This window comes from Fusarium keratoplasticum, chromosome 13 (genome assembly GCF_025433545.1).
Source record: "Fusarium keratoplasticum isolate Fu6.1 chromosome 13, whole genome shotgun sequence".
Taxonomy (NCBI): Eukaryota; Fungi; Ascomycota; class Sordariomycetes; order Hypocreales; family Nectriaceae; genus Fusarium; species Fusarium keratoplasticum.
In genome coordinates, this window is record NC_070541.1 from 323,227 (window position 1) to 542,005 (window position 218,779).

The window sequence follows — 218,779 nt, forward strand, 5'->3', positions numbered from 1 at the left end:
ATGTACGTACTACAAGTGACGGCGAGGGAGCTTACATGCGCCCGAAGTGCCGCACCGACTTGGAGTCTGGAATGCCATCTAAAATATTGCACGACGGCGAGACACAAAGTTCCTTTTATCCTTGACACATGTTGGGGGAAATACACCTCCCTACATCTTATATGGCAACCTAATAGCCCGCCAGTCCAGATGCGTCCCGCTTCCCTATGCCAGCCAGGACCCCTTCTTTCCTCCCAATCTTTTCACCCCTCTTCGAAGGCCCGTCTGTTACCCAGACTTCTGAGTGTATCCTCAATGGGCCCAGAATGCAGTCAAAAACATCCACCCACTCTAAATGGTGTGGCATCGACGGGTTTCTGTTATTGCGCGCGACCACGAGATGCTCATAAATGCCGATATCACTTGAGTTTGTCAGCACGTCCTTTCGCTTTGCGCTTCTATTTTGGTCAAGCCGGAATGAGAGAACTATTTTCTAATATTATCATTCTGGTAAACATTGTCTTCCCGGGCTGATTTGTTGCGTTATTTAAATTGTCTGCATCGATGGAAATCAACGCGGCGAGTAAGTCTGAGAGACTACTGTGAGCCGGTATTGTCGCTCCCGACATATATCTAGTCGGAAATCAATCACTCCTGACAATTGCTTCTTACAAGTATCTACGAGTATACGTTTCTTTTGATCACGATCCTTCCTACCTAGATAAGTAACATGAGATGAATATCTTAAACTGATCTGATGATCGGGTCTGCTCCATCTGGTGGGCGATAACTCGCCTTCCAGTTCATGATTCGACATCGGGGCTCTCTTGAACGCTTGTTGTAAGGCTCAAACTAATCGGCAGTCAGCGATAATGAGCAACCTGATAAGAGACCGGTGGCGTAAGAAAAGCACGTACAGAACACTGGCTGACACACAACCTGACCTGATATACCACCTACGAAGTACCTATCAACCCAGTGGTCTACTGATCTCCCATATCCATGCCAGATATAGGAGCTAGTGAGAGATCCGTGCCGTTTTGCGTGCATCGTCTTTGATAATTATGCCATCGCCTCTGTATTCTCGATCATGCATTGTCGGGGCAAGATGTAAGGGCGTTCGCCCGAGACAGCCAAGGTGCCGTGGACATTGGGAGGAAAGAATCATGTGATGAAGTCGTATCTTCTCGTGCTCCTGGGAAAGGTTGAGTATCCCCCTTCCGGCCAGAACAGGTAGAACGGTGATATAGATCGACCTGAAGCTGTGGCTTGAGCCTTGCTTCTCTTATACAGTGCACAAGCGATCGAGGGGAGGTACGGACCAGAGCTAATAGACAAAGAACTTGGGAGATAGATACGTCTGATCAGGCTAAAACCGCACTCCCTGAGACAAGGGCGACTAACTGGTTTCACCTCCCTACCTCTTTTACAAACGTCTTGCTTGACCGCTGAAGTACGGGTACTCTACATCCCGGCAGCGCAGTTGCAATATTCGTCCGTTGTCTCCTCAAGTCGTCTTCTCTGTGTCGTGCACGGATCGCCCTGGATCTTACAGGGCATTTGGTCACTGACCAATGCTTGGGCCTCCTTCGAACGTACGAGAGTCGGCGCCAAGCCCCTACAACCTTACAGATAGCCACCTCGGCTCGATAGTGGCAATGTGTAATTCGGCTGGCAAAGTGCATGATTGCTTTAGTGTGGCTGTACTCTCGCACCACCAAGTGACTGGCCGAGCGCTTTTGAGTTGCTCGCCTGCACTTGTCAGCCTGCCACAAGTGCCACTGAACCTCTAATGGCCCTATGCTTCCACCGCGATGTGGTCAGCTGCCCGCCATCAAGTCCTGTGGAGTCGGTCTGTGCTGAGGGGCTTTTATGGCTACAGCTGGTCAAGCAAGCCGTTTTTGGGCTTTCGATAGGGTTTGCGTCAAACCGAAAACGGACATGGACCAAAGCTATTTCTCTTTCCTCGGAGAAGGAATAACCTCTATTATCCATCACTTCAGCGCCCCTAGCGCCCACTCCACGGCAGAGCCATGCCTTGAAAGCTTTGGGAACGGGCTAAACGGCACTGGAGCAATGCTACGAATGTGAGCGCGATGATGCAAACCAAGACCATTTTTAGCTTCTGTCTTTCCAGAAGAAGCAGCAGGCATCTGGGCCGGGTTGAATTTGATCAGCTCCTTGTAGGGTCATCATGCAGTATATCCTCTTCTATTTTAAACTCGAGCCGATCAAGCCGCTCCCTAGTTATTTGCGGCAACAGGGAATTAGCCAGAAAATGGTATCAGGACCCATTATCAGTGGTAATTGGTACAGTAGGTTAGCTATCCCTAACCTGAAATCCGCAGAAGGACCATAGAACACGTTGATCAGGCACCACGCTCCCCAGTATATAGTACGTACTCGTTGGCACTTTCCTATGTAGCAGCTACCTCATCTATCAATACAACTGAGTTACACTCAAAACCCTTGAGCACATTACTAGACATGACCAGCCCATTGTTCAACCCACGCGACAAATCTTCCTGCCAACATGAACCCAGCATGACCGGTTTATCCCTTGGGAAACAACACAATCGTCACAAATGGTGGTAACTTGCGGTTGCGGTGATTGAACGCAAACGCCTCATCGCCTGACCTTTCAATAGTTTGGGCCTGGAATCACCAACAGTGGAAAGCGGTTCCCACTATTTGTCAATAGTGCGCCACTAAACCCAAGATTGGTGGTAGCGGCGGAATTGCATGTTTAGCCTTGACTCTAACTTCGAACCCTACATTTCTATCTATCGAATACCCCAGTTCTAAGCTTCAGGATAAGTTTTTACAAGTAATGCTTTTCATATGTGGTGTCCTCCTGACAATGGTACGTGATACCGGTATCACAACAGCCTAGAGCCAAGCTGGTACTAAACGGTCTAGAACCCGCTTATTACTCAAGGCTACATTGGTGGACACAGCCATCAAGCCTCCGTCCTAGCGTCCGCCACACACAGATGGATACAAAGGAAAGACTTTAGTCCCCTTCGTCACTCTGTCGTTCGTACCCAGCCGTGTTTAAGATTGAGAAGACACACAACAACGGCAACCATGTCGTCGCATTATTTCAGGGGATGGCGGTCTGGTCTCGCTCGCTCCACGGCAGCGGCAGCTGTGGTTACCGTCATTAACATCGTATTCCTCGGCGTCGCTGTTCCAGTGTTGGACAGGCCCACAAGCGATGGCACAAGTGATGGCAGCGAAGGTACCCTCTTCGCCGGAGACTGCAAAACGGCAAAGCAACTCAGTATCTGGCTGCATCTTGCCATCAACATCTTGGCTACCGTGCTTCTGGCCGCTGGCAACTACACACAGCAAGTATTAACAGCACCAACCAGGCAGGAGATCGACTTGGCCCATAGTCAGAAGCAGTGGTTGGATATTGGCGTCTCGTCACTTCACAACTTAAGAAAGATATCCTGGAAGAGGGTTTTGGCATGGTCCATTTTAGCGCTTACCTCAGTTCCAATTCATCTGCTGTAAGACGAAAGCGCCTCAAACAGGAGTACGGGACCTGCTGACATCATAGGTACAACTCGGTCGTATCTTTCGAAACCAGTGTTAACCATTACTCAGTCTACCCGGCCAAGTGGAAAGACCTTGTTGATCCAAATTACAAGTTTGCTGATAAACGATACAAAGTCCTCAAGACATCTCTGGACGAGTTTGAGAGGATAGGAAATCGCGATTGTATTGTCATGTATGGTCGGGAGCTTATTTCAGACCGGTCGGATGTTATTCTCATTCTCGATCCCTCGACTCCGGATAGCGTCAGCCACTACACAGACTTGATAGGCGGGGACCCGATGGCATATGAGTCTACGCCTTATGATTGGATTTGCGCAAATGGCCGCTTCCGTTCAGCGACCTGCGACGTGTCTACTATTGCATCAGACCCAGATAACTGGAGGGTCCGGGCCTCGGATATTTCGAATGCAAACAACGAAACGCTTTTGAGAGTTGAATATTGCCTCAGCAAGCGAACACAGGAGCACTGTAGGCTAATTTTGAGCATTCCTATGTTAGCCGTTGTGGTTGGATGTAATGCTCTGAAGCTTGGGGGTATGATTATAGCGTGGTTATGCCTTGAGGAGCGGCCTCTTCTCACCCTTGGAGGTATAAAACCCAGTCAGAAAAGGACTAAACTACTGAAAACCTAGGCTTAGCTAAATATTCACCAGATGTCATTGCTTCCTTCCTCGAGAATCCTGACCCGGCAACCAAGGGACGATGTCTTTTATCAAAGGCCTCTAGACGGCCATTATCTTGGGAAACTGGGCCTAGGCCTTGGTCTCCAAAGAAGCACCACAGGGCGGCGTCTGTTTCACGAAGAAGATATGGAATCACTATAGGCCTGTATTGAACCATGATTGTATACGGCTATCACTGTTGAGCCGCGTTAACATGATCCTAGTTGCCTCGCCGCACTCGTAGTCGCGTCCATCTTTCTCGGGATGGGGATTCAGCACATATCCTACCTCAAGAGACCAAGTCTTGTTGATCTCTGGAACAGAGGTTTCGGAAAAGTGAGCGTCGATTCCCTGATCACCTTTACAGATGATGGCACATACAGTGTTCCAGCGATCAATATGATTCTCATTTCCAACTTACCGCAGCTGATTCTATCTCTCCTCTACACAGCAGTGAATGGCATGTGGACAGCCATGTTGGTTGGAGATGAGTGGAATAGCTATGGCATCAGACGCAAGGGGCTTCGTACGACATACCCAGTTGGTCATCAAAGAAAGACCTACTGGCTGTCACTTCCTCTGGTACGTGCAATTTCATCGACCAGCGGCCATGCTAACAACTATCCCCTCTTTGGGGCGTTAGGCATATGGAATTCCTCTTATAGTAGGGTCTACAGCACTCCATTGGCTGATCTCTCAGTCAATATTCTTCGTGAGGCTCGCTGTCTATAAGGATGATAAGCATGTCTTGGGTTACCAAGCCGTGGGAGAAGACGGCGATGTCAGCACGTGTGGCTACTCCCCCATCGCCATAGTCTTTTCTATTATCCTAGGGTCCTTGATAACGTTGATTACCATTGGCGGGAGCCTGAAGCGAATGGAACCGGCTACCCCTCTGGTTGGCACATGCTCCGCAGTGGTGAGTGCCGCCTGCCACGGACCAGCGGCGGATGAGTACGCGGCTTTAGGAAAATTGAAATGGGGGGTTCTCTCTGATAATAATGAATGGGGGTGGAATCATTGTTGCATCACGAGCTGGGGAGTGGAAAAACCGCAGCTTGGGAGATGGTACGAATGAAATCTCAAGCGGGAGGATATAAGGTACTTAGTAGGTAATCAGCAAGACCTGTAGTACTGACTGCCCAGGCTAGTCATCATGACGCCGAGGACGTGAAGCAGGCTACCGATGAAGAGCAGTCAGCGAGGGCCATATCTGTCGAACAAGGTACCAACGACAGGACCCTTTGAGCAAACCATTAGTGACGTTCCCTGAACCAGGAATTTGCACAATGGAGCCTGCCATACGTACCATGGTCATCATGAAAAAGATCTGCAGGGAAGGGATCCAAGCGATTTCACTTGAAGAGTAGGTGCTCAACAAGACGGTCTGATGATGTTCCTGGAAGACGCCAACACCTATATCGAGTAAAATTTTGTCAGACGAAACTCGACCTCAGATTAGCGCCGTAACTCACTGTTCAGCCATCCAAAACTACAGAACGAAGTGCACCAAGCACCCAGAACCACCAACCAAGCCGCAGTGCCACCGTCAGGAGCTTCAGCAGTGAGATATGGACTCGATTCTGCCTTGGTATTCTCCATTTAGGCTGCAGGTATCCCCGTCAAGTCAGAGGAGAGATGTGTCGGGTCTCTCCTCCCATATGGACCTTCCGGGAGTTCAGAAGTTGCGAGGGGCTCGTGCTGTGCTGGAGTGGACATGTTGACTTTTCTAGAATGGTAGCTTCGTAGTTGTTCAAATATTGAATGTTTTAGGGTGCAGCCATGAAGGGCGGCATGAGTTATAAGTAGCGGCTGGAGGTGTACGTAACTCGGTCCGGACAATCACGAGAGGACGGATTTTAGGTCATTTCATTCAATGCACAACCAGCACTTCGCAAGATCCACGGCTGGTTGTCTTCCTTCATTGGGCATCACGAATACCGAGTCCGTAGACGTGTAAGTCGGCCGAGCCCTCCAATCCAAACGAGTCAAGAAATCAACTCTCGGCCGAGAGCTCATGTGTCGACCGAGCCCGAGGGCTCCACCCCGACTCCGAAGTCTCCGTTGTGCTGCAAGAACAAGATTACGGCCCACTATTTGTCGGTGTATACATTGTCGTCTTTAGGTCCCGTGAGTGTTCTCGGTGATAGGCAAGCGTTCGGTGCACAGTTTTGATGTATATAAGAGGAACAGCGGGATAGTCTCATTTACCCTCATCATCACACAAACCCAAGACATTCACCAAACATCCAGCATCTCAACTCTGCATAGAAACGGCAGTACTGTCCCTACAATCTCCATCCATCATGTCCCTCAAGATCATCGTCGTTGGTGCAGGCATCGCTGGCCTGGCATCGGCAGCCATGCTCCGAGCAGGCGCCGACGTCACCATCTTTGAGCGCGGGGACGCGAGCCAAGTCGCCGGTGGGCAAGGTCTTGTTTTTGGGCCCAACGCTGTCAAGATTGTCGAGAAAATTGGCTATGACCGCCGGCGCGTGCGAGCCGTCGAGAGCAAGGGCATTAAAGCGTACGATGGCGCAACCGGAGCGCTGGTCAAGACCATTCCGCTGGACATGAAAGTGACCTGGGGTGCCGACTGGCTGATGCACCTGCGCGTGGATGCAAGGGATGAGTTGCATCGCCTTGCGGTCCAGGACGGCCCCGGGAAAACGCCAGTGCTTCGTTACAAGACTACAGTGACAGACATTGATCCCGACACTGGAGTTGTCACGCTCGAGAATGGAGAGACTCTCCAGGGGGATGTCATAATCGGTGAGTCGATTCTTGTTTTCTACCGTACAGCAGAGTTAACGCCTCGATAGTGGCAGCCGGCATCCACACAAAGATCAAGGAAAAGATTGTGGGCAGCAGTGAATACTCCACAACGCCCACCGACCAGAGCATTTTTCGGTTCCTGGTGTCTTCAGAGAATGCCCAAAAGGTCGCTGGCCATCTTCCTGACTGGTGGAATCCCGAAGTGGGCGCCTACCTTTCCGTTACGCGACTCGACGACGGCACCAACAGGGCTGTTATCACGTACCCGTGCCATGACTTTCAATACGTCAACTTTAGCTGTGCCTTCCCCAACGAGTACCTCAAGCAAGGGGCTACAGAGTCGTGGTTCACTGACGGCGACATCAACGAGGTTTTGGACATCTTTAAGGACTTTCCTCCGCTTTATCGAAAATTCATGCAGTAAGTTTTCCGAGTCTCCCTCCGTCACCCATCCAAATGTAAGATCTGAAACTGAAACGGATAGATACGCCGAGGAAGTCAAAGTGTGGGAGCTCCGGGACCATGACCCTCTCCCCACCTATGTCCGCGGCCGGGCCGTCTTGATAGGCGACGCGGCGCACGCCATGGCGCCCTTCCAAGGCCAAGGAGCCGGGCAGGCAATTGAGGACGCCGAGGGGCTAAGGTTGTTACTCGAGCCAGGTGTGACACCACTAGATGTCCCAAGTATCCTCCAGCAGTGGGAGGCGGTACGGAGGCCTAGGGCGTCGCAGGTGCAGTTCAACACCCGCGTGGCGAGCGAGAAGCTGGATGAGGTGAATTCTTTCCAGAACATGAACTACAACTGGACGTACAATGGCATCAACGAGGAGCTCAAGAGGACGTGAGAGGGGGTCCTTATTTCTCAGGCCGTGGTTAGTTGCTCTTTGTAGAATACAGATGTGCCTATAAACAGTTCTCCGCCCTCCATCGAGCCTTGTAGTTAAACATTGAAGACAGGCATTTAAAAATGACTTACACCCAAGGAAAAACGCGAGGTGGATGGGTTAACGTGCGTGAAACATCGAGAATAGCCTGTGGAAGGAAATTGTTGGTTGATTACCTCCCAGGCTGAAGTAGATTACCCCGTGCTAGCTGGGTCCCAAATCAAGGGTTGCTTTTACTGCACGGCAACTCCTTAATAATGGCCACGCACATATGGCAAGAGGTAGCAACAATAATGGCTCGTTCAGTATAGGGTGACTGGAAAGCCATGTTGGTATATGGTCTGGGAGCCTCGTGGTTAAGCTCTGCCCTGATTCGTCGCTCGGCGCTTGTTGTCATCCTCGGCCGCTTCCTCCAATCAGCTACCAGGATTTTCGGAGTTAAGGGCGGCAACCGCCGATGGCTCGACTGACATGGAATCGCCCACTTCCTCAAGCATACGCGTCTGGCATGGGCGACGTGTCGTTAGAAACTCTGTTGCAAAGTTCCTAGTGACATACATGCTCCTTAATACACAACGTCCTCAGTTCCTCATTCCGTGCCGATCAAAAACCATCCTGTCCTTCCCTCGCTCTCCCCTTCTCTCTCTTTCCAAGCTGATGAACGCGTCCAGATCATGTCAACTCAGAAACAGTCAAGCCTTTCATCAGCAGCCATGGGGAGGAAGCGGAGGCGACCTGCTCTGGCCTGCGACCAGTGCCGGGCGCGCAAGATCCGTTGCGACAAGACTCACCCCTGTGCGGCGTGCCAGCGATCTCGGAACCAACATTGCACCTATGCGCCCCATCCACAGCCCAGAACGAAACTGACCTTGTTGAGCCCCTCTATACCATCTCCAATTGTCCACCCTGTCCAGGCTGCAGGCTTAGGGCATGGTACTTATCCCACCTCAGCACCAAAGCTCTATGAATCGGACAACTCCAACAGCTTTACCGGATCCAGACCGTCACCAGCTCTGGCAGGCCCCTTGTCGCAATCTGACGCCGCTCCGAGTACCGTTCAGCAGACGAACACCTCCATCCCTGGGGTCATGGCGCTCACACCGGACACCCTCCCAGGCGGTTCGACATACGCCAACGTAGCCTCCCTTGAATATCGGGTCAGACAGCTGGAGCAGGAACTGGCAAGGTCCCGTGAGCGAAGTGCTCATAACCACGACCGCGGTCCTCAATGCGAGGATGAACTTTGCGATAGAGTCGATCGCCAGGACAAGGCCGTGATCAGCAAAATGCAATATCTGGGGCGAAGTCACTGGTTTAATGTTGCACACCTTGTAAGGACTGCCTCAGCTACCCAGCTTTTGACCAGAGCCTCTTGCTGACCATGGCCAGATGCCCGTTCTCATAGACTTTCTCAAAGAAGTAGAGACAGACAGGGGCGATGTCTTTCGCCAGCTTCATAAGTGCAAGTCTTTGGCAAGAAAAGTCAAGGCCTGCCGTGTCCCAGACTCTGCCACCACTGCCTCTATTGGGAAGCGGATGCCCATGAGACAACTAGCAGATCAGCTCATAGAGGCATACTTGAGGACCTTTGAGACTGTGTACCGCACCATCCACGTTCCTACGTTCCGCGCCGAGTACGAAAGGTACTGGGCAGACCCCAAGGCAGCTGACGACTCCTTCGTCATTCTTCTGCAGCTTTGTATGGCTATCGGCGCCGCCTTTCAAGACGATACTTTCTCGCTTCGCATGTCCGCCTGCCACTGGGTTTTTGAGGCAAATCTCTGGCTCATGTTGGCCTGTAAGAGACATAGGACTAGCATCACGGGCATGCAGATCCTCTGCCTGTTGCATCACGCGAAAAACATCACTAATATGAGCTCCGATCTGAGCTGGATCGGTGCTGGAACTCTCCTTCATACAGCAACATATATTGGGCTCCATAAGGACCTAAAGTCGTTCCCCGGGATGACGGTACGCGAGGTAGAGATACGTCGGCGGCTGTGGGCTACAGTCTTAGAGATCGTCCTTCAAACCAGCCTAGACTCGGGGGGAACTCCTCTCATATCCCCAGAAGACTACGACACCGACCCACCCGCTAATTTTAATGATGAGCAGCTCATTAACCATCCTGAGTCGGCATCCCCAGGTACGGACGACGCCAAAGAGTGCACTGAGATGGCGGCCCAACTCGCCTTACTGAAAACCTGGCCAGCCCGGCTGGCTGTCGCCAAGGCAGTCAATTGCGTCCGCTCCACGGCCTCTTTCAACAAAACTCTTGCTGTCAACTCGGAACTCAGCACTTCTCTACAAGAAATGATGCGACGGCTGTGCAAGTTCCACGAGACGGGCGGAATCACATCGTTTCAGCTGAGATACTCCGAGTTCACCATGTACCGCTTCTTCTTGACCCTCCACCAGCCCATCCTCCCCCAAGCACTGCAGAATCCCTTCTATCATTTTTCTCGCAAGATATCCACCGACATGAGCACGCGCCTCGCCGCAATAACATATCTAACCCCTGAATCTCGGGCGTTTCTCCCCACCCCTCAGGCCACCCCCTCGGACTGGGACTTTTCCCGCCTTTTCCTATGCGGAAGCGGCCCATACCGAGCCACCCAGGCACAGCTAATTCTGACCCTAGCCGTGGATCTCGCTCAGACCCTGGAGGAAGAGCCCCGATCGCACTACGGCACCCTTACATCAGGCATGACCGAGGTGCGCTCGATCATCCAGTCGTGGCACGAGCTGTGCCGGGAACGTATCAGAGCTGGCGACACAAATGTAAAGGCGTTAGTAAGCACCGCCTGCATGCTTGCTCACATTGATGGGGTCGAAGCTCGTTGGTCCAAGCCGGAGAGTGACAAGATGCTCCGCGAGGCCGCCAAAAAGGGGGCAGCAGAGTGCGTCGAGTTACTGCAGGATATGGTTGGAGAGAACAGCGACACGAGCGAGGCAGGCCCGTCGTTGGATAATACTTGGCAGAGTCTGGATCTTGACGATATTGGGGATTTTGATTTTCTAGGGGGCTGGGACTGGGATGATGCCGTAAGTACTGCCTTCTGCCACTGCCTGGCTCGGACAGCCCAACTGACATGTATTTTAGGCTGTTGCACCTGGTTTCTATTTGGATTTCAACTTTACTGCTACTGGCCTTGGTAATATTTCTGGCTAGGGCCATGAACAAGGCAGCAAGGAGCCAGTTCGATAACCCCCAGGAACGACCACGTTTTGGTCCAAAGAAGTCTAAAAGATACTGCCAAAGAGTGGGAGTGGACGCCTGCGCGAGGATGGGGTCATATCGATTATGACCTACGTGCACTGCTGAGAGCCTTGGGCTGCCGGCCGACCTTGGCGATGCTTTGCTGCAAAGACACTGCCTTGGATGGATGCCGATTCCTTCCTGTTGCATATCTATGCGAATGATAATAATGGAGGTTAGTAGCCTCTGGGATGACCTTCGGTATAAGACCTGTCTCACTAAGCGTGGGCTCAAGCATTAGCTGGTGGGAAAATTTTGATTAATATGGTCCAAAGTGGCCGCAACTTGAGGCGGATGCAAGACAGCAACATTGGCATATAAGGCTACCGGTCCAAGTGGGTTTGGAGGGGCTTGGGGGAGTTATTGCAAAGCCGGGCTATCCTTATGGATAGCTTTAATCTATTTGTATTGCTTATTGTTACTCCCGAGATAATTCCCTCCTTTCTTTTAAGGCCGCGACATAGCCTTCCTAATTAGGCCCTCCTGCTTTGTAAGCGTTCAAGGTGTTGGACTGGCCTTACACCCGCTTTAGGAAGCGGCCCGTGAGTCTGGCCCATTTGCTGGCTTAAAACTAGTCATATAAGCCGGGTCCCCGCACTCCATCACCGTATCTATACGGCGCATGAAACTACTACGCAGTAATCATATAACTGGACCCCCTGCACTCCATCATCGTATCTATACGGCGCCTCGAACCTGGATTCGACACCGGACAAATGCGGCCTCAGCGTCCATATTCTCTGTGACGCGACTACCCATGACAAATATGATCAGAAGGCGTAAAGCGCACAGAAAGTCTCGGGAAGGCTGTGTACAATGCAAGGAGCGACACGCTAAGGTACGGCAAGCCCCCTCCCTGTGACATCTACTCGTCATGTCGGAGCCCGCAGCTGAACCCTCTAGTGCAATGAGGTCCATCCGCAATGCCTTCATTGCGAGCGGGCCAACATCTCGTGCAGCTTCTCGTCCCCTACCCTAACCATGACGCCACTCAACGAGGACAGCCTAGCTGATCTCGAGCTGCTGGAGCACTGGCACCGGTATCCCGTCACAGGCGACATGTCGGAGACCACGAAACACCTGCAATACGACCTTGTCCGCTTGGGCTTCTCTCACCATTACTTGCTGAATAGCATCCTGGGGCTTACGGCCCTCCAGCTCTACAGTGAAGATCAGTCCCAGTCTAAGTGGTACGCTAGAGCCGTTGCACACCAGCAGGCCGCAATCACCCGAGCCAGGCCGCATTTCGAGTCCCTTGATCAGACGCAGCATCCAGCCCTACTGGGGTTATCTGCTTTCACCTCAATGTATGCGGTAGCGGAACCTGTCTTTCGCCCCCCTCGAGTCCGCTCTCTGGCACGCTTCGACCCTATCGAGGAGCTACTAAAGGCACTCCACTTTAGCAGGTCTACCTTGGTGTTTGTGCAGCAGAACTTCCCCCCTCTAGTCGTCTCAGAATCGTGGCTTCTGACTAAATTCGTCGCCAATCACCAAGACACTCGGCAGGATCTCGAGATAAGATATCCGCAGCTTGCGTCTCTTCGGGAATGCGTAGAGCATCGGTGTGCGGGACGACAGAAGGCAGCATGTCTCCATGCCGTCGAAGTACTGTTTGGCCGCATTGCAACGCTCTCAGATAACCTCGGAGACCCTGAACCGGGCAAGGTGATTTGGGCCTGGGGACTCGAGGTATACCAGACCTTTCTAGATTTGTGCTCGGCGCGACATCCTGTGGCGCTCGTCATTCTGGCTCACTTTACTGTCTTGATGAGCTTCTATAAGGAGCACTGGTGCCTGAGAGACTGGCCAGGTGGGTTGCTGGGACATATCATGGAGGTTCTCGGAGATGAGTGGGAGGATGCTCTGAAGTGGCCGAGTGATTTCGTTTTCGGGTTGGTAACGTTAGCACCTCAGGCGGTGACTCACAGAGGCTTAGCGTATCAGAGAGTCTAATTGAAAACGAATGCATGGGAATATGCCACAGCCGCGTTGTATTGGCGCCAATTCTCGTATGCGGTCAGTTCATTTCCAAGTACTGATTCTCCCGGGACTCATAGTAACCTTATCCATGAACGCCGGGGCCGAGGCCCCCGCAGAGAGCCCAAGCCATGGGCGCCGCCCTACGTGGCGTGGCTGGCCGTATCAATACGGTCAGTGATCCACAGGCTTTACATCACTTTCGGCTGGTTTCGAAGTCACGCTTCGTAAGCACCTGACTTGTTTGGCTCGCCTTGACTGTAAACGCCGAAGACCATGTTGCAGAGTGCACGACTCAAGTACACCGACCTATGAACCCGAGGGGCGACGAAAAGTGAAATGCCTGTATGAGGCAATTCTCTCAGCCCAAGTTCAGAGCTTTGTTTTACCGCCCCTTGCTCGTAGGGGTAATGTTGCAGCGAATTAATTGACTCCAGAATGAAGCCGGTGTGACAAATCCTCACTCCATGCCTCCAGCGTCTCTCTCCTTTCACCTATATCCCACAATTAAGGCCGATTGTATTATATAAAGACTCAAGTTGTCCCACCGAGTATCGACTGCCCCTTTGAGTACCAACTGACCCATTGAGCATTAACTGAGTCAAGCCTCTTTACTTTGTTTTTAGAAACGTTCCAAATTTATCACCAATTTGCGTTAACTATCATGTCTTCACCTAGAACCACGAAAGCCTGGACGGTTGATGGTAGCGGCAGCTTTGACTGTCTCAAGTTTCACAAGGAGCTCGTTCTTCCTGAGCTCTCCGACAACGAGGTACTGGTCAAATTCCATGCGGCATCTCTCAACTACCGCGACATCATCATTCCTCTGGTAACTATACCTTTCTGCACATCCTCCATTGTCATCTACTAAGCCTGGCAGGGCCAATATCCTTTCCCAGTGGCGCCGAATGTCGTCCCAGGCTCTGATGGAGCTGGAGAAGTTGTAGCAGTTGGCTCTAAGGTCACCCGCTTTGAGCAAGGCTCTAAGGTTCTGACACTGTTCAACCAGGCTCATTACGGTGGGCCATTGACCCCAAAAGTTTTGGGGACAGGGCTAGGTGGTGCCATTGATGGCACTCTACGACAGTACGGCATTTTCAACGAGAACGGGCTGGTCGATATGCCGAAGAACCTCAGCTATCTGGAGGCCGGAACACTCTCTTGCAGCGCCCTGACGGCGTGGAATGCTCTCTACGGGCTTAACCCAGTCCTCCCCGGCGACTGGGTCCTAACGCAGGGTACGGGCGGTGTGAGTATCTCTGGCCTGCAGTTTGCGAAGGCGGCAGGCGCTCGAGTCATCGCGACGACTTCCTCTGCAGCGAAGGCTGAGACGTTGAAGAAGCTCGGAGCAGACTATGTCATCAATTACAAGGAGAATCCGAATTGGGGTGACAAGGCGACGAACCTCACGGGAGGTGTCCAACATGTCATCGAGGTTGGAGGCGCGACAACTGTGACACAGAGTCTGAAAGCCGTCGCCATTGGTGGTGTTGTCACTATCATTGGTTGGATAGGCGGAGAGGAAGAGAAGGGACCGTATTTCCCCCAGATTTCATCCAGCATGGCTGTTGTGAGGGGAATCGTTGTTGGAAGCCGAGAACAATTTGAAGCAATGGTATGTACTTTGGAAAAGGATTGCCTGCCTTGGACCTCTTCTGCCAACATTATACTTTCAATTCATGGGCGGTTTATTAACATGAATAGATCCGGACGATTGAGGCCTGTGACATCAAGCCCATTCTTGATCAACAAGTATTCAAGCTCGAGGACCTCAAAGAGTAAGACCATTCCATTTCGAAATGATTCCTATTATAAGCTAATGCATTACAGGGCCTACAAATACCAATGGGATCAGAAGCATTTCAGCAAAGTTGCAATCAAAATTGAGTAGATGTAGCTTTCTATATTACTCTATAGCAGTGAAGTAAATAGAGGCGTTTGCCTCAAACAATCTCAAGTATGAAGAAACTCTGCCTCTTTAGTGCAAATTTATGTCCTATCCCATTCGTGACTATCAGCTATTTATGAATTTGGCCCATTTGGTAACAGTGATGATACTTATGAATAGAGTTCCCCTACCTATATGGAAATACCACGAGAATGTGGTAAAACTGATGGAAGTGAGTCGGCGTTGGTTACACCCATTTCGTGCGGCCCCACCGAAAAAGCGGTGAGGCCCTCCTATTACTTTGTGCCTCACTTTCACATGTTCATTAATCCAGACACACTTCGAAATATCGGACGAGCCAAATGGTTTACGAAGCTGGATATTATCGCTGCCTTTAACAAGATCAGGGTGGCAGAAGAGGACGCCCATAAGACGGCCTTCCGGGCGAGGTACGGGCTATTCGAGTACTTGGTCGTCCCATTTGGGTTGACAGGAGCCCCCGCAGCATTCCAGAGATACGTCAATAGTGCACTCCAGGACTATCTCGGCAGCCTCGTGTTCGCTTATGTGGACGACATCTTAATCTACTCCTCGGAATCGCTCAATGATCACCGCACGAAAGTTGGGACGGTCCTGCAACGACTGATAGATGCGGGATTGCAAATCGACATCGACAAGTGCGAGTTCGAGACCAAGGAAGTGAAGTACTTGCGATTCATCATCGAAGCCGAGGCCGGCATCAGTGTCGACATCGAGTAGGTGAAGGCCATTCACGACTGGGCCATTACTAAGAACGTGAAGGGTGTCAGGGCTTTCGTCGGCTTTGTTCCATTCCATTGGGGGGTCAACTGCTAAGACGCGTTTGAAAGAATCAAGGAGCTACTTATCTCGGCCCCCATCTTGGCGCACTTCGACCCGGAGAAGGAGACACTGGTAGAGGCGGACTCATCAGGGTACGCTACAAGAGTTCTGATGTTACAAAAAGAGACTGACGGCCCTTGGCAGCCTGTCACGTAATACTGGAAAAGGCACACCCGACAGAAGCAAACTACGACATCCACCATAAGGAGCTGCTAGCGATTGTGAGGTGCCTTGAAGTGTGGGAAACCTGAGCTTCCCGCATTGAAACATTTCATTGTGCTAACTGGCCACAAGAACCTCAGCTACTTTTAGAGAGAATAGGTTATCTGAACGACAGGTACGATGGTCCCAGTTCCTCGCAGGGTTTCACGTTATGGTGGAGTGGCGACCTGGAACCAGCGCAGGGCGCCCGGGTGCTTCACCCCGACGGGACCAGGACCGGCCTACCGACCAAGACGACGACAGACTTAAGGCAAGGTTTATGACCCTCTTCCAGAACAAACAGCTGCGAAGTGTGAAGATAGCTACAGCTAGTATCACCTTTAAGCCGGAGGATATCGACTTTGGGAGAGAAGTCCGCATCTTCGAGGACGAGGGATTACACCGCCTATGGGTTGAGGCCAGAACTGACCGACAGTACCAGGATCTGACGTTGACGGTAGTAGGGGGGAGCGCAACCTCCTTACCTTACTACAGATGGAGAAGATTATCAGTATGGTAGAGCTCTCTGTTGATGAACGGGGACAACTACGGTTTGGAGATAGGATCTGGATCCCACCCCTAGAGCCGCTACGCACCAAGATCATACAAGACATCCACGATTCACATATCACTGGACAACCGGGATGGGATCTCACCTACACCATCCTATCAAGACGATTCTTTTGGCCAGGAGCGGCAAGCTATTGGGAGCCGAACGTTGCCTTTCTACAGGGCACCATCCTCAAACATACGGGGCAACTGAACGCATGAATCAAGAGAAAGAGAAAATCATGATAATCTGGGCATGCTACACGCAGGACAACTGGTTGCTATTCCTCCCTACGGTAATGGCATCGATCAACGAGCGAGAAGCATCCTCAACGGGCATGAGCCTTTCTTGTACATGCACGGGCACAACAATGACCCATCCAGCTATGGGAAGGAGGCACCGCAGGCAGGCATAAGGAGGGCGAAGCCCTAGCCGAGGACTTCGCACGGCGTCTACAAGATGCCACCGAATTTGCACAAGCTGCTATCGCGACGGCGCAGGAAGAGCAAGAGAGATACGCCAACAGGTCTGGGACGGCAGCACTGCGGTACAAGGGCGGAGAGACTCACTTAGGCCGAGGTGATGCCCCTGTGAGATGTGTTGACGAGCTTGAAGTCGAAGGCGTGTGGGAAAACGGCGTTTGGGAGGCGAACTGTAGATACTGAATGAGATATTCCAAACCTGAGCTGGCTGGCAGTGTACCGACCTGCGTACCCACCATCTTGTCGGTTATCCGGTCTTGGTTTTCATGAGTACTAGCGATGTAAAAGCATAGGTCGATGAGATGCATCTTAGCGTTTTCTGCGGCTGTGCATACACGATAATTTTGTTCAGGTGGCATACAAGTATTAGTTTCACAGCAATTGAGGACCAAAGACGGCTCAGCAACGACGCAAAGAGCGTCACTTTGATTGAGCGTTGAACTTCATGATGGCGTTGCACTTGGTACCCAGATGGCTTTCCCAGTATTCTATAAGAGGGTAATATGGGTCCTTTGGTTAAGATTAGTAAGAGTATAGATTCTTAGGTTAAAAGGATCTAGGATAGTAGGCGGGTAAGAGGAGGGGGATATTATTGCCAATATACACCCAGCACGACTGGTTTATCCCTTGGGAAACACATCACAACTTGCACTAATAGTGCATGGGAAAACAGACACCTACACAGCAGAGAGGGCTAGACTGGTACACAGAGCGAAGAGGCAATTCAGCGGAGGCTATGACAGCTAGATTACTCGCGCGAATCCATCATCCGTATCGAACCTGCCTATCTTCCCCTCCGAACCAGTCCTCCAGCTCCCGTGCTTCCTCGGTGGATGCGTAGTTGATGATGGTACTCTTCATGGTAGTGTAGGCGTGGTATGAGCTTATCCCGTTCTCACTACCTACGCCGCTGGCGTTGGTGGCCCCTCCCCAAGGGCTGCTGGGATCATTGCGATGGTGCGTATTTACCCAAACAATGCCAGCCTGAATGCTCTGCGAAACCTCAAAGGCCTGGCTGATATCCCTGGTCCAAACTGCAGCGCCCAAGCCGAACTCGGTATCATTGGCCAGCTCAATGGCATCAGTCACTGTTTCGAACTCGGCAACCACTATCGCGGGCCCGAAAGCTTCTTCGCGCCAGATCCTGCTACGCGTGATATTGTTGTCAACAGTGGAAGATAAGATGGTTGGCGGGAAGAAGAATCCGTAACCAAAGTCGGCACCGTCGAGCTTGGACGAACCCCTCAATCGTGCTCCTCCGAAGAGGACTTTGGCATTACCATCAGCTACTGCATCGTCGACGAGGCTTTGCAGGTTGTCCAGTTGCCGTTCAGAAATGAGAGGACCCATGGACGAGGCTGGATTGGTGGGAAGTCCCATGTTGTCGCGGATCATTTTTGCTTTTTCGATCAGCTTGGATAGAAAGGCTAGGGAGATGCTCTTGTCGATGAGTATGCGCGTTGCTGCAACGCATGTCTGGCCACTTGCGATGAAGGCCCCAAAGGCGACACCGTTCACAGCAGCGTCGATATCGGCGTCCTTGAGGACCACGACTGGCGCCTTGCCACCGAGCTCGGCAGTCAGGTGAGCCAAGTTCTGCCCAGCCGCGGCCCCGATGAGGCGCCCTGCTGCGGTGCCGCCAGTCACATCAACCTTTCTGATCAGACGGTGGGTGGTGAGCGCTCTTCCAGTGACGGCCCCAAAGCCAGGGACGACATTGAACACACCGTCGGGCAAGCCTGCCGCTTTCAAGATTGGCCCCAGCCTCAGGCTTGTAAGCGGTGTCAGCTCGCTAGGCTTGAGGACAATGCTGTTTCCCGCTGCCAGCGCAGGGGCGAGCTTCTTGACCGCAATCAGAAGAGGGTGGTTGAAGGAAGTGATCTGCGCCACGACGCCGAGGGGCACGCGGTCAACCCAGTTGTGAAGTTTGCCAGAAGTGGGAAGCACAGCCCTTTCTTCGGTGCGGAGCAAGGCTGCGTAGTACCGAAACCAGCGGACGAGAGAGGGCACTTGAGCTCGCATCTCACGAATGGCTCGCCCGGTCTGCGCAACCTCGAGCAAGATGAGTTCCTCCAGGTTGTCGGTGAGCAAGGTGGCGGCCTTTTCTAGTACCTCTGCTCGCGTCTGGCGTGGGCATTTTGACCAGACTCCTGACTCAAACGTACTCTGCGCCGCCCGGACTGCGATATCGATGTCTTGCTCTGACGCTGTATGACATCTGAAGGATCAGCAAAAAGCCATGCCGCCGTGAAACGAGAGTCCAGACTCACTTCGCAACCAGCTCCCCGGTGGCTGGACTCTTGATAGTCAGTCTGTCCACGTATGTCAGAATAAGGCATGCGAAGGTAGGTATGGAAAGGGTGGTCTCGGTCACTCACTCTTGGCCATTTCCAGCCACCGTCTGGCCGCCGATCCAAAGATGGTATGCCTCCATGTTGATGTGGCACGTATATATATATATATTGACAATGGTTTAGCGCGAATGTTGGCAAGTAGGTGTTAAGATCTTAGTAAGATGTCAAGGCGAAACCAGATGGAGGAGCAGGCGGGGTTGCTTAGGTAGAAGACTTGAGCAAGGCTAACGCCGAGGTCATTGGAAGCTGATAGCGAGATAGCGAGATAGCGAATCTGGTGTATGAATAAAGCGGGGGTGAGGGGTCAGTCGTGATGCAAGGGGGGAACTTATCAGTGGACCAGTCTGAGCCCTGTCGCTTTGGATTGTGATAGCGGGTTGAAAATGGCTCTTGTTGATGGGAAATGCCCGCTTCTCTGCAGAAACTCCCCCCTTACCAAGCGACTATTAGGGAAGGTCCTTTGATCCAACTCCTTTCCTGTGCACCACGTGGCCTCACTTGGCCTCGAGGGCAGTCCCAGTTTTTCCATGGTAATCTTTCCAACTCTAGGCCACGTTTACTCTTGTATGATTGCACGCTTCGCTTGGCCCATAGGGAAATGCCGCTTTCTCCATAGAAATTCATCTTGTCATTGCCCCGTGCCCGGCTGTGGGGGCTAAAGACCTTGACTCCGGCTCTGGCTCTGAATCTTGTCCTGCTCCGGTCAAGCTCCGGCCAAGCTTTAACACGCCCATTCCAAGCCACACAATGGCTTCTGGGAGTATAAGTGAAGCCATATCCAGCGCCATGCCGGTTCCCAGCGCACAGCAACTATGTCGATCTCGTGGCTCAGTTAACCCATTATTCTGTATAATATTGATCTGCTTGAACTATTTGCCCTATTGGTCTCGGCGAAAGAGCCACCTTCTTACAAGACTGCGTCATGATAATTGCGTATGGCTTATATACCGTTCAATCCCTCCTGTTTAATTATCTTTGCCGAGTTCTTCATATCGGCGCAGCCTGGTGCGGATCCCGATTTCTCCATATGAATGTTTCCGACCCGACTCGACCTATACGATCCCCTAAGCATCTGTGGCAATAAATACAGTTATTTCATAGACATTTCCGGTTTCTCCTGAGAAAGACCTGTTGCTCCATCTCTGACCTTGAAGCCGTCTGCCTCTATAAGATGCCAATGCCGTTGTTTATATAGAAGATACTGGGCCGCACCACTACTTTCAGTCCCGTGTCGAGGGGACTTAAGATTTCTTCTACAGGATTTATGGCATTTATTTGCCAGCTCAAGAGAGAGCGAACATCCGCACCGATTCAAGTCCTCGCGGAAATGTGAACCAAAAAAACACTCACACCATTACTACAAGGTAGACACCGCAGGTGGTATTGGTGATGCCATGATATCTTAGTGCATTCTGATTTTTCAATGACGTATTCATCATACAAGAGATCAAAGAACACACGAATATTTTAGTGCATGGTGGAGTTATAATGTGGCCATGTGTTGAACTGCGTTCTTTGTGCAGCTGATACTCTCTTTCTCAGACACAGAAGTGTCATCGACATCAATAAGACAAAGATAAAAAAAGGATCAAGGCAATGCAGCAACTGGTTAACAAATCAGGGCAGCTCATATCGCACAAACACGGATGTCTGTTGCGCAAGGGACGTCCGAGCCGGCCATCATCACCACGTGCTCTAACCACAAGCGGGCAATATCATGATCGGGCTGATGCAATGACTTTGACGTACTTTTTTGTAGTCGGGACTGGACGAGAACTAAGGCTTGTCCCGAAACGGGCTGTCACGTCAAAACATCTCAAAGCACCACGCGACACAACCAACACCCCCACGTGGAAGCACCAGAACCGTTGGTGGGCCACGAAGCGAAAGTACCATGTGAATTAGAGCAGCCAATAGCGCTACAAGAGAAGGTTCCCCGCACTATCTCCCTGATACAACTGCCGATCTCAGCTGAGGTTTCCCCAGACTCAAAGCGGCCAAGGGCCAGAAGCCATTCAACGTCTTCAGCCAACCCGAGCGCGCATCTGTCTCTAGTCACGCCAAGCGAGATGAAATAGCGGGAGGGGTAATTCCTGTTGCCTCGGGTATTTCAAACCCCCCTGTTAGCTTCGGTCGCCGACTGAAAAGGTATAAATCGTATGCGACTCAGCTGCATGCTGGCTTGGCACTGACCTGTGATGACAGCAGATCAAGATAAACGCGAAAAAAAAAAAAAAAAAAAAAAAATGAACTCTGCTGACGACAAGCCCTCTGTCAACATCGACGAGGCACCACCCTCGCAGCCGCATCGAAAGGAACTCGACGTCACCCCGATTCAGGAGGCTGCCGTTGAGGATGCCTACCATATCAAGCTCGGCTGGAGATCATGGGTAAGCAACGATCCCAGCCACGCGTCGTCGTCGAATGGGTATTGACCTGACAATAAAAAAGGTTGTGGTCTTTTGTACTTGCTTTGCGTGAGTCTTTCTAACCCCCCTCCCTCTGATCCCTGGTTGGTTTTAACAACGAACTGCCCAGCATCATGGCCCAGGTGTTTGTTGTGGTTGCAGCTGGATCAGTCATCGCATTCATCGTCCGTGACCTGGGTGACGGGGCTGTCGCCGGATGGATTATCCAAGTACCACCTCCTCTGGTTCCCTTTGTGGTTGCCCTCTGACGGTTGATGCAGGGCCCTTTGTTGATGCAAAGCGTACTTTCGCCTATTGTCGGGCGCCTTTCCGATGTCCTTGACCGCAAGTATCTCGCCTCAGTTCCGCCACTCATCGCCTTTGCCGGAGCTGTCATGTCGGCCAAGGCAACTTCTATGAGCGTGCTCATCGGAGGCGGTATCCTGATTGGAACGACGCTATCCACGATTTCCATCGTCCAGGCCATCCCTTCGGAAATCCTCCCCCTCAAGTATCGGCCAATTGCAAATGGACTGGCTTTTATCGGCGGCGCTGTTGGTAGCATGTGAGCCTTTCTCTGCCGCAAGTCATGCTCTTTTCAATCCTACTGACATTATCTGTAGCATCGGCTCTTTGGGAGCCGGGGCTGTCACAAATGCCAACGCATCTGGATGGAGGTATATCTTCTGGATGCAGGCTGCATTCCACGGGGCTACCTCCGTGGCACTGTTCATCTTTTACTGGCCACCCAAGCGAGCTGAATATCCCCGGATGTCTATCAAAGAATGCCTGTGGGCCTGTGACCCTATTGGGTCCGTCCTCTACATCGCCAGTGTATCGCTCATGCTGCTAGCCCTGAACTGGGCAGGGGGGACCTATCCGTGGTCCGATGCCCACGTAATTGGCCCGCTCGTTGCTGGTCTAGCCTTGCTTGTCTTCTTTGGTTTATACGGTAAGTACCTACCTAAAGACACTACTACCTTGGGTTGATGTTGACGCTGCTGTCTGTCTCTTCAGAATGGAAGGGAAGATCAGACGGCCTAGTGGCCCATATCTTCTTCCGACAAAACGCAAACTTTGCCCTCTCTGTTTTCGCTTTTGGAGTAGAGGGCTGGGTCTTTTATTCGGCTGTCAACTCTATAGTGCCACAGATCATCCTTCACTTGGGCTTTGAGACAGACCCATGGCAAATTTCGGTCAGGATCCTCGGCTTCACGCTAGTGAATCTCGGTCTTTCGATTCCTATCATGCTCTATGCCACTAAGTTTAAAGATCTCAAGTCTCCTCTCATTATGTCCTTTACTTTCTTCATCGCTGTGTAAGTATCAGGTCCATATCCACACTCCCGCCTGACTGCTCTAACAAGACTCCAATAGATCAAGTTGCTACGCTGCCATCCGACCATCATGGAACACCGCCCAGCACGTTCTCAATGTTCTTACGGGCATCGGACAGTCAGGACCTTTGACGCTCCTGGTCGCTTGCGTTCAATTCACCGCTCCGCACGCATACTTGTCCACGGCTACCGGACTTGCTTTTTCCATTCGTGCAATTGGCGGAGCATTTGGATCTGCTGTTCTCGATGCAATAATCAACGGTCGGCTAACCTCACATTACGCTCCTGCGGTAGGCAAGGCGGCCGTGACTGCAGGGTTGCCGGAAAAGAGTGTGCCGGCCTTGCTGCAGGCCCTGGCCACAGGCGAAATCGGGTCCAGTGATGTCGAGGGCGCCACCAGTGCGGTATGGAATGCTGCCATATCGGAGAGCAGATGGCAATATGCGCATGCCTATCGTTTGGCCTGGTCAAGCGTTATCCCATTTGCTGTCTTGGCTCTTGTTGCTGTTGCTTGCCTTAAGGGTGTCAAAGAGCTGATGACTGAGAAGGTAGAGGCTACAGTAGAGCATATCGGGCAGCACGGCAAGGCGGATGTAGATGAGAAGGGGGGCAGTTAGTACCAAACCACAATAGCAACCCCACACGGCGTTGTGGATTCTACTCCTGACATCAGCTCTTGCGAGTGTGAGCCATTGTGTTGATTACTTCCATAAAGCCACATAAGCCTCTGATGCACTTCCTGCAGCCTCAACCCTGACCTAGCCACTAGTTACTTCGCTTACCGACGTACAGTATCACTACCGCAAACTCAAATCACGCATCACGACGTAACGGTGACGGAATTGCGTCTTGATACATTAGTACGTCATGGATCATCACCGGCATGATCCCCCGAAGTTTCCGAGCCCATATATATCATCAACTGCACGTCTTGACTAGCAACCACTCACTCTCCATACAGGCATCAGCGGCCGTCAACAATAAACATGTCTCATCTCTCCACTGTTCACTCCCACAAAACTCAGCCAGGCAAGGCGCCTCGTGTCGAGCTCTCCGCCGAGGAGGAGGATACCTTCAAGACAAGCGACTATGGCTCGCGGTTCGCGTGCATGGAGCTGCCGCGCCATCAGCTACCCAATAGTGAGATGCCACGCGACATTGCGTATCGCCTGATCAAGGATGAACTCAGCCTGGATAATAACCCGGCCCTCAAGTATGTAGTTATGTGCTTGGTACGCCTGTTGCGATTTCGCTGACTGGTTGAAAGCTTGGCGTCCTTTGTCACCACTTACATGGTAACTCAGTCTATCTCTATATCTGCCCATCCCATCAGACACATTAACCAGCATGGCATCTCACAGGAAGATGAAGTCGAGAAGCTAATGACGGAATCTTTTTCCAAAAACTTCATCGACTATGAAGAATATCCCCAATCCGCTGATATCCAGAACCGCTGCGTCAGCATCCTCGGAAACCTCTTCCATGCCCCGGCTGGCGTTTCCGTGGGCACTTCTACTGTCGGCTCGTCTGAAGCCATCATGCTCGCCGTGCTCGCTATGAAGAGGCGCTGGAAGACGCGTCGTCTCGCCGATGGAAAATCGGTCGACAAGCCCAACATGATCATGTCGTCGGCCGTGCAGGTCGTCTGGGAGAAGGCGATGCGTTATTTCGAGATCGAAGAAAGGTTCATCTATTGTGACCCTGATCGCTACGTCATTGATCCTGAACAAGCTGTTGACCTTTGCGACGAGAATACCATCGGGATTTGTGCCATCCTTGGAACGACTTACACCGGCCAGTACGAAGACGTCAAGGCGCTGAATGACCTTCTTATCGAACGCAAAGTCGACGTGCCTATTCACGTTGATGCCGCAAGTGGCGGCTTCGTTGCTCCGTTTGTTGTACCCGAGCTAGAATGGGATTTCCGATGTGAAAAGGTTGTGTCCATCAACGTGTCTGGCCATAAGGTACTATCATTCATTGCAACCATGACTGTTAGTCCTGCTAACCTGTTCAACAGTATGGCCTTGTTTACCCCGGCGTTGGCTGGGTTATCTGGCGGGCTCCCGAGTATCTTCCCCAAGAACTCGTGTTTAATATCAACTATCTTGGTGCCAATCAGTCGTCCTTCACCCTCAACTTCTCCAAAAGCGCATGCCAAGTCATCGGCCAGTATTACCAACTCATCCGCCTCGGTAGGCACGGCTACCATAGTATCATGAGTAATCTCACCCGTAATTCCGACTACCTCGCCGACGCCATCGAGAAGCAGGGCTTCATCATCATGTCAGAGCGCAACGGGGCAGGCCTGCCACTTGTTGCCTTCCGCTTCGGTACACCCGAGGACGACGGCAGTGACGAGCAGGGCAGGCATTACGATGAATTTGCGCTTGCCCATCATCTTCGATCTCGCGGATGGGTGGTTCCAGCATACACTATGGCTCCCAAGTCCGGAGTCAAGATGTTGAGGATTGTTGTGAGGGAGGGCTTTACACGGTCCCGGTGTGACTCGCTGATAAGTGACATTGCCCTTTGTTGTCGGCTTCTCAAAGACATGGACAAGGAAAGCTCCAAAAGGTTTGAAGAGTATATCAATAAGCACCTCACAGCTCTGGGTAAGAGTGATGGTGCTCATCCCGAATACAAGGTCAGTCTCCCTCCATGGACGCAACTATTGGATCTGTATCAAGTCAGGAACCACTAACACGGGACAGGACGAGACCCATTCTCTTCAGGGAAAGATGGGAAAGACACACGCAGTTTGTTAGAGGAATAAAAAATTCGGATTGAGTACTAGTTGTCAAGGTTAGGTGTTGTGTAATTCGATACGGTATGGTCGAAAGTTCGCGGGACTACCTTTGGAGAAACGACTATGGCTCTGGACGGAACAATTTGGAGGACTCCGTCAAGCTGCTTGATTATCCTGAATAGTAAACAAAGGCTTTACTTTGAATCTGTGATGAGCTGAGAGATTACGGACACGAATATCTGCTGCTGTTCACTCTATGTCGCCCTTGGAAGATTTCGAGCTCATAGTCGCTTGCTATTAGGCACGTCCAGCCCATTAAGCAGGTGACTCAATAGCATCAAGCTCAAGATACTAACAAGCGGGGGTATCCTAGGGTCGAGAATCATGTAGTCCAAAGGACTTCTATTACTCCTCAAAGCTGATTATATCCTATCAATAACGCTTTGCACATATTGCAAGCAGATGAAGCCGGCAGGTCAATTTATTTCTAAGAAAAAGTCTTTTATAACATATGGAAAAATTGCTGAGCAAGCACCATTTCACAAAGAGCCACGGCCATAAATAAAGGCAGGTCCTGAAGGGACCTTTGATAGTGGGAAATAGTCATAACAAGTACAATCCGGCAAGTTAGCCAGTTCCTCTGTCCATTATCTCCTCATCACCACCAACAAGTCAAACATCTCCTTTCTTCTTATCGTTCCCCTTCCCCTCCTGATACTCCGGACTAGGGTCCTCATACCCCAGACTTGGACTCCCCCTTACTGACTCCGCACTCGCCCTGAACTGCACCGCGTCGAACCCAACCTCGGCGCTGGTCGCCTCCTTGGTGTTCTGGCGGGGCCACAGCTCGAGCCTGGCCTGGTAGCTTCAGGCATTCCCCAGAATCAGCTGGCCGTCTTCGAACAGGTCCCACGGGTCGGTGAGGAACTGGATCTTTGGTTTCTTGCGGACGTCCGAGATGTGCACCAGGACTGAGACGTCTTTGGATGGGGCGGCTTCGTCGGGATGGGGTTCGCTGTGGACCGAATTCTTGCGAGCCTGTGAAATTGTTAGCTACGATGTTCGTCTTGCAGTGAAAGGAAGCTTCCTCTGTCAAGCTCGTCTTGGGTAATCTTGAAACCCCCCGAGTCCGTGGCCTTGATATCGAGATGGTATGTCATTCGCGTATACCCCTTCGCCTTCCTGGGCGTGCCATCGAGCCGCATGAGGAAAGCACTGAATCTGCCGGTCGAGTCCGTGAAGTTGAAAGCTGCGTGGTCGCTACCCCTCGAGCCCTTGGGCGTCCACATTTTGTCGCGATTATATTGCGAAGCTAGCACAATTGATAGGATATCGGATACCTGGGTTGCGGTCAGGAGCAGGAACAGAATGAGGGAATGGGTTACTTACAATAGCCTCTCCAACCTCAGAGTCACGCTTTGCGAGTCCAAATACACGATCCAGCATCTGAGTTGGCCCGGCGGGAGTGCCGATTACCGCACCGGTCTTCTGAGTAAATTCCAGATCTCTCAACGCCCCCTTCACCGAGGGCAAGGTCATGGCGCCAGCAAATGTTCGAAGCTCTACTGGTCGTCCAAGGGCGTTTTGTGCGGCACGATCAACAGCTACATCGTATGTTGGCAAAGAGTTACTTGCGTTGTCGGCCTGCTTGAAGAATGATGGGCTAAATCTGGCGTGGCTGAGCAGGCGGTTGAGCCTTGAGCCATCGGTGAGTCCAAGGCGACTCTTCTTGCTCAGTGCCGGATTCTTGACGGGCCTGTGCTCGCCTTCTTCGCCGTCAAGCTCGCCCGACTCAGTGGAGTCTTCCTGGAACGAAACAATGCCCCTTTCTTGGAATATGCGATCGAGCCTCTCCTCTCTGTCGCTGAGCACCATCTGACCAGATCTCTGTGTACTCGATCGATATGTTGAAGAAATTCCTCAGCTGCTCCGCCAGCTCACAAGGATGCGCCTCCTTCTCGTACCCCGAGCGCAGATATATGCGAAGATCCCCGGCATAGTCGCACTCCAGGAAGGCTGTGCCCTCGGAGAAGGAGCTGTCAACCTGTTGCATGTTGAGAGTTGCTCGCCAGCTCTGCACTACTCTATTGGAGATGAAGACCTGGACTTGGCTGAAACAGCAGCGTAACTCCTGCTTGTTATCTACACCTTCTCCCATGAGTCTAAAGAAATGACAGATTAGCATGATCATGGCAGTCATCTGGGGGCACTCAAGACATAAGAACATACCTGAACAAATACTTGCCGCGAGACCTGTAGCTATGGGAAAGATTCTCGTTAAGATGCGTGTTTCCGTGTGCCTCGGTGGTGCTCACAGCCAGATCGCTGAGAAACCTGTTCTTCAAGCCCAACTTGACCAGCAAATGCATGATCTTCAAAATGAACTCGGCTCCGAACGCAAGGACGGAAATGAGGGACTGAAACGGTTCCCTGAAATAGCTCCTGTCGGCAATCAACCAATGATCGTTGACTGTGGCAGAGCTCAAGTACTCGTAGGTCTCGTCCGTGGCAGTGCTAGTGGTGGGAAACATCTTGGTACTTAGAAGCGCCTTCTTCTGGTCTTCGCTCAGACCGTGGGCTTTGACGTGATATTCCAGAGCCAGAAACAGTCGTTGGATGCGAGGCAAAGCCGGCTGAGGCAGTGTAGGGACTGCGGCTGCTTCCATGATCAGATGATCAATGCCGGCGTTCCTCACATTGAGATGGTCGCGGAAGAAGGTCTCGAGATCTGGATAAAGCCTCTCGAGGCCCACGGACTGAGTCAGCCAGGACTCTCCTCGCCAAAAGCACTCGTCTTGGACACCCATCCTCGCTCGCCGCCCTCTGTCTTGGGTGGGACTAGGATCAGCTTGTCCTTCCGAAAGGGGTTACTAGAATCAATCAGTACGAGGCAAATCTTGACGACATTGATCAGGGTTGCGCGTACACCAGGCTAGATGAGTTGCCGTGTTCTTCAAGTTCGTGCATCAAACGTCGAATCAACTCCACGCCACCATTACCTGTGTTCTTTGCATGTCTCAAGGAGGCGAGGTACAAGTCAAAATCAGCCTCCACCTTCACCCCTAGAAGCTTCAGCAACGGCTTCCACCCGGGATCCTCCGGCTCTGGAATGTCGATAAACGGCGCCACGGGCCCGAAGTCGTTTGTGAGGTGGTCAAGGGGGGCATAGATATGCCGTATCTGTTCCCTTGTAATGCTCCTCGTGCACTGGACCCGGGCGAAACCGATAGCCTCAGCCAACTTCTCATTTCCGACACAATCCTCGTAGACTTGCAACCGATCTCTCAGCATATAAGCCATTTTTGACTCGGGTACTGCTGGATAACGAGCTTCAAGTCATCAATTCGAGGGATGACCCAGATACCGAGACTGCTGTAGAGGAAGTTGATCCAGGTGCTATTTTGTGAGCGTCCCGCCTCAAAATAAGCTGGGTGTAGAAACCCGTACGTCTGCTTGGGTTCCCTTGGTAGCATGCGACTGGCGGAATACGGGTCATCATCGTCAGGCCGATACGTGTTATTTCCTTTGCGGCAGTGGCCCAAGTATGTCGCCACCCACAGATGATCACCCAGACTCTCCTCCCATCCACCGTTGTTGTGTATAAATTCAGCGTGCAATACAAGCACCGTCGGGGTTAGGTTGTTGGGGTCGAAACCTCGGTCGCCGTGTGTGTTGACTATGGCCTCCTTGATGCAGTCCTTCGTGAGCACTGGGACACCAAGCAGTTGGTAAAGCTTCCGCCGGTCAGGATCAGCAGCGGCTTTGTCGTCCACCATCAATATCGTGATACCTTCAGGTATGGCCAATCCAGAGCTGCTTAGGAAGTAAGATTTTCGACCGCACCACTGCGGGGAAACCCATTCTCCTCCTCTCAGGGGGGAAATTGGTAGATCAGATATCGGCGAGTAGCGATAGTCTGTCGAGGATCGATACATCTCACATATGATACGTGCAAGACTGGCATGCCACGCGTTGGATTTCTTCTCCAGGAACGACCGTGGCCGGCTCTGGAGGAGGCTGATCAGCTGATTACGGAAGACTCCGTCACTCGTGACCCTGACACCCAACTTGAGTAGATATTCTTCATTTCTGGGGTCGTGGTACTTTGCGGCAAGAAATTCGTCTTCGTTGTTCGTGTCCATCATCAACGGGCGGCCATCGTCATCTCTCCAGTTCTCAGAGACCATGATGAGATCACGTGGCCTTCTCTTGTGACCAGCCACGGACTCTAACGTGAATGTGGTTGTCAAATCAACCCAAATATCCCTTCTCAATTTGTCAAAGAACTCGCTTTGCGACGGGGTGATGGGCGTGTAGCGAACCCAGCTGTGTCATAGAGAGTTGTTCAGACCATCCATGTGACGCACGGCTTCCATGAAGGCTTTGATAGCCTCGTTTCTTAAATGTACATTCCAGTTTGAATCGACGTGAACGTCCTCTCAATTTGCCGGGAGAAGGAAGTCGGCTTGCAGAAGAAACTAGAACAAAGTCAGCTACGGGCGAGTGAAAGTTTGGGGAAGGGGGGTCATACAGAGAACCCGTAGGTTCGGATAGGCAGAAAAGAATGTACATTCTAAGGCTCAATGACGAGGAGTACAGGTGCATCTCCATTGATGCCAGTGTTGGGAAACGCGAGAACAATCTCGGACGGGGTGGTCCCTTGACGACGAGTCTCAGAAGGGAGGTTTTTGGCTGTGTTGCCAAACAAAGTAGTGTTTCCCTACTCCATTGTTCATGAGCGACATCATGGGTGGGTTCTTAGCCGGCTGAGCGCCACGAGTGAAAGTTCTTTTGAAGAGTCTGTCCTTGGCCGAGGGAATTCTCGAGAGCTGTGAAGGAGCTCTTCTGGAATACGCCACCATGTACTGGTCTTGCACGCCGCTTCACTGGATGAAGTCAGCATAACAGGCAACCAGGTTTCAGATTGGGGAGAGGAACTCTTAAGCACCATCAGCTCAGAGTCAGTGATTGGACTCGAGGCCGCGGTGCTTAGGTATCATTGTACCATTCCGGGAAAAGGGTAGGATGCTTGAAGCCGCAAAACAAGCCATAACCGTCAGAAAGCCAGCTCTCGGTTCGTCACACACAGCAGTTCAGAATACTACATTAACGCTCGCATATCTTTGACGTACGACCAACCGGCTCGCCTGTGAAATTACGGTCTGACCCGGACGGAGGACTTTTGGACCCAACCGTCTGCCCGCGGCTCTTATGAACCAACCTCGCTCAACCTGGGCTTCGACACCTTACATCCCAAGGTTGCAGCGTGGGCGGAATCAGTGCTTGCGGTCACAAAAGCGTTGTCAATCCCGCAGACATGGCGGATTTGCCCCGTTCAGCACGGCCTTGCCAGATTCTACCTCCGGATGGAGGATTCAAACCAGCATGAAGCCTCACAAGGTAAGGGACTCGTGGCAAGGTGGTTTGGTGTGCCGGGCTTTGCCAAGCCACGCCTGTCAGGCGTCAAACTGCTCGAGAAGACCTTTGACAACTCACTTAAAGCTGGCCGTGGAACTCGCGGAATGCTACGAGACACACAAACAGACTGCCTCGACTATTGTTCGGCCACTCCAAAGTGCCCTTGAAGGTATTGTAGGTTCCTCATGGCAATTCAGTTACAGGGCTCACCGAGCCTCTAGAAGTTGGACAAATACCAGCTGCGGAGTCCCTATTCCGGACTCTGGATGATATCAAAAACCACACTCCACCCTTCCGGGACATATATGCGACACGGCACGGCACCTCTCGACACTGGTCGAGAACCACAAGGACGCGTTGGCTGTCATTGAGTCAGTTGTCAGGCCCGATAACAAAGATCAGAATTTGTTCCATGTCTTGTGCGCAAATAGCCTGACGACACTTCTTGACGTCAATGGTCGAATCAAGGAGGTAATCGAGCTCCAAGAGCGCCAAGTGCGAGATGTCAAAAGGCTTGTGCGCAAATCTGATGGCATTCAAGCCTTGCTCCAGCTGCAGATGTCTCCTCCCTTCTTCAGTTACATGGAAGGGTCAAGACATGTCGTAAATGCAAAAATAACGAGGAATGAAGAGTAGCCCGGAACTCGCCCTCCAACTTGGACGATACAGCTCATTATCCTCTGCCTACGAGAGCTCCATAGCTAGCACTGGGAGAACCAGAGTCTTGGAGGTTTACGTTATGGCCAAAGCTGTTGATCTTCTCCTCCGCTGATTATTGCCCGAGCAAGTAGCAAAAGGTATTCAGCAAGAAGCCGAGTAATGAGATCTGGCTTGAGTCATGGTACAGCCTTGCTCTGCAAGCGTTGCTAAGGTGGCGTGTTGATAGTCTACACCGTAGAATAGGCTCCCTGCACATCCCTACGCCGAACGGGCGTGGCCTCGCAATCGAAGTGCACCAAGACTCGCCCAGGTCCTCGCGACTTAGTTCGACTCAGACTTGTCTAGAAGTCCTCCCTAGCAGTCCCTCACTTCTTCGGCAACGGTGAATAAACCGAGAGCGCTGTGCTCTAGCCGGCGCCAATGTGGTGGAGTGAGATGGGCAATCGGTATACCAGGGACACTTCAACTTCAAGCCTAGCAGGGCCGGAAGCTAACGACAAGGGGGTTCTTGTTGGTGGGAGCGATGCGATTGACGGTGATTTGGTGGTATTTGGTGGTATTTACTTATCGGCCAAGGAAGGTGTCGAGACAACAAGACGCTTTCAAGTTGTCGGCCGATCAGCATAGGTGTTGGCTGGCCACATGGTTGAGATTTGGCCATCAGGCGAGGTGGATGAATCCGTCTGGGCAGGGCTGTGGAGCTGCTGCGGCCGTCAAGGTCGACTATTACGTCTCCTCGGCCTCGCCGAATAGATTGCTCTTTCTCGCCCCAATATTCGTTCGCCGTTCTGGTCGTGTCGAGCTCGTTTGCCAAGTGTCGGTGTTGCCGCCACGTCTCGCTCGCGCTGTCGCTTGGCAGTGCGTCTCAGGTCACCCATCCTATCAATCAGCCCTCCATCTTGGTCGTGTTTCCTCAAAGCCTCTCAAAGAGTCTGGTGGCATAGGCTTGTAGAGACCACGGCGCGGCATCCGGCTCGTCTGAATCGCTGGAGCCTTGCGACAGTTCAAGGTGGGTTGGATCCCGCAGGCGTTTCGGCGGGCATGAAGCTGCGATGCGCCCCATGCGCTCGTGAAGCTGACTGATGAATAGAGGATCGGGACCGGCGATACTAGACGAGAGGACGGGTGTTGGCGGTGCTGTCACCAGGGTCAGGAAGAGGCTAGATTACCGCGTCAGCCTCAATCATCCCAGCCCGAAATGGCCGGCAATATAGACTCACGTCGTACTCCTCCTCGAAATCATCGGCAAGGGACTGTCGCCAACTGCGTGATTTGCTCATCAAGCCATCACATACCAAGTCTCATGACGATGTGGAGAGTTGGTTGGGTCAGGTGGAGCAGTCAACAAATGGGTCATCGGAGACGCAGTGATATTATTCCGGTCAATCCTCAGCATGCCACCCTAGACCTGCATAATCACCTCGATCTTTGCCCAAATCACGAATTGATAGCAATCCACATCATTCATTGTAGCTTCAATCATGAATACAGAAGACCTCCCAAGTAGTCAAGCCACTAACGAAGATCCAACCTTGCCCGGCGCAGTAGCTGGAGAGGCAACAATCATCTTGACACCAAAAAACGCGGACGCAAGACTCGCTTTTTCCGAAGTTGCAGAATGGCTCAATGAGCAATCAAGCAATCCTGAATTGCTCCCTGCTCGAGAGCACGCCAGAAAGTACACGTGGATACCTTCAAGTCAGACTAGAGATGTTGAGGCTACGAGGCTCTTACGGCATATTGTGACTGGCGACCTCTCGTCTTCTCCAATGTCGTCGCCCGCACGCAAGTCATCATCTCGTCAAGACGACAACCTACCCCAGCCACAACTGAAATTCTGGAATGGTTGTTACTTTCTCACACTTTCTCAACCCCCTCGACAACCTTCTAGAGGTTGGACTCTCGGAAGTCTTCGGGAAGGTTACAGCTTCGATGACTTGGTTCTCTGTTTGCGCCCTGACAACGGTACCATTTATGGTGTTCGGCGTCATCAGGCGGTTCTTAATCCCATTGCTCAACATTCTTCTATGAGTAGGCCACCCAGAGAAGCCTGAAGATCGCTCCTTTGCCCACAAGCAACACCCACGAATGCGTCTGGGCTCCTTGGGACGTATTTCCTCTCGAGCTAGACAGCGTGGCTTCTTATCTGAAGTATGACGCGGAATCTGATATGATAGGAGGATCTGAAAGATCACAGGCAGTTTGGTTTAAAAGTATGTTAGTTGGACCCCCGGCTAGATTGTTTCTTTCCGCTCAGTCGATGCTTGTTGAAAGAGCGTCCAAGGAGTGCCAGATAACCCCAAAGGGTTCAGTCACGGGAGTTTGCCAGTCACGAGCATAGCGTCAACCCTCTTACACTCACTCCTCCGACTCCATAGCTATACAGCCCTGTCTATTTACCACTCGAGCGGACAAAGAGTGAGGGAGAAGTCAGGTATTATGTTCCTTGATAGCACTAAGGCCGGTGGACAGTGTGAAGATGAAGAAGTCCCTCGAAGTTGATGGAAGAGATGATGGTCGCCTGACGGTATGTACTGGTATCTCCTTGACTCGAAGGGTTAGGACAATGAAACTGCGAGCAATGAGAGAACCAATTCCAGGTCAACCACTGACACGTCTTACTCGATGATTGTTGGCTTGAATGACATTCGGCGGAACGCAGGCATTGAAATACCCAACCCCGCTGTATCATAAACCACATGCAGTCCGACGGGGTATCTTTATATCCTACAGAGGCACCTCGGTTACAAGGGTCGACAGTCTCTTGTCTGTCTACGTACCAGGGTTGAAACAACGCCACCGGCCTGAGAATAGCTAGCATACTTGCTCTACCAAGCTTAAGAATCATACCGGGTCACAGAAAAGACAAAAGAGGGGGGGTGGGGGGTTCTTGAGGCAGGAGGAGTTGTATACATGTTGATGTGTATTGCGTTCAACCCGTAGTGGTATTAGAAAGGGACCATGGGACTACTCGGACATTGGTGGTGTGGGCTTGGCCATGGGGCGAGACGGGGACAAGAGCCAACACCTGGGAAGATTATCGCCACTGTCATGCAGTAACTCAATACAATTAGACACACAAAGAGGCAAAAGGAGCGATCATACCAACTTGAGGGGGCTACAATTGTATGTCAACATTCTGTACTGAGTACACTTGGACAACAAGGTCCAATAAAGGTAACACTCTTGCCAGACTCGCTCAACAACGCTCCGAATACTCCGTGCATCTTGCAAATCTCGCTAGATTCATCACGTTGCTTCCACTCGATGGCACGGCCCCCCCGCTAATCCTTCGACCGCACTGACGAGCCCTCATGCACGTGTCGTATCGACGCAGCAAATTGGTAACCGGTGGATCTCCGTGCCCCTGAAAGCCTTCATCTTAGAGCTCTTGATTCGCTAACCCGTAGCAAGGACCCTGACTGGCAGCTTGCTGTGCGGGAGTGGCTGTGCCATGGCTGCCTTAGCTAACCAAGGGCCCAACCAATTATTCCAAGGGTGTAGGACCCCGCTGACTTGGAACAATTTGCTGTGTCGAGACGGTGTCCGTTCGCTTGCCCAGGACACGACAATTTTGTCAATGATGAGTCTCAAGCACTGCGACGGTTACACGAAGGAAAGATTTTCACCCAAGGTCTTTGGTCTCGCTCCCATTCTTCCCTACCACACACGCCCACAACGTCACACGTGATCACACACCACAAGGGGTTTTTGTCACACATACCTACCAGCCCTACGGATATGACGGCCCCGCCGATCCGGAGGCGTGTGACAGCCAAGTCCAAGGTCATTGGAGAGCGGTGGCTCTCCTGGTCGAGGCCCTTGCGCAGATCAAGCCAGACCTGGAGACAGTCATGGAAGAGCCTTCTGCATCGTAGGAGACAGCAGTAGAGATAATACTTGCCCGAGCTCATCGTACCGTGCATTGTTCATGTGCTTAACCGAGGCAGCTGAGCAGCTGCTGATTTGATCAAGAACGATGGGAAAAGGCAACAGGACACGTGGCGTGCGTACCGGATGAGAGCTGCCTGAAATTGGAACGTCTTTGCTAATTTGCCCGTATAATAACTCGTCTAGACGTAAAAAATACCAGGGGGCTCCTGGACTCAGCCTCTCACGCAGCCAATCATAACAATGTCCCCTTTTAGCACGCATCGAGAATCAGCAGACGGTGCCGAGGTCCGAAAAATACGAGATTACGCGCTAAGAAGGGGCCAGCTAATGGTGCAATAGGAAACAGCGCACGCGATCCTTTGCGAGTCGAGACTCTTTCAGCCTAAAACGTCTCATCTCAGAGTGTGGCAGAGGCCAGGTCTTTTTGACCGTTGCTCATCCTACTCGCGGCATCTCGGATGATCGCATGCTCCCGGATCTCGTATACTTAGGGGGGGAAGGGGGGAGAGAGAGAAAAAAAAAAAAAAAAAAAAAAAAAAAAACCAATTAATTACAACCAGGGGCCCAGCGACTCTCCACATTCCTTCTCCGCGTTTTTTTTTTCCTACCAAAGAGATCATGTTACATCAATCTTGGACCCTGAACTGAATCTTTCAAGTATCGTTTGTTTCACTCAGTGCAACGACGTCCGCTCTCTTTCATCTTTTTTCGCCTGGCCTTGACGGCCTCTTTTTCTTTTTTTCTTTCTTTTTTTTCCCCTACAGTCACCATGATCCAAACACCGGCATGGTTTTTGAGGCTTGGCTCTCGTCTCGCCAATCGCCAAGTTGTCTTTACCTTTGCTGCTTTGGCCATCCTTGAAGCAAAACTCGCACACATCCACAGCCATCGGTTTGCTGTCGCACCAAATCGATTACTGTCTTATCTCGGCTCATTCTTTCTTCAAGACATACTTCTCCTAATTCTCATCAGACTCCTCCTCGATCATTGGGTACCGAGGGCCTCGGTACCATACTTCCTCAGCACTGCCGTGACTGGCGTGTTGATCTTTTACAATGTCGCTCTTGCTACCGCATCCGTCTCCTTCTATCTCGTCTCTGGATCCGAAATTCACTGGCGAAATATCAACCTTGTCTCTGACCCCACATCCAGGGCCATCGTGCTCTCAGGCTTCGTCACCTTTACCCTCGTCGTGTCGGCCTCACTCTTCCTAAGCTGGCTGCTCCAGAACATTTGTTACAAAGTGTTTGGATGGGGTGCTGATATCTCCAACTTCCCCTTTACTTTGGCGGGAAAGAGTTTGAGTCGCTTTTTGAGGAACAGAATTAGCTACGGCCGGATCCCCGAGCCCGATGCCGTTGATAGCTCGGATAATCGATACTCTGACGGAGACGACGATTCGAGCCACGACTCTTTTTTCGACCTTGAGAAACCTCAGACGGCATATTCGCGACTCTCAGCAAGGATACACAATGCGTCCGGGATTTCTCTACCACCATCCACCGTCAAGCGCATCGTACACAGCATACCATATGTCGCCTGGTCTCTCTTTCTCCTTGCTTTGGCTGTCTTGTCGCTTCAAAGACCAAGCGATCGATCCCTTGTCTTCCTCTCGTGGACTGCCGGACTCTTGCCGTTCATCGATTTTTCTTCCACCTCGCCACTCCTAGACCAACTGCCTTCTCATTACGGGGTGGGCATTCAACGCCAATGGGATGGACGATCAGCCCTCAGTGAACCGCCAATGCTCAGCTGGCTACCCAAGGGCGAGCCCTTGGTTGGATTTGAGGATTGGTACGCACCCCAAGAGATGCACTACAACTCAGCCGCGGACCCCTTGAAGATATCCAACCTCAACCAACCCTTGATAGAGTCTCTGCGCGACAAGTTACAAGATGTCCCGGTCCGCCATGTGATTTTATTTCTCCTCGAAAGCACCAGAAACGACGTGTTCCCCATCAAGAAACATGGGCCCATCTGGAACCGATTTCAGGACTCGTACCCTGATCATAAGATCCCTCAGGAAGCCATTGAGAGGCTATCGACATTGATGCCTACCGCAAATTATATCACTGGCGACTATGATGATGGTTTCGAACACGGCGAGAGGCCTAAGCGTGGCGGTCCCCGGTTCACGAATGCTCACACAACTGGTACCTATACGCTGAAGAGCTTGGTCGGTACGATTTGCGGGTTAAACCCCCTCATCGCCGACTTCAATCTTGATTACAAGCGTCATATCTACCAGCCCTGTCTGCCACATATCTTCGAAGCTATGAACAAAGTCACGGACACAGCCGAGTCGGGTTCTAAGTGGAAGTCCTACTTCTACCAAGCGGCGACCATTCATTACGACAATCACGATAAGCTCATGGCTGCCATTGGCTTTCCTGAGCAAAACACCATTGATCGGGATTGGCTCCGGAGCGAGAATGCTTCACACGGTGCTGTTCACCTCGAAGACATCAACTACTTCGCCTTTCAAGAGGATCCCCTCGAGGATTATATCCGTGACATCTTTGTCAACGCTGAGGAGACAAACGATCGGGTGTTTCTCACACATATCACAAGTACAAGTCATCATGGCTATGGTCTACCTGTCAATGAAACATCTACCCCATTCGGCAAAAACGAGGCAGAGACACTATCTGATTATGTCAATGCTGAAGCCTATGATGATAGATGGATCCGCAAAGTTTTGGATCTACTGGATGAGCAAGGGGTGGCTAATGAGACGCTCGTAGTCTTCCTTGGAGATCATGGCGTCTCATTAGTCGAGAACGATAAAGCATCCCCTTATTATAACCCCAGCATAGGCGCCGATCATGTTCCTCTGGTGCTTTCACATCCTCGACTACCAGCGTTCGATGTCCACGATGCTGTTTCGTCCATCCAGGTGCTACCTACAATTCTTGATCTTCTTCTCGAGACTGGATCGCTCGACAACAGCAGTCGGCAAGTTGCAGAGGATATCGTTCACAATTATGAAGGACAATCCCTCCTGCGACCGCAACAGCTGAGCGATCAAGGACTGTGGCAATTCACTGTCGTCAATCCCGGGCGAGCTATGCTTGGCGTGCGTGACGCCCGACATCCCGAGCGCCATCTTGTTGTCCCTCTTATCGACAATGTAGAGTGGCGGTTAAGTAATATCACAGCCGATCCCTTGGAAAAGGATGGTGTACAAGCCTTTGACTTCATCTCATTTTTGCAAAGCGTGGAGGCGAAATTTGGCCCTGAGTGGGCTCAGTGGGCAGAAGAGGGTGCATTCACTACTCGTTGGCATGTTCAGGATAATAGTAAGCGTTGGCGTTATGAGCGCAATCCGAAAGTTCAGGAGAAAAAGGATCAATGAAGAGCTCTTTGTTTTCAATATCATGTACAATACGGACTCTGAAGGTTGCATTCAATGGCGTTATACAGCTGTACGGCATGGTTTACTTTCTTTCATTTGGAACATGACTTAGCAATGCCATTTGTTCATAATCAAGGATGATTTACTTCCCAGCTCTCGTGAGTCTGTATGAAATGATTTTTAGGCTCTAGCATCAATGACGTATGCTCTGTTATCACTAGATGCTGAATTACCATGAGATGCTGATTGAGAGAATGCCTGCACATTTATGGAAGCACAGGTTGAAATGTGGAAATGTGAAAACCTTGTGATCCTTGACAATGTGGCCATGATCTTGAACTATATTACGCCATCTGATCTTTCACCTGAAGGTCTCAGGCAGTTACGGCTTGTCGGGGAAGAAGATTGAGGGTCCGTCGGGCCATCTGTATCAAAACTTTGTCATGATAATTATGAGTTAATTACCTCGGATGCCTATGAACCATGTTTAATTAATAATCTCTGGTGTTCTCAAAGTTATAGAAGCAAATTCTAACAACACAATACCTCAACATGATCCTTGCTGCCTGCCGCTCTCGCTGTCCCTTTGGAGGAGAGCGCAAAACTTATCCCGGTCCCAGCCCCGCCCCTCGTCGTCACCAGACCACCCGCCCTGCCTCATAATGGCCACCAGCTCTAGAAACCGCTACTTACAGAGGGCGAAGAAGTCGGCGGGCCGGTACACGTTAATGCCAGAAAATCCGTCCCGCCACTTGTTAGCGGGATCGTGGTTGAACCGGTCTCGCGTGGCGTTGAGCTCCGGTTCAGGCTCGTCGTGCTCCCCGTTCGGATCACCCCACCCCAGTAAACGTAGCCGTCTTCAGTATCAACAACGACAAAGTATCCGTTCCGGCCGACGGTCGTGGCGTGAAGGCGACCTGCGACGCGTCAAAGTCGGGGTATGGAAGTTGACAGAACAGTGCCACGGCCTGGTCGTTCATCTGAAGATGGGCCAAGGTGCCGTGGTTGATGGACGGCCAGCCCCCTGCAGGTGCGCATTGCACAGTGACATCCCAGAACGTGCGAGAGCGGAACTCGTAGTAGTCAGTTAGTAGGCGGACGAATTCATTCTGATCAAACGCCATGGTGACATGGAACGGGTCAAGACGCTAAGTTGGGAGGATGGGAGTCCAGCTCAGGGAGAAATGGCGGTCCACTGCGACCCGTCTGCAATCCCACGCTTTGCTCCAGGGGTTTTTATTCCCTGTACCTACTGGTCAGGGGTAACTAACGCTGAACACCTTCCAACAGCGACTCCAGGGTGTTTGCAAGCAGGACATGATATCATGAGATATCCTTGCATTTTATGCAGCGACCAAATATATAGACCGTACTGTAGGGGTTAGAATTATTATTAAGTTCTTCAACGGGAAGAAAGCTACCTACATAATTAGGAGTACATCGCCACAAACCGTCAATTATTTCTCATCATTGTTGATGTTTGCGTATCAAGACCGCTTTCTAAGAGTTCCAATCCCCAAAGCCCACGTGTAACTCCTTTCGCCCTTCGCATAGTACGACTCTCAAGGCCCTGCAACACATACGTATGTCTCAGACTCAAGATTGCTGCAATCCTTCCCACTGGCGGGACTCCACTTCAAAAACTGTGCAAGAGTGATCTTATTGTAATTCGAGATGCCCTGGCAGATCGTTGTAGTTCGAACCTCGTGGAACTTGGCGCACCCGTTGACCATTCCGGCCTGGGTAGGTGTGGGCATGACAACACCGCCGACGGGCTTAGCTCTGGTAAGGGCTAATGACGATCCCCCAACGACTCCAACACAAGCGCAGCTTCCTAGACAAGGATTGGAGCAGGCCGAGTTGATGCCCTTGTTCCATTTTTCAACATTGGTCATTGTGATTTTGCTGTAATCTACGATGCCCTGGCACATAATGGTGCTCCTGATGATATGGAATTTGTTAAAGTTGTGCGCTATGCCGGGCCGAATAGACTTGGGTATTGAAACTCCGTTTCTAGGCTTTGTCGTCGTTGGCTGGACTGTGGTGGTCGGCCCAGGAGTCGATCCGATCACACTTGCGCGTAAGCATAGGCATCTAACCATAGGTTGACGCAGGCCTTGTCGACCTCAGGATTCCGCTTGAAGAAATCAGCTAGCGCGAACTTGTTGTAATCGGCAATACCCTGGCAGGTCGTCTTCTCCCCGATGATGTGGAACTTGTTGCAGTTATTGATTATGCCTGACTATGTGGTCTGCGGCGTCTGGATTCCGTTACCTGCCGGTGTCGTTGTGGCCGCCCTGGCTGTGATCGGGGCTTGAAGCCAATGGCGCTGATATAGGCGTACGTGCAGCCCTAAATGCTGGTGTATCCGGTGTTGAGATAGCTTGAGGAGACGATATCGACAGCACGGATGCCGTACTTGGCAATGGTGGCTCACGAGTCACGCCCCTCGACGAGATGGAACTTGTTGCAGTTGCTAGCGACATCCTTGTGGACCGGCGCCGGGGTTTTGATGCATTGACCATGGTAGTCATCTGTGTAAGTCCAATAATGGTTACGCAAGCGTACGTATCGTTCCACTAATTGGTACATCAGTGGTCAGGGACGTCCCCATCTGAAAGGTCGATAGCAGCATCAATGACACGACGCTGGCACATGGCAAGCTCGAGAACTACCTTGACACGGTCGACTACCACAAAACTAGTGTCATGTTTGCGAAGACCAGCGAGACCCTCGAGGGCCTCTTTATCTGCCAAACCCGTTGGTCTTTTGAACGGATCACGGCAGCTCATGGACGATCTCACGGGCACTACTGGCACCATGCATCCTAGTAGCTATGCTACGACTGAGCTTTGTATTGGATAGGATAGAGAAAGCCACGGAATATCGTCAAAGACAACCCAACGATCGCCAAGTCGTTGTTGTTTAATCCAGGAAACGTGTGAGGTAAGAGTTTACTGCCTAAATGAATACGAGCATAGGGTCGAGGTCTCGTGTACTTGATTGTGACTATATCTTTATCCGTTATTACCACTCTCATATAAGATTGGTTGAAATCCCATCGTCCATTCCAACCATGGCAGCTCTGAGTCCTATGAATGTGAGGATACCTGTTGTCTGCTCTCCGAGCTAGACAGGCTAGAGGTCTGTAACGCAAACTATTAATTTATGATTGATTAGATTTGATCTGATATCATCAGACTTGTTCTTTTGACAATGGAGCCATCCTTTGCCATCTTCGTTGGACGTAGATGTACAGAAGCAGTCGCCCTTGGAGAAGGAAGTCACGTGCCATTGCTGTGGCGCAGTGCGTCCCAGGCTTCACGTGATGAGCCGGCCTTGATTGGCGGCAAAAGGTTGTCATCGGCACGGCTCTGTAATTGGACAGAGCTAATTGCCAGAAGTCACTTTGTCTCAGGCGCTGAAACATCCCCTGAAGAGCGCTGTAATTATAGCACTACCTGTCCACGAAACAAAATCAAGTTGGCCACGGCGGGAATGAGAAATACTCTCCTATTTTTGAACATCGAGGCTCCCAAGTGAACTAGAAGAGTTGCTCATGCGTATGTATGCCAGTTAAAGGATCTCATTCCTGCATTCCATAGATGAGAGTAGGGTAAGGCAACGACGACTCTAGGCCTGCATGAAAATGTAGATTGTAGGATGCCGTTCATTGCGGATTGATTCAGGCGTTGAGTTTGTCGACGTAATATGGGGCACTTGGGAGAGACCATGAGACGGTGCTGGAAACAATCACGCCTGGTGTGGCAGCTATGTCAAGCACATGGAACCAAGGTATTCAATGAGATAATCTGATTGACGCCTACGAAGTTGTTTACAGCTATTCGTCTGAAGAATCCCCAAATAACCAAAGATACAATTAGTCGTTTTTACTTCATTCTTCGGAATTCTGTTCTTTCATTACTGATGTCCCCAATAGCCAAAACCACAGTTATCCGTACATGACGGACTTTAAACCTAATTGCTTCAAATGCCAGAGGTGGTGCGTGTCTTGTTTGGCATTGGAATTTTGGCGTCCAAGATGATTTCCGTACTCTATGGTGTGAGCTCATCCTACAGCTTCCCTAAAATGAGAAATTCCCCCCTAGCACGAGGAGGTCTATTCCCATCCGCGTGAGCTAAGTTGAGCTCGTCTCAGTCAGAAGCATCCGAAGGTTAATAAACATTTCTATCCACGTTCTCAAGGCAAAATAATACTATTATAGATCCTAGTCGAGCTGGGTATATAGGCACTTCGGGGGATGCTTAACATTAGGCCTTGGTTATTTGAAGAAATTTTATTACTACTTTAACTCACTGCCCCAGAATAACACCAGGAGCATCCAGGCCTGCTTATACTACTACCGGAAAAGTGTAACATAGATTGAATTTCAGGCTTCTGGTATCACAATGAGCTATGTACACGCGTTCAGGGAGCCAGGCCCGGTAATTAATACCATAGACTCGGGCATTGTCAAAATGTGGGAGCTTTGCAACGACGGAGTAAGTCTAAAGTAAAGTTTCAAGTCGAACAGTGTTTAGACCGCTTTTGTTTTCTGGGATGGGGTTTGCTGGCCGCATCTACATGCTCAACCTAGATATGACATACTCCCTCCAGCATGAGATGCCTGCCATCAAGGCACCAGGTCCAGCTAGGCTCAATGTAGCGAGTGAAGCCAACCCCCCAACAACAGCCTGCTTTGTTCCCACATATCCGAGTGATCGCAATTCCCATGCGGTATATAACGAGTATACAAGACCTGAAGCTGCGCTGATGAAACCAATGTTCACAGCAGGGGGCAATACTTGGGAGAGACCTGACTCGGTCCATCTTCCAAAGACATGCTCGGCGGCAGCGGATGCGAGTTTCGTGGCAACTGGAATAGCGACGCAGAGGGTGAGAGTAGTGCCGTAAGCCAGCTTGAGAGGAGGTATATCATCATTCTTGTAGAATTGAATCTCAGACTCAGTGGCAAAGTCAAGGGGCTTGTCGGTCTTGTCTTGAGCATCCTGATGTGCGGTCGTCTTGTTTTTCTTGGCACGGACTGTACTAAGTCCTTCGGTAAAGGCCACACAAAGTAGTGGGAATGCTCGCCAAACATTACCGATATGGCTCCTGATCTCCGTATCTGGAATGGGTAATAACGCTGCCACTGTTGGCGCGATGTAGCCGAGGGCGACAGTTGGAATGATGGACTGAGCAACGACGGGCTGAACTGGTCTGGCTGTGGTGGACTGGGTTGAAAAAAGGACAGATGATAGGCAGAAGAGAGGAAGCACTGAGGCTGGCCCAGCTATGGTGTATATGATCGAGTAGGCCCTTGTCCTTTTTCACGTCAGTTACTGGACCACGGTAATATGATCAGAGGGGTTCAAACCAAGATAGGGGGTTGAGGGAATTTCCATTGCGGGAACCCTCAATGAGCCACGTGGAGAGAGTCGGTATCAAGTTGGAAACAAGACTTGCCCTTGGGCTCTGTCCTGTCAACTTGGCCAACATGCCCCCAGCGCCCCATTGCTGAAGGGTGCTGAAGATGACTCCTGTCCCAGCACCAATGTTGCTCTCTCCAAGGGCGACGCATACCAACGCCCCAAGGCTGCTGGATGCGAGCACCCATGGCGCTCTGCTGAGGAGACCGCCCTTGATGGGCTTTGCTGGCAGTTCATCTTCAAACGGGACAAAGTGAGGTCGCTGTGGGACAGGAATACCTTCAATCCTAGGAGCGGCGGCGCAAATCGGGACCACGACGTCGGCAAAGGCGGTTGGGCCAAAAAGCGGAAGGATACGCTTCAGCAGCTGAGGGGCAAGTGGGAATCGCTGGCTAACCATCATTTGAAGCATGTGCGCTTGTTGAACCAGGCGTTTGGAACGCTCGTAACGGAGAGTATGAACTTCTGCGAGTGCGGTTTCGACTTGAGTACCAGAGAGACCTTGAGGAGTCGACCTCAGTTGCCGCAAAAGAGCATTCACCAGTAGAGCTGCGGACTCTATTGCCCCATTCCCTCCTTGACCAGAAGCTGGATCGATCTAGGATAACCCGTTATTAGCCAAAGTGTAATGTGGGACATGCGTGCCAATATTTACCTTGTGAGCCGAATCACCTATGGTAACGATACGCTTGTAGTGCCAGCGATCAAAGACATATTCCTCAAGTGGGACCAGCGTCGACATGATTTTCTTATCGTAGAGGTCGCCAAAAGTCAAGTCCTCAGTGACGGGGTCACCACGGCGCGCCCCTACCAGTACTTCTTCGTCGGCCTTTGAGTATTTCGGAATATCCCGGCCGTACTTTGTCTCAGGGAGACCGTCGAATAGGAACCAGTAGACGCGATCTTTTGGAGCCGCTATGACCAGATAGGCGTGATCTTGCCCCAACACCATCTGTTGACTTCGGCTGCCGTAGCAAGAGGGCCTGTTCGAGATTCCAAATATACACCTGGTCGAGACCGGAACCTCTTGATGATAACACGTCAGTAGTAAGCAAGGCAGCATGTGCAGTGATACGTACGTGAGTTTTCATCCTCGGAGAAGTACCCAGGGCTCTGTTCCTTTCCAAGACGCCACATTTCGTCCCTCACTGCGCTATGAATGCCGTCGGCACCCACAACAATGTCACCCTCGTACAGGGAGCCATCCTGGGTATAGGCCTGAGCCCCGTCCTCGGTCAGTTCAAGGCGAGAAACTCGTTTCTTGGTCAGGACTCGATCTTTGTGCTTGAGATTGTTGTACAAAATTTGAAGAAGCATCTGCCGGTCGATGAAGATTGAGGGATATCCGACTCTACTCTTGTGATTAGTCAAGCGGTCGGCAATAATTGCATTCAGAGATTGTTACTACCTCTTCTCAAAATGGACTGATAAGCTGGTCTCGGAGTTGGCAGTGAGCGGAACCCCGTCGGATCCTCGCATGCTGCCAAGGGTGTAGCGACACTCTCCAGCAATGTCAAGGATGGGCTCAAAGCACCCTAGTTGGTCGAGAATACGGAAGCCGTTGGGAAGGATGCCGATGCTGGCACCGACTTGGGGCGCTATATGTGGGTAGGCTTCAAGAAGGACGTAGTCTATATCGAATTGCTCGAGCATGTTGGCCACCGACAGGCCAGCAACACTGCCTCCCACGATGATGACTTTGAATCCCATGATTTAGAATGGGCCGAATGGTTGTTGTTTGGTAGTTTGATCAACATTCCCAATCGGCCTGCCAGAGGATGGTATTATAGCAAGTCGCAAATATTACAAAGCGGCACTTGGCGGCTTCTCAAAATACCGGGTTGTCTAAAGTGGGCATGCTCCAATTTAGTTACGACGTTGAAATGCAAGGGGTTTGCACTAACTACCCCTGGTCAACATTGAGTTTCCATGCTTCCACGTCGATACGGCATCGGAAGTTATTTTCATCACCGATTGATACCCACATCCTTGTGGAGATAAGCCAAGTCCTCCTTGAAGGTCAACCATCCTTGGTGTAGTTGCCGCAAATCGTAATGTGGATCATGGGTAAGAATGGTTAGCAACCCTCATCATAGCCGGTTGACCACTCGCTACGGGACTGGACGCATCCCGTGTCGCCGACGACAGAAATGTTATCCTGATGCGTATCAGAGTCTGAATGAGTAAGCTCGTGCTGCCAGGGGGTGGTCTCAGATGGACATGCGGTCATAAATTATGCCCTACAATGGTCTTCCCTGCCGGATAAAGGTTTATCATTAACTGATTCCCTTAAGGCCAGCGCCTATCAATAGCTCTACGGTTCATTATTACGGGCGGGGGTTTTATTTGCAGACGTCCTTAAACACAATACATTGCTCTTGCCATGGTTTGGAAGCACACACTGACTATCGCCTAACAGCCAGCAGTGGCCTCTATGATGGATTGCTAATTCCTATTCTCGAATGTTTCAGGTTAAAGGGAAGTTCAGGCACACGACACGTCGTCTGCACTATGAGAGCTTGCAGTGGCCCTCGGAAGATATTTTATCACTCACTTCTAGTTAACAGCACGAAGTCGGCTGCAGGTGTTGGCTCTTTCATGCTAGACTGGGTACTTCACGTTAGTTGTTGGTAGTCCGACATAATGTCTTCTTTATTATAGTTGAAGCCCGACCCTTGGTGGGATAACTGAGCCGGAAGACCGAGACGACTCGGGAGAGACGGTCTAAGCAGTGATGGTGTTCTACACCAGGAGGCCTACCAGAGTACAGAAACTAACGTTAGGGTCTAAGGCAGAGAATTCTATAGGGGCGCAAGGAATAGAATTATGGTTTCCAACACTTGACCTTTCTAGGTTCTACAGTGCTCATAGTGACGATTGTGGTGCATCGTGGGAATCCATTGTAACGGCAGCCAGCTAGACACTTCCGGACTTCGTGGCCTCATTTTGGGCAACAGGCACAAAGTCCCAGTGGTACGCTGGTAGGTGCAACTCAACAATGGTTCAACTCCTCAGCAGAGATGATAGATTCCCTGTGGAAGCCATCACAGGATTAGGCTGGCCCATCACTTATTAACGTGACTGTTTCATCGGCTTGTTATCCTGCCCGTGGTCACCTTATCAAGCCACAAAATCGTTGTTGCTCTCATCGATTGCGACGCCAAAGGAGGCAATCAGTCACAACAGTAAGGCCTCACAGGACAAAGAAGAGGATTGTGATTCGGGTAATTAGTTTAAAACTGTATATGTGTTAAATGTCTACACTCGGCCAGGTTAAAGGTACTCGGCACAAACGAGGTCGCCGCCCAGGTCCATGACCTCCCTAATCGTAGCGTTAGGTGCAATACCAGCCATCCAAAGATTGTGGTTGAGTGTGGTAACGTTTCCATCATCTCCATCGTAGAGAAGAAAGGCATCACTTGGGTATTCCATGCCGTTGGATTCGAGGAAGCTATCATAGGGGACGTTGCGTCCGCCCATGTCTCTGAGGCGGTTCTCCAAGTCGTCTTGCTGCCACTGCCACCAGAGACGGTCATGGTAACTATGGTGTAAGAAGAAGAGCGGGTCGCCGGGGCTCGCAATCTGATCGGCCATCTGTGTAAGGAATTGTCAGTTTCTCAACCATCTTCAAGAGTCCAGACCATGGCTATCGAACGTACTATGCCCCCCACAGCAGCGTGCCCGGCGATGTGGGGTCTGAAGATGTAGCATTCGAAAGCATCCACGTAGTTGGTCGTATTTAGACACTCGTCGATGTACACCTGCTGGCCATTCTGGAAACCATCCGGGCTGAATTCACGAGTCAGGCACTCGTTCACATTCTTCGAGGTCGCGTTGAGATGTAAGGTGAGGTTTGCGAAGGGCCCGTCGTTGACGCAATTGTCGCCTTGCCCTCCGAATCCAGTGTCGGGGTCAAAGACGACGGATTCGTTGAGAGCCTTAAGGTCACGAACCTCATCCCAGTATGGCTGGCCTCCTTTGTAGCCGCACTCGGATTGCAGAAGGTACTCATGGACTCGCATGTAATAGCGATGCCAAGGTAGGAAAGCACCCTGCGATTGCGTTCAGCACTGGCTCGTCATCTAGGAGGCCGACGTCATGGAATTCACATACCACGTTATGGATGACATTGGCCTGAGCAATGTGTGCCCAGTCAAGTTCATCCCATCGGTTTACCGCACCCTCAACTCCGAGTTTGGCAGGCTTGGACATGAGGCAAAGCTCAGCGTCGATGTAGGCAGTCTTTTCATTGTCGGTCAACGTGTGCCTGCCCGCTGTCAGCCGGCTCTAGATGAGGAGTCTCTGGCTTTGAACTCACCAAGCCTTTCGCTGCGTCTTAGTGGTGCATGTAGTATTCCATACCGCTGCCGCGCTTGCATTGCCAATAGCGAAAAGAGAAAGATAGGAGCTTAAAGAAGGCATTTCTATCAAGTCGATAAGCGAGTGGTGGGTGATGTTGTAACGAGTGACGTGAGAAAACGAGTGTAGAAAAAGCACAAAGAAGGAACTAGGAACTCGATCAGATGTATAGGGCTAATGGAAAATCTATCTTTGTTGTTCCTTGGGGTATTTATAATGTCTAGGCAAGAGGTCGCAGCAATCCATCCCAAGTCTCGCCAGCGTGGAAGTTTAAGAAATTGGTTCTAGGCGCGTCAGCAAGGCCTGTATTACGTAGACGTAGTCCGATCAAAGTACTGAACTCCATAAATACGAGGGCCAGGCGAGTGTCCACTAACGGCATATAGACCAACGACCTACTCTTGAGCATGTTTGACTTCCTTTTGCCATGCGAGGCTTGCTGGGATGTTACATTACACCTCCGGCTCTCGTTGACAGGCCAGCCGGCAGAAGCATTGAGGCTGAGAAAAGAGTTAGGAAGCGTAAAATTAAAGCATATGGTAATTTCCGTTCCACTTTCGAGGTATCATCCGAACAATGCGAGCTCACCTCAGCTTTTTTTTAGGTTTTATCAACCACACAGCCCCGTCCAAGAATATCAGCTCAGGGATGTATGTCCCTGACGAACCAAAACTCAATCCCACGAGCTTCCTATTACTAAGCGGACACTACCCATGCACTAGCCAGCTAGACAACTAACTTAGTGCTTGGCCGTGGAAGGCTCACGATGCATGCTGAGGATCTCTGAATCTGTAAACTTGATAATCTCCCAGTCTTCAGCAGAGGGAACCACCTGGCGGCGTTCGAGATTGACATAATGGCTGCTGTAACCCGCAGGCGTGTTATTGTAGAAGTTAGTATATTGGTTGTTTCCGTAGGTGACAATGGCATCTTCCTGGAAGCTGGCACCCTTGATGATGACATCCCCTTGCAGGTCCAAGGCAAGATCTGATTGAGAAGTCTCCGTGGTTGTCGGAGCAGAAACTGCAGCCCAAAGGCCTAGACAGGAAAAAGAGAAGAGGTTAAGGAGCATGGTGACCGTTGGATCTGACGAATCCTTGATGGCTGGCGAGTCTTTGGCATGAAATGGGTGGTTTTATATTTCAGTCTTCACTTCTGATATAATGCCCGAGGGCGAGAAGCAAGATACTGATAAGTTGCCTTGCGCCATCATTTCAAAATGATAAGTGCTCTCGGCCCATGTGTTCCCGAATCGCGCAAAGTGGTATTGATCTCCTCGCCCATCTTTCGGCTGGGCTACCCAACACTATAGGACTAGATCGCGTGTCAAACATGGGGAAGATCTCGGCGGTGATGTGGATTTACACGACTGCAGCAGTCGCTGGAAGCGTCGGGTATATTCTGGGGATATATATCTCGGTACTTAGAAACTTGAGCATTTTCACATGGAAGACAGCGATGCTCCCATGAACAATCAACCTCTCGCCATGGAAATCCACGGCAATATACCAAGCCTAGTTTCCCGGCGCCGGTTGGAGGGGTCACGGGCAGGCTTTCGTGGTGGGGCTATGGTGCCCTGGGGCGTGACAAACTGCGAGTCTTTTCATCCGAAAAAGATGGAAGTCATGAAATTTCCTCGCGGCAAGCCCTGGACCGCCCTGGTACGTCGTCATGGTGATGTCGTATGATGAGACATCACAAGACGCTGGCTCGGCATCTGGCTTCATAACAGACATATCTATGGGGATTTGTCAACACGTGACACAGGCTGCTGCTGAGTGCCTTGCGGAGGGTCGTCACTCGTCAGGGCACGTGCCGAGTCGATCCGGCTCCACGACGCTGAGGCATGGTACCCGGGCTTCCACCCCTCAGTCGCAACTTCATGACTGATTGCTGAGGACCATGATATAATATCATCATGTTTATCTCACAGGAAACGGTGGTCATATCTACCCTTTGTCTGTCGTGCAGTCACTGCTATTGATGAAGCTTCTTTCATTGCCAAGGGGAAATGCAATGACATTGACCCTTTCGTCCAGAGTCCCCCGTCAGCTGAACCTTACGGGCTCGGGCTTGAGATTCTCCATTGTGGGGACCAATGAGTCTTGGCATGCTTAAGTTCTAAGCCTCAATGACCCGACGGCTCATTAATTTAATCTCATGTAGCTTATATTGTACCGACGGGTGAGAATCGATCAACAGAAACCTTTCGCTAACTGCTGATCTTGCCACATGGATACCATAATGCAATTGCTACCAATCACTCTTTGATTCTATTAGGCTCAAGGCTACGGGTAATTTTAAGCCAATGTTCAGTCCCTTTGATCAAGTACGCCCACCCTTCTTCGGGACGCGACCTGAACAACGAGTAAAGAAGTCTTTTGATCATTCTCCCCCCAAAAGCCGACATCGATTTCCACATACATGGCACTATACTTCTCGGGTAGCACCATCGCACTGTCACATCTCGCTCTCACAGCCAGCAACAAATACCTCCCCATCTCGGTCGCTTCTCGCCGACTATACTCTCAGCGCCGCGCTACACCTCGTTGCTCTATCCATCAATCCCGTCATTCAAGTCATAAAATCAGTACGCCAAACATGGGGTCGATTCAAACATCATCACCAACACGCACCTGTCTCAATCCCCCTCCGCTGGTAATGGGAGGGGCAGGCTTTAGTTACCAGCTACACCCCGAACCACAGTCCCTCCCGATCACCAAGATTCTCCGGCGCGCATTTGAGCTTGGTGTCCGTACCATCGACACCTCGCCTTACTATGAGCCCTCCGAGCAGCTTATGGGTGCTGCCCTCTCACACGCAGACATCCAGTCCAAGTATAAGCGTGGCGACTATGAGCTCATGACGAAGGTCGGCCGGATCAAAGAGAATGAATTCAACTACTCGCCAGACTGGATCCGCAAATCAGTCGCTCGGTCTCTGGAGCGTTTCCAGACCACGTACTTGGATGTTGTATTCTGCCACGACGTCGAGTATGTATCCGTCGATGAGGCCGTCACCGCCGTGGGCGTCCTCCTGGAACTCCAGCGCGCTTGTGTGATCCTCCGCGTTGGGATATCAGGATACGACATTGATGTCCTGGCAGAGGTTGCTAACACGGTGCGACAACGTTATGGACACCCCGTCGATGTTGTGCAAACATGGGCACAGCTTACACTCCACAATACACAAGTCGAGACACGTGGCTTCGAGCTGTTCCGTGCTGCTGGTGTAGATTCTGTCTATTGCTCAAGTCCGTTGGCTGTTGGTCTGTTGAGAAGTGGCGGCATTCCCACGGGCTTGACGGGCGACTGGCATCCCGCGCCAGGAGGCTTGCGAGCGGCCGCGGCTGAAGCTGCCAAGTGGGTAGAAAGGCATGGAAACGGAGAGTCTCTCTCGTCTGTTGCGTTGCAATATGCAATCCTGAAAGCTAGACAAAACTGCACATCTTCTTTCACAGTATCCACAATTACAGGTATCAGCACGTTGTCGGATCTGGAGCAAAACGTCGCAGCCGCCAAGAGGATACTAGAAGCGGCTCCTTTCACTTGTGACGAAGCGTCCGAGAGCTTACAGAGCTACAGCCAGCTTGACCAGCAGACTCTGGAGCGCAACGGGCCCCTGTTTGAGCGAGTTCGCTCGATCCTTGGGGAATGGATAGATTACGACTTCTCAGGCGGCAAAACCAAGGCGAAGGAAGAGGTTAGTCCCCCGAATGACACCAACGGTGCCAACAAAGACGCTGTTCAAGTGAGTGCGATGGAGAAGGATAGCTTGACACAGCCCACAGCGATTCAGGCTGCAGGATAGAGTGATGTAAGGGGTTGCGTATTCAAGGACTAGCAATACACGCGTTAGAAATTGGTGAATTGATATGCGATACATCTATATAATTCTCCGTTGTATGCAACCCGGAACTCGACAAAGTAGGCTTATCTAACTTGTGCTGTGTTTTCAAGAATGCTTCAAGCTACAAGCAAGACTCGGTGAGCGGATAATGGCTTACTGACTCGTATTGTACTGGTTCTTTTGCATTCTTCTGGCCATTATTTAACATAATTGGGCTGGGAATACAACCCCAAAGTCAATCTCTTTATTTACAGCCTTTATGTGTATAGAAAATTCACCACTTCTGCCGAAATGGATGAATTTTGTAGATTAATCCTGAGCCTAAAGGCACTATATTTCTATTTACTCACACCTAACGCACGTGTAGGAGAAAAACGACACTTGGCACATCTATAGCGTCTTAACTCGAGGTTGCTTAATCACCGTCCTTGCTTCCTCCGTCCTCCACCAACTCTTCTTCCCGCCTGGGTATTTGTATCTTTCCATACTTTTTGGAAGCATTTCCACGCTATAGCCAGGCTCCAGCGGAGTTACATAATAACCATTTTCGATCCTCGAAGGATGATGAAAATGCTCATGTAGATGATCTACAAATTCGAGCACGCTCCTTTTACCGCTAATAGCGATATAATCAACTGTGCTCAAATGCTGGGTATACTCAGGCAGACCAACACCGCCTGAATGGGGCACGATAGGGACACCAAACTTGCACGCGAGCAGTAGGATGGCGAGGACCTCGTTGACACCCCCAACTCGGCATGCGTCAGGCTGGATCACATCCACAGCACCCGCCTGAAGCAGTTGCTTGAACATGATACGGTTCTGGCACATTTCACCCGTGGCCACAGAGATTGGGCCATAGGGTGTGTCGGATAATCCCTTGCGGATCGCGGCGTGGCCCAGGATGTCGTCGGGAGACGTTGGCTCCTCAATGAACCATGGTTTGAACTCGGCCAAAGCTTGCATGTGCGTGATAGCCTCAGGAACAGACCAGACCTAGGCAGTCTCAAATAAGTAAAACGTCTTCTCGGTGCCATGATAATGAGGTGAACATACCTGATTGGCATCCACCATGAGCACATTGCCCATGTCATACCCCAGAACTTCCCGCGCAATCTTCAACCTCCTATAATCCTCTTCGAGATCCGTTCCAACCTTGAGCTTGAAATACTTGAAGCCCTGTTGTACACTCTCTTGAAGTAATCTCTTCATCTTGTCCTCGCTATAGCCTAGCCATCCTGCACTAGTCGTATACGCTGGAACAGCTTGGTTCTTCAAAGCTTCCTGGATCCTCTGCTCCTTACCATGTTGCGCAGCTCTGAGAATCTCGAGCGCATCATCAGGGGTTAAAGCATCTGAAATATAGCGGAAATCGATACACCGCACGACTTCTTCCGGCGTCATATCCGCGATCACGCGCCAGACAGGCTTGCCTAGCTGCTTCGCCCACAAGTCCCAGATGGCATTAACCAAAGCGCCGAGGGCAAGGTGGATAACGCCCTTCTCTGGACCGACCCAGCGCAGCTGAGAGTCTGAGGTCAAGTACCGCCAGGTCTTGCCCCAGTCGGCTGTAAGCTCAGAGAGATCCTTGCCCTCGATCAAAGGTGCAAGAAGGTCTATCGCACCACAGACAAGCTCATTGCCACGGCCAATCGTGAACGTCTACAATTACCGTTAGACAGACGTTCAAAACCCCCAAGGATGAGATTACTCACCATGCCATGGCCGGTAAGCCTAGGGTCGTCTGTTTCAAGGACGCAAAAAGCGGCCGAGTAGTCTGGAGATAGATTCATGCCGTCTGAGCCAGCCTTGTCTAGGGAAGTCTGCATGTCTCCCGTTAGTCACTCTTCTCCGTATACCTTGTAGCCAATGGAGCAGTAATACTTACAGGAAATCGCACATCATGTGACTTGATACTCTTGATGACCACCATGCTGCTATTTTGGCTTGAAATCACTGAGACTTTAGTATGGAGATGTTGTATTGTAGTGTAGAGTGTTCGACGGGAGGGTAATGATGAAGGGTAAGGGATATGCTTCTTCGTTGATCAGCTCCCTATTATTGGCATTGTTTACCATTATATACATCAGCAATTCTTGAGCCCAACGTTGTAATGCTGCGCCCATGTCCATGATGGATCCCCTTCTGAGACAAAGTGGAACTGAGAGAATCACATCCTGTATCAAGAGTCACGGTCAAAGCCCGATTGACCCAAGTTCTCGGGATACCGCGGTACAAAAGGAATATTCCTTTTACCCGACGGTTTAATGTAAAGGTCCCAGCGATGCTTGTCCCAACCCTGTCTGACTGATCGTTTTGTTGCCGTCGGTTCATTAGGCAAGCCAATCACCATTCATTCTTGCTCTCCTCTTCCCCCGCCTTGAGTGATGCTAAGCCATTTGTAGAATGCCCCGACGGATAATAACCGACTCTCCCAAGACTAAAATGGACTAGTCAAGTTGTCACGGGAATGTTTGCTACGTAATAAATAACCGATATCCTGACCACAATTACCCCACGGTTATTTGGTACATGTTTAGCTCCGCTCATCCATCAGGAGCTTCCCTGATTGCATGAACACGAACCGACATCCGATATCGCGAGGACCCTAATCAAGATGGATAGAGGGTACAGTGATGGGCACTCTCAGGCCGGTGGGGACAATGGATTCTCAGAAACACAGGGCGTTCAATCTTTCGGTGGTCGCAGGAGAACAAGACGCGCTTGCGACAGATGTAACGCGCTGAGGGTACGTTGCGATGGGCAAAAGCCGTGGTAAGTATTCTGATACCTATTGAGATATGATGCCACAAAGCACCAATTGGGGGGAAATATGCTGACATGATGATGTTGTCCGTCGTGTAGTCATCGTTGTCAAGGTAAGCAACTCTTACCATGTCTAATGGCCCGATCTCGAATTATATGAGCCTTGTAGGGGTGGCCCTATCTTGTCCTGAAATATCACAACGTTGTCTCTTAGTATCATGATTAACAACTCCCTGTCTTAACAGAATATGATCAGAGCTGCCACTATGCCCGCAGCATTGGCCGGCGTGGTCGCAAGCCGAGCTCTAGGAAAGCTACGCGGCAACCATCAGGTTCAAGAACCATTCGGCAACGTCCAGATGACCATGATACTCGGGATGGCGATGGTGATTTATCTGAAGCCAACCATGAGCTGGAGCAAAACATACATCCGCAGCTTCGTCAACAACAACAACAGCAACAACAGGAGCAGCAGTTGCAAACACAACCAGACGAGAACTCGCAAGCGACATCACGCGGGATTGCAAATCATGACCCAATAGCTGCTGCTCAAAATATCTTGAACGCAGATGAGGACATCAGTCATATGTATGCTCCGCGCGTGTCACAGGACGATGCTAGTGGGGCTACGAACAACCACAACTCTTTCTCATCACACACTGATGCGGCACTACCTCATTCATTGGAAAGCACGACAACGACATTAGCATCCGGCCACGCATATCACGTGGATGGGAATCAGTCTTCTTTCCATGCTCTACCTGATCTCTGCCTTGAGACGGCACCCGTTCCCAATATCCTTGCACCGCCGCAGGGCCCACGTGTTTCCGTATCACCTGCACACGGGCAGAGCCGTTCAGGAGATCAAGGTGGCTGGTTTACAACTGCACCATCACAAACGACGGCGCAATGCCGAGATACCAATAGCACCCGGGGATGTCGATATAAATGTCTTGGGCCCATTGTCCCTATGCTAGAAGGCATTATTGACGCTGATCTTGCATGCGAGCTGTTGGAGCTTTACTTTGTCGAGCCTGGCGGATCCTTGTTTCGATGTTCCTCACCCTATGTCCTCGTTCACGTCCTGAGAAAAGAGTCTCTCCTCCGATCTACTAACCCTCGAAGATCTACACCAGCACTGTTGGTCACGATGCTCTGGGTCAGCGCGCAAACAGTTGAGAGCTCATTGTTTCTGCTGCCAGGTCAAAAGTCGCGCGTTTGTGAAGGGTTGAGAAAGTTGATGATGGGTTTGATCCAGGATAGAGATCGTGACCTCTGGAATAGGACTACTGGTGAGGCACCTGCCACTATTCTATGGGTGTTGCTAAATATTGCGTGACCAGACGGGCCTCTGGTTAAGGACTTCAAGTTTCCTGCCTCGGCTGATGCCACATTTGGCAGCTTGCATCAGACAAACCCACACGACTACGACTATCAGTTCTCATCCACTTCAGCATCTCCGCCTATGCCCCTGATAGATGATGTCCTCATGTTCGTCCTCCTTACCATCGTGGTTTCGGGCGGTGACTTCAAGACGGACTGCATCAGGTGGTGGAACAAGGCACTGCGTCTGTCCAACAACATGTGCCTGAACCGAGAAGACACTCCCGAAGACAAGCCGTCGGGAGCAGGGTCAACTATGTGTACAGGGGGCAAGACGAACACGCCATGTGTGTGTAGACCCTGTGAGGCGGCGCGTACGGGGCTGTCAATACCGGAAATACAAGAAGAGCGTCGACGGGTGTTTTGGCTGATCTTCTGTCTCGATCGGCACTTGGCTCTCGCCTTCAATGCGCCCTTACGCATTCTTGATGACGAGTGCCAATTATACGCACCTCTGTCAGACCAGGCTTGGGAGTCACTGTCGGTTTCAGGAAATTCTACAATTGCAAGCGATAACCCGATAGCTGTTGATGACTCGCAACAGCAGCAACAGCATCCAGGACGCGGTTTCGGGGCCCCAACACGAGTTTCAGGAATCAGTTTCTTCGAGTACTTTTTACCCCTCATGACAATTCTAGGCGATGTTATCCAGCTGCACCGTCAAAAATGCCATCCCAGATTTGGCAATATGCGGCAGTCAACGAACAACACGAACGGCGGTATCGGAGGAGAACAGCAACATGATAACGAAGATGAACATGGCACGGCCACGGCCATGATTGAGCAGATCATGGCTGATTGTGCGCAGAGCATTGCTGACTTGGCCGACTTGTACCAAGTTGATGCCCTCGACGGCGCGACGATCCCATCCAGTCAAGTCCGCACTCCAAGCACCGTGAATTCCTCCCAATACGACGAGACATTTCAACTTGCGCACAACGCCCGCCGTGATAACAACGACGCTCGCCACCACTCCAATACTACTGCATATCACAGTCGGCGAGCACCATCCCACCGCCAGCATGCACAGGCAGAGCTCGTCACTGCATATAGCACTTTCATCCTCCACGTCCTTCACGTTCTTCTGCACGGAAAATGGGATGCAGTCTCGATGTTGGATAACAAAGACGGATGGATCCCTTCTGTAGGATTTATGAAGTGTGCTTCACATGCTATAGCCGCGTCAGATGCCATGTCACGTATCTTGGCCTGCGACCCAGAGCTATCGTTCATGCCATATCTATTTGGCATCTACTTGCTACATGGAAGCTTTATTTTACTCTTATTTGCCGATCGTATGCCTCAACTTGGTCCCAATGAGGCTGTTGAGAAGGCGTGCGAGATTATTATACGGGCCCATGAGGTTTGTGTGGTCACGTTGAGCACCGAGTTTCAGGTAAGATAAAGTTTTGGCAGACACAGGTGAATGCTAATTTGGTCGTGACTCAAACAGAAACGCTTCCGCAAGGTTCTTCGTTCAACATTATACAGCGTACAGAGTCCCGGGACTTCCCATGTGGAGGAGAGCAAAGCACGCCGACGAGTTCTGTTGTTATATAGGTGGAATAATGGATCTACTGGTCTGGCATTATAGGTGCCATTTGCAGGATGTAACTCAGGTGTGACGAGGGTGTTCTAACAAGCGTTGCGTATCTTTTTGTGTGTTCTTGCATGAATAGAATGGGGCGGCCGGGAAAGTCGCCAAACTGGAGGAGGGCCTTTTCTGAGAGAACAGGCTCACGATGAGCGGCGTTGACCATCCTTTGTTGAATATTATGTTACGGAGCTCTAATGCCGTGTTTGAGGCCTCTCGTGAAGGCCAAGTTTCGCTCGTTGGCGGCGGCGCACAAAGAAGGCTGGAGAGGGTCAGCTATGGGACATGATCTCGATGCCTTAGAATATCTAGTTCAGAGTTCTTCCCCAGACATGAGGGTTCGGAGCTTGTTACTGATGGCCTCTCTAAAAGCATCCATCAGCCACACCAGCAAAGGCATAATGGCCAATACACAACAGCATTAAAGCCTAAGAGCGTACGAGCATGTGGACTTTTCGTTCAAGTGAGAACCCCATCGCCCAAGTCTCACAAGCCATTTTCAACCGAAGTCAGAGAAACTCGATAAAGTTGACTGAGCTCTTCAATCAAGTATCCCTTGATGCACAATGTATTGACGGTCTTCTGGCTCACATTATCCCATTAAAGGCCGGGCTTCAACTATAACAAAGAACACATTTTCCCATGACTCTACTTGCTCTTCATTGGAGAGGGACGTATTAATGGTGGGGAGAAAAAATAGAAACTTGAGGGGGCCTGCGTGGGCCGTCGAATTGATAGTACCCCATAAGGAGAACAGCTCCTAGGTTAAGGTGTTTTACGGTATTGGGTTCTGATGCTGTCTTGTATTAATAACTGTGTCTTTTGCTGCTGTGGCCGATGGCTTCTCGTCATCTTTGCAGATAATAATAACAATGGGTTGGACGTCTCACAATTCAACTCTATGTTGCTTCTATGAAAAGGGGGCAAAATATTGGCGACGAAACTTGCTATTCTGCGGCCGCCGGTGCTGCGAGGTCGTCGATTTCTCAATCCTGAGCCTCGGCCTGTGCTAGGTTTGGGTAGGAAGGCGGCCTTATGTCGGGAGCAATAATCAACCTTTAGTGACTTTATCCTCCTGCCGTGGTGGTTGCGGTGGCACCTGGGGAGCAGGTGGCAAAAGGCACGGGTGGCTGAAGCATCCCGGTAGTCGCTACTGGGCTTGCCTTTGCCCATGGACTTCTCCCCAAAACCTCGACTGTCTAGATATAGGGATAATTGATCACAGGAAAGGTTGACCGCGAGTTTTGACAAGATTTCTGTTCTTTCTATGCTACCAACTTGCATAGTTCTAGTAATAAGAGCACCACGTGTAGCCCCAAGTAATTGTGTCGTCCTGGTCCTCAGGTGTTCGCCAGATACTAGTAGATGAGCAAAACCGTACCAGTGCCCTCAACAACGTCGCATGCATTCTCAGGGTTAGATCAAAGGAAGATTATGCTGAGTCTACGTATCTTGTTTGATGACGTTGGCAGCTGTTTGGGGTAAATGTGGCTTGATAAACCGCAGCTGAAAGCGGACCATGGCGCCATGGTCTAAGGCGCTGCATTGTCACATACTATCCGCCTTTTACATATGTGATATTAGGGTGAGCGCCTCAATTTCCTGCTTTGCTTTCAGCTGATAGGCCCCGCGTTTAGCTCAGTGACCGAGACAGCGTTTCACATCAAGGCTAGGCTTCGTCCCGTCCCGTGCCTCGTGGCTGGGCCAGTCACATGCCAAAGTACTTGTTCTTGATTGAGATTTTTTGGCTAATTTGTGTAGCTACCAAGTCACACGGGCCTTCGCTATTGATACCTCCATGAGCCTTTAACCATAAAGATATTATAGCGACTGACTCTCTTACAGTAGCAGTGTTTGCTAACTCTTGCTGTGCCGCCAATGGCATGGTGTGATTGCTCAGCATCCACAAAGCATTGCTCCCTGTATTCAGTTGCTATGTGACAAGTGTGCTCACGAAGACTGGAATGGCTAATCGAAGGGGCCAGGAAAGCCGCCATACAGCTGGGAAAAGGCGTATCTGCGGCTGGCTGTAAAACCATTCAGCTACGGTCCAGACCACTCCCTACATTCCACCGGCTAAAACTCGTCTCTGGCAACTGTCATGGCATCATAATTTTGAGATATCAGGTCATCGGGCCGTCTTACTTCGTTAGCAGACACGTGCAATGACGATACGTCGTTGAATTCACTTCTACGTCCCACTGTATCTATATATACTCACAGTCCTTCCCTCCAACCGAGTGAGGTCAAACCAACCCATCACTCAATACATCCAAGTCCACCATCAATACAACACCACCACAAAACCTCTCACACAATGGCCTCCCTTGTTCCCATCGCACCCAAAGGCATCTCGGCCCGGTATCATGGCCTGGGCCGGTACCTCGAGCTCAAGGCTGTGGGCAAAATCCCCGGCTACTTCTTCACTCCATTCTTTGAGCGAGAGGTTTGGGCGGGTGGCCTGCGCTTTTCCATCAAGGCCTTCAGCGGTGGCGATGGCAAGACGCCCCCGAGCCAGGACGTGGACATCAGTTTCAAGCTGCCCATCCTTCTCCCCATCGACCACTTCAACAACAAATCGGTCCTAGTTGAGACGGCCTATGGTACTTCCGAGGTCAAAATCGAGTACATCGGGTGGCCCGAGCCTCCCCATGGTACCGAAGTCGCTGTCAACTCAAAGGCGTCCGATGGTGTCACCACGGCCAGCGACCAAGCCAAGAAGATCGAGACCATCACTACTGTGCTGCCCCCAATCAGCTCCCTCCTTTCCGATGAGGGCACGTTGTCCATCACTGCGGTGATCCCCAAGGAGGCAAAGCCGTTGCTGGATATCGAGTTTAACAGCGACTTCCTCAAGCTGGTTACTTCGAGCGTTGGCGAGGGTTTGATCAAATGGGAGCTCAAGTGGGTTAAGCCTCCCGTCGGCAAGGACAACCCCCAGCTGGTCAACGTCATCACTACTACCAAGTGGGACATTACTGTTCCCATCCTGCCTCCGGTCAATGAGATTACCAAGGTCATCCAGCCGTACATCGTTTACCGGGTTTGGCTTGTGACCGAGTAGAGGAAGACAGGCGCATGCCTGGCCTGTTCCCACACTCTTCCACGTCGGATGCTTGGAGAAGGGGGCCTACATCGTGCTCTAGTCGATCATTATCGTTCTCCCTACACTTATTCTGATAACTCTTGTCTTGAGAAATTTGCCTTGTGCAATCAATAAATGAGCATTCACTGCCATTTGCCGCTATTGTTCGGCGATGATCTTGCCCACATGTGACTACACACTGACACTCTTGTTGCGTGCTGATCTTGTTAGATCATTGCCAACTGGCGACGTGTTCTGGATGAAACAAGGTTCGCTGAGGCCGAGCGTTAAGCGCGGAAGCATTTGTAGAGCTGATTCGCTATTGACTCTTGTATCAAAAGGCATCTGTTGACGAAAATGTAAACTGAAGTGGGATTTTCGGGCCATCAAAGGCCACGTGATCAGAACGTTTGTCCCAGGAGCCTTAGGGAGTGGCAGGTACTGTACAAAAAGAGGACCAACCAGGGTATGCCCAACATGGCCAGTTGACAGTCACTTCGAGACCCGTCAGCCGTCATTCCATCCAAAGCAATCTACAGACTGGCCCTGATGAATCCACGATCCGCAGGTATCCAGGTCCACAGCACTGAAATAGCGGATCTCAACTACTGCTCAAACACGAGGTTGGAACTAGGGCTCAAGCGACACCAACTTGACCGGCTTGCCATCTTTTCGATTGACCCGTGTTGCCAATCCAAATAGTAGAATGTTAGGCGCATCACAGAGATACAGACGAAACAACTACGATCATGATATACAAGTGGCAGGCGACCTATGCATTAGGCTCCCAAGGTAAGGTTTGATCAGAATATCTACCCGCGGTTGCAAGAACAGATTTCTGTTGGCATTACATGAAGAGATTTCCGGAACTGACAAGTCGATGTGGCCGAGCCGTGTCTTGGCAAGCGACTATTGATCCCTCCATGCAGGAGGTTGAATAGGGTGGCTTTCGGTGAATAATGAGCCTGAGTACGCCAAGTTATTGACAGACGCCACCCACATTGACAGGGAGGCTGTGTATTGGGCTGACAACGGTCTTCGTCTCAGCTGATTTGATAAATCACTGAGTAGGATTACACGTAGGCGTGGCTTGCACATCATAATCAGTGCAGTCTCAAGGTCTGCTGGACACTTTACAGGGACCTGCGCAACAGTGATGATCGACGAGCATCTAGAATCAGGATATTTGCGGACCATTACCAGGCAGCTCACGGATTGAGATTCAAGGGGTCGGACTCCGACAGGGGCAGGGCAGGTGATGATACAGGCCAATCCTCCGTGGTAAGGCTGATCACGTTGCAACTCAGCGACCGTAACTTCAGGAGTTTGCCTAGTCTAGGCTGACGGCAGGGAATATCAGAGGCCGACAAGAATCATGTGTTTCTATTGCCCCTTTCCCCTCAACAGCGTGGTGGACAAAAGGTGATGTTGCGATGATAGCCCGGAGAGCCTGGTGAGCATGACCGTATGTGGATTGAGAGAGTTTTTTCTTGTTGAAAGTGTTGGTGATGATGAAAATGATGAAAATGATAGTTAATACTCTAAAGAGCCAGTGCAATGCAGGGTCATTAGTGCAAAAAGAAGGCCTAGGGTGAGAAGTGTTGTATTGTAGTCATCATGATGATGAAGCTGCTCGCAAGCTGCAGTCGTGATGCATCATGACAAGGTGGAGGTCACGTGGATGGAGTCACGTGCACCCCATCACGTACCAGCCGTGCTGCTTCTTTGTCTAGGGTAGTCAACCAGGAATGCGTTAAGCAAAACTCAAGCATCAGGCTGAGGATACCACCCCAAGTCAACCCAAGTCTAGTGTGTAGGAAATTGAAAGATGGCATCTCCCTGGATTGCCACCAGCATAGGTGCAGGATGAGGAATTTATTAGACAGGTTGGGCTTGTATTGAGCATCTGCAGCATGCTGGAGAATGGCTGTTCGGGGGCTCCTCTTTGGGAATCATGGTCGCTGTGAGCAAGACTGGTTCTCGAATGTCGGCTGTATCACTTATCTGACATGCCGTCAAATTATGCTTTTGACAAAGGTTCACAGTGGAGCATCATGGCGAAGTGGTAAGAAGGTGAAACGCTCGTTCTCTATGGCTGGTGAAAACAGTAACAACAATACCAGTAGAAGATAACGTGACTTACGCTAAGATACCGCCCCCCTTATAGTGCCTCCGTTCTGACAGGAAGCAGGCTAGAGACTTGCCGTTGAACCGTTGGTGCCGACATGAGTGCCGATTCCTGCTCTATTGAAGTAGCCACCAACAGACTGAATGTGATAGGAACTGGAGTTACGGAGGAGGAGAGAGATAGAAAAGAAGCATGATGCTGAAAGAGGTCCGTGAACTACAATCTTGTGTTGCTAGCGTGGCCCTACTGCCCAGAGACGGAACGGGGCCAAGATGTGGTGATTGGATGCCGCCATGGCGCTTCCAACTGAGGATCCATTGCTAACAGTTGCAAGGTGCAGCATTGCGACAATTGGCCTTTCCACTCTTGTTTGATATGCCGACACTCGTCGATCCGGCCGACGGTGATATGACTGACAGCTTTATCTCGTATAAAGTGGCATTGTTTATCATGGAGGCCCTCGTCGGAGGGTCCGACGCCAAACTTCCGCCACATCGCGGGGAAGCGGGATTGTGCCTGGGGCCGTCCTTTGAAGATAAGAAGCATATCTGTAACATAACTTGAACGCTAACTTGTTGCTTTGATCACCTATATTTATCGCTATCGACTGGTGCACGCATATGTTTATCGAGCAGTGATATCGCCAAGTTCCTAGCCCCTCATGGACGTCAAGTTTGACCTGCGCCCAGAGCTTCTGGGCTATCGATGGGCCCAGCTCAGGGACCATGAGTACGCCGGGCCATTGCTGACGGCGCTCACCGTGGTCTTGGTGACCTATGTGCTTTACAATGTACGTTTTCTCTGTCACTACCCCCATGGTTGGAGCCGGCCCTGATCTTTTGCAGTACTTGTACGCCACCGACATACCTCATATCAAGGGCCTACCGGAGATTCCTGGTGCTGTCCCGGTGCTGGGACACCTTCTCCAGCTTGGCGAAGATCATGCCAGTACATGCGAGAAGTGGTGGCGTCAGTACAACCACTCTGTTTTCCAGATCAAGCTTGGAAACACCAGGGCCGTGGTGGTCAACTCATTTGAGGACTGCAAGAAGATGCTTCTCGGCAACCAGAATGCCGTCATTGACCGTCCCAAGCTCTACACCTTCCATGGCGTCATCAGTAGCACTCAGGGCTTCACCATCGGGTCCTCTCCTTGGGACGACTCTTGCAGGAAGAAGCGCAAGGCAGCTGGCACCGCACTGGGAAGACCCGCCCTGAAGAACTACTATCCCATGTTTGACCTTGAGAGCTACTGCATCCTGAGGGATATGGAAAAAGACTCGAGAAATGGCGAGATTGAGATCGATGTCCGGCCTTATATTCAGCGGTACGCGCTCAACACCACCCTGACTCTCTGCTACGGCATCCGAATGGACGCTGTCTACGACGATTTGCTCCGCGAAATCTTGCACGTGGGATCCGCCATCTCACTGCTGCGAAGTGCGTCCGAGAACCTGCAAGACTACGTCCCCATTCTACGATACTTGCCCAACAACGAAAAGAATGCCCGGTCTAAGGACCTCCGAGAACGGCGTGACGCCTATTTGAACCTGCTTCTTGACAAGGTTCGTGACATGATCCAGAGAGGGACGGACAAGCCCTGCATCTCGGCCGCCATCCTGAAGGATCAGGAGACCAAGTTGACGGGCGTCGAGGTCTCATCCATCTGCCTCTCTCTGGTTTCTGGTGGATTCGAGACCATCCCAGGGACTCTAACCTCCTGCATCGGTTCTCTTTCGACAAAGGAGGGTCAGCTCTGGCAGGACCGGGCTTATGAGGACATCAAGCGCCACTACCCCGACGTACGGGATGCCTGGACGGGCTGCTACGTGGAGGAAAAGATCCCATACATCAATGCCATCATCAAGGAAGCTGGTAGATACTACACCGTCAGCTCCATGAGTCTCCCCCGCAAGATAGTCACCGAAGTCAACTGGAATGGTGCAATCATCCCTCCCAAGACCATGATTCTCATCAATGCGCAGGCCGGCAACCATGGTAAGTTTGCCTGGACAATTCACCGAGCAACAACGAGTGAAGCTGATGCAGTTCCTTAGACGTTGATCACTTCGGGCCCGACGGTGGCAAGTTCAACCCCGAGAGATGGCTGAAGAGCCTGGATCCGCCCACCGAGGTAGAGAGCGTCGGGCTTGCTCATCTGAGCTTCGGAACTGGCTCTCGTGCTTGCTCTGGCCAATACATTGCATCTCGCTTGCTGTATGCGGCTCTAGTCCGGCTGATGTCGTCATACAAGATTGTCGCCAGCGAGGAGATGCCACCCAACACCGATTACGTCGAGTATAATCAGTTCAAGACAGCATTGGTGGCGATTCCCCGGGAGTTTAAGGTGAAGCTCATTCCAAGGGACACAGTCATGACTGCCGAATGCCTAAGTGCGGCTGAAGAGAGGACAAAGGAGCACTACAAGGAATAAGGAGGATACAAGGAGTGAGAAAGAAGCACAGGGGGATCTCGGATGGCTGAATATGGGGCCAAGACGAGATAGGGCTTGACAACAGTGGGAAGAACCCTTGTGTTCGAGGTAGATCTGACTATCAGCTGGGATTAAAATAATTCGAAAATAAGGACCTTCCAACAGGAGATCTTTAGACTCTGTAGAACCGTGACAAATGCCTCAGTTGAATCATCGGCCTCCCCGACACACATAATCTCGGCAGCTCATACATAAACCCCAAGACCACCCACTCTCCGACTACGACTTCTCACCAACCAATTAATCTGCACCTTTGAGATAATTAAGCCGCCTGTCACAAAATAATGGCCTCACTCAACATTACACAACTCTTTGGCGTCAAAGGCCATGTCGCAATTGTGACAGGGGCCAGCAGTGGGCTGGGTTTTATGATCAGCAAGGTGCGCTCCGCAATACCCAGCACTTGTTTTGATTCTACAGTAGCTTACCGGTGATGGTAGGGCCTCGTGGTCAATGGGGCCAGAGTCTATGTGGTGGCTCTATCCTCGGAGCCTATCCAAGAAAAGGTGGCCGAGCTTAACGAACTTGGTCAATCCTCAGGAGGAGTTGCATTCGGGCAAGTTACTCCTTGGTATATAAACATCAACATGCGACTTATCCATCTCTAGCGTACCATGCGACGTGTCGTCCAAGCGGGATATCCAGGTGCTTGCGGATTACATTAGCCACCGGGAGAGCCACCTCGACATCCTCGTCTCAAATGCCGGTATCCGACGAGATCCCCCGGTCCAGTGTGACGTGCTGACGGCGCCTCTTCCGGAGCTACAGGGGTCAATGTGGTCGTCGGTAGACACGGACTGGGCCGACACGTTTTCTGTCAACACTACAGCGCACTACTTTCTCTCCGTTGCTCTACTGCCGTTGCTTTCTGCTGCATCGCAGCTTGACCTAGGCACCAACCAGCTCGGAAGAAGCCAGGGTCGCGGTGTCATTATCATGACGAGTTCCTGCGCCAGCATGCACAATGCTACAAATGTGGACCTCACGAGCTATGCCACGAGCAAAGCAGCCACTGACCATCTAGTCAGGCTGCTGGCAGCAAAGTTCAGCAGGTTCTATGTCCGAGTGACGGGCATCAATCCAGGATGTGCGTGCGTCCAACCAGCCCTTCGACGGATATCATGCCTGTAAGGCCGGCCCTTGCTAATCTGATCTAGTCGTTCCGAGCAGCATGAACCCGGTCGGACAAGAAGGAAACATGTTCAGTGCATTATTTGACCAGGTCCCTGCAAAACGGGCAGGGGACGAAGAGGACATTGCTGGCGCGGTGCTCTATCTCGCCAGCCGAGCTGGGGTAGGTTCTTACAACGCTCAGATGAAACATAGGGCGTGATGTTAACGGTTTACAGTCATACGTTGACGGAGTTTCGCTGTGCGTCGATGGGGGACGCATTCTGCTGGCTAATGGTCAAAAGTAGACCAAGCTCTGGTATCAGGTACTAGCACTATCATTGAGGCAGAGGTATCTACAATGCGAATCAACTAGCCTCCAATTGATTATAAGTGACATGTTCGTCTACCACGCGCATGCTTCCTACAACCTAGTGGAGAAAGGCTCCTGGTTATGGTTTAGCAGGTCGGGCCCTCCTTGCCTGGCGTATCGGCACTTCCGACGCCCTGCCAGTCTTATCAATGGCCCCCTGCAGGCTATGATTGGGAGACCATTGCTATTGTTAAGTTCAAAGCAACATTCTATTAGGACTACAGAGTACAGCCAGAGTATAGTTGGACCATTACTTTGCCATTATCTTTCAACCCGTTCAAGATGTCTATCGTTTCACTTGCAGACACATCCCTGTGAGTTGTTCCCCAGCCCAGCTTCAAGTACTGGCTAAATACCATTATCAATCCCTTATGTCTCGGCCCTTACACTGAGCTTTGGCTCTATTCCTTGTCCCTCACCCTCTCTCTCACGCAGCTAGGCTAACGATTGAAGCCAGTGACTCGGATATCACCCGAGACAAGATAGAAGAGCTTGCCGGTAGGCTTAGCATCCGACTCGGCCATGGCCAAGATGCCAAAGATTACTTGCTGCTTTTACAGTCCTTCGAAGAAGTCATGAAGCACGTTGACCAGATGTCGGATTACACTCACCCTGCTCTCCAGTCTCAGCCCGTCTTGGGGAGCCGTCAATTCCGGAAACCAACGGCCGAGGAGAACCCCTTTAACGCTTGGAGTCATCGATGCAACCTCGTCTCAGCACAGCCAGATAACCGACTTCTTGGCGGCCTGACTGTTGCTGTCAAGGACAACATTTCGGTCGGTGGGCTGGCAACGACGCTCGGGACCTTTTCCTCCCTATTTTCTGATGACGGGACGCATCCCGTCTCGGAAATAGATTCTACAGTGGTCTCTAGAATCCTCAGGGCCGGCGCTGAAATCAAAGGGACGTCTACTTGCGAGAGCTTCTGTGCATCTCCCTTGTCATTCACCTCAGCAACTGGCCCCATCCACAACCCCCTCCTCCATGGGTATACCGCTGGTGGCAGCAGCAGTGGGTCCAGCGCTCTTGTTGCTGCACACGCCTTGGCCCGTGGCCGAGATGGAAGTTGGGGCAGCACGGTACGGATAGCCATAGGAAGTGACCAGGCTGGATCAGTCCGTATACCTGCTTCCTTCAACGGCATCTACGGCCTGAAGCCTACGTTTGGCTTGGTGCCATACACTGGCGCGGCGTCCATGTCGCCAATGATAGATCATATAGGACCTCTCGCATCCAGTCTCGATGACATTGCCGCGTTGCTCGAGGTTATGGCCGGGTACGATGGTTTGGATCCTCGGATGACGCCTGAATCACCTCTGCGCCATCAGGTTAAGAGATACTCTCAGATCTTGACAGATTTCCGAGCGACGCTGGGTACAGCCCCTAGAGACTCTCCTCCGCTACGAGTCGGTCTGTTGAGCGAATCCTTTCTTATGCCTGGTGTCGCCCCCGCAGTCCGCGACACAGTCCTTGAAGCGGCCAGTCTCTACTTCCGAGCTGCGGGTGCAACTGTCGTGGACGTATCAGTACCCATGCACCTTGATGGCCCTGTGATCTGGACAGCATCGACAAGGCCATCCATGTCTGAATGGATGTGCAAGGGAAAGACGTCTGGCCACCTCACTCACCTGCCGCCCCATATCAAGCCTAGATGGCCTCCTACCCAGGATACATACCAGCTGCTGACCTCATCCAACCCAGCCGTTGTCAACATTATCCTCAGCGGGCAACTTGCAGAGACTGACCTTGAACCAGGGTTGGAGGCAAAGGCTCATCGAAAGGTCTTTGAGCTTCGAGCAGCTTACGATCGGGTGTTGGAAGATGTCGACGTCCTAGTAGCCCCGTGTGCATCAAGTGTCGCAATGCCCCATCCCGACCTGTCTACGGGTGGAGAAGAGGGATCACACATCCTGGAGAAGCTATCCATAGCCATCGGCTTGACGAGCAACACGTGTCCGTTCAACGTAACAGGGCATCCCTCGTTGAGCGTACCTTATGGGTTTTCCAGCCCTCAAGACCAGCCGGGGGCCCGCCTGCCCATCGGCATGCAAATCATTGGACGACGCTGGGATGATGAGCAGGTGATTAAGGCAGCGGCATTGTTTAAATGGGGCCGTGAATTGAAGTCGATGTAATTTATTTGTTGTTTCTTCTACTCTACACAGCATGGGTAGGAGGCGGAAGCTGGTATTGATCTGACTACTAGGTTGGTCATCAAGACAGTTTTAGTCCCATCCAGGTCTATTTTCAAGGTCAATAATAAGTCAGCCTTTCAAGAAATCATCTATCGTCTTATCCATCCATTCCATGTCAACTGGGTTGGTTCCGATTCCCGCCAGATGCCCCCAGATTGAAGGTATCACGTTCAGTGTCGCGTCCTGGATCCAGCTCGACTCTTTTTGACTGGCCTCCCAACGAAAATATTGGTCCGTTTGGCAAGGCATCAGCAGCACACGTGCCTTGATCTGAGCTAGAGTCGCTTGGAGTGAACTGGAGCCGCTCAGGACCGTAATATCGCCCCTCTGCCACATGCCCAACTGGGCGAGAAGGTCATCAGGCCCCCAGGAATAGTAGCTAGTGACAACCATACTCGAATCCCACGCCTTCTGTGTCTCGTAGCCCAGAGATTTGTATTCCTCCTGCTCGAACCACTCGGCGCTCGTCAGCCAGGCCGAGTAGGCCTTTCCAAAAGCGCCAAGTCCTCGAAGCGGTGGCGAGCTTGGTGAACGCGTCGTATCCATATAGTCAAGCGAGTTCACGAGAGCTGCTTTTGGACCCTCCAAGAACTGGTAATTGTGCCGGCTGGTTCTCGCAGAAGAACATATGACTATGGCGTTTGCAACAAACTCTGGCTGCATGACGGTCCAGTAGTACGTGCATTGCCCACCCATGGAGAATCCTAATACAACATCAAGAGACTGGATGCCGAGATGGTGCAGCAAATCTCGCTGGGCGCGCACGCAGTCACGATAGTCGACGGATCCTGGGAATCCCTCCGTGTTGGATGGGCTTGACGACTCTCCATTTCCAAAAAGGGCTACGACAATGATCCGATGGCTCTGTAAGGCACCGTTGGAGAAGTTGAGTGTTGACTGTAGCCGTCCACGAAAACAAGTGATGATTAGGGCCGTTTTGTGAGCCTCTGGATTCAGGTCAAGGTAGGCCAGCCGCGCTGAAGCCAGCTGAGTCCCGTCCTCAAAGACAATGTCTTTGATCTCAAAGTGTTTGACCTGAGGCTCTGATTGGGCGGACATGGTGTTTGGATACTTTACTGGCCTCGAATAACTTGACCTGCATCACCATTTATTGCACTGGGGTTTATCTCTGTCGGAACATCCGATCCCGGATTGGGGTTTATGCATGGCTATTTCCCGCTTAGTTGTAAGAAAGGCACGAAAAGACCACATTGGCCTAAATAGGCTCCGACCGATAGCATGGAAGTTTAGTAGGTGGTATAGAGTTCAAGTGGCAACAGCTAGAAAGTGATGCATCTTGGCAGCTCTCTAGCACCTTTTGGGGGATCGGCAACGGTTCGATCCAAGTTTACCATGCGCCTTGTGTAAATGAGTCGGAGAGTCCGATACACCCTCGGTTGCTGCTTGTTGCAGGCAATGGGCCCTGGGTTAGATATAATTACTGCATTCAAAGGTCAGAGCAAGTCGAATTCTAACCACCATCTTTCAGGAAGTCAAATCACCATACAAGCACCAGCTGCACTTCTTACTGCCCCCACGAGCACCTTGTATTTCCTTCAGCCCAACATGTCACCAAACGGACAAGCATTTCTTCTCGACCCAGACACCCCCGAGGGCCCTACACGATATCCCCACGCACGCATTGCACCAGCCTCAAACCACCGGACTCTTTACATCTCTGGCATGGCATGCCGCCGTCCGGATGGTACCTGGGAGGGAGTGGCGGAGAACGCCGACGGAACACGCACCCTAGACATTCGCAAGCAGACGGCTGCCGTCCTCAAGAACATCGACGACATCATCAAGGGAGCTACAGAAGGCAAGGGGGGCATCCACAATGTCATTGACGCTGTGGTCTATATCTTGGACATGGGGAATCACTACGCAGGTATGAATGAGGAATGGAACAAGGTGTTTGCTTCTCGGGCCAGCGCACCAGCCCGGGCGACCATCGGGGTGAAGGAGTTGCCGGATGCGCGGCTGATTGTGGAGGTCAAAGCTGTTGCTGTAGTTGAGGCTTAGAGTAGCCAAGGTCTACTTAATCGAGGCGAGGGTTTGGGCGTTGCTCGAGTACAGTGATGGCGATGGCTTAGTAGAGTCTTGACGCTTCCCGTGTTCTTTGTGATATTGCCTTGTCCGCTTTCTTCCGGGGCGGAAAAGCCGACCATCCATCAGTGGAGTCTTTGGGCTAGGGTATACAGTAGCAATCTTTTCCGCCTGCTGCTATATGATAGGTCTGATTTGTCTATCTCTGATCTCCGGCCCAGTCCTGAATCATGGCAGAAGCTGCCCCTGTTTATTAGCAGCACTGTGCCCCTAAAACCGCTTCGCCTGGGGAGTAGGCCCTTGAACCCCTTCACCAAAACGACGAATCGAAGAGTGACTGTCTAACCAGGTACCTATCTATATGTTGCCATCAATTCACCACACGGTTTTCCGCAGTAAGCTCAAGATTACCCCCAGTTCTGCCACCGGAGCAGAGCCCTGTCGATATTCCAGCCAAAGTTGCCCAAGGGGAGGGTGCGGAGTAGGAAAAGCAGCCTAGAGGGGCCTTGGTGCTTCGGATCTAAACAAGAAGCAAGCAGACCAAGCTTGAATGGGGTAATCTAGTTACAATAATACATCTAGGCAGTGAGGGTTGAGCAACAGGAGCTGATATCGAGATGTCGAGATCTGGGACTTGATCCGAGCTTAACCGGAAGGGGTGGTAATGCGGGGGAAAAGAAAAACCGCCCAGATAAGTTATCAGGGTTACCTCGACCCTGGCATCCAACATCTATCTACAGTCTTTATCCGGCTCGCTCACCTGGAACTCCCACAACCCCTCTTCTGGCTACCCCATCTCCCCTGCCACGGTGCCGTCGCAGCAAGATGCCGCCGCAAAGCGCCACGGGCCAGGCAAGAACTTCTTGCTCTCGATGCCATAAGCGGAAGAAGAGGTGCGATCGGGGCTTGCCACAATGCGAGAACTGTCGGCGAGCCTTTATCGCCTGCAGCTTCTTGAACGACGATCGAAATACTGCCTCGTATCCTATAGCGTAAGGAGTAACATGCAATCATATGCTGGTGTGCCGACTAACCCTGGATGTCTGCAGCTACGTGCGCGAACTTGAGAGTCGAGTCCAGGACCTGGAGAAGAAGCTCTCCTACCTTCGACGCACATCGCCTCAGACGGGACCAGGTGAAACCCCGTCGGCCAATGCCGTGACACAAGCAGCAACAGCCGTCCAAGTGACCCCAAGCGCAGTCCCGACCGGAAGTGATGCTGCAGCTGCTCCTGGGCAGGACGGCGGGCAGGATCTGCCTCTCCAGGCCCAAGACGAGGAGTGGAGTGGTCTGGCAATGCCATCGGAAGACGCCATACTCCCGGCCCTTCCCAGTCCTCCACAGACTTTGGACGGAGAACTAAAGCACCTTTCACTAGAAGCCACCGCCGAGCGACATCTCGGTTCTTCTTCTGGCCTCTCCTTCGCAAAGCTCACTCAGACAGTGCTCCGGAGGCTGACGCCGGACAGAGCCGACTTCGTCTTTGGAAACGATGGAGATCAAGACATGCTGGCACGCCTCAATATTGGCTCACCGTCGGATCTCTTGAACTCGCCCATGTTTGACAATCTGAGAGTGTCCATGCCGTGCGATCCAGCGTGGGTCAACGACTTTGTCTTCAACGACATTACAGAGCCAGATCATCACCTGGTCAACCTGAGCATTCCAACAGACCAGTCACACATCAACAGCCTTGTCGACTTTTACTTTTCTCACTCACACACTCTCTATCCTGTTGTTGATCGTGCCGAAGTCCTGTCGACTCTTCGCTGCGCCCGTGACGAGCCGCAATCGTCTTGGGCCCAGTCGCCGCTGTGCTTGTTCAGGATATGGATGGTACTAGCTATTGGGTCGACAGCATACTGCTCTATATCTCTGGCTGATGAGTCTGAGTCGATGCTGTACTACAACAAAGCCCTTACATATTTCGAGCCAGCTCTTGGACTCGGGGATATGGTAAGTTCTACTACACCTCCCAGGTCCACATCCGACTCACCCTTTGTCTAGGCTGCTTTAGAGGTCATTATCTTACAGGTGTCCTACTCTTTCTTCAACCAGCTGGGGCCGAGTAAGCTAGTACCCCTATACAGCATATCCGAGTGGCTGACAAGAAAGATACCTGGTTTCTCGTGGGAATGGCCGCCCGGATCGCTCTTGGCATGGGCCTCCAATCGTCATCATCTTGCGAGGGACTGCCTTTCGACGTGATTGAGAAGCGCAAGCGAGTGTTTTTCTCACTCTATATGATGGATCGGTGAGTCTGAGATTGTGAGTTTTTAGGTGAGAAGATTCTCAACTCTAGGGCACTACAGCGTGGTTTCAACCGCCCTCGGTCGACCGTTTGCAGTCCACGACGACGATATTGATATACTGGTATGTGACAGATCAGAGACGCATCTCCTTGGTATACTTTTTTGTGACCTTGCTCTGAGAAAACAATAGCCTTTCGCGCCAGTTGATGATGAAAATATAAAGCCCGATGGGATCCGGCCACAGACATCTCTCAACCCTTCAATCATGGCCATTCCTCTTCATATCCTGGCCCTGCGGAGGATCTCCAGCAAGATCAACAGACGAGTCTATTCCAACCCGGACACGCCTCGGCTGACACTTGCTGAACGAGAAGAGATCATCCGGTCTCTCCACAAGGAGCTGATCCAATGGCGTCGAGACATGCCGTTCCCTCTGCCCAAGGTCGACGCCCAGGTGCCACATCTGACGAGCACCTGGTACGATTTCAACTACTATACCCACCTTGCCATGCTCTATCGGCCAACACCACTGTTCCCTACTCTCGATCAGACCCGGATTAAAACACTCGCAGAGGCAGCATCTTTGTCGATCCGGCATGCCTCTAGTATGCACCAACAAGGCAGACTTGCATTCAACTGGCTGAACTTTCTCGCCTTGTATACTTCCACGATATCGCTGGTCTACTCCGTTACTGCACAGCCAGATGACCTCTGCAAGGTTCTGGAAGAGACAAGGGCAACCGACGACTTGCGCCTCTCGATCGAGTTGTTTGATACTCTGGGGATGAAGTTTGTAACGGCGAGGAAGATTAAGGCCATTTTCAGCAAGATCGTAGAGAAATACGAGGATTATCCGACTACATAGTAATATATTGCATATACTCTTGCTAAATTTTGCACCATATGGATCGGCCTGGTCAGAATTCAGCTCGTTTGACCAGGCGATAGATGTTGCCCTCCCGGGGATAACAAGCTAGTTACACGGGGAACTTGGGCAAGGGGGATGGGGGTGAAGGGGCTTTCCAGCAGATGGATCCATGATTGGAGGGTGTCTTGTAACTCGTCCAGGTCAGCCGTCTTTGATAACAGTATCATGACATCATCGTGTCCAGACTCTCTCAACAGCGGCGCTTCAAGAGAATGTTCGCTGGAGTCGCTCAAACCCCGCACTGGTGGAGTCTGACAACGCTGTTATCTGAGACCCCAGCCAAAGGCCCCTAGATCGTCGGAGCGTCCGACGTACCCTTATCGCGTGGGTCCGTGTCGTGAACCCCTGGCATGGTGTTCACTCACTGGTATCGGGTAGTCACCGCATCTTCTCCGCAAAGGCGAATCGGAGCTGCAATTGATGGTTGTCATGTTGTGTTGCCCGTTGTGTTATCAACTTAGCCCGCTGAGATGTTCCCCGGCACCACCAAATCCAGCCCCGAAAGTAGACCTAATTGACAAGCGTTGAACCTTGGGTGGTTCCAACTGTGCGGGTAAAGTCCAAGCCAAGCCTCTCATCTTCAGGGTTCTAGACGAGTAATGAATGATACGGTCTGGCACTGGCGAGACTGTAATGTCCAGGATTCAGAACAGCACTATGGGGAGATCCCTAGGACAACACTTTCACCTCGTAATGAAAGGCGCACATACTGTTGAATATCTAGGGCCTACCTCGACAAGTATGGGATACTTTCTGTTTCCAAATATAGTTAACCCCTTGAACCACTGGATATCCATAGCCAACCAACTGTTTCCGACTTTGATTCATAACCGCTTTCTTTGCCGTGATGTTGTCTTGTGCATGGCGCAGTTAGACAAGAGTTCGTTCTGCCGCGTTTTGTAATCTCAACAACGGCGACTATGAAAGAGACGGGTTGCACGTTAAATACATAGGGTATATCTTGAAGCTTCTAGTTAGGTAATACGAATGGCAAAATACAATATAGATGTCATGCAGCATGCCGCCCTCCTGAAGAGCTACATACCTCCGGCTACTTCGTAGGGCTCATCGTTAAGTTCTACTTTGCCTTATGCCATCTCTATTATCATTAGCTGCTAGCCCGGCACCAACTCAAAGGCAGATGAGTGCCATCTTTCTCGCTGAGAAGTAAAAGGCGCATGGCTGGATATGGAGAAAATAGAGAGCACATACGGTTATGGGAGCCCAAATGCAAAGTTTCTTTGTGGAAATCCACAGGTCAACGTCAGCAAGATAATGATATACGTTGCCACTGCTTCTAGCCAACATGGTAACATTATAAAGCTGGTCTCTGGGAAAAGGAAGCACCGGATTATCCATCCTTCAAATCAGCCCAAATCCCAGAACAGCTTTCCCTTCTTCAGACACTTGGGAAAAACCGGTATATCCCTTGAGCTTGGACTCGTCCGTCTCTACACCCGTACAGTCTGGGGGCGACCGGCCGGCGAGAGCAGCTTCGAGCTGTTCTTTGATATAGCGTTTGTTAATCGGAGTAGTCGGGCACGAGGCTATGTAGACCACGCTGGCATCTTGACAGCCCAGTTGGTCGGGATCCACGGCATGGCACATCTGGGCAGTATTAGCTTCTCTATTCCACAGTGGGCCGCAGATCAGCCTGGTAATTCCCTACATCAGTATGCCACCAGACAGTGTCACCTGGCTTCATGTCCGGGATGTACGAAAGACATTCCCTCAAGCGTAGGTGGGGATGTGAGCTTGGGCTTAACCGCTGGCTTTGCTCCTTGATGGTGCCTGGAAACCAGTTGGAATCCGGGTCAAAGGTCCATTTCTCGGCGTCCATCACGTCCTCTTGGTTGGGCGGGGGAGCGAAGAAAGGCCTCAGCATGAGATAGGCCACAGTTACCTTGACCTCTGGGTAGAGCAGCAGGGTGCCTTTTGTTGCGGATGTCTGCGTCAACGCCGTCCAGCCTTGGAACGAGCGGAAGACGACAGAGTGCGCCTGGGCCTTGAACAGGAACTGGTCAGCGTTCTTTCGGACGTCGAGATCATACGGATCATGCAGCTCCGGGTGGCCCGAGAAGATTTCGCCATAGACTTTGCGATACTGCGGATCCGCCCAGCGGCATAGACTGCCAGCGTCGATGTGCGGTCCCAGTCCAAGAAAGCTCTGCCCTGGAGGCCGGATACGGGCTGCATCGGTGTAGCTCAGGGGCTCGGGTGATGTCTCGCCCGACTTGTCGTGGTAGAGAGAGTTGAGGGCCCTCTGGACCAGGATGTGATTGGGATGGGTGCGGATTGCCACCTGGGTTGGGGAGTTGTAGACGTTGATTATGACACGAGACTCTGACGGCCAGCCCGGGATGGCGCCCTCGTTGTCTGTGAGAAAGGCCTTGAGGTCCTGGTACTGGTCAGTTGCCTCCTCCTCGCCGAGAACGCCCCGGATCACGCAGCAGCCGCTAGATTTCAAGATGGAACGCTGCTCATCCGACAGGCCATCGCGGGAGATATCCGCCAGCTCCAGGACAGGGATGGCATCACTGCCAAGCCTTGCCAGCCTCTCGGTGACGGCCTCGAGATCCTTGCATACCCTCAGCCAGCCCTGTCTCAGCGCATCTTGTCCATACTGCGCAATCACCTCGGCCTTGGCTGCGGTAGATAATGCGAATGTGTCCTCAGAGACGGTTTGGGGAGGTGTCAGGAATTCGCTCCAGGCTGGCCAGTTGCTAACTTTTCCAGACATTGATACTGGATTGTCACGTTGGGCTGCAAACGGATGATGGGCAGGATTAACCTGGTATAGGACTAGACAAGCCACGGGAAGATAGGGTGGTAGATGAGGCGTCGCTATTATCTTGTCTATATCAGGTTAATATACCAAGAGACAACGCCAAGCCTACTTCACAAAGAATCGGCAAGGGGCGGAGGTGCCGATGGAATAAGCCCAATTCAATTGGTGTGGCCTAAACCGCATCGGATTCACCGCCCCCGCCTTGTTGGATACTGGTTGCGGTTTGATAGGATAGATATCCGAACTCGAGTATCCCCAGAACAACCCTTACAATCCCTTTCTATGCTTTCTCAGAGTCGGATCGGTGGGAGAGGCGGGAGAGGGATCTAGGCGGACTCGCCGATCTCTCTTCGGATAACTTGGGGGACAGTCGATACACCAGGATAATCCATCGGCCCCATCGATATCTTCCCCGATATCTTAGCCGATAGGACCCTTAGCTCGCTAGCGAGGTCATGAAGCGCATCTTATAGCCTCGCAACGCGGGGATCGGGACTATAAGAAGCCAAGGCTGATCCATTGGCGGACAAGACATCAAAACTCCACTGAGAGACAGAACGTGGGACTGTAGGCTACTTGTGGAGAAACATCTCAGTCACTTGCATCCTCGTCCTCCCAACGCCGCCACCATGTTCGCCATCAGCAAGATGATGGCACTCATCTGCCTCGTCGCAGCGCTGAACTGTGCAACAATCGGCTACGACGCAAGCATGATGTCCTCCCTTAACATCCTGGTTTGTACTCCCTTCCCTGTGCCTTCACCAATGCTAACTCGTCGTCTGCAGTCCGAGTTCCAGACGCAATTTGACATAGACACAAACCTCAAGGGTCTGTTGACCGCCGCTCAGAACCTTGGCTCGATCGTCACCGGATTCTTCGTCGGTGCCCTGGTAGACAAGTATGGCCGCAAGATGGGCATCCTCATATCCTCCTGCCTCGTGCTCGTGTCCTGCGTCTTGCATTCCACGGCAACCACAAAGGCGCAGCTCTTTATCGGACGCATCATCGTGGGTATCGCCAAGTCAGTGGACATTGCGTCCGTACCGACCTACCTAGTCGAGCTGGCGCCACCCACGCGTCGAGGTTTCGTTGCCGGCCTGTACTGGGCGTGCTGGCTTCTCGGTGCCATCATATCCTCCGCCGTCGGCTACGGAGCGCGCAGCATTGCGGGATCTTGGTCGTGGCGTCTCATCTGCATCTGCATGGCCGGCCCTGCCCTGTCCTGCATCATCTGCCTCTTCTTTATCCCAGAGTCTCCTCGATGGCTGATCGCCCACGGCCGGGAGCAAGAAGGCCTCGGCGTTCTCGCCAGGTTCCACGGAAGGGGAGACGAATCGCATCCCTTGGTCACTTCGCAGTTCAGAGAGATCAAGGAGGCGATTACGTTTGAGCAGGAGAACCGGTTCGAGTCTTACAGGGCCTGGTGGAAGGCTTTCGTCGGGGCCAAGGAAAACCTCTACCGGGGCTTCATTCTCATGACCCTGGGCGTATTCGAGCAGACCATCGGCTCGAGTATCATCACCTTTTACCTGGGCAACGTCCTCGACCTGGCGGGCATCACATCGGAGAAAGAGCAGTTCGCCATCAACGTCAGCCAAAACTGCGTCGCCTTCCTGTCTGCCCTGGTTGGTATCTGCTTCATCGACCGGGTCGGCAGGGTCCCCATGCTGGTGGCCGGCACTACCTTCTGTGCCGCCGTTCTCGCCACCATGGCTGGCCTGACTGCGCGGGAGACGGACAATTCTGTCGGCCGTAAAGGCATCATTGCCATGGTGTACCTCTTCCAGATTGGATACTCGTCTACATGGACGCCCTTGTCGTTCTCGTACTGCGCCGAGATCCTCAACTTTACCATCAGGGCCAAGGGCATGGGGTGGGTTTCTGCTTCCCTGCTCTACTAGACATGTCACTAACGAGCTTGACTATGTATAGTATCTACAGCGTGTTTACTTCGTCAGCCGGCTTCTTCAACCAATACGTGATCCCCATCGGTCTGAGTGGCATTGGATGGAGGTGAGAATTGTCCTACAATCTATACTACAGGCCGAGTCAGCAAGACTAACCACATACAGGTTTTACATCGTCGGTACTGTTTGGAATGTTTTTGTCGCCATCGTCATCTTCTTCACCTACATGGAGACACGTGGTCTCACACTGGAACAGATCGACCAGCGTTTCAAGGGTGTCCCCCGTGACCAGCTTGTTGATATCACGCAGGTCTATTATGGAGTGAAGCCTATTACAGAGGCAGAGTTGGAGAGCAATGCAAAGAAGGATGTGAAGAACTCTGTCGAACCCTCGCAGGCTTGACAACAGATAAGCCTGAGACAATGGCGACGGCAACAAGCCCTGGTCATGAGTTTACTCATTGTGCGCCAAGCAGACTCCTTTCGCTCAACGCCCCAGATATCTCCTGCGGACTCGACATGTTCCAGTAGATTAGCTAGCCTTGTGGATATCAACTACTGCCTTGTGACCCTTCCTGCACCTTGGATCATCTGAGATTACTTCATCATGCATGCAATGATACGTTGACGGCGAGCCTTCTCAACACGTCTTTTACCCGGGGCAGGAAACTTGCACAATAGTTTAAAGAGGAGCTATATTTATCAACATTATAACTCAGGCCGGGGTATCTTGAGAAGAAATATCCAACACATCTGAAAGAAACATAGGCCAGTACTCATCCATAATCCATCGTCTCAACCGCCGCAACGCCAACAGCAATGAGTAACTACCCATTGGCGAGTCAGTCCCGCCAATACGCTCTCCCGTCATCAGCAAAGACTTGCCACTGCCATCCACGACGCTGGCCACAAATTGCCAGTTGTGACCCTGCACGATGATGCCCGGGAGGAACTCGATAGACCTCAAGCGTCCACGACGATTCTGCCTTAGGCTACGCCACTGGGCAGAGTGCCATGTGCCCATCTGCAGTTCTGCATTATCACCCTCCACTCCGGGACGCTTAGTCTCAATTGAGAGGGCAATAGGGCGCGTGCAGAGGTCCCCCAGGTCAGTGTGGTTGATGGACTGGGCGGGCCGTACTCTGCACAAGTCATTGATGGCCTGTTCCACATTGCTTCCTCTATCAGGCCGGTAAAAGATGCAAAAGTCAATCATCTTGGATGGTGCTTCTTCGGGTCTGTATTCCGTGATGATTTGCGCGGCCTGAGACCATCGAAAGTCGGCAGGCCCATCACTCGTGAACTGGCTTTTCCGGAAGACGCTTTGAAGGATCGGAGCATGAATTTCCCCATTCCAAGACGTCTCACATTCTCGATTGACTCTACACTCCTCAGCGCGCTTCATCATTCCTTTTACCCAATCGAACGGTGGTAAGAAGCTAGCTGTGTCCTCAGTCTCGGATCGTGCGGCTTCGTCGTGGTCGAAGGCGGATGGCGAGATTCTGGAACGGGGCGGCAACTGTATAGTCATCGAGGTTAGAGAAGGCCAGAGTAGACAAACAGATTTGGTGAGGAGAGGCGCAGCATCAAGGCATCCATACCTTGTTCTCGGGGGAAGCTGGCAGGATGCCCCGTCCTTCAGCAATATCCCGAAGCTCATTGAGCAGCTTATCAAGAGAGTCGGGGTATGTGTCGAGTATGAAACTGCCAGTGTTGAAGCCGGTGTCGTTCATTTGGGCATTGCGAATCTGTCGCGAGGGCGATGTGCGGCTAGACACTGATTTTGGCTTCTTCAGGGCGGGTGCGGAGCGACTGGAAACACTCGACGCCAACGACGAGGTGGTGCGTGCGGAGCCGGTCGAGATATGATGAGCCCATTCCTGAGGCTGGTTTTGTTGGAATCGATTGGGGCGTGGAGTGTTGTCATCGCCTGCTTCCTCTGATTGTGCTGAGTCGGTGCCGTCGTCGTTGGGATCTCTCTGTCGCTTCTGAGGGATGTCGGGGCCATGGCTGATTCAAGTCTCGTCGTCTCGGAGGCTGGCGGCGATGGAATCTTATGGGAGCTAGTGTTGAGCCTCCGTCGCTTGCGCGGTCGGCTTTGCTTGGTCTCGTTGACTGAGCTGGATTCGGCAGGGAAAGGGAGGGGATTGTCCTTCAAGTTGGTAATGGATGAAAGCCAGCTAGCAACGGCGGCTTCAGTCGCGTACATTCTGTTCTTGACACCCGGTAAGCCGCGTCATAAACTGGCAGTTGCCGATTGTGTCGCGTCGTCCCTTTTGAAGCGTTTGTTAATGTGACCTGAGATGGAGCGGGGTGATGATTGTTGTGATTTGTCGCCCCGCCAACTGCTGTGGCGCTGTGGCGTCATCTGATTACATCAGTGCGCGATAAGGGTACAGGGTAGGTCCAGCTTGAAGTTCACCTTGCAGATAATTGAGACAGAGAGGGCTTGCAATTCAGCCTTTTACGACAAGGTCGACAAGGGTATTATTACGGATAAGTTAACTCCTATCTGGTTGTTTAATCGCTGTCATGTTGTCATTTACGCTGCATCGTGCCGAGCATGCCATGCTCCACCCTCACTCCACAAGGCACAATCTGGTTACACTCCAGGTTATTCAGCCTCTAGAGAAGGTATTAGTACGAGACCTGGATCCTCAAGAGCGAAAATATGGCTGCTTTGTTTCTAATAAATGGTGTGGTTCATATTTGGGTAACCCGAGCTTCTCTTCTGGATATAAAGTGCATGTTAAATCCCCCTCCTATTACTCACTCTGTTAACCTATTCTTTTCTACCTCCTGCTGGGCGTTACGATTTCCGGCTTACCTGTGATATCACCTCTCATAAAAATCTCAGCTACCAGCATTATCCATCCTTAACGAGTCAAACTTTTGCTAGAGGGATCAATAACTTGCGGTATTTCATAGCGTCAGGCTTTAATGCTATGATATCTTAATAGTTATATTCTTCGCTCTTATGCCCCACAGAGACATCATTAATACCAACAGAAAAAGAGAATGAAACATGAGTGAATCGCCGTCCAAATGATTCTGGCGTTCCATAGTAGGTCGAGTAGTGGCTGCGAGTATGATCATATGTGAGCTGGCCTCGACTCGCTGCATCGAGGACCGCTATGCATCCTCCAAGTGAGATAAAGACCGCTCTTTCGAATGGAGAGTTTCAGATGTTCTTGACATATTTTCCTATTGCCTAAGCCTCCTTCTCGTGTCTTCGAGTGCAAATCGCATCTTTGTTGATTAAGACAACACAGTTCACACTGCAGACATTCAAGTCTCAAGCCAAGCTGCCCTACACTTCTTCTCTTACTCATCAAGACGGCTACTGGCGCTTGACAGGCGGCCTTGAAGCCCTCTCCATGGTGGCGAGATGTCCTCACGAGCTTTCCCGAGTTTTATTCAAGGTCCTGAACCAACACTCTCGAATTGGGACCAGCATTGCAACTCTCCATCCCATATTGCTAATGGTTTGGTCGGAAATTTGGCCATCCCGCAACAGGGCAGGTACAGGAAGCACCGATATCGCACAAAGTATCCTTCACATTAACCCTGTTGACCATGTGCCATCGCCAACGGACCAGGTCTTGATGTGATGTTGATTGGCAAACCAATCAGACCTTTGCAGTGAGTTCAATTAACCCTCCTGACATCTGATAAGCAAGGGCCCCGCCCACTAAACCTACAATCCTCCGGAAACAACCTCCCCTTGCGGCTTGGTAGCTTCTTGGCGGCTGATGCTAAAAGGTCTCGTGGTCCGAAGTATATTGCGCAACTCTTCTGCTTCTGGTTTGAGGTAATTCCTCCAACATGCTGATAAGCATCCTCAACTTGGGCAGGTGGTAGCCAGAATTAAACCATTCTGCACAATCATGCATAGGATCACACCTAGCCCATGTCAATCACCATAGTTGATGGTTTTAGCTTTCAAGATTGTTATGAAGAGCCACATCCCACCGGGTCCCTCATAACAATATCGGAGTCTCGGTGTTTGGCAAGCCCGTAGGGAACAAGACGCGGGATTTTCTACACCAGAGAACCGCCGCATCCTAACCAACCCTTGTCTGCGTGAAGTCGTTCTTCCAATGTCCGAGAGTGTGATTCCGTTTCTAGGGGCCCCTGGCATCACAAATCGGGTTGTGGGGGTGTTGGACCGAGTTCGGACCACGCAACAGAGCTTTGACTGGTCACCACGTGGTGCACTAGGCATATCATCCAGCTGCGTAGTTCGTCTTGGCAGGTTCGTGTTCCTGCAGAGAGTCGGACTAGAGAAGTAAGGTTATCAATATCGGAATGAAATGACACTCAAACGGCCGGCTAAACCCGATCCTTCGCTTGTTGGATGGGTCCCAACATCTGATTGAAGGAATCGTGGTTTCCACTGCAGCCAACTGCAGGGATTTTAAATTACGGCACTTGCTTTGGCTTGGACCACTGACATCTAATCTTATCAACAAGATCTTATCTGATCATCCCCAGCGTTTTCTTGCGGCTTGTAGAAGCTGGAGGGTCCTGTCCCATCTTGCTGCCTCTATAAAAATCAGCATCAGGTGCAGTATGTTTCATCAGAACGGTCGTCACAGCCTTTTCTCTACGTCCCACAATCCTTCTTCTACGGCCGTTCGTTCTCTACACCTTCCCATCGGCATCGCCTCGGTGTGGAACGTGTCAAGATGACATTCATCAGGTCGTTCTTCTTTTTGGCTCCGCTCCTCTTCTTTTCCAACCTTGCTCTTTGTGACGTCGTTGATACCCCGTTGGGCACTCCCAGCCCCATATCCGTCGAGACCACTAGATTCATTGTCGAGTTTTCCGGTTCTGCCAAGTTCAAGAGAGATGAGGGTGATGCTGTGTGTCCCGCCTCCCTTCCAGTCGTTTCGCGTGATAGATAAGACCTCTACTTACAGCTACATCATATAGGGCGCGTCCGAATTCTATTCGGTTCTGCAAGACTCGGGTCAAGATGTCACTCCATCACTTGTCTTTGACTCGGAAGTCTTTCGAGGAGTTTCGTTCGATGTAAAGAACGCCACCAACAACACACTTGCCGAGATTGAAGCTCTTCCAGAGGTTGCCAAAATTTGGCCCGCGGCATTCTTCCACCTGCCGGTTGAAGGGTCTGCTGCTGTTGCTGACAGCGATTCGCGACTCACATACCCTGCTTGGAGTGTTCACAACGACACCAATGTGGCTGCCATGCACCAGGCTGGTCACTTTGGTGAAGATGTTGTCATCGCAATCGTTGACTCGGGCATTGACTATACCCATCCCGCTTTCGGTGGCGGATTCGGTCCAGGCTACCGGGTCGAGGCAGGCTATGATCTTGTCGGAGATGACTATGTGGCTGGGGGTGAGTACAAGCCCGATGATGACCCCATGGACTGCTTGGGCCATGGAACTCATGTTGCTGGAATTGCTGCGAGTGGAGACTCGTACCTCCCCGGGGTGGCACCCAAAGCCCGTCTTCGTGCTTACAAGGTGTTTGGCTGTGGTGATGGCACCTACGAGGACACCATCGTGGCTGCATTTCTCAAAGCATACGAAGACGGTGCTGATGTGATCAATGCATCTCTCGGTTCAAACAGGGGGTTTCCGGACAGTCCAACAGCCCTTATCGCATCGACGATTGCAGCAGCTGGGGTTCTGGTCGTTTTTGCTGCCGGTAACAGCGGCTCCACGGGCCCTTTTTACACTAGTAGTGGCGGCAATGGCGTTGGAAGTCTTGCAGTTGGTAGTGTTCAAGCCGAGGACTGGGTTGCGTATCAGTTCACAGCTATTTCTTCCAGCGGAGAGACCCGAGATATTGTGAGTCACAACTCTTGCCGGCATTAACAGTAGCTAACAGCCATGTGAGCAACACAGGCTTATCTCAGCGACACCTTGAAGCAGTTCAACCTGAACGGCACTTTCGCGGCTTTCACTCGTCCCGACGTTCGAGAGAAAACTGCATGTACCTGGGATCAGCCCACTGGTCCCAAGGACTCTGTAACGGTCATCCCGTAAGTGAGCCATTATCTAAAGATGAATCTCATGGGCACTGATGAAGGAAAATTATAGCAAGGGCACATGCGCGTGGCAAATCCAGGACTCAAGTGTTATAGGAAAGACCAACAGCATCCTGTATATTCAGACAGAGTCAGGGGACTGGGAACGTCCAGATCGCGCCGTTTACAGAGAGGATCAACCTCAAAATTGTGAGTATGGAGAGCTGGCCTTATGAGTGATGTGACTGACAGGCTCTTCAACACAGCTGCTGTCATCCTGTACGAAGACGGTGACTGGATCATGAGCCAGGCTGAGGCTGGTTACGATGTCACATTTGAATTCATTCACAATAACCAGGCCATTTCTATCCCTCGTTCTGGCTTTGCAGGGGGGAGAATCAACGATTTCAGCTCTTGGGGGCCTACTCTTGATGCCAGGATGAAGCCTGAAATCTCGGCCCCTGGTGGCTCCATTCTGTCTACCTGGCCTGTGTCTTCGGGGTCATGGGCAACCTACTCGGGCACTAGCATGGCAAGTCCCTACGTTGCGGGAGTCGGAGCTCTTTTCTTCGGTTCCCGCGGTGGTCGCTCTGCTCTGGGCCCCAAAGCTGCCCAGATGGCTGTCGATCGTATCATCGCCAGCGGAAGACCGGTCCAACACAACGATGGAACCAGCAATCCTGCGTCTGTTGTTAGACAGGGGGCAGGAATTGTTGACGCTGCCTCTGTCATTCTGTCGGGCACCTCTGTCAGTCCGGCAAACTTGAATCTCAACGACACGGTTCACTTCAACCCGTCTCACCAAGTAGTTCTCACCAACTCCAACGACGAGACGGTCACATACCAAGTGACTCACGAGGCGGGCATCACTATACATACCAAAGGAAATGGGGATGCCTGGGTCTCCAGTGAGCCTTCGTACTCCAGTGACGAGGGTGAAGTGGCCACAGTTTCGCTCTCTGATGATACCTTCACCCTCGGTGCCGGCGAATCTGCTACTCTCCACCTTGAGTTTGTCGAGCCTGCGACCGTCAGCGCCAGTTATCTCCCTGTCTACGGTGGCCGCATCCTTTTCGGGGGCTCGAACGGCGAGGTTGTTTCTGTCACCTACATGGGTAAGTCGGCATCTGAGCCACCACGTTAGCATCTGGGGGTTACTGATCCTAATGCACAACAGGTATAAAAGGAAGTATATACGCAAGTGACACTTGGGAGATGGATCGAGGGGTTCCAATGTGGCTCAGTGGCTATGGTGGTTTGATGGAAGAGGGCTACGAGTACTCGTTGGAGACCGGCTCCGATGTGTTCCAGCCCTATTTCAACATCCTGTGGTCCACTCGCGAGATTGGCCTTGACGTAAGATTTGGGTTTCTGACTCGTTGAGAAACTGCGGCTGACTTACCCGGACAGTTTGTGACCAGGGATTGGGAGCCCAGTGACTGGGTGTATCCGCCTGTTGCCGGCAAGAACAACTGGATTGGCTCGGTTCGGACTCGGCCTAGTGGTCTCAATGATGAGATTATCAACTTCCCCTTGGTGAACTATCCTCGGGTCTCTGGAGCTTTCTATGTGGCACCCCAGGGATACTTTGCCAACGGCTCATCAATTCCCGATGGCGAATATCGGCTCCTTGGCCGAGCAGTCCGTACCTTTGGAGACTTGAACAACCTCGACGACTGGCAGTACGCGCTTTCACCGTGGTTCTCCGTGAAACGAGACATCAAGCCTACGGACACGACAACCTCTGAAGTCGCAAGTGCTACCACCCTTGCGAGTAGCGTCACCTCGGATGCTACGACTACTTCCGAGGCCCCTGTATGCACGGCTGGTGCTCCTCGCGCAGTGTCTCTGACGGCATATGTGGGAGATGCTGAGGACGGCTACAAGCTTTATCTCTATTCAGATTTTCTGGCCGCAGATCTCCGTAGTGAGCAGTCACCTCTGAGATGGGAGCTTACAGAGGACGGCCATCTCCAGTCCAAGTCTCTGACTACCGGTGCGGATATCTTTGCCGCAGTCCACACCAACACCAATAGCTTGGTATACATGTATCCCGCATCACGCATCACGGGGGCGTGGTCACATCTTGCGTGCCGCGTCACTACTGAGGGCATACTGAGCTGTGTGTCTGGCGAGAAGGACAAGTTCTACATCTGCGATCTCGACGCAGGTCTCATGCGCCACGGCCCGACTATCGTGGACGGCTGCACAGCTCTGACATTCAAGGTCGAGGACCTTTCGGATCCTTGCGCCACTACTTCTGTCGCCTCAGTCACTTCTGATACGCTTATAACCACCACTGGTAGTGTTTCAGGCTCGACCACAGAATCCTCTGCTGAATCTACGCTGACGGCTTCATTTGCCAGCTCCATCACGACACTGGATGCATCAACTACCAGCATAGCTACCGCCACCAGCGAGGTCACCACGTCGACAGAGGACATGATCACATCTCAGACTACTTCCGTTTCCTGGGAGAGTGAAGGACCGACGGATTCTACATTCGCCGATTCCGTATCGACGACTGGCGTTTTTTCTGAATGGAGCTCGATGCCTTCAGACTTGACTATCATTACGGAATCTAGTACTACCTCCTCTGAACCAAGTACTACCTGGGGTACCAGTACCTACACCCTCGAGTCAAGTGCTTCTTCCGAATCGAGTGCTGGTACCTCTGAGCCAAGCTCTGCTATCTCTGAATCAAGTCCTACTACCTCTGACTCAAGCACTGCCTGGGATACCAGTGGTTCTACTTCAGGGCTCAGCACTGCGTCTACCTCGTCTTCAGAACCGATCATTGTCTCTGAATCGACAACTACCTTGGGACCAAGCACAGCATCGGAATCAAGTGCTGAGATTATATCCACCAGCGTCAACAAGCCATCCGAGAGCTCTTGCATTAATACAACCTCTCAGGGCGCCACTGTATCCGTTACGGGGGACCCAGATTCTTCGCCCCATATATCAGCCATTCCGACCTCGACAACAGCAGAGACGATTTCATCTCTCGAGACAAGCACAAGGCAGTCTTCCACTGAATCAGACAGCTCCATCTCTTCCAAATCTTCAAATATTCCTTCTTCACCTCCTGATGCCACACTGTTTGAAACTAGCTCAGGCGTTCAGACCCATACACAGCCCCTTTCGAGCCTGTCCTCCGCCTCAGCCCACACTTACAGTACTCGGACCCAACACTTGACAACATCGACCATCTTTACCACCAACACCATCACTATTACAGCATGTCCCTCAAGTGTGGAGAAGTGTCCTGCGTCTGACTACACGGTGGTGATCACTACCAAGATTCTTGCCATCAGTACGACAGTTTGTCCGCTTTCGTCGACCGACGAGATCTCTTGGATTGCTTCAGAAACGAAACGCCTCGGCAGTACTGGTGGATTGAGCGCCCCAACCACCAAGACCCCACTTGTCACTATCACCAGATGTCCTGGTGGCATCTCCCACTGCCACAAGTCATTCAAAACAATTGAGACTCTTTATATGGCTACTGTGGAAAGTGAAGAAGGTCCCAGCACACAACTGGCGAAGGTCTCGTCGCACGGATGGGACAGCGATTCCACCAGGTCAGCTATACCTATCCAACCAGCTGAATCCAAGGTCTACGCCTCAATACCTACAGGAGTTTCTCCTCGCTCTTCTACGGGGGCCTTGCAAAGTTCTGCTCCTGGACATGATGGAAGCAGCCAGCGTCCCAATGGTGGACAACAGCCCACCAATGATGGTAGCGCAAGGCCTTCCACTCTTGATACGAATGGTGCAACGATTCAGCCAAGCGGTGAGTCAACATTGAGGGTTTCTGGCACTGTTACTAGTGCTGCCACCGGTCCTAGTTCTACTCAACTAGAAACAACTGAAGGGCCTACAGCTGTTAGTAACAGTGCATACCGGCAGAGTTTTAATGTTTTTATTATTGGAGCTACTTTGATCCTTTCTGTCTTTAATCTTCTTCTATCATAGCTTGAATATTAGTTATAGCTCTATTGATAAAACAGCAGCCACTGTGTTAGCAATGGGATATAATACCAAGTTGGGAGAAAAGTATACTATGCTATTTTAAGCTACTAGGTAATTTCTTTATGTATAGAAAAGGGCCAGGGGCAGCTTTGATGGCGATTGCATGCACGTGACCACATTTGAAGCTGTGTACAGGGTCCAATCTGACGGATTTAATCTCCCCTACAAGATATATCTCCAGTCCCCACTTCCTACGAGCACAATAGCTGTAGCATCGCCCTCCTGAATCTTAAGGTTCTGTCTCTTGAGATACCACCTGTAGAAAAGCACGCCGCCGATGGCTAGGATCGCAGAGCCACCCTCCACGCCCACGGCCATCGGATATCTGTTGGCTTGACTGGCAGGGAAGAGATAGCCGCCGACAACGTTGCCAAGGTTTCCAATCATGTTGATTGAAGCGATTGACGCCGCGAGCTTCGGGGGTGGGAAGGGGATGCAGCTTCCAATCCACGCCAAGTTGATGTTGGAGGCACTCGTGATGCCAGAGATCATCATGATACTCGCAACAATGCGAGCTGGTACAGAGAGAGTTGCACCCATAATTGCCAATCCAACTATGCACACCGAGAGGTTTACGACGATGTGCCATGTGCGCTCCTTCACCCTGTCTGCGTGCCAGCAAGTGACCAACACGATGCAGAAGCCACTCAGGTAGGGCACAGATAGAAGAGCATATGTTACCTTTCGCTCAAATCCAAGGGTTGCCATGATGGTGGGGAAGAAACTACGTGTGTAAGGTCAAGCGGCTCGAATGTGGGCGGAGAAGGAGACATACTTGGTAAATGAGGCGCATAGTGTGATGAGGAGATGGTTGAGCATCATCAACCACACTTTGGGATCCTTGATCATAAGCTTGAGCCCCTGTGCCATTGTGGTATCGTTGGATGCATTGACGCCTGTGTCAGACATCATTCGATATTGGGCAACAATGCGTTCTTTCTCAGTGAGCCGCCTAGGTCGTGGGGTCAGCACTTGATGCAGCAACCCAGGGTCAAGCCTTGTCCACTTGCCGTGTGTTGTGCGGATAGTTTGGAAGCACAAATACAAATATGAAGGCGAACACGATTGTCAATGAGCCCTCGATTATGAACAACCTAAAAACATGTCAGGTCTCTCATACACTCTGTCGTCCACTGCAAGAGAGTATACTGACCATCGCCAAGACGATATTCCAGCCACATCAGCCATTTCCTCAGTAATGCCAATGGCCACCAACCCACCAAATGAACCTGACAACATGCTACCACCGAAAAGTAGGGCCACTCTCAGACTAAGTTCATTGGGCTTATACCAGGAAGAGCACAGAAAGACGGCGCCAGGGAAGAATGGTGCCTCACAAAAGCCAAGAACAAAGCGAACGGCGAGTAGCCCTTCGTAGTTTTGAACGGCTGCTGTGACTCCTGATACAACTCCCCAGACAGCCATGGCAAATGGCAGATACAGAGATGGGCGAAGCTTGGACAAGAAGAGGTTGCTTGGCACTTGCACGAGCCTACAGGAGATTAGCTGAGACGAGGGGGAGTTGGATTCATCTCTTGGGGTGAACTTACAGGTACCCGACAAACAAGATGGAAATGGATGTTCCAAACTGAACAGAGGAGAGGCCGAGCTCCTGGGAAATGCCAGCCAGTTTCGCGATTGGCAGAGCATTCCTGTCAATGTAGTTCAGAATGTACATGATCATGAGCGAGGGGAAGAGTCTAAGGTCGAGTTTGAGCTTAAGCCTTTTTTCCACCGCCTGCGCCTCATCTGGGGTCATCATCAGGTATTCATCTCTGATACGAGCGGCTTCGTCATTGAGGACAAAAGCCCCATCGACGATCGCGGCCTCGCCCTCCTTCTCGGAGGCCCTGTCGCTTTTGATGTCTGGCTTGTCGAGCATGATCGTACAGGTCCCGAAGCCGGATGAAGAAAGAAGAGTCCGTAGTTGAATTTGAAAACAGTAGTTTATGAATGAATGCTGACCAGAGACTCAACAGCATAACACCATATTTATAACTCGAGCGGTAACCATGTTGTTGGCCAATCCGCTCAGCCTTGGATAGCCTTATTAAGAGATATTGGGCCGAGTCAGTACGTAGAGGATTGCGGGCTGAGTTCGATCCACAGAGCTCCAGCGATAAGGCGAAGGATTTGAGCCTGTCGCGGAATAAGGTAACCGAAGTTTGAGTGCGAGGACGGATGAAGCAAGGATCAGCACGCCACTGCAATGCTGACAACTCGAGCGCGAGCCGAGTCGTCGGTATTGATCCGAATGAAGTCTCCAAAAGAGTCCAGGGGCACAATAAAGAAGGACACTGAGCCGAGTCATTTACTCTAAGAATGCGCCATTCCTATAGCGACTATTTAACAGCTGTACGCTACACGATGACGATTGAAGAAAATTCAGCTTGGTGTGTCTTGACTTGTGATCCGAAAGAACGGGTACCAAACTGGTTGTGAGCCGCCCAAATGACCCGTCGCCCAGAAATCGTTTAAGCCCTAGGCACTCGCGACGACAGTGTCAATACCATACTTCCGGAGTGTGCTCTACCGGACCCTTTGCCATCAAACGTCCAAGGCCTTCCCGCCCAGATACTCTCTGCCGATGAAATTGCAATCACGGAGTGTGATCCGGTAGTGTTGGTTGGGAAACTTCAGTCCAAAGAGTGGTCATGTGAGACAGTTGTCCAGGGGTTTCTTAGGCGAGCAGCATTGGCACAGAAGACCGTAAGTCTTGTCTACCCAGAAGCAGCAAACAACATTCAATGGTATTACACAAGTTGTTGTGAATTTGTTAACTCTTTCAATTTCAATATCAGACCAACTGCATCACTGAGCTTCTCTGGAAAGAGGCCATTGCCCGAGCTCGGCATCTGGATTCGTTGCCGCAACCAGCTGGCCCCCTTCATGGCCTGCCAATTTCAATCAAAGAACAATTCGGTGTTCCTGGTAAGATGAACAACAACGGCTTTGTGGCCTGTTGTGGTCGTATCCAAGGTCCTCCTTGCAGCCTACATGACGTTGTTGAAGGATGTGGCGCCGTCATCTTTGCGAGAACAACCCAGCCGCAGTCAGTGATGCATCTCGAAACGAACAGTAACATCTACGGCCGGACAGTCAATCCATGGAACCGCAATCTCAGCGCAGGTGGAAGCTCTGGAGGTGAAGGTGCTTTGGTTGGCTTTCGCGGGAGCCCTCAGGTGAGTCATAAACCGCATTCCACCATCCAGGCTATTGGTCACGCTCACTTAATAACACTGAGTCATTGTGTCAGGGTCTTGGCGGCGACATTGGCGGCTCGATCAGATCTCCCGCCGCCAACAATGGCGTCTACGGTTTCAAGCCGACACCTTTCCGGGTTGGAAACACTGGTGGCATGGGCCTCATAGTTGGCCAAGAAGGGTAAGACTCATCATGCATGACGGGGTATTCAAGAGCTATGCTGACAGTCCTGTAGCATCATAGGTTGCATTGGGCCGTTATCGCCAACTCTCTCTGGCATTGAGCTGTTTATGAAGGCCTACCTCGACACCATGCCGTGGGTTAGAGAGAATTATCTAGTCCCGATACCTTGGCGAGATGTTGAGCTCCCAAAGACACTCAAAATTGGTATAATGTGGTCTGATGGAATTGTCAAACCCCACCCACCCATTCACCGAGCCCTTTCACAGGTTGCCAACGCACTCAAGTCGGCCGACTTCGAAGTTGTCGACTGGCAGTCCAAGGACCACGACGAGTGCTGGAAGCTAACGAGCGCCCTGTATTATGAAGATGGAGGCGACCGCCTTCGATATATGCTGAAGATGGGCGATGAGCAAGTGTTGCCCTTGACCGAATGGCTACTGGGTCAAGAGGAGGTGAAAGCTAGAAGCGTGGAGGAAGTTTGAGGCGTGAGTATTGCCCAGAACGCTTGTACGCCAACCGCACCTACTGATGATGATACCTGTCAGCTGAAAGCCAAACGCAACGCCTACAGGTCAATGTACAATCAGCATTGGCTTGACACCGGAAAGGATGATGGTCATCCTGTAGATGCCATTCTTTGTCCTGTTGGCCCTGGATGTGCACCCCCGCATGATCAAGCCAGATATTGGAACTACACCTCGCAGTGGAATCTCCTTGAGTATCCAGCCATTTCTTTTCCAGTAACCCAAGTCGACACGCGATTGGACATACCAAACGACGATTACGTGCCCATGAACGAGCTCGACCGCTTTAATCATGATCTTTACACCACGGCTGAGCGGTATGTGGATGCACAGGTTTCGCTACAGCTCGTCACTAGACGATATGAAGATGAGAAATGCATAGCTGTGCTGAGAGAGATTGAGGCGGTATTCAAAAGAGGAACATGCTAAGCTATTGACTTGCTGGTCATGAATATCACGCCATCTTGTGGACAAGTTGACCGACATCAATGAGATGGTTCTCGGGGTATCAAGAGACATGTATCAATCATTACTACGTCTTCAAGACATTTCCATACAGCCACGGCTGAAAGATACTCAAAGTCCATTGCCCTAGACGCCACAAAGCCACAACCTGGCAACAACCAACCACGCTTCCGACAGCAGCCCGAAGACCCTGCGTGACACCAGTGGCATCAGAGCTAGCGAAACTAGATCGCCCGCCACCGCCAGCGGGAGAGACAGTACCGGCGTTCTGGTACTTCCAGGCCAGGGTAGCACCACTGCCGCCGCCTCCTGATCCACCTCCGCCCCCGGCAGATCTCGGGGTAGGAACACCAGCTCCGCCGTCATGGCCGGACCCTGAATTTCCATTGCTGGCTTGATCCTGGTTTCCTCCATACGTTCCACCGGCACCGGGGCCAGTACTTGTACCCCCACCACCTCCACGTATAACTGCATAGTAACCGCTTGTCCCAGTATTTCCCTCACCAACAACATATCGGGAGACGCCTTGTTGCCCGGTAAGCCCAGCGTTGCCCTGATTGTCGTCGTTATTGATTCTGAGGTCGTTCCCCCCTGAACCCTGCACGACACTACCTCCTCCATTATACGGGACCACATTCTGGCCGCCATGGCCACCTGCAATCTCAAAGCGCATGCTTCTAGCACAATCCAGCACTATCCATGAGGCCTCTCTACCCTCTGAACCACTGGCTGACATGGTTCGGATTTCCGTAACGGCACATGATGTTGTAGTAGATGTGGTAGACAGGGGGGAAAGCTCTGACGTTATGATAGATGTGGTGTGTAGGGAGGAGGTGTCTGATGACATAGGCCTGATGGCGGAGTGGTTGACCGCCTCAATGGAGTTGCAACCGTACTTGTGACTGTGACACAGCTCTCGCAGGGAGGTGATTCCTCTGGGTTCCCGGGAATGTATGGCTGGCCAGGGTTACTCGGAGGATTGTCAGGACGTCCGGATGATACCAAACCCAAGGTCGATTGGGTTGACCGGGTTGTTCTTGACTCGGTACTTCAGCCGATCCTGGGCACCTGGCATAAGTTCTTTTTTGGTAATGTTCGTTATCTGGAGGATTTCTTCTGTGCGAAGGAAATTTTCGTTCTTACCTGGTCCCCATGGAAATGAAAGCCTTCCCATCACAAACGATTTCGTATGGCTGGATTTCGAAAATCTCAACTCCTCCGCCAGGGCAGGCGACTTGGCCTGGAGCCGCAAGAACAGTTCTCAGCAGACTCAAGACCGCACACTGCCCGGAAAAGGACAGAAGATGCATCTTGGTTGGTGTTATGGAACAAAGCGAAAGTGTTGTAGGTCTGTCAAGTAAAGTGGGAGTGGTAATATGTGCGTTGTAGTGTCGGGGGGTTGATATTTCGTATACGCCAGAGCTATATTATATAGACCATTATTTCGGACTGCCATCTGCATTCAATCTCATCCAAATCCATCCGGATCCTTTTTGCGCAAGCCTTAGTTCGGACACTGCGGGATACTGATCGCCGATCCCATTAGAGTGCTTCTGAGACTCCAAGCACCATGTCGGCCAAAGTGTCCTCACAAGCTCGTGTACTCATGCAAATTCCCCCTATTACCGCGGCATCGTTTAGGATCGTTAGATAGAAACGTCACCCGAGCCTCGGTTTTCTGGCCCAGTTATCCCATCGAGGGCCGGGCTTCAACTATAACAAAGAACACATTGCCACCCAAGCTTCACAGAAACCTAGGCAATGCCCTCACCACTTCCACGCACCAAATAATCTGTTCATTTCAGTCAATCCAGCCTGAATAACCTCTTCATATAGCTCCTCTTCTCCCCAGTTGTTGCTCGATGCTGAACTAGCAGCTGCAGAACATCACTTAGATACTGGCCATAATCGCCATCGCCTCTGCTACTCGCATCACATCCACGCTCCTTGACCATGGACACAATACCAGGTTGTCGTACCCCGCGCTCGAGAAGAAGACTGACTGCCTGTAGCCTCTGGAAGTACGATATCTTCGGCAAGTTTGGTTGGTCAAAAACCGCTAGCGCTCCGGGAGAACTATAAGCTCCAGGTCCAAAGATGGCCTGCTCGAGCAAGGCTATGGAGCGCTTCTGAGGTACTGGGTGAAAGGGTGTGGTCTTATCTCTGAATTTGTAGCGAGTGTACGGGACAATGGCAAATTGCGCCATCAAGCCATTAAAGGTATTCGCTCTCACGCCTTGGGTTTTCATAGGCTGGTACGATGCCCAAGATAGCTTGACAGAAGAGTCGGTGTCTTCCAGGCCGATGAAGGTTGTAAACCTTTTTGCACATGCATCATGAAACCTATCAAGAGCGGTAGTCAATGCTGAATCTGAGGTAACGGCGGGGTCAATGTGAGACGCGTAATGCAACCCTTTCGTCACATCCTCCCAGTAGGCGGTACTGCCCGGGAGGTCGGTTGGCTCCCAGTTTTCCACCTGAATAGCTTCTGCCTGAAGGAGGCAGTAGTGAGAGTCAAGGTCTGGGGCGCTCACGGATTTGAGTTGTTCCCAGACACGGGGTTGGTTTACCCACTCTACCGCTGTTCGGTGGATGTACTCAATAGTTTGTGTTTGAGGTACGAGTTCCAGGATGCCTCTTGTACGAGCCCCGAGTCTGCGTTTGACAGAAGCCTGTACCTTATCCATATCTAATGACTGGACATGGATGGCGGTTGATCCACCTCTAGTCTCATCAGCGAGCCAGAAGGTCATCCAGTCGAGTGGCTGGGATGCCAGAACGTAGAGCTGCAGAGTTGCAGACACTTCGGGCAGCAGTCTCCTGGGAATTGCCGCGTATATAGCATCGTACAGACTCTCAATTTCACTTGGCATCGTGTCAAGAATCGCTTTGAGCGGTAGGCTCGACCCATCGAGAAGATTTTCTGGAAGTGTCTGGGTCACCAGTGCAGTCCAGAGGAAGACACCCTTGGCTTTCTTCACAATGTCTTCAAGCAGCTGGTCACCACCGCCCCTGTACAGATCGTTGAGCTCTTCAAAAGCAACCACTTCGAGAAAGTGACCTCAACAAAGGCCTGGATACCAGCATCCGTCAGAAGATGCATCTGCAGTCCCGGGCTACTTGCGAAGGCGTCGCTGAACTGTGGCCAAGGCCGACTAGCAACACAGACTTTGACGGTTCGGTGAGTAGATATACTTTGTATCCTCTGGCATAAATCAACATGAGCGATATCAAACTCATCCAGGCCATTGATGAAGAAGATGAGAACGAGGACCTCCTTCCTTGAAAGTCAGTAAGCGCGCAAAGGATTCCTCCAATTCCCAAGTGGTCCAGGGAGGGAACGATTCAATGTCGCGAACTGCGTGGAACAGGGACCAGCGTCGTGGGCAGATGTAGGGCATCATGCCAGGGCTCATGACGAGCACCTGGTGAAGGAGGGTGCGTAGCAGCCCATCTACTGACCTTGCCATCTCCGCTCCTGGTTTCCACGTATAGTACTTGATCTTCTATAGCGGAGATCCTCGAGACCACTTCTATAGGTGATTATCCAATGCTTCATGATGTAGGATAGACTTCATCATGGTGGATTATCCAGAGCCAGGCTTCCCTGTGATCCAGTAGGGGAGACCAGAATCCCCCTCAAGCCAATCTGGGAGACTGGACCACATAGGAACTCCTTCCAGCGAAACCTGCGGGTTTCTATCAAACACCCATCGAAAGGTACAGTCGAACGTCTTGGCGATGGCTTCTTCACGATTGTTCATTGAGTCCAATCTCAAGCTTTCGCAGATGATTGACTTCAGTTGCTCGGCTGAAAGGTCAGTCTGCCGCGGAAAGGAGGCCAGAAGGTTCCGATCGAATTTCCAGTGAGAACTCCAAATACGTCTTACGATCTGAGCTGTCAGATCGTTCTGTCGTATGGAGTTGGCAGCTCCTTTCTCAACGGTCTTTTGGCTGTCAGTTCGTTCCTGTTCCGGGCCAGCGTGCTCGCTTGTCTTTAGGGCTTGAGACAGCATGCCTATCATGGTGTTTAGCTTCCTGCTGAACTGGTGCTCCCAGTCTTTGGTGCTCTGTGCCATTAGCCCTAAGAGGAGTAAGCGAGATGTCTGATATGAAGGCAGCTGGAGCATAATTAGAAGGACGTACCAGATGGACATGGTCGCTACCATCATCATTCCTTGACGCACTTTCTCGAGGCGATCACTGATCTCCACGATCTCCTCTCGCTGCCACCAACTCCTCAGTGCTGCTCGGAAGCACTTCCCAGCTGATCTTGGCTCGTACGACCCAAGCCAAGCTCGTTCAACCGCTTGCTTGTCTTGAGCTAGTTCCGATTGGAAGGCGGTGCTGACCTTGGGCAGAACTGTGAGGATCTTGGAGGCGATAGCATTGCACTCGCCACAAAGGCGAAGCAACTCTTTGTCAGCATCTTGCAAGCCAGAGGGGCTCTTTTGTCGAGACTGGAAAGCTTCTTTTACGCCTGTGGATAGCTGCGAGAGGTCCGATGAGATAGCCGAGAGATTCTGCAGCTGGAGGGTCTAGCCTAAAGCAGAGCGGTAGATTTGCCATGTCTCCGAGAATAATCGTTGTCCAAAGTCAACAAACTGGATCGTGGTGGCCACTACCGACAATATGGATAGAGGATCCATCTGGACAGCTCCCCGCAGTCGGTTGGTCTCTATTCCCGCAGTGCTATAAAGTGGTGACGGTTCTGGACGATGAGGGGAAGTGATCAACTCCTGGTCTCACACTCATCCCACCTGACACCCCCCTGCCATTCATAAAGTGCAAGTCTTCCCTGCGGCTAGGTGATGCGTAAGATGCTCTATCATTTGGCTTGTGTTTGGGGCTTGTGTTTCGTGATGCACACTCGATCTCCTCAGTGTTTTTTTCTTCTATGGCATACCGCAAAACTCCCTATTGTTTGAAACGCTGGCAAGACAGCCAGCCTGTTTTCTCCAATCTGTAATCGTGCGTCTCTAGGACCAGGTAATCTCATTCATTTCTTGGTTAATGTCTCACCCCCAATGATTTGATTGGCTCCATGGCCAAGGCCCGCATCTAATCCTCTATCAGGCCACTTGTGATGGCAAGGATTTCGGCAAAGACGCTCCGGCCTGTGCAGGGTAAGTAGGTACTCCTAGTCTTCCCACTCTCCAACATGCTTGTTGGATGGCTCATTGCCTTCAAAGGTTATTAAGAAAAGAACTAATTCAGTATTGAATCCTCAAGACAAGAGTGGCCTTAATCTATCATACAAATATCACACCAACGATACAAGCTACAGCCATTGCAAACGTTGCAGTTGCTCGCACGTTTAAGTCGCCAGCACCACTAGGCGGAAATTCACTGTCAGGAACACGGCTGTCTGTTGTAATATTGTCTGGAGCCACGCAAGCAATCTCAACTGCGATCTTGTTCTGGTCGGGAACCCTTGCTGCCAAAACAATGGGAAGTGGTTGCCGCACCATCAAATCGTAGGCATCGAGGAAGCCATCCTCTTCGGGAGGAAGGTCGTGTCCTTCGGACATGATACTGAATGTCCGATATCCTGTCGGAAGTCCCACTCCCGGGAGTTCATCGACTGAGCACTCAGAACTTGAAAAGTTGAGAGGTTTTGCTAAGGCAGTTTAATAAGTATCATGGTTTGCGCCGCGTGTTTAATAAAAGGCATGGTGGGTATCTGTGCCCGGGGAGACAGCTGAGGAGTATTTGAAGAAACATACTTGTCCATAGCCTCATGGCCTTTCCGCAATCGTCATCAATGTTGAACCTTGAACAAAGTCCGTTTATTGGCCCTCCTGCACTTCGCAAAGCTTCTTGGCATTTCTCGCTGAGTATACCGTTGCAACTTTCGCCGTCGTCGTCCGCATTGGAAGTCGCGTTGACTGGGTCCATCTGATAATAACAGACCTCCGTGTTGTTGCCCCGTGCCGATCCGATGAGTGACTGCGGGACGCTCAGGAAGACAACTCGATCTCCAGTCGACGAAACGTCTCTCACTTGGCTTGTGTTCCTCGCAAGGTGGAAAAACGTAGCCATAGAAAGGTGCCAAGGGTCCTTTTGCCCGGGAAAATTGAACGACGTTGAGCCTGTAGAGTTGAAATGAATCTCGTCCTCAGCGACATGTCTTATGATCTCCCGGCACTTGTCATAGGTGTCGTTTCCATTTTGAGCCAGAATTGGCGCCGCAGTGACTGCAATAAGAAGGCATCTCATCAGATTCATGATGTAAACGCTCGTATGTGTCTGACTTGACTCCGACAAAATAATGCGGTTCTGCCCTCTATATATGTACCTTCAGAAACTCGCCTTCTCGTATAAAATGACGTAGCGTGGTGGAAGATCATCTGCATGCCAGCTGTCAGCAATCCAAATTGGCAATTCATACGCCCAGTCCAAGTCACAGTCGTGCTTGGCAGGTTGACTCGTCTGGCTCGTCCACTTGATTGTCTGTTTGCCTGAGATATCAGGCAGAGAATGGATACCCCCGGATCTGGATTAAGCCTTGTGATGTCATTTAAGGCTTGGCCTTGAATCCTTCAGGGACTAGGCTCCTAAGACGTGAAGCCCTGTGGCTCCCACCTGTTAAGGGATGACACTTGCTGCTGTGGGATTTAGGTGCACAGCCAAGTCTTGGGCTAATTCCCCACCAGAAGAGGCATAGGCGGCCCCTAGGATTGGTTTGGTAAAAAACTCTTTGCTTAACCGAGCCTACCCTCACTTGCTGCTCACAGGGAAATGCAAGCGGAGATCCGGCATAAAATCACAGCATAAGTCAGCCAGGAATAAAAATGCCCCTAACCTCGCCTAAGGGTTTCTAGCCATTAACTATCTTGGCAGCCCCATCCTTGCCTGGTTCTCTCCCAGGGCTGATCATTTTACCCCAGTGCTTGGGGCGAGACCGAGTTGACGATGCCAGGAAGAGTTGTGTTTTCATTTGTTTAAAAAAGGATGATCCCGTCGTCCACTTCCACCTCAGACTTCTCTTTCCGTCTTGCGCCGCTCTTGTCCCAAAAGTCACCCGGATCGATGAGCTCTCAACAAGGTCGAACCCACAAGCGTAGGCGGCAAGATCCAGACGCCCGTGATGCCGTCTCTGAAAGGATCGGGTATATAAGCGCGGATTCTCGTTTTAGAATATTTTCATTTTATTATATTATTGCCGGGTATTCCATGCCAACAGAAACTTCTCCAAAGGTTGGACAACATTCGTACATACCGCCCGTATAAACGTTGAGTCACTGAGGTCTGGCTGCGGCTCGAAGGCACACAGCATGCACCGCCTGATGGCACCCGCGATTCTATCCCCAAACTCGGCCTCAACCTGCTTCTGCCACTGGATAGCCGTGCAGAGGTCTGCTGTGTAGTCCGCCACACCTACCCTCCCAAAGTACTGGTTGCGTAATGGTAGGCTTTCCAGTGTCTTACAGAAGAGTAGCTCGAGCTGGAGAATGCCAATGGTGAAGAGGCTGGCGCGGGCTTGGGCAGAGCGCTCAACGCGCTGCTTGCCCTTGAAGGTGTTCCGTACCGACTCATGGGAGATGTATGGTGTTGGATCGGTGGAATCGAGATCCCGTATAAGGAGGACCTCCATCCTAGTACACTTATCAGGAACCCAAGGGGTAACGCCAAGCGTGAGAACGGTCTGGACGAGCTGAAGGCCGACCTGAAGCCTCCGGTTCCGTTGGGGTGTGGCATCAAGATGTACCTCAAGGTTAGACGGGTTTCCGACAATTGACAGAGAGGAGGCAGCCAAAGCAGTGAGGCTGGAACTCTTGTTTCTCACGTGCTGAGATCGAATCTTGGCAGAGACATCCCCCTTCAATTGGGAGACGTCGGGAATACTCTGGCTAGAGGGCTGGGAAGTGGTCCTTACAGGTTTCGGTTCTGCCACCTCGACCCTCAGCTCCGTGAATGTCGCTCCTTCATCAAATAACAAGACGAAAGATTTGGGTTCCAGGTCCCCGCGGTCTTGGCCAACACTGTTCGCCCTGATACCGCATGTGTGGTCACTCAGGCAATGACACTTCCCCTGACTCTGTAAGCACTCGTAGATTGATGTCGCCTGCCTTTGAGCACTGAGATACAGCCACGCGCGAGACCCAGCCCTCGTCGATTCGAAGCCTCTGGCAAGGTGTGCGGATCGATCAAGGAATGCATAAATGCTCTCGTTTCGGTCTTTTACAGTAGCGAGGAGTTTGTCTTTTCTGTGACCGAAGCTCCACTTTAGTCTAAAAAGCTCACTTTCTAGTCCTGACAAGTCGAGGTGATATGCCTATTAGTGTTGGTAGCTGGCCATCTGGTGTTGTGGCATCTGTAACAACCTACCTTTCCGGTCGGTAAAAGAGCAAGAAATTTCGAAATAGCGTTGTTGATATCATGTAACTGCTTCATATACCACGTGTATTACCGGCTCCGGAGCCTCTTCCTCAGCTGAGCTTGAATCCGAGGCTCGTGCCAGAGGAGAGTATCTGGGTCATTCGGAAGGATATTGCGTTCGCTGTTCAGTATATCCAGTGGCGACAGCAAAATTTCCTGATTCAGTGAGAAGGAAATAAACTCTCTGTCAACCACCGATATGAAGTCCTCAAACTCGGTCTCAAACCGCCACCACCACCAATATCGGCCACAGCCAACCCTCCGCTATACGAGCTTCTGTCAGAGCCCATGGAGTGGACAATGTTGGGTGGCTCGACGTCTGCATGGCAAGTTTTAGCGTTGGACTTTCATGATCCGCCTAGGAACGCCAGTCATCTGATCGATAACCCAAGTGACCAATCCGTCGCCGAGACGGTTACTGTCATTTTGCTAGAAGCTGCACAGGTTCTCTCCCAACGTTCATAGGAAACAATCCGCCTTAGAGTAGTAGCCGGGCGTTTCCGAAGCCCCATGAGGCGGAGGCCCGTCGTGCCACTCAGCAAGCAGGCTGTGGATGATTGGACATGAAAATGATGCATCATACTGGTTCTTGATGTGGCTTGAGGGTGTCTTTCTTCTGATTGTGCGCACGGTTAGCGAAATGATGTTTCTAGGGGAGGTAATAGGAGTAAAGAAAATGAAGGTGAAAGTGGGAGGGTACGAAGCAAGACTTGTGGGAAGATCTCTTATACTCTTTTCCGGGGGCTTCTCGACACTGGAAATTCGACCTCTTCTTCTGCCTCGAGGCCCTGCAGAGCTTAATTGGGTAGACTGCGTTTTGTCAAGTCATCTGACGTCTCACCTTGCGGATTTCTCCTCACTCAGATCTCAACACTCCTTTGCAATTGCATTGTCACTCACACCTGTGTCTCGGCCGCCACCCGCCCACACTGGGGCGGGGGGGAGCCACTATCGACGACCTCAAGATCGAGAGAGCAGCATTGGTACGGTTCAGCTAGCTACTCTTAAGACACGATAACGTCATCGAACTGCTGCTCTCATATCAGATAGGATCTGACCAGTTCCTTGTTGCCATATTAGCTCACGCCTGCCACCCTTGCGTTTCATCGGCCTGCCCGTCCGTGCCCCCACGGCCGTCGCTATTCGCGGCCATCCCGTCCTGGATGTCTCTCTGTTGATTGGCGGTATAATTGGCAACGACAAGGGTCTCGCTGGTGTTGAAACTCGGTGTTCCCACCGGGTATAGGGGACGGGAGATCTCCCTATTCCGTATTCAGCGTCAATCTATACTTGATCTTTTATGCTGCACCCTGGCTAGAGTAGCAGCCAATGTGTACCAAGAAGCGTGGCTGATGCTTCCTCTTGCCAAACTCATACTTGACTGATCGAGTCAGTATCTGAAATATTTGCCACTGTACTAATTTGGAAGGTCCTTATCTTGCTCTCGGCCCTTCGGTAATTCATTATAAACCCGGTCCTCAACGTTGTTGCTGAAACGTAGAGCTTATGTTTATTCGTGTTCGCTCATTGTCAGCTATTGCTTGTCCCAATTTTCTCCTGTGCTCTCCACCTCCATTCTATCTTTCTTTTGCTCCCACATCCAAGATTAGTCCTTTGGTTACTACCCAACTTGCTGCCCCGGCGTTGACTACACGCACAGAATGAGCGGAATAGCAGGAGACCGCCGGATATATGACCTCAACATTGCCCTCATCGTACTCACGACAGTCATTGTGGCTATGCGTCTCTATTCCCGTGGCGTATTAGTTCGAGCACTCGGCCTCGACGATCTACTAGCCTGTTTTGCATACGTGAGATATTCTCCAATGCTTACATGAACCGGGGTTAAGACAAACATGATCTTAGGTGCTAGCTGTCGCTCTATCAGGGCTGGAGATTCGTTCCGCCTTCGCCGGCGCCGGGACGGACATGACGTTTCTGACGACCGAGCAACGCATCAAATTGTTTTCGGTAATCCACTTTGACTACTGGGCTTATGTGGCGAGTATTTCTGACTGCTCTACAGCTGCGGCCTGCAATTCTTCTCATCTTCTTTGCTGGCACCTGCTTCATGAGGTTATCCATCCTGGCCTTCCTGCCACGGCTGAATAAATCACGTAGGGTCGTTTCTAGGTGATAAAACTGCCTGTCTGCTAATTTGAGTGTAGGAACATACATCCGTTGCATATGGGTAACCGGATTTGTCATTGTCGCCATCTCTATTATTGCGATCATATGGCTTCTTACTCAATGTAGCTCCGTGCAGTGCGCAACTACCTCCGTGCTCGACCGTCTTGTTGGACATACTACTAACACAACCATAGGGATGTCTTTGACGCCGGAAAGCCCGACAGAAAGTGCAGGCCCATGAGCCAGGAGGGTGACATGGTCTGGGCTCACAGCATCGTTGGGGTGTTCACCGACATGGCCCTGTTCATTCTGCCCATTTGGATTATCTGCAGAAATCTTATAAGGGTGACTGTTCATACTGCAAAGGTCTTTCTCGTCTTTGCGGTTGGTCTATTTGCTATTATCACGGGCATCCTTCGATTTGCTATCACCGTCACCGCCAACTTTGAGGTGAATACGTGAGTCTCCCTGGAAACGCTCCCGGTTTGATCCATAGGGTCTAACCTGTTGTTTGTTGATAGTTCCCTTAAAATGGCTCGTGTCAGCTCCTGGACCGCCTTGGAGGTGCATGTAGGCATCTGGTGTGGCTGCTTCGCTGGACTTCAACCTCTAGTACGACTGATTTCGTACAAGCTCAAGCTCCGCAGTCGGCTCGGCAGTACCAAGACGCCACCGGCATCTCACACTCGACACAATGGCCCGGGAATCATGCTAAACGACCGTGACTTGCCTGGGTTCGGCGGATCCCTCAAGACTGCTCGAGTGTCGAATACGGAGACAGATGCAGCCAGCAGCAGGGACATGCTGAGCGACAGGAGATCGTCCGGGCAAGAGGTAGAGCTTGCCGACGTGGACAGTACCGGTCGTATTTTGAGACAGACGTACGTGGATGTTAGAGTGGAGGAAGGTCTCCCAGTCACGGATCGCCAAGAAGTCAGACACACCTGGGATGCCTTTTAGGACAAGGGCAGCCCACTTAATAATCCTTTGTAATAGCTGTTTAAGAAACGCTGGTTCAAACATGTAGGGGACAGCTGTCGGGTCAAGACTTATTCCCACTCAGACATTAGCGATGTTTAATCCAGTGGCATTTTGATCATGGAGTAAATCCATGAACGGGACGGATCGCCAGCGTCTTGCCGATGGGATAGAGTTTAGACATGGGTCGATATTAATTAAATATGCTCGATGATGACACAAAGTTCTCCCGGACAAGGGCGTCAGGTTTTGCCAAGTAGTACTCTCAGGGACCCTGAAGTTTAATAAGTGGGTGATCAGTGAGAGGAAAATGATGCATCATTGTCAGCAAAAAGGCACAGCTCGTCGTATACACGTGCGTTCGGGTGTTTTACCCTTTTTACGTGCCGCGCGGTATCTATCTTATCTTGTTATGACATGCCAGGGGTCTACGTAATATCTGCCACCGACTTCTAAGTCAGTTTAGTAAACTATCCGTAAGGCCTAGATCTTGCCCAATCGACCATGCTACTTTCAGATCGCCAAATTCAGATAAGAAGCACTCGCCTAACGTGATAGGACTAGGATAAGCCCGGTCTATGGCTCTCTACTCTCGAACCATCAAAATCACAGTGAAGTATCGTGATATAGTTTGGAGAGCAGCCGCATCTCCTACACACCCACAATTGATAGCGCGAGAGGCCACAAGATGTGGAAGAATAATTTCTGGATTCGATCCGGGGACTCCTTAATGGTAGTAGGGAAAATAACCCCTAGGAAGTATGAAGGCGCCCTCTATAGTAAAGATGCCCACTGTGTTAGCATTGGGATATGTTGCTATGATGTGTTGATAATGTGTTCTTTGTTATAGTTGAAGCCCGGTCCTCGATGGGATAACTGAGCGAGATAACCCTATAGTAAGGATGCTGTCTTGTCGTAGCCTAAGGATTGGACCACGGCCAGGAAAAGTCGGGGTTGCAACTGAGACTTGTTAGGAAAGGAATACGAAGGCATAGATGTACAATAACCACGCCTTAAGGGTGAGCTTGAAGTCATAGGCCCAGTTTTCATCATTTTCGTCCACTTGGCCCGTATCCTGGATCAGTAGCCACTCAGGCAAGCCGGCCTCTGGAGTGGATGAGAGTAAAAGATAATGGCCCCTTGCTAATAGCATCTAAGTTGCTGCGCTAGGTATCAGGGAAGCACCAATTGCCATACTTGGCGGGACTTGGGCTGTTGGCTGGTTAGACGACATTCATATCATCGCATTGGCCAAGATTGTAGGCAATGTCGGCCCCCGAAAATCCGCCAGCTAACGGAGTTACCCGACCAAGCGTAGACCCCGTGGGATGAAAGAGGCTTACGCAGCAGGCTACTGTTCGTTACTACTATGAAAGCGATATAATTGTGTGACTGTTCAAGCATCCGTATACATTGTAGACCTGTTCTCCTTACGCGCTCTCCATGGGTGTTTGTAAACCACTCACCGTGGCAGAGTCTCGAAGTCAAAGCGGCAAAAATACTCCTTGTCGGGGAACATATACATTGGATAACCCTTCGCATCGATGTTTTCTTTTCCACGGCAACCAACGGAACATCTGGGGATCAATCTATCTTACCAGGCGTGTTCTTCACTAGCCTCGATAGCCGCTTGCCTTTCGCGATAGCTCAAGAGAGCAAATTAAAATCTTTAGCTTCGTTTAATTGGGTCAACAACGGATGGCCTTCCGACGATTGAACAGTTGTCCTTGACACATGACAGCTTGTTGAGCATCGTGCGCTCTGAGGAGAAACTGTCATGGCGTCTTCAGGTGACATCAACCTGGAATTTAAAAAGGCTAATGCCAAGCATTTACGAGTATCCTAGAACTTATATGCGGAATTTACTAGGTTCCGGTCATGAACCTGTGCGCGTCGGCTTCATCGGACATGCCTTCAAGGCAGCTCAGATTGAGAAGGGAATTTCATCATTGCAAAGAACTAGACTGGCGACATGATCAACTTCACACTGGCTGCCGAAAGCTTTTGCCATGCAGGGGCTTATGTGCCCATCACTCCCGCCGATCGCATTGTCAGCCATCTTGTTAGTCTATTTACCCCATTATTTGCGGTGTATTGAGGCCAACCTCGTGCAAACTTTTATCCTCCTCTGCCGACTTTCCGTGGTTAAAGGTTTTCCCGGCTGGAGGCTCCATCTGACGTCCTTGCTCTGAGGAATGGGGACCAATCTCGTTCTGGGTATTTCACCCTTTTGTGGATCTGAGTTATTTCCGTCCAATACCCTTTTCCTGCGTCACAAACCCAATCCAGAGAATATTCGAGGAGTTGTTGAATTCTTCAACAGAGGATGATAGCGGCAAGATTGGTTTTGTTCCTCTTACTCAAATTATCTACAGAATTTGAATCATTCCTCGTTTGGCGTCCAATCTTATCGTGACTGATAATATTCCAGCTTGTTGTCAAGCTTACCCTTTATGGGTCATCAAGCAATGTAGAGTCGCTTGTTTTGGACTCACGACGGCGACTGTTAGCTCCTCTCCACCGTGGAAACGTTGCGGATTCCAACTCCACATGAACCGTAAATCCCTCCGAGCTCTCCGCCTCGTAGCTCCATGTTCGAATCACCTACCGCCCCAGAAGATAGAGTTCTTTGCAACGTAGATGATGGACAAGTCTTTACTCGTTAACCCACATGCCCACATTGACTGGAGCCTGGGGCAAAACTTGGGGCCCCAGCCTCATCGTCTCCATCCCATATCTGTCGTCTTGTCGCACCGGTTTCATCTCACCAATTCATCTTCGTTTTTACCTTTCCTGCCTCCCAACTTGTTCTCTCTCTTTATCCTACCCTTCACCTACCAGTCATGGGTCTTCTTACGCTTGTCGAAGACCGACCAACGCCCCCAGTTGTGTACAACTGGCGAGTTTATGTCCTCGCCCTCGTGGCATCATGTGGCTCCAATATGATTGGTTACACGAGTGCCTTCATTGGTACCACAATCACACTCGATTCCTTTCAGAAGGAGTTTGGCATTGATCAAAAAACTACCGAGCAACGCAACCTGATCAGCGAAAACATAGTCTCACTTTTCATTGCTGGTGCCTTCTTCGGCGCCCTTCTTACCTACATTCTTAGCCACTGGATCGGTCGCAAGTGGTGTCTAGCCATTGCTTCAGCCACCTTTACTTTGGGAGCTGGCCTTCAATGCGGTGCCGATGGAGGCCGTGGCCTTGGTATCCTATATGCGGGACGTGTGCTGTCGGGTCTGGGCACCGGTATTGCCTCGAACATTATCCCCATTTACCTTTCCGAGCTTGCGCCGCCAGCTATCAGAGGACGGCTCGTGGGTTTGTACGAGCTTGGGTGGCAGATTGGTGGCTTGGTAGGCTTTTGGATCAACGTAAGTCATGCAGTCTTTCCCTTTGTCCATTCTTTGGAGGCTAATCGTTGGATCATGTGTAGTACGGCGTCGAAAAACACCTCCCCGAAAGCAATAAACAATGGATCATTCCTTTTGCCATCCAGATAATTCCGTCAGGGTTACTCTTTGTTGGGTCCGTGTGGATCCGAGAATCTCCTCGCTGGCTTTTCCTTCATGATTTCCGCAAGCAAGCCATGGACAACCTCTGCTGGATCAGACAACTATCTCCTACCGACATTTACATCACCGAGGAGGTGACAGCTATCGACCAGGCTCTTGAAGCCCAGAAGGCAGTCGGCGGCGTTGGCTTATGGAAGCCCTTCCAGGCCCTGGGTCAGCGCCCGAACATGATGTGGCGTCTCTTTTTGGGTTGCATGCTCTTCTTCTGGCAGAACGGCTCGGGTATCAACGCCATCAACTACTATTCGCCTACCATATTCTCTGTAAGTGTGCTGTCCTTGTCCACCAAGCTCTCAGCCAGAGGGACAGCAACATGCTAACCATTTGTAGAGCATTGGCGTTCAGCCCGACACTGTGAACGTCATGACTGGCATCTTCGGTGTCATCAAGGCAGTCATGACTTTTGTGTGGCTACTTTTCCTCGTTGACCAGCTTGGAAGAAGGAAGTTGTTGCTCATTGGTGGTATCACTGGTTCGATTTGCATGTGGGTTATTGGTGCTTATATCTACGTCGTCGAACCCACCAAGCATCCTCAGGAGACCTTGACTGGTAGCGGTATTGCTGCCATCTTCTTTTTCTACATGTGGACCGCTGTGTATACCCCGACCTGGAACGGTACTCCATGGGTCATCAACTCTGTACGTTTTGCTTTAATGCAGTGTCTAAACGCACCTACTGACAACGTATTCTTGTTGAACAGGAATTCTTTGATCCAAGCTTCCGCTCACTGGCCCAGGCCTTCACGACTGCAAGCAACTGGCTGTTTAACTTTCTGGTATCAAGATTCACCGAACAGATGTTTGCTGGTATGGGGTATGGCGTCTACATGTTCTTTGCGTCGCTGTCGTTCCTTGCCTTCTTGTTTGCCTTTTTCCTTATTCCCGAAACAAGTGGCATTCCTCTTGAGAAGATCGACCGGCTGTTTGAGCTGAAGCCGGTATGGAAAGCGGACAAGATACTCAAGGCCCAACTCAAAGAGGAGGAAGAACAGTTTCGTCACAACGTCAAGGAGGACCTGGTTTACTATGAAAATCGGGATGACTCCTCTAATACGTGTTAGATAGCATAGATATTGGCAGTTTCTTGATAGACGCAAGCATAAATCATCAAAGCAACCTCCGCACGCGGTACAGACCTAACTCGCGATCGATTCCTCTCGGCACCGGATGACACTATCGATACTGCTGACGTCACTTTCCAACAGCCCGGATCTACTGAAGGTGGGTTGATGCCTAACAACGAATAGAGAGAAACAAGCATCTCAAACCGAATAAGTCTTCGGGGCTACACAACGTCTGCTACCTTGGACGATTCAGGAAACACCTAAACTAAATGGCCATGAATGACCCACATGACATTCATCAGCTGAGGTGAATGCCTGACGTTTTAAAAGTCCTGCATGCATATGTAGCGTCTACGGAGCAGGTAAATCCGAGGCGTTGTTACTGGCCTCTATCACCATCAAGTCCCCATACGATGCCAAAGATATCCCTGCCGGCAAACACCCAGTGTTCTTATTATTCTGTTCTCCAACCTTCTGTGTCGGCGGGACTAATGAAATATCAGCTGGGTCTAACAACGAAAGCGTAATTATGGCCTGCGATGCCCTCTTGTAGCTTGAAGGTTGGGTCACGGTCTTGGTCTTGTCCCCGTTCGCCGAAGCCAATTTCAGTTAAATACACCAACTTTAGCACTTCAGTGGCAGTTAAAATCGGCTGGCTGATCAATGCGTGCTTTTCCCAAAGAATCCAATGTTCTCTGGGCCCAGTCTGGCAAAGTAGAGGACCAAGGATGTTGATCGGCAAGGCTGTCGCTCGTATATTTCCACATCAAAAGATTCACCCACTAAGATGGCACTACCTTAGTTCGGGGCATCTCCTCTCTCCAGTTACTTATCAACACTCTACATCACACGACACCCAGCAATAAAGACCTGGCCGATACATCTTTTCAGCCTCGCTGACCGATCCCTGTCCACATGGGAAACCTACAAGGATACTGGAAGGGACATACAGAGCCGAGGCGCAAGTGAGCATAGCCATTGCAAGAGGGCTGTCGAGCATTGAGTGCGACAGAGTGAAAGAGAGAGCATAATTCCTGCCACCAGCGACATGTGGCTGAGAAATGACGAAGAGAGACGGTAAAAAGCCACCATGGGCTTCGCCGGGTACGGTGGGATGGTCTTGGTTGTCTCTCACATTACATCTAGCTGATGACCGTAATTGATGTTTATCATGTACGATCGGAATAGTTTGGTGGTGATTGCAAGCTCAACATGCGTGTGTCGTACGGCGAACCGAATAAAATCTTCATGAATGGTCGCAAGTCAAGCTTACGCTCCCCCATGAGCATCGGGGTAAGACAAAGCTGACCAGTAGTTGATGTAACATGGATAACTCATGCAGCTATCCATACATTGATGATGCTGAACCTCGGGAAATGTTGGTCTATTTGGTGACACTGCGCTTGGCTCTTTGGGTGTGTGGATTGTCCCCTATTAGAAGGAAAGGCTATCCAGGAAGCCACCTATCTCCATAGGGATATCGAAGCTGAAAGATCTTTGCAGATCTTCGGGAGTGACAATTATCTGTATTAAGATATGTCAGCATGCTTGTAAGCAACTTGGGTGCAATTGGTGACTTGTCTTGAGCCGCGAAGGGGGCATCCCCCACGTCCTTCTCATTTTCCTCTTGAAAGTATCGTCTCCATGTCCACAAGCAGTCGTACACTACACTCATGCTCATTCTGTTCTTCACTTGCCGTAAGCGTAAGTCGTCGATGGTCACACCGCCAACGACGGTTGTGTCAGGCAGCGCGCAGAAGAAGCCAATGACGTCTCCGAGTCTGGCAGGTAAGTCGTTGTTCACAACGCTGATCTTTCGGAGGGCGGCGATGGCGGCTTCGAGATTCTTTGTGCCAGCACTGACATCGATGATGGAGCGGAAATAGCCGTTCATTAGAATCTTGAGGACCACAAATGCAGCGCAAGTAAAGACTTGGTAGCAAAAAAACGGGCAGTAGTGACAGAACCCTGTCTTTTCCGTGGCTTTGTCGATGCTTAGCTCTATGAGACGTTGCGCTGTGAGATAGAGTGTGATGATTCTGTCTTTGTAACCATCCGTAGTGGCATCGTCAAGAAGGTAGGATGCATGCAGATGCAGCTTAGCTGCTGTGAGGTACCATACGTTCAAGGCTGGATCATGTTTAACCATTGTCGACAAAGAGGAAAAATCAACGAAGGGCGTGAAATACCTCTTTCTGGGCCGCATTCGCACTCTAGATCGGCTAAATCCATGTTAAGTAGACGGTACAAGGTCAACCTCTCATCTGCACGAGCACCATCCCCATCTTCTGGAACATGACGCTCGAGGGAAGAGGATACCCTCAGTCTAAATTGTTCTACCCGACGACGGTAAACAAGCGACAGGTCTGGGGCGGGGGAATCTGACAACTCTGTCATCTGGGTCACTGATGAAGGACCATCATGTGTCTGTACGAATATGGGAAGGCCACAGCCAACACTCACACTGAGCAGAGTGAATCAGCAACTGTTCGCCTAGCACATGCAATGATAGAATCCCTGGCCGACTGACCTTTGCGCTACAATGTTGCAGGCCTCCCAGGTTCGCACCCATTCAGCATACTCTAATGCTTCCAGTTTGATAGGTACTTTAGAAAAGTCTTGGGCACTAAGAGCACGATGCAGGCCTATCTGTGTCCCTATTTGTAGCATTGTTCCTACAAGCATGAAAGTCGGGTCTGCCGTGCTGCTGCTTGTCGGGAAGGGCCAGGTGCAGAGGAGGGCCAATGCCTGGACTGTCGTTATGGAGTAGGAGACGGACCGCAGTGTCTTCCACATGAGATCCGTTACGCTTCTAGCGAGCTTGGGCAATAATGTTGGATGGGATGACAGGCGCCTAGAGGCGACCGAGATGATGGTCCAAAACAGAAGCTCAGATAGGTGGTAATACTCTTGAGGAGATCTGTTGATATCAATAACCGGCATATGAGGATGATACGATGTCCGATAACTATGAGTGAGAGACTTGTCAGTGGTGCCATCAGCATGAACATCGTGGACCATACATATTGAACAGCTCTTCAATCTCTTCGACCGAGAGCGCCGTGTTACCCAGCGCCTGCGGACGTGGGCGGGAACTAGAGAAGCGTCGGTGCGGACCAGGCTCATCGATAACAGGTCGGGTAGTGAGGCCAGGAGCACGTGAATGTTCTGTAGCATCGGTTGTTGCTGTAGGGGACTCATCGACAGGGATCGGGGGCGGAGGTGGTTGTTGCATAGGCGGAACGGTCGAACGGCTGCTATCGAGTTGAAGTTGACCCAGGTTTGCGTCAACCGAGGGGGTGGGTAGAAGACCTCCAGCAGTCGCGGGTAGTGCCCAATCCATCTCACTTGTTGGCCTGGTTTGAGCTGTCTCTAATGTTGGGTTTGTGTTGGAGCCATCCTGAGCTTCCTCCAGCCGTTTCTTCAAATCGCGGATCTCGTTTACCAAGTCGACCGACCGTCTAAATAGTCAGTTTCGGTAAACAAAGACGACGACATCTATTCTTATGTTGTTACGTACCTCCGCTTTCTTGTTCTCCTAAATCCAAGCTCAATCTTGCACTCCAGTCCAAGGCGGTTGCATCGGCTACAAACTGGAAGATTTGTTGTGTCACAATAAGTGAGGTCGCACCGCAGCTAAGACATTACTCAGACGGAGGTGTTTCAACCGCACAAGTTTAGGATAACGTACCTTTTGCTGCTTGCACTCGTTGCAAGCCTTTCTTCGACCGGAAGATCCATCCGCATTGTCGGTGCCGGCGCCGTTGCGGCGTGGTCTCGAGGTTCCGCGTCTTGGCTGGCCGTCAGGTTGGCCCGAAGACGCATCGGCATTCATCGGCGGATGTGAATGCCGGCCAACGGCGTTCTGCAATCCGATGAAAATGAGCTCTCTAATGTCCGAGGCGGACGTTTCCAGCTCAAAGCAGGCTGGTACATACCTTTGTACTAAGAGCAATGTCCGGTCGGACTCGAAGTGCGGGGAAGTCGATCATCATACTTGCGTAAGCCTCGTTAGCAACACCAGAGATGAAAATCACACTAGCCTACTTCAGCTGTTCAGGGTACTCAAGACGGGCTACCTGATACGAATGGATTAAGCTTAGCTGGTTAGCAAGGTTTATTGCTGTATTTCTATATAATTATGGTCCCTTTCTTCAAGCAGATATGAGGATAGGTTCCATTAAAACCTGGGTGAACTCTAGACTTTGTTGTACAACTGCCCTCCCGCCGCAATGTCCAGTGCCATGGCCTCTTCCAGACCAACAATAGTGAATAGCTTTTTAGGTGTAAAGTCTTTCTCCAGTCCAGTCCTTCCTGTCTGCTTGATCTTCACGAACACATCCTTGATAGCCTGGTAGGCAGGCCCAATTGAAGCAAAAGGGAAGATGACCATCTTGTAACCCAACTCTTTGGCTTCGTCAGGCGTCCAAGAGGGAGTCGCTCCGTGCTCAACCATGTTTAGCAACATAGGCGTGGGTGCCATAAGTTCACAAACTTTGCGAGCTTCTTCCGCCGTCGTAACGCCTTCGAGGAAGCCAATGTCAGCACCAGCTCCGACCGCTGCTTGAAGTCGCCGGACAGCCTCATCGAAGCCATGTGTCTGCAGCGAGTCGGTGCGTGCTATGATAACGATATCGGAGTTTAGTTGTTTGCGAGCTTGGTAAGCCGCACCAATACGCTGCGTGAAGGTGTCGATATCGACGACTGCCTTGCCTCCAAGGTGGCCGCATCGCTTGGTCTGGATTTGATCCTCGATGTGCAAGCCTGCGACACCGGAGCGATGATACTGCGACACAGTTCGAGCGACCATGTTGGGTCCTCCATATCCCGTGTCGGCATCAGCAATGAGGGGTACCGATGGATTGAGGTTGGCAATCATCTCGGCGTGTTCTCGCATGTCGTTAAGTGATGCAAAACCAAGATCGGGCTGGCCTAGTTTAGACGCACAGGTACCAGCTCCAGTCTGTCCCAAATTCAGTCAAAATGGTCGGCCTGAGAGATGAAACATGTTCACTCACCATGTAGATGCAGTCAAATCCTACTTCATTGGCGATGCGGGCGCTGAAGCCATCGTAGACACCAGGAGCAACAATGATTTCGTCAGTCTCCAGATGGCGTCTCAACTTAGTGGCAGCCGACAAGTGTTGGGCTGCATCACTATTACCATTGCTGTTTCTGTTGTTGAACGTCATGTTGTTGGGTAGGTGCGTTGTTGCGCGGTGACTGGTTAAACAAGATCAGGATCAATTGGCCAATTAATGTGTTAGTCGTGGTTGTACTCTATTGTCAACCTTCACTTAATCGGTTTACAAAACTCCTCAGTTATATAGATAATTGGAGTTTCCGATGCCGCATGGAAACAGTACTCATGACTTCTCCATGAGACGCAACTGACCTATTCCCGACGCTATTGCCCAGCGGGCTATCCGACCGGCGCCATCCCATGTCCGATCGCATGTCCGATCGGTGAACCTCTTCACCAATTCCGCAGAGTTCAAGTCCGATATTAGCCCAGAACAACGCTAATTCCATCAGCTAGTCTCAAGGTTTTCTAGGCAAACCATTCACCTTCCTCAACCCCGCAAACGATGCTACCTTGCTTGTTCGTTCCCATTTTTGGTGAGCAAAATCCGGGGTCTCCGCATTCCGGGCGACTCAATGAGCACGATCGGACTCCCCTGTAAGATCCAGTTGCATTTGTGAACAAGGAAGATAACTATATAATAGCCCGCCAACGCCGTTGCCTGGGAATGGTTGAGCCACAGACTATCTTGTGGGGTTAACCTTACTTCTCAATTTCAAAGCCACTATCTTCCTCTTTCTCAAGATGACTACGGAGAAGTCACATGAAACCATGCCCAAAGCTGTGAATGAGGACAGTGTCTCATTCCACGCCGAGATGGTCTCGAAACATGACACTCACAATGCGGAGTTGACGGAAAGCCCTTTCGGTCATCATGAGAGCTCAGAGTGGAGGACTGCTGAGAAGCGAATTGTTCGCAAGCTGGACATGACACTTTTGCCCATTGTTTGGATCCTCTACATGTTCAACTACTTGGACAGAAACAACATTGCGCAAGTCTTACTATCCTCCCAAACTCAGTCTATAATGTATTCATCGCTGACACATACTGCGTTACAGGCAAGCACGTCTCGACAAACTCGAAGAGGACACCGGACTCGTTGGTAATGAGTTCAACGTTGCGGTCTCGATCCTAAACGTGGGCTACATGCTTGCACAGCTACCCTCGAATATGATCTTGACTAGAGTCCGGCCAAGCATTTACCTACCAGCCTGCGTCGTGGTCTGGTCGTGCGTGTCAGCAGCTACTGCTGGGGTTACTAGTTTCTCCGGCCTTATTGCAGTGCGCTTCTTTTTGGGAATAGTTGAGGCACCCTTCTTCCCTGGGGTATGTCACCTCCTACAGCTCTTGGGCTACGATATTTTATGATTGCACCCGGGTTAACCACAGAATTCCTGACTTTAGGCCTTCTTCATGCTCTCTGCCTGGTACACTCGAAAGGAACTCGCACTCCGAACAGCAGTCTTATACTCGGGCCTTGTTCTGGCCACCGCCTTCTCTGGGCTCATCGCAGCTGGTATCTTTGCGGGTCTATCTGACAAGGCAGGCCTACATGGTTGGCAGTGGCTGTTCATCCTTGAGGGAGCTGGTAGCGTCTTAGCTGCCCTGTTTGCGTTTGTTCTCCTCCCAGACTTTCCAGAGTCTAAGACTGGTAGTGGTAAATGGCTCTTTAACGACGAAGAGCGACACTTGGCTAGACAGCGCATTGCCCTTGACCGTGTTTCACTTCCCGAGACTGAGAGGACAGTGTGGCATGGTCTGGGACTTGCTGTCAAAGACATCAGAACCTGGATTTTCGTGAGTTCTTCTCAAAGGTCAAGAATCCGTATGTCATCTCTGTACTAACTTGAACAGGTTATTATCCTATGTGCCAACCATACTGCTTATGGCTTCAACAACTTCTTTCCAACGTGAGTCGTTCGCTTTGAGGTCCAGATGTAAAGTCACTAAATACATATCCACGATAGCATCGTCAATTCTATGCATCTCGGGTCTCGAACTATCACACTAGTCCTCACAGCTCCCCCGTACCTGTTTGGTGCAGTCGTGTCATTTCTTGTGGCTTACTCCAGTGATCACTTCAATGAGCGCGGCTACCATATCAGTGGTCCCATGTTGGTGGCAATCGTCGGCTTCATCATCTCAGTCGCGACTTTAAGCAATGCGGCTCGATACACAGCCTCTTTTCTTTACTGTTCCGGGGCTTTTGCCGCCAACGCCGCTGTATACTCGTGGGCCGCATCATCACTCAATCAGACACCAGAGAAACGAGCCTGCGCAACAGCAATCATCAACCTACTTTCTCAGCTCGGCAATATCTGGAGTCCCTACTTCTTCCCTGCTTCCGATGGGCCGCGCTATGTCATGGCCATGCTACTGATGATGGCGTTCTCAGCCCTTAGCATCGCAGCGTCTATGCTGATGAAGTTCTTGCTTAAGAAGGAGAACAAGAAGCTGCTTGCCCAAGGACAGCAGACGGGACATGAGGTCAGACTGTATACAACCTAGAAATGTGTTCTTTATTATAGTTGGAGCCCGGCCCTCGATGGGTTAACTGAGCCAGAAGATCGTATACAACCTAGGACGGAATCTTATGAAAGAACATGCTGTTCTTAACTCTTTCAGATAGAAATCGCCATAAAAACACAACAAATCGTCCGATTGATTAAGACTAATCGCTATACTATTCTACAGATATGGTGACAACTATCTGATATGTTCTTGTATTATGACCTATCTTGCCGCATGATCCACAATGCCTTGCCTTCACTCGTGCCGACCCTCCTTGACCACCACTTCTCGACCGATTCGGCCACCGCCTGCGCATTAACATCCTTCTGGCCAATTGCTTCCCTGCCCCCCTAGAGCCAACGTCCCTCTTTTCTGATCAATGTTGCGTGTAGGGCGAGGGTTGAGACCATAGTGAAAGTCTTGGTCAAAATCCAAACGTCGGTTAAATATTAGGATAAAAATTTGCAATAAATCAACCACATAAATTCACGCAATACAATTGAAACCAATTAATAGCTATAATCATATTGCCTTAGAAAGAAAAGGGATCTATATCTCTCTATTACTAGAATGAATTTTATTGTCGATTAACAGGAGAGGTAAGCCGAGACCTGCTTACGCATAGAGCCTTAAGGAACGAAAGCTATAAGGTCGGAGGGAGATGGGTTTTATGTCTCAGAGTTTAAGTGGCATTTTCTATTTTATAGCTAGATAATAAGCTAATTTGGTCTTGGTTTATTTTCCTCATGAGAATATTATAGCTGACTATTATTTATGCTATTGTATTCCTTTTCTAGAATTTTTTTGTAGGTTGGCGGCTTCGATGTGGCCGGTTTGGCGAATCTAATACTAAGGCGATAATTAAATACAATAAATAATTCTATCTTAATATAAATAATTATTATTTAATCCCATAGCTAACCAATATCTCCCGTGGAGACGTGGCGTTTGACGCAACTTCCGAAGTCAGATGATATGGGTTTATAGTGCACTACTCCTTCATTCCACCTCGCCATGATGAAATTTATCACTGGAATGACTCTGTTTGGCTACGGGCATCCAATGGTGTTCACAGCAAGAGGTTTAAACACATCTTGCGATTAGATAGAGGTAACTTCTCACCTGATTTTACAACCTAACGTGGATGCAAGGTTGGAGACTAAGACGGGATGAGCACGCAGACCAACTTTTGTGACTTTGAGTGATTGAATATCAACTGGAGCAGAAAGGAGGCTGGAGATAAAATCTCGGGACTCAGTTGCCGAGTGGATGCTGTATGAAAGGGACTTGGGATCTCGATCTAATCCTCTTCTCGACAGTCTTATCAAGGATGAGCCCTTCGCCGCCGGTCGTGTCTTCTTCTAATCGTCTGCTTGATATCGTATGGCGCTGCGCCTAAGTGCCTCTTACTGGCGTATTTTGTCCTACGATTACTACGCCTTTGACACCCGACTGGTAGTTTCATCGTCGCGCACACGAGATCCTAGCGCCGGGAGAGCATATCAGAATACCGAGAACCACTGAAAACGCAGTAAAGACTACTGAGCCGGGCTTTTTGCGGCTCCTTGCCTAGCTACCCTCCTGTTTGGGACGCCCCTTGGAACACACCTTAAGACCCGTGTATAAGGAGATGATTACAGGGGAGAAGATTGTTATTCTCAATCCAATATACTCTACTTCCAAGGCAGGTTGCAAACCATCTCCAAGAAATGATAACAGAGCCTAACGCCCCGTCCACACCGAGCCACCTCCTAAAGCACTCTCTCATACACCCCGATACCACTTTGCCCCCAATGGATTTGGTTGACGGTATCTGCTGTCTCGGCAGCACTTCACCGCACCTTCATAATGGACATTGCCTTTTCGTCAGCCGAAAAACAAGCTATCTCTGCAACTAGCTTCATCCAGTCGTCCTTGGATTGAAACAAGAACTCGGAGTATATTCTTGAACCCGTTAACCTGTATGTGATACATAGTATATTAAACCCGCTGATTGATATCACAACGAGCGGGTCGCCCAAGGGTCCCCTCAGTGAATAGGAATTGTGCACCGTCATGCAAGTAAGGATACTGCAAAGATAGATTGTGTATGGGTCCAAATCATTTGCTCCTTTACCCAAGGGATCAAAAGAAGGGCTTCGTTTCCGAGTCGAATCCGGGGCGGAGACCGAAACGGGGTCCACTCTCGGCCCACGACGGGGCCCATGTCTATAGGTACGATCTAATAGCAGCATCTCCTATTGACGCAGCCACCCAGATGGTAGTGAGAACTTCTAGTTTGGGCAGACAGAACCTGCATCTGGTTAGCCGCGCAGCTCAAAACCGCGTAGCGAACGTATACGAACTCTTCAGAGCTGAGACCGATAAACCCGACCCAGAACAGCCATTGTGCAATCCAAACAAAGGGCATCATTCTGGCCACAACAGTGAACAGCATCGCAGGCATTTTCTGGGGAAGCTTGTTCTCTTTTCCTCCACTTGAGAAAGTGCCATATTCTGTATACTGTTCCTCTTTCCGACTCGGTGGCATTCTCGGTTGCGGCTGTCCCAGTAGGCTTTCAAAGATACCCATATCTTGGTTGTTAGCAGTTGCGTACTTGCGTCTATGCCAGTCCGGTAAGTCCGCTCCATCGGAGCAAGAAAGTGAACCGATTCTGTACATGTAGCGAGTCGCTTCGATGAAAGATGCTGCGACAGTGAGCAGCCATATGAGCGCTCCAATATACATGAGCAAAGCCATATGTCCCTTTCTCGCGTTCGTTATACTATCGAGGTTAAATACCTGTCGTCTGGCAAAGTCAACAGTCAGGAACATGTGATAGGATGCCGGAACCTGAAGGATCACTCTCGCGACTACAGAGGACGCTGTCGAGGAACAGAGTTTTGCTCCATGCCAGTGGATTCGAGATGGTAAAACGGCAGACAGATCAGGCTGAGGAAGTGAGCACCACAGGAGCGCTAGCTGGAAAACAGGAACGGCTCCATAGCCAGGGGTGCTTTGCACAATGCGCGCATTGAACCAGTTCGCCAGGAGTGGTAAGCCAGCGAGGAGAATTCCCTTGAGCGGCCAATGTAGCCGTTGCGAGTGTGATACCGAGTCGACCGTGTTGAGGTGCTCCCCTCGCCCTTGATCCAAGAATGCAGCAAGGAGAGTCGCCACGTTGACGAGGACAATGCTTCCTAGTTTCCACCCATTTGACGCGCATTTTTCTTCTGCTTCCCCGGACTCCGGCCCCGCGATAGGATCGACGTTTGAGCTATTTGTTGGCTTGACGGCCCATCGCCATGGGATCATCTCACGGGGTAGAAGGACGGTCAGTTCGCGCCAGTTTGTTGGCAAACCGTGCCAGCCCTCCACATCGTCACAAAGATCGTGGAGCCACTCGACGTAGTCTATCCGGGTCCTAGAAGTCTGACAAGAGCCTTGGCAAGAGTCATATTCAATGTTGCGGCAGAAGCAGGCTCTGTCTATGGCACGTCCGGTTTGGCAGTAGCCGTCAGGATCGAGCTGGCAGGCATCGGTTGCACACTGATCGGTGAGGTCCGTTACACGCCTCGGCATATCTGAGACGCATGTTGGCCAGTGCCAGTCTGGGACGGGAATAAATGTGAACCCCATCATCTTGAGCTGCGCCGTCCAATTGCCAGGTAGGGATGCCGATCCGCAAGTGGCGTTTAACCACAGCCGCTCCATGGTCAAGTCAAGAGGATCTGATGCTGGGCATGGCTCTCGTTCCGCGCCGATGGTGAAGGTGCTGCAGAAGCACTCTCTGTCAAAGTACTCCCCAGGCCTGATATGCCCCCCGGTAAGATCGTAGCCGACGGTGTCGAAGCTCAGAGCGGTCATGGATCGCAAGGGCTTGCTATATTCCCATGGACGATTGGCGTTGCCTGTGTGCTGCGTAGCGTCCGTGAAGCTGCAAGATGCCAACACGTGCTGAAATGACTCGGCCGCTGAAACCGAAAGCGAGTTTGCTAGACATTCTGGCGCCTTGTATGCCACATCAAAGTTTGCGATGCCTCTAATCAAGCTTGATGGCCAGAGGTTTTGCAGCCTGTTCGCGTCGCCAACATCCACAAGCCACCTTCGACCGGTGGCGTTGCGTATCCAGTGGTATAGCTGGGCCTTGGCGAGGATGGATCTGCTGCAGTACGGAAGGTATGGTTTGATGGCACTGGGGGAGAACTCGGTGCTGAGGCAGCTCAACTCTGTCAACCATTGACGGTGTGTGCAGATGATTCCGAAGTGCGAGGTGCAACGTAGGTGAGTACATGCTGTCATGGTCTTGAGCCAAGCCGACTGATCCTGCTGAGCGATGCACTGTGGCATGGGGACCAGATCCTCAGGGTTCACCCAGCCGTTGAAGTTTTTCTGAATGGTCAGGATGTCGCCATTGTCGAAATGCTCGCTGGCATCGTGAAGAGGCCCTGTAGCTACATTCAGTCAGTATCAAGAAGGGGCAAGGATAGCTGGTAGCGTATACCAGTGGCAGCTATCCCGAAAACCTCCGCGGTCAACAGCACGTGAAATACCCCAGATACCTTCATCCTGCGGACAGTGAGATTCTAGTCTCTGTTTCGCTAGAGCAGTTACTTCGGTGAGAAATGAGGCTCTATCAATGTTGCCCTAGGTGCGGGGAAGAAAGTGGTTCACATGATGCCACCTTCGGATCATCAATCATCCTTCCTACTCGCCATTGGTTTTGCATGTGTGTGTAAATTGATAGACTCATTATTGGTCGAATTGGCCACGAACAGTATATTTCATAGTATGCGGTGAAGAAGACGTAGGCCATGATATGTGGGTGGTGGTAGTCGACAACATCCTCTCATCTTGGTTATGATTTTATTTTTGGCTTGCAGGAAACCTTGACTCGTACTCCTTTAGCCGAGAGACCGTCTTCAGCGCACAGAAACCCCCTCGCCAGGATTGGAGCTGATAGGCCGGGGACTGCCAGATGGGTTCTCGCTAATCACAAGCCCTGCACCTTGTCAGATCCATCCCTAATCCAGTAGGTAGATGGTAATAACCCCCTACCGTTACTCATTAAGCACGTATCAGTGAGGAGGCTTGTCCGAGAAAAAAGTAGGGAATAATTCGAAGCGGCGGTTGACCTTTCAACTCCAGTGAGTTTCGGTGCCTCTTCTTTATCACGTACTGTCCCCGGCTGCACGCAATAATTCTTACGAAACATCAAAAGCGCCACTCACCAGCTTGCTCGCTCGTCAAGTTCTTTTGATAGGCAGGACCATCAAGAGCGATGAGCACCAGCAGCCTCAAGCCTGTTTGCAATGCAAATCCAACATGCAGTGACATGTACGGCACAGCTCTGCCATTAATTTTACTGTGCATAGATTGCTCTGATTGGTTTCTGTGATCTCTATCTGCTCAATTCGACGCCGTCTGTTCGCATCGTTTCTGTGAAAGGGGTTGCCACGTTGCGCTGCGGTGGACTGCTTTTCAGTGGCGGGAAAATAAGCATCATGCTTCCAGCCAGTTTGAATCAAGCGATCAGGAAATCCTTCTTCTCTAACCAGCCTTTCGAAACCCCTATCTCGGCTTCACCATTCATGAACCCATGAACATATGTTGAACAAACAACCTGATAGACCTCTCCTAGGTCTTGATGTTCGTGATTTGTCTCAGCCCTGCGAAGCACCATGGGAATTTTAGCTCCATCCAAAACTGCTATGACATCGCCTTGTCTCACTCCTGGACGGGCGAGGAGGAAAAGGCCGTTGTCAGCCACGGTGAACATCCAGTCCCTATCCGAGTAGGATATCCACGGCAAGAATGTCAACTCCAAATTCTTTGATTCCTCGATTTCGGCGAAGTCGGGATCATTTCCGGTGTGATAAGAGAATGCTGACCTGGACTTGCTCTCGTCCAAGGGGATTTGGAAGGTTTGAAGTACTTGTCCGGCCTGGAGATGGTCTCGGTTGATGGGATCGAGAGACTCAATCTCTGACTTGAGTAGACGTCGCATTCTCGGGGGCGCTGTGCAGTCTTTGACCAGCGTGCGCCAATAAGCCCGGATGATCGTCTCCTTGGGAGAAACTTGTTTTCCGCCGATGACTGGCGCGTAATGATGTCGGCTAGGGTCATCGAGAGCATCTTGTCCAAGATACATTCTCATAATTTCGGTCGCTTCGGTCCGTACGTTCAAGTTGGGAGAGCCTCCCTGGAGGACAGGCCCGATACGGCCCAGCACGCTCCCTTTCACGATCAACACATCCTTCTTCGGACCTAGCAGCCGACATGGCGTCTCCAGTTGCCTTGAACCAGCCTTGAAGATGCCGCGTTGCGCGAAAAGGATCGAAACACAGTCGGGTCGTCCCAGATGAAACTCGGCAGTCCAGGAAGGAAACATATCTGGCGCCTGAGCTGCATCCTCGTCTTGTCCAAGTACCAATGGCCCACCCTCGCGTTCGAAGGGGTTCTGGCAGATGATATCCAAGTTCTTGGAGAGGTTGATAATCGATAGAGTCGCCTCTTTATACAGATCGCGCAAGGGCTTCGAGTAATCGACGACGATGCCGTGGTCTTGCGTCACCAAGCCAAGCAATCCATATATCTTGTCTCTTGGATCTGTTGATTGCAAGTTTCGGAATCGGCCTAGGACATCCATCAGGCTCGACTCATTTCGATTTCGCGTTGGAAGGGCACTGCTGGACAATTGGCGCTGGTCTTCGACTAGCTTAACCTTCAAGAATATGCTGCTGAAATATCTATAGCCCCCGTGATGGTCCGTGGTATGGAATGCGTCAAAATACGGTTCATCCTTGAACAAAGTCGACAATGCATCCCAGTTTAGTTCAGCTCCCTCACACATCAGAACCACGCGGGGTGCCATTGATAGTTCCTGGACAATCCAGAGTCGCCACCAGAAAGATGGGCCGCGAAAGAGAGCTGAGAGCTTCTCTTGGTCATTGTGAGCGAGGAGGAAGTCTGGAAAATGCTCGAGACCATCTTGCCGTGGGGGGGAGTGGTCTTCACCCGAGAATAGGCTGTTGAACTTATCTCGAAGTGACTTGAGGGTTTCGGGGTTCTTTTGCGTTAACTGATACATAAATTCCATCCCTTCCCTGACAGTCGATCTCTGCGGACGGAATCTATACTGGTTATCGCAAGCGGGCTCAGGTTCTGGGTCGTTGTCTGGCAGCTCGCCTAGCCATGCTATGTCTTGTCGGCAGCAAGAGTAAATCTTGCGCATCAGGGCAACTTGCTGACTGCGCTCCTGGACATCCGACTGGTTGATGCAAAGGGCATCAATCCAGAGGACTCTGGTTTGGTTCTCGAGTCGCAGAGCGGATAAAATAGATGCTAGGCTTGGAGTGACGTGGAAGTTGACATCATTCAGCAAGATGGATGCTGAGAGATTGGGCTTTCCCCACACGTAAGACAGGGCTTCATATTCTGGAATTTCTGCAGCAAGGGATGCATAGGAAAGGGTACAGAAAAGTGTTGAATCTACCTGCGAAGCCGGATGCAGAGCGAGCAGCCGGATCTCATCAATGGTAGGGTTGAGAGGCTCATATATCAAGTGGGACACGTCGTCGTTGTTGAAGCCTGGATTGGGCTCATCTCGGGCATCGCAATCACCTCCGATGGTGGTTTCTAGGTGCATCTTCTCTGACTTGAAGGGACAGGTGTAACAAGACGGTGAGTGAGTTGTTGAGTCAGACGGTCAGATTTAAAAGCCGCAGATGAGATGAGGGCGCAGCACTTACTCAGCCACTCCAGGGCAGTGGACCAATATCCAACTTGGGGTCGTTTTCTCTGCAATTGTTTCCATCAGCATTTGCTTTCACACTACTTTGCTTCTAACGTACTGGCCCTGGAACAGCGCTGTAGATGATTGCGTCTCTGGCTGTTTGAAACATCCACTATACTCTTTCAAAGGCATCGCGTGTCGTGCAACATTCGCGGGAATAGCGCGTGCGAGCCCCCAACATACATACACCCTCTCTCGAGGATCGGTTGATGCATGGTTGCGGTTACCGATACCGAGATCCAGGAGGGCCTGTATTTGTTGAGAGAGGACGGGCTATCCGGAGATGCCTGGCTGCTTCAGAAGGCCTGTCCTTGCAGCTAACAGTGTGCTAGCCAGCTCTATTCACCCTCGTGCAATACATGTCAACCAGATTCATTTACATGAAAGCAATGTGAATATAGGGAGTCTACGTAATTTTCAACGTCCTTGAGTGTGAAGGAACGTTGTCTTGACCTTCAGTCTTTGCTGCTAGCTATCCGAGACAGTATCAAATGTAACAGGACGTCTGGAGATTTGGCACAGTAGCTTTTCTGATATTTTCAAACAAGGCAATAGCATCCACGACATCCTACATTTAATCCTTCGGAAACAAGAACTGGGACGCTAGACAGTAAATATAACCTTACGATTATGATTGGGATGCTGATAGCTCCTTTCTAGTTGAAATAGTCTGCCTAACTATGGCGTCTATCTTATATGCACCATGTGGGTATCCTAAAACGACAAATGAGTTTTCTATTTCCGGTTGTTCACTCCAAAGGGAAGAATACCTCAAGAATTGCTTGCATATCTCCAAATAGACGACCAAGCTTCGTACTTGGGCTGGTTCAGAAAGAGTCCTCCGGTGATAAGTGATATCGTCTTGTGAAGGATATTCGACATACTTTAGAGCACAGATTTCACAACTAGAGGAATTCAATTGTCGCCAAAGAACTTCCCAATGGAAGACGAGTAAGCACCGTTTTTCTCGCTTAATGGTCAGTTATTAGAGATATACTTCTGTAGTTCAAGTACCAACGCGAGCGCTGAGCAGAAAAGCTACGAAATGGTTACATGTTTCGCCCGGTAACCCAAGAACTATGTCCAACACGAGCCTGGATAGCCTTTGTCACTTGTGCGGGTTGAATGAGGTCTACTAATACTTGGCTAAGCCGGTTTAGAAGATTAACAGAGGGGGCCTGGCTGACTTGGCCTCTCAAGGCTCTACCACCCCTAAACATTCACGATGGAAGAGGCTACAAGGCCATGTTGTGGCATGTAGAGATATCGTCAATATAGAGCTAGGATGGCAAGCGTTGGCCACCGAAAATCCGAAGCCCTGCGTTGAGGGCCCAGGTTGTGGAGAGCAAGTGAAACGAGCTCTGGCACAGCAATGGTGTCTCTGTCAACACAAAACAAAGCATATGTACAGGAAAACAGTGTCGCTCTTTGATATGCACATGGCATTAATATTGGTGCTGTTGATTATTGGCTAGGATGAAGGCTTTCAATGTAGAGGGTATCAATATGCTGCCGTTTATGATATAATATTGCCCTGTGGCCAGGCTCGGAGATGAGCTATCCCTTTGTATGTTCGTCCGCTCGCGCCAAGATGCGCAAGCACGCCTCTAATGCAACTTACCCTGATAGCGGGACTTTTGTCGACGTGGCCCTTCAATACGAGCTACGACCACCAAAGTTGGGCTCCTCTTAGATAACACGTGTAGTGTCAAAAAAGACTCATTCGACCGGCATTATAAGACAGTCTCGCGTGACTGGCCGGATTAATCGCGGCGTCTTCTTAGCCCTGGACCTCGGTGACGACGGACACGTTTACCGCATTCGGTAGGTAATGCACAAGCTAGTTGGGTGTTTTGCGCCCAGTCACATGCTCTATTCTCGCTCCGTGCCTCAAACAAAGATAGATTGAGTCGAATAGAGCCATTTTTAAGCTTTCTGTCTTGCCTGATTCCATCAACACGACACGGCATGCATGGTGCTTGGAGTAGAAACTCGTCTTAGCATCCTTGTCATCTCCTATACTCGAACGGCGTATTACCTCGAATCGGAAGGATCCCTGCTGATCCCAATGCGACACCGCCGGTCAGAGCGAGCTACTTTATGCTGGCTTTGTCCGTGCTGTTCCAGTTTGACTTGTCCATTACAGGCACCTATCGTCTTCACCAGCTCATAATGTCTCTCCGGTCTCTTCCCTCGCAGCTCCTGACTGTCGCTCTGTGCCTGGGCGGCCTGTCATCCGGTCAAGCGACTGGCAAATTCGACCTCTTGACATACAACGTGGCCGGACTACCTCCCATTTTCAACAACAACGAGGTCCCAGGGGACAAGGGCACCAACGCCAACACTATCGGCTCTGTTCTTGCCAAGCAGGCATACGATGTAGTTCATATGCAGGAAGACTTCAACTATCATGCCTACATCTACAAAACCGACAACCATCCCCACCGCACTCCGACATCTGGGGGTGTTCCGTTCGGCGATGGCTTGAACACTGTCGCCAACTATAACTGGGCCAACTTTGCCCGGAAGAGGTGGAACAAATGCAACCTGAATTCTGGCGACTGCTTGACCCCCAAGGGATTCACCTATATGCGCATGACCATCGATGGTATCGAAGTTGACCTGTACAACCTCCACGCTGATGCCGGGTACGTCTACAGAAGGAAATATTTGGTGCCGTCCCTGTACTAACCTCTGGGTTGTTTAGGTCTGACAAGGGCGATATCGATGCCCGCTCTGCTGGCATTGACCAAATTCTTGCCTGGGTCAACTCCAACTCCAAGGGGAAGCCTGTCATCATTGCTGGTGATACCAATGATAGGTGGACCAACTCGGGACGCAGCATTAACAAGCTGACCGACGCCGGTTTTACCGACAGCTGGGTCCAGCTCATCCGAAGCGGCTCGTACCCCCAGGCTGGTGCTCCCGCAGATCCTTGCAAAGTGCCGGCAGCAGACAACAAGTGCGAGATTGTCGACAAAGTCTTGTAAGTTGTCGGTCTTTGAACATGACAAGTATATGTCCTAATAATGACCCTCAGCTACCGTTCGGGTGACTCAGTCAAGCTCACAGCCACTTCATTCAACTACGCATCCAAGGTTTTTGTTCAGCCTGATGGAAACATCTTGTCTGATCATAACCCTATTCATGTTGAGTTCTCCTGGTCATCCGGTGTTTAGAATAGAGGTGTTGGCCGGTTGCGTTTGGCCCAGTCCTTGACGCCACTTTCATCGCACACCTCTCTGCGACGGGGAGAAGGAGAAATGGACAGTGTACTAGGGCTACAGGAATAACTGAACTTGTCATGAGGAAGTGCTGTGGATTGATGATTTGAGTAATGTATAAAAGGTATAAGTTGAGCATCAAGTACATAGTCTTTACTCAGGACGGCAACCTCAAGTATCAGACGATAGAAATCTATGAACTTTTAGTCATCTCGGCCAACAATGAATAGGGAGATTGTGATTCGGGGGGGTTGAGGTACTGTGCGGTGAGGTTTCACCTGCCAAGCCGCCGAATCTTCTCATCACAGGACTGACTGGTAGTTGGATATGTCGGTGAAGCTACATCATGCCAACCACACCGATAGCCCAGGAAGTTAGCATCTTATTTTCAGGCTCCTCAAGAGTGGTTGTAGTTGAGAGCTCAACTACCACTGTAAGTAGTAGACATCACGTCCCAACATGATATTAGGCAACCTTGGTATGAACCGATTCTCATCAACCAGAAGCTGCCACCTAGCATTTGAAACACCAGGCTCATGTCTTCGGCGAGTACTCAATAGTTGATATCTGCCCAACGCGTATCAAGTTTCTTTTAAAGCAGATGAGCCGGGTCTCTAGTGTACGTTATAACGAGAGGAGATCCAACGAACAAATCGACAACATGAACGCGACTTGTCATAGGAAAATACATTAAACAGTTGAACAAAGGTGGGTGTAGTGGAGTTCCTAATGCTGTTTTACCAATAGTTAGACAGAATGACGCTCTTTAGGTACCCAGAGCTCTCCTTCTCCTCTTTAGCTCCCTTTACTCATGGAGATACTTGACCTCCTTTCCAGGATTCGGCTCCTGAACCAAGCCTAGCTGCTGAAGAGCAGTGAGAGCACTCTCCTCGCCAGTCTCATCCACAATGAGGCCATCCTTGAGGGTGAAGATGGTTGTGCCGGAGAAATAGATTTTCTTTCCCGTATTCGGGCGTTCCAACGCACCGACCGCAAGGTCGTCAAAAGCACCTCCAGTGTGAGTGCCGCCTCCGATCCAACGCCCGACCACATAAGGCCCGCTTGCGATCAAGGGATGTTGGTAGGCATGGAATGAGATGTCGGGAAATGCCTGTCGTGGCCATGTCAGCGGTTAGGTAGCCAATACCGCATGTATCTTCTTACCTCCTTGAACTCTGAGAGCATCTTCTTAGCATTCTCCTTTCCATATCGAGGACCGTGCATCGGGTAGTTGATAACGAAGTTATCAGCGCAAAGCTTATCGACGATATCGGGGTTGCCTTTGCCCCAAAACTCGGCGAAGTACTCCCCGATGACCTCGAGATTCTTTGTCTCTTCTTGAGTAGGCATCGTGTTGGTGGTTAAAGATGGTTGTACGTAAAAGCTTTGCTCTGGGACGATGATAAGTTGTTACGAATTTCGTTGGAAGAGATTGTTTGGTATCGAGAGGCATACTCTGGTTCTTATACCATTATTGGCGAGGAATAAAGTAGTAGCAACGAGTCCACCTCAGAGATACACGTCAACCTGTTGATCGTATAGGTTGCTAAAGAATTGTCCAATCGGTAACAAACATTATCCAGCCAAAGTTTTGATGACCAACTCCATGTCTCCTGCTTTCGTCATTGGACACTTCTGAAGCAAAATCTAACTTCTGTAGGACTCGGGGTCCCCAGGTACAGTACGGCAAATGCTTGGCGTGATCGACGAGTGCGCTACTGTATGATTGGCTACTTCAAAAGCAATATGGAGAAATGTGCCGAGAAGTGGCGCGACGAGATTCTACAATTGGTTAGTTTGAAGGCAATGTCTTAGCAGACAGTCGATTACAGATGTCAATGAGAAATATGGCGTACAGTCCTATGCCATCATTGGTCACAGTGAAAGCAACTCGCAGCGTTGTTGAATCATGTATAGCCTCTCATTAATAGCCATGAACTGCAAGCTGGCTGACTTGGGCCAATACTTACGCCAATCCTCAATAATATCCCTTCTTTTTCCTGTTACCCCTAACACTCATGTCTTCGATCAACGTTTATCGTGGTACCCCAGGTGGAAAGGCTCAGGAGGGCACGATTGCCTGGCCTGGTCCTCCAAAAGCCCATCAAGTGACTGTTCGCGTCACTCATTCCGGCCTGTGTGGTACCGACGAACACTACAAGTCGCAAGACATGGTTCTTGGTCACGAGGTAGTTGGAATCGTCGAGGCAATTGGCGGCTCTGTCAAAATTCTCAAGGTGTAAGTGACATGGGAGCAATCCAACTGCAGCCTTGCTTCCGCGCTGACGTCTCCTATCTCAAACCAGTGGAGATCGGGTTGGCTGGGGATACTGTCAAGGTAGCTGCCTCAATTGCGAGTCTTGTCATCAAGGTCAAGAGCTCTACTGCGAACAACGACAGTTCTATGGCTTTGACGAATTTGATCAGGGCTCATTCGCGACTCATGCGACTTGGAACGAGCATTTCCTCTTCCGCATCCCGGAAAGCATCCCCTCCGCCGAAGCAGCTCCCTTGATGCGCGCTGGTGCAGCCGTCTATTCCGCTCTACGCAGTGCAGGAGTCCAGTGGCATCACCGAGTAGGTGTTCTCGGTCTCGGAGGACTGGGTCACCTCGCTGTTCAGTGCGCCGCCAAGATGGGATGTCATGTTACGGTTTATTCGCACTCATCCAGTAAAGAAGAGGCAGCACGAAAGCTGGGAGCATCAGACTTCCAAGTCATGGGTAGCGATTCTCGCCCTGGCCGCACCGTTGACTGTCTGCTCCTTGCCGGTGCTCAACAACCAGACTGGTCTACGGTTCTGCCACTGGTTCGGCGAGGTGGCGTCATCAGCGCCACGACTGTAGATTCATCCGAGCTATGATGCCCATACGGGGAGATTCTGATGAACGCTATCCGGATACAAGGAAGTCTACCTGCCGCCCCAAACGTCCAACGCGAGATGCTCAGCTTTTCGGCGCTCCACAAAATACAGCCAATCATCGAGGCCTTCTCATTTAGTGAAGACGGCATCAATGAGGCTATGTCGAAGCTTCGTCAGGGCAGGATGAGATACCGGGGTGTTCTAGCAATAGAAGCTTAATTGGAGTTGACGGTTCGTCGCTTGTAGCTGCAAACACAAGCGGTAATGTGACAAGGATCTAAGCGCTGGGTTCGATAGATGGTGAACATTCAAGGTTCCACTTTAGTGGGATAATGTCTCTCCGACTACGCTGGGCGCATATTTCAAAGATCAATAGATACAGAGAGGAAGAATATATGAGTGACAGAAGTCTAGCCGTCTCTGAACTTGGGGGGTCAGTAGGTGTTGGACGCTCAAGGCGCCATGTTCTCCATATTCGAAACAAGCACACATGCACTGAGCGACGAAATGTATTAATACGTAAGCCTCGAATCGGCCTTTGGGTACCTTTCTAGCTCTCTCTTGCTTAGAAGCAACAGTCTCCTTCAAAGAAGGGATAACAGCAACATCCTCCGACGCAGCCTCAATAGTAGCATCCTCGGAAGAAGGGATAATGACATCATCTTCCTTTCCGTAGCTGGTAGCAGTGCTCTTAAAGCCACAGATATAAACCAGAATACACATAGCACAACCTTGAAGACCGAAATTCCTGGCAACTTCATACTCAAAAGGTGGCAGAACCGAGTCAACCCCAAAGGCAATACAGGTGCCACCCGCGAGACAGGCTTTCAATAAGCCAGAGCCTAGACGTTTCACGATAGTTAGCGCTTAGAAAAATGGCAAATATTCGAGTGTTTTCTTACATCTGGCCAAGAGGTGAGGTGGATTCGACAACGCGTCAACCGCCCACTGGATGAAGATCCAGTATAATTGATGCAACATGCCTTGGAAGAGGTAAATCACAATGAAGGAGGTGAAGTCGGCATCTGTCCAGCCCCATCCGGGGCCGTCACTTAGACGGGGTGCCTGATGGGCCTGAAGCCATACGAGCTCTCCAACCCAGTCTCCGACCACGAGGCAAGTGAGGAAGATACACACGGAAAAGCCTCTGGTCCGGCGGCTCAAACGCTTGCTATCCAAAATGGGCTGCATAGCAGCTGCCGTGATCCACTGGACACTCCAGACTATGATGTTGTTGAAAGCACGGGTGCGGACGTTGAAGTAGTGCGCGTTGATGGATGGCTAAGAAGCCAGCGGAACCTGAATCGCGAGCATAGTAGGGACCATCAACATGATCTACAGTGACTGTTAGCTCATGAAGCAGACTACCAAGGGTTATCATCTTGAAGGTCCTTACCTTTATGTCTTTGAACAGCTCTGCAATGCCTTTCAGCTCCCCCCAAACGGTTCCCGACTCAAAGAGGGCGATACCAGACCCATACGAACGACGCAGCTCCTTCGGGTCTGTGATAAATAAGAGGCCTGTGAATGTTGGAAGGGCTGTGATGACAATGAAAGTTGCATATACCGCACTGCTTTTCAAGGACGGTTAGCTGGGTCGACAATATGGAGTAGACATGGAAATACGTACGATACACCTCCCGTGGTTTGGTTCCCATTGACAATTCCAAAGGTTATGAGCGCGCCAACTGTCAAGCTAAAAGCAGGCATGAACTGTTGAATCGAGCTCTATGATGAGGGCTAGTTAATCTGCTGCTTCTTGTCCAAGCAAGAATGAATGATTTGAACCTACATAGAGCATCTTACGAGACTCGATGGGGTAGCTGGTCTGAATCCAGACAGTACCTGGAAGTAGAATCTAGAAAAAGCAGTTTCAGCATCACAACAGGGGCCTGCGAGAGATGTGGCGAGCCCTACACCTGCGCCTAGTCCCAGCCAGAAGCCTCCAAAGTAAACAAAACCGGTCTCGTTTGTGGAATCGTAGTGCCAAAGCTGCCATGGCCTAAAGTCAGTAATCGGGAACTCTGACAAAGCAGTCGAGGGTTCTGGTTACCGAGCCGACGTCAACCGGGTATCCCAAGGTACCCATCTTCAGTTGGCAAATCACCATTAGCAAATGCTACATACTGTCAACATGTGAAGGATTCCTCACCGCCATTGCCCACTTTGGCCCAATCTTGTTGATCACGACGCCGCCAAACAGCCCGGTGAATGCAAAGACAGCAAAGAGGATGCACTGAGCCGCGTGTTAGTGATCCGCCCACTCTGTTTGGTTGGCCATCAGTCGCGTCAAGGGGCAAGACGAACGTTGGTTGTCGAAGCGACCTGTTGCGAACTTGGTTTTTCTCCTCCTGCTCCGAGTCCATTGAGTGCAAAGTAGAGACCGACATCGCAAAAGAGGTTGAAGCCTGACAGGAGATTCTGTGTGGAGGGGTGGGTAAGCCAGATCTCCGACTTAACCACCCCTTCACCTCTAGGGAATGATGAAGCTGCCACCGGGAATCTTGGGTGGGAATGGGAGTCGATGATTCCCTTCTTCCACAATGGAAGTTCCGACAGTTGGGTGATGTAGCATGACAGTATCATCTGTTGGGCAATGCAACGTGCTTACGAAAGCAGGTCGAAACCTTTCACCAGCTTGGGAACGAACCATATGTTCCCGAGGTGCATGGCACAAATGACTCTGGGAGCACGGGTGCGTTTCGCCATTGGTCGTTTCAATCTCTTCAGTTCCTATAACTGACCAGTGAGGCTGGGCCCATAGGGGCTATTACGTTCAAGGGACCCAGAAACCCGACAACCTGACCATCAGCTTTCACTGCCACTGCATCCGAGTTTTGATCGACATGGTTGCAGGTGAATGGCAGGCAGTCGTTGTCGAAGTAAATGACCCGCGAACGAACAAGACACAAAAGACCAGCGCTTCCAAGGAAATTATCGTTTCTGCGGGAACATATAACACGCCAGTTATTCTCGTGCACTCAGTCATCGAACCAAAAGAGCACCTGAGTCAGTTCCACGTCCCTGTCAAGCAGCATTTGCCGGGGGTGACATACGAGCATTCACTTTCCGATGATCCTCGTCGCCCTTTCTTGCAAGAGTTTTTCAGATTCGTCAATATCACAATAGATAACTACATTACTTTCGACGATGAAACAAGAGTGGATGAGATACGCTCGGGCGTAAACTCATTTGCAGACTTTTTACTGGACAACTTCTTTCTTCCACCTTGGTAATCCCCAGAGCGTCCCAAGAGATTATGCTCATTCTATTCTAGTCAAGGCTTCTGCTACCAAGACGCCACAACCCTCACCAGCGGGATCCTCTCAAGCCCCAAGCAGATATTCTACGCTAGAGTCTAGGGAACGAGTGGCCTCACTGAGGCGGGATTATCTCATTCGCGATCGGCATCGTTGCGTAATTTCTCGCAACTTTGGCCTCGATGAAGCCAACAGACATTTCGAGAACAGCGGAGACGATTTAGCCTTAGATGACAAAGGAAACCCTAATAGACCAAAACCCTGATTCATTTGCCGAGCTTGAGGTTGCGCATATACTCCCTCACTCATTGAACACTTTGACAGCAAACCCGGAGCTAATAAGTCAACTTGGAACTCGAGAGCTCAAGCTAACATGAAACAGAGCAAGTCCAAAGCCATAGCTCTGGACATACTCGACATGTTTGACAACGGCATCATCCATCTGATCGGCGGCCCAGACATCGATCGCCCTTTAAATGCTCTCACTCTACGGATCGGCCTCCATCGACAGTTTGGAAATTTCAAGATCTTTTTCGAAGACATGCCCGAGCCCACGCACCAGCCTCACACCTACCGTATTGACTCCACCCAAAGCCGGGGGTTGAGAAAGACCATGTTCCCTATGACCCGTCAGCTTCACCTGACCCCAGAACGGACTATTGACCCCCCGCACCCTCGACTTCTTGCCGTTCATCGCGCAATTTGTCACATCTTGCAGCTCAGTGCGGCTGGGAGTTGCATTGACAGGATACTTCGGGACATGGACGATGGGGTTGTAGAAGCTGACGGTTCAACTCATCTGGCTAGCTTGGTGCGTCTGAAGCTGGATGGTTGGTGGGGTGGCACTGTTGTTGGGTAGTCAACAATAGGTTGACAAATGTTGTCGATGGTAGTAAGTTATTGAGTGAATTGAGTAGGCAAACAGGCTGACTTGTGTCTAGTACACCATACATAGGTTCGCTTGAATCTCGACCCATCCTATCTCGGTTCAAGTCAGGATATCCCCACTGACTCGCCGCCCGAGCAATGGAGACATGGGAATCCATCCACACCGATATGGACTGCAAGATTATACTCGCCATCTTGTATATGCTGTCGACATAACAGCTAGATTTGCCGGAACACATTGATCAATACTCGAGGTCAAAGCTGTACCGGAAGCGGCCTTCTAAGCCGGCGATTTGACACTGGCGACCGAAACAGACCAATGTGCCATCCTCAAACACTGGTCCGTATCGACCAACTTTGCAGGGGTTCGAACTCCAATCCAAGTCCAAGCCATCATTCGCCAACACTATCAACGTGTTACGTATCATGCAGGCCGCCAGTCCTCCCCGACCTCGGTAATTTCCTCGTCCGCTTCAACGGTGGCAGGACAAGTTGAGACCTTATTGGCAGCTTCTCGGTGAAGCTCCTTTCTTCTATACGCCTACAGGAGAACGCCTCGAGATTCAAGCTTACCCACTCCGTGCAACGCACAGCTTGAAGTTCCTCTCGCCCGGCCATCTCCGGCCCCGGCCCCACTGACAATCATCTCCACAGTCGGACCTGTCAACTCAAGCTATGCCTATCTAGGCATCTACAGCCGCGCCCTCCAGGCGACTTATTGCTTTCCCTGAGTTCATTCATATCTTGTGCTGAAGAGTGAGTTAAATATGTAGGACGAATTATTGTCGTCGTTTCTTGAGCAACGCTTCACCAAGACCATCTCGTCGAGAACGCCCATCATGTCACAAGCAGGTAAATGCTATCCTCGAAGACTCATCCTTTTCTTGAGTCAATCCCCAAGCTAACAACAAAGGCTTCATACACGACGCCGTCAAGCTCATCACTTGTCGCCCAGGCCTGCCAAGTGCAAATCCGACCGTCCCAACATGGCAGCAACCGCCGCATCCAACAATCTCCAACGCACAATCCGAGACCTTACCTCGAGAATCTGAAATCGTCATTATTGGGTCTGGAATCACCGGGATTGCGGTGGCACATTGCCTCTTGAACCACCCAAAAGCTTCAGGTCTTCAGGTGACCATGTTAGAAGCACGCGGGTCCGTTAGCGGCGCGACAGGCCGAAACGGTGGCCACCTCGTCTCAGATAGCGATTCTCTATTTCCAGCTCTTGTCAAGGCGGTCGGCCTTGAACTCGCCGTGGAGACTGTACGCTTCAGCGAGGCAAACATTCGGCGTCTGAGGGAGCTTGTGGACCAACTCGACCTTGAGGATCGTCAGGCTACCGAGTTTCGCAACGTGACGACAAGCACGGCTTTTGAAGACCGAGAATCGTTTGACAAGGCTGTTGAAGCTGTTCGCCAGCTTATCAAGGCTTACCCCAACGGCGACCTTAAGTACAAGGTATCTAAACAGGAAGACGCCACCAAGGTACGCAACGAGGCATATGCCGTGGGGTTTTTTTCGTTGCTGACTCCTTCGTCATTAGACTTTTGGCTATGGGCAAGTTGTTGGCGTCATCGAGCAACATGGAGTCGCAGCTTTGTGGCCTTATAGGCTGCTGACTACAATTCTTGCATCATTGAAGAGAGATTTCCCTGATCGCTTTCATCTCGAGACATATACTCCGGTTCAGTCGATCAATTACCACGATCGTGCGTCCCAGACATACCCCTACACTCTTCACACTCCACGGGGATCCCTTGTGGCTAAGAAAATCATTCACTGTACGAACGGATACTCCGCCAACCTGATTCCCAACCTCGCTGGGAAGCTTTACCCTATGAGAGGCACGATGTCTACTCATAGTATGGGACCTTCATTTCCCAACCGTGGGGGGAAGGTATCCTGGGCACATGTCTCAAAAGGCTCTTACGGCGCAGAGACGGGGCATATTCATCTTGGTTTATTCTATGCCCAGCAAAACGCGAAATCAGGCGTCATGTTTCTCGGTGGAGAGTCACAGAAACTAGCCACCTTGATTTCAAGCGACGACTCGATGGCTGCCGACGATGCACGCGAAACCCTTTGTTCGGTCGTTCCACGTATCTGGAAAGACACCTCTCCCCATCCATTAGAGGTATGGTCTGGAATCATGGGGTTTACCACAGACGGCATGCCCCTTGTCGGTAAGCTTCCACCAAGTCTGTCAGGTCGGATGGGAAATGGGGAGTGGTTGGCTGCAGGTTTCAACGGCCATGGCATGGACAAGTGCTGGCTTAGCGGAGAAGCAATCGCTAGAATGGTTCTTGGAGAAACAGCACGTGGATTTCCCAGGGCGTATCTACTAAGTGACCGAAGGGTTGAGTCTTGGACCCCTGAGAAGGCTGCCGAGACGTTGATGGATCACATCATGTTGGGTGGTGCCCCTCCCTCGAGCCATCTCTAGTAGGTACTGTAAAATGTAGACGCGTGGAATTGAAAGCATTGCCTTGTTTGAATCCGGACTATTGAAGAACTTCAAGTCCGTAAAGTCCCCGCTGTATTGTAATCCCCGATCTGTTATTGTGCTGTTCTTCCAACCGTCAGCCACGGCGCGGTTGTAAAGCTTATTGACTTGCCGTGTTATTGCCGGTGCTTGGGATGCTCTGCAGTCCCCCCCACGCCTCTTGCGGCTTTTGACCAACAACTTCCTAGAGAGCACGGCCAAGGCCGGCCAGGGCAGAAGAATGAATGAACCTTGCCCCTCTTTCGTGACAAACAATACCATGTTGTTCCATATCCAAGATGATGACTTGATTAATCCAGTTGACCCTTGATCGGCACTCCGGTATCCTCGGCCACCGAGAGGGACCGCATCTGGCAGTTCGGCTCGGCATGTATGCACCACATCGGCCTCTCCCGTACTACGTAGAATGATAACTCCCGGTTTCACGGTCACCTACGGCCCCAATACCTCTCGGGTGCCAGGAGAGAATCACTAGGGGCGTTATCAATTCCCCACTCGATGTGGTTATCCAGCACGCGGGGTTGAATTAGTTAGTTGCGCGCTCTTCTGCATGCCAGTTCTGGACTAGTCAGCATCTTGGTCCAGGTGGGCCATGGCAGCCTATCGGGGCTCGAGATGGCCAGACACTTCATGAGATGGATAAATACACATGTGCAAGCCCTTCAAGTCTTCAGCCCAACTCATTCACTGCACCGATACATCCCGAGCTCTTTCTTATATCCAAGTCTCTCCTCAATCTCAGATATGCCGGCCAGCAGAACACCTACCGGCAAGACTCGATTGCCTGTCGATGGCCTTGGAGTGGTCGAAGGGCTCAATTTCACCCAGGGTGTGCATCAGTTCTGTGGCATTCCTTACGCTTCCCTACCCAAACGTTGGACACGCTCCCAACTCAAGGACTCGTGGCCAAATGACTTTCATGACGGAACAAAGCTCGGGTATTGCTATCCCATAGTCTCATACGAAAACAAACACTGACTCTTGCCCAGGTGTAACGCACCCAATCCTCCAGAGTACAACGGAAGCGACCCTCTTGTACCAGTTGATATCGCACCTCATTTTGAGGAGCCGCCCGAGGACGAACTCAATTGTCTTGTTATGAACATCACCACCCCGTCCATGGACCCTGGCACGAAACTCCCTGTCATGGTATACATCCACGGGGGCTCTTTGCTCTTTGGAGGTGCCAACAAGGGTGTTTTCGACAGCGTCAACTTTGTGACCCACGCCGTTGCTCGCAACACTCCCGTCGTCTCCGTCAACTTCAACTACCGCGTCGGCCTTGGAGGGTTCCTCGCTTCATCCGCCATCAAAACTGATCTAGAGCGTGATGGATACCAAGGTTTCGGCAATTTCGGCCTCTACGATCAACAAGTTTTGCTCCACTGGGTGAACCGCTATATCGCCTCGTTCGGTGGCGATCCAGACAACGTTACTATTTACGGAGAGTCTGCTGGAGGCATAAGTGTTTCTCATCACATTGTCGCCCGAGATCCAGCTCCATTCCACCGAGCCATTGCCATGTCAGGCCATCTGAACACCATCCCCACTTGGCCATTGGGTCACCACGAGAAACATTACCGGGCGCTACTTGAGTACTTGGGAATTGATCCAGACTCTCCTTCTTCACTTGAACAACTTCGAAGCGTTCCTGAGCATGTAGTAGCCAAGGCGACGATACCGGTAGAGGGACACTTGAATGCTACCGGAAACCCATGTGATGACGGTGTTTTCCACGCGGCCAAACCGTCCTTCAACACCATCGCTTCACCACCTGCATGGCTCAAATCATACATGGTTGGAGACACTGCTGATGAAGGCATGCTCTTTACTGAGGCCTTCTGTGATGAAGACTTTGGCTCCATCAGAAGTCAAATGATGGGCTGGCTTAGCACAGAAGCAACTGATACTATACTTGCGTTATATGGCGTTACACCCGGACTTGAGCAAGAAGAGCTCGCGAAGCGCATGGAGGACATGTCTGCTGACGCGATATTCAAGTCACACAACTGGGTCGCGGCTCATCGTTCGAAAATTCCGCAGACATTTGGTTATCATTTTGACCAAGTGTGCACACACGAGGGCATGTTCAAGGGACAGGCATACCATGCCTTGGATCTCTTATACTTGTTCCTGAACTTCGATGAGCATCTGACCGAAGGCCAACGGAAACTCGCAAGGAATATGGCCGATCATTTTATCGACTTTGCTCACGGTAAAGACCCGTGGGCTCGCATGAGTGAAGGTGCACGGTGGATGCGGTACGGACCGGATGAGACTTGCAAGACAGTCACTGAGACCAAAGATGACAAGGTACGCAAGTACTCACGCATGCAGAAGATCATGGACATGGGTGTCTATCAGGAATTTACTCTGGCGGTTGATTGGATTGCGGGAGAGAGGGACAAGATGGGTACGTTCCCACGGAATCATGATGGAGCTGAGTGCAAGCCAAGAGAGATGGAGGCTTTTACTACCCTGAAGGGCGAGACTGGAAGACAGGAGGCCATTCCAGCTTAGACTAGGTTACTTCAGGTTTTATCGTCAACTAGTACAAGTGTATTTCAACATTCATCTCCGCCGCAATCTCTGTGGCCAGCTTCAATTTTGACTGTTCATCCCCTCCACTGCCCTTTCCCCATACCTGTGTCACAATATTCAGGGTTTCTGTAACTGGCCTCTCTTGTCCATTCTCACAGAGGTGTTGGAATGCTGTTCGGGAAAGCCTCCGCTCCCAGGCATTGTCCGCCAAGAGACCGGCGATGAACAGGGGATACAGGGCGGCTCTAGCAAGAGGCCGCCGGCAAGTAAATGCCCCTGAGTCAAATATGGCCTGAATCGATGCAAACACCTTCATCCGCAACACCTCAGTTCTGGGCTTGCTCGTTGGTGAGGAACTTGGGTCCTGGGCTTCCCCGATAAGCGCTCGGTTGTGAAGTATCCCAGCGTTCCGGAAAGCTTCCCATAGGTGCATCTGGATAAGTTCATCGCCCAATTCACCTGGCCACATTAGCAGCCTGTCCTCTGCCTCGGGAGACCCCAGGTCAGCGAACAGGGTCATGAGTGTGTACGGTAGGCCAGATGTCTGTTCAACGCCGGATTGCTTGCTGGGGCCCACGTGTAACTTCCACAGGTTGAGGGACACAGTGATTCTGTTTAATGTAAAACATGGAATGTCAAGGAGACCAATCACCTCGATGAGGTGATTTGTGAGGGGAGGTCGTTGAGTTTTGTGTAGGAGGTCTCTATGTTGAAGAACTCCGTGTAATCCTTCCAACAGAGGTGTCCAGATGTACAGAGAGTTTATCTACTTCCATTAGCCACATTTTTTGTCTATGAGCTACTCCAAAACTCACGCTAACACTGCAAAGCAGGACTCCTGTAGCCAATGTTTCATCCAGATCCAGCTTCTCGGGAGTATTGAGGTCGTTGAAATAATGTGAAAGGGCCGATTGCATGTAAATCGGGGTCGCATGTATCATGCCTGGATCCAGGCTCGCCTGATAAGCTAGACACACATGGCGAAGAGAAATGTTACTATCGCAAAGAGGTATGATGTCGGAGTGAACGAAGCTGTGCTGCCCACCTCGCCCGCTGAGGGTTTTCCAGCCTTTAGAACTGACTAGCAAGCAGGGTTAGCAATATCAGGGCGAAATGATAGAGAAACTCACAATCGTCCATCAGTCTTTGAGACACTTCATTATCCGGTAGGGCTCCGTTGCTGCAGGGATCATCGAGTTGGTACTGGAGGAACAAGAGATCCAACTGATCAGGGGATGAAACACTGCCCGGGTCGGCTATCTCCAAGTCAGAGTCAGGCGGTGCCTCGGCAATGGCCTCTGCTTCTTCGCGCTGTCTAGCCTTCTTCTGAAGGCGTGGTTTACGGATAGGATTCAACACAACCCCTGCCATTGGTGGTGCAGGGTCAGGGTTCGAAGGGCCCCATGTCAGTCTCGTCTGGTACCCTTCGCAGGCTATCCCAGCCTGGGCGCACCTATTGCACACTGGTCGCACCTCGTCACATTTCTTATGTCTTCTCTTACAAGTCCAGCAGCTGTGGGGGACGAATGAATGATGAGCGAGGTATTTCGAAAGGCTTGAGATGGTGCGCTTACCCATGCCGCGATCGTCGAATCATTGATGCCTTGTTGATCAAGGAGGTTGCCTCTTAAATGGAATGACTCCTTTGGTTAGTGATGATGCCAATTGAGACAAAGCGGGGATCCGTCGATGCCCATCCCTGATGCGGAAGTTCGATTTATAAGTAACTAACGGGGCACCCCCTCTTATCGGGGATGACCTCGGCACGACCGTCGGTAGGTTTGTCGGACTGGTTCAGGCGCCAGTCTTTGACCCGTCACAATAGCAGATAGAGCCTGAGACAGTTTAGGTTGACATATTTATGATTCAATGAGGAAAAGATAATGTCTACTTATTTACAGTCCAAGGCTTGCCTTGTCTCTCACCATGTAATACAGAGTCGTGGAGGACTGATTTGCCCCATGGGACAGTGTCTTCTCCTCCAACAGTTTAAATCCATACTTCTCATAAAAGGGAATGTTTTTCTCGTTGGTGCATTCCAAGAAACAGGGGGACTTTCCCAGCCGATCCACAACCCAACTCATAATAGCACCACCGACACCCATTCCTTGAGTGTCTGGTTTGACCGCAGCGATCTCTAGGTAGTAGAGCGAGTTTGGGGGATATCTACCCTTAATCGTCTTTGCAGATGCATAGTGGCCATCCATCATGATGCCGATTCGCTGAGAGAGAAAGAAGAGAATGTCAGTCTCTTCCAATTGCCTTGGATTGGTCATCTCACCTTTTCGTCTGTAAATGGTTCTCTCGGTTTGATCCAATATTGATCCCATAAGACCCTCAAATAGGCCGGCCACCATAACGGATTTAACCACCGGCGTTGTGGCAGAGGGGGGAATAAAAAGCAAACCCCAACACTAGAGGGTGCTTTCCCCTCGGTAACCGCTTCCATGCCAATCCCACGGACAGTGTATTCTCGAACTCGGGCTTCCTGCCATCGCTGTAGGGGAGGCTCAAGACTCCCCCAGCCAGGGTCGGTTGGGCAACGATAGAGCCAAGTAATCAGAGGGTCGGTGGCGAAAGAAAGGCTGAGTGTTTGCGCCGCAGCTGAAACGGATGTCGAGTCTGTAGGCCACGTTAGTAAGGAGAGCTTGAGATCAGAAAAACTGCACATGTGTCGTGACATACCAAGGCCCAACGGCCGCATGTGAATCGTGGGTCGAACTGCTGTTGCCATGCTGAAGACGGAGACTGCTACTGATGGTCCAAGATGCACTATAAAAGAAATACCTATTGCAGAGTACACTCTTCCTCTGCTGAGTTAAATATGGCTTATCGATGCGGAACCTGTGAAATCCGAGTCATGGTAAGAACGGACTGTATACGACGGACCCATTCACGGCCCCCATGATGAAAAGAAAAATGGGGCCGGTCCGCGGCGCTTTCATCCCCTGATCAGCGCGGCACCAGCTTCCGTAAGAGGAAAGGTGAATGCTAAGAGGACGCTATCGCCGACGGACAGGGATTCGCGCCTTGTGCGGGTGTTGTCAGTGGGTGGCAATCGAGGACCAGGGCCTCCAAGAGTGGTTCAAAATCTAGTTGTGAATGGCCAATTGATCCCCGGCGCACCCTGTCCCGGGCAACGAGACTTACTTAGATATGCCTGTAATGAGAGAACCATGCTTGGAGATTGCTTATCATCTGGTGGCCAATGCAACGCACGACCGACCGGGTGCGATTTTCGAGAATATCCGAGGTGCAGACCGGCATGGACTGGAGTATGACCAGCCCTCTCAGATACCGTTCGAACACCAGAGTAGAAGACTTCACCGTCGCGAACACCAGTATTATTGACTAAGCTAAGAAGATGCACTACAAAATAGGACAATATGCTGTATTTGTTAGGTCTGACTAACCAGAATTCGGGATGGGCGTCACGCACTCATGCAGGGTAGGGGTCTTTCCAGAACTGGATCAGGTGTGGAGTTTGAGTCTAGAGATTTGAAGATATGGTCGATACATAAATCAAGGTTGAATACTTGACTCCTGTGAAACGAGAGACCCCAGGTAATGCCAAATGGGCCGCATAATTGAATTGACAGCCTTGTGGTCAATGGCACTTTGAAGGTGCTTCAGTCATTCTCCTTTCGGTGGGCACTATGGATGATGATGTCTGCGTGGGCAGGCAGAGCGGCTTCATGTTGCCTCTCAAAAGCTTGCTAGACCTTAATTGGATGCCTTCGGGACGCAATATTTGTGCCAAGTGATCTAAATTCATGTCCCGCACACCTCCTTTGAATACAACTTCACCCTCGGCTCCGTTCCGTTTCCACTGATTGCCGAACCCATCCTCCCCCCGCTTTCCCCGCGTTTTGGCACTTCAAATGACCGGGAGGCTCAAGTGTGTTGCGATAACGCTAACCTCATCAAGTAGGCGGAGCCGTCCTGATGAACCCCTTGCTGGCCACTTATCGGCCATCCTTTCCAGAGATATCAAGACTCAAGCATTGTGATAGCCACATACATAAGAGTCCGAGAGCTTTGATCACTCAAACTGCCATGAGCACTCTCCAACTCGTGTCTCTTTTAAGAGAACCACCATCACCTACACCGCTCGACCTTGCTGCATCTTCAAGATGACTCGGCCCGTTCAACCTCCACCTCCAGAGTTTACCACGCCTCCGGGCACCGTTCGTGTGATCCGAGGTTAGTCTCATGAGCCTCCAAGTATTGAGTTTTCAACTGATATCTCGGAACAGAAGATGGCCGTTTCGAGACCTCAGAGCTGGTACTGCAGCCGACCCCGTCCTCCGATCCCAACGATCCATTGGTACTGCTCTCATTTACGACACGTGCTATCATACGTTGACCTCTACCCCTAGAACTGGAGTCGCGGTCGTAAACTGGCCAACTTTGTCCCTGCCCTCGCCATCACAGCAATAATCTTTACACAGTAAGTGGCTTGTTTCATCCTTGGGCGATGTTGACTGAGCATCTTCGAGGACGTCCCTCCCCATCCTCTTCTGGGTTCTCTGGATCCCTGAGTTCGGGTGGACCTATGGCCAACTAAACGCTGCCTCGGCCGTCAACTACGTCGGAACGGCCGTGGGCTGCATCCTGTTTATCCCGCCAGCGGTCAAGTACGGCCGACGGTCCATGTACATTCTCTCCACCGCCATCATTCTCGCCATGGCAGTCTGGTCGGCCTGCTTGAGCAGCCTTCCTGAGTTGTTCATCTCACAGCTGTTGTTTGGTCTTGCCAACGCTACCAATGAGACAATTGTCGAAATGACGGTAATAAGATGGCGCGACTTGTCTATTTCTTTGACTAACAACAGTCAGGTTGCGGATATGTACTTTGTGCACCAGCGTGCAACCGCCAATGGTCTTTACATGGTCATGGTGATGATAGGAGTTCGTACTCACTGTTCATTTAGCAATGGGACCTGAGCTAACTAAGTGGACTCAGAGTTTTCTAAGCCAAATCATCGCCGGATACATGTCGGCCGACGGCAACTGGAGGCTATGCTACTGGGTCCTCTTTGCATTCGAGGCCGTACTGTTCATCTACTTCTGCTTGTTTTTCGAGGAAACCAAGTATATCCCTTGCATCGAGGCTAGACGCCCAGAGACGGCAAAAGTCAAACCAACTTCAAGCAGCAACAAAGACAAGGGGTCAGCATGCAAGAACCATGAGGCAGGCCAAGGCTCGCCCATCATGCCTCAAGTCTCAGACGCTGGGACTCATCGTATCGACCCCAGCATCCCCCTGCTCACTTGGCGACAGCGAATGCGCCTCGTCACGAAAACGGATCAGAGCCTGTTGAGCATTGCGTGGCAATCGGTTGTCATCATGTACCGATTCCCAGCAGTCATGTACACGGCCCTCACGTACGCTTTCACCGTTGGTTGGATCACAGCCCAAGCTTCGCTCATCTCGATTGTGTTTACGCAACCGCCCTATAACTTTGGTACCGTTGGCGTTGGCAACATGAACCTGGGCATCTTTGTCGGTTGTATCCTGGGGTCGATATATGCTGCGCTTTCTGATCGGACTGTGATTTGGTTTGCGCGAAGAAACTATGGCTATTATGAGCCTGAGATGCGCCTTCAGCTTAATCACCTCCCTGCTCTCTGTCTGGGTGGTGGATTCATCATGTTTGGGGTGACAGCGACCAAGGTACATCATACCCCCTCGATTTCTTCTCTCTTGTACCAGTGCTGATGACACAGGGCATGCATTGGATCTTTCCTAGTGTCGGAAGTGCCATATTTGGTTTCGGGATTGGTGGTCTCGGTGACGTCGCTCTTTGCGTCTTAATCGATAGCTACGAAGCTGTGAGTGTCCCTTATCTCCTAATGCCATGCGTCGGTGCTGATTCGCTTTAGGTAACTGGCGAGGCTTTCATTGGAGTAGCTTTCATTCGGAACTGCTTCAGCATCGCTATCTCCTTCGCCACGGTCCCGTGGCTGGATGCCCAAGGCTTACAGAACATGTGTATTGTAATGGGTGTTTTGGCTATGGTAACGGGCTTTCTTCACATCCCCTTGCTCATGTGGGGGAAGAAGATTCGCGAGAGGACGGCTGAAAGTTACGAGAAGTTGATCAAAGAAAGGGAAGGTTCTCATCTTTGAAGGGCATTGTGGATTCAGTCTGCTCACAGCTCGGGGAGGAACAACTAAATGACGTTGAAATAGATTGTAACATAGGATGAATCTGGAAAACATCCAAGTCCCTTCAGATTGCGCGACATGGGGGAGGTTGTGAATTATGACAGTGCCTCGGTAGACCGTGTGTGCAGCCTTTCTCGCAAATAAGGGACTAACCTAACGTCACCTTGAGTTTGAATGGGCCTGGGCAGTTTTAAAAAACCGCGACTGCTTTCATGTGCTAGGTAGTGTCCCTCCTGGCGACTGGGTTGCTGATCTTGGAGATGGCAAGCGCATATAGTCAGTATATAGCCACCAAGCTACAAGAAACATCCGTTTCAGTATAAATGGCTAACGAAAGCATGAGTCAGTTCTTGACCACTAAATAATCTATCTCAATCAAGACACTAAGTGCTTTGTCGAGACATTGGCGACCGACGAAGCTGTTGATAAAGTTAAAGTTGGGGTCTTTAGGGTTGCCATCAGGGTACAGGAACGTCGATGCCACCTGTCGTAGCTTAACAATCTATCGTAATATCAGCTTACACTCTAAAAATGATTCAAGTGTGTAGAGAAACTCTTACCATAGATTGGCCATTTGACTCCAAATCAGCACCAGAGAGGCATGTCAGGACACCTACCAACATTTCTCCTATTGATGCCTTGATGGACCATAGATGTGCGCTGACTGCTTCATCAATTGGTACATAATAACCCTCACCCTCTCTTGCCAGTTCCCGAGATCGATTTTGCCATCTATCCAAGCAGACTTCTAGCATCACGGACTGCAGATAGATTGCAGTCATGTAGAGATTTGCCGACATGGAATGGAATGGATGATTTTGTTGGAAGACCGCTGTTGGGTGGTCATCTGAGTGTCGTGCTTCTCCACCACCTAGTGGTAGGCTGAGGGGCTCAGGGAGTTGATCCACGACAGTGTTGAGCCTCTGAATGACTTGGAGAAGCGAATCAAGCATTGGAAACGCTGATAGGATCTCTATTTGATTCGAGTATGATTCAACCCTGGGTAAAACGCGAGCGGCGACCCCACCATGTGAGAGAATATGAGGTGCTGAGGTGCTTGGGAAGAACTCATCCAAGTGATCCAAGACAGAAAGGTAGAGCTTCACAAGTGCGACATACCCAGAGATCAGAGGTGTGCCCCCAGCAGAGTGAGCACTCTCGCCGCAGAGCTGCTCATCGCTAAGCTCTTTGGGCAGCAGAAACTCCCAATCTGTCTGCCGTGGACAAAAATGAAGACCATATGGGGGAATCAAGTCGTTGACTCGGCTATGCCTGGTTCTTTTCAGTCAGAATGTAGCAGATACGGTTTCACGGAGCGAACTTACACCTGAGCAATAAAGAGCAGCCAGAAGACACGCTTGCGCAGCTCAATGTCGACAATGTCCAACCCTCTGTATGCATCACGCTTGTATAGCTCCAGGTCGCGGCAGCACGGGACCGCTTCATTGAGCCATACATAGCCTGCGTGGTTTCTTCCGGCGTAGAGAAAGGCGACCGCTGTTAGAATTGTGACCCTAAGCCTTTCAAAGGAAGGCTTATCTTGCCATGACGGCAGTGTTGCCATGTAACTACAGGTGATGAGATGAGAGGCCCTCTCGACGACCTGCGCCGCATTGTGATAGCCCACAATGCCATAACTAGAGAGGTTTCGAGGCAGTGAGGCAACGGTGATGGCACAAAGAGCCACACAGAGGCGAAAAAAGGCCGGGTCAGTTTCCAAGTCGCGACTTGCGAGCTGAGCCTTGAACCGTGGTAGGTGTATGAAAGGGACGAGAGGGTAGACCCGGGAAAGAAAGTCATCGATGACAGTAAGAAATACGGGCTCAGGGAGAAAATGAGCTATACCAATCGGTCCAATTGGTAGTGGTAGTGGTAGTGGCAACGGTTGTTGGTCAGGATGCGACAATGGTGACAAAGAGAGAGCGGCGCGCTGTTTTGCTTCTGCAATATGCCTAGGTAGGGTCAATGAGTCAATCAATTCAACTCGGACAGGGCGATTGGATGGACATACCGGCTCGGAGGTCCTCGAGGCTTACGGCTTGTCAAAAAGGTACAGGGCACATCGTGTCGAAGGCATCGAAGACAAGCAGCTGAAGAATTGGCAGGGAACAAGCACTGTACGAGATGAAGGATGAAGGTCAGCATGTAAGACAAGGAAGGACCATGCCCAAGGTCTCTAAGAGCCCCTGAGAGGGGACGAAGTTAGTGCGTGACCTGCTTACCTGTATTCGCCGACTGCGGCACACATCACAGGCCCGTCGTGCAATCTTGCGGGTCTTGCCCGCTGCTCGACGTTCTATCGCCTCCTTTCTGGGCATGATAGACTGATCTATACTCTCTGTAGGGAACTGGTCAATGGTAGAAGATGGCGTGAGAGAAGAGGAGACAAAGAGCGGAGTGAACCCAGTTAGCAGGTCATCAGTTCCTCCAACTGCCAAGCCCTGTAGCCGAGGACTAAAAAAGCGCCATTTGGTGGCCCCGCTCCGTCTTCGGCTCAGGTGTGAGACGACTGCGAAATAGTTGGGGTTTGGTAATTAAACGGGTATTCAGGGAGACCAGAGTTTCTATTCTCATGGTTGACATGGACACGATACAAAGCAGAGAGTAAGATGACTATCTAAGGCATCTGTCATTGAGACAACATCGAATCAGCGCCCCAATTATGTGTCAAACTTGCACCCTGCAGCTTGGTGTAGAGAATTTATGTATTGTCCCCGCGTTTGATTAGTGAACGTGCTCAACCTCGGTATTCCCGGCTTCTTCCGCCTTGTCATTGGTCACCGTAATTAGGCTGGTCGTCTTGAACTTCCTTGCAGGGATGTTCCGGCTCCAGAGCTCATCGATTTCAATGTAGGTTCGGTTCTTGGTCTCGGGAACCATGAAGAAGATGAAGACGCAACACGCTGCAAGCGTTCCACCAAAGATGAAGGCAATCTTACCTCCGAGATTGCCCTCGTCCGGGTTGATGGCGTAAGGTAGACTGAAGGACCAGATGCAACCGCTCAAGCCATTCATCATGGTGGCGATGGCTTGCGTGGGAGCACGGAGCCTGGTTGTGGCCGCCTCAGCCGTGATGGGCCAAGCAACGGCACCGAGAGTTGCCTGGTAGCCTGCAACACACGGTTCAGTCAGCATCCCCAACCTGTCGCCTCTCGGGTCAGACTTACAGAACGACCAGACGGCCATGAATACCACCTGGGCCCAGATTGCACCCGAGGCCTTGATCAGAGACAGGATTGCGATAAGGAACAGCGTCACCGTCAGGATGATGGAGCCGTAGAGTGCTGTTCCTCGACGTCCGAAATAGTCGACAAAGAACCAACCAACAATATTGCCGACAACCATCACGCCAGCGAGGCCAACCGTGGTATCGAAAGACACATCCGCAGCCATACCTGCCAACTGAAAGTAATCTTTGGGATGGTGGATCAGCATAACTTGTTCGTTCTGCGCAGAGGGATCGACTTACAGCTCATGTAACCAACAACCCACGCAGGGCCTGAGGCATTCTGGATGAAGAACATGCCAGCCGCTACTAGAGTTCGCTTCCAGTTGTCTCTGTTGAAGCATTCGGCAAAAGAGCCCTGGGCTTCGTTGTCCTGGTTCAGTCGTCCTAGGGAGTCGTGGATCTCGGCCAAGTGCCCATCCAAGTCGTACGAGGAGTCGTGCAGCTTGGCCAGATTATGTCGCGCCTTGTCCTCGCGTCCATGGGCAACCAGCCAGTATGGGGACTCGGGAAAGAAGGGCAGGAAAATGAGGGCGACGCCTGCAAAGCCCCATTGCGTCGCGAACATGACCTTGTAAGTTCGGTCGTCGGTGTAGGTGCTGGTCGATTCGCGCATAACGGCATAGCCGAGCAACTGTCCGAGGACGATGGAGAAGTTCATTCCGGCAGAGACGGAACCGCGAATGACGAGAGGAGCCATTTCGGAGGCATAAGGAGGCGCAGCGGTTGTGAAGGCACCCATCGGCTGGAGGATTCCACTAGTTAGCGAGAACACATCCGAAACGATGGAAATTGAGTGTAGCACATACGATACCAGTCAGAATTTTCCCACCAAAGAACATGGCAAGGTCCTTGGCAAAGTACTGTAGAAATGCACCGGCAATAGACAAGAGAAATGCTACCAGGATCACAGGTTGACGACCATAGCGATTGATGGCGAGACCCGAGGCAAAGGCGCCAAAGATCAAGCCTAGAGTTAGAAGGATCAGCCTCTGAAGACCAGAGATGGGAATAGACCAGGCAAAATATTGTAGAGCGTACCGAATGATGTAGCTGCTTGGAATCCAAGTTGCCAGTTGGCATCAATGACCCAATCTCCGTTGTATGGCGTTCCGTAATCCCTCCGAAACTGGGCAATAGAGATGACAATGGCACCGGCCAAGCCGTCATAGCCCCATGTGATGCAAAGGAAGAACATGTACATGCCTGTTCATGTCAATGTTAGACACTGGCGACATCCACATGCCACAGCAACGGTACGCCGACTTACACCAAACCAACGACCATTTGTTCTCTTTGATGGCCTGGATCTTTGTCAAGCTGTGCTGGCGGTGCTCAAAACGAGCGGCCGGTGATGATGTCTCAAGGACAGCGGGAAGGTCGTCTTCTGTCGCATTTTGAACATGCGCAGGGTATGCTTCCTTGTCGTCCGACATGTTGGAGGATGCAAGTTGGATATTAATAGCTGAACTGTTGGATGCCAGTTGGTCTAAATGGAAAAGATCGGCTGTTGATATTCATCGAGTCTGAAGACGACCAGATTTATATATTTTAAACACCGGCCTTCAGAACCAACTCCGGATTGCGGTCCGCCACATGGTTTTCTTCCCCACGGGGTCACTAATCATCTTCTGGTATCCCTGCAAACCTTGATCAATGGCACAATGCAAGTGCCAAGGGTGCTCTCATGGATGAGAGGCCTGCACTTGACGCTAGCGGAGAAACCTCAGGAGAATCCTAATGCTCACGTGGCTGGTGGGGAGGAGCTGAATATGGAGTCCGGGGGCTAGCGTCGGGGTCGGGTCCTGAAGTAGAGGCCAGGGTAACTCCGAGGATTCTCCCATCATGGACGAGCATGTTGGAACATGGCAAGATATAGAAGACAAGACAATTCTCGCATCAATTCTTCTTGTTCCAATGAGTAGATCTGACGCTGGTCAACAATTCCCTTTCTACTGTCTCTGCTGGGCGAGTTTGCACCTGTTATCATTATCCATCTTCCTGCACCGACATCATGACACAAGCACCTACGGATGCTGAGCTTCTTGAGCTCTTGTCACAACTGACAACGAGTGAGAAGATATCATTGCTTGCAGGAAAGAACTCTTGGGAGACTCAAAATATTGACCGTCTCAACATCCCCTCTCTCAAGGTACATGTGGTCCAACCCTTGCCTTCCCCACCTAGGTTGGCTGACGCTCTCTTTAGGTCAGCGATGGCCCCAACGGAGCCAGAGGCGCCGATTTTCTCGACGGCAGGACTGCGGCATGTTTCCCAGCCTGCGTGTCGCTGGCGGCTACCTTTAACCGCAAGCTTGCGTGGCGAGTTGGCGTTGCCCTGGCCCAAGAGACCCAGACCAAGGGAGCCTATGTCCTTCTGGGTCCCACTGTGTGCCCACACCGCTCGCCGCTTGGCGGACGCAATTTCGAGTCTTTTTCCGAAGACCCTCTCCTCGCTGGCGAGCTCGCTTCTGAGTACGTTCTGGGCTTACAGAGCGAGAGGGTGGGGGCGACAGTGAAGCATTATGCCATCAATGAACAAGACACCCGTCGTTTCACTGTCAACGAGACAGTCTCTGACCGGGCCATGAGGTATGTGATCTCTTTAAATGCTATCACGAAGTGGACTGACCACAGAATACAAGAGAAATTTACTTGCGCCCGTTTGAGATCATCATCAAAAAGTCTGACCCCTGGTGCATAATGACAAGCTACCCCAAAGTAAATGGCCACTACGTCGATGATCAAACCACGCTTCTCAAAGACATACTTCGAGATGAATGGGGCTACAAGGGGTTAACCATGACTGACTGGGGCGCTGCTTCGGCTGCTGTTGACGCCGGTATTCACAATGGGTGAGCACTAGACCTGGTATTTCTGGATTTCTTGATCACTAACATTGTACCGTAGGCTTGATCTCGAGATGCCTGGTCCTCCTCACCGGAGAAAGGGAGATGTCGTGCAGAAGCTGGTCGACGATGGAAAGGTTCATCTCAAGGATATTGACGAGCACGTTCTGAATATCCTTAAGCTTCTCCGCCAGACGGGAAAATTCACTGACAGGCGGGAGCCGGTCCCTGAGTATTCTGTCAGCCGACCCGAGCATGAGAGACTCATTCGTGAAGCCGGTGCCGAGGGCATGGTTGTTCTTAAGAATGCTGGTAAAGCACTACCCCTTAAGCCGTCTTCCCTCAAAAACATTGCGGTGCTTGGTCCACTAGCGAAGCAGATGGCTGCCCATGGGGGCGGGAGCGCATCCCTCAATTGCCACTACAAGGTCAGCCCCTTTGATGCCATCACATCAAGGCTTGGTGATAGCAAAGTCTCATACTCCAAAGGTACGCAAGATGACTGCTGTTGTTGGTATGGCCGCTAATCACCCCTGCATAGGCGCACATGTCTTTCGCACGTACCCCGATTTCACTCTTGGTGCTGTCAACCGCAACGGCAACCCCGGCTTCATCTGCGACTTCTTCAAAACTCTCGACATGTCTGACGAGGCCTTCCACACCAGTGAATATCCGCGGGGTAGCTTCATGTCTATCATGAACGCAGAGATCGACGATGCCAAGGCTGTACGTATGACCACCACGTACATCCCGAGTGTCAGCGGAAAGCATTACCTGAGCTTTTCTGGCATCGGGCCTACCAAGCTATTCATCAACCAAGTCTTTCTTGGTGAGATCAAGGAGACAGAAGAGGCAATGATGTTCTTCCTGGGTGCGCAAGAAGAGAAGCATGTCCAGTACGACTTCATCGCAGGCCAAAAGTATTACATTTTGGTTGAGTCAACCATCTCTCCGGTACCGAACGCCGAGCTATTTCTTGCAGAGGACAAGGTTGCAGTTCATCTCGGATTCATTGAGCAGGCAGAGATGGAGACTGATCTCCAATCGGAAGCCGTGGAGCTGGCGAAGCAGGCCGATGTAGCACTCGTCTTTGTCGGAAACACACCGCAGTGGGAGACCGAAGGCCAAGACATGGCTACCATGTCACTTCCCGCCGACGGGTCCCAGGATAAGCTCATCGCCGAAGTTGCCAAGGTTAATCCCAACACTATCGTCGTAATTGGAACTGGTGTGCCGATTCAGCTGCCCTGGCTTGACGAGGTCGCTGCCGTCGTTCAAACCTGGTATGGCGGTCAGGAAACTGGCAATGCCGTACTCGATGTTCTTCTTGGCGAGGTGAACCCAAGCGGAAGACTGCCTGCTTCCTGGCCTAAGAAGATCGAGCACACGGCTTGCTACGGGAACTTTGGCCTTGACAGTTGGGAATCTCGAGAGGTAGAATACGTCGAGGGTGTGAATGTTGGTTACAGGCACTTTGACTCTCAGTATGGCACTGAGAAGGAGGTGCTTTTCCCCTTCGGTTTTGGCCTAAGTTATTCCACATTCGAGGTTTCTGGGACTGCCTTGTCCGGAACCTTGAGCGAAGCCGATGCCAATTCTGAAGTGACCATCACAGCTTCAGTTCACAACACCGGTGATAGAGCAGGTTCCGAAGTCGTTCAGGTGTATCTGGCACCCCCCCAAGGGGGTGAAGACAAGGGAAGACCGCCAAAGGCTCTTGTTGCATTTGACAAGATTCACCTAGGCCCAGGAGAGAAGAGAGAGTTGCAACTCTCATTCAAACGAGATGGTGCCGCGTTTTGGTCCGAGGAAGACAAGCTATGGAAGGTTGAGGGGGGCGATCATGACCTCTATGTCTCGACCAGCTCGAGTCCCCGAGACGTCAAGTCTACGCACACTCTCAACGTGCCACAGACTTTCAGCTTTGGCGCATAGTCAATGGTTTTGTATATTGATGTCGTCTCTGAAAGACGCCATCTGCCACATTAGTAGAAACATAGTTATCAATACGTGACATCAAACCCAATACCGCAAAAGACCGTACTTACAGACTATTGCAGCATGGCATGTTCTCAAACTCAGGCACACATGCCACCGTCAATCCTAATAGTCTCGCCAGTAATGTACTTATATTCATATCCTGGAAGTATCCGAGAAGAAAAGCAATCAACACTGCGGCCTCCTCGACCTTTCCCTAGCGCTTAATGGCATGTGACGCAAGCACCATCTCTCAATCCGCTAGTCCTGGTCATCATGGGCTATCACTGGAACCATCCGCCCCTTGAAAGAGTCAGGCGGCGTCTCTGTGCTTGGCCACAGCACTTAATCATGGTCTCTCCATTCTCTCTTTGCCCCCTATGTACTTAGTTTTAGTATCTAATAGCAGGATGGTGACCCGCGGCTTAGTTAGGTCATCATTTTATATCGAATAATGAGTGGTCTTTGCATCTTCCGTCATAACAAGGGTTGCAATTTCTCGTAGAAAATTTTCAATAACTCATTTTCATTCTTCTTAGTTATATCTTACGTGGTTAGACTTGCCATTTTCCACTACTTTCTAGCATTTATCTAAAATCCCGGGGTCAGTGTTAGTCGGTGAAACTCAAGTGCGATCCTTGATGTGTTGAACCCTCGTTTGTCATGATTGGTGGCCTAAACGTTTCACTATATGGCGTCATAATATTTCGGAAGCAAGTTGCCGGGTTGATAGAAGCCATCCCAGAGCCATGAGAACTCCTTCTACGTGTTGAATGCGCTTGGCTTTCTAAAGGAGCAGCAGTCAAATAGAACTCGTGTTAATTACGAATTAAGTAAAAAAGTCAGAATCTGAAAGCAAATACCGGTAGGTTTTGTCCCAGATCGGCTTTACTTATTATTACAAACAGGAGATATATGGGCAAGTACCTGTTTCAAGTCATCACAAACCGACGAAACAGGAGTTTGAGACACCCACTACGGCCTCACCAATAACGGCATTGATACAAGCCTACCTCCATCACAGACAAGCAGGTCACAAAAGCCGACACGAGATTCCGCCACGATATCCAAGCAGGGTATCGTCAGCTTCCAGCTGGAGGAGAGCCTGTGGCTTCCTCACACATTGGCGTGGTGGGTGGGAGTAGCCATTCATAATTCTAAGAATAACAATACACTATTCTTACAAGTTGCATTGGATATTTATGCATCTGACTTGTGCATAGTACCTATTGGCGTTGACAAGTGTGCTTGAAGATAGCCGCCAATGTGAGTGCAAACAGTGAATGTCTCAGATTGTGCACACGCCATCACTTCTTAGACCCAGGCAGCGCCATCATTCCATCCACAGCACTCTCGAGAGTTATTGGTGGCTGAGGCAGCAGGTACCTAACGCGCGCTGGGCTGGAGAACTGATGCGACGCGACGCGATAGAACGCGACGCGTCAAAGCCTGGATTGGCGAGAAGTTGTTGGACTGTAAGTGAAGACCTCGTATTGCCTGAGTTCAGTCACTGAAGAATGACTTAGGGTCTGACCCGAGATGGGGCACGGGCCCATCAGTCATGAGCCATAGGGAGATGCTTCGCCATGCTTCTCTATACCATCTCACTGGCACGGCTCTGTCTTCTGTATACACCTATGCATCTAACCCCGACCATTTCCAAGCAGCATACACCAAAGCCCTCACAGATGCCCCCCTTCTTTACACTGCTTTCAAGTACAACATTGCATTCTGGCCCAAGGAACTGGTGGAGCAGGTGCGCAGCCTGGTTAGATATAAATGTGAGTACATTGCGCAAATATCACCAGTACTTTGCATGCTGACCGAGCTCGTCATAGTCCATACTTTCGGAGGGCATTTTCCAGCCTTGGATAACCCTCCCGCCCTAGTAGAGGATATACGGGAAATTGCAGAATTTTGGCAGGCTTGAGTCTTGACAAGAGAGTTTCTTTCATTCACTTCTTTTCTTCTGAGGTCACTACCTGTTCTGGTAATAATATCGGAAGAGCTCGATCATTGAGCAGACGAGGGAACTAGTCTTGCTGCACAACGCTAGAATTCTTCTGAGACTTGTACATGGTCTCTTTTTATTTCTTTTCCTTGTCACTTGTTTGAGATATTAATCAGTGTTCCTAGGTGTAAGATCTTCTGTGCCAGCATTGAGATATGATACCCTGACGTGTTGATAATGTGTTCTTTGTTATAATTGAAGCCCGGCCCTCGATGAGATAACTGAGCTAGAAGACCCTAGGTTCCGTCTCACCGCGCCATCTTCCGCCGTTCTCGGATGTCACTTGAAGAAAGCGTAGCAGTATCCCAGGTGCGAAATGGCTGGTGTTGGGAAGGTCAACCAAATCAGACTTCGCGTCACGGTTAAAGCATGTAAGTATTTGGCCTAGAATAGCCTCAGAGCTTGGGCTTTGCCCAGTCCGAGCCTTTCATCAGCGTGGCAAACACAGCCTCGTGGAGGTTGGCCCTGTATGTCTGGCCTTCACGCTAATCACATAGTTCTTCAGGTTGAAGACTATCTGCATTTCTTCGCAAATTCCATTCCTAAATGCCTCTTGCAGATGGTAGAGGCTACCAGAAAAAATCGAATAACGATAAAAACAATCCAAGCTCTTTCTTTCCTTTCGGCGAGCGCGCTCTTTATACGGCTTTCAGCACAGCTAGTCTTATACGGTGAGAGCATTTGTCGGACAAGCATCAAGAACTATCTCCACGTTGGTAGTCCCGAATCCCACGTCCCAGAACAGTGGATGAAAGCCCACGGTTCACAGAACCGGGGTGTACTTACTTCAAGTCCTTGAGGGTATCAAAAAGAAGGAGATATCGAAGACTGAATGCCTGTCGTTTCTTTTTACTGAGTCAATGTTGACATTGAATTTCGTGCTGAGTCGCCCGTTTGGAGGATTGCCGGTAAAGTGGGATTTTCTTGTTCTGCTGGCAAAAATCTTACCTTCTTCTGCATTTCCATATCATGTCATTGGGGTTCTCGAAAGCCATTAAAAACAGCATATACAAATGATTCCTGGACTGTTTTACTTACCTATCATCGGCCCTGACTCTCACTCGCTTCAGATGTTGATCCAGGCTATATTACCTCCGGCAATGGTCTGTTCAAGCAAGGACTGTCCCCTCGTACGCGAGTTTAAGGGCGTTTAGAACTAGCCGTCAATCATTTGATATGCTATGCTGCCCAGTCTCGCAAGGCTCTGCCCAGCTTCTAAGCATATAATATTAGATATCGGATCACAACAAGTGGCGCCACGGGCCCGTCTATATAGTGCAATTGACTGTATCAGACGTACCAGAGACGACTCTTTCGATCTCGGCCCAGTAGCAGATCTCAATCGTTCGCTAGACTGTTGTCGGTGCTTCGGTAGAAGCAGTCGTGTTAATGTAGCTATTTGGCTGATTCTGCCTTTTGCCGCTGTAGGTTCAAACCATCTCTCCCACCTTAGTAGGCAGTCGACAGACACGAGGTAATGGCCGTAGAAGCCCTCCACGCTCTATCTCACTGAGTTAAAGCAAGTGCAAGCTGCGAGGATCATGACGTAACTTGCAATGTCAACCACAGAGAATAGAATATACGTGTAGAAAGGTCATTGACAGCTGTCCAGTTATTGAATCTATTGGCTCAACTCGAGGACATGGTGATTTAACCAGCCTTCTAGTCAGGTGAGCATGATAATATTAAAAATAGGCTAATATAGTTGTAACGTCGTCTTTGCGCGGGGTGGGTAGCCTTCAAGGTGGAGTCTGGGCTAATGGGGTAATTCGGACGTTCGCTGTCCGTCACGGAAGGGAAATCAGGAGACCTGCCAAAGTATATAGTATGAACTGCTGCTCCTTCAAGTGGGAGGAGGAGGGCCGTATAGATGTTCCCTTCCCCTCTCAGTGACTCCTAAATTCTTCGCTAACGTCATCAAACAACGGCTTCTAGCTAGCGAACATGAAGGTGACGACACTCGTCTTGTTTTCAACCGTCGTTACGGCCTCCACGCTGCCTCGAAACTCCGCCAAGGCTCCTCGACCTGTAAGTCTAGTCATCATCCTTGCTTGTTCAACAACCAACGTCTCTGACCTATGTACCTAGAGCTATAACTTTGTCGGAAGAGTCAACCCGGCGACCAAGGAGCTTACATGGCCGAGCACTGGCGTGTCATTCATGTTCGACGGGACAAAGGCCACTATCGGTATTAAAATCGTGACCGGGACCTCCAGTGTTGATCTAATAATCGACGGTGGCGACCCAATTCTCATTGGAAACGTGAACGGAACCTCAATCTCGACACCAGCTCTGCCAAAGGGAACACACACTGTCGAGTTACGTAAACGATCCGAGAGTTCCTTGGGTAGTTTTTACATCACTGATGTCGACACCGATGGCATTCTAATACCTACCACGATGCCAAAACGAAAGATTGAGATTATTGGCGACTCCATCTCAGTCGGATACGGCCTCGATGGTGTTCTACCTTGCACTGACTCGGCCATTCTGCAAAATAACGGAAAGACGTACGGCGCTGTGGCAGCTCGTGCTTTGGGTGCAGACTATAGTGTCATCGCCTGGAGCGGCAAGGGCTTGATCCGTAACTATGCCTCGACCCCTCCTGACCCCCTGCCGCCCATGCCAGTCCTCTACACACGCTACGGCGCCAACGACAGAGATAACAGTTTCTCGTTTCCCAAGTCGTGGCGACCAGATGCTGTAGTGATCAACCTCGGCACAAACGACTTCAGCTATCTAGGTGTGCGTGATCCTGTCGATCCAGCGGACCTTACGAAAGCGCTGGTTGCGTTTGTGAGGAGCATACACTCTCACTACCCAAAAGCCCACTTCTTCTTTGTCTCTTCCCCAATGCTTAGCGACAACTACCCCTCGGAGGCTGATGCTCAGAAATCCACATCTGTACAGATGCTAAAGAACGCGATACGGCAACTCCATGGTGTAAGAACCCATTTGGTTGATTGGCCTTCACAAGGGTCAGAAGTTGGCTGTGATTACCATCCAAATGAAGCCACTCAACTTCAGGGCGGTGCATTGCTCGAGGCATCAATCAAGCTAGCCCTAGGATGGTAGGGCTCTGGATTATCTGGTGTTCACATGGCAGCAACATCAACCCAAGATTGTCTTGTATCTCTTCTTTCATGGCCACCGATATTGCAGTAAAGGAGTCCGAACTAGAGATGGACATACCGTTCCGAATCATAAGCTATCTCATATCGTCTGAAATACTCATTTATAGACACCAGAGGCGGAACCCATAACGATACTATAGCCCTGGCCCTGTGGATATCTGCAAAGACATTATAGATCAAATGCCAGTGGCAATTTACACAATTCTCAATGGTTTACTTCACTACTGCATGAGCCTGAATCTCGGTGGCCCAGGCAACGCAGGCCAGAACCCGTAAACTCATCAATTCCTGTCTGAGGCTGCGATCTGAGGTTGGGAATCTCGCGTGATTTAAACCGTGGTCGAGTCCTGTTCCTCCCGGAAGACGCAATGAAAACAGCACGAGGTTGAGAACGGTACCGGGGCCGTCAAGCCCAATAACACCATCCAATACAGTGACAGCCCCGGGGCGCGTCTTCTCGCCCTAGATGAGTGCTGCTTCGCAAAGCACAGCCTTTGGCATTTCGCCATCAGCTCTGGAACTTTTATCTCGGGGGCCTGAAACCGAGGAGATAGATGGCTTCAGATATTTATCTATAGTAGGGGCAATTAGAACTAAGGAATAATCTTATATTTTTAAAGATATAACTCTAAGTTATTAATTAAATAAAAATAAGATTTTTTTTAATTAATTTTAGAGCTTAATAAAATTATTATTATTATTAAAAATTAAGTATTATTATTATATATTTATTATAATTCTTTTAATATTATAATTTTAAAATTATAAAAACTATAAAAATTTTTATATTTATATTTAATTAATAAATATTAAAATATTATAATTATTAAAAATTTTAAAAAAATATAAAAATTAAAAATGTAATTAAAATTAATTATTATTAAAATTATTATAAAACTTATTAGTATTTAAATATTTATATAAAATATATATATTATATATTTAATTTAATAAATCTAATTATTTAAATTTATTAATTTTTATTTATTTTAAAATATAATATTAATTTTTAATATTAATTTTAATTATTATTAAAATTACTATTAAAATTACTATTATTTATATATTTAACTAGATAGGTTTAATTAATTAGACCTATAGACCTCTATCTACCTCTAAGTTTTAGTCTAGCGCTAAGCCCTAGCGCTAACTCTTTTTAGGTTTATAGAACTTTAATGCTAATTCTAAGAACTAATCCCTCTAAAACCTATAATACTAATAACCTCTATTTCCTAATATAATTATACCTATTAAGTTAGGGGAAATAAATGCTAAGCTGTTTTGGGCCGTTAGGTAATTTCTTATATATAGAAAAAGGTCAGAGGCTGCGGCCTCTAACTATTATTATTATCTTTTTTATTAGTTATAATAAGAAAGGGGAGCTTTAGGCTCTCTTCCTTGGCGTAATTATTATTACTATTAATTATTTATTTATTCTTATTATTTTTTATAATATTAAGATCGCGGGATAGTATATAAGATCCCTATTTTAAAAACTTATTAAAAAAATATATTAAAAGTTTAAGCTATATAGTTAGTATGTTTTATTTCTTTAATAAACTAGAGCTATATAGCTAAAGCTTAGTTAGCTATAAGACTTCTTTAATCCTCTTATTTAATATAATAAAAGGTATTAATATTTATAATACGGGTTATAAGCTATGCTATTATAATAAATATATATATTCCTGAGGGATAAACTAGTTATATTAGGTTTATATTAGTAAGGGGTTATTAATATTATCTTAAATAAGTATATAAATTATATCTAATAATATACTTAAGGGTATTAAGTATAACTAAGTTATATTAATAACTAAGGCAGCTATTATATAAGAAAGTATAATAAGTGTATTTTATATATTATATAGGTTATTAAGGCCTAAGTAAGTAAGTTAGACTTGCTTATTATACTTATAATAAGTAATATATAATTACTTATATTTATTAAAATAAGTAATTTAGTTCTAATAAGAATTAGCTAGGTATTATAAGGTATTGCTTTATATGTGACCCTGGGTATGTTTAGGCCATGATAGCTATATATTAATTATATTTTAAGTCCCAAAGGAATTAATCTTCCTCGCTAATAAGAACTTATCCTTTTTTTAGCCTCCTTTTAAGAGCCTGTAATAAAAAAAGCTTTTTTTTAATAAAATTAATTTTTTTATTAATATTATTACTAAGTAAAAAAGGGCTAAGTAAAAAAAAAATATTATAATTAAAAATTATAAGTTTAATATATTTTAGATTACTAAGGTTTTTATTTAATATAATATTTTAAAGGTATTTATTTAATATTATTTCTTATAGCTTATTATAAGTATTTTTTATATTTTTATAAAGCTTATAAATTTCCTTACTAAGGTTATCTTAGTTATATTAAAAAGTATATTAATAAGTATTAATTATATAATTTTAATTATTTAGTAAAAGGTCTTTATAAAAAGTTATTATAATTATTAATATATTATTAATTAGTTAATTAGTTATAAATTAATTAATTAGTTATAGTTATTATTAGTTATAATTAAATCTCTTTTTATAAGGATAATAAAAGTAATTTTAACCTCTTTAAGTAATTAAGAATTATAAAGGTAATTAAAAGGTTAGTATTAAAGGGTAGAGCTATTATATAAAGGGGATTTTAACTTCTTTAGTCAGTTAAGATATAAGTTACTTATTATAAATAAAGCTAGCTTTAGTATATTATTAAAGCTATTAATAATTATATAAATAAATATTATTAATTTAAGCCTATTAAGACCTCTAGCTTTAGGTATAGAGCCTTTATTATTAAAATTATTAAGATATTAATTATAATACTTTAATTCCTATTTTAAGTAGTATAAAGTTATATAATAATAATCTTATAATTTATTTCTTATAATTAAAACCTTTTATAATAGCTTTTTTAAAATTAGCTTATTTACTTATTATTAATAGGAGTTATTAAGTTATATTTTTAGATATCTCTTTATTAGGTTTTACTTATTAAAATATAGTAATGATTTATTAATTATCTTTTTTTATTTCCTTAGCTAGAATTAGCTTATTAGGTTCTAAGAGTAATGTTTATTATATATCTAAGTTTATTTTTAGTCCTTTTATAATATAGCCTACTTAATTATAAGCTAATCCCTTATATAGTTTAGGTAGAGTCTTATCTAATCTATTATTATAACTACTTTATATTATAGTAATAATTTTAGTAATTTAAATAGCAGTTTAAGTATTAAGCCTTAGATTAATTATATTTAAATATTTTTTACCCTCTAAGAGGGATTACTATTCCTTAGGTTTATATTATCCCTCTTAGATATCTTATTACTTTTTTTTATATTTATTAGCTTTATAGCCTTTTTATAGTAATAATAATACTTAGTATCTTTCTTATACCTCTAGGTTATACTTACTTTTATTAATCTTAGGTTAATATTATATAAAGTATTATTATATTATTTCTTACCTTAGTTAAGATTAAAATAAGATATATTACTTTTATTATTATTAAACTTAAGGTTTTATAATTTCTTTTATAAGAATTATTAATTATTAATTTAATTTCCCTTATTAATATAATTAATAAGGTTATTAGGTTAATCTTCCTTATAGAGTTTTACTTAGACTTTTTTTCTTAAGTAATTAAAAAAAGGTAATATTAGGAGTAATTAATCTTAGTTAAGTTTTAAAGGAAGCTAAAGGTATTCTAATTTATAATTTAATATAAATTATATTTATTATAATATCTTAATTTCTCTCTTAGTTTATTTCTTTTTATTTATTATTTTAAATACTTATTAAAATATAGCCTTAAAGGCCTTATAATCTAAATAGAATATATTAATTCTTAGTAATAATTTAATAAAAGGTTTAATAAGATATTTTTTTAAAATAGGTTTAAATTATATACTAGTATAGCCCTTAAGCCTTCTTATAATATAACATATAACCCAGGAAGTCCATATACCCCCCATCTCTCTATATATAAATATCTTAATTATATTACTATAATATTATATAATATAGCTCTTATAGGCGTAATTTTACTTTAATTAATATTAAATTTTTAATATAACTTCTTAAAGTATTAATAAAAAAATAATTCTTTTTATAGCTATTAAGGATATAAAAAGTATTAAAATTTATAGCTTAGTATATCAGTATAGCCTAGGGCCCTTAATATTAAAAGATTAGATTAAAAAAGCTATTAATATTTATATTACTAAGGAAAAGACTTAAAAGTTAAGTCTTTTATAAGAAAAAGATATTATTAAATAAATACTTTAAAGAGAGGCTTTTTATATACTTATTAATAAGTCTAAGATATAAGCTTTTACTTTAGTAATAATAAGGGAAAGTAATAATAATAAACTTATTAATAAGTATTAAGTTAATTACTTTTTTATTTATTATGAGGCTAAAATAAAGCTATCTTAACTTATTAATATTACTTATAAAAAGGCTATTATAAAAAAAAGACTTAGGGAGTATTAGCGCGGCCTTAGTAACCTTTTTAATAATTATAATATTAAGGAGGATTATTTATATAATATTAATAAGATTAATATTAAAAAAAAAAACCTAAGCTAAGAAAATAATTAGAATATTATTAATAATAATAGTAAAAGTTATAAAAAGTAATTTAATTACTTAGATTATAATTCTTAAGTATAAGAGTATTAATAATTACTGCCTAATATTATATATTATCTTTATAAGTTATAACCTTTAAGGATAATAATTTCCTAAGGAGATTCTAAACTAGAAGTAGAATTATAGCCCTTCTAGCTAATTAATTATAGATATTTTCCTTAAGTAATTTAAATTTATTTTTCTTCTTAAGATAAAGCTAAAAAAGTTAAATTAATAATATATCTTAGTCCTTAATTAATATAAGATATATATAATAAGAGACCTTATAAAGATAACTTAGAAAAATAAGGTCTAGCTTAATTAGCTTTTATTATACTTTTTATACTTTATATAGCCGCTTAATATTATAGTTTTTAGATTATTAAAGGTCTTTTACTATAAGGAGACTTATAGGTAGGTTATTTATAGTATTATATTACTATACTAGAAATAATTCTTTATATTAGCTTATAAAAGGGCTTTAATAAAAGCTATAATTAAGAGGAATATTTAAGCTAGCTTTTAGGCTTTTAAAATATATCCTCTTAATATAATAAAGGCTCTTATTAATATTAAGAAACTAAAGATCTCTAAAGTAAAAAAGATAAGGCTCTTAATATTAAAGAACTAGATTAATAATACCCCCGGGCTATAAAATATACCTTATTACAGCTGCGATATTAAATAATAAGTTAAATAGCTTAATCTAGGTAAAAATAAATTAACTTAAGGCATAAGGAGGGTCTTTAAAAAGGTATAAGACTATATAGATTATAATAATTATAAAATTATTTATCTAAGGTAAGAAATTACTTTCTTAAAGGCAAAAGCTATAGCTAAGAAGCCTTTAGGAAAAAAAACCTATTTAATTTAACCTTAATAAGGTAACATATATAATAAGCGAGTATTATAGATAAGCGAGTATCACAAAAATCCCTTACCTTACATCTTCTTCATTTAATCAATTAATTCTTAACCACTAAGCATATCAGGGCCTAATACTAAGGCTAGAATCCTTCTAGCTCTTTAAACCCTCTAAAATAACCTAAAACTAAGTATCCGACGCGCCGCAACGATATATATAATTCACTATTATACCTTATATCGCCGGCAGCAAGGCATCTAGTCTTAATATAATACTATCCCTAATTTATATAAGCTATCTAATCTAAAAGAAGATATCTTTATTTACTTTATTCTTAACCTAGATTTATAAGGATTCCCCCTATAGCTATATAGTATAAAAGAAATAGCTAATTAATTACTTATTAACCGCGATGCGCTACTAATTAGCACGCATTAGGCTTATAACTTTATTAAGTAGCACTTAGACCTTAAGATATATTTCTTTTATAAATATAATTACTAAAGAGCTAAATATAAAGACCTAGCTATTATCTATAATTAATTTTAGCTTATAGCGAATATAATCACGAAGTATAATATCTAATTAAATAATATCTATAATTTTAATAAAATTAGCTTTCTTATAGGTATAATTATGAGTAGAATAATTATTATAGGTATAAAAAGATATTTAAAGCGAAAATTAATATAGCCTAAAAACTAGGAATAAATTATAGTTATTTAAGCGATTAATATAAAAGGCTAGGCGATCTAGCTATTTATTATTAGTGCGGGCTAATATTACCTCGCTAATTAATACTAAGAAAATAACCTCCTAGGCGATTAGGCTATTGCGATAACCTAAAATAGCTAGACTAATAATAAGATTAGTCTTAAGTAACTTAAATACTTTAACTAATATATAGCTAATTAATTAATTAGTTCTTATTATCTCTTAATCCTTAATAGCTATAAAAATTATTACTTTATTAAATTTAAGAGATATTATAAAGAGAAGAAAATTATCTAGCTTTATATATTATCTTATTTATCTTATTTATTTTAGCCCCTTAATATTAGATACTTTAGTATACTAAAGCGAGCTTATAATTAAGAAATAAAGCGATTAATTAAATACTTTATAACTTATATTTTAAAGACTAAGTTCTTTCTAGCCTTCTATACCGCATACGAGGCTACTATAATAAAAAGAAATATTAGGGGGGCTTTTAAAGGAGCTAGCCTTATTTCTCTTAACCTAGAAATTATAGTCTTAAAGCTTAATATTTAGCTATAGATATTAATACCGGTTAAAGAGGTAGCTAAATTATTAACCCCTTAGGCTTTAAAGACCCTAAAGACTATACTTAAGGCCTAATCTTAGTCTAAATACCTTAAAAGATAAATTAGAAGGCATTAAAATAGCTCTCTAGAGTTAATTCTTAAAGTATTAAAGTCTCTTATAAAGGGAATAAAGGTAATTATATATAAGATAGCTCTTATAAGGGCAGAGATCTAAGACCTTTGATAGGCAAATAAGATACTAAGCTAGCGCTAGAGGGCAAAAAGGATTAGACTATAGAAAAGAGGGGTAATAATAGTAGAGGAAGGAAGGTAAGTAATTAATTAAATAGATATAGATATATGGGTAGCGGCCAAATCATCGAGGAGTAGTAATCGAGGGAGGTTAGTTAGACCGGGTGTTCGGCGCTATAGTATTTGCGGTAAGCCCGGGCATAATATAAGGACCTATTAGGTAGTAATTAAGACGTCTAGGGAAGAGTATAATAAGTAATTTTAATTAATTAGATAATTTATAGTATTTTTATTATAATATTCCTAAGGAGGGTTAGGATTTTTATAATACTTACTTATCTATAATACTCGCTTATTATATATATTATTCCCTTAGATCTATAAAATAATAAAAACTTATAATAAGGCTAAAAATTAGGTTAAGAAAAGAAAGGTAATTAATATATATAAATTAGCGAGAAAGAGGCATAAAAAGAGCTAGATTATTAATAATATGTTTTTTAGTTAATTTATTATTTAATTAATAATTTAAAGTTATATTAGCTAAGAAATTAATAATTATTACTAATTACTTCTTCTAACTATAAGGGTATTATAATATATAGAGATAAGAGGTATATAGACTTCCTGGGTTATATATTAATAAATATAGCTAATTATACTAAAGAATTATATTAAGTAACAAGTTATAAAGGCATATAGCTAAGTAAGGAATATTAATAGTTTATATATAACTCTTTTAAATATCTTAAAGTAGTTTAGCTTTAAGATTTCTTTTATATCTTTTTCCTTTATAGCTATAATAACTATATTATTAACCTCTTAGATATTATTTAGATATTAGGCATTTTATATATACTAGGTTTTATTTATTCTTTTAATAAGCTTATAAAATCTATTTATTTTAGTATTTATAATAATAATTTAGGCTTAGAGCTATTTAACTTCTTTATTATTAAAGCTTTATATATTATTTATATCTTTATCCTAAGAGGTAATTATAATAAATATAAGTAAATAATTAACTAATAAGGCTTATTAATAGCTATTAATAGAAATAGCCTAAGTAGCTATTATATTTAACATTATTTAAGGTAATATAAGTAATTCTTTAAATAAGAGCTATTAATATCTAATAATTAAATATTTCCTAAGAGATAAATTAATTATATTAATTTATATTAATAAGAGATTATTAATATTTATTTTAAATAAGGTATAAGTTATATCTAGTAATATACTTAAAAGTATTAAGTATAACTAAGTTATATTAATAGCTAAGGTAGCTAATATATAAAAAGTACTAAAGAATAAGTTTTATATACTTATAATAATATCTTAGGACTAATAATTCTAAGGTTTAATCTAAGGTTAGACTAATATTCTTCTTACTTAGTCCTAGGACTAATAAGAATAAAGTTTAATCCCTTTGGTCCCTTGCTTAGTTAGGTTTATTCTGCTAGGTTTCCCCGCCTAGCTTATATTATAGTTGTAATACTTTAGGAAGTCTCTCTCGCTAAGGTAAATAAGCACCCCTATTCTCTTCCTAGTCTTTAGCTTATAAAAGCTAAGGTAGCTAAAGTTAAAAAGGCTGTCTTACATATAAGACGCGCCACTACAAATATAATAAATAAAAGCCTATCCGCCAACCCTGCCGCAAGATAGGGCGCGAGTATAAATATAGTCATAGCATTTGTCAGGTATAGGCGAAAAGGTTAGACCCCGTAGATCCCGACGTCGGGATCAGAAATAACAAGCCTCATAAAATTACATTCACGGCCAAGATCGAATCGACAACCTACGCACACAACGCGCCGTTCTCATCCGTCTCGCCAAACTATACTGGCTCGGATGGTAGCTATCAATCAGCCTCTAAACCAAGACAAAACACATCATCGCGGCTTCCAAAAGTTCAACAAGGGAACGGTCGTATTCTTATTCCGATCGAAAGAGAGGAGAGTCTTATAAACATAAAACACTTCTGCACTATTTCGCCGAGTGTTCTCAGAGTCTAGAGTAGGTAAGCCTCTTATCCAAGTTGGTTTAGCTAAAGTCCTCCATATCCTAGAGACTGGCTTCAGCTTCCCTAGTTTAGAGCATAGATAAATAAATCAAGACGCCCCTAGAGATAGATAGAGATATGGTCAATTTTGTTTATGAGGTTAAGTTTTCGTTCCACTAGTGGGCTATGTTTATTCTCACCTTTAGCCCCCATCCACAATCCCGACGCGAACTCTTTATTACGCACTCTTACTCTAGATTCAAAGCGCTCAATAATGAGTATACGAGGAACTACTTACCTCTATTATCTAGTTACTATAACAGAACGTATTAACTACCATATCAGCACGAGGGGGCTTCTTACCGCTTAGCCTCATATCATGATATTCATGAATATGACTAAATAGCAGCGAAGCATTCTTAGCCAACCACGTACCAACCCAAGCAGCCAAGAAGCGTCTCGGCTTGCATCGACTCCCTGGTAGAGAACTCGGGACTAGATAGAGGTCATGATGCTATTGATATACAACCTATTACCCTAAAGCTTTCAGCATCCGACTAGGAAACAACTAAAGCTATATACTACAGAAGGGCGCAAGGAGACCGACTAACCCATTTACACCCCATCGTCTCCCAACCGCCGGGTGACCAGAAATATTCCCATGACCATAGCACCGGGTTCAATGCCAGCTGCATATACCTTTCTACGATGTCGTGGCAAAGAGCAGTGGCTATCGCGCAGGTGAAGGGTTAGAGAAGAAGCGGATTCAAGGATAGTGCTCTACAAGGACCTACAGGGTTGAGTTGCATATTTGCGAGATAATTCGAGGGACTTAAGGCCGACGCCTGGCACTTGCTTATTGGAGGTGGGATAGCTAACATCCTACAAGTTAGAACTATGCCCATCATGTAGATATTTCACATTTCTTCTAATAGATTAAATTTCAAGGCCAGAATTTCCCCCTTCCCGTCGTAAGTAGTTAGATCACTCGTGTTTCCTCCAGTGGTGATGTATAAAATATTCGAATCTCCGTTTCGTCCGAAAGCAGCCGACGTAGGCCTTGTCACAGCGGTGCGGCCGAGACCCCCTGCAACCATCTCTTGCGTCCCATTGAGAAAAGCCCGAAAGATGGCATTCTCCGCAACTCCTGCCAGATACCCAACGCCGCGAGGGCTGATAGCGAAGTCATCGGCCATGACTCCCTTGCTGATGATCTCATAGGGACCTAGGGCGTAGCCATTGATCGCGTCTACACGCACACGCCCATATACTCCTCGTGGGGTGTTGACGTAATAAATATGGTCCTGATGCTTCCTCAGGCCATTAATCCCAAGCAAGGGGCCGAGATCATCATTTGCTGCCATTGATTTATCTTGCAGCATGACAGTATGGCTGCCATCCTTGGTGTTGAGGCGCCATACAACGCCCAGCTGGCAATCGGCAATAGCGACTGTCCTCTCTTGTTGGTTTAGCAGCGTCATTCCGTTTAGGGATCCTGCCTTGTCAATGTTGGCAATCAGCCTCGTGTGGGTAGCTGCTTTTGTCAAGTCGATCTCCCAGACACGGTTGGGTGTCAGAGCCACATAAACATCGGGAGTGATCTCGGTAATTCCTGTTGCCATTCCAGCGTCGTCGAAACGGTAGATGAGGTGCGCTCGGGTGCTTTCAGGCTGATGAGGTGACACGATTTCCCACAACTCGGGTTGGTTCACTAGTGTCACCAAGAGATTCCCATTTGGCCGAACAGCAATATTCTCGACCCAGGTACTATGAGGAAATTGATAGACTTGGCGGAGAAGCGACGCCTGGGTGTCACGTAATGCTTGCCAGAAAAGGAGGGCAGCGATAGGAAGTAAAGGGAAAAACAAGCGATACATATCGGCAACAATGGTTTTTGGGTCAAGTTCGCCTGAACAATGTTGATCGATGGCTTTTTAAACCCCTAGTCAGAAGAAAGAGAAGAGGGGAGGCCTTGTCCGGCTGCTGCCACTAATGCAACCTGCTGACACCCGAAAGAGACCTAACAGTAGCCTATCGCGTAACTAGGCTATCTAATTGGCTCAACGCAGCCGACTGGGTAGCGTTGCCGGCTCATTGTTCCACCCGTGCATCCCATTTTCCCCTCGTTCCCTTAGCATGACGTGCTGTGGTAACTCAAACTTCTCCGACCCAAGACAATCGGGGCCAGCAGCACGAGGTGACTGCCAGAACAAGGCAGCCCAGGAAGCTGGATGCGAGGTAATCAGTCAGGTTTTCAGACCAGATGCGTCACTGCCTGCCCATTGCACACCAAGTTGGTAGCGAAACACGGGTTCGGAAACCTGACCTATTCCAAGGTCGAATGGGAAGATATCGACGATGCTATTCGTAATATATCAAAGATCAATTCAGAAAACACATTTATTCCGCACGTTCCAGAATCCAAGATGTCCATGGCGTGTGTCCCTAACGCGCTGCACTTCAGGGCATGTCAGGCCCCGAGCCCTGGCCTTCTGGCGGCGAGGTCACCCAAGAATCGTCCCAGCTGTAGAAGAAAGACACTTCGAGGCAATCTCTTAACGACTACACATGTTCCATTTTCACGAGATGCAGTTTCCACAGCTCTCATTCATCTCTGCATCTGCTGTTTCATATCGTCTTGGAAGGCGGGAAACGCGCTGCGCTGCCACATCCCATCATCTTCATTAAACCGTTCAAAAGAACTTCAACAGTTAATTTAGGGATAGTCTGACTTTATAGTAAGTCTTATGTTGTGGATTGATCGTTTGGTTGAATCCAATGCATGCATTTAATCCTCATCAGTATACATCTTGCATGATCCAGTGAAAGTACACTGATAGCTTAAGGGTGAACTGTGCTATACTCGGGAGCATCGGCCTAGGAAAGATGCATGAACTACACTACATATGGGAAGGTCCTCTCGGTGCACTTGTTCATGATTTCCTGAAAGCTGTCTTGTAGCTCGCCGTCCTGAGTTTGGCTCAGAACGGTCTTCTGGCTCAGGTGTCCCATCGAGGGCCGGACTTCAACTATAACAAAGAAGATACTATCAACATATTATAGCATTATATCCCAATACTAACACAGTGTTGGCTCAGAACACCCAAGATACTCGATGCCAGATGGTGACCTCCTGAGGCTCAACATAGGGCGGTCCCATGGAGCCTGGTTGAGTGCCAGACCACCCTATCCACTGGATATGAGTTAGAGGTAAAGACTAGTTTAGGCTAGAGTAGGAGCATATAGAAATGGAGCTTACTTGCTTTGAAGGTTACAAAGTTTTTCATGGATCTGAAATGAATTTTACAAACTCAAAAGTATTTTTCATTGCTTCGCTGCGGCTAATTGTTGGTAAGTCTTAATCTTTTACCACCGACAATTGATGGAAGGTAATTATCACGACAGATCAAGTTTCAATCTCGTAAGCACTAATCTGGATATGGTAAGTGAGAGCCAGGCTAATTGATTTGCTTACGCAGCGGGCTGACGCCCATCACTTGACGGGACCCTCGGCTGAAACGCTTTCCAGTCTTCTGCTGACAGTGAACTTCTCATTTTCAAACATCGCGATATGCATGCATGGCGATATGAGTCCTTTCAAGGTTATCATCATTGGCGCTGGGCCTGTGGGTTTAGTGCTCGCGCATGCGTTACAAGCGTCCAGCATCGACTACGTGATCGTTGAGCAGCGAGCGCAGGTTCCTCCGGAGCCGGCTTATGGTCTGTTTTTATGGCCTCACATATTGCGAATCTTTCATCAGTTGGGCCTTCTGGATGCTGTCGAGGCGGTTGGTCAACCCATGCTTCATTCTATGCACTTGTCAGCTCAAGGCGAGGTTCTGCGTCACGGTCAGGGCTTCGAGGAGTTGGTCATGCTGTGAGTCAAATTCCTCTTCAAAGTAGCTACGGTAAGGCATGCTGAATTTTGTTAGCTACGGATATCCAATGATGCTATTCAATCGAGGAAGCTTTGCCAAAACATTGGTGGAAGCACTTGACAGCCGGAAACAACATGTCAAGACAAACAAGAGACTTACCAACATCGTTTCCCACGAAGACGGAATCAGAGTCGAATTTGCGGATGGGAGCTCAGAAAATGGGTCCATGGTCATTGGAGCTGATGGTATTTGGAGCACCGTCAGAGATCAAATGATGGCCAAAGCCCCAGAAGGGCTCTTCGACCAGAGTTCGAACCCGTTCGAAGCACCATACGCAGGCGTATTCGGCAGAACAGATTGCATTCAAGGACTAGCTCCTGGCAGTAATATCAATGTTTACCAACGGGGTACTCACGTTCAAGTTTTCACGTCAGAGACAGAGGCACAGATGATTGCCTATCGTCGCATACCAGTCTCGAGGGAGCGCACACACTTTGGACAAAATGACGCAGAGGATGCTGCCAAGCCCTGGCTTCGGGTTCCCGTGGCCAACAGCGTCACGTTTGGTGATTTGTGGAATAGTAAATCGGCTGGTGGGAGCGCAAACTTCGATGAAGGTGTACTCCGATGGTGGCATTGGGGCAGGATGGTTTTAGTTGGGGATGCAGCACACAAGGTACCGCCCCCCCGCATTGCTTCTCACCATTAGAATATTCTGACATCCGTTAGATGAATCCCGTTAGAGGTGCAGGGGCATGCTGCGGCATCGAGGACGCCATAACCTTGGTCAACGTCCTCAAAAGGGTACTACGCTCTAGCCCGAATCCCTCCGAGAGAGACTTGCGTCAGACTTTTATAGCATATCAAGGCGCCCGGGAGCCTGCAGCTAGGCTGTGGATGGATATCTCTCGAGTCAGCCTTGATCTATCCACAGGCCCTTCTCAACCCGCATTAAAGGCAGCGAGGATTGCCGACATGAGAACCGTTTCCCTGGTCGCAAATGGACCAATCTTGGATGAAGTTCCCTTCCTAGAAGAGAATAGTGGATTCATCCCATGGCGGAAGAAGCCGCGAAGTCAAATGATCACGCATCAAGTCAAGTCCCAGCTTTAATAGGAGAGGTGATTCCATATATTGAGATTTCGGATAGACTATCACTGCCCAGCTGCAATACGGCTCGCTTCAATACATTAGAATGTGTCTATTAGTAGTCCAAGTGGTGCCTCGAGTATGCATGAAAACGTTGATGTTCGTATTCAGTAGGTGAGTGTTCCAAGCTGAATCGACGACATCAGCCCCGACTGGATGCTCATGAGTCTCCCCTTATGCCCCTAGCTTACTTCAAAGGCACACACCTACCCTTGATTGATGGCAGACGGAATACTGAGGCCTTTGAGCAAAGTGTGCCGGTACCTTTGCCTTGAATCATCGACCTGCTGATCGAATAGTGAAAACCACCTCTCTTGGGTTCAGGAGAAGACACATCCTGTTCCCAGAGATACCAGCAGTATCTAAGCTTACTAAGGCCTGAAGACGAATCTCCAACCTTAACAAATCATTGGAGGGCGGCAGAGACTCTATTAATTCACTTCCCATCTTTCTCCACCATCAGCGACATTTACGGAGTCAACGGACCTTTTTGGGAATCAACTTTGACTTGAGAAGGCCCCCTTGTACTAACGTCGATGTGACACTACTTCTCGCGCCTCGGCAATATGACTATGCGTAATCTTTTCTGCCCTCTGGGAGAAATAAAAAACGCCGCCATCAGTGAAATTGTTCAATCCCGTTGCTGAGCCTTTGTTGCATTGAGTGAAGCCGGGCTAGTTGGGTTCATGTACCGCTACCACGATGACACTCTCTCAGCGTCAGAGCAGAACTGATTGCCTCGGTAAAGCCTGGTATCTGCACGACAGAATCTGATAGCCCTGTGCGGGGAATAGTACTGACAGACCATCATGCTTGGTTGCATTGGGTCATCGTATATTCGCCTCTTCCATTTATTTCTGCAATTTACCCATTCCTCACTTATCTAGAGCTTCTCGCCTTGTCCTTTTAGGTGTACATGTGTTCAGGTGGCTGGAACGATTGTGTATGAATGAACGAAAGCAACCTGGAGAGCTTTCAATCATGAGCTTGGCAGCTTGAAAAGACTTGTATAGGAACTGCTCCAGAGCGGAAATTGGCGGCCCCTGACTCGAGGACAGGTCTGCTTAGGACCTACCCGCGACACATATCGTCAATTTCAAATCAACTGAATTGTAGACAGGAAAGCTTTTAGCTCTCATAAAAGTCGAAAAGGCATCCTCAATGTTTTATCAGAACCCCGTTCTGAACGGAGTATACCACTCCGCAACTCTGACTTTCCGCTATTTAAGTGATACCCGAGAACACCCTCCGCGGCCAACGTAATGCCTCAAGAAATCGAGGTCGATGAATGAGCTGCGCCAAGATTTGCTCAAACACCTGCTTTGCCCACCCCTGAGAATACCAAAAATTCTTTTCCAGACTGAGTAAGAAGACGAAAAAGTAAGCAACTAGGACCAGAGCTTCAGGCCTTCTTTCTCTGATATCAGGTAGTAGACTCTCAGGTAAACTGAACAGCCATCCAAGTACTGTCCCGGCTTCCGCATTCAACCCTGCGAGTGCTATCAACCTCGCAAGGTGATCCATATGATCCACAGCGCTCTGGTAGTATGGGAGACAGCTCTCAGATATTCGGCCACTAAGGAAGTGGCGGAGACTCTCTAACGCAGCCAAGGTGTCTGAGGGAAGGTGGCTGTTATCAAGGGAACAATGGCTACGTGGAAGCCGCTGTTAGTTCAATCGACAAACTGGCGTTGTTCATTGCCTGGCAGATATGTCATCAGCATCGGCAAGCCGTACGCCGTAGATGAACGGGGCAAACTCTGATAGGGATATTAGAGGCAGCATAGGAGACAGCATCTTCTCCATCCACCGAAGGAGGGTTGCAACTTCAAAAAGGTTAAGCAAGGGGTCAGGCAACTTTTCACCATTGAGTCAGAGTGGAAGCGTGAAGGCATGTAGAGTGATGAGAGCAGCGAAACTGAATAGTCCCATCCAGTTCTCATGCCAAGTATCTTCCAATGTGGAACGAAACTGTTCAGAGCCCAAGGTGGAGTGGTAGCTAATAGCTGCAGGTACATCTTTTGGTTCGCTGGCTGCAGGTATGCCTGATGAACGGCGCTCATCGCGAGAATGCCATGGAGAACAAAGGGGCTGCGATAGCCCTCACGGGGAATCGTGACTTGCCATAATTGTACCATATCTTTTCAGATTGAGAAGGTGGCAGCAGTTATCGTTGTGTAATGATGGATGAGCTCCATGTCGTAGTTCCAAAGGTCACACCCATGGGGCACGTCCAGTGTGTTTGGGCATTGAGGGGTCCTCAACTTGGGAATAGAAGTCGTTACCAATATCCCATTGGCCCGCCTCGATTGTTCCGCCTCCAGGAGGGGGCTCGCAGATGTGGATTGGTCATTTGGAGTGACGGGGCTATTCTCGGTGTGGTCACCTTGCGGAGAAAACCTGCAAGTACAGTGGCGTTTCAGGCAGTTGAAGAATGATGGGCGGTTCTCATCACACTGATAGCGTTAGGGACGGCTCCCTCTGGTCACTGTGTGATGGCAATTAAAAGGTCGAGGGTGAGATGATACCTTGACTTTGCGTCGCTTGCAGGTCAAACAGCCAATTCTTGACAATCGAGGCATGTTATCCGACGCCATGTGGCTACCAGTCACTACTGTCCGGCCCGTACTGTCGAGAATCGTATAGGTAGGTACGTGGGCAGAAGTATGAAAAGGAATTGCAAGGGTCGACGTTGAACCTCTCTGCGGGGCTATGAGACCCATGGCCTGATATGCCCGAGATTGCCCACCGCCCCGTAAACCATATTTTGGCGCCGTTAGCTCAAGCACTAACCAGGATCGACAGAGGTAAAACCTTATCTAGTTGGGTGAATCGGGGGACTTATCACGCATCAACCGAGTGGCTCCCTCCGGGCTAAACTCATGCCGTCGGCTCGGGGGTTACTTCCTCCCGAGCTCGACGGTCTGCAGGCGACGAGGTTACCAAGTATAGAGTGAGGTCGCCTGCTCGTTGGAAAAGTCCAACTGGTTCGTGTGCTTTGGGCACTTTGGTCAGCATCTTCGTTGAGTTTCGTCCGCGAATCCTTCCAAACTACACCAGTACTTTAAATCCACAACAATGTCACTTATCAAAGAAAATCAGAATGACACGGCAGGGTCAGCCGGGGGGAACGCCAAGCCAAACCACTCCATCTTTGCCGAACTTCTCAAGGTACTGGTCGATGTCCCCTTCCTTCGTGAGATACCCATGACTGAATAAAATGGGATGCAAAATATTGGGCTACTAGTAACATTTGCTGACAGTTCCCACTTCTAGTTTCTCTCAACAGTCAAGGGAGACCTTGCCAACATCACGGCTCCGCCTTTCTTCCTCGCTCCCGCCTCCGTCGTTGAGAACCCTCGATGTTAGCCTGAAAGACCCAAAGTGTTCTGCGCCCCGTCCTTCGAGCCGAATCTTGCGATCTGAAGCCTATTGGTACTACAGCTATTCCTTGTCGGCTTACGAACCCAACTGTATATTGCCGGATCTCCTGACGTCAGCATCAAGAAACCTCTCAACGTTTTCTTAGGCGAACTTTTCCTTGCTTCGTGGACTGACGGTAACTGCACAACTCGACTAGTGTCAGAGCAAGCCAGTCATCATCCTCCGATTACCGCCATACATATAGCAGACAGGGACCATGGTATCCGAGCTGATGGATATGCCCGAGTCGAGATGACCTTGAATGGGACCGTAAACATTCGACAAATTGGGTATACCATATTACATATTTCTCAGTTCAACGAGCATTATATCCTACCGCTGCCAGATGTCCAAGTTCGGGGGCTACTATCAGCTTGCTTCTACCCCGAGATTGTTGGTTGCTATCGCATTGTCTCTAACAGTGGTTATATATCTGAGATCAAGTTCTCAGGAGTTGGCCTGATGCGTGGAAAGAAAAACCATTTTGAGGCCTTTGTATACCACAAAAGTGATCCAAAAAGACGCATCTATGCCCTATCAGGAGTTTGGAGTGAAGGATGGGTGACAAAAGATGGGCGAACTGGTCAAGTGCTAAAGACATGCATGGTGGACGCCCCCGAGCATGAGCCGACTGCCATGCAGGTTGAGCTAGTGGAGGACCAAGATCCTTGGGAGTCTCGTCGGGCTTGGAGAGATGTCATCGAGAACCTGAGAAATGGAAACATCCGAGCAGCCGCCACTGCCAAGCATGTTTTGGAGGAAGCGCAAAGACATATGCGTAAAGAAGAAGCGATTCGGGGTGAGAATTGGAACCCCTTAGTCTTTAGGAGCCTCCATAGAGACTCCCATCAGGTCTTTCATCATTTGACCAAGGATTTGGAGTGGAATCTTGCGGATGCCCAGACCAAGGGGGTATGGAGAATCAATGATCAGCTTCTAGATGAGATCCGGAAGCCCTACCATAGGAAGTGCGCACCATAGTCACCATGGCAGTTGTTGTATATACTTTAGAACTGATGGAATACGAGACATTACCTATCACTTCATCAACTTACTCATTGAGCATGCTTTTCACACAAGTATGAGCTTTCCAGTCCACGCACAAAGACTGCTCTATTCAGTATCGGCGGCATAATTTGACCGAACAGACATTTTATTCGTCCGTCTTGTCCCCTCATGGCGGCTCAATAAGATGGGGTTTGGTATTGCCCTGAAGTCGAGAGGGCCAGCTCTACTTGTCAAGTTTTGGGGCGCACTCTACGGCTTTAGCCACCCCTTTCAATCACATGTCCGTTTGGTGCACCGGAAGTTCCGACTTGTATCGTCCAGGGCACTACATGCCTTGACATCCGAAAAAATACACTGGCATCCCATATAGAGGACAGTATGAAGTTTAATAGGCGCCAGAGATGCCTCTTGGCTCATCCAATGCATAACTCAGGGAGAGAACAAAGCGTCGCTACGATGCTGCAAGCAAATATCACTTTGACATATCGTATGACCGACCCGACCCGAGCTACCAAAAGGCTCTGTTACTCAACAATCATAGCTGTTTCGTTCAGATACACCCAGATGACGGAAGAAAATTGTATACAAGGGAGAGCACATTCATCACGAGTATTGGGCCTGGACTAACCTGATACCGAGATGGCATGCTGCTACCACCCTTTGCACGGAACTGCAATACGTTGGTCACGCCCTGCAAGCGAGCTTCAAGCTGGATGGCAACACACGAGACACAAGCGACAACGTGAGGAAGAATCTGTAAGCAAAAGAGAGCTGTTGGTGTGCAGGATGCGACTGACTCTAAAGGCACGTCACTTGGTCTCTTGTTCAACGGCCCTCATTGTCGGCATTTGCTTTCAGCCAAGGCTGTGATGAGATTGCGTTCTTGCAGTCTTTCCGGGCGATGCGCAATGCTTATGCTAATAGAAGCTCTCGGTGTTTGTTCATGTGTTTTGAAAAGCCGCATTCGAGGACGGGGCATGATAGTTGGCATTGTTGTATCGGCGGTACCCAGGGGGCATATTCTATCGAAGTGCCCATCTATTCGTTCCGAATAGAGGGGGCATCACAACCTGTAACTGGTTCACTCCTGTAGCCACTATCAACCTATAGAAAATTAGCTATTTAACAAAAATAAGCGATCCAAAAAATTTAAACTTTTAGCCCACTTTTTCAAAGGGTGATTTTACAGGGTTATTTTTGTCAAGCAGCCAATGTTCTATGGTTGACAGTGGTTACACGAGCGACGCAGTTACAGGTTATGATGCCCCCTCTGTGATGAACAGAGGGGTTGCGTAACTCGCTTACCTGACCCCCTGGGTACATTGATCACGTCTCTGTGATGTATTCATCTTTGCACGCTGAATAATACCGCAAGGCCTCGATTATCGCCATTCGCCACAACCAAATGCTCCCGAACAACAAATCTCAGATATTCAGTGCAGGGGATACGTAAGCGACAAAATCAATCTTTCGTCCTGCATCACGTTCACGTTCACGTTCAAGTTTTGACTGGGTTCGGCCGCCAGGTGGGGCTGTGCTGATGCTGACACTTGTATGTTCCAAAACTGGTTTAGAGCCATCTCAGTCGAAGCATGGTTATGATCCCTGTCAGTCCCCATACATCTCGGTGCGAGTACGCGCACAGGACCTCAGTTATCATCGGACGAGGAGTTTGACCGATCGGTGCAACTATTTGACTCCATCGGACCGCAGCTGAAATGCGGCAATCGCTGTTGTTGAAAGAAAAGTTGACTGGGCGTGTTAGTACTTAGTGCGGCATTCTTATTGATGCCTTCACGAGAGGCAGATTTACAGTGACAAGACTAAGCTTGCTTGCTGGAGGCCGATGATTGAACAGAACAGAAAGACGCAAGAGCTCGCAATCCCCTAAACACTTGACGATGCGGGCCTTATACATGCTCATTCTTGCACTTATGCTCCCACTTTGGGTTTTCATGACCGAATGTTTCAAGCCGTCTCGTATCAAAAGAAACGATATCCCCATCAAATTTATTTTCAACTATCCAAAACAAGAGTGCTTCTGATGTTCACATTGACCGCCAACAGACAATCTCCCGGAACATTGCCCTTCCTAGGCAATGGACTGGTTTTTCTCCACCCACGTCAGAAGCTGTTTGGTTGGTTTACTGAGTATTAGCGCCCTAGTTTCCTTTTCCTTGTTCATGTCTCTGACACTACCACCAGGTGTATCCAACAAATGGCCAAGAAACTCTGGGCGTTGTGATCCCAATTCTTCCACCAGGTGTGATTATAGCCAACCCAGTAAACTTGGATTTCATTTTCAAGCATGAGGAGTTATTCAGAAAAGGCCATTTTTCCGCAGTCGCCTTCAGGACATTTTCGGCTATGGCATCGTCAACGTTGATGGAGACCTCTGGAGACGGCAACGCGCAGCAGGGACATATTCCTTCAATGGATTAACGATAAAACGCCTTACAGAAACGGAGCTACCAAGAACTTTGCAGCAGACTCTGCGTCAACTGGATCAATATGCGAATATCGGGATAGCTATCGACCTCGAGGCCATGCTGCACGAGTTTACTACTCAGCTGATAGGCAGGCTAGCCTACGGGGTTGAGATGTATGCACACGACGAGTTTACGAAAGCGTTTGACCATGCTTCAGCTGAGATTGCAAAACGTTTTCAGAGCCCTTTGTGGAGATTGACCGAGCTGATTACCGGCGGGAAACTCACCCAGTCTGTACGGGTGATCAAACGATACGGCCAAGACTTCATGCTGTTGCCCGGCGAAATGGCGAAGATGGCCCCAGGGATCTTGTGGAGAGCAACGTGGCACCCAGCTTGATTGGAACCTTGCTTGATTCTCTCGGGGGACAAGAACTTGTAGCTGATTCAGCACTCAACTACCTCTCGGCGGGAAAAGACACCATCGCCCAAGCCTTGACATGGACATATTATCTTCTCATATTACACCAAGGAGTGGCAGGGAAGGTCTCTCACCTTGTAAACGGCACCGGAAGCCGGGGCACGCAAGACAGTAGCTGCCAGGGCCCGATGATACAGCAGGATCTCAGTCTAGAGACGACTCACTTTATCCTCGCCGTTTTCTATGAGTCTTTGAGACTTTACCCGCCCATACCATTCGAAATGAAGCAGGCACAAGATGATACTACCCTGCCTGATGGTACATTCATTCCAAAGGGATCTGTTGTTCTTTGATGCACGTGGGCAATGAACCGTTCAGCCAAGACATGGGGTGATGATGCGGATATTTTTAGGCCCGAACGATGGTTAGAAGGTGGGAAAATCAAACAAAGAAGTGCTAGTGAGTTTCCTGTTTTTCAAGGTGGTGCGAGACTGCTTGGGAAAGAAGATGGCCGAGCTGATAGCGGTTCAAGTAATCGCGACGTTAACACGGTCGTTTACTTTCGAGCGAGCCTTTGAAAGGGAAAAGACGAGTCCGACGCACCCTACGTTGCCCATGGAAGATGGTTTGCAAGTCTTGTAAGGGAGGGCTACCCCTTTGGCATCGCTATTGTAGTGGCCTTGACTGGCTGAAGATAGATGAACGCTGAATCCTGTAAATTGTGTGCGTAACACCTGGTGCAATCTGCTCAATAGCCTCTGCTGATGCCAAATTCTCCCCATCACCAAGAATCCCTCTTCACGCCCAAAAATAGCTGGCCACTTGTGTGGTCGGCAGTCAGTCATCCAATTACCATGAGTCTCCTTTACCGCAAACGCCGCTTCCAATACTGTACGGGATCCCACTTCGAGTGTGCGTGAAAACGCGGCCATAAAAAGTTTCATTAGCACACTGAAGGGAAAGGATTGGTCTCTGAATAGTTGAGTAGTACAGAGGCCAGGCTCACATTGACTTGACTAACTAATACCTTGTGCAAGTCGGGCTACCAACACCAACTGGATGAGTTCTGTCGCATAATGCCGGGCCGGTCCGGAAGCTTTGGGGTCGATTGCTTTCAGAATATGATCCGTAGACGTCTCGGGCGGGGGGCCAACGGAGCTGACCTCGACTGACGCCAACAATTGCTACCAGACCAAGAAGGACCTACTCATTGCCATTACCAAGCATTAACAAGCCCGATAACTTCAACAGCTTTTCCATCACCAAACTGTGTGTTCATCGGACCTGAGTAGGTTGAGCTCCAAGTCATAGCCTGCCAGTGCTCGAAGGACTGGAAAGTTAACAACAGTGTGCTTAAGTTAGAGGCACCACAATAACCGCGGCCCGTCATTTTGTTCAGCACGACGCTTGTCTCACAAGTTACGGGGAAGTCTGCCTTAGAGTGTGGTGGTAGCCAGAGGAAGAAAGTTCCGTTCAATATGATTCAAGTCAACTGACGACCCAAACCATAACCGGTGGCAGAGTGCTTTGAGACACATCCTCAGCAGTGATTATCCCTGCATCGGCGAGAGAGTCTGTGGGTGGAACTCCGAAGGCGCACCGTTCTGGAGTACACGACGTATTCAGAGAGCATCAAGCGCTGTGAAAACTCAACTAATATGACGTCCCTCGAAATCCTAGGAACAGTCATGGGCTTCATACGGACATGCTATTCCGCGTCATAAAGACACTTTTTTCGTGTATTCGAACGGATGACGATGTCATAGCTGCATCTAATGGTAGGTTGAACTTGGAGTTCTTGCCCTATGCCACCCACATATTAGCTACTATGGACGTGGCCATGGAACATCAATGTGAGACAAGTAAAGCTGAGTACTTACATGGGGTGTGTGGTAGCGGCACCTCTTCTGCAGGTGCAGTGTGCTCAACCGAAGACTCGAAAGCAGGTGCATCCTCCCCCGTCCAGTTGGTGTCGGCGTCTTCATCGAATAGCTTCCAAGCTGCCATTTCTGCATCCATAGACATAGATGGAGTTGCCATGGTTTGCAAGGAGATTTGGTGTTGAATGATGGGATGATACTATCTTGAGATGGCTGAACAAAGGACGAGAATCATCAACTCCAAGACCCAGCTTTCCTCATGGTTTCAACATGGTAGACGTCGCTGCTCGCTCCTGCCAATCTAACATGGTGACTCGTGACTGAAGACTTGTGAGGAAGGAACTACATAGGATGTGGGTTGCGCTTCATGGTATGAGGAAGGAACTCGTTGGGGTCTGGGTTTCGCGTCACCATGTGAGGAAGGAGCATTACTAAAATTATGTACCAAAGTGTGCAAATCCATTGATCACAAGGGTTTTCATGGTGTTTTTACTTGAATCATTTCAATTATTTCTCAAGTTAGTAAATAGGGTTATCCACTGACTCTTAAGAGCCAGGATAAAGATTCATAACTTCATTAGGCCATGAATTGCCAGAGTAGGTTATGCATTTACTAAATCTTCGCTCCTGGCTTGGTTCAGTAATATAAGGATGGCTTATAGTGAAGCGCAAACATGAATGTTGCAAAATGGTATCTTCAGAGTGCAAGACTGACTACGTTAATTGAGATAAGGCCTACTAAATTCCCCTCAGAAATTATCTATGAGAATCGATTTAGTTACTCGTTCTCTCTTAAGATATTATACCACCCAAGCGTGGAACGTTAACCACTCTTGGTTGGTTTCAGCAGAGGGTCATAGGCTTTCACAACCGAGCCACTTGATGTCCTGAACGCTGTGGGTAAAACATGGAACTTTTTCGTCAACAACGACCACTGCGAATATATCTTCAACTGCCGCTCAGTTTTCCCACGTACTTTGACAAAGGTCACCAGGTCGTCTTGACTGAGAAAGCCCCACGTAGGGACTGAAAAGTCTGAAAGTCATCTCAAAGCTTCCATCACCACAGCTTGAGACATAACATCTGAACAACACTCAGCCTTGCTGGATGCAGAAGGGGGCGAACTTTCTTGATTACGCTATCCCAGCTATCACTAGCATCCGACCCAACTCCATGCGATCGCCCTTCCCCAGACCCAAGCTTCAGGAGGTCATCGCCTGGCGTCGAGTATCTGGGATTTCTGACCCACATTTAGAACAAGGCAAAATACAAAACAACCTTCACCAACCCGTCAGCAGGGCCATAGACAGTGTCGACAGCGATAGCATTGTTGCCTGGCCTCTGATAGCTTAACTCGCACCACTTCAAACCGCTTCAAGCTGATTGAAGCGAAAAAAGTAAAAAGAATGACAACTCGGCATTTGCCATTCACGATCATGACATGGTAACATTTCTATGACTGAAGATTAGACACATGATAGAATATTAAATTTAAGTGCATTTGCGGCATATTCTTCATGCAAACGCTTCACATGCTGAAGCACCTCCATCATCTCGCGGGGCAATTTTGCTACACTGATATCGCCGAACCGATTGGCTGTGATTGAGACGCAAAAGGCAGTTGATGAATCACTTGTACAGCTCAAGAGCGATGTTTGCGCTATTTCCGAACAAGTTGGCTGTGATTGAGACACCAAAGACAGTTGTTTAGTCACCTGTACAACCCGAAGGGGATGTTTGTATTATTGTAGAGCAGGGTGGCTGTGATTGAGACCGTAATATGTCTATTTACGGAATCATTTGCACAATGTAAAAGCATCGTTTGTTTGATTGCTGCACAGCTTGACGGTGATTGAAGGCTTGGTGAGTCAATGCTCCTGAATCACCAATACAACCAACGAACATCGCGCCTGTGATTCAAGAAAACAGGTCGCGTTGGGCAACTTTTGATTGCCTCAGAATATCTATAAAAACCAGAGTCTCTTCCCTCTCTTCCACCTTCATTCTTACTCCATCATTCGCACGTTACCCTCAGAGACTACAAGTGCCACGATACCTTTCCCACTTCAACTATATCGTTGTCTTCCTCAGACTTCTTTCAAACCCATTCTCTCTTCTACAATCACCACCGTCTGCACGGCAGGCTCCGGTCAGTCGGTGGTGTTGCAGACATTCTTTCGCACCCTTCGACGGGAAGATCCTCGGCTGTATCTCTCGTCATTGAGGTATACTGCCAGCCACATCCTGCCTCTACATCTGGCTTTCACGCAGTCACCAGGGGTGCTGAGACTCCCCTTTCACCAGACTCTTTGATCTTATCAGCCCGCCTCATTTCGTTGCGCTTTTCATTGGTAAGTTATCCGGTCTACCCCCCTGTGCTAGGTGATTTGGCTGATATTTTCCCCCTGCAGCTTGACAATGGCATCTATCACAACCCAGGACCATCTTCTCTTCAAGGAGATGCCACGCGTCCCATGGCCTTCAAGCCAGACCAGCAGAGAGATGTTCGCCGTAGAGATGCTCCAGAACTACGAATATCTTGACTCCACTCCCAACATCCCTGCGTCGATAAGGGGGGAGGGTTACACCCGAGTCTGAAAGTCAATGGCCGGCTGCGACTCTACAAGGGAGAAGGAGGCTACCTCTTCAGTCGTGATGCAAACCATGACCAATCAATGGTCATGTTCATGAAGGGGGCTGCTCAAGTCATCGGTAAGTCGCAATTCTCTTTCGGCAAATGTAACATTTGAAAGCTAATGGCCCCCGAGTTGTTTTACCTACCAAATTACTCGAACGCGGCGAGACCTTCCGCAATTTGTCAGATCAAACTACGGACACGGTGGAAAGGATCACTATACCGCCCAGCCAGCCTCTAGTCCGAAGCGCAAACAATGTCTTTGATAAATTTGTCTTCTCGCTTTTGTCCACGTTCGGGACCCAGATTGCAACTTCCACATGCGGGATACCCTACTCGTAAGCAACTTCGGTGGCTCCAATCTCCAGACAAACGCAACGTCTATTGCAAACGCCATGCTACCCGAAGTCCGATGGGTCTTTAGTGATGGGAGGTTCGCCCTACGAGACCTGATCAACCTTTCCCCCGTGTATGATTCCTGGCCCGCGGGCCATGGTAGCTGTGTCTACCTTCGAATCTACACCCACCCGTGCGATCGACCAGCCAATACCTTTAGCGACGCCTCACAGAGCGACATCAATTGGAACGTGTACTTCTACGCTGGCCAGGGTATTGATGTGCGAGCACGGCCAAGGTCACATGACAAGTTAACTTCATCAGACGCTGCCTCCCTTCACTACAAACTGGCTTTTAAGTCACAGCATCGATACATGATTCCTTTGCTCTTCTGGTCAGCAGAATGGATCTCGAAGAATCTCTTGGACATGGCAGAGCAAGCAATGATGTTGGCTTTGAGCACTTATCAGCCCTGGGTGTTGAAAGACGTAAACCCTGAAAAGAATTCTGCTCAAATCGTGGAACATCAGCGACAAGCACAGTTCCTGACAGTGACCGCACAAGCTACCGCTCAGAAAATTAGCTGGCCACGGCTCAACCCATTTGGTTGTAACATCAGCAGTCCAGTTTTCGTGACGGGTGTAAACAAGTTTATCAACTGCATTCGCATGCCGGCAGGAGATTCCAACCTCAGGACATTCACCACCTATCGAGTGCGACGAACCGCTCAGAAAGTAGGCGCTGAGCTCTGGAATCTCTCTATCACACTCTTCGACCCCGACACTATAACATCAAGCATGATGACGTTCAGCTTCAAGCCAGAGAACAAGGCCATGCGCCTTCAGCAACCCGGTGTTCGATACCTTGTTTTCGAGGTCATGGACGACAAGAAGCCACACTCCAACGCATGGGTTGGCATGCCATCTGTAGGGCCGTTTCAGAACTTTGATCGCCCATCTAGTTTGGCTGTACGAGTTGAATGGTTGATGAAAGCCAGGGTGAATGGTATAGCAGCCCACTGCAAAGGATCAACCTGGATCTCCACCCTGTCAGACAGTGGGTGGTCCAGAGGGATTTTGAGAGCATGGTACGCCTTTACCGAACTGTCATGAATCTTATTCAGGCACTTGAAGGGGTGGAATACACAGGGCCCCTGGACGGTTTCACTAGGTCCCTTACCTTTGGTCATCTCACGGTTCGAGAGTTGCAGACAGACCATCTTAGGCAACGCTATCGATGGGTTGATCGGCCAACAAAGACCTGTCCTGTCCCCGCAAGAGCCACTTGGGAGGAGAATTACAATCTCATGATCCGACAATTCTCTTCGACTGTCACCCATGTTGGGCCCTCTTCCCCACCAACCATCGCCTCCGACGTGATGATTCGCGAAGTTTCGGACACAATACAAGGTACATCAACTGTTCGCCCAAGATGCGACTCTTGCGTCGTCTGTACAACTACCACGAATGCCATCGACTGTGTTCCAGATCCATCTAGCACACATGGGCATGTTTGCATGCTTTGTTCTCTTCTCAATCGGCCCTGCACCTTCACTTCGAGAGCTGAGTCACGGTCTTCCGGCCCAGTTAACCCATCGAGGGCCAGGCTCTAACTATAATAAAGAACACATTTTTAATACATCATAGCATTATATCCTAATACTAATATAGTAGCCTTTTTTTTTAACCTTTTATTACTAGTAATTAAAGAGTTATATATAATTATAATATTATAAAAGATTAAGCCTCTTATGGGGTGTTTAATTACTTTAACCTCTATATAAGAAATAAGAGAATTATCCCTTTCTACCTTCTCTTAAGATTATATTCTCTTAACATAATATCTACTAATATAATGCCTGTAAGAACCACAATCGATCGATCGTATGACCCTGCCGCCAATGCCGCCATTGCTGCCGACTATAGGGACCGGCACCCTCTCATTTCTCCCTTCCTGGAGAGAGCTGAGTCACGACGCCAATGGGGTGAAGAACCACCGTTCCGGGGAGGATCATCAGGGGCCGGTTTTGCAGTATACCCAACGGGTCCGCACCGATTCCTTGCCTACCACTATACCATGAGTCCGAGCTAACTTTCAACTGTGCGCAGAGTTCAGGTACCACTGGAAGAGAGAATTGGGTTGGAGGGAGAAGAAGAGGATGCAGGTGAGGATGAGGCGCAGTAGATGAGGACGACTACGAATGGAGGTGATAATAGTGTTGTTTTGCACAAGGCAGCTCAATCTGGTTCAGCGATTTCAGTCGTAGAATGAAATACACAAAGTAGTTGCTTTGACATATCTTTGCAAACAAAGAGCTTATTGGCTTTCCATTGCAAATGAACTCTCTGCCGACTCCCTGTCTGCAAACTGTGACTGCCCTTTTGGTTTGGCGAAGCCATTCGCATCCAAGACTAGCCGACGCCCACATTTTCCCCTTTCTCCTACAACACCAGTCAAGCCCCTCCTATCGGCCCGAGACGCATACAGCCGGCTTTAATACTCCTAGATCAATAACAAGCAAAAACCCTGAGAAGGTGGAGGGCAGTATCAGAATGGCAAGGCCCACCATGTGAACAGTCTCAATAAAACTTGCATCATCAAGCACCATAGCGATAACAACCCTCAAACAGCAGGCCGGATCTCGGATTCCATGGGGTTCTATCCTCCTCTTGCACCTCCCCTCTAAGAGCAGCAAGCCATTGTCGTTGCATTGGGTCTGTATCATCCACACCACCCTCCCTAGCCGGAATGAACGGCTCTGCGCCAAGGCCGACCACCATACTCACAAGCGATGGTTGCCTCCTTTGAAGCAGATTGACGCCCCACGCGTGGCGGTGATAAATGTTACCCAAAAGACTCCCATAGAAATGATGCCTTTCTATATTCATGTTGATGTTGGCGCCCTTTCGAGGAACTTCCAAGTCGTCTTGGGATGTGTCTCGTCCATGTATTGGCACAGCATCTCGGTTGGGCACGGGCCAGGCAATCCGGTGCTTTGAGGGTGGAACAGAATATCATCATGATGAACTGGAAGAGAAGGTTATGGACTTCTTACGAGAGCTGATTCTCAATTTTATGGTCTTGGAGCATGATTTCCGGAAGTGCCCCCCATCTACCTAGAACGATGTGGTATTCCTATGAAGAGCAAGGGGCCAGGCGAGGGGACGGCCTAGACGGCGCTTTGGAGGGTGAACTCGGCCACATCTCCTTCGGCTGCGCTATTCTCAATGACGAGTTTGAGCACAACGTATGCTTCGTCATTCAAGAGGCAGCTTACCCAGCCCCATGTTTTCCAGAGTAGCTCCAGGGGTGTCGGGTATTCCCTTCGCCGCACTCCAACACCAATGAACCTCAGTCACTCAATCTTGGCGCCCTGGCCCAAAATATATTTCACTCCCTAAATGGCAGTCATTTCAATGCCTTTCGACCCTGTACGGATGTCGATGGTAAGGAGGTACGTTAGCAGTGGCGTTACAGTGCAGTCGGAAGGACAAGGGGTTGCTGCGAAGCGATCAACCCCAAAGCCCTTGAGATCGCTAATGATGGAATTATTAATGTCTCCTCCCTCTAATTGCCGGATATTTTTTCCCGGATGATGTTGCGGGTATAGACAAGGAAAAGCCCAGAGTGTCGCATTGACGGTGGAAATTGATCACATTCATCAACACCGGCCCGAATCATCGACATGGATTAAACTACACGCTATCAATCGCCTTTTTCAACCATCATCAGACACCGCACACGACCGCATGGATTGAGGATTCTGGATTCATATACCGAGGCTTCAATCATCTAGCTCAACTACTGAACAACTACTCTGCGATGGTCCATCTAGGCTGGGCTGGGATGACGTAGAATCGGGGCAATGGTCATCAAAGAGCCCCTTGCCAAACTTTTCCAGCAAAAACTCCCGCACATCTTCATTTCCTCCATTCCCTACAGCTAACCCTTCCGAGTCTCCATCGATTTTGAGACCCTCAAGGCTAGTAGCTCTGGACAAAGCGACGTAGACCTGGCCCTCGGCAAAAGCGCGAGACAAGTTGACGATGACACGGTTCAGAGTCATGCCCTGACTCATGTGAACGCTAATCGCCCATCCCGGCAGAAGCGGAATCTGCGTCCGGTGAAGCAGGGAATACGGCTCTTTACCGTACGAGTTGACCATGCAGTTGGCAAAGATGGTGCGTGTCTTGCCGTTTTGAAATTTCACCACCGGCCATTTCGTCGCCCTGAACTTGGCGATCTGGAGTTCCCTGAGCGTCGCGTACTCCCCGTTGATGACCTGCCAGGGTGGAAGCATGTCATCCTTGCGTTTGGCCCTTGGCAAAACTGAGGGGTCGTAGTCTTCAAACCCGCAGATTATGCCCTGGCTCCCGTTGCACAGCCCTGCTGAGATGCTCAGGTTGACCTGCAGCACGACCAACATACCCACCCTCAGAATGACCTCGGGCTCCAGCCGGTGATCCTTGCAGGCGACCAGTGTTCCGTCCGTGTTCCGCTTGTTGTGGTATCTTAAGTGCTGGTGTTGTGGGTTCCAGTTGAACTCGTCTATCGCGTGGTAGTTGATTGTTGGCGTCTTGAGTTTGTTGAAGTTCTCCCGGTTCACCTTGTTGACCTCATGCTTCATGCAAAGCAGTTGGGCCGCCCCGCCTACCTTGCAGGGATGGTCAATGAGGGTCTGGGTCTCGTCTCTTGTAAAGGGAATTCCGAGTCGGCATTTTTGCAGCATTTGAATGAAGGCCTGATCTTTCTGGCGATGGATCTCTCGGAGGTGGACATGCTCAAAATTGGCCTTCTTCCAGGCCATGCTCTTGAATGCCCATTTGTCCCTCTCTTCGAATGGGCCGTGGCAGTCGTCGCAATTGAACTCGGTCTCGTCGTCGTTAGCGAGCATCTCTCCTCCGCACAAGTAGCAAAACTGGAACGGCTTCACTGGCGGCAGCTGGCAAAAGTCTCCCGTCACGATCAACTGCAGGCCTCCAAATGGGGGCGGGTCTTTCTCCATCCTGTTCTCGTAGTAATTCCAACACCTAACAGCCGTGATGCAGTGGTTCATGCGCTCGAGGTAGTGGTTCTCAACCATGCTGATCTCGTCAATAATGAGCACGTCCGTGTCCCTGATGCGCTTCCTGATGTGCTTGCGGAAGCCCTCCTTGATGAGACTGTCGAGGTCGTACTTGAGGTGGTTGGGTGTCCAGCCCATGTACGACCAAGTCGACATGCCGTTGACCTGCAGGGCAGCTTTTCCAGTGGGGGCGACGATGTTGACAATCTTACCCATGTCTTCCAGCTTCTTAACAACGGCCTTGAGGATAGTGGATTTGCCGCAGCCGGCAGAGCCGGTGTAGAAGACGTTGCGACCGCGCAGGATCAAGTCGACGACATCTTGCTGCTCCTTGCACAGCGTTGGTTCGGTATCCACCTTGTCCATGGAGTTTGCCGAAATTCCTTGGATGCGAGGTTTTGCTTGAGATGGCGGCTCATCTTCTTCGTCGTCGCTTACATATGAGATTGACAAGAAGCCATCTTCATCACGCTCAATCCGATCGTGCAAGGCTTGACGTCGAGCAATAGCTTTAGGAGTCGGCTCCCTGTCTGAGTCTGAGTCGGATGAGATGTCGATGATAGCCCCGGGCGGCGGACGAGACGGCGTCATGCTGGCCGGTCGCCTTCTCTTGGTACCAGCCATCCTTGAGTGGGGGGAAGGAGTCGCGGGCGTGATGGGCGCTTGTGGTGAGAAGCGGACTTCATCCTTGGCGCAAGGCAATAAGGGGATACTGGGGCTAGGGGTTGGCTGTGCCATGGCCACTGGAGGTGGTAGTGAATAACAGCGATAGCGGAGACTGTTAGACGTAAGGTACCATACAAGCGCGGCCCCCGTAATGGCATGTGGAGTTGGAGTCGGTGCTTGGTCGTCAATTGAATCGAGATGGTTGGACAGATGAGGTCACTGCAGCGCGATCGGAGACGACGCGGTGCGGGCTTCCTTTCCCTTGGCACGCTAAGAGGTCACATGAGCAAATAGTGGATCAGTAGGGGCCTTCTCTCATCATTGCGTCCGAGGCAATGAGGATTATCTTGTTGCAGGTAGGCATCTTTGATAGAGTAGACCCCAGAACATGGATGTTTTAAGACTTTTTTCCTTTTTTTCTTCAAAGAACGATATTTGAGGCCATGCTCTTCCATATACCTACGTCCAGTGTTTGCATGTGATGATGGCCCCATCAGGACTAACAACTGCTTGACCCACGATCACGGCCCCGACTACCCTAAACTCCCGGGACAGATTAGAAGCAAAGTTACAATGTTCCACAAGAATTTCACAACCAGAAGGCGACGTGATATAGCGGTGACCGCATCAGGTTCTAGCTCATCAGAACAGCTAACAGAAAAGCTTCGACTTGCTGATGGCAGTGGGTTCTTTGGTTAAATCATTCCTTTTGACTTGAAGCGCTGGATATCTACGCAAGTCAGCAATCAACATTCTGGTCCACGGAGAGGCGCGCGGCACTCTTAGCTCGCCCTATCACATCATGGTCAATAATTTCTTGTCTCATACTCCCCCACTATTATTCAAATGAGACTATTGCGTCACCTGACTTATTCACATGGTTAAGGCATGTGACGTTTGTCGTGGTGCAAAAGTACATGGTGCTGAGTGGACGCTCAGGCCTGCTCGAGGGTCGAGTCTCAATGACGATCTGACAACTCACAGAAGAAGTCGGGAGGCGGTAGGGCGGCAGAGCGGGGACAAGGATCGGCCAAGGACGCCCGCAGGCGAAAGGCATGGAAGTCGCTGAGCCACCATCCATGCCAGCCATGTTTCAACCCTCGCAGTTTCTGGTTTGTTTTCCACCGACCTAGGTACCACACCGTATGAGAATAGTGAGGGGTTTGCATGGTGAGCTTGAAGTCCAATTGGTCGGACTTGCATGGCACCTCAGCCGTGTCTCACAACCTAAGCTAGTTTGAGCGGACCATGTCCTCGCCTTGAGTGGGCAGACAGTTACGAGAACTTAGATTGACACTTGACATTGAAGTACAACAGGTACCTCATTGCTGTTGGACCCCTCACATCCTCCGTCTGCCCACCCATATCTTGTGGGGTGTTGCTCTGTGGAATGTTGGCCCAGCGAGATTGAGCTTTTCTTGTGCTAACCACAGCCAAGCGGCAATGCCTCAATCATTAGTAGGTGACACATTGTGTGAATATTGAGACTGATAGAAACATCTTATATGCCTGAAAAATGCATGTATCTGCTCTTCCAAAGAACCTGCAAGTTGCTCTTGACGCCGAGATGACCCCTGAGAGAACAAAAGGGTATTGGATGGACCCCGCAGCTGCATGAGTTGTCGCTAGCGGGAGAAGTCGTTGCCGGCGGGAGACCACATCCCGTGCCCAAGTGCCCTTGGTATGGGCACCATTGTGGAGAAATATCGATGTATAGATGACGGGAGGACTTTTAGAGTCATATAACATGCTTGAGGCCATCTTTGTGGCCCCTGCTAATTGGTCTAAAATTCTGACGCATATCGTGGCGTAGCTGAAATTCTACATTCGATCAACAGGCCTTTGCTCTTCTTTTCTCCAGCCCTGGTTTGAACCATTTCCTAAGTTGCCGAGCATTTAAAAGTTTGTCAATCGCCTTGTTGTTGCAGAAAGCACGTTGAACACTTCTCTTTTCACAATACAACAGATTCTTAGCCTTCCCGACCCAAACACACCCTCATTGACAATGGCTCGAAAGTTGCTCACCGACTTTGTCGACAACTACGACCATGGCTTCTACACCCAAGTAGCCGAGATTGCTGAAGAGCGTTGCCGCAAAGTTCTCACCGAAGGTGGTATCCCCGCCATCATCACTTCTCGCGCCAAGCGTCCTGACCGGCTCCTCGAAAAGCTCAAGGGCCGCGACAAAGAGAAGAACTACCAGACGCAAGAAGACATCAAAAAAGATCTCGTTGATCTCGCTGGTGTCCGTATCGCCCTGTACTTTCCCAGCCAGCGGCGGGAGGTCGAGCTATTGATGCTCAAGGTGTTCGCGAATGTCGATGTCAAGAGATTGGCAGGGCATACGTGTGACTCGACTTTGACGGAGGAGGATGGCAAGTACCGGAATGAGTTTGCGGGATACAGAGCGACGCATCTCCGCCTCGAACTTGGGACTGACCGATTGCCCGAGGACCAGTTGAAGTACGCCGGGTCCAAGATCGAGATCCAAGTTGCCTCGCTGCTCATGCATGCTTGGTCCGAAGTGGAGCACGACCTCGCATACAAGACCCTCAACGGCGCGCTCTCTGTTGAAGAGGTCCGTATGCTGGACGGTATCAACGGACTGATGAGAACTGGCGAGGTCATGCTTGGCCAGCTCAAGGCGTCCATGGAGACACGCATTGCGAACCAGATAAGGCCGTTTGGAACCCATTTCGAGGTCGGCACTTTCTTGCAGCAGTATGCTCCCCACGACCGTGCCAACGAAGATTACCGCGTGGGGTCGCTGTCATGGTTGCTCTACGTGCTCCAGCAGCTCAAGATCGACAATCCTCGTGCTCTTGGGGCGGTTCTTGACAGCTGGAAGAGTGATCCGACGAACCTGACCAAGTACCCTCTTGTGCATTCTGTTGTCGGTTACCTTTTCGAGACCAATGAACAAGTCGAGGATCCTTTCTCGTCGCCCTACTCTCTCCAAGCCCTGGATGAAGGGTTCAAGGGCACAGAGACGAAGAAGCTGTCGGTATTGTGTCGCATTCTGGCGTATGCCTGTGAGCCCGACACACTTGGCAACGTGTCACTCCAAGGACGCGATGATCAGCTTCGGAAGGCGGGTGTTCTGACTGCTGGGGGAGAGCCAAATGTTTCTGAGAACGACGTGACACAGGTCAAGAAAGCAGTGCTGGATCTGTGGAGTTGGTTTGCGACGAATGAGTCCAAGGAAGCCCGGCTGGCATTGGGCATTGGCCGTTCGAGGGGAGGCAAGCGTGCTTGGAGAAAGTGAGCTTGTACGAGTCAGTGGCCTTGTACTTGAACATTTGCCTAAAGAACAAGAATCTTAAACTTCATGTCCAGATCTGCACTTGAATAGTCGTGTGCCCAATCGACCTCTGCTCTAGCCACTTGCAAGCTGAGAATACTAGACTGGCGGTGACATGTTGATCATCTTATGTTTCTAGTTGTTTCTCCGGTTCAAGTGGGGACTCTGACGAGAGCCGGCATATGTTTGAGGTTATTTCTCCGCAGACTACCCCGTAATGGTGCGGGGATGCTGGATGCATGAACTCGGAAACAGGGATGGATGGATGAGGGGATTAACTTCTCGGTCGATCGTCACCCGAGATTGAATGAAAGCCGAGGCTCCGCTGCATCAGTACGAGCGGACCTACACATCTATAAGGTCAATGAGCCCGCTGGTCCTAGGCCCCTGATGGAGCAAGATCAGGTGCTTCAACGTTCTCACAAATAATCTCTTCAACATGCGCGTCACAACTTTGGCGCCGCTGGGCTTTGCTGCCTTGGCCTTCGCGGCCCCGTCGGCCCTCAATTCTATGTCCCGAAACGCCCGGTCCCTTTTTACCGAAAGTATGAATTGGATGGATGACTATTACGACCCTGAAGCTGGATATCTCTTCGACTTTAGTGCAACAACGGCGCTCAATCATGATACTCGAAGCTCTGTCTGGTATGCATTGGGTTTATTAGCACGGAACAAGGGCGATGATGCCACAGAGGCTGAAAAGATCATCACAAACGTGATCCATGCGCAATACGAGGATCCCAAGGACGAATGGTAATTGTGGAAAGCCCTTGAAGAAGGTAGACCACTGACAGAAAGTTAATAGGTACGCGACGTACCAGAAGGAGCCCGAAGAGCCCTACGTTGGCAGCCCGCACTACCCAGCCAAGATCTACAACTCTTGGGATCCCAACTGGCGTGGCTTTGTTGGTACAACGTTGATCATGGCTATGGAGGAGTACTCTGCCATTATCAGCCAGTCAACTCAAAAGCTGATCCTGCAGTCGCTGTACAACACTACTAAGGGTGATGAATACCGCTTTGGAAATACCGATAACACCAAGGATAACCTGTACCCTGCGTACAGTAACCCGGTGAGTGGGGGAATGGTCAAGGGAAGAATCATGCTGATACCTCCCAGTCAATCATGCGTGCTTTCGTATCAGGCTGGACCGGTCGTCGTCTCCACGAAAAGAACATGACAACCAGCGGAGAAAAGTACGCAAAAGACATCATCAACCTCTTCAACCGCGCCAACACACTCTCCGAGTTCAACTCGGGCACGTACACAGGCGTTTCGCTGTTCGGTCTTCTTCTCTGGAGCAAGTACCTGCCCGAGGACTCCGTAATGGCTAAAGAAGCACCATCTATGATTGAGCATACCTGGGAGGCTATCGGACAGCTTTGGCACCCTGGCATGAAGAATATCGCTGGGCCGTGGGATAGGTCATACGGGTATGATATGAACCGCTACCTTAGCCTTATGGCGCTTTGGTTCTGGACTTTGATTGGAAAGGAGAACTCGTCCCTCATTAACAAGGCAAGTCCTGAATTGATGAGCCCATGATTCTGTACTAACCATACCCAGCCTCAAATCATGTCTCATATGGCCGACTATGCCTGGGGTCCTCTGTTCGCCATCCTTGCAGACCACCACAAGCGCTTGATCCCCAAGAAGGTTCTATCAGGCCTGAAGAGCTTCTCCGGCGAGCATACCTTCCAGGCCAGCGCGTACTACCCTCCCTTTGACAAGGTTCCCCGCAATATCACGACGTGGCTCTCTGACAAGCTTACCATCGGCGCTGAGTCGTTTGATGAGATTGCTATCGGCGGCCCTTCTCAAAATCAAGAGGCGTTCAACCCCGCCGTGGTCCAATGGGATACTGGCAACGAAATCTCATTCATCTCAGTAAGTGCCATTCTCAAGGCACCCCGTTCACTTGTTAACATTCTCTCCAGCTCTACCCAACAGAGACTGCTCTAGAGACTAAGGTTGGGCCCAGCCAGCTCACCCTATCCTATCCAACTGGCCACTCTGGCTCGATTTTCTCTCTTCTCGTCGGCACATTTAAGAGCAAGCGTACAATCTCCGGATGGGAAGACGTTGCAGGCCTCAAGGTCGCCGTCTCTGGAAATGTGAACACGACGTATGGTTTATCTTTTGGTGGACACTATGGCGGGTTTGATTCGCCAATCCGAGATTTTGAGTTTTGGAACTTTACGTATACTATGCCTGCTGGATTTGTCGGAATGCCCAGCCTGACACTTGATTTGGAGATATCATAAGTTTGGTTCACAGTCCACGGGCAACCCAGGCCAAACGAACATGTCACTGTCTCTCCAACCCCGTATTAGCTGGTAGATTGAGTTGTTAAACTTGTTGGGATGGGAATGGAATTCTTCTTGTCTTCAATAACGAGTCTGCGAGAGACCATCAGTCACACCAGCAGAAGACACAGTTATTAATACACGACGGCATCAAAACACAATACTGTAGTGGGAATGGAATTAGTAGTTGTATCTTGGCATAAGATGCTGGCCTGTTTGTAAGTTGAAGATGTCCACACCGAGAAGACCACGGAAGTGCTGAGCTTGTAACTTAAAGTGGACCTTCGGCTAAGGACCCGGTTAGAGCACCCGTAGAGTCAAGTCCAAGCAGCCCATTCCCCAATCCTAACCTCTACACCCGTGGTTCGGAGCTGGTGACTTATTGGTCGAGTTTAACCATCGCCCATCAACGAGTTCTCTAAATTCCATCCTGTCTGTTCAGTATTGCTATAAGCTCTAGGCTATGAATCGGCGTGTCGAAACAGTGATTCTCTAGACACTGATGTTCAAAGTTTATTCTAAAGCCTTTGAAATTGCACCAAAGCCCAGCCGCTGAATATCCCAACCACCAACCATGATGGAGAAATCCCCTGTCAAAACTGAGGCCATCTCACAACAGCTTGTGACAGATGCTGAGGCCACTATGGCTTGGGAGCACGCACTAACGCCACTTCGTGCCTTGAAAATATATTGCAAGGCTGTTTGGTATGGTGCCTTTGTATCCCTTGCGCTCGTCATGGAGGGGTGCGACACCAAAATCCTAGGATCACTATACGCGGTACCCGCCTTCCAAGAGGCCTATGGCGTACGACAACCTAATGGATCCTATGAGATCTCGGCGTCTTGGCAAAGCGGACTGGGCTCCACCATGGGAGTCACGTCTATCTTTGGAATGTTTCTAGGCGGATGGGCTACCGAGAGGTTTGGCTTTCGAAAAACCATGATGGCCGCTCTGTTTTCTATGCCACCAATCATTTTCATATTTTTCTTCGCGCCAAGTCTAGCAGTCTTCGCCGTTGCTATTTGTCTCTTCTGTAAGTGTCGAAGCAGCTTATCTCTAGCCCGGATCTGACACCTTGCAGCGCTTCCTCTAGGCATATTTCAGACTGTTACTACGGTATACATCGCAGACATCATGCCTGTAGCGCCTCGCCCTTACCTCACTAGCTGTTATTCGCTGGCCTGGGTGAGCAAGTTGTATCTTGAGGTCCCCGAGTTGACACTGACAAGTTGTAGGCGCTGGGCCAACTTCTCAACGCGGTCATCTTTCGAGGTACCCCGACTCTGCCTGCTCCCTGGACGTACCGTGTTCCTTTTGCTCTCCAGTAAGATCATAGATGGTAGAATTGCTTGTATATATGAGCTAACAGCCACACAGGTGGTTCCGGCCGATTCTCATCATCATCGGTGTCTATCTAGCACCGGAGTCACCCTGGTGGTTGGTCCGCCAGAACCGACTAGACGAGGCCGAAGCCGCTGTTTCTCGGTTGACTTCTGAGCTGGATATCGAAACTCAAAAGCTTGTCTCCTTGACGGTTTTTACTACAGAGCACGAACGACAAGTCGAATCGCGTACAAGTTATTTCGCCTGTTTAAGGGGGACGAATCCCGCAGAACCATCGTCGTCATGGGTGTTTATGCCATGCAGTTGTTGACCGGCTCACAATCTCGTGCATTCATGACCTACTTCTTCCTTCAAGCTGGCCCTCCCACCGATCAGTCATTCAACATAACCATCGTTGCGCTGACACTCTCGGTGCTTGGGGTGCTTGGTGCTGTAAGTCTCCCTCCAAACCATACCTCGCATGAACTGTCGGTTAGCGTCCATGTGGCAAGTGGGTCGTCATGACATACACAGGCCGAAGAACAATGTATCTTTTGGGTGGCGCCCTAACTATCGCTCTCTTCACGGCCATTGGGGGTATTGGAGTCAAGCTTCACAGCTCCTCGTCTTCATCAATGGTATGGTCTGTTGGGTCTCTCATTGCAGCGGACGGCTTCGTGGCCACTCTTCTGGGTTAGCCCGTTACTTTCGCCTTGGTGTCCGAAATCCCGTCCTCACTCCTTCAGAGTAAATCTGTTGTCATTGCACGAAATTTCTACTCGGTCATCAACATCCTTGCCGGCGTAATGACGCCATAGATGATCAACCCGACTGCTTGGAACTGGGGCGCTCTGACTGGATTCTTCTGGGCTGGAGCTGGTGTTCTCGGATTTATCTTCACCTTCTTCATGGTCCCAGAGTCCAAAGGGAGGACCACTGCAGAGATGGACATTCTCTTTGAGCAAAAGGCTCATGTCCGGAAATTCAAGGTTACCCAGGTTTCCATTACTCACATTGATGGAGATGGGCTCCCCTAAATGAGCGTCGTGCGGTTGAAGGCATCAGGTTCTCGCCATAGCATCATCCCCCTAAGTAGTACACCCATCTTATTCACCATCACTACCAGGCCTACTAAGTGAGGTACGCAAGAATTCCCGGTCAATCTATCTAAGTAGTAGAGAATTTGCTTCACTTCCTTCTTAGGGCTCCTTTACTTTCAGGCCAAACTGCGGCATATCAACACAATGCATGCCCCCATACTTGCCACCTTGATCCCGCCACGATACATTTTGAATAATTTGCCTCTATGCTTAGATGAGTTGGAAGGCACCCAGGTACGGATATCAATATCAATTTGGCCGTATTCTAATATAGAACTTGTGAGGCATCTCTTGAGGTATTACGTATTGTTAGATCCCACTCTCCTGATTCCACAGACAACTACCCCTAGTCTTTCCCGTCGGGAAGCTTTTGAGCTCTTCTCCTCCATTTGCTCAAAAACATCCCGATTTCTGACGTGTATGTGAGCCTCATCAGTCACTTCTGTCCCCAGAGAGTTCCACACCTGATACAGGGTTCTTCGAATCTGACGATGTGTCGGGCCGACGAACCCTTCCAACCCAAACCCCCTGTCCATCGGTGTTTGCTTTATCCCCAACGATCTTGCCCTTATCTATAAGCGGCTCTTGCGCCTAGTGATACGAATTATCGGATCGGGGAGTGGACGGAGCTCCGCATTTGCCGAGATCACCACAGCAGGAGACAGACTCGATAGAAACACTGGCGAAGCATTCTTTAAAGAATGGGTGCGGAAACGGGCTTCTGGCTCAGTAGTCCCATCGAGGGCCGGACTTCAGCTATAATAAAGAACAAATTAATGGGTGCGGAAACGCTTCACTCACAGTTACTTACTCTGAGCTTGTGTCCTTTTCGACATCTGTTCATCTTCTCCAGTCCGAGCTTGCCCAGGCGGCAATACGCAATCCTGGTAAGCAACCTTTTGGGTCTCGAATTTGACATGATCAAACGATCATTTTACTGACACCACTTCGGAAAGTAGTCGCTCTTGAACCGATTGCAGCGACGGCGAGAAAATAACTGCAACATGCAGGCCAAACACCACAATACCTCTTACGGCGCCGTGATAACACCTTGATCATCAAAGGTTGCCATCAAGATGACGATTTCTTATACTCGTGAGCGGCATGTCGCCGAACTCGCCGTCCTTCGAGCCTCAATTCTCACGAAACAGGTGCAGTCAGCCGTGTGCGACATCTCGAAAGATGATAACTCACCAGTGACTATCGCCGACTTTGCAGCTCAGGTGCTTCTCATCGGAGCTATTCGGTCTGCTTTTCCAAATGATGCTGTCCTGGGAGAGGAAGATTCAGCTGCTCTCAGGGCTGACGAAATGCTGAGAAGCAAGGTTTACGAGCTGGTATCATCCGCAACCGACGTAGTAGGCCCGCTTGCTCGAGGTTGCGCACTTCCCAAGCCAGGATCGGTGCAAGAAATGCTAGACTTGATCGACCTTGGGGGCCGTGGAAGAGGAGGAGGTAAGGGTCGTGCCTGGATCATGGACCCCATTGATGGGACTGCCGCTTTCTTGAAGGGTCAACAATACGCAGTTTCACTGGCTCTCATAGAGGACGGGAAAGAGGTCATTGGCGTTTTAGGATGCCCGAACATCAGTGCCGAAATGACCCGAGTGTCGGAGGATGATGTCGATCAGGAGTTGGGTACCATGCTCACAGCCGTTCGAGGTCGAGGTTCAACAACTCGGATCATGACCCAAAACGGACTGAAAGCCGCCACCCCCCTGAGTCTACTTCAGCCATTCAGCTCCGAAGATTTACACATTGTCGATTGCACTGCCAGTATGAGCTCCCGCCACGACCTCGTCGCCAAATTAGCGGATGATTTCAAGACGGCATTCCCCAGCACTGAAGTATGGTCGTCTCATATCCGTTACGCAGCTCTTATCATCGGCGGTGGAGACGTACAGTTCTGGATTCCCACGCTTCAACCAGCCAAGATGTGTATCTGGGACCATGCAGGCACTCAGTTAATTTTTACCGAACTAGGCGGGAGGGTGACGGACCTGGATGGGAAAGACGTGGATTTTGGCGCAGGGAGACACCTCAATAAAAACAGAGGGTTGGCTGTGACAAGAGGAGAAATCCACACGACTGTTCTCAGGGCGATGAACAAGATACTCCCCGAGGAGGAACGGAAGTTGAAGGCCGTCTATGTATGATGAGGTTGAGGGTTTCCTTTCATTACGATACTGCGTCTTGGATCTTAGATTGGCATATTCTCGAAGTTGCAGTATGATGCGATTCACTGTCAAGGTCGGGATGTGTCAAGAACGAACTCCTTGGTGATTGTGGCGGATGAACTTTGAAGACGACACTAAGCCCAGAGGAACAAAAACTACAACACTTTTTTACGTATTTTTCTTCCCTCTTGCATGAACTACTCACATAGAAACAAAGCCACCGAATCGAACGAATCACTCACCACTCACTCATCGGATCCTTTCCTTAACGTTGAGCTTGCTTAGGCTATCATGATACTGGTGCCACAAAAGTGAAAGAGTGGCTCTTTGGGCTTCATCTTACGGATTGATGGTGATTTTGAACAGTTATTGCGCTCTATGAACCTGTGCGATAAAGAGCTGCAGATTTGGCAGTGCTAGAGGAACTCTAGTGTCAAACAGCCGACCCCTTTCAGACAGTCGGATTTGAGGGGGGCCTCTGGTGGAGTGTCTCTGGACATTGTGTAGTGGCGATTAGCCTCACACATCTGTCACCAAATCTGTTATCTTGATCTTGATCAAAAGGGCTCCATGTGGCCGGGGGTTTCAGCAGCTCAACAGAAATAACACATCTGGCCACCTTAAGCCTGATTGACAACTCCGCACCTAAACCCTGTTAGTCCACCCATCGTGCCAAGGGTACCCTGAATGGCCTGGGCTTTTGGCTAACCCGTGGTAAGAGAATGGGTTCGTACTGGCCAAGTTACTAGGAGACCACGTGAGTGCCAACCGTGGAAGACGGGCGAGGGGAAATGGATCTTTTCCTCGTCTTCAATCCCCTCAACGCCTGGTCTCTTTCAGACACACCTTATTGAGTCCAGCTTGTCCGGTCGCCAACCTTGCACATGCCGATTGAGGTTCTTCCAAAGCTCGCGATCGATGGATTCAACCAACCCTGAGGAACTCGGGCAGGGGATGAGTTCACAACGACAAAGAATTGCCGTTCCCGCCAATCCCAGCTACAAGGGCCGTGTTCGCACCGGGTGCCTCGTCTGTAGAGCTAGGAAGGTAAAATGCGACGAGCAGCGACCTAGTTGCCAGAAATGCGTCAGGCTGAAAAAGACATGTGTCTATATGACACCTGGCCGGCACAGAGGTCTGCCGACGTCCACGAACTTGACCCTGAGACAAATAAGCTACCCAGATTATCAAAACGACTCAATGGGGTCTCGGAATAACCGGCCATCAACCCAAGATGGAGACCATTTCGAACCCTTCACAGTTCAAAATCCTCTAAGCTCCGGCGTCTCAGATGCTTTGGCAATATCAGATGAGATCTTGCAGACAGACCAAGATCTTTCAACACCTATTAGTGTGGGTTCGCCATCCGCTAGTCGGCACATGGTCGACTGTTTTGGTCAAGGCCATAATCAAATTGGCAGAGACTCCTCGGTCCGATTTCAGCAAACGTCACAAGAGATAGTACCAGCAACCACCTTGGATTGATTGGCAGCTTCCGAAGAGCCGACTCAGTCTTCATTTTGCTACGTCATCGAAGAGGTCGACTCCCCTCTCATTTTACCCTTCGGCCATGTAAACTGGACAAGAGTGAAAGCGTATATCGCCCAACTGGGAGCTCAAGAGACTTCGGTGGCTACGTCGATACTGGCTGTGCAAGTTGGGTACAGAGCTCAGGCTGGTCGATTGCCAATGGCCCACGCCATTTCAGTTAACCAGGCTGCCATCTCTGTTTTCGAATCTATATCTGGCAACGAGACAGTTGACCTTAACATCATCCTCGTCGTCGCTTTCCTCCTCTGCTTGACAGTGGCCACTCTCCCCAATGAGGATGGTCCTCCCTTTGGCGTGTTGGATGGGTCTTTCGTGATAAGATTGGGATTGGAGGCCTGATTGATGCGTCGTCATCAATCACCTGTTGGTTTACGAATGGGGGTCTGGCTTGAGCTCCTTCATATTGCTATCAAACGCGTAGGAAATCCCGGTTTACTATCGAAATTAGTGTCAGGTCTTCTACACAAGCACATCAAGGACATCCCTAGCCTCACCGGTCTTGACCATGACGCACATGCAGCAAATTCTTTGTACGACATTATCAGTGCCCCCATCTTTACGTTTACCGGGAGACACAGGGTGTCTCAAACCAAGTCGCGGACGTGACCCATTACCGTCGATCCCGAATCACCGCCACAGATCAGGCAGAAGTAACCGACATCTTGACTAGCCTGAAGGACAAGATGTGCCATCTGTGGCAATCTCGACCTGCGCCGCTGCGATTGGATCCATCCGAGCTACAGCAACATTTCTGCCCCACGATTGCTGATCCCCTCATCACACTTGCCGGGCTCTGCTCTGCGGCATACCTTACTGAGGTTGTCGCCATGGGGCGCATTCTTAGGCACCCTTCCTTTGCATCGCCCGAAGCCAAGGACACAATGCAGCGAATTAGAGATATTGTTGACGGTGATCGGAATGCTCCAATGGAAGGGTGCTGAACGCAGGATATCTTCGGCCACTATTTTTATACGCCATTGAAAGTTTTGACAAGGATCAAACACGATGGGCGGCGAACCGTCTAAAGCAAATTGAGAGCCCGATAAGTAGAAGCGATTTTATTGCATCCTTCATTGAGTCGCATGGAGAAGTGCAGAGAATGTAGGAGAGGAGGGTCACGATGAAAGCGTTTTGCTACCAGAGGATTGGAGTGCCGCTCCCGTATTTTTAGTTATCAGTGGTCGCAATAGGGTTAGCCTCTATAACTACTCTTCAGTAATAAATACTTACTTATGTAGGATTGAATGATAAATGACACTCCCCCTTTGTTTACTTACTAAGGATTCTTTTCAAGCTCGTTTCCCAGAAGCGTAGAGCCTAAACTCTGGACAAGGATCTAGTGCCAAGCACCTACTTCATCTCTAACACCTGCCCTTTAAATATCAACTGCATAATAATGAGCTTCTGGACAAGGATTTGCCCGGTTAAATCTCGTCTGATTTTGGGTACGTGGCGTGAGTGTTGGTCCGACTTTCTGACAACCCTAACCGAGCTGCGATTGGGTCACATGTACCTGTGGCCAGGGATGTTCCCCTCATTAACTTTCCACCGCTTGCGAGACTGATCGATTCATTTATGTCCCTAAGACCCTCACTCTTTTGCTTTTGAGATCAGACAATCATGTCAAACCAACCTGTAGGGTCTGTCACGCCGGCGGATGCCGCGCCCGTAACCTCATCGTCCGGGAACGAGCCCATCCGTGCAAGCGACTCAGAAGTGTGCCTTGACTGCTCGAAATTACCTCAAACGCCGGCTGATATCGTCTCAGAGTGGCTCTTCCAATGGTGGCGACTCTTCAATGGGCCAAGATACGTTCGTGACTCTGAACAGCAAATATTACCACATTTCTGATATTATCGCAGTTTGAGCAGTACTGCTTCTGTCTCTTCCAGCATCCTTGAGTATCGTCGACTTCAGGGGCGCACTTACCATAGCGAGAAGTTCGAGTTGAATTATTTTCTTCCCAACGATGACCCCTTACTGGAGTCTCTAGACTTGACGTGCGACTTGAGACTCCACCTAGCTCAATGAGAAGCCAGTTGCTGATCACCTCCAGTCATCATTACCTGACAATTCTCTTGGATGAAGAATTGTTCCTCGCCCCCGTGAAAGAGGAAAACATGCAGGTGGGCGTCCGCAGTCAGCGATAGACACTTGTCCTACTATTTACACGACGTTGTGCAGCGAGTCCTTGACGTTGGTACTGGGACCGGTAAGTTGCTGAATCATGCACATTGAAGATCCAGACTGACCAGTTGATAAGGTATCTGGGCCATGTGCGATGGTAAAGAACTCTGTAGTTGTAGTTCACCTGCTGATCTATTATAGCGAATTCGCTGATCGATACCCTGGTGCCGAGGTCATAGGTACTGATCTCTCTCCATGCCAGCCCCAGTGGATCCCCCCTAACGCCCGCTTTGAAATCGATGATGCGACCTTGACATGGACCTGGGACCCAGACCAGTTCAACTTTATCCATATACGCTATCTGTTTGGCGCTGTCAAGGATTGGGGTGGTCTATTCAAGGAAGCCTACCGCTGTTGTGCCCCAGGGGGCTGGGTGCAGTCGACCGAGGCTAATGTCGAGTTCCGCAGTGACGATGGAACTGTCGACAAGGAGCCCAGTCTTCATATGTTCACTAAGCTTTTTCAAGAGGGTGGCAAAGCTTTGGGTCGCCCCTTTTTTGTTGATGATCTGCAGGAATCGGAATTCAGAAAGGCGGGCTTTGTAGATGTCCAAGTCATCGATCACAAGGTATGCAATTTGCCGCCCTTGGATAAATCAAGGAACTAACTGATGTTGCAATTCTTAGCTTCCGGTTGGTGGCTGGCCCAAAGATCCCAAGCTGGCCCAGGTTGGTCAGTTTGTCAGAGCCGCCTTGGAAAATGACCTCGAGGGTAAGAAAGCGGGCCCCCCTATCGCATTGACGTTCTGAGGTCTTACGTATGCTTTGTTTCAGGCTTGACTCTCATGATGTGGCACGATTTGTTACAGTGGCCCAAGGATGATTATCAGTTGTTTCTAATGGGCTTGCGAAAGGGGTTACAAAACCCAAAGGTCCATAGCTATATGACTGTGCGTTACGTTTATGGGCGCAAGCCCGAGTAACGAAGGTCTAGCGGGCACCTCTTTGACCGCCTGGATCCGCTGACTTGGAATGGCCTCGACATTTTGAAGCTGTATCGGAAATTCAAAGAATTTTGGGAATCGATTCACGATTTCGATCATCGATCTTGTCGCATGGTTGGAAACTTATTCTAGCCACCTTGAATGGTGATCGAAGTAAGGAGATCGGGAACCTGGTACCAGCATCAGCTATTATTTTTCAGGATCCGGTTCTGGGCTCCGTATATCTCGCCGCCAAAGAGTAACATGGGATGCCCCTGGGCCTCGATAGATGACTATTAATGCTGCAATCCCCGGATCCCGCTAGCTACCATCCCGTCGGCTATGAGTGATGAGGAATTTCGGGGTCGTGGGGACTAGGTCTACCAGTCGTGGATCGGGTTAACACGCATGTGCAGCCACGGTCACAGGTTATAGCTCTAGCCACAGGTCTATCCTAGCTGCCTAGTAGAAATAGGTTAGTTTCTAATAAATCAGTGGTCCATTTCGGGCTCGGGTTAGCACGTATGTGCAAGTGCGGCCCCGGGTCTTGGTGAATATTTTCTTACTTTAAAAAATTAGCCTTAAAATCCAAAGTCCCCATCTTGAAGTCAGCTAGCTCGCTTATGCCCCACACAAGGGCACATGCCCGTGACTTGCTTGATAGCTGCTCGTGGCAATGATGGACTTTGGTAAGATACCACACCCCTAACATGCAAGTTTATAAGTCTTGGAGACGTGTCATGTTCTCAATCATACGCGGGACAACGGGGGGAAGATCCATACACGTTTGGGTTGGCTGCGAAGCCACAAGCAAGAGACGTTAGCCTTCATCAACCCTAAAGTATCCGCAATAAATATGTAAAAGAACGTAGCTAGGAGTATGTAGGCCTTGGTATATGTAATTGTAATCTTCGGGCCTTGGAGTGAGGTGGTTCCGTCCCGGAGATCTTCATGGCCTTGGCCCCGCTCGTAGTTCCGACGAATTCCATCCCGCTTAACCTCAGACGAGGTTCGGATGTCGTCGACCGAACTCGGGAAGATAAAAGCCGAGATCATGGCAAATTCGACACTCGCCATGTTATTCAAGAAAGGAAGGTATTGATTTAGAGTGGGCCTAAGCCAAGGCAGGCAGCCAATACGAGTGAGACTGGGCTCAAGAGTTGACCTGTTGGTTGTAGCCCAACATCACATCACCCTGACAGTGGAGTCATATATCTGCAGGGAGGGGGCAAAGAATGGTGAAACTCTAGTCTTTGCGTTATTTAACGTGGCAATGTTGTCGTCGGATCCTCATTCACCACTCACGTTGCCGCATCCAAGTATCAGCGACCAGAGGGAATCGCATCTCCCGAGACATGGCATACTCAGAACCGTCACTACCTGGGCCCCCAGTCCACTATCATGTCCTTTCAGTTGCACCTTCACCCCCCGAAACAGACAGAGATGGCCTTAGTACTTCGCCCACAGGCCACCCGAAGAATACTGAGCCGCACAGCTTTGGAGAAGGCTGTAACCCGAATCGATGGGCGTTTATGAAAGAAACCGTCGGTTGGAGTGTTTGGCTCGCCGACTTTGCTGCCATCGCCTTGCCGACTACTCTCGTTATCGTTGCAATCTCGGTGTTGCTCCTGGATGGGAAACCCATTGAGAGCCTCGCTCTTAAAAGATGGCAAAATGCAATTACAGCGGTAAATTTTTGCAGGCATGGTCACTTCTTGCCTGCGTGCTGATCACTGAAGCATAGTTGGCGACAGCGTTTCCCATCATCTTTGCCTTGATAGTCGGCCGCCTCGTCTATGAGATAGCTCGATGGAGGCTTGAAAAAGGAGCTACGCTTGGCTCGCTCGAACAACTGATCGGCAGCCGTACCTTTGGATCTACTGTTGTCACACTACTCCACCATCGAGCCTCAAAACCCCTCAGCATCGTGCTGGTCTTAGTCTGGGCCCTCTCGCCCCTTGGTGCGCAGTCTATGCTACGAATGCTTGAATCACGCCTTGAGCCGCGAGTCCAGGACTCAACTATTATACACTTTGATACTGATGCTCCAACCCAACAATCATGCATGATGCCATCCTCCCCTGACGGCTCAGCAGGTTTGGCTGCCATGGTATCTTATGTGAAGACCATGTTCGGTGCCGTGTTACTTTCACCATCAACCACCAAGCTAGATTCGATGGATATTTGGGGAAATGTCAAAGTCCCCATCTTGAAGTCAGCTAGCGATGAATGGACGAGTATCTCCTGGAGCGCCGAGTTGGAACATTACTCTGCATTCGTCGGGATACCAATAACAGGTATCTCGGTGGGCAATAAAACGTTTCATCTTGAATCAAGTTATGTGGATCTTAGCTGCAGAAACATTAGCAAAACTGCGACCTTTACACAGGATGTCACCTTCGGTTGGCGAAACTGGAACTCGTTTCCACTTGAAAATGGGACCTGGTACGGTTTCAATACCTCTAGCACTCTCGACCGCTCTTCTGCGCCTTGGGCCATGGCATTGGATAGGTTCGTCGATGACTTCTGGAGCGGCTTTGGCGTCCAGTCGCATAGATCCAAGCAGAACATGTACTGCAGACCGGCCTTATTCAAGAACGAGACTGGTATCAACGCTGGACTCACAAGGCTCTACCTCCAGGCGAAGCTCGGTTCCTCTGCAGCTTTGTCCTCAGCCGGGCTCACGGCCTATTGTGATGTTCACCAGAGATATGTTGAGTCCCGAGTCACATGTCGACGGTCAGATATGGGGGGCCAGCCGAATTGCACTGTTACCGCCCAGCGACCGTCACAACGGCCTCACTCCCCTGACTCGATATCACATTTGTCCATTCCTTGGGTTTTTCGCTATATTTCAAGAGAGATACCGTTGACGACCGCGCCACAAAACTCTGCTCACCTGGGGTTTATTCTGCAGTACCTGGACAATCCGAGCATTGGCAACTTCACCATGGTTGAGCAACTGGGCATGTTTGAGCACGTTGATGCAGACCTCTTCAGCCGACGACTCAGCCAAGTAATCAATACATACATCCTCCTGAGCCAAATGTTTCTTCAAGCAACGGGCGTCAGCGCCAAGTCTGCTGGTACGACAGATTGGAACATGGTCGCTCCGGCTCAAGTCAGTACCTTGATCGAGACCTTTTCGGTTCCACGACTGTGGATTGGGCTCTGCCTTCTGTCGTGTCTAATGCTCCTGATCTGTGGAGTTCTGAGTGCGATCCTAACGCGGCTATCAGCTGGACCGGACATCCTGGGATACGCCTCCACACTCATCCGCGACTCGAGGTATATCGACACACCGCACGAGGTGGGTAGGATGGAGGGAGCCGACGTTTCGAGGAAGATGGGGGACCTGCGGATCCGGTATGGGTTCGTCCGGGAAAGCCCGGAGGGACAAATGAGAAGTGGAGTTGGACTGCAGGAAGAGACGCAGCCACTCAAGCTCCACCGCGGTTAGCCTGTGTCAACGGTAGATGGCTTTGGCAATATCTACATCCAGACGGGACAGCTGGCTGGGTTCCGACACGTAGTCGGCACGCTGTGTGGGGTGAATGATTAAACTTGTGTGGAAATTGCGTATGGAGTGGTTGGGTGACAAAATGAGACTGGCCTAGCTCTTAGACGCGACGTTTTTCGAGCGTAGGGTCTTGGGAATCAGACCACCTAGGCTACAATCCAGTGGCTGAATGATTACTATTAGTCCTAGTTTACTAAATTGCCCTCAACGACCGATCTATAAATATCCCTTCAGCGCTAGAGCTAGTTGCTAGGCGGCTCTGCCCATGTTGTAGCATAGTATCCCGGACGAGTTGTCGCGCGTGTGGCATACATGCAACCATCATACCCACGCAAACCTCAACATTCAGTGCACCGTGAGAGATCCCCATGGCATTGCCATCGACAATTACACCGCGAGGAGACTTGTCCTTCCAGCCCTCCCAAAAAAGCCAAAGGGGCATTCGTTGGATGAGGAAAAGGATCACGTAGATCAAGCATATAAGGACAGTGAGTCCCATGGTCCATCGAACCACTCTTTGAAACTTGTGGCTAGGAAATATCCGAAGAAAAAAGAGGAGAATTGATAACTTGATCAGCCCCAGGGATATCGAGTATGCGAACTCACAGGAAAGCAGGTACTGCAATTATTGCAGTTAGCACAGAGAAGGAGCGAAAGTATTGTCCAGAGAACCCACTATTAGGAAAGTTGCAATGTCTTCATCACGCACAGTCCAGATGTCGAGGCCTAGGCCTTTGGAGGGCACTGCAATGGTACGGTCCCCTGTTAGCAGATCGTCCCAAAAGCAGGGACCGTGGCAAGGATAATTTACTTATTTGGCAAAAGACGTTGAATGCAAAGACAACTGGCTGCATTGGGTCAGTCGGCGGCCGGTACACCTAAGTCTGGGCGACATACAAACGCTGCCAAAATTAGGCTGTCGTCATGTCCCCATGGAATGTGTCCAACGGCTTTGGAGACAATTCTCATGGCAAAAAGGATTGCGGCTGATATGCCCATGACCAGGCAGGTGATACTTATTTCACGACGGCGATCTGTCGCTGGAAATCCACACGCTGTTTGGGTAATTTTCTTGTAGCCTAAGAAATGTTTTAGAATCCAATGTCAAAACAAAGAAACCCACGTCTCCACGCGTGTATGATTCCCGGGACCTTACTGAAAATCTCGGTGACATTGCAATCGTGTGTTACACAAATGTCAACTGCACGACGGAGCTTTTGGTGTTGACATAGTTGTACCTCTTGTTGAAAATCGATAGTCTGATTTACCGTCCGGACTAAGCATTCTGTCTGTGTGTTCGTTAGAATCGTGGACACGAACGGTGGGAAACAAGCACTGACAGCGTAGACCGGTGCCTCTTCAACGGAATCTAGGCTGGAGGTGGGAGTTTGAGCAGCACAAAGATGCACATTGAATATTACAGCGAAAGCTAGTGTGCGAAAGACCTGATGATCCAACATGGTGTACATGAGGGCATTCGCAAAAATTGAGCTGTCTACCTGCAACACAACACCATTCAAGCGGATGGGAAACGAAACGGGTTTTGAAGTACGCAAGAGACCAAAGCCTTAGCAGGAAGGCAATCTTTCTTATCCTGCCATCAGCACCGGACCAGAAACTCCCTTGGCACTGGTGGCTTGCACATGGCACTCTCTCAGACGCTCGGCCAGCTGCAACTGAGACATCAGTGGAGGGACCCGATCCTTCTGTTTCTCTCGGTTCCGCGGCTGGTAGCGCCAAAGATCTTCACCCTAGAACACAACTCACAGGCATGGCGCGGGAAGAGACAAGCTAGCGGGGGACAAGCACACAGGAAGGCCAAGTTGGTGCCACAGACAGTGGCTCTAGCTCTGGTCGGCGGAATGGGGCGACATTCCAGAACTGCACACTTATTATTGCAAGCGTAATGCCACCAAAGTTTATCATTGATTTTAAGTACCCACCGAGCTGTAGACAAAGGTCCGTTTTCAAGAATTTGTCTGCAATAGACTTGTGGCGACTAGGTAGTGAGAATAGGGGCTTATATACGTGACGAGCAAAGGTGCCCCTACCATTCCACAGAAGTGATAGACGGCAGATGGCTGGGCAAGAGTGATGGTCAAAGCAAAGTTACGTGTAGCACAACACATCAGGAGAGACATGACGCTCACGAAGCCCATTGTGACACAATGGCTTGGCCAGATCAAGGGCTGATTGACATACCGAACATCTTTTGGGCCTAGGCACGTCCCGAGAGTTGTGGGGCCCACACCATAAGAGGCCTTTCAGAAATGAATACCCCGGAACCGTCAGATGGTGGCTTTCTTTTGTTCTAGTCGGCGTCATAGCAACTTCGCGATATCTTAATGCCTGGGATGAAGATGTTAATGAAGATGTGGCCGCTAGACCTATTGCAATGGCTAGTATGTCAAATAATTGCAATGGGATACCAAACCTAACCGAGAGGCCCATAGTAACTGGCATGGCAAGCTCGGTACCGAAGAAGCCCTTTTACCTACTCCGAGTCTACAAACCGAAAGCCCTCGCTCACATGAAATGATGCAGTTCTAACTCCCCTCTCCCTTTGGTTAATCCACTCTACACCGTTAAGCCAGTTTCCCACCCACATCAATCCTCAATCATTTCAGCCATAGAGAACCTAACCGAGAAACAGCTCTTGGGGGTCAAGATCACGCATGAGTTCTTTGCTCAAGAGTTATTCAATACTCTCAAAGCAAACTCAGTAAGTCTTACGCGAACCAATAATAAATTATTAATACTAATAATAGCTCAGGGTAACGACTTGCTAAGCAAGGTCAGCGCTAAATATGTCACTAAGATATACTTTTCTTCATACGCTCAACCAAGCCTGAGTTTTAGCAACGGTCTCTAATACATATTGCCATACTAATTGCTTTAAACCAAGGCCCCGAACTGCATATTCACATCAAGGCAGCTCTCAACAACAGCTTACCAGAGGAACAAATTATAGAGGCTTATAGATATGCCATAGTATACTATGGGGTTCCGGCTAGTAGAGACGTATTACTAGTTACCAGTAAGGTTTTTAAAGAATGGAAGATAGCCTGCAAGAGAGCCGAGGGTCCAAACTCAGCTAAAGTCATGTCGTCAAATAGCTACATTTAAACGGAAACTGCATATGACATGCTTTGCGTTTTAATGCTTTCATGTGTTTCATTGTATTCTTTGATATTGTCGTCGACGAAGACGTCGTTGATATTAACTGACTGCTGTGACTCTCTGGGCTAGGGTCTATGTTCACGGACCCTGCTGATGTTTTGACGGCAATAGGAGAATAAAGCAGCCTGAGGCTGAACCAAAAAGGTTGGGTTCTAGCACCATGCTTGCTCGGCCCTACAGCAGACATTTGCCCTCAACAGGTTCGCCACTAGACATATTGCCGGATGCCGGGCTTAGCAAGCTCTGAACCGAACATTGCATCCGACTGGCTTGTCCCATTCCGATGAGCAGGTCCAGTTCAGTTAGCGTGGAGTTGGGGAGCTGCTATGAATGGATGGAATATTAACCCATTACCCCAGATTCTCCACAGCTCTCCACGTCCTGCTAGGCTTCTTCGAAGGTGGATTCAACGTTAGTAGACCTTTTGCCCCAGTCTCGAATCAGCACACTCTTATTTCCTCACAGCCTGCTTGCATCTGCCTGACATCGTGCTGGTACAAGCGATACGAAGTACAACGACGACTTGTAATATGGTTTGTGTTCGGCTCGGTAGTCTCGCGTTTTACTGGCACCATCTCTTATGGCCTCAGCCTTATGGAAGGGAAAGGAGGCTTGAGGGATTGGAGCTGGATTTTCATCATCTCTGGAGCCATCACGGTGGCTGTGGCTATGCCCATCTTCTTCTTTCTCGCAGAGTTTCCAGAGAAGGCCAAGTGGTTGAGTGCGGAAGAGCGCGCCATAATTCAAGTCGTCCCTCGAAGTTGCACTCGACTGGAAGGTCTGTGTCATCTCTCTCTTGCTTATGCTACCTACCGCAACTACCTACGGCTTGTCCTTCGTTTCGCCCTCTATCCTTGCGAGCTTTGGATTCAATTCTAACGACTCCACCATACATCTTTGGCGCCATCGTTTCTATCCTCATCGGCATCATGGCTGACCGCGTTCGACTCCGCTCCCCGCTCATCATCGGCTCCTCGATTTTTCACATGGCTGATCTTGCTATGATTTCCAGGGGTGATGGCCAGGATGCCAGGTACACAGGCATGTTCTTGGCCATTGCGGGAAGTAACTGTGCCATTTCCTCCGCATTGTCGTTTCTCGCCAACAACGTCGTTTAGACACACAAGAGACCGTTTGCACCATTCAGACCATCTTTGGTGGGATCGGAGGAATTATTGGGTCCCTCATGTTCCGGGAGGAGGATTATCCTGGGCTGCCTGGGTTGCAGTTCACATTGACATTACGACGTATGTTCTGAGACTCATTCATCTTCCTGATATACCTAGGCATGTAAAGATTTGAGATGTGCGCTCAAGATGGTGGCATCAAAGGATGATGGCCTTCTGGGAAAGCATCCTGGGCGGGTAGGATTTGCCTATCGTGGGTCTTGGAAGATTGCTGGGTGATGCCGCAAAGATAGCGCCCCAATAGTGCACCCAATAGCCCATTCCATGGCGTCTCACTAGCAACCTTTGGGTTAGATGAATGCAGGAACCAATATTTTAGTGGATGTTATTTTCAGGTCCACGATTTTGATTGGAAAGGAGCGTTTGTGGTGAAGACGCCACTCATTAGCTCAACAGCGGCTTTCCCGTATTGACAGGACCTACTAATACTTCTAATTCTGTGCTCCAATGCTTCTGTTCTTCAGGACTGACATTCGTTTTATTTTCTCCTCAACTCAAGGGCCTAGTACTTCAGCCGCCAACATGGGAGCCTCCATCTCAGCCGTCAGCAACCCCGAAACAGTCGCCAATGCCATTTTCACGAGTGGTGTGACTGTCACTGGCGCGTCTTGGAACACTGGATTCGACAAGAACGCTGTGGGCACCTTCACCAATGGCCCCTTGGGTCTTGCGTCTGGCGGCATCTTGACGACAGGCGGTGCGATAGACGCATCAGCAAACCAACCATATTCTGTCAACATAGACAACGACGCGGGCGCGTCCCAGACCTATTGTGGAGCAGATTCCCAAGATGCTGCTGTCTTGACGGTCGATGTCGAAGTCCAGCAGGGTTTCAATGGAGTCGAGGTTGAATTCGTTCTCGCGTCGGAAGAGTTCTCATAGTAAGCCGTTATATGTCGTCCATTCACCATGGCGCTTTTACTGATCAGACAAGCACACACGCGGACCCGATTGGCATATATCTGGACGGCGAGCAGTACGCCCTGGACCCGGACGGAAGCAGAATAACGGCCAAATCGTACTACCTAAGCCCCGGACGAGCCATCGAGAACCCATACCAAATCTTCCAATATCCCTCTTGGTCCACCTATGCAGCATCGTCGAAGCCGCTGATCATGGGTATTGCCGCAGAGCCTGGGGCACACACCATGGTCTTTGCCATCTGCGACAATGTCGACGCCCAGCATGACTCGGCGCTCTTTGTGAGGGCCAAAGGCTGCAAGGACTGTGTGGCAGACGTCAAGATCCACTATCTCACGCAGACAACCACAACCGTTTCGACTTTTACTTCGACCATCGAGCCAGTCAGTATGTCTGCCGGCACTGTCTTGATCGGTGTGACGGCGGACCCAACCACATCAGCTACGTCTAGCGAGGCCCCGACGAGTTCCAGTGAGCTGCCTACAACAGCTACATCCAGCGAAGCTTCGACGGCTACCTCCACTGAGTATTCATCTTCATCAGCCGAGGGTTCGACTACATCCATCGAGGCTTCTACCACTTCCACTGAGATTTCTGCCACGTCCACTGAAGTATCAACCGAGTCGTCTGCCACGACAACCGCTGCCAGCGAGAGCTCAACAGTATCAACTACGGATTCCACAATAACCACGTTGAGCACCGATTCTTCTGTCACAACAGTCACATCTTCTGAGTCTTCTTCAACTATTTCAACCGAGACTTTGTCCACAACGGCACAGGCTAAGTCCACCACGGTATCAACCATCGAATCCACAATGACAACCCTGACGACATCTCGAAGACCTTGCCGTCCTGCATAGTACAGTGGCCATAATTTTAAGTTCTAGTGTATATATGTAAACTTAGGTAGACACTTGCGGAATCAAGCGTATTTAATTTTTATAATTATCAAGTCAGACTTGGTACAGGAGTACTCCACGCTGCGCCTCAAATATGAAAGCGATGGACTGCCCACTCTTGCCGGTATCGCTGATATTGTGAGCCGAATTATCTCTTACAAGTCTCTCTCGGGGACTTGGAAGGCCAACCTCTCTTCTGGACTTCTTTGGAACCATGCAAAGTATCCAGCGAACCTCTCGGACATAGCTGGTGTCCCTTCTTGGTCATGAGCGTCTGTGATCTGTCCAATCGAAGCCAGCGGGCATAATCCAGCGGGATCTAGAGTCGAGCTATTAGGAACGGACATTGATAAAACTAGAAGAATGGCATTACATCTGTGAGCCCGGCTCCATCAATGCAGCGTTGAACCTGATAAGCGGCCCCCATCACCGCCAGCCGCAGTGATCGCGAACTCAGAGATCTACGAGTCGAGGTCCCAAGCTTCACTTTCAGCCTTGAGACGACTACTGGCACTAGGCCTCTTGGTCCTGAACCTGAGACTGTCTGTGTATTTGATGGACCAAGAAGGGACAAATCTCAATTCTACGCACTAGGTCTCGAATGCTGTGCCTTTGGGAACATCAAGCAACACAGTGGCCTGCTGCTCCGAAGGTTGGATAGGGGAGGCTCTGAGATCGTTCATGAGCATATTGGAAGGGTGTTGTCGTCGGATCGTTTCTGGAACGCTGTTCGGGAGTCAGGTTGATGCCTGCTTCGATGTGGGCATGGTGCTTGCAAATTACGACCCAGGCTTATGGCTACACAAGGTTTCAATCAGAGATAACACGGGTGTTCGGGATTACAGAGCATGAATAGGGGTTGGGCGACAATTGGGAAGAGAAGAGTATCATTGCCAGACACTAAAGCACAATACATAAGACCACCCTCTGTAGCTCTTTGTAAAATGTGTTCTTTATTATAGTTGGAGCCCGGCCCTCGATGGGTTAACTGAGCCTGAAGATCGTAGCTCTTTGTCAAGTTTGTCGCATCGACCCAAGGACGAGTAGCAATATTCATCATGACTCAGCCAAACATAATAGTTCAAAAACAAAGCTCTATGTTTTGCTGAAATACCTAAAGGTGTCCCGGTCCCTGGATAGTATCTCCAGGCCAAAGAAGAGCGATTTGAATGCGACTCTGAGCCACGATCTTCCCGATTCAATAGCCAACTATATTACGTTTGATTGCATCCTTATTCGAGACCCCTGCTTTCGTCTTCCAAAACTGTCAGGAGCGAATTGAGCCCTCTCCAGGTTGAAGAAGTGGTTCTCAACTGGGCAATTGTCCGGTGTTTGAAGTCAGACGCTGCAGAGATGAGGTACTCATCGGGGTGGCACCCATCCATGGGTAGATCAAGGATGGACTGCACCGAGTTCCTGCCTTGCCTAGAATCCAGAATCCTTGGACCTTAAGCTTTTCCTAGATGCCTTCGGGATGCAAGGGTTAACGGCCTATTCAGCACTGTACAAAGTTAGACAACCAGAGAAGGGTGGCATCACCTTCGTATCGGCTGTCAGCACCGCTGTAGGACAGCTGGTGGGCCAATTAGCGAAACTAGAAGGGCTGATGGGTGTTGGAAGTACTGGAAGTGATGAAAAGGCCCAACTGTTGGTTGAAAAGATTGGCTTTGATGCCAGTTTCAACTACACGAAAGCGAATCTCGTTTCAAAGCTCAAAGGCGTTGCTCCAGGTGGCATCGACAGTGAGCTTCAGTCCAAAGTCAAATCCCGTTGGTCACAGGGCGCTGAC

At 49.5% G+C, this 218,779-nt stretch overlaps 62 protein-coding genes and 1 pseudogene across 63 annotated transcripts, besides 1 other annotated feature; 40 read left to right on the top strand and 23 right to left on the bottom strand.

The window, feature by feature from the left end:
* Positions 1-3,066: 3,066 nt before the first annotated feature.
* Positions 3,067-5,453, top strand: NCS57_01446600 (uncharacterized protein; the record flags this gene model as incomplete). The annotated part of the gene is made up of 6 exons (XM_053064068.1): positions 3,067-3,494; positions 3,545-4,011; positions 4,197-4,371; positions 4,430-4,787; positions 4,849-5,124; positions 5,352-5,453. 6 exons carry the CDS (start codon positions 3,067-3,069, stop codon positions 5,451-5,453), a joined length of 1,806 nt encoding a protein of 601 aa, XP_052906351.1.
* A 1,058-nt stretch (positions 5,454-6,511) lies between these two features.
* Positions 6,512-7,825, top strand: NCS57_01446700 (NAD(P)/FAD-dependent oxidoreductase family protein; the record flags this gene model as incomplete). The annotated part of the gene is made up of 3 exons (XM_053064069.1): positions 6,512-6,977; positions 7,028-7,400; positions 7,444-7,825. The coding sequence occupies 3 exons, from the start codon at positions 6,512-6,514 to the stop codon at positions 7,823-7,825; spliced, it is 1,221 nt and encodes a 406-aa protein (XP_052906352.1).
* A 752-nt stretch (positions 7,826-8,577) lies between these two features.
* On the top strand, positions 8,578-11,036 carry NCS57_01446800 (Zn(2)-C6 fungal-type domain-containing protein; the record flags this gene model as incomplete). The annotated part of the gene is made up of 3 exons (XM_053064070.1): positions 8,578-9,195; positions 9,254-10,909; positions 10,968-11,036. The coding sequence occupies 3 exons, from the start codon at positions 8,578-8,580 to the stop codon at positions 11,034-11,036; spliced, it is 2,343 nt and encodes a 780-aa protein (XP_052906353.1).
* An 844-nt stretch (positions 11,037-11,880) lies between these two features.
* Positions 11,881-13,076, top strand: NCS57_01446900 (Zn(2)-C6 fungal-type domain-containing protein; the record flags this gene model as incomplete). Its single annotated transcript, XM_053064071.1, has 2 exons — positions 11,881-11,961; positions 12,027-13,076. 2 exons carry the CDS (start codon positions 11,881-11,883, stop codon positions 13,074-13,076), a joined length of 1,131 nt encoding a protein of 376 aa, XP_052906354.1.
* Positions 13,077-13,764: 688 nt separating this feature from the next.
* NCS57_01447000 (PKS-ER domain-containing protein) lies at positions 13,765-14,991 on the top strand (the record flags this gene model as incomplete). Its single annotated transcript, XM_053064072.1, has 4 exons — positions 13,765-13,929; positions 13,981-14,715; positions 14,805-14,878; positions 14,931-14,991. The coding sequence occupies 4 exons, from the start codon at positions 13,765-13,767 to the stop codon at positions 14,989-14,991; spliced, it is 1,035 nt and encodes a 344-aa protein (XP_052906355.1).
* Positions 14,992-17,847: 2,856 nt separating this feature from the next.
* On the bottom strand, positions 17,848-19,516 carry NCS57_01447100 (Aldedh domain-containing protein; the record flags this gene model as incomplete). Its single annotated transcript, XM_053064073.1, has 3 exons — positions 17,848-19,300; positions 19,353-19,394; positions 19,461-19,516. The coding sequence occupies 3 exons, from the start codon at positions 19,514-19,516 to the stop codon at positions 17,848-17,850; spliced, it is 1,551 nt and encodes a 516-aa protein (XP_052906356.1).
* Positions 19,517-21,682: 2,166 nt separating this feature from the next.
* NCS57_01447200 (MFS domain-containing protein) lies at positions 21,683-25,948 on the top strand (the record flags this gene model as incomplete). Its single annotated transcript, XM_053064074.1, has 8 exons — positions 21,683-21,826; positions 21,888-21,913; positions 21,975-22,074; positions 22,126-22,409; positions 22,468-22,796; positions 22,862-23,162; positions 23,221-23,796; positions 24,142-25,948. Coding segments are annotated over 8 exons (1,761 nt in total). The 3' UTR covers positions 24,143-25,948.
* An 848-nt stretch (positions 25,949-26,796) lies between these two features.
* NCS57_01447300 (uncharacterized protein) lies at positions 26,797-30,116 on the bottom strand (the record flags this gene model as incomplete). Its single annotated transcript, XM_053064075.1, has 8 exons — positions 26,797-26,967; positions 27,319-27,754; positions 27,810-28,091; positions 28,159-28,685; positions 28,733-28,799; positions 28,856-29,243; positions 29,294-29,325; positions 29,377-30,116. The coding sequence occupies 8 exons, from the start codon at positions 30,114-30,116 to the stop codon at positions 26,797-26,799; spliced, it is 2,643 nt and encodes an 880-aa protein (XP_052906358.1).
* Positions 30,117-36,670: 6,554 nt separating this feature from the next.
* On the top strand, positions 36,671-39,256 carry NCS57_01447400 (Sulfatase domain-containing protein; the record flags this gene model as incomplete). The annotated part of the gene is made up of 1 exon (XM_053064076.1): positions 36,671-39,256. One exon carries the CDS (start codon positions 36,671-36,673, stop codon positions 39,254-39,256), a length of 2,586 nt encoding a protein of 861 aa, XP_052906359.1.
* An 830-nt stretch (positions 39,257-40,086) lies between these two features.
* NCS57_01447500 (uncharacterized protein) lies at positions 40,087-41,151 on the bottom strand (the record flags this gene model as incomplete). Its single annotated transcript, XM_053064077.1, has 2 exons — positions 40,087-40,329; positions 40,840-41,151. 2 exons carry the CDS (start codon positions 41,149-41,151, stop codon positions 40,087-40,089), a joined length of 555 nt encoding a protein of 184 aa, XP_052906360.1.
* A 2,686-nt stretch (positions 41,152-43,837) lies between these two features.
* NCS57_01447600 (uncharacterized protein) lies at positions 43,838-46,396 on the bottom strand (the record flags this gene model as incomplete). The annotated part of the gene is made up of 5 exons (XM_053064078.1): positions 43,838-44,582; positions 44,635-45,284; positions 45,342-45,712; positions 45,766-46,037; positions 46,095-46,396. 5 exons carry the CDS (start codon positions 46,394-46,396, stop codon positions 43,838-43,840), a joined length of 2,340 nt encoding a protein of 779 aa, XP_052906361.1.
* Positions 46,397-47,959: 1,563 nt separating this feature from the next.
* Positions 47,960-49,108, bottom strand: NCS57_01447700 (uncharacterized protein; the record flags this gene model as incomplete). The annotated part of the gene is made up of 4 exons (XM_053064079.1): positions 47,960-48,280; positions 48,328-48,738; positions 48,800-48,953; positions 49,005-49,108. 4 exons carry the CDS (start codon positions 49,106-49,108, stop codon positions 47,960-47,962), a joined length of 990 nt encoding a protein of 329 aa, XP_052906362.1.
* Positions 49,109-51,646: 2,538 nt separating this feature from the next.
* NCS57_01447800 (Aldo-ket-red domain-containing protein) lies at positions 51,647-52,855 on the top strand (the record flags this gene model as incomplete). The annotated part of the gene is made up of 1 exon (XM_053064080.1): positions 51,647-52,855. The coding sequence occupies one exon, from the start codon at positions 51,647-51,649 to the stop codon at positions 52,853-52,855; it is 1,209 nt and encodes a 402-aa protein (XP_052906363.1).
* Positions 52,856-53,284: 429 nt separating this feature from the next.
* Positions 53,285-54,827, bottom strand: NCS57_01447900 (L-fuconate dehydratase; the record flags this gene model as incomplete). The annotated part of the gene is made up of 4 exons (XM_053064081.1): positions 53,285-53,890; positions 53,951-54,556; positions 54,610-54,717; positions 54,783-54,827. 4 exons carry the CDS (start codon positions 54,825-54,827, stop codon positions 53,285-53,287), a joined length of 1,365 nt encoding a protein of 454 aa, XP_052906364.1.
* Positions 54,828-56,630: 1,803 nt separating this feature from the next.
* On the top strand, positions 56,631-58,637 carry NCS57_01448000 (Fungal-trans domain-containing protein; the record flags this gene model as incomplete). Its single annotated transcript, XM_053064082.1, has 3 exons — positions 56,631-56,952; positions 57,004-58,439; positions 58,497-58,637. 3 exons carry the CDS (start codon positions 56,631-56,633, stop codon positions 58,635-58,637), a joined length of 1,899 nt encoding a protein of 632 aa, XP_052906365.1.
* Positions 58,638-60,954: 2,317 nt separating this feature from the next.
* NCS57_01448100 (uncharacterized protein) lies at positions 60,955-61,701 on the top strand (the record flags this gene model as incomplete). Its single annotated transcript, XM_053064083.1, has 1 exon — positions 60,955-61,701. The coding sequence occupies one exon, from the start codon at positions 60,955-60,957 to the stop codon at positions 61,699-61,701; it is 747 nt and encodes a 248-aa protein (XP_052906366.1).
* A 2,937-nt stretch (positions 61,702-64,638) lies between these two features.
* On the top strand, positions 64,639-66,284 carry NCS57_01448200 (uncharacterized protein; the record flags this gene model as incomplete). Its single annotated transcript, XM_053064084.1, has 2 exons — positions 64,639-65,848; positions 65,908-66,284. The coding sequence occupies 2 exons, from the start codon at positions 64,639-64,641 to the stop codon at positions 66,282-66,284; spliced, it is 1,587 nt and encodes a 528-aa protein (XP_052906367.1).
* A 344-nt stretch (positions 66,285-66,628) lies between these two features.
* Positions 66,629-67,762, top strand: NCS57_01448300 (uncharacterized protein; the record flags this gene model as incomplete). The annotated part of the gene is made up of 5 exons (XM_053064085.1): positions 66,629-66,724; positions 66,785-66,900; positions 66,953-67,431; positions 67,502-67,638; positions 67,694-67,762. The coding sequence occupies 5 exons, from the start codon at positions 66,629-66,631 to the stop codon at positions 67,760-67,762; spliced, it is 897 nt and encodes a 298-aa protein (XP_052906368.1).
* Positions 67,763-68,109: 347 nt separating this feature from the next.
* NCS57_01448400 (Amidase domain-containing protein) lies at positions 68,110-69,962 on the top strand (the record flags this gene model as incomplete). Its single annotated transcript, XM_053064086.1, has 2 exons — positions 68,110-68,141; positions 68,285-69,962. 2 exons carry the CDS (start codon positions 68,110-68,112, stop codon positions 69,960-69,962), a joined length of 1,710 nt encoding a protein of 569 aa, XP_052906369.1.
* A 129-nt stretch (positions 69,963-70,091) lies between these two features.
* On the bottom strand, positions 70,092-71,081 carry NCS57_01448500 (AB hydrolase-1 domain-containing protein; the record flags this gene model as incomplete). The annotated part of the gene is made up of 1 exon (XM_053064087.1): positions 70,092-71,081. One exon carries the CDS (start codon positions 71,079-71,081, stop codon positions 70,092-70,094), a length of 990 nt encoding a protein of 329 aa, XP_052906370.1.
* A 507-nt stretch (positions 71,082-71,588) lies between these two features.
* On the top strand, positions 71,589-72,044 carry NCS57_01448600 (uncharacterized protein; the record flags this gene model as incomplete). The annotated part of the gene is made up of 1 exon (XM_053064088.1): positions 71,589-72,044. The coding sequence occupies one exon, from the start codon at positions 71,589-71,591 to the stop codon at positions 72,042-72,044; it is 456 nt and encodes a 151-aa protein (XP_052906371.1).
* An 819-nt stretch (positions 72,045-72,863) lies between these two features.
* Positions 72,864-75,185, top strand: NCS57_01448700 (Zn(2)-C6 fungal-type domain-containing protein; the record flags this gene model as incomplete). Its single annotated transcript, XM_053064089.1, has 6 exons — positions 72,864-73,060; positions 73,118-74,024; positions 74,076-74,136; positions 74,184-74,322; positions 74,381-74,441; positions 74,511-75,185. The coding sequence occupies exons 1-6, from the start codon at positions 72,894-72,896 to the stop codon at positions 75,183-75,185; spliced, it is 2,010 nt and encodes a 669-aa protein (XP_052906372.1). The 5' UTR covers positions 72,864-72,893.
* A 1,425-nt stretch (positions 75,186-76,610) lies between these two features.
* On the bottom strand, positions 76,611-77,988 carry NCS57_01448800 (uncharacterized protein; the record flags this gene model as incomplete). The annotated part of the gene is made up of 2 exons (XM_053064090.1): positions 76,611-76,856; positions 76,918-77,988. 2 exons carry the CDS (start codon positions 77,986-77,988, stop codon positions 76,611-76,613), a joined length of 1,317 nt encoding a protein of 438 aa, XP_052906373.1.
* A 677-nt stretch (positions 77,989-78,665) lies between these two features.
* NCS57_01448900 (MFS domain-containing protein) lies at positions 78,666-80,346 on the top strand (the record flags this gene model as incomplete). Its single annotated transcript, XM_053064091.1, has 4 exons — positions 78,666-78,770; positions 78,822-79,909; positions 79,969-80,049; positions 80,109-80,346. The coding sequence occupies 4 exons, from the start codon at positions 78,666-78,668 to the stop codon at positions 80,344-80,346; spliced, it is 1,512 nt and encodes a 503-aa protein (XP_052906374.1).
* A 312-nt stretch (positions 80,347-80,658) lies between these two features.
* On the bottom strand, positions 80,659-81,919 carry NCS57_01449000 (uncharacterized protein; the record flags this gene model as incomplete). Its single annotated transcript, XM_053064092.1, has 2 exons — positions 81,545-81,919; positions 80,659-81,462 (listed from the first exon to the last, which is right to left on the bottom strand). Exons 1-2 carry the CDS (start codon positions 81,674-81,676, stop codon positions 80,659-80,661), a joined length of 936 nt encoding a protein of 311 aa, XP_052906375.1. The 5' UTR covers positions 81,677-81,919.
* Positions 81,920-84,631: 2,712 nt separating this feature from the next.
* Positions 84,632-88,542, top strand: NCS57_01449100 (uncharacterized protein; the record flags this gene model as incomplete). Its single annotated transcript, XM_053064093.1, has 8 exons — positions 84,632-84,808; positions 84,879-85,763; positions 85,821-85,957; positions 86,016-86,152; positions 86,209-87,057; positions 87,120-87,298; positions 87,353-88,456; positions 88,528-88,542. The coding sequence occupies 8 exons, from the start codon at positions 84,632-84,634 to the stop codon at positions 88,540-88,542; spliced, it is 3,483 nt and encodes a 1,160-aa protein (XP_052906376.1).
* Positions 88,543-90,968: 2,426 nt separating this feature from the next.
* On the bottom strand, positions 90,969-91,859 carry NCS57_01449200 (uncharacterized protein; the record flags this gene model as incomplete). Its single annotated transcript, XM_053064094.1, has 3 exons — positions 90,969-91,071; positions 91,131-91,469; positions 91,528-91,859. 3 exons carry the CDS (start codon positions 91,857-91,859, stop codon positions 90,969-90,971), a joined length of 774 nt encoding a protein of 257 aa, XP_052906377.1.
* Positions 91,860-92,913: 1,054 nt separating this feature from the next.
* On the top strand, positions 92,914-93,846 carry NCS57_01449300 (Amidase; the record flags this gene model as incomplete). The annotated part of the gene is made up of 3 exons (XM_053064095.1): positions 92,914-93,159; positions 93,234-93,361; positions 93,417-93,846. 3 exons carry the CDS (start codon positions 92,914-92,916, stop codon positions 93,844-93,846), a joined length of 804 nt encoding a protein of 267 aa, XP_052906378.1.
* A 2,312-nt stretch (positions 93,847-96,158) lies between these two features.
* Positions 96,159-97,769, bottom strand: NCS57_01449400 (uncharacterized protein; the record flags this gene model as incomplete). Its single annotated transcript, XM_053064096.1, has 3 exons — positions 96,159-97,365; positions 97,401-97,634; positions 97,696-97,769. The coding sequence occupies 3 exons, from the start codon at positions 97,767-97,769 to the stop codon at positions 96,159-96,161; spliced, it is 1,515 nt and encodes a 504-aa protein (XP_052906379.1).
* A 1,836-nt stretch (positions 97,770-99,605) lies between these two features.
* On the bottom strand, positions 99,606-100,581 carry NCS57_01449500 (uncharacterized protein; the record flags this gene model as incomplete). Its single annotated transcript, XM_053064097.1, has 2 exons — positions 99,606-99,973; positions 100,080-100,581. 2 exons carry the CDS (start codon positions 100,579-100,581, stop codon positions 99,606-99,608), a joined length of 870 nt encoding a protein of 289 aa, XP_052906380.1.
* Positions 100,582-101,512: 931 nt separating this feature from the next.
* NCS57_01449600 (uncharacterized protein) lies at positions 101,513-101,950 on the bottom strand (the record flags this gene model as incomplete). The annotated part of the gene is made up of 1 exon (XM_053064098.1): positions 101,513-101,950. One exon carries the CDS (start codon positions 101,948-101,950, stop codon positions 101,513-101,515), a length of 438 nt encoding a protein of 145 aa, XP_052906381.1.
* A 2,446-nt stretch (positions 101,951-104,396) lies between these two features.
* Positions 104,397-105,825, top strand: NCS57_01449700 (uncharacterized protein; the record flags this gene model as incomplete). Its single annotated transcript, XM_053064099.1, has 6 exons — positions 104,397-104,546; positions 104,602-104,706; positions 104,762-104,852; positions 104,904-105,000; positions 105,060-105,323; positions 105,387-105,825. The coding sequence occupies 6 exons, from the start codon at positions 104,397-104,399 to the stop codon at positions 105,823-105,825; spliced, it is 1,146 nt and encodes a 381-aa protein (XP_052906382.1).
* A 2,861-nt stretch (positions 105,826-108,686) lies between these two features.
* Positions 108,687-110,485, top strand: NCS57_01449800 (uncharacterized protein; the record flags this gene model as incomplete). The annotated part of the gene is made up of 4 exons (XM_053064100.1): positions 108,687-109,223; positions 109,286-109,687; positions 109,755-110,063; positions 110,126-110,485. 4 exons carry the CDS (start codon positions 108,687-108,689, stop codon positions 110,483-110,485), a joined length of 1,608 nt encoding a protein of 535 aa, XP_052906383.1.
* A 1,450-nt stretch (positions 110,486-111,935) lies between these two features.
* On the bottom strand, positions 111,936-114,323 carry NCS57_01449900 (Zn(2)-C6 fungal-type domain-containing protein; the record flags this gene model as incomplete). Its single annotated transcript, XM_053064101.1, has 6 exons — positions 111,936-112,618; positions 112,678-112,952; positions 113,019-113,456; positions 113,512-113,949; positions 114,009-114,124; positions 114,180-114,323. The coding sequence occupies 6 exons, from the start codon at positions 114,321-114,323 to the stop codon at positions 111,936-111,938; spliced, it is 2,094 nt and encodes a 697-aa protein (XP_052906384.1).
* A 363-nt stretch (positions 114,324-114,686) lies between these two features.
* Positions 114,687-115,680, bottom strand: NCS57_01450000 (Methylisocitrate lyase; the record flags this gene model as incomplete). The annotated part of the gene is made up of 2 exons (XM_053064102.1): positions 114,687-115,451; positions 115,507-115,680. 2 exons carry the CDS (start codon positions 115,678-115,680, stop codon positions 114,687-114,689), a joined length of 939 nt encoding a protein of 312 aa, XP_052906385.1.
* Positions 115,681-116,315: 635 nt separating this feature from the next.
* Positions 116,316-118,080, top strand: NCS57_01450100 (MFS domain-containing protein; the record flags this gene model as incomplete). The annotated part of the gene is made up of 5 exons (XM_053064103.1): positions 116,316-116,563; positions 116,631-116,898; positions 116,977-117,369; positions 117,427-117,482; positions 117,540-118,080. 5 exons carry the CDS (start codon positions 116,316-116,318, stop codon positions 118,078-118,080), a joined length of 1,506 nt encoding a protein of 501 aa, XP_052906386.1.
* Positions 118,081-120,291: 2,211 nt separating this feature from the next.
* NCS57_01450200 (uncharacterized protein) lies at positions 120,292-122,631 on the bottom strand (the record flags this gene model as incomplete). The annotated part of the gene is made up of 3 exons (XM_053064104.1): positions 120,292-120,376; positions 120,429-122,517; positions 122,568-122,631. The coding sequence occupies 3 exons, from the start codon at positions 122,629-122,631 to the stop codon at positions 120,292-120,294; spliced, it is 2,238 nt and encodes a 745-aa protein (XP_052906387.1).
* A 956-nt stretch (positions 122,632-123,587) lies between these two features.
* On the bottom strand, positions 123,588-125,711 carry NCS57_01450300 (HET domain-containing protein; the record flags this gene model as incomplete). The annotated part of the gene is made up of 1 exon (XM_053064105.1): positions 123,588-125,711. The coding sequence occupies one exon, from the start codon at positions 125,709-125,711 to the stop codon at positions 123,588-123,590; it is 2,124 nt and encodes a 707-aa protein (XP_052906388.1).
* A 2,301-nt stretch (positions 125,712-128,012) lies between these two features.
* NCS57_01450400 (uncharacterized protein) lies at positions 128,013-129,037 on the top strand (the record flags this gene model as incomplete). The annotated part of the gene is made up of 3 exons (XM_053064106.1): positions 128,013-128,506; positions 128,566-128,844; positions 128,899-129,037. Exons 1-3 carry the CDS (start codon positions 128,031-128,033, stop codon positions 129,035-129,037), a joined length of 894 nt encoding a protein of 297 aa, XP_052906389.1. The 5' UTR covers positions 128,013-128,030.
* An 850-nt stretch (positions 129,038-129,887) lies between these two features.
* NCS57_01450500 (uncharacterized protein) lies at positions 129,888-130,432 on the bottom strand (the record flags this gene model as incomplete). Its single annotated transcript, XM_053064107.1, has 2 exons — positions 129,888-130,193; positions 130,247-130,432. The coding sequence occupies 2 exons, from the start codon at positions 130,430-130,432 to the stop codon at positions 129,888-129,890; spliced, it is 492 nt and encodes a 163-aa protein (XP_052906390.1).
* A 668-nt stretch (positions 130,433-131,100) lies between these two features.
* NCS57_01450600 (PKS-ER domain-containing protein) lies at positions 131,101-131,944 on the top strand (the record flags this gene model as incomplete). The annotated part of the gene is made up of 2 exons (XM_053064108.1): positions 131,101-131,321; positions 131,389-131,944. The coding sequence occupies 2 exons, from the start codon at positions 131,101-131,103 to the stop codon at positions 131,942-131,944; spliced, it is 777 nt and encodes a 258-aa protein (XP_052906391.1).
* Positions 131,945-132,354: 410 nt separating this feature from the next.
* On the bottom strand, positions 132,355-134,033 carry NCS57_01450700 (uncharacterized protein; the record flags this gene model as incomplete). The annotated part of the gene is made up of 8 exons (XM_053064109.1): positions 132,355-132,369; positions 132,491-132,786; positions 132,847-133,225; positions 133,341-133,518; positions 133,575-133,672; positions 133,737-133,802; positions 133,862-133,936; positions 133,998-134,033. 8 exons carry the CDS (start codon positions 134,031-134,033, stop codon positions 132,355-132,357), a joined length of 1,143 nt encoding a protein of 380 aa, XP_052906392.1.
* A 751-nt stretch (positions 134,034-134,784) lies between these two features.
* On the top strand, positions 134,785-136,063 carry NCS57_01450800 (annotated as a pseudogene). The gene is made up of 3 exons: positions 134,785-135,176; positions 135,222-135,300; positions 135,587-136,063.
* Positions 134,785-136,063: a sequence feature.
* Positions 136,064-136,931: 868 nt separating this feature from the next.
* NCS57_01450900 (DAO domain-containing protein) lies at positions 136,932-138,538 on the top strand (the record flags this gene model as incomplete). The annotated part of the gene is made up of 3 exons (XM_053064110.1): positions 136,932-136,944; positions 137,006-137,580; positions 137,639-138,538. 3 exons carry the CDS (start codon positions 136,932-136,934, stop codon positions 138,536-138,538), a joined length of 1,488 nt encoding a protein of 495 aa, XP_052906393.1.
* Positions 138,539-139,342: 804 nt separating this feature from the next.
* Positions 139,343-141,118, top strand: NCS57_01451000 (Carboxylic ester hydrolase; the record flags this gene model as incomplete). The annotated part of the gene is made up of 2 exons (XM_053064111.1): positions 139,343-139,536; positions 139,588-141,118. The coding sequence occupies 2 exons, from the start codon at positions 139,343-139,345 to the stop codon at positions 141,116-141,118; spliced, it is 1,725 nt and encodes a 574-aa protein (XP_052906394.1).
* A 28-nt stretch (positions 141,119-141,146) lies between these two features.
* NCS57_01451100 (uncharacterized protein) lies at positions 141,147-143,873 on the bottom strand (the record flags this gene model as incomplete). The annotated part of the gene is made up of 6 exons (XM_053064112.1): positions 141,147-141,905; positions 141,955-142,220; positions 142,270-142,582; positions 143,065-143,361; positions 143,421-143,761; positions 143,825-143,873. The coding sequence occupies 6 exons, from the start codon at positions 143,871-143,873 to the stop codon at positions 141,147-141,149; spliced, it is 2,025 nt and encodes a 674-aa protein (XP_052906395.1).
* A 1,399-nt stretch (positions 143,874-145,272) lies between these two features.
* On the top strand, positions 145,273-147,271 carry NCS57_01451200 (uncharacterized protein; the record flags this gene model as incomplete). The annotated part of the gene is made up of 8 exons (XM_053064113.1): positions 145,273-145,342; positions 145,396-145,466; positions 145,519-145,589; positions 145,639-145,930; positions 145,979-146,050; positions 146,106-146,816; positions 146,870-146,974; positions 147,026-147,271. The coding sequence occupies 8 exons, from the start codon at positions 145,273-145,275 to the stop codon at positions 147,269-147,271; spliced, it is 1,638 nt and encodes a 545-aa protein (XP_052906396.1).
* A 382-nt stretch (positions 147,272-147,653) lies between these two features.
* On the bottom strand, positions 147,654-149,718 carry NCS57_01451300 (Zn(2)-C6 fungal-type domain-containing protein; the record flags this gene model as incomplete). The annotated part of the gene is made up of 5 exons (XM_053064114.1): positions 149,533-149,718; positions 149,322-149,425; positions 148,636-149,262; positions 147,871-148,582; positions 147,654-147,812 (listed from the first exon to the last, which is right to left on the bottom strand). The coding sequence occupies exons 1-5, from the start codon at positions 149,626-149,628 to the stop codon at positions 147,654-147,656; spliced, it is 1,698 nt and encodes a 565-aa protein (XP_052906397.1). The 5' UTR covers positions 149,629-149,718.
* A 316-nt stretch (positions 149,719-150,034) lies between these two features.
* NCS57_01451400 (MFS domain-containing protein) lies at positions 150,035-151,972 on the bottom strand (the record flags this gene model as incomplete). The annotated part of the gene is made up of 6 exons (XM_053064115.1): positions 150,035-150,420; positions 150,478-150,723; positions 150,780-151,281; positions 151,346-151,506; positions 151,578-151,742; positions 151,807-151,972. The coding sequence occupies 6 exons, from the start codon at positions 151,970-151,972 to the stop codon at positions 150,035-150,037; spliced, it is 1,626 nt and encodes a 541-aa protein (XP_052906398.1).
* Positions 151,973-152,550: 578 nt separating this feature from the next.
* Positions 152,551-155,319, top strand: NCS57_01451500 (Beta-glucosidase; the record flags this gene model as incomplete). Its single annotated transcript, XM_053064116.1, has 5 exons — positions 152,551-152,688; positions 152,745-153,127; positions 153,181-153,390; positions 153,446-153,873; positions 153,926-155,319. 5 exons carry the CDS (start codon positions 152,551-152,553, stop codon positions 155,317-155,319), a joined length of 2,553 nt encoding a protein of 850 aa, XP_052906399.1.
* Positions 155,320-156,889: 1,570 nt separating this feature from the next.
* On the top strand, positions 156,890-157,291 carry NCS57_01451600 (uncharacterized protein; the record flags this gene model as incomplete). The annotated part of the gene is made up of 2 exons (XM_053064117.1): positions 156,890-157,142; positions 157,200-157,291. Exons 1-2 carry the CDS (start codon positions 156,923-156,925, stop codon positions 157,289-157,291), a joined length of 312 nt encoding a protein of 103 aa, XP_052906400.1. The 5' UTR covers positions 156,890-156,922.
* Positions 157,292-159,316: 2,025 nt separating this feature from the next.
* On the top strand, positions 159,317-160,447 carry NCS57_01451700 (uncharacterized protein; the record flags this gene model as incomplete). Its single annotated transcript, XM_053064118.1, has 2 exons — positions 159,317-159,400; positions 159,461-160,447. The coding sequence occupies 2 exons, from the start codon at positions 159,317-159,319 to the stop codon at positions 160,445-160,447; spliced, it is 1,071 nt and encodes a 356-aa protein (XP_052906401.1).
* A 9,995-nt stretch (positions 160,448-170,442) lies between these two features.
* On the bottom strand, positions 170,443-171,402 carry NCS57_01451800 (uncharacterized protein; the record flags this gene model as incomplete). The annotated part of the gene is made up of 1 exon (XM_053064119.1): positions 170,443-171,402. The coding sequence occupies one exon, from the start codon at positions 171,400-171,402 to the stop codon at positions 170,443-170,445; it is 960 nt and encodes a 319-aa protein (XP_052906402.1).
* Positions 171,403-173,112: 1,710 nt separating this feature from the next.
* NCS57_01451900 (uncharacterized protein) lies at positions 173,113-174,516 on the top strand (the record flags this gene model as incomplete). Its single annotated transcript, XM_053064120.1, has 3 exons — positions 173,113-173,402; positions 173,458-174,079; positions 174,133-174,516. The coding sequence occupies 3 exons, from the start codon at positions 173,113-173,115 to the stop codon at positions 174,514-174,516; spliced, it is 1,296 nt and encodes a 431-aa protein (XP_052906403.1).
* A 3,711-nt stretch (positions 174,517-178,227) lies between these two features.
* NCS57_01452000 (uncharacterized protein) lies at positions 178,228-178,956 on the top strand (the record flags this gene model as incomplete). Its single annotated transcript, XM_053064121.1, has 1 exon — positions 178,228-178,956. The coding sequence occupies one exon, from the start codon at positions 178,228-178,230 to the stop codon at positions 178,954-178,956; it is 729 nt and encodes a 242-aa protein (XP_052906404.1).
* Positions 178,957-186,742: 7,786 nt separating this feature from the next.
* On the top strand, positions 186,743-187,795 carry NCS57_01452100 (Bulb-type lectin domain-containing protein; the record flags this gene model as incomplete). Its single annotated transcript, XM_053064122.1, has 1 exon — positions 186,743-187,795. One exon carries the CDS (start codon positions 186,743-186,745, stop codon positions 187,793-187,795), a length of 1,053 nt encoding a protein of 350 aa, XP_052906405.1.
* Positions 187,796-194,419: 6,624 nt separating this feature from the next.
* On the top strand, positions 194,420-195,679 carry NCS57_01452200 (RelA-SpoT domain-containing protein; the record flags this gene model as incomplete). Its single annotated transcript, XM_053064123.1, has 1 exon — positions 194,420-195,679. The coding sequence occupies one exon, from the start codon at positions 194,420-194,422 to the stop codon at positions 195,677-195,679; it is 1,260 nt and encodes a 419-aa protein (XP_052906406.1).
* A 475-nt stretch (positions 195,680-196,154) lies between these two features.
* Positions 196,155-197,980, top strand: NCS57_01452300 (uncharacterized protein; the record flags this gene model as incomplete). The annotated part of the gene is made up of 5 exons (XM_053064124.1): positions 196,155-196,468; positions 196,521-196,788; positions 196,836-197,234; positions 197,283-197,603; positions 197,654-197,980. 5 exons carry the CDS (start codon positions 196,155-196,157, stop codon positions 197,978-197,980), a joined length of 1,629 nt encoding a protein of 542 aa, XP_052906407.1.
* A 616-nt stretch (positions 197,981-198,596) lies between these two features.
* On the top strand, positions 198,597-200,383 carry NCS57_01452400 (MFS domain-containing protein; the record flags this gene model as incomplete). The annotated part of the gene is made up of 7 exons (XM_053064125.1): positions 198,597-199,056; positions 199,105-199,208; positions 199,259-199,347; positions 199,401-199,557; positions 199,620-199,799; positions 199,859-199,984; positions 200,165-200,383. The coding sequence occupies 7 exons, from the start codon at positions 198,597-198,599 to the stop codon at positions 200,381-200,383; spliced, it is 1,335 nt and encodes a 444-aa protein (XP_052906408.1).
* A 1,139-nt stretch (positions 200,384-201,522) lies between these two features.
* NCS57_01452500 (uncharacterized protein) lies at positions 201,523-202,602 on the top strand (the record flags this gene model as incomplete). Its single annotated transcript, XM_053064126.1, has 1 exon — positions 201,523-202,602. The coding sequence occupies one exon, from the start codon at positions 201,523-201,525 to the stop codon at positions 202,600-202,602; it is 1,080 nt and encodes a 359-aa protein (XP_052906409.1).
* A 3,192-nt stretch (positions 202,603-205,794) lies between these two features.
* On the top strand, positions 205,795-207,283 carry NCS57_01452600 (uncharacterized protein; the record flags this gene model as incomplete). The annotated part of the gene is made up of 9 exons (XM_053064127.1): positions 205,795-205,890; positions 205,943-205,986; positions 206,037-206,174; positions 206,231-206,300; positions 206,359-206,386; positions 206,438-206,450; positions 206,503-206,929; positions 206,988-207,072; positions 207,135-207,283. The coding sequence occupies 9 exons, from the start codon at positions 205,795-205,797 to the stop codon at positions 207,281-207,283; spliced, it is 1,050 nt and encodes a 349-aa protein (XP_052906410.1).
* Positions 207,284-210,233: 2,950 nt separating this feature from the next.
* NCS57_01452700 (GMC-OxRdtase-N domain-containing protein) lies at positions 210,234-210,743 on the top strand (the record flags this gene model as incomplete). Its single annotated transcript, XM_053064128.1, has 1 exon — positions 210,234-210,743. The coding sequence occupies one exon, from the start codon at positions 210,234-210,236 to the stop codon at positions 210,741-210,743; it is 510 nt and encodes a 169-aa protein (XP_052906411.1).
* Positions 210,744-215,692: 4,949 nt separating this feature from the next.
* On the top strand, positions 215,693-216,951 carry NCS57_01452800 (uncharacterized protein; the record flags this gene model as incomplete). The annotated part of the gene is made up of 2 exons (XM_053064129.1): positions 215,693-216,051; positions 216,105-216,951. 2 exons carry the CDS (start codon positions 215,693-215,695, stop codon positions 216,949-216,951), a joined length of 1,206 nt encoding a protein of 401 aa, XP_052906412.1.
* Positions 216,952-218,779: the final 1,828 nt, after the last annotated feature.